The 288,358-nt window shown below is 36.5% G+C and overlaps 16 protein-coding genes across 26 annotated transcripts; 9 read left to right on the plus strand and 7 right to left on the minus strand.

Moving 5' to 3' along the window:
* The first annotated feature begins 372 nt into the window (after positions 1-372).
* On the plus strand, positions 373-4,126 carry Poldip3 (polymerase delta interacting protein 3). Of its 2 annotated transcripts, XM_028320347.1 has the most exons (9): positions 373-452; positions 548-648; positions 736-925; positions 1,178-1,256; positions 1,544-1,669; positions 1,770-1,953; positions 2,141-2,315; positions 2,604-2,791; positions 3,116-4,126. In XM_028320347.1, exons 2-9 carry the CDS (start codon positions 584-586, stop codon positions 3,204-3,206), a joined length of 1,098 nt encoding a protein of 365 aa, XP_028176148.1. In that variant the 5' UTR covers positions 373-452; positions 548-583; the 3' UTR covers positions 3,207-4,126. The 2 variants fall into 2 exon arrangements, with proteins under 2 accessions (XP_028176148.1, XP_028176147.1); XM_028320346.1 differs by having other exon boundaries at positions 413-648.
* A 6,973-nt stretch (positions 4,127-11,099) lies between these two features.
* Positions 11,100-13,969, plus strand: LOC114364225 (uncharacterized). The gene is made up of 3 exons (XM_028320297.1): positions 11,100-11,342; positions 11,720-12,014; positions 12,185-13,969. The coding sequence occupies exons 1-3, from the start codon at positions 11,238-11,240 to the stop codon at positions 13,198-13,200; spliced, it is 1,416 nt and encodes a 471-aa protein (XP_028176098.1). The 5' UTR covers positions 11,100-11,237; the 3' UTR covers positions 13,201-13,969.
* A 472-nt stretch (positions 13,970-14,441) lies between these two features.
* Positions 14,442-25,277, minus strand: LOC114364227 (MICAL-like protein 1). 3 transcript variants are annotated; one of them, XM_028320299.1, is made up of 7 exons: positions 25,000-25,277; positions 24,533-24,674; positions 23,610-23,783; positions 20,382-20,496; positions 18,982-19,081; positions 18,237-18,375; positions 14,442-17,730 (listed from the first exon to the last, which is right to left on the minus strand). In XM_028320299.1, exons 1-7 carry the CDS (start codon positions 25,192-25,194, stop codon positions 17,537-17,539), a joined length of 1,059 nt encoding a protein of 352 aa, XP_028176100.1. In that variant the 5' UTR covers positions 25,195-25,277; the 3' UTR covers positions 14,442-17,536. The 3 variants fall into 3 exon arrangements, with proteins under 3 accessions (XP_028176100.1, XP_028176099.1, XP_028176101.1); XM_028320298.1 differs by having other exon boundaries at positions 23,604-23,783; XM_028320300.1 differs by having other exon boundaries at positions 17,631-17,730; positions 18,122-18,375; positions 23,604-23,783.
* A 799-nt stretch (positions 25,278-26,076) lies between these two features.
* bchs (WD repeat and FYVE domain containing 3 bchs) lies at positions 26,077-61,313 on the minus strand. Its single transcript, XM_028320333.1, has 56 exons — positions 60,826-61,313; positions 60,308-60,553; positions 59,846-60,004; positions 59,417-59,609; positions 59,229-59,293; positions 58,105-58,226; positions 57,944-57,979; positions 56,859-57,060; positions 56,185-56,504; positions 55,711-56,087; positions 55,192-55,361; positions 53,967-54,134; positions 53,713-53,858; positions 53,471-53,627; positions 52,956-53,152; positions 52,237-52,395; positions 51,625-51,756; positions 51,388-51,542; positions 50,707-50,928; positions 49,874-50,032; positions 49,374-49,543; positions 48,103-48,477; positions 47,740-48,024; positions 47,027-47,607; positions 46,761-46,916; positions 46,271-46,565; positions 46,027-46,147; positions 45,600-45,778; positions 44,649-44,741; positions 43,747-43,956; positions 43,299-43,477; positions 43,037-43,215; positions 42,419-42,621; positions 41,935-42,119; positions 39,108-39,366; positions 38,617-38,765; positions 38,037-38,140; positions 37,745-37,842; positions 37,375-37,604; positions 37,198-37,303; positions 36,432-36,581; positions 35,782-36,000; positions 35,394-35,545; positions 35,179-35,306; positions 34,517-34,751; positions 33,163-33,389; positions 32,835-33,088; positions 32,392-32,532; positions 32,197-32,304; positions 30,758-30,946; positions 29,919-30,201; positions 29,389-29,591; positions 29,055-29,139; positions 28,437-28,622; positions 27,493-27,644; positions 26,077-26,220 (listed from the first exon to the last, which is right to left on the minus strand). The coding sequence occupies exons 1-56, from the start codon at positions 61,024-61,026 to the stop codon at positions 26,077-26,079; spliced, it is 10,599 nt and encodes a 3,532-aa protein (XP_028176134.1). The 5' UTR covers positions 61,027-61,313.
* A 1,189-nt stretch (positions 61,314-62,502) lies between these two features.
* mora (cysteine and histidine rich domain containing protein) lies at positions 62,503-64,670 on the plus strand. Its single transcript, XM_028320366.1, has 6 exons — positions 62,503-62,694; positions 62,869-63,005; positions 63,093-63,295; positions 63,440-63,656; positions 63,829-64,023; positions 64,305-64,670. The coding sequence occupies exons 1-6, from the start codon at positions 62,616-62,618 to the stop codon at positions 64,527-64,529; spliced, it is 1,056 nt and encodes a 351-aa protein (XP_028176167.1). The 5' UTR covers positions 62,503-62,615; the 3' UTR covers positions 64,530-64,670.
* Positions 64,671-65,531: 861 nt separating this feature from the next.
* On the minus strand, positions 65,532-97,494 carry dsf (nuclear receptor dissatisfaction). Its single transcript, XM_028320372.1, has 10 exons — positions 97,460-97,494; positions 93,809-93,889; positions 93,137-93,298; positions 70,672-70,829; positions 69,520-69,693; positions 68,783-68,893; positions 67,294-67,533; positions 66,881-66,962; positions 66,236-66,341; positions 65,532-65,806 (listed from the first exon to the last, which is right to left on the minus strand). The coding sequence occupies exons 1-10, from the start codon at positions 97,467-97,469 to the stop codon at positions 65,605-65,607; spliced, it is 1,326 nt and encodes a 441-aa protein (XP_028176173.1). The 5' UTR covers positions 97,470-97,494; the 3' UTR covers positions 65,532-65,604.
* A 7,295-nt stretch (positions 97,495-104,789) lies between these two features.
* On the minus strand, positions 104,790-124,604 carry LOC114364248 (uncharacterized). Its single transcript, XM_028320334.1, has 27 exons — positions 124,361-124,604; positions 124,145-124,285; positions 123,737-123,868; positions 123,276-123,398; positions 123,038-123,108; positions 122,499-122,659; positions 121,827-122,010; positions 120,263-120,502; positions 119,673-119,734; positions 117,814-117,980; positions 117,324-117,495; positions 116,791-116,937; positions 116,094-116,164; positions 115,070-115,186; positions 114,905-115,000; positions 114,506-114,639; positions 114,056-114,248; positions 112,614-112,705; positions 109,524-109,696; positions 108,944-109,110; positions 108,182-108,353; positions 106,942-107,088; positions 106,410-106,480; positions 106,088-106,204; positions 105,905-106,000; positions 105,552-105,685; positions 104,790-105,206 (listed from the first exon to the last, which is right to left on the minus strand). The coding sequence occupies exons 1-27, from the start codon at positions 124,436-124,438 to the stop codon at positions 104,975-104,977; spliced, it is 3,690 nt and encodes a 1,229-aa protein (XP_028176135.1). The 5' UTR covers positions 124,439-124,604; the 3' UTR covers positions 104,790-104,974.
* LOC114364278 (aminoacylase-1-like) lies at positions 113,928-119,121 on the minus strand. Its single transcript, XM_028320379.1, has 10 exons — positions 119,032-119,121; positions 118,696-118,859; positions 117,814-117,980; positions 117,324-117,495; positions 116,791-116,937; positions 116,094-116,164; positions 115,070-115,186; positions 114,905-115,000; positions 114,506-114,639; positions 113,928-114,248 (listed from the first exon to the last, which is right to left on the minus strand). Exons 2-10 carry the CDS (start codon positions 118,853-118,855, stop codon positions 114,035-114,037), a joined length of 1,278 nt encoding a protein of 425 aa, XP_028176180.1. The 5' UTR covers positions 118,856-118,859; positions 119,032-119,121; the 3' UTR covers positions 113,928-114,034.
* A 254-nt stretch (positions 124,605-124,858) lies between the features above and the next one.
* LOC114364276 (uncharacterized) lies at positions 124,859-128,241 on the plus strand. 2 transcript variants are annotated; one of them, XM_028320375.1, is made up of 7 exons: positions 124,860-125,077; positions 125,479-125,619; positions 125,858-126,001; positions 126,084-126,193; positions 126,585-127,120; positions 127,205-127,385; positions 128,007-128,241. In XM_028320375.1, exons 1-7 carry the CDS (start codon positions 125,000-125,002, stop codon positions 128,209-128,211), a joined length of 1,395 nt encoding a protein of 464 aa, XP_028176176.1. In that variant the 5' UTR covers positions 124,860-124,999; the 3' UTR covers positions 128,212-128,241. The 2 variants fall into 2 exon arrangements, with proteins under 2 accessions (XP_028176178.1, XP_028176176.1); XM_028320377.1 differs by lacking the exon at positions 125,479-125,619 and having other exon boundaries at positions 124,859-125,077.
* A 788-nt stretch (positions 128,242-129,029) lies between these two features.
* On the plus strand, positions 129,030-133,582 carry L2HGDH (L-2-hydroxyglutarate dehydrogenase). The gene is made up of 4 exons (XM_028320378.1): positions 129,030-129,269; positions 129,465-130,334; positions 132,325-132,545; positions 132,630-133,582. Exons 1-4 carry the CDS (start codon positions 129,190-129,192, stop codon positions 132,788-132,790), a joined length of 1,332 nt encoding a protein of 443 aa, XP_028176179.1. The 5' UTR covers positions 129,030-129,189; the 3' UTR covers positions 132,791-133,582.
* On the minus strand, positions 133,166-134,840 carry LOC114364279 (Post-GPI attachment to proteins 2). Its single transcript, XM_028320380.1, has 3 exons — positions 134,333-134,840; positions 134,032-134,250; positions 133,166-133,940 (listed from the first exon to the last, which is right to left on the minus strand). The coding sequence occupies exons 1-3, from the start codon at positions 134,742-134,744 to the stop codon at positions 133,813-133,815; spliced, it is 759 nt and encodes a 252-aa protein (XP_028176181.1). The 5' UTR covers positions 134,745-134,840; the 3' UTR covers positions 133,166-133,812.
* A 660-nt stretch (positions 134,841-135,500) lies between these two features.
* LOC114364275 (trichohyalin) lies at positions 135,501-140,398 on the plus strand. Its single transcript, XM_028320374.1, has 8 exons — positions 135,501-135,821; positions 136,661-136,710; positions 136,911-137,858; positions 137,940-138,160; positions 138,253-138,398; positions 138,524-138,907; positions 138,990-139,144; positions 139,364-140,398. Exons 1-8 carry the CDS (start codon positions 135,711-135,713, stop codon positions 139,503-139,505), a joined length of 2,157 nt encoding a protein of 718 aa, XP_028176175.1. The 5' UTR covers positions 135,501-135,710; the 3' UTR covers positions 139,506-140,398.
* A 1,716-nt stretch (positions 140,399-142,114) lies between these two features.
* Positions 142,115-144,039, minus strand: GABPI (zinc finger DHHC-type palmitoyltransferase GABPI). Of its 2 annotated transcripts, XM_028320326.1 has the most exons (6): positions 143,685-144,039; positions 143,135-143,344; positions 142,978-143,055; positions 142,677-142,853; positions 142,486-142,589; positions 142,115-142,360 (listed from the first exon to the last, which is right to left on the minus strand). In XM_028320326.1, the coding sequence occupies exons 1-6, from the start codon at positions 143,894-143,896 to the stop codon at positions 142,320-142,322; spliced, it is 822 nt and encodes a 273-aa protein (XP_028176127.1). In that variant the 5' UTR covers positions 143,897-144,039; the 3' UTR covers positions 142,115-142,319. The 2 variants fall into 2 exon arrangements, with proteins under 2 accessions (XP_028176127.1, XP_028176128.1); XM_028320327.1 differs by lacking the exon at positions 142,978-143,055.
* A 1,382-nt stretch (positions 144,040-145,421) lies between these two features.
* On the plus strand, positions 145,422-235,173 carry toc (toucan). 4 transcript variants are annotated; one of them, XM_028320368.1, is made up of 12 exons: positions 145,422-145,847; positions 159,451-161,900; positions 162,509-162,645; positions 183,361-183,447; positions 186,080-186,226; positions 229,440-229,627; positions 230,096-230,228; positions 230,453-230,583; positions 230,736-231,014; positions 231,537-231,836; positions 232,447-232,688; positions 233,171-235,173. In XM_028320368.1, exons 1-12 carry the CDS (start codon positions 145,785-145,787, stop codon positions 233,394-233,396), a joined length of 4,383 nt encoding a protein of 1,460 aa, XP_028176169.1. In that variant the 5' UTR covers positions 145,422-145,784; the 3' UTR covers positions 233,397-235,173. The 4 variants fall into 4 exon arrangements, with proteins under 4 accessions (XP_028176169.1, XP_028176171.1, XP_028176170.1 ...); XM_028320369.1 differs by having other exon boundaries at positions 145,423-145,847; positions 232,447-232,682; XM_028320370.1 differs by lacking the exon at positions 183,361-183,447.
* A 2,837-nt stretch (positions 235,174-238,010) lies between these two features.
* On the plus strand, positions 238,011-244,800 carry LOC114364264 (lipase member H). Its single transcript, XM_028320358.1, has 8 exons — positions 238,011-238,202; positions 239,183-239,222; positions 239,300-239,409; positions 240,619-240,773; positions 241,623-241,771; positions 242,200-242,423; positions 243,066-243,228; positions 244,098-244,800. Exons 1-8 carry the CDS (start codon positions 238,064-238,066, stop codon positions 244,165-244,167), a joined length of 1,050 nt encoding a protein of 349 aa, XP_028176159.1. The 5' UTR covers positions 238,011-238,063; the 3' UTR covers positions 244,168-244,800.
* A 12,411-nt stretch (positions 244,801-257,211) lies between these two features.
* On the plus strand, positions 257,212-270,409 carry LOC114364252 (uncharacterized). 3 transcript variants are annotated; one of them, XM_028320342.1, is made up of 7 exons: positions 257,212-257,566; positions 263,052-263,288; positions 264,015-264,143; positions 265,988-266,102; positions 266,668-266,846; positions 268,415-268,486; positions 269,453-270,409. In XM_028320342.1, the coding sequence occupies exons 1-7, from the start codon at positions 257,536-257,538 to the stop codon at positions 269,533-269,535; spliced, it is 846 nt and encodes a 281-aa protein (XP_028176143.1). In that variant the 5' UTR covers positions 257,212-257,535; the 3' UTR covers positions 269,536-270,409. The 3 variants fall into 3 exon arrangements, with proteins under 3 accessions (XP_028176143.1, XP_028176145.1, XP_028176144.1); XM_028320344.1 differs by lacking the exon at positions 257,212-257,566 and adding an exon at positions 262,440-262,502; XM_028320343.1 differs by lacking the exon at positions 257,212-257,566 and adding an exon at positions 262,513-262,579.
* Positions 270,410-288,358: the final 17,949 nt, after the last annotated feature.

Here is a 288,358-nt window from a genome sequence, read left to right on the forward strand (position 1 = left end):
TTCTTAGCCCTATAAATCTGCATTCACAGCTAAAAATCGAAATGATCCTCATTGGCTATTTCGAAGAATTTACAAGGAGATTTAAATCAGAAGATAGCAATACTACAGTTCACACTAAAAAGAGAGGTAGGGCCGCAGAGAGCGAGATAGATAATTATAAGTAGGTATTTGACTCAAGTTTTTGTTCCAAACTCTGCCCTCCATTTTTATCTGTAGCTTCATGTTGTCATCGATTAAAAAAAAAACAAAATAACCAACGGCTGGCAGCAATATTACCTATTCTTTAAAAAATAGTTACCAACTATTTTCCCGTTCTCACTATTTTTTTACTAGGTCTATGTCTTTTTCTGTAATTATAAAAATCTGAAGGAAAAAAAACCCACCTATTATTAAAAAAAGTAAAATGTCAAATTACTAAAAAATTGCTACCAAACGAAGCGGATTCTATTTTATTAAACGAATTTCAAATTTTTTCATTTCTATTAGCTGTGAACGTTGATATTAATATTGATAATAGTCTAAACAATTGTAAACATCTGGTTTACAGACGCAGTGTATACTCAAGAACTTGTGAGGTATCAAAATGACCTCGTATATTGATATGAGTTTGGAAGATATCATACAGAAAAAGAAACGAGAAAATGTGAAGTATGTACAAGTAAAATGAGACTAAATACATTTATTTATTGAATGCCTGTTTTTTTATTTATAATATATTAATTGAAATTCTTCCAGATCGAAAAATACGGCGCAACTAGGGAAAGGTAAAAATGTAATGCCGAGACCCAAAATTCCAATTACTGACGCTAGAAACAAAATAATACATAAAAAAAGAACTCAAATAGTAGATGCTAGAGAAAAGTTGGCTGAACTGGCTAAACAGAAGGATGCCAGATTAAAAATAGAACAAATGAGATTAAAGCGGGTAACATATTTATATAATTTAGCTTCTATACTACCTACAGGCATATAATACCGATATAAAATTATTAACACTTAAAATTGATATGTAATTAGTGAGAACTTACTTGAAGAATATAATATTTTGAGAATTTTCCATGCAGTCCTGTAGATATAGCTTATAAGATCTTTCAAGAAGAAGTTCTAGAAAAGACTAACTGCTAACCACATTAATTAAATTATTATATATTTATTGACTTTATTCTGCTGGTTTTAGCTGTCATCTCAACAGAAACCTAGAAATATGTATCAGCATCGCAACAAATTTTTGAGGACAGTCCAAAATAAGGAACGGCGTAAGTACAGTGCTTTCAAACTGTAAAAGTTTCAAGAGTAATCTAGGCTGTTGATAATTTTCACTACTTACCTTCTTGCCTTGACCTGTGGTTGACTGGTAGTTCTCTTGGTGGCATTCTTGCCACCCGATGTTAAGTCTGCCACTGTACAATTATATTATTATGTGCAAAAAGCTTAAATACTAAATAAATAGCTTTTATTCAAATTTCAAGTATACACCAGGATTTATCATTTGTTATTGATACATCAGAGCAAAAATAAAGTTAAATTATTTGTTTCATTGTAGTGTTCATTGACCCATCAAGACAAGTGGTTTCTCAGCCTTTGGCCACTGCCAGAAACATCTCTAAACATCTAAACTTACACTCCAGGCGGTTTAATGAACCAATTCCCATACAGGCAAAATTGTCTGGTATGTATATTACTGTTATAATAATTATCTATTTACTTTATTATTGTCAATTGTTGTTTTTTGAGGTAACATAACTATATATTTCATTTATTTTTTATAGGAATTACCAGACCTCAACCCATCCTGAGAACTGTTGAAAATGATATTGAAGTCATTGATGATCCCATGGGAGATGAGTATATTCCTCCAAAAAGAACATTATCATCCAACCGTAAAGCCAGCTTGCAGCTAAAAATAATTGCTCATAATAATGATCCTTTGGAAAAAAGGACTGCTGTTTACAGGTTTGAATATTTGTATTCTGATAATTATGTACAATTATAAAATCCATTTATTTTTATTTTTTTCAGATAATAATACATGTCTTTCTACAAAAGATATTTCTAGATCAACAGTTTCACACTAAAATCAACAATGTTATTTCAGTTGTTCAAACAAAAAACCAATGTTTGTTGACACATAATGTTTCAGATCTGCTGTACCAGAAAAAGAAAAAAGTCCACCCAGGCCTCCATCAATCCTGAAAAAAAGACCAATGGCAGCTTTACGAACTGATACCGTTGAAAAGAAAACAGAAAAACCTGTATTAGAGTACAGGATTATAGTCAGTAACTTACGCAACACTGTTACCAGTGGAGATATAGAGGTACTTATTAGTTATTATTTAGCAGGTTAACCTCGTGTTTTTATTGTGTACTAGGTACAACCTAGGTACGAAACCCGGGGCTTCGCCTGGGGTTTCCCCGGAAATTATTCGAATTTTTCTCGCCGTAAAACCATCCTTGGACTTCAACAAAAAAAAAAATTTGCAAAATTGGTCCCGGCGTAGTTGAGTTATGCGCTTACCAACACATTTTGCGAATCATTTTCATCTTTATAGATTTATTCTTTTTGCACTTTCTAGATTTGTCTGTTTACTTTTGTATTATTTTAGGAGTTATTTGGCGATGTAGGCGGCATGGCGGAATCGCGGTTAGTGCGGCCTGGCACTGCTGAAGTTATATACAAAACGCAAGAGGACGCCCAGCGGGCTGTGGACCTGTACCACAACAGGCAGCTCGACGGCCAACCGATGAACTGTCTTCTGGTCACTCCACGTGCCAATGCCCCACCACCAACAAGGTATGTCATAATTTTTTTTTATGTTTCTGCTTCATGGCAATCAGTTTTCCAACAATAAGCCACTTCAATTATTAATTTTAGAACTTTCTTTTGACGTTCAAATAAAATAAGACAGGTATTATGTTAAACAAAATTTTAATATTGTTTTGGGTTACAATTTAAATAAATGGTTAATCTTAATTTTTGAGTAAATTGATATAAATTCAATGTGTTACATCTTAAGTATTGGCAGATTTAATTAATCAGGCTTTGTTCACCATAATATTATGAAAGTATGATGCCTGTATTTAAGAAAATTAAATGTTAGATTATCAAATATTTCAGGAGCAGTTCAAAGCCGGCCCTATACAGCACTAACTCCAATGTGGAACCGGATATATCAACTTTCCACAAAGTGTTATTCAGTAATTTGTAATAGGTTGCATGTGGGGAATATGTAAATTTTAAATTATCAGTTACTCAAACCATTTATCATCATAACTAATAAGTATTCATAGTATAAAGTAAATGTATAAAATGGTTCTCTTTCTCTATTCAAGAAAATATAGTAGTAATTAAGAAATGTATTGAAAAAAAAAATTCAAGTTGTTTTAGGTGCAGTCTTACAAAGTAAATAAATTAAAATATTGTGCATATTCCCTATTATGCCCGTCATTCACTAGGGTGGAATCGAGTCCCAATGCTTTACTCCCACATATTTGTGTTTGTTTTTTTTTGTATTGCTAAATTACAATGTATGTTTAGGGAAGTAAAGTAAATGGACTTGATTCTGTGCCCCAATGAATGCCATCATTTATGATAAGAGGTACGTCGAATTTTATGTATATCAAGTAATTTGACATTAGATCAGGATTCAAAGAATATTTCCATATAAATTGTCATTGTGGTTTCCATACGATTGACATAACAGGTATACCCATTAAAACCACACAGGATCTCTACTACTGTAACAATAATATCTCTAATCTGTGCAACGTGTGCACATAAGTTTTACTAGCGGCTCTACTCCTAAGGCACCATCGCGATCGTATTGATCGTATAGCTCGTCGCATCATCGCATCATGTTAAGACGATTGGTGACCGGAGTAACATTACTAAATGACCAATAGATGGCGTGAACATGAATTTCTAGGGTTTCTATTGGTATATGGGTATTTATTTTAATTCCTCCGATCACCATATTATCATAAATACAGGACGCGGCGGCACATTAACCTAGATGTCATCATAAAACGGTATTAACACCTTTAAAGGTGCTGTTTTGCAAATAATTTGACCTATAACACATAACTGACTCAGTGCCTGAGGTATGGGAGCGGTACGGGAGGGGTAACATTGACATAAATGACGAGTTAGAGCATACAAATCTGAAAGAGTTCTGAGCCCCGATTACGGTAATTTTTAACGTCTCCGATCCAGACGCGCTTCATCGATTCTGCGATACGATTGGTCAAAACAGCTGACGTACGCTGTTTTTATCATTACGCTGACCAATCGTATCGCAGAATCGATGAAGCGCGTCTGTATAGATGACCCACGCTGAACTGTCCCGCCAAACTCAATGACAGGGGGGCGCTACCATCGGTCAACTATATGGTTTCCAACATGGCAAAAATCTGAACCAGCGATCCGGTATTGACGGTGGCGCCCCACTGTCAATGTCATCGACAGGACAGTCCAGTATTTTGGAACTATAGGCCTATCGGGGCTCGAAGTTTTTAATGTGAAACGTAAGCGTTTGACAGTCACAAAAACACCCACCCGTACTGCTCTCGGTATGATGTGCCTGAGGGCACTGATTCAGTTAAGTCCTACTACCTATATCAACAATGTGCTGTCGATTGTACAATGTAAACAATGTATGTAGGTAATAAGTTTGAATATAATGTCAATAAATAAACCGCGATCAATATACCGTTTTTTTATGTATAGAACTAAAAACTATAATTTTAGTGTCTCAAAACTCTACCGAGTTTGATATCTTTGTCGCGCCATAATATTATTATGGTGCTATGATCTTGCTAAAAGCATGAAACTAGCACTCTTAGCACTATTGACTTACTAAAAGTTTAGAATATGTGTTTGCCAATCAGCATTACATACCTTAGAATTTAATACATTAAATAATATTAAAGTAAAACTTGATGTTTTATTTAACAAAACCCGGATTTATCCCACTACTAGGCGTCTCACAGGTACTAGACTGGGAAAGACATACCCACTAGAGAACATCCCCACTATTCCCCACGGTCATCTCCAGTGGCGCCGTAGCATGGGTTGGCACCCGGGGCGATCACCCCCCCCCCNGCACCCCCTGGTACCCCCCAGGATTTTGGGGTTACCTACCGATTCGAAGATTGAAAGACAATCGCACCCCCCCGTATCATGACCGCAGATTTGCCATGCAGATGTGCCAGTGCGGACTGCCTACCCGGGGCGGCCCTAAACAAGTCTCCTCAAGGGTAAGCCGATAGATAGCATCACTGAATAATATGGAGTTTTTCAAATACAAAGAGAGAAGTATCTAATTAGAACATCCATGCTTCATTTTATTAACTAGACTATTGATGTGCCGTTCCCGAGAACGCTCTCCTCACTGAGAATATTCTCGAGAGCGCTCCCGGGAGCGTTCTCCTAAGTGAGAAAGGTTGAGAATCATGTTTATCAAATGGAAATAAACAAACTTTCTTAAGTAAAATAGTATTAAATTAAGTCGACAGATAAGTGTATATTAAACAATTCACTCTATCTGCAGAGAAAGGCTATATTCTCAGTGTTCCCGAGAATATTCTCGGGAACTTTCTCGGCAATATTCTCGGCAACTGTTCCTTTATTATATTTTATTTTTTTCGTCGTGAAATGTCGTTTTAATGATATGTAAGATGACAGAAATTTCTTTTTACATGCAATTAAATAATATAACTGTCCATTTTTTCGTTTTTAACACGCTTTTATTAGGTCGTTGTGTATGTAACTAACTATGTAATGGGATCTTAGAATCTGAATTACATGCACTTCTAAGTCTTGTATCTTGATGACATCATGAAACTTGATGACAATACAATATTGTGGTACCAGCTGGTCTGATGATGGGACTGGAAGGTGGCCAAAGGAACTCCTAAACGAAACGGTGGAATCACATCGAGTTTGGGTTCATTGGATTTGTCTTTTCGAGATCTTTAAGTGCTAGATAATGTCCAGGGTCCTAATGATGGAGTCAGGAGGTGGCCATAGGAACTCCTAAACGAAACGGCGGAAACTCATCGAGTTTGGGTTCGTTGGATTTGTCTTTTCGAGCACTTTAATGCTAGATGATGTCCAGGGTCCTGATCATTCCTGTTAGTAATTAAAATCGTGTTTTTAGTTTTCAAACTATTCTTATTTGACATTAAGGGCATATTTCACAATCGCTTAGTAAGGGCCTGTTTCGCCACTTCTGGATAAGTTGTGGATAGCCTGTCTGCGGATCATTTGACACATTTTTATATAAAATACGTGCTAGCTAGATTGATCTTCTGTACGAGATTAGAATGGTTCTCAAACAGCTGAAAAACAACAAGGCACCGTAATCACGGCTGAGCTTCTGAAAGCAGGTGGAACGCCGGTACTAAAGGCTTTTCAGAAGCTGTTCGATTCCGTCATCCTCAAGGGAATTATGCCTACGGCATGGCAAAGAAGTATGGTGATACTCCTCGTCAAAAAAGGCAACAAAACCTTGTTGAAGAATTATAGACCCATTTCGCTTCTGAGCCATATCTACAAGCTGTTTTCGATAGTCATTACGAATTGTCACGCTAGCAGGCTTGACAACTTTCAGCCCCCCGAACAAGCCGGTTTCTGAAAAGGCTTTAGTACCATATACCATAATAATATACGCTACGCAGATTATACGGAAGATCAAGGAGTATAATCAGCCACTTTGCGTTTGTGAACTATGATAAAGCCTTCGATTCGATTGAGACATGGGCAGTGCTGCAGTCTCTCCAACTGTGAAAGGCTTGTACAAACACGCCATAGTAACAGTCCGTTTCAAGATCAGGACCCGAAACCTATCCAGTTGCAGCGAGGGGTGAGACAGGGAGACGTCATCACCACCGCCTAGAAGATGTTTTCAAGCTTCTGGGCTGGAGCGGATTTAGCAGAAAGATCTAGGCACAATGCTCGATGGGCTCAACAGAGTCTCTCAACAAGTGGGTCTCAAAATGACCATGGACAATATTTAAAAATCATGTCTAAAAACCGTGTTGCACCCACTCCTCTAAAAGTTGGAGACTCTTCCACACTCGATTTTTTTGACAACAATGTATACCTGGGACAAACAGTCCAGTTAGGTACGTCCAACTTCGAAAAAAAAGGTCAATCATCGAATCCAGCTCGGTTAGACAGCCTTCGGGAAGCTTCACGATATTTTCACGCGGCGTCTCCGTCGCGTCGCCGCTCCGCTTTAAATCCGCTTTGAATCCGCTTGAAATCCGCCAGAGTGGCAAGGGCCTTAAAATTCAGAGGCACTCATGTTCAAATACCGTAGCCGAGTCCTAAAGCCGCGGTATGCGTTCGCCACGAAAAGAGTGAGCAAGAAGACAGCAATATCCCACTGACACGTTTCATGCCTTGTTTATAACGACTAGTCTTAACGCCCAGTTAATAAAACATCGAAACATTACAAATAATTTCACATATAAACAACAAAATTAAAATTCAAACTCAATTTATTTGGCGAGAACACTGAGAATATTCCCGGGAGCGTTCTCGGTTCTCGAGAATATTCTCACTGGGAATATTGCCGGGAACGAGAACTTTCTCAGCGGCACATCTCTAAACTAGACCACTGACATAATATCTCGATGAGCTAAGAGCTATAGATGACCCACGCTGAACTGTCCCACCAAACTCAATGACAGGGGGGCGCTACCATCGTTCAACTATATGGTTTCCAACATGGCAAAAATCTGAACCAGCGATCCGGTATAGACGGTGGCGCCCCACTGTCAATGTCATCGACAGGACAGTCCAGTATTTTGGAACTATATATTATTATATGTGTCGCATAACTTCAAACTCGGATAAATCCACTCTACCCTGTTCGGAGATATTTAATAAAAAGTGTATATAGTCTTATTTTAATTAATTAAAAGGCAGTCTTTTTATTATTATGGCACTACTATTGAAGAAAATGATCCTGTTTATTCATTTCAGTATTTAAATCACGCATTCTCTCAAAAATTTAATATTTAGTTTGGATTTACCTTCATTTGATATAATGGAATGCAATTTATCCAACTTCGAAAAAACGCAATGAGGATTTATAGAGTTTTGATTTAATAGATTCGGATTTATCTGGTTATGAAAAAACACGATTAGAGCTAGGGATGTAGTAGTGACGAAATCGCGGTATACCATCTACAGTCAAATTTGTAGCAGCAAACTGAATAGAACAATAAAACAAAATAAGAAAATCTAGTTATTAGGTATTTTATAAAAAAAGAAAGTACCCAATTTAATTTTTTTAAACAAAATTCAATATTTCTTCAGTCATCTTCTTCAATTTCTTCTTCGTGAATTGGTCGCCCTATCACATTTTCAATATTAAGCATTTTTTATAATACATATTTCAATTCCACTAACAATGACCATTATGCCCAATTGGCTAAAGTGCGTTTCCAGCCCCTAACTTAAAGGAAAAAAAATGTTAGTTTATTATAAATCATTTAAATAGATCAATATTTTATTTCACATAATTACATTTACAAATTTATTATATTTAGCAAAAAACTGCAAAACATATCCAGACGACCCAACTCCACAAAGCATGTCTTATATTCTAAAACTTACATGAACATACCTACACTTTGATCGGAGAAAGAAATGTACTCAATATTAGGTATATCATAAACATACTTATGTCCAAAATATTCTGTAACAATAGAAGGACAAAATAATAATCGAAAATGGTTAACACAACACTAGTGCCAACTCTAAATTCCAAACGACGCACAGGGATAGGTATTTCAAATTTACCGAGTTTTCGCTTTTTCCTCTTTCCTAAGGCGAACTTTTATATTAAGCCGCCTGCGGGCTTTAGTTGGTGACACAATTTTAATATAATTATCCATGGGAACTGTCTGAATATCGCAAATAAACAATAAAAAGCGGGAGCGCATGGTGCCACTGGTCGCTGAGTTTTCGTCAACTGGCGGCCATGTTGAAGAAACGCAATTACCTGATTGGCTCTCATGGACTTAGCTACGTTTGAAAAAAAATGTCTCATGGATCTATCTCTCTTAGATAAAATATTACGACTTTAACGGCTTATTTCTCAAGAACCACGCTGATTTATACACGACTGATAAAAATGTTTAAAACATATTTTTTTTCTCTTTGATTTGACACCAAAATCTCAAAAAATCTTAGAATTGGATTTATCCGAGTTTGAAGTTAAGCGACACATATGCTAATTCATCATTTGATATAATCTGTGCAAAAAATATATTTTTGTAGTCTATGGTTTACGACGCGTGTTTGTCGGTTTAGAGATGTTCGAGCCGGAACCGGGAACCACTTATCGATATAGAATCGATTATTTACTTGGTATCGATTCGATTATATTTATTTATTATGATCATGTTTTATGTTTTAAGGACATCCGTTACGGCTTTCATTTTGTTTATGATGCGCTATAGAGACTTAAGCCCGTTTTCACCATAAAACCCTATTTTTTAAGTGACCCCTTTGAAAACAAATTTCATGTTATTTGTTACCATAGGGGTAACTTAAAAACTAGGGATTAATGGTGAAAACGGGCATTAACACTACTTAGTAGTATTTTAAGTAATAGTCTATTTAAAAATAATAAAAGTGATGGGTATTTCGCCGAATCAGTAAATTTTCTGTGTCCAGGCAGGCGAACACATGTTTTTTTATATCTGTCTGTATAAAACTATTTTTATGGGAAAGTTCATCAAAAGTTTTATTTGTTTTTCCTGTTACAATAGCAGAAACTACAAATAAACCCTTAGAAAATCTTAATCAAAAGTCGTTTTTCTAATTTCCTTGTTCTGTCCATTACTGTTGTTTGCCAAAATGAAGGCACATTATGACAAATTGAAGCGTAATTTAATTCTAATAGCACTCTCTTTACATTTGAGAAACGTTTAGCTATCGAAAAATAAAAACTTTAAATGTCAAATACTTATAGGAAGAAAATAAAGTGAAGTTAAGCTCTTGTCCAGGTCAAAAGTATAATTTCCCTGGGTCTTCTTTTCGACCATTGTAGTAACGAAACGAAAAAACTTAGAATGTAACGCACTGCACCGTTACAACTCGGCCATTACGTCCCAAGAGACCATCAAGGCAGGACAGTACATCGTTGATCAGTTTCGCGACAAATCGCGTAAGTAGGTCCCTCCTTGGGTTTTTTTTTACTAAAAAGTCAATTTCTTTGGGCGGTTTTTTGCAGCTATACAATGGATTAATTTTAATGTTTATTTACACAAATGTAGTGTCTGTAGGGGTTAACCCATAATTTAAATAGTAAATGGATAGGGTAAATAGGTTTTTGTTTGTGGTGTCTTTTAGGCATAAATCTAATTTCTTTGGCCCTAATTTCCTTGATTTCCGTGGCTTAAAATGGCCTAGGAAATTATAAAAGACCATTTTTAATTCGGCGTAAAGTCAAATTTTTAGTATTTCTTTATTGGAATAAGTTTAAAATTTACATTTTAAGAAATGGGTATCAGAATAGATATAGCACAACTTGTTTTTAACTCTTAACTCAATCTACTGCATTTATCTTCTTTAGTTGTGTAAAAACGTTATAATGATATAATATTCATTGGTATGTTTGCTTGCGAAGGTACACTAAAAGGGGTCGAATTAAAAAAAAGCAAACCACAGAAGAAAACTTAGAGAAAACAATATTTATAATAATTTCCTTGGCTACCAAAAATTCATGATCTCATAACTTTGTTTCTAAAACGAATTATGACACCCCTTTTAGATACATTGGCTTAGTTTTTGCTTCTTAATGCAATGGGAAAATAAAAATAGTTAAAAACAAAAAAAAAACTTCGTGCCAAGGAAATTAGGCAAAATCGACCATTTTTGGCGAAATACCCGTTTGGTCATCATCATTAAACCTCTTGCTATCATCAACTTTAATTAATAAGTTTCAAATAATCTATGTTTTGGAACCAAATCAATGCAGCAGCTAGACGAATGCTATTTTATCGATACCATGTCTTTTGATAATCGATTTAGTTAGGAATCGAATCGGATTGAATTCATATGATTCATACCACACAGGCACACACAGTGACACAACCCTAATCACTAATTAATTTGTGTCATCTGTTTGGTTGGTTGGCGTGTTTGGTTTCTTATTTCGTATTAATTTATTACAATAACTAGAGATTTATTCCTTTAAATTTTCTACACGTAGATAATAAAAATGGAGAGAGAAGAAGGTGAAATGAGTGATGATAACCCTATGCTTGTTGACGATTTCGAACCACCATCAAAAAATGAAGACTTGGAACCAGCGAAACATACAGTGGTTAGTACATTTACATATTCATTTTATCTTACGATTACATTTTATTAACCTAAATGAATATTTCGGGACTTCAGTAGTAGGTAACGCTGCAAATGCTGCAAATTATTATTTTTTATAAAATCGCCTTTCGTCAGCATTCAAAGGCTAAAGAGTATCAATTTAGTAAGTAAGTAGCTAGTTAGCGTGGCATTAAAGCTGTGGTGTTAAAAGAAACAATAGTTATGGTAGTACATTTAGTAGGTAAAAAAAAAACACCATGTAAAAGCAAGTGGTGTAATTTATTGAATAACTTTAAAATTTATAATAGTTTATCACTGGGTTGGGTAGAGATTGGTAGAAAATAGAAATAGTAGAATTATTTATAATTTTATTTGCAGATTTACAAAGCTGACAAAAATGGGATAATGGTAACACAATTGGAAAAGATTGATGCAGCAAGGATAGAAGAAAGGGCAAGAAGATTTGGATTAAATCTTAGTGGTAATAGAGTAATTACTCAGAAACAGATCGATGAGCTTTATGAAAATTTTGGAATAGAAAGTGGTAATGAAAGACACTTCAGATTTGATGCTCTACATTTGAATGGGGTGGAGGGACTGACCACTAGAGAGATATTTGAATACTTGGAAGATTATAAGCCCTTATCGTTGGAAAGGATTGATGAAGTTTCATGTAAGTATATTATTTGTTTTTAGTTAAAGTTAATATCACTTTAGTACCATGATTATTGTACTCACAGTGAGTACAGACCCATTTACCAAAATTACAAATTGTTTCAACAAACCACAAGTGAAATTTTAAAATTATTTATTTCTTATTAACATGTTTTAATAATTTTTCAGGTAATATTGTTTGTCAGGATCATATATCTGCTGCTTTAGCTTTGCTAGTGCACTCCCGTGAAATCAAAAGTGAAGAATTGAAGGAAATGCTTGCTGCTAAATCTTTACATCATTGGAGAGAAGGAATGCCTCATCCTAAAAAGGATCTCATTTTAATGCGCTTTGCTACAAATGGTGATAAAAAAATGCCTAAAAAGAAGGCTGAAGATATTAAATACACTGATGAGTATTATGATCAAAATACAGATTCTGTGAGCAAGAACCCTTGGGGTGATTTATGTAAGTCATGGGGTGTATATGACCATCAAGAAATTTTTCAACGCCGATTACCAAAACATGATGATGATGAAGAGGAGTTTACACCAGAAAACCAAGAAGTTGTAATAAAAAATAAGCAATTGGCCATGCGTTTGGGAAAACGAAGTCATAAAGTTGAAGAGCCTGATGATAGTAGTTCAGATTCTGAATGGAAAAAGAAATCAAAGGTACCAAGAATGAGAATGCATGCTGATGATGAAGAATCAAAACTAAAGAAAAAGCAACCTGTTAGCGATAGGGAGTCATCCAATGAACGAGATATTTATGCACCATTATCTATACAAGTGGTAAATTCCAAAAGCAACTATATGCCAAGACACACAACAAAACTGTCTGAGAAGTTTAAAACAGGGGAAAGAAATTCACGAAAGTCAACAATACTGTCACGTTTAGGTGCTAAAGTTGTACCTGCAGATAGTTCTTTGTCAGCTGATGAGTATTCGAGTGACGGCACAGATGACAGTGACGATCACTATGTCATGAGCAGAGTTCAAAAAGTTAACAGTAAAACCAGTGATGTCTGGTCTAGACTGGAAACCAAAGATCAACCAGAAACACATGTAGGGGCACGAAGTGATCTACGTCATATGTTAAAATCAAGAAGACTGAACAAAACAGATGATTTGAGAGGTCGAATCAGTAAATCAAAACAAACAAATTTACGTATTGAAATAGATAATAATTATGTTAAGAAATAGCATTAAGAGTTCACTTAATTAAGATTAATCATTGTTATTGTTTTTTTACCTAGTAGTAATGAAATACTAGATCACCTTGATAAAATACTATTTAAACAGGAATTATTATCAGAAATTAGTACCCAATATTTGGTTAATGAATGAATATGAATTTGTTTATAAGTTCAATGAAATGTTTTCAAATTAGACAATTTAGATAATAGAAATGATTGTTCACTTAGCTAAATTGTTGTGTGCTATGGAAAAGTATATTTAGCAAAATATATATTTTTAATAGAAAGCTATTTGTTTTTGAAGCAATTAGTGTTTCCTTAAGCACTCACTAGTTGGCGCCACTCTTTTAGCCTAGCTCTGGGATGTACGGGCTGGGGCCTAGGGGCTAGCTTAGCCCAGAAGCAAAGGACAGAACCTTACCTGCCAGTGGCGCCAACTAGTGCTATAAAATAAGGCAATCCTTTGGAATTCCTATGAATTAAAGGTTTTTTAAAATTGTAATGGAATGATTCAAAAACACTTATCCAAGGTTTTCCAAATTTTGGTTTGACACAAATTAGTTTGAATGCTATCGGTATTGCGGTCTTTGCCGCGTTTTCTCTGTGTTTATTGTGTGTGAGTAAAGTATATTGTAAAAACATAACTACAGATTAGCATCAACTTTGTAAGTTTGTAAGGCGTGATCATTAGGTGGTATCGTAATCTAGACCGCATCCTTTACATAACTTCGATGGATGTCAATTTTGTGAATAAAGTGGTAAATCTATTTAAATTACATTTGAGATCTTTAAACTTCCAAGCAAAAAATGAACTTTACGTTCTTCATAATATATTTGGCTTTTTCAATTTATAATGTTAAGTAAGATATATCCAGCATAATATATTTTATTTCTCCTGTACCAACCAGGTAGGGAGGGTGCATCCTTTAGAATTGTTCAGTACATGAATGGCAATTTAAAATAGAATACCGATTATATTAACTTCGATACCTACCTATGGGTATAAGTGGAAATAATAAGTAATTTGGTGACATTATGATAATGATTGTGTGTATGGATATCCATGTAAACATAAATCAAGTTTGTGGAAATCTCCACGAAAGATAAAGGTGCTGATAGTAAACTATTGTCTCCATAATAATAATTATTATTTTATTTTTCTTTATTCAGAAAACCACATAATTATTATTACTTATTTGAATCTTGAGCTTTGCCAGCATTGTTATTAATGTATGTTTTGTTTCCTTACCTTGTAGAAGAATCACAATAATTTATCCGAATAGATTTGTTATGTATTGTAATTATACAACCCGACTTATTATGGCAATACACATTTCCACAATATATTATTGTATATTTATTATTTCAAACGACTAAACCCTTCATCTTAATTAGGCCCGGTTCCCACTACGCCGGACCGGCAATTTGCCGGAAACCGGACATATATTGTCGGATTTGTTCGAGCACTTATTAACTTGAGAACAGCTGGACCGATATTCATGGTTTTTGAAAAAAAAAAAGCTTCACTTTTTATTCTGTGACTCTTCATAACGTGAGTATTATGAATTGACAACGCTGAAATCATTAGAGCCACAGCACACAATATGCTACTTTTAGCATTCAGGGTTCTATCGATCATCTTTGAACCGTAACATTTAAGGCTAGCACGGTCGACTATTCTTTGCAGAAGCCAATCAAAATTTTGAGTTTACCCGAAAAACTACTATATTAGGGCTATGCTATAAATTAACAATTCAAATGAGGAGTAGATTTACACAGTGGTTTAACGCTAAAATAGAAACAGCATGTTATTGTTATCAAATATTTTATTTTTCTATTGACAATGAGTCTTACTTATCGAGGTTTTGTAAATAAAATTAATCTCAATAAACAAAAAACTTTGAAAATCCCTTGGTAAGCAATACTTACAATTTTATGATATTGAAATACAGGCGACGCGACACATTGCACAGATAATATAGGTACTACCAAACATCGTATGTAAGGTGCTATGATTGTATTTTGCAACAAAAACGTATAGTATGCTGTGCGGTCGACTGTACATAGGTAATATAAAATAGTATATGCTTGGGATATTGTAATTTACGGTGTTATCGCTAAAAGTCCCAAAGCGTAAATTTTAATGTATTTTATCGATTAAGTTGAACACAAAATACAGATGCTTAAAAATGTTGTAACAAAGGCAATTTATTAATAATACTGATTTGTGCATGATAAAAAAAACCTGTGCAAGGTGATTGATTTGACCATTCATAGATGAATAGGAATAAAATAATGAAGCATTTTAAATAATACACTATTAAGTACCTTTTGAACTTGGTTTTTCTTTCAGAACAAAAACTAATTAATCACCTCTCTGGAAAATAGATAATTATAAATTTAGCTTTGTATAGTTTTCTTACAATATTTGCCTTTATGTAAACCGTCGATCAGTTAATTATCATGTTAAATAAAATGTATTAAAAAGATATTAGTGCATCGTTATTGATATGGCGTGGTCCCTAATGTTGTTAACTTGCTATGTAAAAATGCTATTTTGATATGGATTTATAATTGTAAAGGCACTATATTGATGCGATTTATATGTCACCAAGCTGCAAACAAAAGACAAGAGACATTATTACAAGATTGAATTTCTGTCTCTAAATTAAAAATAAGTTTATTCCCGAATGGTGGTTAGTAAATAGTGAAAAGTTAAATTTAAGCTTATTTCATAAATAATTACTGAAAATATTGAGGCATTGTGGATTAGATTAAGCATAGTTTAATAATAAATATGTGTCTGACTCAAACGAATTAAGAGATTCATTTTTTAAGTGGCACCAAATATATTCGCTTATTTCACTAAATTTCTTAACGTGGCACATAGTATGTTAATATTAAGTACTTACAAGTTTGTGCGATTTATAAAAATATGAAATCTTAACTAAATAGACCAATCTATAATGCTCATAAATTATAACAAATAAAACTCAATAATAACTTTTAATATAATATCGGGCGTCCTTGAAATCTTTAACGCTTTTCGCTTGATTGCCTTGATTGGAAAATTGCACATTTTTTATAGAACAGACGTCAGCTCATCAAGGTAACCGCTGTGACCATAACTTAATATCATTAGCTGTGGTGGCATCATACGAGTAGTTCCAATAGGTGCGTTTTGCTACAAAAATGTATAATCTGATGTGCTTGATCAAAAAAACAACATAACGTTATTGTAAATGAAAAATCGGCAGCTAAAATCCTATCGGAAAAAATTCATGATTTCATAATTTGCACATATTTCAAGTAAAGTTTACGAAACAGTAGTATTATTTGCACGCATTCAAGTTAGTAAATTTATCATTTGTGTTAGCGAAAACGTGACTTGCCATGCTAGTTGCAGACTTACAGCTAAGCCAATTTTTAGTACAAATACCAGATATGATTTTTCATGCTATTGCGGTCTGATCTAAGTCTAAAAAATGTCTTCAGTGGTGTGAGGTAAACTAGTTTGCTTAGCTCTTGGTAACCACTAAAACCGGTTAAAAATATTAGGTGCGCTAATGCGCTATATTGCAATAATTTGTCCAGTACTGCATTTTATAAAATTTTACGGTTCTCAAATCAATTGGAATGTCACTTTGATTTGAATAAAATTAACTTAGTTAAATAACTTATGTTATACATAGTTGATTTGATCTGAAGCGTAAACCTAAAATAACAGCACTGTACATACATGTATTAGTTTTTAGTGTTTATATTAGTGCAAGTAAACTATACCACAATATAACATTAGGCCCGTTAAATATAGGCTTAAAACATATTATTATAAAGTGTCAGATATTAATGAGAAAATTCTAATTGTATTTAAAATAAAATCATATAAATAGAATGGAATGTTTCAGTCTTTCCTTAAGTATAAGTAGCACTCACAATTTAATTTGTGCACAATTATACAGAGTGATAAATGCAAGTGTGCCTAGGGGATATTTCTGTATGCAGGCAAGTTTAACAATGATATAAACATGTAAAAATTCAGCCTTGTTTTGTCCTAACACACTCTCGTTATAACAGAAATGTAAAACAGGTTTTTTGAATTCTAAACAATACTATGCAACAATCGGCTGATACGAGCAAATCATTCGCATATCACTCCATATAGTAGTGGCTAGATAGCATTTTCATATTGTGTCGGTATCTTTATTGCAGTGATACCTTTTAGCACACCATAATTTTCAAAATTGCACACGAACATTCTCCAAACAGCAGTGAACTTTTGTCTTCCATCTAATATCAGTTAGGTAAGATGTCATTCTAAAGATTCTAAAGTCAGCAGTACCTTATTTAGGTTTCTTTTCTTTTTCAGTTTTCTCTGTTTTTCGGTCTGTTCCGTCGTCTTTCTTTTTGGGAATCAGCGTATGTTTCGCTTTTTTCAATTGCTTTTTCACTTTGTCTTTTACCTTACTCTTTTTAGGAGTCGCAACGACTTCGACCGACTTCATTGAAGAGCTATTCGATTCACTGTTTCTTTGGGCTGAAATGAAGATAAATAAAGACATTAATGTATTAATAAGATACATGGATCACAATAAATATTTAATGACAACAACAACAAAAGAGACACTTTTTTCTCTTCTTTGACAGAGTGAATCTGGGTTCGGTTCTTATAATTAAACAACACTTGCCGAAACTTGATCTCAGTCATAGTTACTGCCTGTGAATATATTTATTCTACTAATCAAAGCTTATGCTTGGAATCGGTTAGTTTTGAACTTTTGATGGAATTGCGTAATGTGAATCATCTCGCGGCCTGTCCGTGGCCTCGGAACCAGTGCGATTAGGGACTTAGACTAGGACCCCTGGGGTCGGGGGCCCGTGGCGTTTTACCAGCCTTACTGCATCTGTAGTGTGGACAGCATACTGACCGCGCTTGCTGGCGATGGAGGCGGCGATGGCGAGGTCCTCCTGGCGCTCGCGGCGGCGCTCGGCGTCCAGCTGCTGCAGCAGCGTCGCGGCCTGTAGTGTGGACAGCATACTGACCGCGCTTGCTGGCGATGGAGGCGGCGATGGCGAGGTCCTCCTGGCGCTCGCGGCGGCGCTCGGCGTCCAGCTGCTGCACCAGCTCGTCGCGCAGGCGCACCATCTCCACCAGGCGCGCCACCAGCTGCTCCTCGCGCGCCTAAAAACCCACACAATGCTACTGGTCACCGATCACTGTGCTTCACGAGCTCTATCAAACGGTATCAATACGTTACAGAAAAAACTGGATCTATCACAAAATTCAATTTTTCCAGCTTCCGAAAGGATTAGTAACTAAATTATTTATATCTTTTATGGTTTAGAAATAGTCGAATGAGATAACTTGATCAGAATAATGTTAATAGATTGCGATAAAATGTAATACAGTTAAATTTGTTGCAAATAAAAGCCAAAGCCTCTCTCCAACATCTCCACGACTGTTGCTGCGTTGCCCACATCCAGGCGGTTTCCGCGACCTTCACCAGTCCACCAATAGGGGGTCTACTTCGTACGCTACGTCTTCCGACAAAACCTTGATAAAATAATCGTTTCCACCACTGTTGAATCTAACCTAATTAATTAATGAAGGTTGAGTAGTAGGTAACTAAATCCATTTATATAAAAGTTTTCATTGCAGCTATCGCTCTTACATTGTATCATTGTATGCAAAATAAGAGTAAATATCAATAGGTAATCTGCGTATTTGTTATCAAATATTCTCTATTTTGCGATAAATCGCTGTTTGCGCGCGTTTCTAACAGTTTACCTTATCAGCGTCGATGCGGTTGACGGCCGGTCGAGATTGTATAATCCTGATTTCGTGCTCAATGTCAGCCTGCTCTTGTTCCAACCGCTGCTGTCGTCGTCTGTAAAAGGTTAAATGAAATATGATTCAACCAATTTAAATGACTTACAAAATATTCTGGCACCCCCTTATTAATAAAAGTTACACCATAGTTGAATCCTGTTTTAGTGACTATTAGATGGAAATGCCACTTTGAAATAGACTTGTATGGTGTAACTTTTTTATCAATAAATGGACCGGAGTACATCAATATAACAAATGGTTTACTTATAATGTTACTGTCTGTCTCTATAATCATGAATGTCTTATTTATTTTGTAGATATCAACAAGTAACAGTCATAAAATAAGATTGGAATCGCAGTGTTGGTCCTAACGGGTTACCTCCATCATATCGAATTACAAATGATCGAAAATCAAAATATCGAACACGTTTCATCAAACGACCAAAATATCGAATTTACAAATGATCGAGCGATCAAAATATCGAATGATTAAAATATCGAAAGTCGATCTTATGTTGCATAGTATGATAGGAAGATGGAGATAAGGGTTCCTTGTTGACTATGGTACCCTAAACTGGGAAATAAAAAAAATTGTACCTATATGAATATGTTTTATTTACATTAATCATATGACATTTATATTGATTTTCGATATTTTAATCATTCGATATTTTGATCGTTCGATCATTCATTTGTAAATTCGATATCCTAAATGTTCGAGATTTTGATTTTCGATCATTTGTAATTCGATATGGTGGAGGTAACCCGGTCCTAACTTATGATACATAAGTTTTATAGAACGAGTCCTTAACTTTCCTTTATGCAGCGTAAATATTCGCATTTCCTGCGCAACAAATAAATATCAATCATCATAAATTATATCAATGACAAAATTGAAACTAAGCACAACTCTTATGCAACTAGATAATAGATTAATTTTATTATTACATGCATGATTTCGAGTTATAATATGAATGAGAAATTTTTCCTTACGATAATATTATGTGCACAAATACATGGATTGATTTCTGTATAACTTGTCATCATAATCGATAAGTAATATTAATTGTGGCAGATATTTATCTGCATAGGGATTTAAGATAAATATTGATAATATGGTTTTAGATAAATACCTTAAGTTCATAGGTATAGGAAATTTTAAGAAGTTATATCATAATTTTAAGGTAAAGATTAGCTTGTTTTCTCTGCTTCACTTATCGCGACACGTCTGAGCTGGATTCCGTACGAATTTTATATTCATGAAAAGGAAAAAATATCTTGAATTGTTTAAGATGTTAAGCCTTAGGCATGTAAGAAATCACGACAATTCAACCTAAATGACTTAGTTTGTCACTTACATATACATCAGTTCAGTCTGCTTCCTGAACAAGTCATTCTTCTCGTTGACTAGTTCACAGAGCTGTATTACTAAATCTTCCACTTCCTCTTGTGGCACAGTAGATGGCTCGTCACCTGCAAACAACAATTTTATCAGTCAGGCCACTTAACCAATTGCCGGACGTGTGTTGACATCGATCTACCTACTGACTACAATTTGTTACAATGTAAGAATCACATAGTACACATTTCGCTTGCAGAATTGGGTAGTTGAATAGCTTTAAATCAATACATTGTTAGTCAATTGAGTTCGCGACTTGATGATTTCATAGTCCTCATTGCCATACAAAGTCCATGGGACAGTCAAAAAAGTTTAAAAATGTACCATGGTGTCGTACATTCCTCGTAGATACGGTAATAAATAACTATTGACAGGATAATAATATGATTTAGGTATTCTTGTGTTTAGGATATTATTTAGGGTTTGTTAATGTACAGACGACAGCAAATCAGATTAACACATTTACAGCAATACATTTTTGTAGTAAATTCGCCCCTATTTTATTACATAAGTTGAAACAGTATTCAGCTAGACGTGCTATTATGTCTGTAAATACGAATGTTGTGTCAACCCTAAGTGGAGTGAAGGAACTTTTGAAGAAGATTAGAGCAATTGTGTGCCTGGGGCCATAAATTATCACCATAAACTCTTAGTCTCATACTGGCACGACATTCCTGATCTAGTTAGACTAATCGCTTATTACTTCTAGTTAAAGGAGTCACATGATTCATTTGATTGGAGGGCATTAGCCACACACACAGACTTCTATTTCAAAAAAGAATACATAAATATACAAGTGAGAGTGCGTGACACTATGTATTACACTAACCACAGAATAATAATAAGTACTACGTACAGAAGTTTTACTTCGCGAAGGTATTTAAAAAAATGTATGCTCAATGTCATTAACAATATGGTGTAATTTAGCCTGTCTCAAGAGTCAAGCACCATTTTGTTGACAAACGTCAGTGATCGGCACTGCGCCGAAGCTATAGGGCTGACTTCGGTAAAATGATGTGACGTGAGGTGCCAAACTGCGGAAATACATGATTTAGCACATTTAGCTACTTATTTACCTTTCAGTGTCTTGAGGCAACTTAAAAAAGTACATTCTGTGTTTTTATTATTATTTAGGCAGTTAAATACTGCACAGTATTTAGTACACCATTTTCTTTATTTTCTTCCACCATACACAAGAATACGCGTGCGTGAGTCAATGTTCGCTCGTATGTGAGGCCTTGTCGAATAGTATCCTGTAGGTGGGCCATCGTGCGTGTTTTGTTTTCGATGTAAAATCGCGGAAATGAACAGGCCTGCACTAACATGATTCCGAGATGATCAGCAAGTTGACGATAAGTTATTATGGCAATATTTTAAAGGATAATGGATGTATTATCGTAAGATAAGATAAGATAAGATAAATTTATTGAATAAAAANTGTTACGGCTAAAGATAGGTATGAACATAAACTTAAGATTAGCCGGCTAAACTTAAGTTTATCTTCGAGAAGCAGCTAAAGTTCGATAACATGTTAGATTGCGTCGTGATATTCCATCTTTAGCCGGCTAATGTGCACATTAGCCAAAACGAAACGGCTAAAAATGTATTCGATGGGCGCGCCAGGCCGGCGGAGGGCTTGAGGGGGCGGTGGGAAGACAACGAATAGCTCCATATTTTTTAACAATTGTGATTAGATATTGTTTTAAGTAATTAACATTGAAGAAGTTTTATTTTGTTTTATTTTGTAATTTTAAATACCTACCTACAGAAGATTCTGTAATGACCAAAATGGTTCCTTATTATTTTATTTTAATGATAGGTACCTAGATATTGTTTCAAGTAATTAATATTTTGTTAAAGTTTTCGTGTCCAAATAGTAAATAATATTACATTGTTTCATATTCCATTTCCTTCTACATTTTTAGCCAAGGGCCTGCGGTTACACTTAAGTTTAGCCGGCTAAAGATAGAAGAAACTAACATTAACACCTCGTCGAAGATAAACTTAAGTTTAGCCGGCTAATCTTAAGTTTATGTTCGCACCTATCTTTAGCCGTAACAGATATATTTTAGTTTTCTAAATGTCGATTTTTGAACGTCAATACCTAAATAACCGTTTGAGGTATATTTATGAAATTTGAAGCTGATATTTATCTTGCAAGTCTCAATACATGAGCCAAATTTGAAGTAAGATAGATAAGATAAGATAAGATAAATTTATTAAATAAAAACTTAGCCTAAATACAAGAAACTTAAATGGGACTATGAAATTATTTGGTTAGTAACAATATGTTAATTAAGGTAGTATACCTAAACTAAGCAAAAATGTTTGCCTGTGTTTTAGGTATCCATACTAATTATTATGTAAGTTAGTGCTTATTAAACAGATATTATAAATAATTACACCAAAACAATGTTGATGAAGGTAAAGGTTGACAATTTTGTTACATAAATAAAATTTTGCTGACAGAATGTTTATTTATAGCTAGCATACCTAAAGTAAGTAATTTAACTAATAACTATTAACAGGTTTTCTGTGTCATCATATGTTTTACCCTTGAGCCATTTTTGCAGTGCATATTTACATTCTTTGCTGTTCATTGGGTATATACAGAGATACTTGTTTATACTGTTGTACAAAAAGCTTCCTAGAAAACAAAAGAATTTGTGGGTATGCTGTCTGTTAAATCGCTCAGAGGGACATACGATGTCGGCGCGCCTTTTGTTGGCTTTGAGGTCGGGATTAAAGGGAGAGGAAGTGCACAGTAGTTTTTGAATGATGAGGAGTCAAAAGTGGCTCTAATTGGTTCGTCTAAATATACGCACGGTGCAGTTCCCTCCCTGGAACTAGGCTTAACATGCTCCCGCATGTCTATAGTGTTTGCTCAATGTTGATTTAGTCGATTTTCTCCTGAAAGGAACATGTAAGACAACAATAAAATTTCCAATTTTACAGACCTTCTCGGGCAGATGCCGTAAAAACTANCGTGTCTATGATGCTTGATTGGACATTCGAATTATTTTAATAAAGTTTCACGTTCTTAAGGCTGAAAACAATCTCGGAATCACGATCATTCGAAGATAACTAAATACCATTGCGCTTGTGAGCAGATATTTCCAAGAGAAACAGATGAAAGTGGTGTGAAGCTTACTCTAAGTAAAATGTGCAGTAAGTCAATTACCCTCACACTTGTCGCGGATCATCTGCTCGATGAGCACGCCCTGCCGCTCCAAGCCCAGCTGTTGTGTCTCCAGCAGGTCTAACTGCACCTGCAGCTCTTCGGGCGACATGGCTAGCTTTACTTCTCGCCGCTCCGGCAGGGGAAGACCTGGCGCTGGACCTTTTGCTGATCGACGACCTCCTGGATGTAACATTTATTTATCAAATACGATGCTTCATCTCTTCAAAGTTGATTGAAATGAAACCTTTAACCTAAAAAAATATATCAAAGTGCATAAAAATATATTTTTTTTGTAAAAAAAAATATCAGTTACTTCTTTTAGTTATGTTTCTGAGGAGATATTTTTGAAGCATCTGAAAAATTCCGCCTCGCATGTGGAATCGAACTAATTGTGTATCGTTATTCCTATTAAGATGTGTAAAAATTCGTTTGCAGGTTGGACTTTAAACTTGTTAAATAATACCTACGTTTCCTGGACGCGTGACGTGACTGTTAATAAAATGAATGCGCACGAGTTCAAGGGCCAGGTGACTGCCCAAGTGTTTGACATGCCACATGTGGTTAGAATATTATACATTATTAAATAATATTGATGTAGCACAATATCACTTGAATGAACGATAAATAAATAACGTCGTAAACTTATTCAATGGAAAAATATTTTTCATTATGTAATTTTAAGCCTTCTTTCATTTGTATAATGTTCAAAATAGTATCAATAAAGTTAGCCATCACCAGATAAAGATTTGATACGAACTCCGTTACAAATATGTAGAGAAATATCTTTTTTCCTGTTGATAAAGGAAACAATTGACATGTTGGACAATCGACATGCTGTAAGAAGGCCCACCCACCATAGAGTATTGAAAAAGAGTGAGATAAGATAATATTGTGTCAAGAAAAAGGTGTAATCAGTTTTCCGCACATACCATCAGAAGCATTGCTGCGTAACCCCGAAGAATCGACGCCTTTCTCCAGAGAACCAAAGCCAGAGACAGTGGATAGGCTGTCCGGAGGCGTGGGTGCAGGTCTCTTTTTCTTCATTCGAGGTGTCGATACGCCTATTGATTTCTATGAACAAACATAGAACAGTCGGATTGGGATCGATATTTATTATTATAACAAAGTCGCTAAGCATATGCATACTAACTAAACTATGCGACAGATTTGGATACGGTTTTCAAAGTAATTTCTGATATTAGATTACTATAATTTATGGAAGAGAAAATTGAATGTTTTGTAATGTACTCACAAAATCGTGAAGCCTCTGCCCCGAACTTTAAATTCATTTTCCTCGGCGACGAGTGGTGCCACCGCCGCCGCCCCGCTGCCCGCGAAATTCGAGGCAGAGGCTATACTTAGCTTAACCAAGCAGTAGTACAATGATGAACATTACCTGATCGGAATGAATGGTGGAGTTGAAGGAGCTGAGGGATGAGATGCTGACGACGTCATCCATGGAGGTGCAGGGCTGCAGGCGCGGCGTCTCGGTGACCGTGATGACCGGCGGCGGCGGCGCCTTCGCCTTCTTGCGGCGAGGCGCGCTCGACGGCAGGTTCGGCGTGCTCGTCGCGATCGAAGACTTGTACATCTTCGAGCTTGACGAACTGTCAGAATTAATCAATGAATTTTATTTTAATTTCATTAGTAGTTTATTTCCTACTTCAGAAATAACTGCTGCATTAACAGCAAAAATTTTTTTTTCCTGTCGCGTACACCCTGTATACTAACGTAACTGAGCTTTAATTACATACGTTTTATTGAATCTCTCTATTAATAATTTTCCTTGTATTACCTACTATTACTTAATAGTTTTGTTCAGTAAAATACTTTTTTAGAAAGTGGTTATTAGTAATGGTTGCTGTAGGCGATGTAGGTCGATGGGTGAACGAAAGATGATGAAAAGATGAAATGAAAGTCCAGTTTGTAAGTAAAAAACCGAAAGGCGCGTCCGGGGGTGCGTACGTGCGTTCGCGGAAGTTGTTGGATCACNGTGACATAGCGTGAGGTAGACAGTTTTGAGAAGAGGACCCTTAGCCACGTGTCTCAGATTTTTAAAGGCAAATATCAATTTTCTGACTCTAGATGTGAGAGCTTCGACGTGAGCTTTAAAGTTCAGGTGTTTATCAATGATTAGACCTAAGTATTTCATATTATCAGTACTATTTAAATAAGGGCATGCACATGCTTGTTGAGAATTAGTGCAGGAGTGGGCTTTAATGGAGTATAAGTTTGAGGTAGGCTGCGAGAAAGCATTATAGGAGAATTTGAATTTGAATTTGCAAAAATAAATGAATTTTATGAATTTTAATGTTATGAACTTAGTTTTATCTACATTAAGGGTTAGTAAGTTGTTTTATATGATGCAGTAATCTTTCTTTGCTGTGCAAAAAGATTGCCGGCGGAGCCATGACTTACCGCCATTATGCCATATTAATTGAGACTGTAAAATTATGGCCGTAAGGGATTTTTGCTATATTATATACCTTAATATGAGGTTAGTGATTACCTGACACTGTGTGCAATACGGCGCGGTGTCGTCCCGCACCCAGTGGTCGGCAGGCCCGCCTTTAGCGCCTGACACGCTCGACATATCGGGCGCCGACCAGCGGAATATCTGAAACATTTACATGATTTTTAGGTCAACAATATGAAATACATTTAAAAAATAGATGTTGTTAAATGCAAAAATAATAGCAATATTTGTTACTTGATTTATTATATTCATTTATTTTTGAAAAAAAAAAAAAAAAAGATTTCGATCGAAGACCCCAGATTGGAACCCAAGCATTATTAAGGGTGGATTCGACCAAACAAGAGTAAATATTAATCTCAGAATAAATCGTCAGTTATTCGACATTTTGACATAATTTTCTCATACTGAAACTGTCAATATGCCAGTTATACCCTAAGTTATTTTCGGATAACATTTGGTCGAATCGGGCCTAAATGAATCAAATCAATCGAGTATGTGTAAACATAATAATGTGTTGATGATGATGACTGTCTGTTTTGATTGTGCTATGTGGCTATCATGGACGACGTGCTGTCACTACTCTGCCGCAACACAGTTTTATTACTAGCGCGGAGGGTAGTTGTCAATCTCGCCTACCAATGTACTACATAATTTTTTAACATGTACCTTATTTAACATCACGATTGTGTTTTGGACAAAATAAAGTTATTATTATTATTATTATTATTATGTTTGTACGCTTTGGAGCTCACGGGTCAAAAGTGGCCCGGTCCTTTATAAGGCTTGCGTGGGGATACAGATCCAACACGTAGAGGCCGTTTTAAGCGCAAAATAATCGACAAAAGTGAAAGTGGTGCACATGCTGGATCTAGTCTCTGACTATATCATGGGATGTAGCCAGAGACCATCTCCAGCCTGTGCACAGGAGCTATTGCAGTTATTGGAGAATGGACTAGGGTTATGGATGAAGGATGGATGGACTGGTTACTGGGCTATGGATGGAGACTACGGGACACCTGCCTGGTTCATAGTCTCGGACTGAAAAAATGGCAGGCGGTGACTAGCCAGCGACTAAATGGGCCCCCCCTGGCGTCATGGGTCGTATAGACCGGACTGAGGGGCAACATTGGCGTCTGCCAGCTCAGGGGTGTAGAGAGGTGTGCTGCGCTTTCTCCGAAGTTACTCGCGGCGTTATGCCCTTTAACACTTCCACCCCTGGAGCATATAGCTCTAGCGACTCCACTCTGGCCGGCCGGTTAAGGCAAGCCAGAGGTGAAAGTCCTGCAGACCCTCTCGGATTCCACTTCGGCAAGCCGAAGACGAGGGTCTTGACCGACTCTCGGGAGCACTCGGATTAACAACTGGCCCCGTGGTGTCGCTACTCACCAACAGCTCGCCACAAAGCTGCCCTGCGGGGNCATCACCAACAGCGAGCCCGCGGCCGCTCTTGGCGGCGGCGACGGCGGTGACGGAGGCGGGGCAGGCGTTGTCGCGCCGCTCGTACGCCGTGTGCATCGTCAGCTTGCCGCGCAGCACGAGCCGCCGGACCCACTTGCGGGTGCATTCTGGGGGGAGACAAGGCGTGAATATTTATTCAGATTGTGGTTTCTAATTATGTTTATAAGTACAAGGTTTAGCTGTAAGAGTAGGCGCACACCGTTGATTTTTCGTCAGCCAATAGTTTAGTCGGGCAGTTGATCAGTATGGGCATGTATGGAAGTGCGCACACTACGCCGATTCGATTTGGCCGATTCTTCATACAAATTAAAATCGGGCACAACTATAGGCCAACTAAAAATCAACGGTGTGCGCCTACTCTAACTGTTGCCGTACTTCTATAAACTGCTGTCAGTTATCCGTATTTGTGGATGTGAATACCTCAAAAGTAGATGAGAATAGAATGCTTTTGTAAAAAAACAGTTAAACCCACTGGATGAACTAGGTCAGCGGAGGCATTTGAGAAAAAGGTAAACTATTACTTCTTCAAGAACAAAAATTTTTTCACGTCGATTCAAAGCGATTTGACAACTCGAGCTGAAGGCTCTCGGGGCAGTGAATATGGGAATTAAGGCTTCCATTCTAGAAGCTTTCAAAATATGTGTCTTGCGACCACCACGAAGGAATCAGTAAGGCTGGTGTCGCTCTTGCTAGTTTCAAATCATCGGCAGCGCGTCTGTCGCTACTAAAGTCGCCTAATGTGTAATACCTGTGTCCTGCGAGGAGACAACGGGCGCAGGCGCAGGCGGAGTGGGCGGCGCCAGCACGACAAAAGAGTCCGTGAGGCTGGTGTCGCTCTTGCTAGTTTGAAATCATCGGCAGCGCGTCTGTCGCTTCTAAAGTCGCCTAATGTGTAATACCTGTGTCCTGCGAGGAGACCGCGGGCGCAGGCGCAGGCGGAGTGGGCGGCGCCAGCACGACAAAAGAGTCCGTGAGGCTGGTGTCGCTCTTGCTGGCACGCAGCCCGGCCTCACCCGCCACCTCCATGGACGCGGCGCGGGACTCCGTCGAACCGGATTCGCTGGACTCGCCTATGCTGCCCCCGCCTGGACAAGCATGATTGCAGATTAGAACTAAGAAATTACTAAAGTCCGGTCGCCGAGCAGATAGAATTTCGGCCAATGACCCTAAGCTACCTATCCTTTTCGCTCGCGCGTAATTATATTGCTGTCGCGACTGTGCGACGGGCGGCCGCAGTGAATGTGCGAGCGCTAAGGATTATGCGCGAACGATAAGGATGGGTAGCTAGGGGTCATATGGGCTCGGCGACCGGAATTCATAATATAAAAAGTAAATTCTTTAAGCATTGGAAAGCATTGGGGGAGGCCTATGTTCAGCAGTGGGCGTCCTATGGCTGAAATGATGATGAAATTCTTTAAAAAATATGACTCATTGAACAATTGACAATCTCCTAATTAGGTCATATGCTCTAAAAGATGACAAGAGTAACGCATAACATCTACAAAAAGAATACTTACTTTTCCGGTACAAAGGATTCCCCTTTGACTTCCTCCTCAGTACAATGTTGCCTTGTTTCTGAAGCTTGTTTCTGTGAGCACCCTCCTAAAAATAAAATATCCCATTATTTTTGCTACATTATTTACATTATTTTTTACATATATTCGCACGGGTACGTGCACGGGTTTCTCCTCAGTCAACCACTTGAGTAGCGAAAAAATCTAAAGATCGTGCTTCGTAGCTCGTGCGTTTTTTGGGTAAGACTTGCGATTAGCAATACTATTTTATTATATTAACTGTCATGAATCGCAGCAGTGGTCTGTCGTTGGCTGAAAAGAAGTCGTATTAAATCACCTTTTCGGCATCCAAGTCTTTTTCATTGTCGTACTCCTGCTTGGCCTCGTCGCACGAGTCGACGGCGCGGTCGCGGCTACCAGTATATTCCTCATTGTCGCTGCAGATGTCTTTCTCCTCGTGTCTTCGCGCAGATTCTTTAGCGCTTGTTGTCTCGCACGCGTCTGATAGGGAGCTCTCGGAACCTGACTTTGTTAGGTTACCTGTGAAAAAATACAAGATATTATTTTAAAAATTTCGAAACAAAAATTTCGCTTCCTATACCAATCTGTAATGACAAAGGTGACTGAGTTTCTTAAGCCACTTCTTCTCAGCACCAGCCCATATGTTGTCCCGAAGTGGTGGCAGGGCAAGCTATGATACTCATTTTATGATAATTAAGAATATTCATGTGGTTTGGTTTGCACTATGATCAGACTTGGCTGATGTTTAATTATGTCAATTATTACTGACAAGTGACATTCAACATTTTAGTAAAGCAGAATATCAAAAAGGAAACTGAAAAATAAAAGTTTTTAAATGAATCTTACCATCAGCCTCTTGTGATAGACTCATTTGCTTGACTAGTTCCTCCACCCTCTTGATAGCTGCCTCGGTCTTGGCCGGTTCGTCTTCAGTCTTTATCTCGCTCTCCGACCTGACATCGGTCTCGGACTTGAGGTCTTCGCTCTCCTGGACCGACAGCTTGCTTTGGTCGGCGTCCCTGTCTACGTCCAGCGAACTCGTCGTAGGCTCTATGCTGACGGCTTCTAAGCTTTCCTGTTGCTCTTGTTGCTCCTCAATCGTTTCTTCTATGTAGTCTATGGACCACATCTGCAATTTTATAATGTCATGATTGTTTCACATGTGACTTGGTAACATGCAGATATTTCGTTTAAATAGAAGTAAAGCCTCAGCAAGTGCATTATGTTTCAGACGCTAATTTAATATTTCGTTCCTTATCAAACTTTTAGACCATTTACATGAAATTAATTGATCGTGACGTCACATGACACGGGAATATTCTACGTAGAACGGGAGGCTGCATGGTCTTTTAATCTGTTTAAGTGACGTCACAAGATCTTAAACACCTAACATAACTTTTAAACTCCAAAAAATCGTAGAAAATACATAGGGGTGAAATCGATAGGTATGGTCCTCATCTATCACCTGACTTCGGCTTGACACCTTACAGGAAACACCCTGTATAAGCCTAGGATGTGCGCCGCGATAAGCTTTTATCGTGACATTTTATCAATTTTACGATAAGCCCATACATATATGAAATGAAGTCATCGATAAGATTTTACCACGGCGCGCATCCCAGTTCGGCTGAGCTGTTGATCAACAGCTCTATAACAATGCTAGCTATGCTTATTGCTCAGCTCACCCGCACGACGCCGTCTGTGGAGCCGGTGATGACGACGTTGAGCGGGTCCCACTCGCGCGTCTGGCTGAAGGCCACGCACAGCACCTGCTGCGAGCGCTCGCGCCCGCCCACCGTGTCCACGGCGCCCAGAAGCGTGCCGTTGATCGACCACGCGTATAGCCAGCTGCCGCTGCAGGTCGCTATGTCGCCCTGAGATGAAGCGAAAAAGGTAAAAAAAACGTGGTAAAGGAAATAAAATAAACTGCGATTCTAATCGTCTAGGCAACGTAACCAGACCTGGGCTCAGATTGCGCTAATTTGCAATGTCTCCAATAGGGATGTTTCCTGGGTCAAAAAGCAAGAGTTTTAATTAGTCTGTCAGTTAACCTATCAAAAAATACTCTACACGTATTTTTCACTTTTTCAAACTATTGAAAATTTAAAGAGATAAAGCGCGCCAAAGTTCATAAGAAGAGGCCTGTGACGTCAATGAGTGCATAAAAGTGCCGCACTTTGTGACGTCGCGCGGAACTTCAATGTACCATAACTATATATACCTATGTAATTATTTGTTAGATTGACAAATAAAAATACAGGTGTCCAATATTTTTTGATATTAAACATGACGGACTAAAAAATTTTTTTTAGGAAACTAGCCTATTCATTCGCGTCTCATCTCCAGTCGCGCGCGACTCGCGCTCCATTCTCATTCCAGCTTATGTGCAATTCGGTATCACGGTAAAGTTCACGCGCAACAAAGACGAAACGACGGATTTATGCACTTTTAATTAAAAGTCTGAACACCTTATTTTTGAAACTAAAATTACTAAAACACAACAAATGTTCGTGAAGCTTGCGTTTGATAAAAAGTAGCATTATTTCAGCTTTTACGTAAAAGCGCAGTTGCGCTTCGATTACGTTTCAGCTTCATTTGTATTAGCTGTCAAAACGATACCGCTATACGGATTTGTCAAAAAGCTGATTGTCATTCGTCATCCAATCCCGTTGCAGTTGAAAATTTTTAGCACAATCGGGTCCCTGTTCGTCTCCCCGAGTAGACATCGAAAACAAAACAAGCGCGTCGTTTGGTAGCGCGCAGTTTAAATCCACAAAGCCGGGTCCAGACGGGTGTAATGTGTAATGAAATCCACCGTGTAACCACCACACGGTTTCTACATGTGGGCGGCACTGCGAGCTTTAAATGTAAGTGCTGCCCATACTATTTCGATTACATTACACGATACATTCCATTACGCGTTACACCCATCTGAACCCGGCTCAAGGGATTCAGGAGTGAGTAGTAAGTGACGTAAGCGCGGATCGTATTGTTCACCTGTTTTTTTTTACAAAAAACACTATGGAAAGAAGAAAAAATACGCGTGTCACGCTAGATGCTACAAAAAGCTACTGTGTTAGCCCTATCACATCACATAAACACTAATAAATACATTAGTACTTACAGTAAGTTCGTCGATGGCTAGCGCCGATACGGGTGGCGGCGGAATGATGCCTTGAGGTGGAACTAGTTGACGTATGAAAGCGCCCCGCTCCACGTCCCATACTAAGACCTAAAGAAACAATTAAAATTAAAATGATAATGAATCCTCTTGTAGAACTGGATAAGATTAAATACTAAGGGAGATAAGACACCATACCTGTCCATCGCGACTGCCACTGACCACCAAGTTGTAGGCCGGGCTCGCGGCTAAGCAAGTGACGGCTTCTTCGTGCCCGTAAAGACACACTTTGACAGCGAGTCGACGCCGGCGGGCCCAGTATTGCCAAACAGTGACAACCTGAAAATAAATGACCCATCAATAGGAAATATCACTGCGATAGTTTTCGCTAGAGTGCAGCACTAACACAGACCGTAAAAAGTTTTTTGACAAGTTGTTCAAGTTATTCAAAAAATTTTTTTTTTCAAAAAATATTTTTTAAGAATAAATACGATATCACGCAAAATTATGACAAGTATTTTAGGACGAAAGTAATATCCTGGGAGTTCTGTCATAGAACAGATTATCTCTCAATGTTCGAACATTGATTTGGCAAAACACATATCCTTATTATGTAGTCATCAGTTAATTAGGTTACTCACAGTACTGGTTCCAGCAGTAACGATGGTCTTGGCCGAAGGACAAACACAGGCGACTATTTCTCCACACGCTTGAGCCACAGCCTCGCACACAAACACCGCTTTATCGTTGTCGTAGTTGCCTATACGCAGCGAGTGGTCCGCGAATCCCCACGCCACGTACTTATTGTATGAGGGAGGCATAAGCACTTTGTTTTGTTCCACAGCCAGTATTGCCTTTTCCGTGTACAAAATCTGGCCTACTGGGCCCTTCACCTCTGCGAAAAGAGACATAGTAATTATTATATTGTCCTAGAGCTATTCTAAGTCAGAAGCTACGAATATATTTTACCTTTCACAGGTTGTAACGAAGGCCGCAAGTTCTCCAAATTGTGAAAGAACAATTTCTCAGGAGGCGTGATTCCTTGCGATGGAATGATATTGTTTGGATCTAAAATTGTCGAGCTTCGCTGTGACATCTTCTTGCTTGGATGTGCTTTCTTAAAAAGCTGCTTTGGTATCTGCCCGAAATTGTTTATGAAGCCGATAGTTGCGTTTTTCTTTAGAGGATCGTCGATGCTAAAAGTAACAAATAATAATAATATACTTATTAGGGTGGTCCTTATTCCTACGAAAAAAATTTTTTTTCTTATTTTTTGCGGGGCACCACGTGATTTGAATACATACCATATGAAAGTCTTTCATTATTTTTTTTTTAATTTTTAAAAGACATTTAGGGGTCGCTACCAAGGTTTGAATTTTAAGTAAAAACAAAATCTGTATTTGTTAGATTCATTTATTTTTAAAGCCAAAGCCAAATAAAAATATTACAAAATTATTGTTGTTGCTATGAACTAATGTATTATGTACAATGTACATATTTGAATCAATTATTTTTTAAGATATAAGAGTTTACTTGTTAGTATCTCGACGCGTCGGTACCATAGGCGGTATAGAATAGGGGTTGAGGGGAGAAGGGGACAAGAAGCGATTGTCTATTCTATCTATGCGATGTTTATATGCACGTAAAATGTGATATAAACACTTAAATAAAAACATTTATGAAACCATGATTTAAGATCTTCAAAGCTTTTGTAAATATTTTGACAGCTGGTAGCGACCTCTAAATCTTAACCAAAAAAAAAACAAAAAAAGCTAATTTCATATTTAGAGGTATATAATCGAATGAGAAAGTGCCCCGGGGATAATTCAAAAGTCGAAAAATAAGGACCACCCTAATACTTATTATACGTAACTATTTGCTGATGATTGAATATTTTGATGTTCATATCTGTTATCTGGACTAGCTGACGCAGTGTAGAAGTCCATGCCGACTCAATCAATGAGGGCTATCGTTTTAGCGCTCACCAGTTAGCGCCACTGTAGAGTAAGGTCCTGTCACTTGCTAGTAGCGAAGCCAGTGGCATCAACTGGTGAGCGCGAAAGTGGTAGGAGGACTATCGTATTTGCACTCATCAAGATGGCGCCACTGTAGAGTAAGGTCCTGTCAATCGCCAGGGGTGCCAACTGTTAAGTATAAAAAAGCCCTCATTGACGTACTTTTTAAAACTGTCAAAACGAAACTCTCCCGTAGATTTTGTATGGAAAAACAAGTATGTGACGTCACTATCTTGTCAACTCAAAAAGTTGTGATTTCGAATTATTGGGGAATGGTGTCAAATAGTCTATTATATTTATTGACTCACTTGTATATATCCACGTTGCCCTCATAAAACAGGTGATGGAACACATTGCAGGAGTCCACAGCGGGCTGGCCTTGCTGCTTGTACCCGAAGACCAGGTCTATCCAGTGATGGAGGCGGTGGGACACGTAGTCAGACTCTAGGGCTGCGCGGTGGAGCCGAATGAACTCACGCGGGTCCCCACGGGCCCACGGCGGGAGGACCACGTCGCCTAGAGCCACCCCTGATTGTTTGCTACCTGTTGGCGTTCACGAAGTTATTTAATCACGTGTTTTGAATCAGTTAAGACGTAATTAAACACCGAAATGAAGTTTTAAATTATCAGCGTAGACGTAACATAATGCCAAAGCGACGCTTTTAAAACCTTACAACAAAATGTCGCTGGAATTAAGAATATGTACGAAGAAATTAAAGTTTCGTGAGTTACGTAACGACGAATATTCACGGCATCTTTATACTATTTTATGGACTAAACTCTCTGGATCTTTATGTTATTGTAAAACGTAGAACCAAGTGGAAAAATGCCACGGACCCCCGCCAATGCCCTCCTCAATAAACTTGCCACGGGCCTCAGATGGTATAGTGTAACCACGCCACTGATAGAAGCCCTTTTGTCAAACAAAATACACATTATTTAAAAATGAATGTAATGCAAAAGATCTTACCTAAATCAAAATTATTGGAATTGACTAGAAATTCAGGCAAATAAAAGAATTCGGGTATGAGTTCTTTCACGTCCGCCATGTTATGTCGAGATGCTGAGTTCCAGGCTTCTTTTATGGAATGGAACATTCTGTAACAAGTGTTTTAGCAAATTATTTGTAATTCACTTTATTATGTGGCTCAACCACTAACACTACAGTAATAAACCTTTTTATACCTGTCTGCTAAATCAAAGTGGCCCCCTTGTAACCTCAGAAAGTGTTGTGTGAACGGTTCCATTCTGACGAGGTACGAACAGACGATCATGGCCGACGAATAGTGCGTGCCATAATGGTATGGAGGCGTTTCACCGTGAGGATCATCCCATTCCTTGAAAAAAGTACAAAGATAATTAAATATGAATTTAAGATGTCATAAGATGTCATAACCTGGGGAATTACTCCGAAAACGATATGTGAAGTTTCGAATGTTGCCATCTCTTCTACGTAAAGCGAGATGCCAGCATGAGCGACGGTGACAGACAGACCCGAATCCACGTAAACAGCGTTTCCGAGTAGCCCTGCTGATACTTTAAGGTATGATGGAAATTATTTCATATACCGTACCTTATATCTCTTTCGGAACTGTTCCAGTCTATCCGTACTCTGAGCTCCCATGGGCTTGGTCAGATCTCTGAAAGTAGCTGGATCGTTGAGGTCTAGCTCTAAAGAATCGTAATCGGCCAGGATCCAGGGGAACACCGGGTATTGCATCAGATCGTTGTAGGACCGCCCAGCGAGGGTGTTCAAATGCATCAGATATTGGAAGTTAGATATCTCGCCTCTCTGCAAATAGAAAATATAAAGCTTATAAAAAACAGGTTTTGGCATTTCATTGTTATAGTCCCACGATTGTGAAACGTCAAGTGGCAAAAAAAAAACTAACAACCCAGTATAGAACATCTATAATATAAATCCTACGGAACAATAATTATGAAGTGACAGTAAGTTTAGTAATTATCAGTTTTGAGCATTAGGTTTACTATTTTCGAGTATATACCTCTTCTGCACTATTACATATTACCGTTTATACTATTTTAGTAGCACCCGTATCTACATCAGTAAGATAATGATAAATTGGGCAATGTTTAAAAAGTGTAAATTATATACGGACGACAGCAATTAGGTTACACATATTTACCGTAAATTAGCCCATATTTCAACTACATAAGGTGCCAATATAGCTTGACATCCCAACATCTTTATATCACACGTACCAGCCACCGCTGCGTGACAGACGTGTCGCCAATAAGCGTGGCCAGTAACCCGCCGCCTTGTTCGACGGCCACCCCTCTCTTCTGGCCCGCCACGCTGCCAGCCGCACTGTCCGCCATACCTGTTGCCAGCGCCGTGAATCGGCTGTACACCTGAAGAAAGAATTCCCATTTGAATTGAAGGCACTTACCAAATGTAGCTTGAAAACACTTCGTGGCTACATTATTAAGAAGTTGTCAAGGAAACTCAGTAATTTGGAATGGAAAAAATATTAAATCAAAATCAAAATTTTCTGTATTTGTTTGACTAATTAAATTAGTTCTTGCAAATCGTCAAATGCTCTTAAGGAGCCTATACATGTCTCATTCTTTTTTTTGCCCTACCAGCGCTTCGAGAGAAACATTTGGCAAGTGTTGAGAAGAAGCGCCGCAACAAACTCAGTCACCACTGTCTGCCGGTTTAAAAATATAAAAAAGTAGGAAGTTACAATACATTCAGAAGCAAGTTACTTACCACGCGCTCCCGTTGATAGAAGGTGGCCTTTAAGACGCCCATCTAGTACGAGACCGCGTGGCAGTTTTGAATATATTTATTTAGTGCCGTGCTAATTTCTAGGTTAATTGTTGCGTTTTGATACATATATATTTTATGTCAGGTATATCTTTCCTTGACCAGTCCCCGAAGGCAGCGCCTGTTCACAGACATGACGTGTGAACCAGCCATCGCTTCACTCGACCATAATAGACCATAAATAGAACTGCAACTGACCTTATTCCGTACTTTTCTTGGAAAAGCAAGTAGGTAATTTCTGCCATCACTCGAAAACACCTCAAGGGCAATAGGTTGCAACAAATATCTTCGTTTGTGAACTTCCCTGTAGAACAAAATGAATTAATGCAGACTTTCATTCAACGTAGAAAAACTAATGTTACAGTCAAATCTTACCGTATGTCTTCATAGAGAAACTTCGAACACTGTCTTTGGTTACTCCTTTGAATACCCTGACTGGGTAGTATGGGCTCGTAATCGTCTGGACAACTATCTAAATCCCTGATTTCTCGATTTTTCAACAACGTGAATCCGTCGATGACGTAGCAATGCTCTCGGCCAAACAATAATAGGCCTTCTGTCGTGTCCAGACCTTGTATTCGGGCACAGCGGAACATGTGTGAGATCTAAAAGTAAGAATAGTGAATGAATGAATATACGATATTCGTACTACGTATTATGTAGTTATAAAAAAGCTTTAAATCGACAAGTTTGATTCAAACATAAAATAGGGGTGACACATACTAATGTAATGAATGTTTTATACCTTTTCATGATGTTCTAGCAACCTTAGCAGGGTCTGATTATCGGGGGGAGGTGGTTGGGCTTCATCTTCATCTTCATTGTCAGGGCCATCTTCATTCGCTATATTATAAATTTTAGATTTAGAAACAAAATAAGACTTCTTTACTTAGTAAAGTTTACTACAATTATTATCAAATAATGTCATAACCAATACGTATTTCTTTAACATATTAATGACTAATGTGACCAAAAGTATTACAGGAAAATGAATTAGCAAAATCTTACTGTAATAAATGTGTGAGTATAAAACTTACTTTCGCTGGATGACTGGTTAGTGCCGCGACTCACAACGCCGCTACTGACTAGGGCCGAGGGCGAACCGTCTTCATTGGACACATCGATCGATTGGTCCCTGTTGCTATAATAAACAAAATAATACTTTGGTACAACATTTGAAAGTCGATTATGGCTAATCTTATTTACTCGCCCGAAACATTGCATTGATGCAAATATGGCCCGGTTTTCACCAAAGCCGCATGGAGTATTTTTTTTTTTACTGGCCTATTAGATTTCGTTATAGTCGAATATTTGTTATTCGTTCGATGTGTTTGAACACATCTCCTGTCCTGTCCACTTTGGTGAAAACCGGGCTTAAAACGAGCTAAGCGAGTGCAGATCGCGTCGATGATGGCGATTACAGGACGCGCGATCAATGACAGGACATTGGCCTATGCATGCGCTGTGATCGCCATCGCCGACGCAATACTCAATAGTTTATTGCTTCCATAATGTTTACAAAAAGTGTTATTAGTAAGGTAAACACATGTTTGTTCGGCTGAAGTTTAAGTTGTCTCTGACTTCTTATCTTATAAGAAAGAAAGGTAACCCCGTTACCTGTGATCTTCGTCCTGGGGGACCTGCAAGTCCTCTGCCTCCGTGCAGTCGGCCTCGTCCAAGGTGTTCCCAGCCGTCCGCCACTGCTGGTACACTCGGTAATATTCCTTGCTGTCCAGGCTTTGGGCGACTTTGTACTTTAGTTGTTTCTAAAAGAATAAAAATGTTATTAAACATAACAAGATTTGACATTAACCAACCGATAGTTTTCATTTAGAATTTTAGATCAACGATTTCTTTATTTCAGGACGGGTGAGAGACACATACACTTGTTCTGTTCTGTTAGACAACAGTTTAAAAGTGGATAACATGATACATCACATCGAGGGCTAACGTGTCTTCCAAACTTCCAAGGCACACGAAATCTAATGTTTCACCGATTTAGGAATCGAACCAAGAATCTCCGAGTTCAATCGAGACTCACTGGATCATGGAGGCGCTATATCAAAATGAAATGATAGAGTATTGTAGATTACGTCTATGCTACTCACATTATCAGGGTTCTCCAGCTCAGGGCGATATGGATAATGAAGGTAGAAGGCGTGATTGTGCCGCAACATCTTGCGCATGCGACAGGGCCCCTCCGTGCAGTCCAGGGCCCACTTGCGCAGCGGGTCCGGCCTGGCGGGGCCCCACAGGGCCCGCTCGCGAGTCAGCTCCCGCCACGCGCCCGCCCACTCGGCTTGCACGTAGCGAGTGGTGTGCGCTGACGTTTGCAGACTCGTGCGCACTCCGCCTAGCCATGCGCATCTGGACAGAGGTTGATTCATGAGTTTATGCGGCACATAAGCGAGTTATTTAATTAAATTTGAAACTCAAGAGTGTATGAAGGACTATTCCCACCTCTCGTTCCCACCACTGCAACTCCTGTGTAGCCAGGATCTACAGCTTGACAGCCAAACTCAACCAGTGAAGGTCAAGTTTGTCTCGGGGGAACGTTAAACTGTCATTGGACCCGCAACAAAATTAATCAGAAGAACATAGGAGAAGTTCGAAGTTAAGGTTCTACTCGAAGAGTGTATACTTAAAGAATTAATGCAATAGTCTAGTTTACCACTAGTCAATTAAAATATATACTACTTTAGAGCTGTGTTATAACAAGGTAACCAATAGATTTGGCCAAGTCAGGCTTCAATATATCGTAAGGTTTACATTCTTTAAATTTTATTCATGACTGAACTTGTCTTAGATCTCAGTTCTATTGTTGGTGAAGTCAACAACCAAGCAAGGCATATATCATAATATTGAACTAGGCTTTCGTATGGTTTTGATGGGTACTTTTATTACCTGACTAGTTGAACATGATCTTGAATGTAAGCGAGCGCGTGATCACGTGGCAAATGCGGGCGCTGTTTAGCCGAGTCATCCTTCTTGACTTTCGTTCTCGAGGCTAAGCGAGTCAAGCCCCCAGTCACTTTCTGGATCTTGGACTGAATTTGATTGTGCAACTCCCAGGGAACTCGGTACACGGCCTAGAAAAAGAAAACAGTCAAATATAGAATACCTACTCTAAGTGTAGGCGCACACTGGGCGACAGTCGCGGTGTCTAGACGCCTATTCTTGTCAATTTCATATATTAGCTTGTCGTCGCGGCGACAGAGTCGTAGACATAGAGTCGCCCAGTGTGCGTCAACATTTCAATGTAGACATATATTTATTTATACTTACAAGAAATATAAAAGTACAGTAGAACGCCGATTATCCGAATTAATTGGGACCGGGGTCGATTCGGATAATCGAAAATTCGGATAATCGGACATAGACTGGTAAAAGGGAAAAACCAACTGTCACACATAGAATAAACTTTAATTAGTTTAACANACAGTCACACGTTTAAATACTACCCTTTCTAAAACACGACGTCTCTGCTCAGTCGCTACGGAAATCTGATAGGATAACTTAAACTTTCGCGTTGCATTTCAACCGACAAATGTTAAATGCGTATCGCGTTAAAACCTGTGTTTAAATTATTTAAATCTGATTGGTTATTCCAACACATCTCCTCTCCTTCTCACTTTTATGAAAACCGGATCTGAAATGAGCTATGCGAGTGACTTACTTGTATAATAACTAAGTTCTCTCTGACTATTAATCTTCTAAGAAAGAAAGGTAGCCTCGTTACCTGTGATCTTCGTCCTGGGGGACCTGCAAGTCCTCTGCCTCCGTGCAGTCGGCCTCGTCCAAGGTGTTCCCCGCCGTCCGCCACTGCTGGTACACTCGGTAATATTCCTTGCTGTCCAGGCTTTGCGCGACTTTGTACTTTAGTTGTTTCTAAAAGAATAAAAATATTATGGTAAAGATTATTTCTAACGTGCCAAAAGTTTAAGATGAGCGAATTTACATTTGTCAAGTCGATTTTTTTATGAGGACATGTGAGACACAGTCACTATTTCTGTAGTGTCGTATAGCATGGTACGTTAAGGCGGGTCCAGACATATATCATTTGCCCGATCCGATCACCGTATCCGTATTGTCGACGCGTATCATGATCGCATATGTGGACGGGTAATAACTCGTTACATGTCTGGACCCGCTTTTACACCGACAGACACGAGAGACACGATGCGTGTCCTCTATGGTACACGGATCTTTTATTTTATCGATGCAGGGATCGAACACATAATCTCCGAGTCCAATCGAGACTCACTGGATCATGGAGGCGCTATATCAAAATTAAATGATAGAGTATTGTACATTACGTCTATGCTACTCACATTATCAGGGTTCTCCAGCTCAGGGCGATATGGATAATGAAGGTAGAAGGCGTGATTGTGCCGCAACATCTTGCGCATGCGACAGGGCCCCTCCGTGCAGTCCAGGGCCCACTTGCGCAGCGGGTCCGGCCTGGCGGGGCCCCACAGGGCCCGCTCGCGAGTCAGCTCCCGCCACGCGCCCGCCCACTCGGCTTCCACGTAGCGGGTCGTGTGCGCTGACGTTTGCAGACTCGTGCGCACTCCGCCTAGCCATGCGCATCTGGACAGAGGTTGATTCATGAGTTTATGCGGCACATAAGCGAGTTATTTAACTACATTTGAGACTCAGGGGTGTTTAGTTAATAAATTAATGCATTAATCTAGTTGATACCACCAGTCAATTAAAATATCTACTTTTGAGAGCTATGTCACAACGAGGTGTCTCATAGATTTTGCCAAGTCAGGCTTCGATATATCCTAAAATTTACGTTTTTTTTATTTATCTCAGGACTGAATTTGGCACCTATTTAGATCACAGTACTATTGTTGGTGAAGTCAAAAACCAAGGCATACAACATAGTATTGAACTTGGCTTTCATATATTTTTGATGAGTACATTTATTACCTGACTAGTTGAACATGATCTTGAATGTAAGCGAGCGCGTGATCACGTGGCAAATGCGGGCGCTGTTTAGCCGAGTCATCCTTCTTGACCTTCGTTCTCGAGGCTAACCGAGTCAAGCCCCCAGTCACTTTCTGGATCTTGGACTGAATTTGATTGTGCAACTCCCAGGGAACTCGGTACACGGCCTAGAAAAAGAAAACAGTCAAATATAGAATACCTACTCTAAGTGTAGGCGCACACTGGGCGACAGTCGCGGTGTCTAGACGCCTATTCTTGTCAATTTCATATATTAGCTTGTCGTCGCGGCGACAGAGTCGTAGACATAGAGTCGCCCAGTGTGCGTCAACATTTCAATGTAGACATATATTTATTTATACTTACAAGAAATATAAAAGTATATTCACATTGTTACGTGGCGTGCACGTGGCTCATACAATTTTATACGCTACTCGTACTAAAATTTAAATAGCTTTCCCAAACAAACCTTTCTCTCAGTGTCGATATAGTTGATCCACAGCTTATGAGCGCCCTCGTTCAGCTGTTCTCTCACTGAGGCTAGGTCAGGTGCGCGCGCGTTTCCCACGGGCAGCACTAGCGTTATTTTGAACACCTCTTCGATGGCGGGCTTCTTGCACGCGTATAACTCCTCCCACACTCGACGAGCGGCCCCAGCCATTAGGTTACGACCTGTTCATTATGAATTTATAGAAATTGTATCACTATAAGATACCAATGCAATGCCCGTTTTCACCATAAATCTCTAATTTTTAAGTGACTTGTGAGTTTACTTAGTGAATTTTGTTTTTAAAGGGTACACTTAAAAATTAGGGATTGATGGTGAAAACGGGCATAAAGCACACAATGATGAATGTCGATATAAAATCCATAACTACCAACCTACTTAAGTGAAATTGTTTGACCGTTTTATTGCAAAAAGACGCCCAGTGAGCACTACTCGAGACGTACATTTTGTTGAGCGTTTCTCATTGGTATCATTTGATGACTGATTCAAAGGAGTGTGTAAACCGTAAATGCCGGTCAATCAGCAATCACAGAACTATTGTGAAAAAAGTAGTATGGAGCACAATAAGCAGTTACTTACCTTGGTGTGTTGTTAGTTTGTCATCTCTCGACTCAAGATCGCCGCTCGGGTTGACATGCCAAGTCGTTCGCATGTGCGACTCCAGCGCTATTTTCATGTTAGAACTGAGTTGTAGAAGGCAGTATGTAAGGCACCCAATGAATTCAAGTTCGTGATTTCCCGCGCCAAAGATCAGTAACCTAAAAATACATAATAATTAATAAAAAAATATTTAGGTTAATAAAAATTACGCTATAACTAAGCATATCAAAGGTATTCTTACCTATTGGTAGTGAGCTTATGTAGCGCCTCAAGCACTGACATTTGATCGGCAATAGATTCCGTCGACCGAGACAACAAAAATAAGATTGTCCTGTTTAAACAATGGTGTAAGCCTTCTAGTGATATCACAGACGACTTTTTCTTGGCTTGAGTTACTAATTTCACTATGAAATCAAATACCTACAAAAAATAAAAACCAATTATTTTTACACGTCTGGTAAAGGTCGCGGGAAGAGCCTGGATGCGGGCAGCGCAGGACCGTTCATTGTGGAAAACCTTGGGGGAGGCCTTTGTCCAGCAGTGGACGTCATTTGGCTGAAAAGAAAGAAGAAGAAAGAAATTTTACACGTAAAGCATAGTAAGCCGAATATCTTTGTTTCATAAGGAACAGTTTTGCGTTCTGCTTTACTAATAATAATGAAGTGAAGTATATTTTTAACTGGACTAACCTCGTGAGGATCTCTTGATAGCTGCCCTTGCCAGAGTTTGTCGACCAATCTCGCAGCCAAATAGCAAACATTCGATATATTGGACTCGGAGCCAAACAATTCAGTGTTTAGTAGGTTTTCCATGAGTGTCGTTAACACCTCAGTCTGGTATTCAATCTGCTGCGAACTGGTGGAGTTTGGTGGTGATGCGTCCAATACGAGGTCAATCACCTAAAATATAATATCTCATTGAATGACACTATAAGTCACAAAGCATTGAAATAGTATCGTGCTAATAGATGCGAGTTAGTGACTAACGTAGAAGAGTAAACTAGTAAATATGTAATTGTTTCTGCTAAAATATTTATACTTGTTACAAACATTCTGTTGATTTCATATAATAATTTACATACATAGTCGCACTAACCATAAATAAATTACATAGAAAGTACAGTTTCACAAATAACAAAAAAAATGTAAATGTTTAAAAGAATATACGACTTCCGCAAGCATGCTCATAGATCCGTTATTCTTATTATTAGATTAGAGATGAAAGGCATAAGTCGCTCACAAAGCACAAGCATTAAATGTTAATTTATTTGAGTATTTATAAAGTGATAAGTAGATATTTCTTTCACGACGTTCAAATCGATTGGACAGTTCAATTTACTGTAATAAAGTCATGATAGTGAACTATTGTTATTATAGTGAAGTAAATAGCCACTTTTGATTTTATTAGTTGGCGGATTTTTCATTAAATTACTTTTATATGTATAGAGCTCGGCGACGGTAATGATTGTTTGAAGTAAATAAATAAATTCATCAAATTTTTAAGCCCAATAGATTTGATTCAAATAGATTTTGGTTGCAGGGGTTAGTGGAAAGTTAGTGGTAAAATAAAAACAAAAAATGCCCATATTTACGCAATAAAAGAATGATCGTAGCGGAGCCGAGCTACAGGGCGAACAAAACATAGACGGTGGCACCGAGTCCGAGCATGCGGCCGGTGGCGCGCTCTAGAACCAACGTCACACGGCTTAGACAGACTACCAACGATATAGAACAGACAATTCTGAACTTTGTTACTCTGAAGTTAGATTGAAAATAGATTGGTAAAAAATGTTGTGTGTAATGAATTTTCAACTTTGTAATTTTGTGATTAAATTGAAAATTGATTAGGCTAGAATACATATTTATTCTATTCTTTGCCGTTGGTAGATTACTTGTCCAAGAACGGGACCCTTAGTCAGTGAGTTAGTAAATTATAATTGTATAATTTTGAAAATAATGTTTGCAAAAGCGCTTCTGAAAAATCTTAATTTTAAATGACTCATTGACATTTTTTCTAACATGTGACATGTTTTTAAAATATTTACGGCTGTATTTTTCGCTAAACAAAAAACTATGATAAAGTTAAGAGGTACAATCACAATCAAACAACATTTATTACAATTTAAAAAATTACATAATAGTAATAGTAACATAATAGCTGAAACCACACAAGACAAAACAACATAAAATAAAAACACTCACTAGGAAAAACACAACTGACAATCTACCAAGAATAAAGCATAACTGAGTAAGTTCCTGCACTAGTGGAGGGGGTCAGGAAGGGTAACAATAACGTAACTTAGCTGTCACGGTATACTCATGACTGAAGCACCTCTGAAGTTTCGTACGTTTGACATAGACAAGAACACACCCTAGCTTCACTTCACTACTGCAGGGACCTACTGTTATGCGCCATGCCTCTAACAGTGGGACAGTATAACTTCATTATAATTTTAAATCATTACAACTGGCCAGCTTCCACCAAGTCAGCACCTCATTCATTATTTTTTCAAAAAACAAAAAAGAAACAATGTCAAACTCACCGGCGCGGTTTTCCCCGTGACGTTCAACGGCAACGAATCCAGCACGATGACGCGTAAGAAGTCCATGACGCCCTGACGCGCCGCGTGCTGCGTCAGCGCCGCCGAGTTGCTGACGATCACCACTTCTTTCTCGGAGCCAGGCGTGGAAGCTCCGGAACTTTCGCCGCTCTCGCATATAGCTATAAGGTGTAATTGACATGTTAAAGGACAAGTATAGTCAAGAATGATATGAAATTGGGCGAATGATTGCTTAAAAATAGGAAAACTACACTGTTTCCAGTGCTGAAACCCTTTAATAGCAGATTTATTATTTTTTATTCCTTCTCGATAATAACACATGGTGAATGGTATTTTAGGACAGGTTTTCATCTCCCCATGAAAGTTAACATTATGTTACCGAGTGTATCAAACAGTACTTCATACTTACGCATATGAATATCATCCGTAGTGTTCGGCGGAAAGAGAGTCGATGCTAGCGCTGTTAATACTTCAGCCGTCATCATAATTGACACAAAATCAGGCAGCGTGTTGTACAGGGAAAACAACACCTGAAAATAATTACTAGTTAGCGAACAGGTCAACTATTAAGGTAAAATATTTCATAATATCAAGAGCATAGTAGTCTTTGGTGAGGTTATTATACGTTTTAAGCCAAGCGAATTTCGACGCACCTGTATAATAGTCACAGGGTGTTCACTCAGCCACTCGGGCAATGACCCCGGTTCGGCGTGAACCAACGCCCTTACAGCCCCCAGCAGTATAACCACGGCTTCAGGGCATAGGGTGATTCTCGCGGCCACCGCGGCGGACGACTGGCGGGAGGGGGCAGCAGCGCCCCAAGCGGCGCCCCACACTCGCTCTACTGAGACGGTTTTATCAGCTCCCACGTTGCGCATCGGCTGACCGAGAGTCAAGCCGAAAAGGAGATAGTATAGCTCCGGTATTTGTAAGTGGGACAGAATCAACCTGTGGAAGAAAGAAAGAGGACATCTATAGTTAATAGAAAACTATAAAGTGGGACAGAATCAACCTGTGGAAGAAAGAGAGAGGACATCTATAGTTAATAGAAAACTATAAATCAATCATAATTAATGACCGGAAAACAGGATCTAGCGTGTTTTGAAATATTTTGTAAAATCTCATGTTTTCAAAGTTACATACCAGGAGAGCAGCGTGAACCCAGAGGTGTGCAGCAATGATGTATGAAGGTGAGTGTGGGAGTGAACAGTGGCCGGCAACATGACGCCGGTCTGTTGCGGCGCCGCCAAAACCTCCGTGTGACGTAACCATCCACCGTTGCCGGTTCCCTCGCGAAACCTGAAACCCGAAAGTATAAAAAACATAAGAACTAAACAAATCGAAGTCTAAAGACTAGACATAATGGCAAAATATAAATATTTAACTTATAGATTGATCACTAAAATTACCTTTGCATTATAGCCGATTGTTGCCCTTGCCCCGAGCACAATATTACGAGAATCCGGAACGCCCATAATACTGTTGTATGGTGAACATTCTCTTGCATAAAGCTGAGCAACCAATCCATGCCCAACACACGCGATATTTCTTCACACACTATTGTGTTCACCAAATTTCTGGCGGTGAACAACAGCCCATGTATGACATTGAAGCATTTATTTCGGAGAATAATCTGTTCACCTTCACACTCTTTCTCCGAATCGCTTTCCTTGAGATTTAGCCCTTTTTCAGTCTGTGTAGGTAAAGGCAATGTGTACGCCATGAACTGGCCAAGACACAGCAAGTCGCTCGGTCGCGGTTGCCCGCCCAATAACGCAGACAACAAGTGTACCAGTACATTCTTTGTGCTGACGACTTTGACGTCGTTAATAACGTACAAAAGCTTGGAGACCAACTGTAGTTCTCTCATTGTGCGTAGGTTGTGCGTTCTGTGCGCTGTTTCTGTTGCCAGCTCGAGTAAATGCTCCAGCAGTGACTTTATCAGGCCGCCTGGCGCACCGAGCCATACATCTAACTCGCATATCAAATCCTGCAATAAAACAGCCTACATAGTCATTTAGTAAAATAGTGGCTAACTACTTCAAAGCTATCACCCAGAAAATGCGTCATAAAAAAATAAAAACCATCACCAGCATTGACGTAGATGTGAATGTCTGATTACCTGAAACGCTGTTAAATTTGGAATTGATGAGGTTTCTTTTTGACTATCAACGGTTCCCACTAATCCAAATATTAGGTGGAGTATATGCGAATTGAGCAGTTGCTTTTTTCGTTTGAGTAGCATGGCGAGAGTCTGGTATCCCCTTCGGCGGTCCATCTCAGCTTGTGCTGCTTTGTTTGAGCGAACAACACATACCAGGGCTTTGACGCCAGCGTACAGGCACTCTACGTCTTGCGCCATGGCAATCAGACCCAATAATACTGAGCATCCGCCGACTGTGTCAATCTGGACAAAAAAATAGTTGGCATACACATTGTTACATTTATATGAGTAAAAAGACATAAATAGTTACAAATATCTTACCATGATCGCAGCAGGTTTGGAGCAAAACACTCTCACCCCCAAATAACCCACAACAGTTCCTCCCAAACATCTTGCAGGGCCCATCAGGTGCCCGGCCGAATTGTGCAGAATCCTGATAGGCGTAGCGTTTTCATGCGAAGACATGCCTAGTTGTTTCGCTATCGCTTTGTTGTCATTCTTGCTGTATACTTTTCGAATCTTCGCCAGAGTCAGTTGCGACATAGCACGGGCGTTGATGCCAAATACAACTTTCTCTTCGGCGACTAGCGGCGCTAAGGGTTCAGGATTTTGACCCGCCAATTGAGGGGCTTGGAGTGTGCCAACGTAATGAGGGCCGAGTTGGTAGATAACTGCTACCGTCGCTGCTGACAGTACCTGTAAATAAAGTGTTAATTTAGCATTGCAAATTCATAAAAAAAAATGTATGATATAGGGTATCCTTCCGTTTGGCCAAATTACTTTTCGCCAAATTTCACTTCGCAAACAACTTATCGCCAAAGTTTCATTTCCCAAATTAACTTTTAGCAACAGTACTTTTCGCAACTAATTCATTTGGTCATATTATCATTTGGCAAAATTTTACTTGGCAAATGTTTATATAGCAAATGTTTTATTTTGCCATTATATTATATCCCAAATAATTTGTTTGGTCAAATTGACACTTCACATACCTACCCACCGTTACCCACAAATCATAGCATAAGGCACATGATCGTGGTTTTCACAAGAATATTATGTAAAACAAAGAGATTGCAGAAAATAGAATGGTTTCAGAAAGTAGGTATTGCAGAAAATAGTAGGTTAGGTTAGGTTAGGTTAGAACAGTGACCCTTAACGGCCGCCGAGCGTTAGAATCACCTCTATTGTTAATGAAATCATTTGGAAATTTCGATAAAAAGAATGAAATATGAAAATTAATTAAGAACAAATTTTATATTAACTACCTACTAAACAAAATAATAACCACAAGTTAATTTGAATTCCATTTTATGCACCAATCAAATTGTTTTGTAAATAGTTTATCGTGAAATATTTTTGCCAAATGAAACATTTGGCAAAACATACTTTGCCAAACAATAATTTGTAAAACAATAATATGCCAAAAACGACATTTGCGAATTAAAAGTTTGCAACAAGTTGTTTTGCCAAATGAGAATTTGCCAAATGAAAATTTGCGAAACGTTGTTTGCGATGTGATAATTTGGGAAACGTTTTTTGGCCAAACATTAGTAATCCATGATATAGCTTTATGGGAAAAAATATACACTTACGTCTTCAAGCAATAAAGCCGGCCCTTGTCTCCATACGAGGCGAGAGTACCGCCGCCATTGCGGAGGTGTGCCGATAATGCAGTAGACACTGGACGCGCCCGAGAGCGTCGCAGCTCCTCCACCAGGATTTGCACTTACGTAATGTAGCTTTCCTGAATGCATGTGCTGACCTGGAATGCACGAACACGGGAGGAGGGTAAAAATGACTCCCTGAATAAACAACTAAATTGACATTAAGTAGATATAAGTAAATATTTCGCTGTTATAAGATTAAGAAAAGTAAGATTCATAGGTGGTGTCTAATGATACGTCAGATTTTGTCTTTTCATTGCCATTTTTGGTGTCTTTTTGACTTGATACGTATTTATAGTCTCATAATTGAAGGACAACATTTTGTTCATGGTCTTCTGTTCACAACCCTGTTTTACAAAGGTACCAAATAAGTATTAAAACTTTCACTATTTATCTAAAAAAAATAAAAATAATAGCTGGCCACTCACCATCCAAATACAAGGAGAACGACGAGTTTTTCAGTACGGCCCGGTTGAGCACCAGCGCGAGGTGGTGCCACTGGCCCTCGTGCTGCAGGTCGGGGCACCACACGCGCGCGCCGCACTCGCCCGAGCCCTCGGGCTCCCACTCCCCCACGTCTGATAAGTCAACACGGGGAAATAACGCTGTGTGAGCCTGCTCGGGGTGACAGCCAGGCGACCAAGACTCCCGTAGGAAGCGAGGTGCCACGCTGCGTGAACCTTATTATAATAACACTACGATGCCTAGGCTACTTCCAATCTTTTCAAAGAATAGGATCCTTCCATCTCGTTCACTCAAAGCTAGTTGCCTGCCACGCTAAAGTAAGCCTAATTGAAATGAAGATAAAGACTAGTTCTCGAGCACGGCCCACTTGCCCGAGCCCTCGGGCTCCCACTCCCCCACGTCTGATAAGTCCACACGGGGGAATAACGCTGTGTGAGCCTGATCGGGGTAACAGCCAGGCGACCAGGACTTCCTTGTTGGAAGCGAGGTGCCACGCTGCGTGAGCCTTATTATAACACTACGATGCCTAGGCTACTTCCAATCTTTTCAAAGAAAAGGATCCTTCCATCCCTCTCACACAAAGCTAGCTGCCAGCCTCGCAATGTCGATACACGCTATGTTTCACCTTAGGAAACTAAATTGAAGCTGCCAAAAATGACATAATTTACTGACTCTATATACATTTATCGAGCTCCGACATTGAATCAGTTACACAGTTGTAAACAATTCAGCTTCCTTTGATTACACAGAAGGCGCTATACCATTTCTTAAGCTCTTTTTTACATTATACACTTACTATGGGGCACCAGCGTTTCCTGCGTAGACACGATAATAGCCTTATCCCTCGCTGACAGCACCACAGTGAGGCAGACCAGATGCTCGTCGCGGCTGTTGTTGAGGTTCCGCACGAGCGTCAGTAGACGCACGCAATGCGGATCGTTACGAGGGTCCGAGTACTTCTCCACGCAGACCCAGGTGGAGTAGGTCAGGCCGGTTTGAGGCGGGAACACCCTGTCGCCTGTGGAAGTAGACATTTTTATTTTAAGTAACTTTTACTCTTGGCTTCGTCTGCTCGATAAAAAGTAACCTAATCAATAAGTTTTTGTGCTACTCTGGTGTAGCTAAAATATTGTAAAGGATATGTTCAAAACATTTTCCGACGGATAAAAAAAATACCTATGCTGCTAAAACTAGTGACCAACACTTCATAAATGATCCTTTTTTTTCGTCGGGAAATGCTTTGTGCATACCCACTGGCCGATAGGGACAGTCAGTGGGTTATGTGGGACTCTTCACGCCAGGAGGGCGGGCACTAAAGCGTGTCCTCCAAAGCCAGTGAAACGAAGCCGCAAGTTATTGTCCTAAAATTGGACATTCGTCCGCGGCTCCGTCTCAGGCTACGGCTCGCTCTTAGGCGAGTTCTTCCGGCTTGGTGGTTCCCCTCGGGTCGTCTGCTAACCGCGTACTAGATTCATACCTGATCCAATGCCTCCAAGAGTAGCGTTATCTTGCGTGCCCAAAGCGTTCAGGTTGGCAGACTGCGGCGCTATACTGGGTAGGTATAGGCAGCCGAAGCCTTCGGCAGACATATCAAACTCGACGAACGGAGGTAACGTGCACGAATTTTGAGATCTGTCAATTAAAAATACATATAAATACGGACTTACTGTCAATTTAAAACTGACATGCTTCATAATATGTTCCATAAACATACCTGTAATCTCTAGGAGTTGTCATAGACACTAAAGTCTTGATCCTTGTAAGAGGCACAGGTCCTCCGGGCTTGCAAACTTGACCTTGCTCTGGGGATACACAGTTCAGGGGATTTCCCATGCGCAGGAATTCTCTGTGAAAAAAATAAAACATGTTCAATAAAGAGCATAAAAATAAGATCAAACATTTTCACAAAATCTAAACTAGTTATTATTTACGTTCATTTGTATGAGACTGCAGAACGGGCTTAAATGTGTGCATTAGGTTCTGAATCGCTTACCTACTGAGTTATTAGAAAATGTCATCTTAGTACGATCGGCCTGCAGAACGCTGCAGAATTGAGTCACCAATAATTCTTATCTAAGTTTAATTACACTGAGTTAGGCCCAGTTTTTTGATTCATAGTTAAAATAACAAATTGTTAAATTTTGCTACTAATGGTTAAATATTAACAAAATGTTAACTAATAGTTAAAAAATGTACTAAAAGTCAAGCTAACCATTGTTCGAAAAACATTTTTTTCTGATATTTAACCACTTGTCACTTGACATCTGTCAAATTTGACTATTGGTTATTTTAACTACGAATCAAAAAACCGGGCCTTAGTCCTTACCTTAGTTCGATGGGCCTGAGCGCGTGCGCAGCGAGCCTCTCTAACATGTACATAGCGGGCGCATGCAACGGGTGCTTTTCTGCGCGTAACGCGGCGCCGCAAACTCGAAGCACTACGCCTGCTAGCCCCGCGCCGCACATCACTTGCTGGTTGCGTTCGCTGGGAAAACAAAACAATAATTTTATTTATCACACCGATTGTAAGGCCCAGAACAGACGGTGAAACGCAACTGCAACTGCTAGTTACTTTTGAGTTGCATCTAAGTTTCTGCCATAGCGTCCGTTGAGAGACCACACATGACGCGACCAGTTTGAAACTTTCAGTTTCAGTTTCATTCATCAGAATCATCACAAAGTTGCAGTTTCGTTGCAGTTGCGTTTCACAGTCTGTTCTGGGCCTAAGACATACGTACATCTATTGGATTTTGGTTCCAACTTTTCTAAAAGAACACGCTCTCTAGCTCTATAATTATACGCAATGAGCCCCTACCATATTTCTCACTAGTCAGCGCAACTTACACGCGCCAAACTGGTGAGTGCAAATGCAATAGGAAAACTAGTCACTAGGTTGGCGCCTGAAGATGTACTATAGACTTTCTCTCGGCCAACCTTTTTAATATAGCCTTGTATTGTATTGTTCTCCTGTACCAACGCCTTATGTTTGAGTGAACAAAAGCTTTATAACTGCGATTACTACATCCAAGTGGATCTATCACTTACCTTCGGACTAAACTCTTCAAAACATGCGCAAGATAATCCCGTATCGCTCGCCCGTACGCCTCGTGTTCCGACGGGCGCGGCAACGCCGGAAGAAGCTTCGCCAGTACAATGACCACGCCGGAATGGATCACCCACGCCTCCCCCGCCGTACCGCCGGAGGATAAGTTGAGAGGCGCCGTGCGACCGGCGGGCTTGCTCTGAAAATAGTAATATATAGAAAATTTTGAAAAAGATAATCTTATAAGATCAGTTACGTGACTTTCTGTAGGTCTGTCAAAGGCTTTCTTCGTGGTGTCATTTGGTAATCCAAAAATTTCACAACATTGGGGAAAAAAATAGGTTTTTAGCAACATTTTATACAAGTACAGACAATAGCATATCAGAAGTTACACATTTTTGTTGAAAATCACCTCTATTACAACTACATAAAATCCCACAGTGTATGGCTTGACGTGCAGACGTTTATAATATTTAGGTATCGGTAGGTTTCTTAGATAAATAAATTTTTAGCATACCTCATTGATTGCCGAACTCTGCCTCGTCAAACTTGGCGATTTGACATTCAGAGATCCGCAAAACGTCGGCTTGTCAAACGAGTCGAGAGCCACGTCGTAAAGTAGACGCAACACAATACACGCATGTACGAATACTATTGGTACTTTTTCGGGAAAACTGAAAAGAAATATGTACAAAGTTAGTAAAAATATCAAAACACAAAGAAACATTGAAATAGCAATAAAATTAATGCATTTCTCACGTCATTTCCATAATGTTTCCAGTAAAAATTTCATGGAACACTTCATACAATTCTGGGTCTCCGTTTTCAGTGTCGTTTAGCAATTCTAAATCGTCAGTGAAACATCCCAAGAGCCGTATTGTATCAGAAAGAGTTGTCATGCAAATCTGGAACATTTGAGTTAAGAATGAACTCAAGTCATAAAAGAGAAAAAGAAGAAGAAATTATGTGAATGAATGGAATATTTTATCAGTAAAAAAACCAAATGAACTAACCTCATGATGAAAAAACTTCGCGTTTGCCGGTTCGAACCGCATGGCGGTGCTGATGGTGTAAAAGACAATGTGTATCAGCTGTAGCATGTCGTGGTCAACCATCCCCTCGCCTTTCAATTTGCCTTCGAGCGAGACTAGCACGCTTGTCACGTATACGAACCCGCTCACCTGCAGAATTATTATTATTCTTTCTTCTTTCTTTTCAGCCAAATGACGTCCACTGCTGGACAAAGGCCTCCCCCAAGGTTTTCCACAATGAACGGTCCTGCGCTGCCCGCATCCAGGCTCTTCCCGCGACCTTTACCAGATCGTCTGTCCACCTAGTAGGAGGCCTGCCCACGCTACGTCTTCCAGCCCGTGGTCGCCACTCGAGAACTTTCCTGCCCCAACGGCCATCGTCTCTACGAGCTATGTGCCCCGCCCACTGCCACTTGATTTTAGCAATTCTGCGAGCTATGTCGGTTACTTTGGTTCTCCTGCGGATCTCCTCATTTCTGATTCGATCACGCAGGGAAACTCCGAGCATAGCCCGCTCCATCGCCCTTTGGGTGACCTTGAGCCTTCTTATGAGGCCCATAGTAAGCGACCACGTCTATTATTATTATAAAACTTTATTGCATAATAAAATCGTACAAAAGGCGGACTTAATGCTATTTAAGCATTCTCAGCCAGTCAAGGATAATCAGATAATTCTTACAGATTAGATATTTTGATCGTATTATGAAAGGACCGACGACATCGTAAAGGTAGCAGGGAAGCGCTGGACGCAGGCCTCTACCAATCGATCAACATGGAAAGCATTGGGGGAGGCCTATGTTCAGCAGTGGACGTCCTATGGCTGAAATGATGATGATGATGAAAGGACGCATAAGTATAAAATGATATTAGAAAATCGACTTAAGCCTGTGATTCATTCAAATATTGAAATTCAACCAATCGCAGGCTTGAATATGTGCTCGAGATTGAATCTAGTCCTGAATTTGTTTAAAAATACGAGCCTTAAGGGATTTTTAATTCTTACTATGAATTTAACCTTTATATTGGCTCATTCACAGTTGTGCGTGTGGTAAAAAGAAGCCCACTTTTTTTCTATCAATTGAAGCCAAATTCATCATCATCATCATTTTAGCCACAGGACGTCGTCACCCAATGATTTCCACATCGCGCGGTTGGTAGAAGCCAGATTAAAACAATTGCATATGTGTACATTTCACAGTTCCAATACCTTTCTAAAAATAGTTCTAGTTCGGTGCGAGTCCCGTAAGCATGCCAACAGCGCCTTCAAAATGTCCAATTTGAGCTGGAGAGCGTCGTTGGGCGCCGCGTGCATTCCGCAGAGTAACGCCGACATGTCCTCCTCGCCGCTGCCACTCACTATCAGCTCTCGGATCACACCTTAAGAATACAAGAAAATGCATTAATCTTCAACGAATGTACAATACAAAAGATAATAATAAATCCATAAATCCATGGAGATTGGAACACAGTGACATTTAGCCCAAAACTAAGTAAAGCCATGTGTACTAAATCACTACATTAATCAAATTTTTCAAACAAGAGATTACTGTAATACATTTTTATTTTTATCTAAACTTAGGTAAATAAATACTGACATAGACTACCCCTTACCATACAGATACCTATGTGTATGTTTGTATTGGGCGCGGACCAAACATACGACTTTTAGTTTAGGACTCCAGAAACAAGTCGGACGGACATAAACACTTGATAATCAATAACTCACCTAAAGCTTGGCTCCTGCAAGACTCGTGAACCACCATGCCGTGGACGCATTTAGCGCCGCCACAATCTCGGAACACGTTACAATTGCTCGTGTTTCCATTCAAAAGAGCTGTCAAACCCTCCATCAACAAACCACCAAGCTCCTCCTCCTCTGCATCAATATTAGGGTCCTTTATCAACGAGTCCTGTCTAGAAGACAGCCTCTTTCTCCTCTCGGGGGCTTTCGGAGACCCGTTCACTTCAGCCGCGTCTTTCTTAGACTTTTCCTCTTCTAGCAACTGTTTATCTTTGAGGAAAACGGCGTATCGAGATAAGCAAGTGACGAACACTTCAAGCATTCCTACTTCCCGGTATACGTCTTTGAAAATTGGGTTATGTCTGCAAAAAAAGGTAAAGAAATATAATATTTTCTTTTTATTCTACGAGTAATGGTGTTGGTGAATGAAAGGAAACACTTGAAGATCTAATTACTTACTTCAATATGTTGAGTAATGTTTTCATACACAATATGCTGCAAGTACGCGACCTGTTTGCTTTCAGTAACAGGGACAGCGATATCAGCTCTTTACAGGGCACAAAATTCAGCTGAAATACTATAAACTCGAGCAGTTCAAAGAACTTCTCTTGAATCTCCGCGTTTTTCGTATGGATCCGCTCCGAAAATTGACTCAATGTGTTTTGGTTTTCTAGTATGAAGTAGTTCGCATTATCAGCGTGGTAAACGCTGGATATCGCGTCTAGTATCGTGCAACATAGCGCAGCCGAATTCGATTTCATGAAAACCGATTGTAGAACCTGAAACAAGATATCGATTCTTACTATAAACTGCGTATTTTACCTAATTTTACCCCAAACCTACTCACTAGACTTTATTTATTATCTTTTTCTATTATCATCTATCTAACTTTATGAAAATGGCACGCTTACACGGCACGGTATTGTACACAATAAATATTTGAACAAACACATAATGTGGTCACGATTAATCTTCACTGTAATGCACTGCCTATAAAATCGTAGGCATTCATATAAACCTTCAGGACCATATGCCGCTACATACAACTTTAGAATCAGTAAACTTTATGAACTCTATTAACTTACATTAGGGTTGAAAAAATCTACAATGAGTTGTTTAAAAGTTATAGGTACCTGAAACGCCTGCACATTCCGCACCGCCTGCCCAGGCGTGGAAGGCTGCGGCAAGACGAAGCCCTGTAGTTGAAACAGCTCAGTATTGGCTCGCGTGGGCCGCAGCTCGGAAAAGCCGCAGGCGCACAGAGACGATATCATCAACACCAAGTTGCGTAGCGCCGCACGCGCTTCGGTGCCGCTTACGCGCTCTTCTTCGAGTCTAGGCGATAATGTTGTCATTAGAAACCATTTGTTTGCAAATATTATAAAGTTAGGCTCAGACTACAGTCATGTTGGAAAATCTCAAAGCAGCTAATCTATTAAATGGGCAGTGGCGTAGCGTGGCTTTTCGCCGCCCGGGGCNGTGGCGCAAGTTTTAGAGGGGTAAGTAAGCTCCTTAAATATTTTTGTTACTATTACTTAAAAAAATAGATTAAAAATGTACTCTTCGTGCTTTTTTAAAAGCAACATCTTTTACACAATCGTCGATATCAAATTGTATCTCATTTTCAATTGCCAGTTTAGCTAGATTTGTTAGTCTCAACGTAGACATAGTCGACCTTTTTTTTCTTGTTCATGCAATGTTTTTTTTCTTATCCGCCGCCCCCTTTCATATGCCGCCCGGGGCCATGGCCCCCCCTGCCCCCCCCAAGCTACGCCACTGTAAATGGGCATTAAATTCGTAAACGAGTCCGTAATTATTCGTCCGGGACGCTACGTAGTCTGAGCCTTATGCTTTTAAGCGATATTATTATTATAACTTTGATATATTTATATCATTTTAATGGTATGTAGCAGTAAATTTAAATAATATTCTAGAGTAAATATCATGGCACAAATAAGGAAAAATAATTAGAGTAAAGTTTTCATATACAACAAATAGAATAGACATCTATTTTGAGTTTGAAGTTAGTGGTAATAAGTAAATCTATTTATCCATGATTCATTTTATGTTAACCTCAGTTTAAGTATATGAATCATATGTTAATGTCAGAATGTAATAAATATGAAAATTGATTCTAAACTACACATTCAAATATTGCAACATAATATCAAAATACTAAGTAAGCCAGGGTGTATTAAAACAGTGAACAAATACTTACTCTGTCAAATAATCGGGCACTTCCTGCCTTTCGTGTCTGTGATACAAAAACATAAAAGTGTAAACAAAATCAAACAAAAAATCTGTAAAATCTATTCACATCACATGCTCATGCTATAAACTATTTACTTTGATTTACAAATAATTGTTTTATTGACTTACTTCAGTAAAAACTCCGAAAGAAATAAATATCCTTGGCATGACCGGAAGTCATCCAATAGTAATTGACTAACATCACTTGAATCTTTTAAGAAGCAGAATACTGCAACAAACATTTCTACCACCTGAGGAGAAAACATTACACAGTATAATAACATACCACACAACTTTATTCCTTAAAAAAATACGAGGTGTGGCTATTAAATAACGAGACTGACGCTGTAAAACATTTTATTTTGATTTCATACTTTTTTACTTATTATCACCTTCAATATACACCCCTCCTCTATCCCTACAACGCTCCATGCGAATCTTCCATTGTTCGAAACAGTGCTGGAAGTCTTCTTCTGTCAGCTCCTCCAAGACGCGTGCCGCTTTCTCTTTCACGGTTTCAACAGACTCAAATCTTGTTCCTTTTAATGCAGATTTCAGCTTAGGAAACAGATAGAAGTCGTACAACGCAAGATCCAGCGAATAAGGCATTCAAAGTGTCAGTACAAAGATTTTTGCGAGCTTCTAGTTGTTCAAAAGTGAAAAATTTAGGCACCATTTAGGCACACACTTTTTGCATGTGTAAAATTGTTATGTAATATTTGCCGTACGGATTCTTTATCAATTCGTACAGTTTCAGCAATGCCACGAATACTTAACCGACGGTCAGTTCGAATTAGATTACCGATTTTTTCGATATTGTCATCCGTTTTTGACGTGGAGGCGCGACCCGGGCGTGAATCATCTTGAACGTCTTCTCGGCCATTTAAAAAAGGCTTAAACCACTCAAAAACACGTGCAAGCGATAAACATTCATTGCCATACACTTCTTTCAATAAATTATAAGTTTCAGTAGCGGTTTTTTCAAGTTTCAAATGAAATTTCACAACAATTCGTTGCTAGATACTGTTACACTTAACATTTTTCCGGCGAAACAAAAAAACAACTCTAATGCGAACGAAGGCTACGGCTATACTGATTTGTTTACAGAAGCGAGAGGCACTTCATTCGAAAGAGAAGGCTTCACGCTAACAGCTGTTGGTTGCTGGCGTTCGGCGCTTGCGCACTTCTCCTGTAGCAGCGTCAGTCTCGTTATTTAATAGCCACACCTCGTATTAATATCATAGTTTAAATACCTCTAAGGGAGTAAGTTCTGGAATTCTCTGCATATTCTCTATGCATAGTGCTACACATCCCTTATCTGAAATTACACCATTAAATTAGCATCAAGTAGTTTAAAGGTCACAAGACCTAATAATCATCATAACAAAACACAAACACACTAATCTGTTTCTATTTCTATACAACTGCATATTATACTTACTGTGAATGTATTGGACAACGGACTGTGCTAGACCATGTCTAGATAAGGTCATCAGCACTTCCGCGGCCGATTTGCGCCACATAATGTTGTGCGGTGCACACCATGATGTAATGGCAGAGAACAATAGGCTGAGATCGTCTTTCCTCGCTAGTTCCTCACAAGGAAATGGATGGCTACATAATCTTACCAGTACCTAAAAGGATATAACATTATTATTATATCTTATGTTTACAACCAAGAAAAAATTGATAATTCAGTCCAATCAATCCTAATCCAAATTGCAGTTTTAATACTAAACAGTTTTTCTACATCATTTTATCAACTAGGTTGCCACTTATTTAACAGGTGATTACACATTACAATTACATAAAAAAATATCAGTCAACACAATTAACTAATTAATTATGTAAGTATTCAAATAACATTCACCTGCACAAATATTTTCTGAAGTAATATTCGCCTTTCTCTAGGAGTAAAGTCACTATTACCATCTTGAAGGTCCGCCTCAGATTCAGGTATTTCAGGGAGATCAAAAAACAGGTATAAACATTTAACTAAGGTTGAAGGTATGGAAGCAGTGGTCATAACCTGCAACAGGTAAAATATACAAGAAATATATTGTGTTTCCTTGTTAGGAAACTTTGTAACTTGACTGATGAACTACTAGCAACATTGAGTAAGGCTAAGTTGCACCATCTAACTTGTACTGTAACTTTGACAATATCCGCTGTTTTTTGTATGGAGTATGACAGATTTTTGGCGTTTGTTAATGTTAAAGTAAGATGGTGCAAGTGCAACCCACCCTAACTGTTGGATAAAAATCAAAACAACAAATAGATTGCACAGTAAAGAATGAGATAGTAAACACATATTAGATTCTAATAAAAATACCTGAATGAGTGATTGGTCACCAGCTGCCAACAAATTTAGAGTGGATAACAACATCCATCCATTGCTAGACTCTTCCGAGTTTTCTATCTCGAGGAACTTTGCGATTGCACAGCTAGCTGCCTCCGTGCTCTGGTTACTGGCCCTTTTCCGGATCTCTGACACCATAAGCTTGGAAACTTGTTGGCAGAATGACAGTATATCCCAAAACTTCTCATTCATTTCACTGGAAGGACTAGTGCCGAACACCTAGCGTAATGGAAATTAAAACAGTTTTGTTATTTGTACATACTATATTTGAATAGATTTGTTTATACTTAGTGTTTGTCTTAAAAAATCTTTTGAGTACCTATTGAATCTAGTATTATTTAAAGGAGATATTCGACCCAGACTGTTAAATTACTCAAAAAAATAATATAAGCAGAAACTAAACATTATTTTAATAATTGTGTAATAACTTTTCACAGAACTTAATGGGAACTATTTTAAATATTATTCAACTAGAATCAAAGAAAACTTACCTTACAAAAAAGTGGTAGCATATTATACAATTTGTCATCTTTCTCTGCTTCGGACAAGGGCTGGGGGGGATGTGTGTACTCCGAGAAGAGTTTTTTGAGGTGCATGAGACCCAGCTGTACATGAGAGGATGAGCTGCTGGCTTCCGAGGACTCCGAAGACGACGAAGCGGTCGCACCACGCAATTTACGCATCAGATTCATGACGAACACTCACTAACTTTACCAAAGAGTCAAAATAACACACATCATTTAATTATTGAAGTGATAAATAATAAGTATTACATTTTTGTTGAATGTTGAATGGAAAATAAATTAAAAACATATGCAGCAGCGAAACATTTTTCTATATTTAAAAATTAAAACACGACTGCCTAACAAACTACATCATAAAGATATTATTTTACAAGACTGCTTGATCTACATTTCACTGTAAAAATTTATTATTCCAGCTCAATAAATTTTATCTCCAAAAATACGCCCACACACGAACAAAATCTATTCATTACAAAAAAAAATATGAGTGTTGCCAAATACAANAACCAAATACAATACATAAAAATTATAATAATAAGTTGTAACAGCAGGCCTATCGTATAACTAAAAAAAATTGACAGTTACAGTTACCAACTAATTTAAAAAGAAGTCCTTATAATGGTTTATAAAATTGTGGAGCAAATATAATGTACTTCAATCCGTGATGTTGAAAGTCGTTTGAAAAAAAAAAACAAATTAGTAAAGTTATCTTACTTTTGTCGATATCGAAGGAGGTTTAAAATAAAGGTAAAGTTAATATTATGTCATCGTATTGTTATTTTGTAAATATTTTGTGTTTGGCGCATGGTTGGACAAACGGAAACAGTGAAGTGGTGGGGTCATATGCTATGTACTTACGCCCAAAAATTTTGACATATTTTCTCCACGGTTTTTTTAAAATGAGTTTTATTGAAAAATTTAAGAAATATTAAATTCACCATTTAAACCCATAGATATCCACAAAATGACAAGAAAGTTGTTCCTTAGCTATTTTGTTGTAAGTAAAACAACATTCTACAACAGAACAAAATAGCTTTGGCACAGTTTACTTGTCATTTTGTGGATATCTATGGGTTTAAGAGGTGAATTTTGATATTTCTTTAATTTTTCAATATAATATTCATTAAAAAGAAACCGTGGAGAAATGTCAAACTTGTTGGGCGTGAGTACATAACATATGACCCCACCACTTCACTATTTCCGTTTGTCAAACCATGCGCCGGACACCCTATGTTAAATATTTACTATTATTTTGTTTCAATTATCTTGTTTAAATAAACCTACAAGTTAATCGCTAAATCAACTTATTTTATCATAATACTAGCTGACCCATTCCCATTCCCATTTAATAAACACTGAAATTAAAAGTCTATCACACACACTGAACTAACAAAACGAATACATATTTATTTAACTTTATTTAGTATGATGGTTTATTTTGTATTTTGAGATAGAAACTGGATTGATGATTGGCGACGGACGACACAGAAGAAGTGGTTAATTTTGTATTATTTGGACTTTGTATTAGAACAAACAAAATTGATTATCGATCGAATAGTCATCTACTTATCGAGTAGTGAACATCACTCGCCTATTGTTGGGTAGTTGTCACTTGGTTTTGTTTCTTCTGTCACTTCTGTCAAGTTCTGTCAGTGGTCTGCTTTGGTCTGCTTGTGCTCGTTTGCTGTTTGCGAGAGCTATTTTGAGCCAAAAGATTTACCTATCCAATTTCAACGTTAATTTTTTAAAGATTGTAAATGCCTGAAAATAAAGATATGCTCCAATGTTATAATCGCGGCTGTGGGCAGCTTTTCGACCCTAATAAAAACGATAAAGGTGCGTATGTTCTGGAAATTTCTGTAACCTATATCTATCTCTTATTTTTGGTGTTCAATAACTCTTTAAATAAATTAATAATACCTACCAGTTATCACTTATTTATTTCTAAAAGTTAAGTGCTGTAGTGTACCCATGTTCAAGTGAAAACATTTAAAAATGTTCAATCAACAGATGAATGTTGTCATCATCCTGGTGCTCCAGTCTTCCACGACGCATACAAAGGGTGGTCATGCTGCAATAAGAAAAGTGTAGACTTCACTGAGTTTCTGAACATTAAAGGCTGCACTACGTCCAAACATTCTAATGTGGTATGTTTTTTATTTAATTTTATTTTCATGTTTTATGCTGCCATGGTTACAAATTACTGTGTATAAATAAACTATTTTATTTCTTAGAAACCACCGGAACCAGTAAAGAAACCTTTAGATAAGGATTTGGAGAAACAACAGGTTATAGAAAGGAGACCTCCAGTCACCGGCCCTCAATTACCACGGCCACCGTTTGATTCACCTATGGTTACATTAAAAGCAAGCATTGCTGATGCATTGAGGGAAAGTGTTCAGAAATCTGCACAGAAACCAGTTACTCCTGAGGATGGGTACCTTTTTCATTTATTTATTATCAAATGTCATTTTTGCACTCGATATTAATTTATTATAATTTTCTGCATTTACCGTCATCATCAGCTTCTCAATATCTGTGTATTTTAGAATGAAGACACTTATATACAATCCTGTTTCAGTATTATTGCTATTGGTACAATTTGCAAAAATGGTGGCTGTAACATGTCATATGAAGGTCCCCAGACTGACGGTACCATGTGCACATATCACCCGGGATGCCCAGTGTTTCACGAAGGTCTCAAGTATTGGTCCTGTTGTCAAAAGAGAACGACAGACTTCAACACATTTCTTAGTCAGCCTGGCTGTACAACTGGCACTCATAAGTGGTTCAAGGAAGTATGTTGACATACCATCTTATTTGATGATATAATAAAATAAACCTTGCCAATTGTGCTGTGTGTTGTATGAGAGAGTACATAGTATAAAATTATCTTGTGTACAACATAAAATATAATAAAAATTTTCAGCAATAAGTTTCAGTGATAATACAATACTTTCTTGTTTATAGGCAACTCCTGCTGGCACAGTGCAGTGTCGCTGGGACTGGCATCAGACTGGCGATCTAGTTATTGTGAGCATATATGCCAAGAAATATGACCCGACTCTTAGTTTTGTGAAACTGAACCCTATTCGTCTGAATGCAAAGTTGGTCTTTAGAGAAGAAGGTGATGCAGCGTTTGAACTGGATATTGAACTGAGAGGCGTAAGTTTTATTCACTACTCAATTCATAAATATATTAAATGTTTTATTAATAAGGTGAAGAGATTCATCAAATAGATGTATACTTGTGTGTCATTCTGAGTTATTCTGTAAAATGAATGTACTTGTGACACTAAGAATAAATAAATAAATACAGTGGGATTTGCAGACTTGTTAGGATTAGATAGTTTCTTGAGAGTCATTACTTTTTACCCGACTGCGCCAGAAGGAGGGTCATTTGATACTGTATTACATTCTTCTTATGCATCACAATTATTTTTCAGGTGGTCAGTGTTGAAGAAAGTGCTGCATCAATGCTGCCAACAAAATTGGAGATCAAACTGAAGAAAGCTGAACCAGGAGCATGGAGCAAACTGGACTTCCCCAAGAACGAACCTAAAAAAGAGGCCCCAGAGCCACAAGAAGAGAAAACAGATGAAGACGACTCAGTTGATCTCTCCACCGTGGAAGCTATTCAATCAATGGGCAAAGTGAACATGACTGGATGAACTTATTGGTGTGATATTCTGATAAACTGGTCTTGAATTTATTTTAAAACTTGTGTTGTTTCAAAGAACTCTTTTATATTGAGATTTATTGTCAATGTATGAAATTGGTTCATTTGACTAAAATAAAATAAATATTGTAAAGGGTGTTTTATATTTAATTATCCATTCTCATCAATCAAGAACAATATTTTAATACATACAATAATGTAACATTTGATGTCAAACTCTCATAAATACATTATATTATTTACAGTGCAAAACACAGATCTAGAAGTGACTGCTGTTTATAATAATTTTCGTAGACATAGTTATAATCTAATTAATATTATTGAAATACCTACTTATTACAATTGCTACTATAAACAAGTAATAAGTTACTTACAGTAACATTTACAATTTACAATGACTAGAACGTTAGAGACTAGAATTAACAAGGAAATATTTATTATTTATAAGTGCCATGCTGTATAACCTGATTATTTTATTTAATGACATGGTTTGATATGTTAATCATAGTATTGTCCTACTGAATAATGATTGCAACTAATTGGTCACACAAAGATAACTTTTACCTTGAAATTCTATAAGACATTTTATGTTGATTGATTGAGAAATCATAAATAAGCATATCGCATTTATGTATGTCCTGTAGGTACATATTCTTATTATTCTGTGGTTAGACGCCAATTTAATAACATAAAGGTGATAAACATTATTTTGTAGTTATTACCCGTNAGATACATTTTTAAATAGTAATGTTGTTTCACTTCCTTGATTCCCGAAATTTTCAGTGCCGCCCTCGTACCTATTACCCGTTCGCGCTAAGTTTGCCGGTCCGTGGAATGCGCGTCCCCCCTCCCCCAACCGCGATTTAACGCAATTAGTTAGTGATTAAACGCAATTAATGTGTCTTATTTTACGCAAATACATATATATTTTAAATATAGTTTGTTTTAGTTATAGACGCTTCCCTTCGAGTGACATCATATCGCCAGCGGCAAACTTAAAGCGAACGGATAGGATAGACGTTATTCCTTAGGTACTTAATTACGACCTATATGTATTCTAAGTTGGTTTATGGCGAAGCACAGTGTTCGCTAGAGGTGGCCGGTGGTGCAGGATGGAAGGGTGGGGCAGGGGCCGGCTGCATACGGTACATGTCGTGAAGCAGGGTGGCCACTGAGACGTCGCCAACGGTCTCGCGGAATAGCAGCAACTCGATGGAGCGCGCGCGGACTGCTCTGAGAGATGGCAGGAGGAGGAGTAGACGACCGAACCTGAAAGTTTGACAATGATTAAAGAAGTAGGTATCATTAATGCAATAGGTACAACTTTTACCCCACGACTATATTATCCTCTTACTTAATAAATGGCACTAATAAAAATTCTGTTGTCATTAAATCGTATAATGTAAATGTATGTACGTTAAGAAATGAAACTGATAGTGAAAACTGAGGATTGATCATGGAAATTGCCATCGTATTTGGGAATCGGAAAATTGAAAAAGCTCTTCTGGCGAGGGATCCCCACATAACTCATCGGCTCCCCCGGGCTGGTGAGTAAGTATCTATGCAGTTTCATGCATTTTCCAGTCGAAAAAAGGCGGTCTTATCGCTAGGTAGCGATCTTTTACAGACTACTCAGCGACGGGGCTGTAGGTCCTAGTATAAGTACATATTTTGCGTAATAACATTTTTGCATCTTACCTCGTGGGTTGGCGGGTGTACCTAGTTCGCACGTAGTCCGCGAGGATGCACTGCGCCTGGTCCTGCAGCATCTCCACCGGCTGCGTCTCGCTCAGGCCAGGCGTGTCTGGATCAATTGGGGGAATTGGAAATAGATGGTGTGTTCCGTTAGCATGAGCACTGCTCAGTGCTCCAAACCCTCCAGTGAGAGCACTTAGCAGCGCTCGCAGTATAACGCGGAACACACCCATAATCTGTTTGCTCCTGGCGACAAATAGCAACAAGACCAGGCGTACCTGGACTGGATCAGTTGGGGGAATTGGAAATAGATGGTGTGTTCCGTTATAGCAGGAGTATCTACTGCTCAGTGCTCCAAACCCTCCAGTGAGAGCACTTAGCAGCGCTCGCAGTATAACAGAATTCAACCTTATCTAAGTATGTGCTCCACTGCTGATGACAAATAGCAACGAGACCAGGCGTAGGTATCTGCTGGATCAATTGGGGGGAATTGGAAATTGATGATGTGTTCCGTTATATCACTGCGAGCACCCAGGAGTGAGAGCACTGAGGCGCTCGCAGTATAACCGACTACACAACAATTAATCTCTTTGTTCCACAGAAGATGTTAAACAGTAGGTAGCTAATGTTGTCAAAGTTAGTACCAACCTGGTGAGAATAGAACGATCGCCTTCATGCAACCGCACTCGCTGCCGTCTGGTGCTATTTGACGGAATCGGCATAGAATTTCCTGTTGATGAAATAATATAATGAGTAAGTAAGTAAGTTATTGATATTATGCTTGTGCTACGAGTGGGTACGCCACTTGGATGTCCAAGGTTCGCCACAACAGTCCAGTGGCGCATTGGGAATCGAAATACTGCGTTCCTCGGATCCGACCCGACACCGACACCTTTGGGCTAAGTACTTATGTAGCTTCTAAACGTCACTTTTAAACCTAAAAGTTCGTTATCATCCAAGATATCTTTACGCACTCAATAGCAAATTAGTCTATAATTAATTGGAATGCTTAAGATGCTGCAGTGCGTAATTTGATGTGATGTCGTTACGTAGGTAGGTACCTGTAAAGTGTTGAGTTCCAAGTCAGCCAACGGGTCGGGCGGCAACCGAGCGCGGGCTGCGGGCGCGGCCAGCAATGGCGCCAGATCCCAAGGCGCAGACCACTGTGCCAAGTGCAGTAGGAACAGGTCCTTCCACGCCGCTCGGAGCAACACCAGCTGGTCAGAATGCGCGAGCGCCTGGAATGGTGCTAAGCACCGCACCCATCGCACTGCCATGAAAAGCAGGCGAGCGCTGGTTTCCTATAGAATAAGGATACCTAAATAAGCGAGTTTTTTCCGTGTTATCTTCAAAACATCAGGTTTTTGGTAGAGCACGCAAAACGCAAATGCATAAGAAGTCTAGTATGCTCTCTTCAAACGTAAGATAAATCTACGAGTATTATCTTGGAGTATCAGGGAATGCGATGCCACTATAAATGCGATTGATGACGAAGAACCGACACAAGTTACTTTACTACTCTACTTATAATTAATCTTAGATTTGAGTTAAAAATATAGTTAAGCCTACTTGACTTCCTAATTTCTAATAAGCTCTCTACATTTACTCGTATTATTAGGTAGGGCCACATGGTAAAATCAAAGGCGCTCTATCAAAATTCAGTACAATGGAATAAACTTCTTCTTGCAACCTAAGTACGTACCTACTATGTATTTCCTAAAAATATCGGAGAAGCTACGGATCGGTACCTATTTAATGTAGGTATTCGACTAGGGATTAGGTAAGGACAATATACAATCGCACCGATAAGTGTCGCGAATGGGCGGGGTAAGTGAATTGAAGGCGAGAAGTCACCCTCGGCGACCAATCGCGACTCCGCGCCCGCCCCTCAAGTCAAAAAGCCACCTACCCGGAAGTCGTGTACACACCCCTCAAAGTTTTTACTGTATGCCTATCAAAACAGCGCGACCTTTTACTACCCGTGTTTTGGTAAGCGCCTGAAGCGTACATGAAACTATCTTCAAATAAACAACTATTTATTTTATCCTGGTAAAACGCTGGTTTTCCTCTTTCCTCATTGTATTTGACACCAAATACTATACGGTTGGCGGGGCACATAGCTCGGAGAGCTGATGGCCACTGGGACAGGAAAGTTCTTGAGTGGCGACCACGAGCCGTAAGACGTAGCGTGGGCAGGCCTCCCACTAGGTGGACCGACGATCTGGTGAAGGTCGCGGGAGGTGCCTGGATGCGAGCGGCGCAGGACCGGTCTTTGTGGAAATCCTTGGGGGAGGCCTTTGTCCGGCAGTGGACGTCTTTCGGCTGAAACGAACGGACTATGAGACGTCACTTTATTTTACTTTAGTAACTAACTAACTTTTTAACAATTTCGAAGCAAGCAAAGAATCTAAAACTTCTGAACTTCTTATAAGAATTCTTTTAGAAAAGCTGTGCTTGGAGTTATTGTATAAAATGTGTCATGGTGTTAACTCAGTATTGAGACTGTTACTGAGTTATGTTGTGGTGAAGGTGTAAAATAAATTGAGTTACCTGCAATAACTCCCAAGTCGGAGCCAACGGAGCCCCGAAAGCGCTAGGTGGGGGCCGCAGCAGCGTGGGATCTCCTTGCAATTGCAGCTGCTTGGCGCTCCACATCAACTCCTAAGAAAATACGAGTACCTATGTCACGAATTTTTTCGAGGATGATTCAGTGATGTACAAATAAATTAAATTGTTAAACGATGTCGTTTAGGCTATTATCATCGTTCATGTATTGTGTAGTAGAGTAGATGTAGGTATACACTGTAACATACCAAATCTAGTTTTGAAATAGTGAAATGATTCGCAAAAGTTAGAGGTAGGTACAATTTACACGATTAAACCGCCAGAAAATAAAAATCCTGCACTTTTTGCTAATTGCTGAAAGTTTGCAATCCCGCATGCACGTTTTAGTATTGTTTAACAATGTGTTTGTTTATAATTCACGCTGAATTTTTAACACAGCGCACGCCGTATTATTAGCAAGCTTTGTAAACAATAGGTTTAGTGGACAGTGTGGACATTAGTATTTCATTAGTAGTTATTATTATATTATATTATTATAACATTAGTAGTTTCTAGCAATGGGGACTACGACGTAATCAGGTCGCGAACTGAGTTGACTGGCAATTTATTGATTTCAAAGCTCATTTTGGAGGGTAGGTCCAATGAGGTGGATTTTTAAGAAGTGCTGGTGTCGTTTCAATTTGTTACTAACTATAGCGTATGTCTGGATATTGGCCACGCACCTGGCATTTGTCAGTGGACATGAGTATGTGCAGCAGGCCCGGCGGCGGCGGCGCTAAGAAGGGCTCGGGGACCAGCGGCAACGGGCTGACGGCTCCGGCGCCGCCTGCGCCGCTCGAGCCCGCTGACGATGCCGTGCTCAGTGGGGCCTGATCGCTTGACCCGCTTATGCTGAACTGTTTTTTATATTTATGTTAGTAATTTACTTTCATTTGACTGTCTATCTATTAAACCTTATAAATTGCCACGTATGCACAATAAGCTTAGAGAGCTTCCCTTTGATTAACTGATCTTTTTCCAGTAAGTACCTAAGCACTAAGCTATTTATTCTTTGCTAGATCAGAAGCACTACGCCTGAAAAGAAAAGTACCTAGGTAGTAACGACCAGGTTCACATGAAAAAAAGTGAGTAAGTAGTCTCTATTGCCCAAGAATACTCAAAAAGTTGATTTACGAGTAGGTACCTACTAGAGATGGGTTATACTAGGTTTTGATACTAGGTTAGGTGCACCTATTCCTAGTATTTATAAATACTCGATCCAAATACCTATTCCACCTAGTACGTAGTAATTTAACATACTTTACGCGACTAGTGCGGACTAATCCACGTAATATGACTTTAAAATACAATTTTTTTTTAAAAGATACAACCGTAGTATGAATAATGCAATTTGAAATTGAATAATAATTCCTCCCTTCATACTTCAACAGGCTTAGGACTGTCAACTTAAAAGTTGGCGTATTTAAAAGATATCAATTGGAGTGAATCTCTACGTTCGCACATAAGCTTAGCGAGAAATACTAGGTGCGCGTAATACACGACTACGGATTACGCAATAATAACCTCTATTACTTTGCTGGTAGGGTCGGAAAACGTGTAATTTATAAAATACTAGGTGGATCAAGTATTTAAAAAATTGGAATAGTAGTACTGTAAAATACCTAGTGTGTGGATCTGTTCTAGTAAATACGTCTCATCTCTAGTACCTACCTATTTAGTATTTTCAACCTAGTGTTTTAAACGCATTCACAGCGATATCATAAACCAGAAACCTTTTAGTTAATATGAGAGAAAAAAGCTGTGATTGTGATAATACTAATATATTAGCCTTTACTTCTACTACGTTACCTACACGTTACTTCTCGTTTGTTTACCTGAAAGTTGAAAGGCTGCGGCAGCGGGGCAAAGGGCGAGGGCGGCGACAGCTTGAGCGGATGCGGCTTGTGCGCGTGCACCAGCGACGGCGGCGGCAGGCTGCCCAGAGCCCCCGCGTGAAGCTTCGGCTTGCGGGGCCCGCGCTCGTGCTGCACCGCTAAGGAACAGTACGGACGTTAAGTAAGATCATTGCTACAGTTTGAGCGGGTGCGGCTTGTGCGCGTGCACCAGGGACGGCGATGGCAAGCTGCCTAGGGCTCCCGCGTGAAGCTTCGGCTTGCGGGGCCCGCGCTCGTGCTGCACCGCTAAGGAACAGTACGGACGTAAAGTAAGATCATTGGTACAACTTGAGCGGGTGTTGCTTGTGCGCGTGCACCAGCGACGGCGGCGGCAGACTGCCCAGAGCCCCCGCGTGCAGCTTCGGCTTGCGGGGCCCGCGCTCGTGCTGCACCGCTAAGGAACAGTACGGACGTTAAGTAAGATCATTGGCACAGCTTGAGCGGGTGCGGCTTGTGCGCGTGCACCAGCGACGGCGGCGGCAGGCTGCCCAGGGCCCCGGCGTGCAGCTTCGGCTTGCGGGGCCCGCGCTCGTGCTGCACCACTAAGGAACAGTACGGACGTTAAGTAAGATCATTGGTACAACTTGAGCGGGTGTTGCTTATGCGCGTGCACCAGCGACGGCGGTGGCAGGCTGCCCAAGGCCCCGGCGACTTCGAACTTCTCTTATGTTCTTCTGATTAATTTCGCTGCGGGTCCAATGACAGTTTAACTTTCCCCCGGGACAAACTGTTGTCTTCACTGGTTGGGTTTTTAATGGCGGTCAAGTTGTAGACCCTGGCTACACAGGAGTTGTAGCGCTGGATACGAGAGGTGGGAATAGTCCCGAACTGCAGAATTGTCAAACCAGTACAACAATAACAAGGTTGTGCAGCACAAGGTACACCAGCAATAGTCGTGGGTGCCCAAAACTTAAAATCGTTCCATAGCTCTGAAAACACAGACATCAAAATCATACTGACTGATTGACAGACACTGCACCAACAGTTCATAAGTTCCTGAAACAATTGATGAACAAACTTCGAAGTCGATCGGTACCTAGGATGTAGGTAAATGTTGTAAATTAGAAATTTTTTAGATCGGTCTCTTTATACTTCTTCCCACCTTAGAGTCAGCGACATCAAATATTTAATCATTTACCTATTGATAGATTCTAGGTTTTCCATGTAATGACTGTAGTTATACTTTAAGTGAATATAATATTAACATCTAAATAAAACTTTTTGACGGGCAAATGTAGCTTCAGCGATGTTTTACACGCGGGATTATAGAGCGCGGACCGCTCCCGATCCCGCGGTAAGCCGGCTCGCGCCCTCTGGTATGCATAGGCCGCGCTCATAATGGGGTCATTACTTATTTAGCCGAATTGCTAAGCCAATCGATAATCGTACTTGTACGTAACTTTTGTGTGACAAAAGAATGTAACTCAACAATGCAGTTATTGCTCGAAGTAGGCACGAAGAGATTTTCAGGAAGACTGAAAACATAAATTACAAAGCTACAAGGTGATTCTTGGGTTCATACTTGATAATCATAATGGCATAATCATAATAACTAGATCTCCATCACTATTCATATTCACTATCATGTAACATGACAAAGTCATCATCATCATCATTATTTTCAAACAAAGGACGTCCACTGCAGAACCAATCGAAGGCTTAAGCCTCCCTGAATGATTTCCAGATTAGCCGGTTGGTAGTGGTCTGCATCCAACGCCTTCCTGCTACCTTTATGAGATTGGTTGTCTACCTTGTGGATGTACCAAATTACCAGTAAATAATAAATTAATAGTTAATTAGTCAACTTTGTTGCATTATTTCCATTTTCTATTCTCTTCTTCCCATAGTTCATTCATCTTTAAATAAACACAACACACAAAGAGCATGTTTAGTGCATCGCTTCAAAAACTCATTTTGAAAGGCGTACGAAAATAAAAGTCCGGTATTGTTTGGTAATTGCATCAATGTGCAGGGCGCGCGATGACGTCACGCAATCGGCTTACCGGGCTGAGTCCATGAGAATGCGGCCATTGTGCCCGCACATGGCGGGCGCATACGCTACACTGCTACAGTTCACGCTTAGGGCTACCGATAGTTTTTAGAGTAATAGTTACAGTTTTTGTAGAGCAATGGAGATACTCGCACTACACCCTGAACGGATCAAGACTGTCCTGAAAAACTGTTCCGTACCGTATATATCTGACCTTCGTAGATCAATAGGAAACAGTAGGAAAAAGTCAGTTGCATGCGGTTTCTGTATGTAACAGCAAACGATTTCTTCAATGTAACATCAAATCAGTGCCTGACGGAGTTTATCAACGATGCTCATGATCTGCCGTCCGCAGGGTACGGAGATAGAGGTACCTACATACTTATCATTGGCATAACTAGGTACGTCTACCGTCAACGTGAAACAAAAGTGCTGTGTGAAAGAACGGGATCTTCATCTTTTAGAGCAGTGATTTTTAACCTTTAAGTCATGAGGGACCATTTTACCAAATTTCTGTCTTGTCAGTCTACCACCTCATAATCGGCCAAAACCAGTTTGACTGAAAAAATCTGTGAAAAGTGGTTTTAACCAAGGTGTGCAAGTGCACTTCGTGGACCACTTGGAATGTCTCCAGGGACCACCAGTGGTCCGCGGACCACCGGTTAAGAACCACTGTTATAGAGTTTCAATGACGGCTTACTACAAACGAAGGAGGTTGTTGTTATTTTTTAACAATAAAATCTTGTCGGATGAGGCAGCCCTAGGCACCGCGCCCTCTGATACGCGGCTTAAAGTGAGAACGCGGTGCATGACACCGACACCGACGCCGGACAGCGATACGGGCGCCTCCAATTTGCGACACGGGCTTAACGCGTTTAGATACAATTTTAATTGAAACTCAGTGCTGATGCTGCGAATACATTCAATAACAGCCGTTTTCCTAGATATGTCATTATGGGGATAGATAGTTTAATTTAGTCTGATTACTAGGGCATTATGGTTTGGGCGGGGTGAATGCACCTGTGAAGTTCTTGACGCTTATTTACGAGTTTATTTTTTATTACGAGAGTTTTCTTTTTTATTTCTGTCTTACCATACTATGCCATTTTGTCCTGAGGGTACTATTTTATCCTACTTTTGGTACTTTCTGTTTGTAATGTGTGTTTCTGTTAAGCAAATAAACGTTTTATCTATCTATCTATCTAAAACTTAAACTGGGTCTAACTACATCTGAAGCTGTTGTTATACGTATAAGTATTTATCATATAATTAATGTTTTTTTTTATTGTTGCAAATAAAACAGGATTAATGCTTTTGTGTCATAATATTTCGTTCAATATTTAACACTTTGGAAACTTTTAGAGATGGCTATACTTATGAAATTAAATTAGTAGAGTTAAAACTTTTGCAACCTGATGACCTTATTATGCGCTTACTTACAAATAATTAGAATTTGAAATTTAACTTTAACATAACCATGAAAAATCTAACACAAAACTGTTTTCATTTTCATGTACCTATCACAACATGACATGTCGGATGTGGATTCTATAGAATACATTTATTTTCATGTTTTTTTTTCTAATACGATGAATATTCATTTCAATTTACAACGTTACTTGTTAACCTTTTGTTTAAGGGGTGCGTGTAAGCCCAAATAGAACACGTGCTTTTTTTCCAGGCCTCAAGCTTGCGGATGCAACTGAAAGTAGTTTTTGTGAGAAGCTAATAGGGCAGATATTCCGATGTGCTCATAATATGTTATTAGGGGTCTCTTAAGCCAAGGGGTTTAGTTTCCAGTGTAACGCGGCTATGCGAGATTCTAATTAAATGTGTACAAAGTCTACTCATGGCAAGACTGAGTCGCTTGAATAAGTTTTTGAACATTAGGTACTTAAGAATTTTTGCTATGCTAAGGATTTTTTACTCATAAATTGTCACATAGTGAGATTATTTTTATTTGTAGCAGTTCTGGTTTGCTGCTCTGGCTAGCTCTATAGATTAATTTAAAAGAAAAACTTTGGAGTTAAGTCTGCCTAAAGATCATTCATTTACAGTTGGACACAGGGAATTTCAATTTGCAATATTTCTTTGAATAAAGTAAGTATGTATTAAGGTTATGTACGAGTATGTAATGAAATAATAATGTTTCAGTTTCTAAATGAAAATGTAGAGCTTTAGCGAAAATGATGTACGAGACTAAATGTTAAAGTTGGCGATATTCGTAACATTAACCGATGTGAATTGATCTGGATTAAACCCGAATTCATCTCTAAGAACCAAAGTCTTTTTAAATGGAGGGAGCTGCAGTCTGCGTACTAAGTCACTTAAGCCCCTTCAAAAAGGCGCGCACTGAATCACATTTGAAGCGTTTAAAGGGAGATTTAACTTCAAACATCTATCAGCGAAAGCCCCCCGCTCTGGCGAATTGAAAGCAAACAAAACGTGTTTTTCGAAAAGGTAGCTCTGACAAAAACTACATATTTGTTATTTTTTAACCGCGAGGCATTAACGTGTGGTCCACCGTCATTTAATTTGATCATGTGTTGTTTGAGCGCGTTGTGCAAATAGGTGGGAAGTGAGAAAGTCTGGGTGGTTGACTTCAAATCGATATATAAATTCATTTTGTATCGAAAAGTAATTAGCTATTGCGATATTATGTTACGTTCAGAACCATAATCATATTGAAACACACCATATGAGGCATTAAAAGCCTTAAAGGCCGAGTTGCACCACCTTTAACTGGAACTATAACGATTTTTTTTTGGGATGGACTGTCCCGCTGAAGCGCACAGGGCGCCATGCAGTTATTCTGAACTATAACGTTAACCGGTGCTTTATGTATGAACTTTGACAGATTGACGTTTGTAAAAGTTAAAGTAACTAAGATGATGCAACCCAGCTTTAGATTGTAACACCAAATAACTTTATTACAGACAACCAACATTTAAATGAAATAGCCCGTCGGAGTACACCTAATACACTAACGCCCGTATTCACAAACATTACTATGAGGTCTCACAATGCGCGTGGACGCACAGGGTGACACACGAACCAATCTCACTGCTCTATTCAACGCTGTGCGTTCTATTTGCTGCTTCACTTGCAAGCATCGTTTGTGAATACGGGCGCAACACACGAGCTATAGAGCTACCGTATACTTGGTGCCTAGCTCTAGTCTAGGCTTATAGCAGGGAGTGCAGAATTTGTTGTAAGCACCGATAGTGGAGGCAAGAGGGGGTGTTCCGCGCAATGGCCTCCTCAACGGAGGAGCAGCGCTCGATACCGCAGTGATGTGGGACCTTGTCGATATGTTTTTGTTTTTAGATTAGATGTGACGGATAAATAAATAATACTATCTGTGACAAAATGGTCAAGCAATTCATTATTTTACTGCCTCACTAATATATTATAAGTGTGACGTAAACGGACAAGGTTAGTGAATGCAGTTGTTTTTTCCATTATGTATTTACTGGGTAACGACGTTACAAGTACACCAGCTATAGTGTTTGTGCGACTATATTTCGATATACATACTTACATTAAATGTTTATGGAATTTACACACCTACCACTGGCTAATAAATACGTCAAAACACTTTATAAAAGGAAACGTTAGTAACACATCCTGGAAAAGTAGGTAAATACAACATTTTCCTTTTAATACCACATTGGAATAAAACACTACACTACAGTTTTCTATTTTTAACGCTTAAAAATAAACAAGTCAAACACTTGATAAAAGGAAACGTTGGGAACACATCCTGGAAACGTTAATAAACTACATTTTCCTTTTAATGCTACTGTGCTAACAAGGAAAACTAACTCTTTCTACAGTGTGAGTCACGTTAAAGTGTACATAATATGAAATTAGGTGAAACTGAGGTCAAAACATTTTTTAGACTTTTTTTTAAAATTTTTGAAGAATATTTTTTCTTCCAATTACTTATTGTAAAGAAAACGTAATAACTTTTAAACTAAGAGGTATATCCTGATAGAATGAAAACAGTAATAATGCTAAATAACAGACGATACTAAAAATACATAAAATACCCTGAATTTATTTTCAGTTTCGTTGTTAACGTAGCGTTGAAGGTCGCGCCCGGAGAGACTTAGTTCAAACGATCATTGCAGACGTTGTGATAGGGATAGACATGCAATTTTTGGTTTTACGAAGGTAATACGATAGAGAATAATACAAAGTAATAAAACCACCTGTTATTTTAGGAGAAATTTATCAAATAACCAAAAAAACACGAATTTAAAAGCAGATTTTTTCAAAAAGTATCATTTTTTATTATTTGTTGGCATTTTCTGAGTATTTTATGTATTTTTTTAGTATTGCCTATTATTTAGCATTATCACTGTTTTTATTTTATCAGGATGTATCTCTTAGTTTAAAAGTTATTAGGTACGTTTTCTTTACAATAAGTAATTGGGAGAAAAAAAATTCTATAAAAAATAAAAACAAATAACAGAAATTTTTTGACCTTTTTTTTGTCGATATAAATAGGTCTAGTTTCACCTTATTTCATATGTGCACTTTATCGTGACTCACACTGTATTTTTAACACCTAAAATCTGCAACACACTAAGGTAAGCAACCTCACAACCTAACAAATGTGTAGATATTCATGAGATAATTCTTGTCGACAGGTCGAGGTGGCCGGGCGGGCGGTGGGCGGTGATTAATGATCCAATAATCCCGCTCGCCACCCGCCCTATGAAAGCTTCACGAAGCCGACTTGGTGAGCGGTCAAAAGGTTTATTGACTGACGAACACCCGCAAGACGCAGTTTCGGCTGTTACGCCTGAGGTGAACACTGAACACATACGATGAATCAATATTGGGTGTAGTTCAGGGCTTAGATTTCTTGCTTCCTTGCTAACGAAAAGGTGATAGTAATTAATAATGTAGGTTTGATAATACTCAACAAATTAACAAGGTGGTGAATAAAGAAGTGCCTATTTATTGTTTTTCATTCCATTACGTGAAACCGTATCCGTAGCTCACCGTAGCTGTCGTAGCCGCGTAGCTGTCGTAGCCGCGTAGCGTGTTCGAACTACGCGGCTACGAGTGTCAAAAGAAAATAAATTATCGCTTGGAAGTAATAGTCAACGTGTGAATATTTACGTAAAATACTTAATTTATAAATTGCCTAACTGTACTCGTTTACCTATCCACGAGCCAAATACATGATTGTTGTAAAATAACACCAAAACTAACCACTTTTTAAAGATGACTTAGTGCCTAGACGTATCTATACCTGAATCTACTAGATTTTCTTCTTCTCGTGAAATGTAGGTAATAACCGAGGTCATAACCTATAGAACATTACCGTTTTTGGTAGTTTTTTTGTGAAATGGTTGGATCAGATTATAACCTAATATGCCTATTTTACAAAAAAAATCATGACCCAAACTGTAGGACTGTATGTAACGTCGACGGAAGATAATTCAGCAGCGTGACTCGCCAGTTGCGGCGTCAAAAGGTTCACCGCTACAGATATTATGCCCGCGATCAAGATGTTAAATCAACTGTTTTCTATGAGCTTGCTTTGGGCGAGATTCTGAATTTTACGATCATATTTTACGAAAATCACGTCGTACCTTAATGTTTGCTTATTGGAAGAATCTTTTTTAAATCAGGCAATAAGTGACCTACTGAATCCATTGAAGTTAATAACTAATCACTACAATTATGGCATCTCTACAGTCAACAAATTACGAAAGCTCTATTTCATTAAAATAGGACTGCAGATTACTTCGGTTAAAAGAGTCTTTGAAGTGCATTTAGGTTCAAATCTTAATGCTTATAAGTATATTTCACCGCAAACGTTATTACCGCTCCATAGATGCGCATCAAAATCATCGCGTGGAAAATATCCGTCGAGAGAACGACCCCGTGTCCCGACATTCGTTCCGACGTTAATTCCAGCCGCATTTGTTCCATTACATTTCCGACACAAAGTAGATACGCGTTTGCCGAATTGACTAGGTGGATGCGACCAGGCGAGCGCGGCGAGCGAAACGAAGAGCGCGCCGCTCCCGCGAGCGACAGGGATACAGCATCAAAAGTGAGAAAGATGTATTCAGAAGTGAAATAGTCTGCTGGCTGAGCACATCATCATTAACGAGCCAGAGAGGGCGGAGGGCAGCGAAGAGGCAGAGGGGGCGCGCCAGGTGGGCTATGTCCCACGGTCGGCAACGCTCGCGCGCGAAATTGCTCCTTACTGCACCTAACTCGTGAAAGCACATTTCTCTGAAATCGCATACTAAGGAGTAGCGATCTCAGGGAATATTTTCGAGTGCACCGACATAAATATGAGAAATATCCAGGTTTTTATTCACCTTCGGCCCCGCGCCCGGCGGTCGGACAAACACTCGTATAATAGATGTCCAGCTGTGGCGAGATGACAACGGGTTTTCTCGCACACATTCAAATGTTACCTATCTTTCAGGGGTATTTTGCTTTGAGATTTTATAAATGAGTATAAAAGGCTCAGCGTAGCAAAGTTAATAAATTAAATAACTGGGACTTCTTTGTAATGGAGGTTCTTGGGTCCTATGGCTAGGTAGAGCTTTTAATTATTGCAGAAATTAAATTTATGAATTCGTGACTTGTTTGTGTATGTTTTAAAGTAGAGGTTCTGATTTTGATACAAGAATTCGCACATGTAATGAAACGAACCTCATTAACCACCATCAGAATACTTTGGGATGATAATAGTAAATAAAAGCTATGTGCATCGGACAACAAAACCCAACATTTTTAGACGTTTGGAAACCAGATTCAATTTACTGTAAAAGTTGCCGCGAAGTTACCGGCAGCGGTTTGAGCGACGCCTGACGCGAGTTGGAGTGCAGCGCTTTATTCCGCTGAATAACTTTGTTTTGTACAGCACGAAGTTTGCCCACGGGCCCGCAGCCCGCAAATGCACAGTTCTGGATGTCATTTTTCCGCACGTTTTAACTTGGTATTACCTACTTAGGTACAATTTGGTACTGAGATGAGAGGTTAGTTAGGTGACAGTTTTTATCTGACTAAATTATGGATATTTGAGATGTAATCAATACGCCTGAATACCAATGGACTAGATCACACATCAAAAAGCCTATTAATTATTTTTCCTTGACTTGAATAAAACTAGTAAGAAGGCTATATTATTATGTAACTAAATGTTCTCCGCAGATAGACGAAGAGTGTTAATATAGAAATAATTCTTGGCTTGTAATTCTACCACAATATTACACTATGTAGAGATGTTATAGTCTTACCTATATGTATGTAGAGCTTTATTAAGTCCGGCTAAAGATATTTAACTTTTTACTACGACAAGTACTTTTACATATGAACCGTTAATTAAATTCACCGCGAGGTATTATAGTCAAGCTCAAATGGACACAAAACAATCAACACTAAATCGCAACTAATCCACTCACGTGTAATGCAATTAACCCTCCCGCTGCAACCCGAAATTAATTACGAATTGAGTAAACTCAAACAAAAAATTACCCCCAAACCAGATGCAACAGATTATCCCATTAAAGCGTTTTATTTTTATTCACTATGACAGTGCAATAATTTGTTCACGCACAACATTAAAATGAAATTAGACGGGCGAGATTCACCCCCGGGGCGAGGGTCGTGTTACTTGCTAGTCTGTCAAAATATAGGCATAGCTGGGNTTTAATATTTTAGTTGGCCGACGGAGACCGTAAACACGGAAGCGGTGAATAAATCACATAATCGGATCGAAGCCCGGGATCGTGTATTTGTGTCCTTTGCAATCGGCAAAGCGTATTGTATCGCGAATTGCGTTTCGTTTTGGGTAGCTGTTAATAAACATGTTAAAGGTAGAGTTTTATTAACCAGGCATTTTGTGTTACTCCGTTATTTTATTTTATTAATTAATTAAATGAATCTGAAAGAGTTTCATTTCATCGTAATCCGAAGATATTTGATAAATTGGCAGTAGGTAAACTAAACTAAAAAATTACTAGGTGAGTTTACCTCCGAAAAAAACAGTGTAATTTTTACACAGAGACCTTTTTACATCAGTACCTACTATGACATTATTATGAATAATTATGTTTTATAACAATAGTATTTTAAGACCCCTAAAAGGTAGGAAACACAAACCTAATTGAAAATGACACTTACCTACTTGAAGCGTTACAAAATTAGCTATTATAATACAATTGAGGCCCCTTCATTCTCCCCTCGCCCTTGGGAGCAGTCAGGAGTGCAATAGGTGTCGAACACGTGTAGTGATCCTGAACGCGAGCGCTGCGATCTGCCCGATTCGCCACGGCCTCACGCAACAGAGGGTTACCGGCAATAAAAATGTATTAAGTGTTCCTATAATTAAAACTCATTAAATCTATTATTCAAACTCCCTGTCCATGTTTTAATAGGATTCACGGCTTGTCAAAATATTTAATATAATCAATTCTCGTATTTTAATTGAACGAAATGACCCTTCAGTATTATTCAGTGCCTACAATAATACCAGCGCCGACCGAATCGAACACAGAAGAAAAGAAACACTCGGACGCCGTAACGAGGTTGATTTGAGATCCAATTCGGTGTACTCTAATTTCACCTGTTAACACAAAAGAACGCTTGAAAGGTAAGCACGTCCCGCTGATTCAAAATCTTGCACGGGAACCGTTAAATTAAAAATAAATATTGCGAAACGTCAGTATGTTACGGCTCCTGGAAAATGGTCGGAAAAAAATTAAAAAACGTCAGGATCGCCGATGTCGGTTAGCAAGGGTGGTGTGGGGTAAGGTGAATCTTTTTGTGAAGTGGAGAGAATTAATTTAACCCGCTGCGGGGTAACACGACATGGCTGTAATTGAAAAGTTTGCCCCTTGCCGGCTGCGACGGAGCCGGCGGCGCGTCTTAGCGACAGTTATGTTCCACCACCGCGAGACTTCAAGATAATTATTAAAATTACAACACTTTAGACTATAGAAAATGCATTTTCATTATGAATCTCTATTTAATATGAAATCATATTCTTATTAGGCTAGACTATACGCTTACAAGCAAGTAATTAAAAAAACAGTTACCATTTTTATTTGACAAAAAACTAAAAGGAAGACTCGTAGTTAATTGAATGTAAGATCTAATTCTGGGCAGATAGGCCGGGAACGCAATCTACATTAATTTAAGAAATATCAATTATTATTTTTTTATTCGAAGGCTTATAAGAAGGCAAATGATTAACTTCAAAGAAAAGTTGCCCAGAAGAAAGTTATTGAACTGATTCGAACCCTTTAACTTTATCAGAGAGTATTAAAAAGTAAGAAAAGGTTGATGGAGTAACGGCGTAGTTTGTTCCCAGGCCGCTCCATTTTAAATTAATTTTATAAAGTTAAATTGGGGATTACATTTATTTGATCGCTCGGGTAGGAAATTGTTTTGTATGAACGAGGATTGCTTGTGATTAAGTGGAGGTATTGATACGTATAAGTGTATTTTTAACTGAGGCTTATGGTTTTCACGTAGGTACTATGTTTCCCTATCTCAGTATACTTTTTTATTCGTAATTATTTTATTAAGGCATTCAAATAAAAGTTGTCTATTAAGATACTTATAATAAGTACATATTTGCAATATTTGCTAGATATTTTGTTCATTTATTAGGTGGCTCTACGTTTGACTTTATTTTCTAATTCTTTTAACACGTAGCAAAAATGTAGAGTTACTAATACTCGTATATCACAAGAAATACACGGTGCATTGCACAGTATTATGTCTAATGTATTATTTGAATACAAAATTAAATGCATACCTAACTATAGATTAGGAATTTAAGGTATATACAATTGGCGCTAGCCGGATGTATAGAAAGTAATAAATTGAGCATTATGTATTTAGGCTGGGAGGCAATATTCGGGTGGTCATGTTGACGGAGAGCCAGTTCGATTTGGCGCTGTTTGCGCAGCGATATTGGACTTAGCTGATTGGCTCTCTGCCGTCGGGATCGGCAAACTTGATGATTTTTAGCTCGGGGTACTCTGACAAGCCATTCCTAGTTGTGTTTCTGTACAATCACTACCGTAATGTAGGCTTTTTACAAGCTTTTTAGGGTTCCGTAGCCAAATGGGAAAAAACGGAACCCTTATAGATTCGTCATGTCTGTCTGTCTGTCCGTCCGTCCGTCCGTCCGTCTGTCCGTCCGTATGTCACAGCCATTTTTTTCCGAAACTATTAAGAGCTATACTGTTGAAACTTGGTAAGTAGATGTATTCTGTGAACCGCATTAAGATTTTGATGCAAAAATAAAAAAATAATAATAAATATTGGGGGCTCCCCTCCCCATACTTAGAACTGAAACTCAAAAATTTTTTTTTTCATTAAACACATACGTGTATCTATGGATAGGTCTTCAAAAATGATATCGAGGTTTCTAAAATACTTTTTTTTCTAAACCGAATAGTTTGCGTGACAGACGCTTCCAAAGTGGAAAAAAGTTGGTCCCCCCCCCCCTCTAACTTCTAAAATAAGATAATGAAAAATCTAAAAAAAAAACATATGATGTACATTACTATAAAAACTAGAGATGAAACGGATAGTTGATTGGCTGGATACCGNAGGGAACTCCTAAATGAAACGGCGGCATCCCATCGAATTTGGGTTCGTTGGATTTGTCTTTTCGAGCACTTTAGTACTTGATGATGTCCAGGGTCCTGATGATGGAGTCAGGAGGTGGCCATAGGAATTCCAAAACGAAACGGTGGAAACTTATCGAGTTTGCGTTTGCTGGATTTGTCTTTTCGAGCACTTTGGTGCTAAATTGCATTGTAATTGAACCAAGGCTCTGAAATTATAATAATTAAAAATCTTTTAAAAAAACCGGTCAAGTGCGCGTCGGACTCACGCACAAAGGGTTCCGTACCATTCATTTATGAAATTAAAATTATTATTTTTTTAATTTAAGTTATTTGTATGAAAGATTACGCGGTAATAAGCGGTTTAAGATTTACGAGGTATTAAAAAAACTACTTACTAGATCTCGTTCAACAATTTTCGTTGGTAGTTTTTATACATATATATATAGTATATAGTAATGTACATCATATTTTTTTTTATTAGATTTTTTATTTTCTTATTTTAGAAGTTAGAAGGGGGGACCAAAAGACAATGCCGGAAATTGGCGTCTTTTTTTTTTCGCGCGGCCATCGACCATACCTTGTTTTTTGATTACAAAATAGTGTAATAAACCAAACTTACTATGACATGTATACCTCTAAACTCAGTCTGAACTGAGTTACGAGCAATAGAAGTTTAATGATTTTACATACTAGATTTGCTTTTTGCGGGTAAGTTTTGTAAGAAATTGAAACAAAATAGTGACATTGTATGTGTAAACAAACAATACCATCCATTTAAGGTTCCAGACATCAGTATGGAGCAGAATAAGCGCAATAAAAAAATAGCGCAATATTTTGTTGCAATTTCTTACAAAACTTGCGCGCAAAAAGCAAATCATCAAACTTCTAATGCTCGTAACTCAGTTCAGACTGAGTTTAGAGGTATACATGCTGTAATAAGTTTGGTTTATTACACTATTTTGTAATCAAAAAACAAAGTTTGGTCGATGGCCGCGCGAAAAAAAAAAGACGCCACCTTCCATACAAAATCTGGCATTGCCATTTTTTTTTCACTTTGGAAGCGTCTGTCACGCAAACTATTCGGTTTAGAAAAAAAATATTTTAGAAACCTCGATATCATTATTGAAGACCTATCCAGAGATACCCCACACGTATTGTGATGAAAAAAAAATTTTTGAGTTTCAGTTCTAAGTATGGGAAGCCCCCAATATTTATTATTTTTTTATTTTTGCATCAAAATATTCTGCGGTTCACAGAATACATCTACCTACCAAGAGTATAGGTCTTAGTTATCGAAAAAAAATGGCTGTGNTAGCTATACGGTTTACCCTAGTATTTTAATATCCGGTATCCGGCCGGATAGTGAGTTACTATCCGGTATCCGGCCGGATAGTAAACTTAGGCCGGACATCCGGCCTACCGGATAGTTACCGGATATCCGTTTCATCTCTAATAAAAACTACCAACGAAAATTGTTTTGAACGAGATCTAGTAAGTAGTTTCTTTTTAATACCTCGTAAATCATCATCCTCTTTCATACTAATAACTTAAATAAAAAATAATAATTTTAATTTCATAAATCAATGGTACGGAACCCTTTGTGCGTGAGTCCGACACGCACTTGGCCGGTTTTTTTTATTATTAATCACAAAATCTTACGAGTAACTACGGGAATGTTAGTTGAATGTTTAGGCGTGATCTTTTTGTTGATTCCCGCAATTTGCGGGCCGCAAAAGGTCACTTGGTACAGTCACGGAATGAAAAGGTTCGTCAGTTTTCAAATTGATTCCTTTAACGAATCGCGAGCACATATTACCTTTTGAAACTATGTTACAGAATAATCTCGAGTTAGAGAAAATAATCTTTAACTGTTCGTCAGTAAAGTTCAAAATTATTCAGATCAAAGTTGTTTGACCATTTATCTTGTCAAGATGATTATTATGATTGATAAACTAAAACCTTCTTGTTGGTTCAACCTGCCATTATTATTTCTATTAAATAAAAAAAACTATTGTCAATTGGTCAATGTCATCATTGCATTGCATTGATGGGATAGAAAAATAAACAAGCAAAACCTTATTCGTTAGCAAAACGTCATATTTATTTAAATGTTAGCAGCACTGTTTCTTGCACTGTTATGTTGGCAGGTTTGACTCTTACAGTAACCTAGTGCAAGCGAAGACCGACACTAAGGTGACGAACCTTTTCATTCCGCGACTGTACATTACAATAACACCACACTAAACTAATACGAGGATCTTTTGACAGCTCTATATCAATAAATTTTTATGTTTCACAGATGGTATCCTTCCGTTTGGCCAAATTACTTTTCGCCAAATTTCACTTTGCAAACAACTTATCGCCAAAGTTTCATTTCCGAAATGAACTTTTAGCAACTGTACTATTCGCAACTAATTTATTTGGTCAAATTATCATTTTGCCAAATTTTACTTGGCAAATGTTTATATAGCAAATGTTTTATGTTGTCAAATTTTATATCCCAAATAATTTGTTTGGTCAAATTGACACTAAACTTCACATACTTACCCACCGTTACCCACAAATCAAAGCATAAGGCACATGATCATGGTTTTCACAAGAATTTTATGTAGGTAAAACATTGCAGAAAATAGTATGGTTGCAAAAAGTAGGTATTGCAGAAAATAGTAGGTTAGGTTAGGTTAGAACAGTGACCCTTAAGGAATACCTAGAATCACCTCTATTGTTAATGAATCATTTAGAAATGTCGATGTACAAGAAATTAATGTAGAACAAATTTTATATTTACTCCCCACTAAACAAAATAATAACCACAAGCTAATTTGTATACCATTCTATGCACCAATCAAATTATTTTGTAAATAGGTAGTTTATCGTGAAATATTTTTACCTAATGAAACATTTTCCCAAACCATACTTTGCCAAACAATAATTTGCTAAACAAAAATATGCCAAAAACAACATTTGCGAATTAAAAGTTTGCAATAAGTTGCTTTGCCAAATGAGAATTTGCCAAATGAAAATTTGCGAAACGTTGTTTGCGATGTGATAATTTGGGAAACGTTTTTTGGCCAAACATTAGTAATCCGTTTCAGATATTTTCTCGAAATGCGATCTGAAAAAAGTACAAAAAACCAATCGACCATACAAAATCGGATTCGAATCGCTTATACATTAAATACCTATGTGTAGGAGGTATAACACTCGCTCCACTGTGGCTTTTTCACCGTTCCACGTAAGTGCAAAGCGGAGTGAGGGTTTGTGATTAATTAATGGAATTAATCCGTAATTCTGCGGTTGCGACCTCGCGTGGGCTCCGGGAGTGACACTGGCTACATCGCACGCTAGGAGATGTGGTTTCCGTAAATATGTAATACCTTAATCAACATAAAAAGGAACTTGACCTCTCTGCTTCCAGGAAAAAAATACATGATCAAAGTTTTTTCTTACAAATGAACACTAAAATTGTAGAGTTTAAATATTTTTATGCAATTTCTATAGGCTTCTATGTATATTATGGCTCTACCTCAAAACAATTCTTCAATGATCCTCAGAAACTGAAAACGACTACTTCAGGCCTCGCCAAAGAGTCATGATACATCACAAGCCGCATGGCTATTACCTACAGTGTTCAAATGGCAGACGGTTGGAACTTGGATATATTATAATACTAAATACCATATATACATACATACATACATACATACCAATAACATACTTTTTCTAACGTAACACGTAAAAGTTAAATAAGTTTTCAAGTAATTGTAAATTTAGTAGTTGTTTTGAAATATTCAGAAATATTCGTTATGACCTTGAGGTTTGTCAATTATCCTAGTTTTAAATCAAGGGGATTAGATGTCGACCATCTTAATCGATAGCTTTTCACCTACGTCTCGGCAGATCTAGGTAAGTGCAGAGTGGAGGAACGCCCGGGTGCTGATTAATTAATGGAATTAATCCGAAACGCTGCGGTTGCGGCTGGCTGCCAGCGGCTGAATTATACATGCTCTGCCGGGCGAGACACAATGCCAAGAGAAGTCGAATTTACGACGTTTCGAAAATTCATAATAATACTTCATCAATCGTAAATAAGAGTTTTGAAGTCATAATGAATACAATAGAATGCTTGGCAAAAGTTCTTAAAACTACTCTATGATCATCACACATAAAACTAACAGGCAGCAACTTTGTATGTAGGATGTAGACAATATTTTATATCATTCGGTTTTTGTAGATTCGACAATGAATCGAGTTTCATCCACACTCATTGATACTCCTAATTTCTCTGAAAGTAATTAAGTAAGAATCTTGTACGTCACAGCCTTAGGTCCCAACATAGTCATTATAAAATTTAGTATGGATCTCTACTTCGCGATTAAACAGCATCCTCTCATCCTCTGTTTTGACAGAGCTCCGGCCCTAAACGATGCAAAGCGGGCGCGGTAGTTGCCACCGCGTATAAGTTCGTGAGGTGGTATAATTACGCGAGAGAGCAAACACATAAAGGCAGGGTTGCCAGAAGATATTTTGATAAAGGAGTAAGTATTATTGCCGGGATTAAAACAAAAGATTTGGGAGGAAAAGGATATTTGCAATGACAGGAGTTTCAAGAAATATCAAAGAAAGGATGGTCTGGAAGAAATCGATTCCTAGCAAAAAATTGCTTAAATGGTATCGACTCTACGATTAGTTGTTACGTGTTCAATATAGCTTTAGGTATGGCACCACCAACAAAATAAAGCAAAAATCTTACTAACTCTACAATCAATTATGTACTTATAAATAGCACACTGATGTGTGTAAAGGAGAACATAGTTGGTTAGAGGTTGAGGGAATAAAACGTTGGAATGGAGGACATGTCCTCTTCTGGGCGTTATCTGGGAACCCTACACAAAGGTAATCCGTCCGCTCGGCACAAAGTGATGCTCGTGAACGAGGCCCCGGCGAGCACCTGCGCCGACCGCACTCGCCCGCTGTCTGTCGCGTAACTAAGCTAAAATGTAATTACGGGCACATTAACGATGTTGATCAACTTACTAATAATATCAATGATTATTGAGGCAATTTTTGATGGTGATTGGAACCGAGTAAGTAAAAGATTCACTGCTTGCTTAAGTGAAGCAGCAAATCGAACGCATAGCGTTGAATAGAGTTCTGTGTTTGGTTCGTGTGTCGCCGTGTGCTACCACGCGCACTGTGAGACCTCACAGTAATGTTTGTGAATACGGGCGTTAGTCTTCCGAATTTCATACATTAGTTTCTGTGTTATGTAATTAGAGTTCTACTCAAGGTTCGGTCTAGTTGTTATTCTCATCCACATTACTACATAGAATTTATTACATACGTTGATTAATATTAATATAAACCAAANTAGTGTCGGCTCATATACCCATTTACCTAACATCCTGTATTATGGCTCTACCTCAAAACAATTCTTCAATGATCCTCAGAAACTGAAAACGACCAGGTACTTCAGGCCTCGCCAAAGAGCATGGTACATAACAAGCCGCATGGCTATTACCAGTGTTCAAATGGCAGACGGTTGGATATTATAATACTAAATACCATAATATCAATAACATACTTTTTCTAACATAACACGTAAAAGTTAAATAAGTTTTCAAGCAGTTGTTTTGAAATATTCAGAAATGTTCGCGTTATGACCTTGAGGTTTGTCAAATATTTTTAAATCAAGGGGATTAGATGTCGACCATATTAATCGATAGCTTTTCACCTACGTCTCGGCAGATCTACGTAAGTGCAGAGTGGAGGAACGCCCGGGTGCTGATTAATTAATGGAATTAATCCGAAACGCTGCGGTTGCGGCTGGCTGCCAGCGGCTGAATTATACATGCGCTGCCGGGCGAGACACAATGCCAAGAGAAGTCGAATTTACAACGTTTCGAAAACTCATAATTATACTTCATCAATCGTAATTAAGAGTTTTGAAGTCATAATTAATACAATAGAGTGCTAGGCAAAAGTTCTTAAACCTCTCTATGAACATTTCTACTTATAATAAATCTGTAGAGAGGTGCAATCAGTAAAATTTTTGTCTGTCTGTCTGTCTGTCTGTATGTTCCTTATAGAAACAAAAACTACTCGACGGATTTTAACGAAACTTGGTACAATTATTCTTCGTACTCCTGGGCAGGTTATTAGCGGGAAAATCGGGAACGGGAATTGGCGGGAAAATCTTTTTTTATAAAAAATCTAAACCGCTTAAGTTAGACGCTTGAAATTTGGCATGCAGGTGTCTTAGTAAACTTAAAGCTTAGTTACAATAGGATATTGCAAAATTTCCACGGGAACGGGAATTAGCGGGAAAAAACATTTGTATAAAAAAATCTAAACCGCGTAAGATAGATGAAGTGGGTAAAACGGGATCCACGCGTACGAAGTCGCGGGCGGCCGCTAGTCACACAAAAATTAACATATGGAGCAACTTTGTATGAGGATATAGAGACTTCTTCGTCACCGTATAAGACAATCTTTCATTCGGTATTTGTAGATTAGCTTGATTCTGTGATACGGTCTCCTAAATTGGGTGTTTTTATTTGCAAAAAGGCCAAAGCTCGGATTATTGTATGTAGTTAGTTGTCTTGACCGAAATCTCCTAATTTCCTAGTGCTGGAAGTCAATAAGTAAGAATCTTGTACGTCACAGCCTTAGGTCACAGAATATGCTGACTTAGTCACCATAAAATTCATTATGGATCTCTATTTCGCGATTAAACAGCATCCTCTGTTTTGACAGAGCTCCGGCCCTAAACGATGCAAAGCGGGCGCGGTAGTTGCCACCGCGTATAAGTTCGTGAGGTGGTATAATTACGCGAGAGAGCAAACACATAAAGGCAGGGTTGCCAGAAGATATTTTGATAAAGGAGTAAGTATTATTGCCGGGATTAAAACAAAAGATTTGGGAGGAAAAGGATATTTGCAATGACAGGAGTTTCAAGAAATATCAAAGAAAGGATGGTCTGGAAGAAATCGCTCTTGCGATAATATTGGCTGATTGATATCGATTCTACTAATCATGTTACATGTTCAATATAGCTTTAGAAATGGCATCACCAACAAAATAAATCAAAAATCTTACTAACTCTACAATCAATTACTTATAAATAGCACACTGCTGTGTGTAAAGGAGAACATAGTTGGTTAGAGGTTGAGGGAATAAAATATTGGAATGGAGGACATGTCCTCTTCTGGGTGTTATCTAGCAACCCTACACAAAGGTAATCCGTCCGCTCGGCACAAAGTGATGCTCGTGAACGAGGCCCCGGCGAGCACCTGCGCCGACCGCACTCGCCCGCTGTCTGTCGCGTAACTAAGCTAAAATGTAATTACGGGCACATTAACGATGTTGATCAACTTACTAATAATATCAATGATTATTGAGGCAATTTTTGATGGTGATTGGAACCGAGTAAGTAAAAGATTCACGCCCGTATTCACAAACGATGCTTGCTTAAGTGAAGCAGCAAATCGAACGCACAGCGTTTAGAGCTCTGTGATTGGTTCGTGTGTCACCCTGTGCGTCCACACGCACTGTGAGACCTCATGGTAATATTTGTAAATACGCGCGTTAGTCTTCCGAATTTCATACATTAGTTTCTGTGATAATTAGAGATTTACTTAAGGTTCGGTCTAGTTGTTATTCTCATCCATATTACTAGAATTTATTACATACGTTGATTAATATTAATATAAGTGTCCGATATCTTGTTATATGTCATGTATAGTTAATCATTCCGCTTCTGGTGGGTTAATAAATGCCCTTTAAGAAAAGGTTTTTCTATTTTGTACCTAGTCCAACAGCACAAATCACAGATTTTCATCTTCTACATAACTTTTCCAGATAGGTACCAGGTGGTACCTAACTATACCTACGGCGGTACCTATGGTAAATAGGCATTTGCCTACATACCCATCTCCCTTCGCCCGGTAAACCTTCATTCTACGTATCCATGTACTTTTACTACGTGAAGATATCAACAACCTACCAAAATGTTGAATGTTACATGTTTTTGTTGATTGTGTAAAGCAAAACACGCGCTGGAGACCCGGCTTTAGGTAGGTGATGAGTAGCAAAGGAATCACGTCAAGTGAACCCGTTCGGGTGTCGACTTGCGGCCGACACGGGACTCCATGCATATTCAATTATTCACAAGAATTTACTTAGAGGGAGATTTACATAGCACCTACGAGATTCGGGTTAGAGCGAACTTTGATACGGCCTGGGAGCCAAGCAGTCGGCGATGTCATCAACTTATCATTCATACGTTATGAAATCAACTCGACCTGATTTAAATATGAAGCCGCTTTCAATTCATGCAAAGCTCTGATTTGAGGACTTATTCTAAAATATGCTAAAATAAGACAAAAATAGCACCCTTATTATTATAGTATTGATTTCGATTGAAATATGTAAAGCAAAATAAAAACCATTAACCTAGGTTATCATCATCACTACATAGTATACCTATGCTTAGATCTTTTAAACTACGCAACGGATTTTGATGCTGTTTTTTTAATAGATAGAGTGATTCAAGAGAAAGATTTTTGTGTCATACTTAGCACCCGAGGCGCATCGATAGCATTAAATAAACTAAGTATTCTGTATTATATAATATTTTTTTAAACACACAAATCCGTTAGCATTGTACGGTCTTTTCAGCTCACTGAAATCACGGCTGGTGATTAGGCGATAACAGAAACCAACGGAGTTTCAATCAGAGGTATTTGAAGAGCCTTGAGTAGGTATAACATTTTGCTACTTACTTCACTAAATCACAGCTATTGGTGTATTATCAACATCTGATCCACACAATGTCACTTCGACAAAGGGCTAAGAGACGAGCCGACTACCCGCAATATTTCACGCGCGCGGCGCCGCTACCCGCTGGGTTTCTGATGGCATACGAGCCTTAACAACAGATACCTAATGCCCTTCACTGTCACTCCCGCCCGCCTATTGTGACTATTGTCAGCTAGATGTGAACTAGTGATATACAGTAGAGTGCTTTCGATATTAGAAACGAATGAAGAAAGAAAAGGTTCAGTTAGATCTCATAGGTACTCGTGCACTGAAAAAAATGTTTGGTTACTGCTTACACAACAAAAGTGACCACCGAACTAAGTGTTAACTATAACCAAACTAAGTTTAGCTCTCTACAGAATTATTTGTTTAATTTACACAACATTTTGTTCCTCATAACCAAAGTGTTCGGTGGTCACTTTTATTGTGTAAGCAGTAACCAAACATTTTTTTCAGTGTGTGTTTATATGATGAATAGGCGTTGAGTGATGGACACCCCGTGGATGTTGTTCTGCAAATTAAATATGTATGTCGATTTGTGAGATCTGAAACCGATACAGTGCATAAATCGCTCTAAAAGAGGTGTTAATTGTTCATCACACTCGGCATTCTTGTTCATATTGGCCGCCGGATTGAAATTTTCGATCAGATGGAGTATGTAAGGGGTAATCACAAAGTTGTAGTTCTACATTTCACAATCACAAAGGTGTAAATTTTTCATCACTTACCATTTCATCTTGCCGATACCTTGGCAATTTCAGGAGGAGGTTCACATTTTAATAGCTGCAAAGGTGTGTTATTTGCTCATTTTTACCATCTTTATTCAGGAAGCAGGCCTATAAGTACGACGCAGTACTGGTTGCGGTGCGTCTTGTCCACCGGACAGCGGCCCTTCATCTCGCCACTGCTTTGGCAGTATCAGAACTCACTATTTAAACGGTCATAAAGGTTTGAATTGGTTATCACTCACCATCTTTGTTCATGTTGGCCTGGAAGCACTTGGCGAGGCGGCAGGCGCGGCACTGGTTGCGGTGCGTCTTGTCCACAGGGCAGCGGCCCTTCATCTCACCGCCGGCCTTGCATGTGTACACGCGGTTCCTGTGTATTGACCGCTTGAAGAACCCCGAACAACCTATTGGAAAAGTACACAAAAATCTGATAAAGACAAAATATGATTCAGGAAATCGCCGCGAAAGCTGGCATCAAGGATTGCGTTACACACCTATTTATAGCAAGTGTAAGACAAAGAGAGGTATATTACAAAAAGTTAAACGCCCGTTGAACACTTGTTTAAATTGATATTTAGTATTGAAGTGTTATTTTATTTTAAACCAATATTTAACGTGTGTTTAAATATTTTGAAATAAGGCCCAGAATCTCTAATTTGCATCGGATCTTTGTTCATGATGCGACTTGAATCAATTAATTCATTCATCGGATTTGTCTTGATTAGGTATAAAACAATTTGTAAAAGCAGTTTCAAGACAACTCTGTTAAATTAGATGAATCATACAACTGCAGTTTAACAGAAGTAAAGGAAGAAAGTTTGACTGCTGTAGCAATGTAATTAGATAATGTGTATTAAGGAATTATGTTCTTTGTTACACACACGTAGAAGAAAATAGTCAAATAATATGCTTACCATCACAGCTATAGATGCCATAATGCTTGCCGGAGCTTCTGTCCCCGCACACATTACAGGGTATATCGAGTAGCCGATCACCTGAAACATTTTCACAATATTAAACTCTGTTTTAACAGGAATCGTACAAAACGTAACTTATATTATATCGATCTTATTTTATTCACTTTGTACTACTGTCGAATGCGTATCCTATTGACCTTATTGGACTAAAACACAATGGAGCGCCTTAAATGCGGATCACTGTTATGTTCCTAATTTAACAAAGCCATTCATTATTATGATGAACCAGAAACTACATATCAATTACTTTAAACTCGAACGATGCGTAGGTACCTAATCTATCTACCTACTTCGATTAAAACCTTATTAATTAATTATCTAAGCGCAAGTACGATTTATTTTAGTAGACATTTGAAATTTTTGTTATTTTCTGCTCTTTAGATAAAAAGAAATACAAGAACAAGGGCTAATTTTTCGCTTGGTAAACCACTATCAACAAAATATAAACCACGTAAAATAAATCATAAAATTCGACTACGGAACGGATCAAAAAACTTATCAGGAAAATTCAAATTTTACGCAAAAGTCTTCACTGAAATTCAGGGCAACTACAATGTTTATGTACATTAATTGACACCTCTAAGCAGCAGTAGGCTCCCCTTTCCCAAAATAGATTAGTCAGATTACACCAATCTCGCTAATAACGTTGGTGTTTTTGTTCGTTTACTGAACGCCTTCCCTTCGTCCCCTTTCCTTGGCGTTTACAGAGGCCTCCGATTACACCGAAGAAGTAAACTAAAGACAGAAAGGAATATAAATAATGACAGTTTCGATTCAAATACTACACGTTAATACTCGTAGCTAATTCGATTGCTAAGTAGGTACTCCTAACTGCTTAACTTAAAGAGCCGTATTTTTTTTAAATCATAATTAATAGTTTAAGCACCTATTTACATCAATGTATTGCGTAGTATGTATTTGGCTGTTACAACCCTGTAAGTTTTTTTTTTATATTAACAATATTTTATAATCATAATAAAAGACTGAAACATATTTTATTATGATTATAAAATATTATAAGGTATTCTTGTTCAGAAGTAAGTAGGCACTTTATAAAGTTAGTAAAGCTAACTTTAGTCTGATCGATCTATTTTGTTAAAACATATAAGGCCATGAATATAAATGAGGAAAAAACAACATTGAACGGTGTGATACGGTGTCACCCTTAATACCGTGAATCCTTTTCAAGCAAGATCTTTTTTTTTTTTCTCTGAAACGGACTTAGACGACTTTACTGTTCGTCTTTCAGGCCTCTTGGGAAAGCCGCGAAGTGTCGCAATTATCCTCTCTAGATGGAGTTACAAGGATTATAACTGCGGAGAAATCTACTAGAATAAATACATATGACCTTTGTTTGTCTTCCATATTAATTTAATAATAAATAATGATAGTAATTAACCAACATTAAAAATGGAGCATTAGTGAGGAAGAGAAGCTTCAAATTAAATGTCATTATTACGAGTATTATAAAATTTTAGTATTCAAATGCCTATAAATAAATTAGTGACCTAATCATATATTTGTTATCTTAGTACAAATACTTTGGAAGAACACAACTAGGCTAAATAACAATCCGATTCTTGAAACATGATGTACAGAAGTGTCAGAACAAAATAATGACCATATCGTCCTATACAGGGTGTTAAAAAATTTAAATGATGATATCTTTCTGACTTCACCATACCATTTATATGCCCATGTTAACATGGGCTAGTGTCGGCTCATATACCCATTTACCTAACACCCTGTATAGTAATGAAGATCATAGGTTAGTCAAGACTGCTTCAGAATTGATGGTCTGTGTCCAGCGGTAGACTTCGGTAGACCATTTGTAATAAAGAAGGATGCTAAATTGATACATCTTTCAAGAGTTAGGAGTAAAATTAGCAAGTAATGTGATCAAAGGTACAATAACATGTGTTTATTCCCATGGTTATGAGCGCGATATGAATTATTATTGATGTATTGGTGTGAATGCGCTGTGGTGCGTGACGAGCATTCAACTAATTTTGTAATAACTACTTAGATAAATCTAAACGTGTAACGCCTACTGAAAAAAGCTATTCAAGTTGTTAACATGTTAACATCTATAATTATAACAATACCGTAAGAGGTCAATTTATTATTAATACTTGTATTTAAAAAAAAATTCTACATTAACTTCATACATCTTAAAGTGATTCCTATTGTTTACTTACTCGACACTTATCAACGGCTTGGTTCACTCTCAGAATTAGCGGCCAAAGTCGTTTGAGTCGAAAACATTTCGAATTGTTGACTAATTTCAAACACAATCTGGGGAGAGGGTGCGAGAACTAACGAAGTCCCAAACCGTCCCTAAGTTACATTGTGAGGAGCCCGGACTTTGTCCCGTCTGAGTGAACTTACACGATCTTATTTGTGTACTAACTTCAAACAATAGAGATCTTAACTCATGTGTGTCCATGTTGCGAAACTAATGCTCCTGAAACTATATCTGCGAGCTTAATCCTGAGTTACAGATATTTAGAATAGTAAGTAAGTAAGTAAAAATTATCTTTGGAAAGCAATCTGTTATTTATTACAAACAGATTTACTCATCCGATAAGGAAAAAAATAATACGGGGCGTGGGTGTGACCCGTTTTTTGCGTTAACCTGGTAAATATGGAAAATCATTAACGTGAATAAAGGGATTCGTGGAATACTCTGTCGGCAAAGTCATAAAAACAATGATCACACCTAGAGCTATTTATTTTTTATATAAAACTTTCCATAAACAACACTGAAGGTTGCAAAGTTTTACCATACTTAATTGTACATAATAAAGTAACAAATTTTTATTTTATGTTTAGAAGCAATCAAAAACAGCAGGTATTGATTGATATGATGGATAAGTGCCATAATTACGAGAATACCTATTAGGCTTGATTGAAAGTGGTACATATTTAAGTACCGCTAAACTATTTCAAATGATATTTAAGTAACAATCACCAAAAAAGATTAACTTAATTCCAGGCGGCATTTTAAGATTGTCAAAATTTTATCTTCTTCTGTTTTCTCGGTAGAGTATTTTTTTTTAAGATTATTACTTATTAGTAATTATATCGAGTTTAATATTAAAGCCGACCCGTAAACCTCACAATGAATGAGATAAATAATTAAAACTTGAGGATAAATTCTTACTTCTATGACTGAAGTTTAGTTAAAATAATACATGATGTCTTTAAATGATCTAATCTAATATAATATAATGAAACTAATAAACCAATCTAATGAAACGTAGTTTTTAAATAACTTCTTCACTCCGCTCAACATTTGGTTTACAATTAAAAAGTAATTTAAAAAAGCAGTGAACTATTTCCTTTCTTAATTAAATCTAACGTATTGTTATCAAAGTTTATGTTATATTTTTCGTTAAAAAAGAATGTGTGGTCGATTAAAGCTTTATTTTTGTATTCCAGTTACAAAATTGCAATATGCATGATTTGCCTCCGAATATTATTTTAGTCGGATTTATGCCCAAAAAAATATTTTTCAAACAAACTTTAAAGGGTCAGTGGATTTTTCCTAAATATTTATAAGTAGGGCAATATTTAATAAGTCCATACCTGTGCCCATCCTACGGACTGCCACGGCTGGCACCCGCTGCTTCTCCCAGAAGATCGACAGCTCGGCTGTTCCTTCGAAGCCTTGGAGAAACTACACCACCGCACTTTTTCTTTCTTCAAGACACATCGTCACTAAATCCCGCACTGAGTTTATTTTATAATAAAATAAAATAAAAAACACTTACAATAAATTATATTATAACAACGATTTAAAATAACGATTATATTTTAATTGACTAGGAAACCACGAAACTTTTGATGACTTTTTCAAGGTGACTTCACTACTGTGTCGCGGCTTTCGACCGACTGCTCTGATAATTGTGATCTTTGAAGCCGCGGAGTACGCGAGTCACATCATCCCCTGATTACATCCAGTCCCACCCCCTGAGAGGGACGGCGATACGCGGCGAGGGCGGGTGCGAGCGAGACGGCTGTGATCCCATCTTGTGTCCCGGTCCACAGGTTACATTGTCAGGCCAGTGGCTACGTATATCCAAATGAATACTACACACAGCGTGACCGTTACTTTGTGACGTGATACGCTAACATGTAAAGTAATATTGTTTTTTAACAAATCAATTTTGTTTATTTTTGTAGTCTATTCGAGTTAATGGGTGTTGGTTTTGTATTTTATTTACACTATTTATCGTAAAATGGTTCTCAATCGATGAAAATGATAATGCTAACAAAAAACTTTTACTTAACTTTTGTTGGAGTACAATTTATTTATCTATCCTAGTAGCATGCGCTTATTAAACGCACCTCTGCATCTGCTTTTGCAATAACACAAATAAAACTTTTTGAAAGAAAGAAATTGTAGAGCATAGGACTTTTTGACTAATTAAAGGAAATTGTTAAAATGTGACATAATATTTAAACGATCAATGAAAAATATACAAAATATTGTGTTTCATTAGTTCAGACAGTAATCAATTTTAAAATCTTAGCAAAAGCACCTCCGCCAAACCCGCTATCGTTCTACTATCAGTGTAGCAAACATTAAAATGTCAAGTTAGCTCTCGGGGTCGCGTCAGCTTAATTGGCTGGGCGTCGGCGGGGACCAATCACAGCGCGCTACGGCGGTGGGCGGACTCCGACTCCGCGAGCTACGAAGCGAACTTGCCACGTGCCGAACGTAGCAAGGCTACACGGCTACTACGGACTACATGGCTACGTGCTACGTGAACGTCTACGAATTGTCTCGTAGTACACGTGTGGTCAGTCGTAGGGAAGGTGCTGAAAGTTTGGCCTGACAATGGTTTTTCATTTATTAAGGAGTTCGATATAGGATTTTTAGGAATTTTTATTTTAAAAACAAATTGCTTGTATATTATTTATCAGTCATTATTTTTTATAAAATGTAATAAAAAAAAATAAAGAAGGTATTACTGTATTACAGATTATTATATCATTCTCAAGAATAAACATTCGACATTGTGCTAAGAATAGTGGTTTTCTTTTCTAAAATATATTCCTAGCTATTTTAAGCGTAGGAAAATTCCATTCCCTGTAACTTAACTAATGTGGGTTCCAATCGTTATTGAAATTATTTTCGATAACAATTACTTACTTTGTATGTCTGTCTATACAACACAGGAGCTAGGTAATCTTTTTATTTTGGCAAAACTAAAAAGAAAAATTCTCAATGTGTCTAAATAGTATCTTGGCCGGATTTTTCGATCAGTCTTTATTTTCTAAGCACAGTTCTAAAAAATATTTTTAAATACTGAAAGCACTTCATAATATTCCCGCTGGTTGCCGCATAAGCCTTAAATCCTAGATCACACGTGCGTGACGTGTTGTTTTATGGCGCGCGCCCGTGAGGGTGTAGCGCGAACGTCGTCCACTCGATTAGCTTTGCACAACCCTATTATTGGGTATAAGCGCACTTTAACCTTTGATAAACTGTGAAAATATTTGCCTTTGATGTGAAAAGAATGTAAGAATTATTGAGATTGGTTATGTTATTTAAAACTGGTACTGATTTAGTACATTTATCAAACTAAGTAATCGACTAAAAATTACTCTCTGCTGCACAGTTCTGATGTGTGTAAAAAAAGAGTGGAAATAAATAAAACTTCACATTACCTACCAATTTTTAGGATTTATATTACTTTTATGAGCTGTTATTTAACTTGAACCCAAATTATTTTTAAATTACTGATTATTATCATTGTTCCAGAAACTATAATCGTGGGAATTTCTCACACTTCTTTTTTAAAACATTAAAAACTAAAATTTTAATTCAACAAGCACTTGAGGTAACGAAAATATTAAATCCATTGTCGATGTGCTCGTTTTAAAATAGAAAACATATGGACGGGCGCCAAAAAATGTAAAGGGGTGCAAGACTAAACCACTTGAAAAATTCAAATAATGCGCGCGTGACCATTTCGCCGTGGGGAGGAAATAGAAGAGCATAAGCCCTCTTTGTAATGTAAACAATGTCTTTAATTTATTAAAATAGCTTCTTCTTTTCATGATTTTAGATCTAATTTAATGCCAATTATTCGTATTAAAAAGTATTTTCTAACTTAAAAGTGATGCTTTTCAATATCTCATTATTTTTCTCAATTAACTGTCCTACCTACCTGAGCGTCTTTGAACTTTGTTAAATTATCGAGTTAATCGAGTAAAACTTACCTACGTTAAAAAAATATGCCTACTTTTGTAATTTAGAGATGTATAGCCAAAACAACAAAACATTTTAGACATAATTAATCAGGTCTTGGAGTTAATTGGATTTTGAATACATAGTCTCGTTTTTACCGAGCCTTGAGTTCTTGACAAAGTAGAAGAGTACTCGCATACAGTGAGATCAAAGAATAATATTGTATGGTGATATTAGCATTCTTCACATCATAAATAGTCGCTAAAAGTCTATTTTTCACTAACATTAAAGTACTTACAACATTTTCGCCGTAACAGCATTAGATAGGGTTGTCCATCATTTGTGCGAAATGAATACTGCTTTCGTAGCTCGGAACAAAAGTGGATGCGCTGTCATACACGTAACGACGACTCATTTAACAGCTCGGGGGGTTCCATACATTGCCGCGAGTAATATCATTAAGNATAAGCCCTCTTTGTAATGTAAACAATGTCTTTAATTTATTAAAATAGCTTCTTCTTTTTATGATTTTAGATCTAATTGAATGCCAATTATTCTTATTAAAAAGTGTCTTCTTTCTTCTACTTTACTTATGTGATGCTTTTCAATTGCTCATTATTTTTTCTTAATTGATTGTACCTACCTGGGTATCTGAACTTTGTTAAATTATCGAATTAATCGAGTAAAACTTACCTACTTTAAAGATATATGCCTACTTTTGTAATTTAATCAGGTCTTGGAGTTAATTGGATTTTGAATAAATAAAGTCTCGTTTTTACCGAGCCTTGAATCCTTGACAAAGTAAGTAGAAGAGTACACGCATACAGTGATATCACAGAATAATATTGTATGGTGATATTAGCATTTTTCACATCACAAATAGTCGCTGAAAGTCTATTTTTCACTAACATTAAAGTACTTACAACATTTTTGCCGTAACAGCATTAGATAGGGTTGTCCATCATTTGTGCGAAATGAACACTGCTTTCGTAACTCGGAACAAAAGTGGGTGCGCTGTCATACACGTAACGACGACTCATTTAACAGCTCGGGGGTTTTCATACATTGCCGCGAGTATCATTAAGTAACAAGAAGCGGAACATCACTATATGAAGTGAGCAGATTTATTCAAGTGTGATGACTAGTGGATATTGATCTTTATATTATTCAGTTTTCGCTTGAGAATAATATTGATTTATCAATATGAAGATAATTATCTACATTAAATTATATTTTACTGCTATCTAGTCATACAAGATTTTTATGTGTATGTAGTTGTTGTAACCCTACCCAAGTAGGTAAAATAACCATAGTCATTTAAATAAAATTAATTAAAAACTAGTTCATTACATTACTCGTATACGAGATAGTAAAAGATGATGATGATTGGACAGACTATCAACAAAAGATCCAGGATGTAGGTTTTTTGTAAGTAGATGACGTTTTACTTGTTGTCACTATCGAGTTTATTTGAAACTGGTCTAAAAAGCCCTAAAAGAAAGTAGGTAACTTGCTGTTCCATCAGTAAATGATGGCCAATGTCTTATCCACATTAGCGAGCCGAGCGCGTGCTTAGTGCGTGGGAGTGGATGCTGCGACCGCGCACCTGTGCGGTGACAAATGAGCACTACGAAGAACCGCGCCGCCGCGTTTGGCTGAATTAATTCGTCGCGCGCTGTCTCTTATAGCGTCATCCCTTGACGGGACCTCGGAGAAGATTAGACAGGGCATATACCAAAACCCTATAAAGAAAAAAAGAAAGTAACAAGCTGTTCCACAGTAAAATGATGGCCAAAGTCTTATGATCATCATCATCATTTCAGCCGCAGGACGTCCACTGCTGAACATAGGCATCCCCCAAAGATTTCCAGATTAGCCGGTTGGCAGCGGCTCAGCATATTTAGCGCATTCCAGAAACCTTAATGAGGTCATCTGTCCACTTTGTGGATAGACGTCCCATGCTGCGCTGCACTTTCCGATACGTGGTTCTATTCCTAGCCCAACTAAGTACCTACCTGCTGATGTTATTTTCCAAGGCTAATATTGCTTTAAACAGCTACAGATTATTCTTCAGCAACTGCCTTAAAATTGCATGAGAACTATATTAATAGCAAGTGGTATTTGTTTATTTGATAGTTAAAATGAATCAATTAACTACTATTTTGTCAAATCTATAACTTTGTATAAATTGGATATTCCACCTACAAGGTGGAATCAGAAAAGCTAAAAGAGCCTCTTGGCGACGCTTCTGTGAAGAAATTGCACAAACTAACAAAGGAGCAAGAATTCACAAAATCCTCGCTAAGACCCCAAACAACTATCTTGGACTACTAAAGAAGCCAGATAACTCATTTACGAACACCGAGATGGAGACTCTGGATCTCCTTAGGTCTTCACACTTTCCGGGTTCGTACCAAATCAATACACAAAGCAATACCCAAAGGAATGATGAACTCCATAGGGCTAAATGCTCAGACTGGAATAAGGCCTCCAACATCTTTAGNCGTAAAGCGGGCCCTGTCTATCCATTCGCCGGTCCCAATCCGCGCGTAGAGGCACTTAACCGGTCGCCGGCGGCGGCTCTGATTTATGTCCCGGCGACAGCCAGCGTGACAATTTATTTCAATTAGCGCGCGCGCCCTCCGGCGGTCTGCGCTAAATTAATATTAAAACGCCGCGTGCCACTCGCAACCAACTATACCCACCGTTTAAAAACTTTGCCGAAGGTAGCTATAATTTATTGTTGGCGTAGGCGCTTGGGGCCACTTTATACTGCTGCAACTTGGAAATAGGCATCAAGCAAACTTGGTATTAATCCATCAGACATCCATCATTATTTGTATCTATGAAGGTATTTAAGTTTAGATCAGGTTCTTACGAGTTTCACACATAGATTTGTTTAAGATTCAGTATTCCTAAGAACGAAACTGTTTCTCAACATTCCAATTTCGTTGATTCTTTGGCTTCTCTACATTCCAATTTCGTACTAACAAGCTAGAACACTCACCACATTGTTTCCTCAATCAAATACTAATTTGTTTACATACAAAATCCCTATTATTCGGCAGCATTCATTTGTACGCTAAAAGCGTGACGAGCGCTAAATCCGGCGAGCCGCCGCCGCCGCCCGNGGAAATAACTTACTTCTCCCGCATCTGGTAAAAATATTCAGAGCAAGTTACGCTTGGGGCATTATACCAGAACCGTGGAATTGGGTCAAAGTTCGTTTTATACCCAAAACGGGGAAAAGGGACTACTCACAACCCAAATCCTTCAGACCCATAAGTCTAACATCCTTCCTGATGAAGGCCATGGAAAGGATAATAGACCAGCACATTAGAGCCAAATACTTAGTGAAAAGACCACTAAGCATCAACCAACATGCATACCAAAAGGGAAAATCTACTGAAACAGCCCTGCTCGATCTGGTCGACAAGGTGCAAAAATCCCTAGAGGATAAGCAAACGGCCCTATGTGCTTTTCTTGATGTTGAAGGTGCATTTGACAATACCCCTATAGAAACCATTCTAAAAGGAATGGAGGCAAAAGGGATTGATATAAGCACCATCAGATGGGTAAAAAACATGCTCTCCAACCGAGTAGTAAACATAACCCTCAATGCTGCAAAGCTTGAATTTCTTGCCACAAGAGGATGTCCACAAGGAGGCGTACTATCCCCACTTTTATGGACCCTAGCAGTAGACCAACTACTTATTAAGATGGCAGAANTCCTCAATCAAATACTAATTTGTTTACATACAAAATCCCTATTATTCGGCAGCATTCATTTGTACGCTAAAAGCGTGACGAGCGCTAAATCCGGCGAGCCGCCGCCGCCGCCCGCCGGCTCTTCAAACACGCCGGCGGTCGCGAAAAAGTCCTTTTAAAAATGTCCCGGCACGTACGATGGGAAGGCACCCATTACTGAGAGTGCCGAGTGTTGGTCTAAAGATTTAGGTGCAAACGTTGAAACAAAGGCGAAAATTAAAGTGAAATTCCGTTTTAGTCTGCGGTAGATAAATGTTACCCCGAAAGAGCATAGTACGGTTTATTCTGTAACTCTTGGATTTACGGTGTAGCTTTGAATGATCTTTCTAACGTTCCTACAAATCTGCACTAACAAAAAAGGTCAATGTGGAAAAGAATCTTAGAACGGTATAATGAATGTATTTTTAAATTGATTACAAATTCCATTTTATTTACTTGGGAGAAAGTAAGATGAAAAGGAAATTTTACTGGTGCAAAAAACTTAGGTAGGTACTCTAATACTGTGGAAACTCAATTTGACAAACATACTTGTCTCGTAAAGTATTATTTTGCGAAGATTGCCACATCTAGTTCTAATTAACAAGTTTGTGTTCCTGTAATTGCGTAGCTCAGTGATCAGTCGAGCCGTCAGCCTCGCGTGGCCGAAAAGACGAGAGCCAATATTTGCCGGAAGTGAAGTGCTATTCTTGCCCATTCTACAAAGTACAGTGCGATTAGAGGGCTATAACATTGGTAAATGTGGATGTTTTTAAAAGTGGATTAGAATACAGGGTGTCTTAAAAATATTTTCTATGATCTTTCTATTAAATACATGTAACAACACTTAATTACGGACGATACATTAACCAACTATTAGGTTCATTATTCAACGAAAAGTAATAGCCTAATGTTCATATTTTAGTACAGCAGGCTCTACCTTTCACAATTTTAATTAAATACCTCCTCAAAAGGCGAAGAATAAAAATGTTGGTGTTGTTTATGTGAGTATATTTTTATAATATTTGCTGTACAAAGCTAAATCATAAATTATACTATTTACGTACGCATGTTATGGTAACTCTACATTAAAATAAAATGTGACTGGTTTCAATCAGACGCGAGACGTGTAATACAAACTACTTGGTCGCTTCTTTAAGTTATTCTGTACAGTCCATTTTCTTCTCCGGCAAATTCGCCAGATTAGTGATGAGGGAGACGTAGATATCGATGCCTTCTAGAAAGACATCGATGTTTAGATACTCGTCGATGTCGTGCATGCGGCTCGTGGTGCGGCGTTTGGGCGCGAACCCGATGGCCGGGATGCCGATGTTACGGATGTGCAACATGTCTGACGTAGCCGGACAGACCACTGGGACCAGGTTGTAGCCCCTGAAAAAATAAGATGAGTAGAAGTGTTACATATCGTAAAGATTCTCAACTTAACGAATTAACAGCGCTCTTAACCCTCAATAGGGTAGCGAACAATGAGTTCCAGTGCTAGAAAGTGTTTTTTAAGATTGTCTTGGATTTATTGGTCAATGATGTCAACTAACCAACTGACTGATTGTGTTTGATCCCCTACTGTTACATCTTATTATCTGCAATATTTTACCCTAAGAGGAATCTTATCTAAATGTTTTTGAAGGAATCGCTTGGGAATTGAAAGTAAGAGCGTACTTTGCCCACTTTAATAGACATCTGTCTTCATAACTAGTAGATACCTATAAAACTTACATGTGTGTTATGGTTTCATTTATAGTAACCCAATAAGGATTGGTTTCATCTATAGGAGTTGCCAGCGACTCCATTTCTCGTCTTAAGAAGTCCACTGTTGTTCCGTTCCCAGCAAACGCGCCCCATGAGTTTACCTAGAAATTATTATCCTATGTTAGGAGTGCGCAAATCGCGCGTGATTTCGAAAACACAACGGGACTATTCCCACCTCTAGTCCATACCGTTACAATCCCTGTGTAGCCGTGATCTACATCAAGACAGCCAATAAAAAGCTAACCAGTGAAAGTTTAAGTAGCCAGTTTAGAAAGCACAGCATAACTATTTGTTACTTTTTAACTTAATTGATCACATACCAGGGATAGTATCTCAGTTGCATTTTCTTCAGGAGACAGTCTCATATCAGCTACCAGAGTGAAGGTTTCCGGAATAATGTTTGGGGCCATTCCACCCTGTAATGATAATAATAAATTACCGTTTATTTTAAAACAAAAATAATATGTAAACAAGGAAGAGCCACCAGAGCATTAGCCACTTACATTGATCATGTTAAGATTCAGAGTTGTATAAAACCCATTTCTTATACTAGGCACTGATATCAGAGCCTTTTCGAGTGGTTTCCTGTATCTCATCATCACGTTTATTAGCCTTTGCAGCTGAAAGCAAAACTAATTATTTTAAAAGGTGTTTCCCAAACGTGAAAACGAATAGATTTAACTTTACTGCCCGAATAAAATAAAATAACGACGTGTTATTGTTAGTAAGTGTTATCAAACAGAAGTCATAAAGAAACCTAGGTAATGTAATCTAACAGAACACGCAATTTAAAATTTATTTAATGGTAAAACATTAGGTACCTACCTTTTTGATAGCAATATCAGCTGGCATCGATGATCCATGGCCGCTCTTTCCCTTGACTGTTATTTGTATAGCTGGAAACATTCAACATTAGATTCCAACCTCCCAAAAAATTCTAATTATGCTACCTATTCTACAAAAAAAAAAATTGGTAATATACTGTTAGTTCCAAATGATAATATGTACTTAAGTACTATAGATTAGCTTAGCTTACCACGAGGGGTATCGGGTAACGGGATTATTAATTAATTTGTATTTATAAATTGCTAATAAGTATTCTTTAAAAAAACTCCCAGAAAACCTCCTTTATATGCAGTCTACGCATGCAGTTATATTTATTAAACCTAGAGTCGGCGGAAAACACCTGATATTATTTTTCACTTTTCTTACATTTCTCATGCCATCAAGAGCGTTCGAGTGAACGCTCATCGCGCTTACCATGTCTTGAAATAGTACAGACAGACAATGCTCCTATTTACTGATAAGACTTAATAAAATACAGCAATCATAACAAACAATTGAAGCATAATCTTACACCAAGCTCTCCGATCTTGATATGTAGCATACAAGTCGTCAGTCGGGTTTGCCAGCCCCTCGTCTAATGCAAAACCGATATTTAACGCCTTGAACTCTGGCGTTTTTATAAAAGGTCTAATTCCCTCAAATCCACCTGTTTCTTCATCTGAAATAAAAAATAAAGGCATAAATAATTATCTTCATGGCTCTTTAGCAATTTACAAAATATACCTACTAAAAGTATGAAGTGACACCTTGTAAATTAAACATGGGTGTTATTTTACTAAAGTAGCGAATCGAATTTCAATAATTTAAGCATGAAGCTATAATGACGGTCCTGGTTTCCACCAAGCCGGAGCGGAGCGGAGATGTACGTGTTTTGAATAACCAATTAGAATTCATTATTTCCGCATCTCTTCCCGGCTCCGTTTCGGTGGAAATGGATCGAGCGGAGAAGAGAAATGTGTCGGGCGGACTCATTTTTCTCTAGATTTGACAGCATCGGCGGCAGGCGCGGAGCGAAGCTGTGCTGAGCGGCGCAGTGTGTTTTCCTTTCTTGGCAATAGACTGACAGCTTCGTGCAGCCCACACAGCTCCTCTCGTTTCCGCTCTTCTCCACTCTGCTTTGGTGGGAATAACCTGCCAGCTTTACCGCACATCTCCTCTCGTCTCCGTTCCGCTTCGCTTTGGTGGAAACCGGACCTGTGTCTGTCTTTACAAAAACATGTAATTTAGTAAGATATTTACCAAAAAGACACATCACATGCCTACCTACTTCATTTTTGTAAAGTAGGCAAGAAGGTAGTGCAATTACCTACCTACTATAATCTAGCACGGCGAGATAAGTAAGGTAGGTAAACCTGCATGTGACCTAGAAGCAGTCTTTTCTTTAATTAGGGGTTCCAAGTAACAAAAGGTTATCTCATAAAAGTACTTTCTGCTATTTTATTGAACGGATAAGTAAGTAGTTGAGCCAACATTGCAATCTCAGAGGATGTGAGAATGTTAGTTATTGAACTAACTTAAACCCAGAAGATCTGGGACTTGGAGTCCAATCCTGTATTAAATCGGTAACACAGACTAGAAAGAATTCCCTCCTTTGTCCTCAATAAGCCAAGGTCATCCATGGCTGTTGGCGAATAACAAACAAAACGGTACTTATCACACCTCCTTTTCCACCAATGCAAGTGAAGGTGAAACACAACAAGTGAAGGTTGGCAAGCAATGACGTTTTCTTGGATGAAATACAATTTATTTACCAGGCATAAGAGTGATGTGTACAGTGCGTTGCAAGGTGACATTCTGGGCAATGATCCGCCTGACCGCCTCCAGGTACTGGATGGCTACGTCCTTGGTGTCCTGAGCTCCGCGCCCGTAGATGTTGCCATCATTGTCCACTTGCGCCTCGTAAGGTGGATAGGTCCATGCGGTCTGTTGTTAAATATTTACAGCATAGTGGTATACTTACTAGTGCAGTAATACTTACCTACTTTTTATGCATGTTTAAATACTATTTTTTGGAGATAAGCTATCAAAAACTCTACTTTTATTGCGTGTTTCAATCGATGTAGGTTGCAATTTAAATATTTTTAAATAAAAAAAACATCACTGTATCTTTTTCATTACATTTCCAAAGGAAGAACTTTGCTTCTTGCTCAGGTAACTGGAAAGCGTTCTAAGTGACTTTAATGGGAGGAGTTGAATTAGGTTGATGATTAACTAAAAATTGCAACTTTGAGCTGTTGAGCTCCTAGATAAAACTTAATACAGTAACCGCTCTTAACAGGCATATCTATACTCGTAGACGAAAGTTTTTCGTGCTACAGGTAGGCAGACACTGATTCGAGTGGCGACCAAGGACCGGAAAACGTAGTATAGGCAGTCCTCCTATTCAATGGACCTGTCAGGTGAAGGTCGCGGCACCAGGGCGGGCAACGCAGGACCGGTCATTGTGGAAATCCGTGGGGCATCCTTTGTCCAGCAGTGGACGGAATTCCGTTGAAACGAACGAAGTAACTCACTGGCACGGCTGCAACCACATCCATGTGGGAATTGAGCATGATGCTGGGCAAGGTAGGGTCGGCGCCCACGCGCGTTAGGACGCATATCGGCTTGCCGGCCGGCGAGTACACCGCAAAATCAAGCCCTGAGTCGGCGGCCTGCCGCCTCCAGAATTCCACGGCCTCCTCTGTACAAAAATAATAAAGAAACATTACACATTACCTTGCCAAAAGCTTCAGCCACATCAACGCGTGCAGATCGCCATCGCCATCCAGTGCGATCAAAGGCCAATGACAGGTCGCGCGACCCATGACAGTTCACGCGACCCGTCCCGCCGGCGATGGCATAAGAAATATTAAAAATAGTGTATGTCTAACAGTCTAATTTTGAGTGTTATGCAAGGTACATACATTTATAATGCTTTATATTTTTTAACGAGGTATATTATCTTAGCAATGTCTGCCACACTGGAAACAGGAATGCCAATAAAAACTATGCCAATAAAAAGTATTGAGTTAATTAACTTAATTTTTTGCGATGACGGGATGCCTAACTGACAAAATGCTAAAAAAATTAGATCATAATATTATTGCTACTTACGTAAATTCTCACTTGGGCTAGTGTCTATTCGCAAGTATTCTCGAAATTTAACAACAGCTGGGTTTTCCAGTTGTTCCTGTAATTTGTTTGGCAGTGGACTGGCCATGACGGTTGAAGTCAGAAACGGAACGAAGGACAGCAACAGCAATTTATATGCCATGTTTTTATAAATTCTGAAAACAAAGATAAACAAAGTCAACCCATTTAGCCCGCACTAAAACGGTAACTAACAATTTTTATTTCGTCTTAATTTTGATTAAATTGAAGCCGAAGAAGTAGGTAATAATCAATTTACTTATTATCAATGTTATGCTTCAGTAGGCACCAGAAAAAAATATTGAAACGTAAAGTAAAAAAATAAGATAGTGAGTGAGAAACACTCTTACACAATTTGCAAGGTAAGAAACATTTGAGCTCTTCTAAATCTGTTCGAATTTTAAGAGTAAAATGTTGTCTTACCTTCCGATTATTATTATTAGTTTAGAATAGAGTGAACGTGCACGCTCTCACTTTAGTAAAAGGATGATCTTTTTTACCCATCAACAAACAGAAATATCATATTCAAATAAATATATTAGCATAGGGCGAAATCGTTATCAATGTAGAGGACATTGATAACGATTTTTTTCTTTTTTATATCTTTATGATGGTCATCACCCCGTGGCCCGTTTTGGGTGTGTCACCTTAGGGCTTAGACAATGTTACTACGTATGCGGAACATAAGGAATGATATCATCATTATTCCGAAAAAGATTCTTACTTATAGCCTGACCAGGAACATAAAAACCCTCGCCATGTTGCGGAAAACTAATGGTACTAATTTCTTTTAATGGCAACAATAACTGAAAACTTCATTGTCATGTCACCTTGCATGTCAGTCTATTGCTGTCAAAGTATAAACAAACTTTATTTTAAATGTGCGCAATTGATTTTGTGAATTAAATTGCTAAAATCTTTTTATAGTCGTGAAAGAAATGTGTTAAAGTATTTCTCGAAGAGAAATACTAAGGGTTCGGACAATATTTTCATTGAATAATGTTTCCGACAAAGGTTGTCAAATTGACTGACATGTTTATCGCATAGTACAGTCCACTATGAAAATTAGCTGTGGTTTGTTTCAACTACCTATTTTAANTTCAGCCGGCTCTGGTACAAATACTCATTAGGTACATTTAAAAGAACATTGGGAACTTTACTGTGACAAAATTCCCCACGGACAAAGATGAAACGTATTTTATTTCAAAAGCTTTATACTTGTAGGTATATTCACTTAAAGCGCTATGTTGTGACATATGGGAATTCTGAGATATGACGAGTCTAAGTTGAAAATATATTTGTCTAAAATGATTTGATATTTTTACATAAGTATTATGTTGTTTGGCATTGCAGAGTAACCAATAAAAGTAAATAAAATAATATAAATAAATAAAAAATATAAATAAATTAATATTAGACAACATCTCATACATTACTCCAACCCAAAATAAGTAGCTAAGGCATTTGTGTTATGGAAATCGGGAACGACGAACCACGAAAAAACATGGGAGCGCACAGAACACAGACAGATGACGAAGGACTGCGAGTTGCGTATTGGGTGTTCGAGCGATGCGCGTAGGCAGCGAAACCGGTTTATTTTTTACCTGACTAGACCCTGCTGAGCCGCAGCGCGCATAATCGTAGTCATTTGGCGTATTTTTGTGATGATATTATTAATATTTAGATGCAATGAAAAGTTTAAATGTAAAATAAAATAAAATATTTAACTTCATTTTCTCAATATTCCCATATAAGAGAGAAAAAGAAAATGCACGGAAATTCATTGGATATTAGTAGGTATGTATCATCTGTGACAGATTTCGTTTGTGTCCGCTACTTTTTGAAAAGTGGGGCAAAATGTTCCCAATGTCATTTATTATAAAANAGCGCCTCTATGCCAGGGTTTTTATGTTCCTGGTCAGGCTATAATTAATTTCGTTGCGGGTCCAATGACAGCTTAATTTTCCCAAACTTGACCTTCACTGGTTGGATTTTATTGACAGTCAAGCTGTACCTATTCTGCACACGGGAGTTGCAGCGCGGTGGGAACGAGAGGTGGAAATAGTCCCGATAACATTTATTTGCTGATAAAGTCCATCAACGTCAGACAGACACAGATTTAGTTAGTGAAACCTGATCTTTATCGACAGACAGAGTGCAACGGATAAAATCTCATTTGAAAATCGAAATATGTTTTCCGAAGTAAACAAAATCTTAAACATTGATGACACCTTACTGATAGCATTTTGTAAAAACTTAAACAAAAGGTTTGGTTTCCCTACACAGCACGATGATCTACCTACTAAACAGATGGAAATGCCATGTATTCAAAAACTTGTTATAGTTAAAGAAACATGTTATTTCTGATTAGACGTGAGCCACTAATAAATTAATACCGGAACAAAAAGACGATAAGTATTCGTAAACAGTGGGACTCTACTTTGTTTTATTAAATGAATTAAGCGTATCTACTACGAGTACTGCCTGCAGTTTTTAAATTAACTCTAACGTAAGTTTTTGATTAATCTCCACTTGAAAGTACCGGAGTTCGGTCAAGTAAATACTAGTTAACTCAAACTCTACAAAACTTACCTCAGTGTTAGCCATTGAAACTTTTATAAATTGAATAACACGTAATTTAAGAATGGGCTGGGGTCAAATCGCAAAAATGCATGTTTGATTTAAATGTTAACCTAGTAAAAACACGTTTCAGCCGGCTCTGGTACAAATACTCATTAGGTACATTTAAAAGAACATTGGGAACTTTACTGTGACAAAATTCCCCACGGACAAAGATGAAACGTATTTTATTTCAAAAGCTTTATACTTGTAGGTATATTCACTTAAAGCGCTATGTTGTGACATATGGGAATTCTGAGATATGACGAGTCTAAGTTGAAAATATATTTGTCTAAAATGATTTGATATTTTTACATAAGTATTATGTTGTTTGGCATTGCAGAGTAACCAATAAAAGTAAATAAAATAATATAAATATATAAAAATAAATCCAAAACATGAACTGAAAGCAAAAAAATTCATGTATATACTCACCTGTTTACAAAGCTCTCCATATTAAATGAACACAGATGACTATTATTAGCGTGTCCGCCTAGGGGCGCACCGTTGGTGATACTGAAACCGTGCTATAAGTATGGCAAAACATATGAATGAAAAGGATTATTTTAGGTAAGTTTACAGTCAGTAGGGTTGCCAAACTACTTATTCGCAGAGTAAATCAATGAATAAAGACACATGTTTTTATACCATGATACTTACTAGGAACGTGAACGTAACGAAGTAATTTCCACGGTTGTGAATGGATACAATGTAAGGTAGTTATAGAGTCAAAATCTTAAGGCCAAACAACAATATTCTGTACAGTGCTTTATTTTATGAATATAATCGCATGGCAACTTTTCAAATTTATAACTTCACTCACAAGTAATTTATGCAGTTTTTTCAATAAGTAGGTATTAAGTGTACATTCAACTGTGGAAGAGCCAACAAAAGGGGACGATTCGATAGAGTCGCAATTGAGAAGTTGACACCATCAACCCAAGTCGAGACTTCGTTAAAAACACTTCATTCTAGCGCTGAAAACTGTAAAATTGCATTTTTTACGTATATTTTTAGTAGCTTTGATAATAAATAGTTGCTTAATTGAATTCACGAACTGATGACATAGTCCCATTTTCATTGATAATACAGGATGGAATTTTGTAATGCCACCTGGAGGGAAAGTACTGTTAATACTGTAGATAGAAAGTTTTATTGAAAGAAAACATTCCTTTATTTTTGAAAAAAATTTGCAACTGCATTCAAAGATTTCCAAAAATTTGCTTGCCACACCCGGGAATCAAACCAACTAAAATCTGTAAAAAATTACACCCTGTTTTTTATTACATCGATCGGTATAAGGATCAAATCTCTCTAACAAACTTGATGAATCTAATGAACGGAAAACCATGAAATCTTAAATTATTTTAATTATTTACAGAAAAATCTATGGTATGGTGGTGATCCTGAATGCAGTTCTCTTTCTTTTCAAAAATAAAGGAATGTTTTCTTTGAGTAAAATTTTCTATCTACAGTATTAACAGTACTTTTCCTCTAGGTGGCGTTACAAAATTCCACCCTGCATATATTTTACTAGCTTTCCGCCCGCGGCTTCGCCCGCGTGGAATTTTGTCTGTCACAGAAAAACTTTATCGCGCGCGTCCCTGTTTCAAAAACCGGGATAAAAACTATCCTATGTTCTTTCCCGGGACTCAAACTATCTCTATGCCAAATTTCATCAAAATCGGTTGCGAGGTTTAAGCGGGAAAGCGTAACAGACAGACAGACAGACAGACAGAGTTACTTTCGCATTTATAATATTAAGTTGGGATTCTACTATAGGGTAGTCTCATTTTAGCAGCTCAAAAAAGTATGTCATTCATTGGTTTATATTACAGTGGTGTCTACTACCCTATTTATTTTTCAGGCAAATTTGCCAGATTAGTGATGAGGGGGACGTAGATATCGATGCCTTCTAGAAACACGTCGATGTTCAGATACTCGTTGGGCTGGTGCAATCGGCTGATGGTCCAACGTTCGGGCGCGAACCCGATAGCCGGGATGCCGATGTTGCGAATATCGAACATATCGGTCGTCCCGGGACACACCCCTGTGATCAGTCTGTAACCCCTGAAGAAAGGAAAAAATACTGTACCAAGCTTTCCTCTTAATTATCTCCCTGAGTTGTCTAGAGATCGCTTCTTAGCAATAAGACCGCCTAAATTGTGACCTTTCAATTTGCAATAAAAACGTAAGTTCGTGAAGATGAATTTGTTACTTCTTAAAATAACAACTGTTGAACGGATTTTGATGCAAATTGACAATGTTACAATAAGTTCAGGCATCACTCTGTCGTTCTGTTCTCCATAAAATCCAACGTTACTTACAAATCTGTGATGGTTTTATTCATAGTGACCCAATAAGGGTTGGACTCATCTATTGGAGTTGCGAGCGACTCCATTTCTCGTCTCAAAAACTTAACCGTTGTTCCATTGCCAGCAAACGCCGCCCACGAATATACCTTTAAGTAACGAAATGCAATGTTTAAATAAAATAAAAGCATTTTTTTTGTAGGTAAATCTTTTAGGTCAACCAAGATATTGGGGGAGGTCTGCAGTGGACGTTCTGTGGCTGAAATGATGATGATGATGATAAACAAAAAAAAGCGCTTCCATTTATATGGAATTGCAATGAACGCGTCAAGCTAAATCTCATATAAATAACTATTCGAAATATTATTTTCAGATTTTAAGTATATGTGCCTATACTTAAATAGCATTATTTACCAGGGACAACATGTCAGTAGCGTTTTCAGTAGGAGGAAATCTCATGTCGGCCACCAGAGTGAATGTTTCCGGTATCACGTTTGGGGCCATTCCACCCTGTAACCAAAAAAGGCAATCTTGTTACAAATGTTGCACAGTTTAAGTTAAGTATGTTTAATCACTTACATTAATCATATCGATATTCAGTGTTGGATATAACCCATACGTAGCTTTATCAGCTGATTCCAAAGCTTTTTCAAGCATCTCCCTGTATTCCATCATCACATTTATCAACCGTTGCAGCTGAAAGTAAACGAAATATTACAAGGGTCCTCCAAAAAAATGCTTCCAAACATTGTATACAAGTGTATTTTCTATGAGATCTCAAAAGTATTAATTGTGTAGTAGAATAACCCCTCATTCCTTTTCGGTTGTGCATTTTATGTACAGTCAGCGTCAAAAAGTTCGAGACACCCAAAGTGGCCTAAAAGTTGACAACACAACCTTATTCCAATTCTAACTTATTGGCCACTTTGGGTGGCACGAATATTTAACGCTGACTGTACCTGGTATAGCTATTATACTTATGTACTTGAATTACCTAAGGGATAATATAGAGTTTCATGTAGGTGCATCTGGTACATAATACAAACAAAAATGTAAATTCATATTGTAGGAAAATTATGGATAAATCTCAAAACAATAATATTTGTGATCCATAAACAATGATAGTGGTTTTGTTACTTAGGATAAACATTTACCCACGCTCGTTGTATTATTCTGTATTTGACTTGTAAGGCGAATTAATAAACAATAAAGATAATTTTGTTTCCTGGAAACAAACGTTTATTCAAAGTTTCAACAACGTTACATACATCTTAACTCAATAACATTAAAACATACCAATTACTTAACTGTGTGATTATTTAAACAGCTTTGTACAGTTATAATTTATGATTGTTTTTTAGTAAATAATTACTTACCTGTATACACACACCTGTTCTAACATTTAATTATAATAATAATGTGGTTTTTAATCCTTATCCAATTGCGACAATTTGCCACATTCTCAGTTAAAAAAGAAGACAAATACGCAGATGAAATGGCATAGGTACGCAGATTACATCATCTATTTAATGTAGTTCCCTACAACTACATAATGTGCCTAAGTTTTAAACTTGATGTCGTCGTCCGCAGTTACACAACATACCTTTTTGATAGCAACATCAGATGCCATGGTTGATCCATGGCCGCCGACTCCGTTAACTGTTATTGCTATAGCTGTAAATTATTCAAAAAGATAATTCTGGCGTTCCTATGCAATAGGGACTAGGTACCTATTCAACCTTCATTTTGAGTTTCATTTGAAGCCAAAGGCCCGGAACACCAGTTTGAAACCGGTTTGAAATGGTCGCGTCATGTGTGATCTCTCAACGGAATCTATGGCAGAAACTTAGATGCAACTCAAAAGTAACTAGAAGTTGCAGTTTCGTTGCAATTGCGTTTCACCGTGTGTTCTGGGCCAAATTGTAGCGTGACTGATAAGTACAGAAGTTGCAGTGATTGGAAAGAGTGGGATTAGTCCCGATTTACCAAAACAATCCCGTTCAAACCTTGATTTACCTACACCTCTATTACTGTACTGAATAATAATTATGAATACAATCATAAGTCCGGCTCCTAGAATTTTTAGATTCCAGACAATTCCAGGGCAGTCGTATTTTATTTTCTTTTGCTTTTAAAGCACTGCCTAGCGAATTGAATCGTTATCTGACTGAGAATGTATGTAGCATTAAGTTTCATTTGCATTCGAATGGGCGCTCTACATGTTTTTACTATATGTATCTAGACTATGAGTTTTTTTAAGTTATTAGTAAAGTAAGTAGGTAAATGCTTAACAATCTTACACCAAGCTCTCCGATCTTGATACGTGGCGAACATGTCGTCCGTGGGGGATGCCCCCCCCTCGTCCAAAGCAAAACCAATGTTTAACGCCTTGAACTCTGGCGTTTTAATAAATGGCCTGATGCCCTGAAATCCGCCTGTTTCTTCATCTGTAAGTATACAAGGCTGCTTTATTATAGGGGCAGGCATCCAACTAGGTGGACCGATAAATCTGATGAAGGTCCCGGTAAGCACCTGAACTGGACGCCTAGGTCCACTATTTGCTAGACGCCAATGTCTACTAACACAGACAACTTACTTAAAGTAGTCTCTCATTTCATCAAAGTCAATGATTAATTAAGTTTCAGGCAAACAAAAGCGATCACACGCGATCGCGTGCAACGATGGCGCTGATTGCCATCGCTGCACGCCGGCTGATCGCGTTGGTTTGACCGAACCTTTCACCATTACGTATTGTATCACCTTCAGAATAAAATGCAATATTATATTTCTGTGCTATTTTTGTAAGTATGAATACACCCATAGATGCAATTACCAGGCATAAGAGTGATGTGGATAGTGCGTTGCAAGGTGACATTCTGGGCATTGATCCGCCTGACCGCCTCCAGGTACTGGATGGCTATATCCTTGGTGTCTTGAGTTCCACGAGCGAAGATGTTGCCGTCATCGTCTACGTGCGCCGCAAAAGGTGGATAAGTCCATTCAGTCTGTTGTAAAGAGACATTTGTATTATACAGTGCAATGGTTCATCGCTATCAGTGTAAATACAGCCTGTATTTATGAACCCTGGGAGTCACTCCGCAGTTTACCCATTCCGCAAGGTAATCTGATTTAGTAGCGCAGCAATGCGCGATAAAAAAATGCCCATCGACGGCGCCTGAAAGAAACGTGGTGTGCTCTTACACGTGTACATGATACGACGTTGCATCGTGTCACGACTCTTAATGTGCGTTTTTAAATGAATTGGCTGGCGAAGTGATCCTTCTGTTGGAACTAAGTATGTATTCTATTCTCGGCACACTTACTGGGTCAGCCTCAACGACATCCATATGAGAGTTGAGCATAATGCTGGGCAGGGCGGGGTTGGCCCCGACGCGCGTTAGCACGCAAACCGGCTTGCCTGCTGGGAAGTACACTGCGAAATCTAGGCCCACTTCGCTTGCCTGCCGCTTCCAGAATTCCACAGCCTGATCTGTATGAATTTATATATTTTATCATCATCATCATCATCTCAGCCATAGGACGTCCACTGCTGAACATAGGCCTCCCCCAATACTTTCCATGTTGCCGGTTGGTAGCGGCCTGCGTCCAGCGCTTTCCTGGGGGCGCGTGAGGAGATCCGTAAACGAACTAAAGTCGCTGACATAGCCCGACGGATTAGCAAGCTGAAGTGGCAATGGGCAGGGCACATAAGTAGTACGCAGAACTGACGGCCGATGGGGCAGCAAGGTTCTGGAGTGGACGCCGCGTACCGGAAAACGCGGCGTGGGACGTTCACCCACAAGGTGGACCGGCGGCATCATATATTTTATATTTATAGAAAACTAGCGGCCGCCCGCGACTTCGTACGCGTGAATCCCGTTTTTCCCGCTAATTCCCGTTCCCGTGGGAATTTCGGAAATTCCTTTCTTAGTGCACCTCTACGGTACCTAAGCTACGTCCCTTCCAAATTTCAAGTGCCTACGTTTAGCCGTTTAGGCTGTGCGTTGATCTGTCAGTCAGTCAGTCAGTTTCTCCTTTTATATATTTAGATAAGCTACTGTCGGAATCAGTTAGTTTTTTCCAATTTAATAATAGGTAAGTACCTATGAGTAACTTAAATTGATCCTACAGTTATTCAACTCGCAACAGATCAATGCTCAATCCAAATTAAGTCTAACAACGGTAAGAAGAATGTTGCAACTTACGTAAATGTTCACTTCGGCTAGTGTCTATTCGCAAGTATTCTCGAAATTTAACGACTGCTGGATTTTTAAGTTTTTGTTGTAATTCATTTGATACTGGACTCATACTGGCCGAAGTCAGAACCAAAACAAAAAACAGCAGAAGTAAATTATTATATGCCATGTTCCTGCAAATGCAATGAAGCAATAGTATGTTATTGACACGAAGATAACGCCAAATCTATGTATTTGAGTAGTTAATCAAAGCACGAAACAACGTTATTACTTGTTACTAAAATTAGATTCCACATTTTAGTTATAAGTAAGTAACTTTATGTCATAAATTAGGCATTTACTTACTTACTGCCAGTTAATAATTACTGCGGCGTTGCCGATTGTGAAACAGTAGCAATAATGATTTTTATTGTGCAACTGAAAGTTAATTTAATCTTATGCATAGGTAGGTACTTACTTACTTTTTTCTGAATACACACCGGTGGTGGTGGTGATATTATATTACACGAACTGCAACTACTGTTAAGGCGGACACCTTCGCCGGACGACAGTCACCATCATGGACACAATAGAAAGTCTTTGAGGGGAAAAAACACGACCACCATTGGTGTAGTGTCGTGTCGTGACTACTTACTGGTTATGGAGTATTTTATTATGTTTAGTATCAAGTTGGTTTGACAAAATTGCACCTGTGCCACGTGACATGAGCACAACACTACAATCTATTCCTCGTAGCTGATTTTGGTAGGTACCCCTATTTTTTTACCTAGCTTGCTACAAAAATCAAATCAGCGCTGTATTCACCTTTACAGATTACCTACTTCCAGAATCTTAATAAGGGCTACTAAGTAAGTACTGCATCTAATACAGTATCCAATTAAAAGAAAATAATAACTGTGACAAACAAACTCATTTCCATATTTTTAAAGAATTAATACTGCTTTATGCAGCAAAGCCATAAAATAATAATGTAAATATTATATTGCCTTGGCACGCCCGCGCGCCCGAGTTATTGACCATCCTAGTCGCATAAATCTCACAGATAGCACTAAAACCGAAATAGGTTTATGAACTTCACGAAGTCAGTGTCTATTTTTGTTTAGTATTTATCATTCCCTGCGTAAACTGTAAATGGAGCACATAGGAGTTTATGAAAGAGTTATAAATCCCAGAAACTAAACTTGCCGGGGCGACCCGGTTGAAACAAAGCAAGAGGCAATATTTTGTTATAAATCGCGTATCGTGTTGAGGGTTGCTACTCGTACACCATAAGTGGGCCAGTAATAGGTAATCGGCACAGCCGTATGGTAAAATCGAACAGACTTGTGGATGTTTTCGGGAAAATGCCGCTCGACTTTGCCGTAATATACGTATTGGCTAGCAATGTAACAAGTGTAGTAATTACTTTACGTCGGCTTTTTTGTAACTTACTGCTAAACCGACAATGCTGGGCCGCTTTGTGTGTAGCAACCCTAATTCCCGTGCAACGAGAGCCTAAAAATTAGTAAATAATATTATTGAATGGACATTGAGGACAGTTCATTAGCGACAAATTAAACTCTTACTAAGAAAGAACTAATTTATTTTGTCTTTGATAAATTCATTTTTATTATTATCCGTCATTTCGTTCATTCCCGTACCAAAGTCGTCGAGCATGTTGAAGTCGTCTTGATCCATTGAAGCGTCATTTTCCGTCATTTTTGCCTCTTCTTTTTCTTTGTAGCCATATACTTCGTCTAACGCAGAGTAAACCGCTTTCTTTTCTATTTTCGAGAGTATTTTCTTGTCATGAAACGAGTGGTTGTGAAGATTCGCTCTAAAAATAATTAAGTATGTTTAAAAAAAATTAAATAAATGTCCTGTGACCGACATGTAATAAGAATTGACAGATGTATGAGAAAATTCTCAAAAACGATGAGAAAGTGTATGTGAAGTCATAGCAAATAGTAAAATTAGGACAAATATTTAAATTAGGTATCTGAAAAGTTAAGATAAATTATATCAACGAAATTGTTGACGTCAATTCAACTTTTATGCGTGCATTTCACATAGTTGCGCTTCAGTTTCACAAATATCTTGACACGTGTATGTACAGTCGCGAAATGAAAAGGTTCGTCACCNTGATGAGGAGTCCATAGATCATAATTATGTTCCAAGTTAATAGTTATGTTCCAAGGGTAGATTATGATCTATGGACTCCTAATCCAGACCATGCAATAAATCCCGTACGTTTGGGTAAAAATCGATATTATCATCATCTAAATTTTCATCATCTTCTGAGACTGCACCTTCATTAAAAGCAGCATGAGCTGCCTCAATTTCCTCTTCAGATAGCAAGCCAAACATGCTGAAAAAAAAAAACCAAATAAGCAAACCATAGAAAAATTTTATGGCATAAACGCATGGTGTAGACATTTGGCTACATACACAAAAATCAAGTCGAAGGCACATTCGGGATAGATTGACGGCATGAATATTTACGAATGTCAAAACGGCATGAATATTTACGAATGTCAAAAACAGTGGTTTGCCAAGCGCTGTAGATTTTAACCAATGACGATAGATAGCGCTTTTTAGACGTCTTATTTATTTGTTGAAATTTTTAGTGTCGGTTTTCGCTTGCACTAGGTACTGTAAGAGTCAAACCTGCCAACATAACCGTGCAAGAAACAATGCTGCTAACATTTAAATAAATATGACGTTTGCTAAAGAATAAGGTTTTGCTTGTTTAATTTTCTATCCTATCAGTGCAATGTTACGAAATGTAGTTTTTTTTATTTAATAGAAATAATAATGGCAGGTTGAACCAACAAGAAGGTTTTAGTTTATCAATCATAATAATCTTCTTGACAAGATAAATCGTCAAACAACTTTGATCTGAATACTTTTGAACTTTACTGACGAACAGTTAAAGATTATTTTCTCTAAATCGAGACTATTCTGTAACATAGTTTCAAAAGGTAATATGTGCTCGCGATTCGTTGAAGGAATCAATTTGAAAACTGACGAACCTTTTCATTCTGTTACTGTACACGTGGCTTATGAGTATTCATCGCGACGTTCGGCAACCTTAACGAACATTTAGTCTCATTTTAAATTTCAAATATAAATTCAGAGATGTGAGAAATCTGCATACTAACCTGTTTAAGACTACGTTTCCTTTGGTAACAACGAAAGCCTTGCATTTATGGTTTCGGTAGTCAACGCAACGCCAGCGCCGGATCCCGTTTCGTTGTTTGCTCGAGTGCAGATTGTAAATGTAGCGGTTCAGAATTATTTGCAGGGAGCCTCGAATTGATACGGTAAACTGCAGGTTCGATGACGCTATAAAGAAATATCGTAGATAAAGTATTCATTTGTGATTTTAGACTTGTGCAAGTCTCATTCATTTTATTTTTATGGAACGCGTATCTAGCGCGCGTTAGAGCGTGACGTAGCGTTAAAGCGCCGAATAGGGTATTTGACACCACCAAGTCCACCAATCAATGTGACGTACTTTTTAAAACTGTTCACCCATAGATTTTGTATGGCAATACTAGCCTGTGACGTCACTATTTTTATGTCAACTACTTATTTTCAATTACAATGCAAATATAAATCTTAATTTACTGGTAATTTAAAATTAATTACATTTTTAATCAGAATGAAGTACCTTCTTAAAAATCTTGTGCTTTAGAATTATTGGGGAATGGTGTCAAATACTGCTCTGCAACTCTATTAACGCTTTAACGCGGTAATCGGTGGTGCGCGTTCTCTTTGGCGAAACCTTAAAACATTGTTTCTAAAAAAATATCCATCTGGTAGGTACTTACGCGTATCTGCTATGTCAGGATCTGTCTTCTCCGTTGGTTTTGTAAAATCATCAGTCTTGAAATCATCATCAGAATCTTGTGCCACATTATCTTCCATGATATCTATTTCAACATATTGGGGTTCAGCTGTTGCTCCTTGAGCTGGTTCAATTTTTCTATGCCTAAAATTCAATATAAATTAATTTGGCTACTTAGGATGTATCTATAATATCATCACATCATCCTTCTATGTATAAACATTAAAATCATTATGTAAACTATTATGAGCCATATTGAGATAACAAAAATTTTCTTATACAGGATGAGATTCTAGTTTCAAGTACATTTGTTACTTTGGAAAGTTTTGTGTCATTTCATAATATGGACCTAAAAAAATCAGTCTGTAGATTGGAACCCTTATAAAATTTAAATACCATTAAAATTCACGGGGTGGAAGAAAGCAGAAAATTAACAATGATCTTAGCAGAAACGTTATTTATGCACCAATAAAATAGTATATTTTCAATTTAAATTATAACCAATAAGCTGTAGTTACTTACACATCAGCAGTTTGTATTAGTGGAGTCTCTTTTTTAATGATTATCTTTCTAGCAGCAGCTGGCAAACCAATCTAAAATAATCAACATTTAGATGAAGTTTAAATATAATGGTTGTCATATAATTAAATCAATTAATGTTAACACTGTTTTACTAAATATTTTAAAACAAGAATTATCTTTTAGACAATAGTGATTGATAAAATTGATGAAAGTAAGTACTATAGTATTTTTTATTTACCTGTTTAGCTCCTTCTTTTGTAGGAATATTCATGCTTTTGATTCCACTAACATGACATATGTCTCCTTCTTCCATTTGAGACAGATTCTCAGCAACTTTGAGGGTCATACTGTCATAGCCAGTCTGAAATAAGACATGTTTACCGTAAAAATAGCAATAAAAACTGTAGCATCTTAACCCACCCAATCCCCAAGCAGTAGCATATGACCGCACAACAATTGACTATCCATTGTGTCTCAATTAGCGGGGATTGAAGGGTTAATGTAGTTGTAATTTGTAATAAGTGCTAAAGTAACTATTTTTCAACCAAAATGGGTAGTCTTAACTGATATCCTGTTGACCATACCAATACGTAATGTAATTCAGAAAAAAGAAAAATACTTTAAAAAATGTACATAGGTATTACATAAATATTTGTGGTTTTAATTAGACTTAAAAAAGTATATTCTTTGAATACTTACAAGATTTTCTAATCCTTTAATGTGAAGTGATTTGGCAGCTTCTGCAAAGGCTGCTAAATTGTCAGACGGCACCATCACTTCGCCAGTGTAAATATACATCAGAAGTAAGGATAATGTACTGTGTGATACATTCTGAAATTTTTAAGTAGGTATTAGTTATAGACAATATTTCAAAACTAGGTACAGATGTAATTTCAAAAACAGTTTAATCTAACAAAATTATGAAATCTCTGAGTGAAGGTAGAACTTATTATTAATTTTGTGGATACAATTCTATATCTGTAAATTGATACACATAATCATTTATTTGAATGTTAATAACTAAAGTAAATGTAATTCAACAGGTTAGTTTTTATGAACCCTCTACCACCATGACTGAAAACAAGACATGAAAGTTTGAGTACTTACATTTAAAAACAATACAGGATGTTGACACGGAGCTGATGAAATAAGCTCCTTTAAATATGGGCTAGCCAAGGCTATTAAAACTTGATGGACCTTTACATAGTGACCATCAGCCGCGAGGGTCATGTCGACAAATTCGCCATTCTGAAGCAAAGTAAACAATAAACATAGTAAAAAAATTGTTTCGTGAAATGTATTATGTGATTTAACAAGACATACCTGTTGTAAAGAGCTAAAACCTTTACAAATACTCGATTTGTAGGACTCCCAAGTAAGTGAAAACTGAGATTGCACCATCTCGTGGGTAGGAGAGCCAGTAAAGCGTTTACAATGGATTCACAGAAAAGAAAAAAACACTAGAAATCCCTTTTTCTGAATTGAAAGAACGAATTAATTATAAAATTCAATGGAAAAAACTGAAAAACAACAAACAACCATTTCGTAAACTGTGCTGTGACATTTTGTTTTTTTATGCACAGAGTCACAGACAATAAATTAATTTATTTGCAGAGCTATTGGCTATCTTTTTGACAACAGTTGCTAATAATTTTACAACCAATAGTTCAATACACACTTTTTTAGCTCGCTCGACTGAATGCATGACAATGTCAGTGTCTGTGATCTAAAAAAAAGAAGAAAAAATAAACGTCACTGTGCACTTCTGTCAGTGTCAGACGTCAAAAAAAAAATGATTTGTTTGCAGCATAGAGAAAAGTAATACATTGCAGTTGTTTGTTTACTTCATGTGGGTATGTTTATGGCTTGCTTCAAAAGACGACTGTTTTTCTGTTAAAAAATAAGAAGAGCATTATTTCATACACAGCAAAAGAAATTGTGTGATTGTCTGATTGAACAAATATGTTGGAGACAAACTTTAAACTTTGTTGGGAGACCTATAAAAACAATTTAAGTGATGGCTTTTTCAAATTACAACAGGTAAGTAAAACCTATAACATTGATTGTTGTTCCGAAAATATTCGCTTAGTTATCAGAAGGGATAAACACAGCAGCAATCGGTTTAGAGTAGGCGAACACCGTTGATTTTTCGTAATTTTCGTCGGCCGATAGTTCAGTCGGGCAGTTGATCAGTATGGGCATGTATGGAAGTGCGCACACTACGCCGATTCGATTTGGCCGATTCTTCATACAAATTAAAATCGGGCACAACTATCGGCCAACTAAAAATCAACGATGTGCGCCTACTGTTAATAATTGTATTTAATTCATAATAAAAAATAGACTATTACAGTATTATTAATTGGCTATTTATTACATTTTACTTACTCAAACATTTCAACACACCATAACTTACTCTTAAAAACAAATCAATATTTCAGAGGCAGGAATTTGTGGATGTTACATTAGCTGCTGGTGGACATTTGGTCAAAGCTCATCAAAATATAATCGCTTTGGCAAGCCCTTATCTAAAAGAAATGTTAAGATCGGCACCATGTCAACATCCAGTTATATTTTTAGGAGTAAGTTTTTTTTATCTACAAAACAAGTTTTTCTCACAACTCCGTTAGTAGCTTGTAGCAATGGCCTTTGAGTTGCATAAATCCAGAAACTGAACACATAAAATAAACTTCAATTTGTATACAATATGAAAATTCAAGAAGTAAATAAATATTATTATAATTAACAAAATTATTATTATTATTATTATCACAATTCCTACCAAAATATCATGTAACATTTTATAATATTCAATTTCAGTCTATAAGCCATTCAGTGTTATGCTGCATATTGGAATATATCTACAGCGGAGAAGTCAATGTTCCTAGTCACTTGCTACCTGCCTTTGTTGAAGCTGCTAAACTATTGCATATTTCAGGCATCAAGGACCTTCAATTGCCTGAGGTAGAAATTTAAAAAAATCTATAATTAACTTATTAGGTACTACAAGTATTTCTTGAATTACTACCTTATATTTATGTTTCAGGCTAACTCTGACCAACGGCCAACCAAACAAAATAAATCTAGTCAGCTTCATTCTAAAAATAGCCAACCTATTCAAGAGACTGAAACTAATAAAAATTCTGAACATTCCAGGTAACATATCCCATTTTCATTTAAAACAAGGTGGAAATCAAACACTAGCATGTTATTGAATATATCATACATGATAATATATGTACAGACGACGGCACGTCAACGTAACCACTGTAAGTTCTTGTGCAGTTGTAATAGGGGCGAGTTTGCAACAAAAATGGGTAGCCTGATGTGCTGTCGTGTGTACTTACATTCTATAAAATATTTAATACAACATACCTACACATATAAATAATAATAAACATTATGATTTGATTTTATGTAAATTGGACTATGCTTCGTGTAGCTATTTAGGTACACTTTTTAGCTTGATATCCAATACTATTTAAAATTATCTACTTTTTTATTATCTTAGATGAATTTGATGCTGAATCCAGGTCTTCATTTTCAGTGAAAATTGTGTTAATATTGTAAATATGGATCTAAGACACCATTCCGACTTGGAAGTAAATCCTATAAAATGTAATGAAGAAAATGTTCATTTCGAAAATTTTAAATATGATGATCATTCAACATCAAGACTTTCAGAAGTTCATTCAGAAAACTTTGTACCAAGCATTTCTGAAGGTACTATAAATAACTTTGAGTCAAGTGCTCCTGATGAGGATCCAAATAAATATGAACAAAACATTTCTGATGTTAATTCAGATAACTTTGCTCAAATTACTTCTTATAAATATGAGACAAGTCAACATGAATTAGAAAATAATGAGAAATGTGATATGGATCTAGATTTTGAAGACCTTATTAAAATTGATCCTGTCTTGAGAGTACCTGGTACAGCGACTGTGACTACACATGGTGATCAAACAAAGAATAATATTGAAAAGAAATCTACTGCAATTGATTATCAAATTGAAACAGCACCTATAATAATTGATTGTTCTGATAATACTAAAAAACCAAAAAAGACTTGTGAAAATTTTGGTGAGTAAGTATAGAAAAATCAACTTGGCTTATTATATGTATAGATATTATTTTTTAATAAATAAATTGTTTCTCACAATACAGGTGTTACTCCACTTTATACAAAATCAAATAGAGGGTCTTTGCAGATGGTAATGAATAGATTTGTTTACTATTTACATCACTCGTCACGTTTACAACAAAAACGAAGGTGGAGATGTATTAATTATCGTAAAATGCGTTGTCCGGCATTTATTGATACAAATGGCGAAATAATTCTATGCAGGTAAATCTTGACTGTTTCTTGTAGTAGCTACTATAACACCAAGGCGCATTTATGAAACGAAATTAATTGTCGAAGCTATGCGCATAAATAGATTCAAATGTGTGATTGGTATAAACCCAGACGGAATCAATGCAAATGATAAAACCGTCGATCTGCCTCCTAGAAAAGTCACAACAAAATATGACAGTTTTAATTTCGAAATCGCCTCACGGAGTGAACTGTGAAGTAACTGCATACAACAGATGTCGGAGCAAAGACAAATCGACAAATAGTGCAACTCGGCGCACTTAGACTTTTTTCATGCTTTCGATTGTAGGTATGAGTACTGAACTGCTACTGCCAAAACTTTCGGTGCCTGCATGTGACTGGTTCCACAATATTTGACGAATAGGAGGCAGTTTGTTGAGTTGAAGGACAATAATGGACTTTTGATTAGGTCAAGTATTGAACGAGTTGAAAGAGGTTACACCACAGGGCTCAATTCTGAGCCCTATTCTTTTCATTATATTTGCGGCGAAATTTCTATAAATTGTGTGCGACGTTAGAAGCAAAATGTTATACCACTTTAGGGACTTCCTGACGATTTGTGAATTATCTGTTTTATAAACTTTCGTTTTTCAGGAAAAATCCTCATAATCATAAATTTCAAGACGAAGAAATATTTAAAATGGGAAGAAGAAAAGAATTTTATACCTCCATAGCAGAAGCTACTGACTCCAATGTTCGCATTAGCGAACAAACAAACGACTCCGATCAAGATGAAACTACTGGCCAAAATACAGAAAACCAAAACATGTTTCAAATAAAAATTGTGTATCCTAATTGATCCAATAAATAAAAAATGTTTTTAAAACAACTATTAATTTTATTGCTTTAATGTGTTAGAGAGAGGGGGAATGGGGGATGAAGAAACCCTATAATATAGGGTTTTATGGACCTCATATAAAGCTCGCACGTGTGCACGGAGCGGCACATTTTGATGATATTACGTAGCCTATGTGCTTTGCTCATACCGGACAATTTTCGGTACAAAACCGCGTTCGGCGCGGGCGCGCGAGTTTTAGCGAAGGCCCTATCTACGGAATTACTAAGTTCATTAATTGTTTTGGACTTTATGGAAGAGGAATAAGGTTTACCTAATTAAAGTGGAAACTATATTCCGTCATAATGAGTTTGCCCTTGATCCCTTTTCTCACCCGAATATCCCCGTGGTAGAGATGCTATATACTCATTTTGTGCGCTCCAAAGATTAATATTAAATAACCAAAAAATATATTGGTCGCGCAATGAGAGAGAGAGGCCTATTTAATACCTAATTATGCGGCACGACGAAACAGTAATCACAAATTCTATTCCACTAGCAAAACGCTCTATCCATTCCACTTCGTAGCGATATGTGTGTTAACATTGCAAAAGGTTTTGCAGACCCTGATAACATAAATACCAGAGATTTTAATTTTATGGATTAATTTTATAAAAAAAGCGTTTTATGCATTTTTATCGATATCGATAAAGTTGACTTATAACATCCGTACCACATCTGTGTTCCCATGAAGCTACAGATAAAAATGGAGGGCAAAGTTGGGAACAAAACTTGAGTCAAATACCTACTTATATCTATCTCGCTCTCTGTGGCCCTANTTAGTGTCATCACCGTCATTTTTAGCAATTTTTAGCGTAAGTTTACCAAGTGCTGTTTTCGTCGTGTAATTACTTTAGATTATTTATTTCCATAAATTTATATAATAAAGTTTGCAGTGTTTGTTTGTTATTATCAATTTAAAATACTTTTTACACACAAATAATGGCTATACTGACAAATTTAATGGGACCCTCAACAATGCGTTTTTTCCACAAATCAAGTCTTATTTCTTGTTCTAAATGGTAAGTAAATTATTCAATTTCGTTTCCATCAAATGCTTTTTACCGCTATGCAGCCTAAGATTTGTATGCAGCCTGCTTTACATTCGTACAACGCCACTTGCTCCGCACATTGGTGCCTTCCCCCTTTAATCTTCCCATTATTGATTATTTAAATAGGTACCTAATCATTAACCGATTTCTTTTATCTAATTATAGGTACAGCACTGGCAAAGAGCACTACGATATAGCTGTGATAGGTGGAGGCATAGTAGGTGCTGCTTCTGCAAGGGAGCTATTAATGCGTCATCCCAATCACAAGATAGCCCTACTTGAAAAAGAGAACAGATTTGCCTATCATCAGAGCGGCAACAACAGTGGTGTAATCCATGCAGGCATTTATTACAAACCAGGTTCATTAAAAGCAAAGTTATGTGTGAAAGGCATGGATATGTCCTACAAATATTTAGACAAACATGGCATAAAATATGTTAAATGTGGCAAACTAATTGTAGCCACTCAGAGATCGGAAGTGGCCAGATTGCTTGAATTATATGACCGTGGTTTACAAAATGGGGTGAAAGACATACTGTTATTAGATGAAAAGGAGTTGAAAGAAATAGAACCTCATTGTAAAGGAATACAAGCTTTATGGTCTCCGCATACAGGAATTGTGAACTGGGGCGAGGTTACTCAATCATATGTTAAAGAATTTCAGAAGGGTGGTGGGAAGACTTATCTTAACTTTGAAGTTACAAAGTTTGTTGAAGCTGAAGAGGCTGATTATCCTGTTATGATAATTGACAGTAAAGGAAATACTATACAGGCAAAATATGTATTAACATGCTGTGGCCTGCATTCAGACACAGTTGCTGTTCTAACAGGCTGTCCAGAGGAGCCAAAAATCATTCCATTCAGAGGAGAATATTTGTATCTGGTTCCCAGTAAGAGTCATCTTGCCAAAACCAACATTTATCCAGTTCCAGACCCTAGATTTCCATTTTTAGGAGTACATTTGACACCAAGGGTAGATGGACGCGTGATAGTTGGTCCCAATGCAATTTTAGCTTTCTGTAAGGAAGGTTACAGGTATGTAATNTCATGTGTGTTCCTGTTCCTGACCATTTATTGTCAATGTCATTGTCGCGTCGCGTATTTATTTTAGTTAAGTAGTGTCAGTAGCATAGAGCTCATCTGTGGCATAGAGAAAAGTAATACATAGGAAAGTCAGTAGTGTCANTTACCAAAAAAATAAGTTATAATAATGAATTCTTAATTATTTCTAACACGTATGTATTTTTTTCCAATCGTTTTAGCAATTAATCCTCACTGAATCCGAAATTCAAATACCACAAATTTTAACACTACCAATTTTTTCTCTTTCGCAATCGCTATGTCAAATATCAGTTAATTTTTTTTCAAATCTACCTTCATTTGCGTTTTTTTTATTTTTATTATGATGTTTTCTTTGATATTAGCGTACGTTCAGAAACGCTTATAAAATCTGTTACTTTTTATAATCAAAAAAGTACTTCGTAGACATATTATGGCAACACTATGCATTTAAGGGTTAAGTTACACAATCAATTACGAATTTCTTCGAATATTGACACCCCTTATGATATTTTACATTACCATTACCACGACCACCATTTTTCAAATATTTCTGTTTTTTTGTTTGTATCGGCAACTTAAGTAGTGTTGCCGTCCACCCAAACTCTTAAAACCCCCAGAATCCTTGCAGTTTTTACACAAAAGTTAATCAAAATATTTTATTTCCTTAAAATTTTGAACGATTTTTACTTTCACTTCACTTTTACTCATCGTTTTGTAAAAAAAAAAGTATGAACACTACTGCGGCAAGTTTTTTATAAAGTTGACGCAACTATCCAAGATTCCAAAATGGTATAATACTCTAAGAAGTCTAGTCGCAAAAAAGATATTTTTAAAAGCACTTCGCTTGTTAGTTAGTATGGGATAAATCTTGCAACTGAATTTAAAACCAGTTCTCCTCAACCGATTGAGCTGAAATTTGGTATACTTATGTAAGTACGATGAAAATGCAATATTATGGTACCATTGAGCTGAAACTGGAGGTGGCCACAGGAACTTCTAAACGAAACGGCGGAATTGCATCTAGTTTGGGTTCGTTGGATTTGTCTTTTAGAGCACTTTAGTGCTAGATGATGTCCAGGGTCCTGATGATAAATAAATTAATGCTTGTAAAAATGGTACGCATATCTTTTTTGCGACTAGGTTTCTTAGAGTACCATTTTTTAATCTTGGATAGTTGCGTCAACTTTAAAAAAACTTGCCGCAGTAGTGTTCATACTTTTTTTTTACAAAACGATGAGTCAAAATGGAGTGAAAGTAAAAATCGTTCAAAATTTTAAGGAAATAAAATATTTTGATTAACTTTTGTGTAAAAACTGCAAGGATTCTGGGGGTTTTAAGAGTTGGGGTGAACAGCAGCACTACTTAAGTTGCCGATATAAACAGAAAACCAGGAATTATTGAAAAATTGTGGTCGTGGTAATGTAAAATATCATAAGGTGTGTCAATTTTCGTTGAATTTCATCATTTATTGTGTAAGTTAAAAAATAATTGAGATAGATTTTTTTCCTAAAGTAGTCAGTGACTATGTCCATCCTGTGGCGTCGGCTTACCCTTGATTTTTGGGACACGTTGTATACATAGATGGTCAGGGAATTTTGAAAAAAAAATGTCAGGGAAAGTCAGGGAAAAGTCAGGGAATTTTTTCGAACATTTGCAGTGGACACCCTGGTAATATTTCTGTATTAAACTTTCATTGTATGCTTGTTTATTAGTGTAAATGTAAATAATACAAGTCACTATTAAATCTTGTGTAATCAGTAGGTTACTGATAACAAGCACATAATTGAATTAAAACTACAAAACATACCTATGTTTTATTAAAAAGTATTTTACTTAGTTGTCTGTTGATAAGACTAATACTGATTACAAACTATGTAGCTAACTAAAAATGAAGTCTGGCTGGATGTGTGCTCATGAATATTAAGATGTCATAGGGTTGATTAACCAATTAATGTTTTTCCAGATGGGGAGACATCAATCTTAGTGAATTGAAAGACATTTGTTCTTTTTCTGGTTTTCGAAAGATGGCCATGAAATATGCAGGATTTGGTATCAAAGAAATGGCAAGATCTGCAATAATGCCATTACAAGTGATGCAAGTACAAAAATACATTCAAGAAATTACTTCAGCTGATGTAGAGAGGGGGCCTGCAGGTGTTAGGGCCCAAGCCATGGGCAAAGATGGTAAGTCTTCTCTTTTGGTATACTACACTTTTATTTTAGCAACAAAATTCATACAGAATATTAACACTTTAAATCTTTTTTTAGGTACTCTGATCGAAGATTTTGTATTTGATTCAAAGCCAGGCTCTGGTGCTATCGGGAGCAGGGTGCTGCATTGCAGGAATGCACCTTCTCCTGGTGCAACATCTTCACTTGCTATTGCTGAAATGATAGCAGACAAAATGGCAGAGGAATTCAAGTTATAGTGTGAATATTTTGATGAAGCATTCTGTGCTGAATGAAGCAGTTGTGATATAACTAAATAATGCCATGTTCACATAATTAGAAAATTTATATTAGGCATGCTAGGCTTAGTAGTCTATTCCAAAAATAATTTTAATTATCTTGTTGAATAATTCCTAATGGCCACCAGTAATCTGGATCTAAAGTTAATGAGGCCTAATCTAAAATTAGCTCTGCAGTAGATCCAGTTAATTATTATAATCTAAGGACTACGCCCCAATGTACTAGACTACTGGGGTGTTAAAATACTTATGTTGTTGTTACTGACTAGTCTGCCGAGGTGTTAAATAATGACCATTATGTATGATGCTTTGTGCAGTCATTAGTGCATTTTATCTATTATGTATGTATAAAATACATTTGTTTAATATTGTAATTGTTTTATATGATTGTTACAATTTCAATAGGTGCTAATTTTAGTCATTGTAAGAGTAACTCAAATTCATAACAATACATATTTCTTTATTTTGTATATTATTATAATTTGTTAAATATAAATTATTTACAACTAATTCATAACTTTTTTTTAACAAAACAAAACCTCCTATTCTACTAACCACCTTTTATTAGCCTTGCATTGGATGACATGATTTATAATTTGTTAGTGAAAATACTATTCTAAGTTATAATAAGTATGCATTATAAATATTGGTTTAGTGAGAGCAGTTCCAAGTCATGAATTCTGTCATATAGTTAGTGTAATATATTACAAAGAAATTCAAAGCCAAAATTCAGTTTGCTAAATTAGTAATAAATATGGAAAATATGATACATAATTGACACTTAAAATATAGGAAGATACTCATATTTATAATACAGAGTTTAAAAAAAGAGATTATTGTTGTTACAATGATTTGTAAATTAACATAAATCAATGGTTTTGGAGCTTAAACAACAATAGAATTTTATTGTGAAGGAAGTCATTTTGTTCAGAGCATCTCATTAGTCAACTACTTTTGTTCATCTTGCACTTAAATTATGCCAGTCATTCAGTAGCGATGCCTCTTTTACTAAAATAGACAAACTGTACTTGAAGATCATAAACAGTTGTCAAATGGAATGTTATATTGCTGATGACTACTATGTATTCTGAGAATCCAAACATCGAGTAAACTGTAAGCAAACATAAAAAGTTGTTTTAGTATTAATAACATATTAAATTCATATACAGATTTAAATACTTTAGTAACAAAATTTCACTTACCATATGGCTCACATAGTCTATTGTGCCTCAGGAAGAAATAAGCAGCAAATGCGAATGAACCAACATTCACAAAAAAGGATCTCCATTTTAGTTTTACAGAGTGCATTTCTAATGATGTTATATTTGGCCTTCTTCTATATTTTGTTAGCATCATACATGTGAAGAACATATAAATGATTGATGCACCTATGAATGTTTTAAAACATACTTCATGATATGCTGTGGAAAAAATGGATTGTGAGAAGAATACAGTCTTATTTATTCCTGTTGCATTCCTTAACTATTATATGGAAATACTTACGGTAATTTTGGGAAGACGTCCAGTGGGTTAATCCTAATAAGGCTAAATTCTCAATTATATTTAAAAATACTGCCATTTTTACTATCATAATACAATTTTCTCTGATGACACTTTTATAGTATTCCCATCGTAAATAGATGATAAAAAATCTCACGGGTGCATGAATATAGATAGCGGTTTTCCATATTGTACTTTGGGGTTCGTAGTTACCTATAGATGCTGATATCGACGGAAATATATTGGGAACTTGACAGTGAGTATGATTTGCCTTTTCAAAGTCTTTGTACATCGTTAGAAGTACACAAGTTGTGAATGCAAATAATGGTAATGAAACCGTGAAGAACCCCAGTTTTGTAACTGGAATACGTATAAAATATTTTCGGCCGGAAACATTGTGAAGAGGTAGATACATTTAATTAGTTAGATAATTATCCATGAATTAAATAAAAATATAAACATTGAACAAACTAGCAACGACGAGAATCAAGTAAACCCAAAAACGTCAAATTGATTGTCAATGTCAGATTATTATGACGTTTAAACTGCAGTCCGAAACGTAGTCTCGCATCAATATTAGTTCGAATACATACGAGTCATAGTCATAGTTGGCGCTTATTCTGTCAATCTCTTAATAAACAAACATTAGAATCGAAAAATAGTCTTCTGAGTTAGAAAGGAGGTACTGGTACTGAGAACCGATATTTACATACGTATAACGTAAGTAGTGTCAATACTCAATACGTTTATTGCTTCCATATTTCAGTTGCTAATTTCCGATTTTCCTGTGGCAGTGTGGCCACTGTACAATATTATCACAGCACAGAGCTTCAGAAGCGTAGAGAGAGAGAGCTAGTTCTTGCATTAGAATCACCCGTTGCCTTTTATCAGCGCGCCAGGTTTCAAATATCAAGTCTGGGTTCTTGGACGGTCCAAGGTTCTATAACTAAACAATAAGGTCAATAAATAAAGACGATAGTTGCGAGTGCGACATAATGACTTAGACTAGACCTATAGATGGTTATATCTAATTTCTCTGTACAATAAAATTCTTATGAAATTTACACGGCTTTTCCGAAACAAATGTAGTAACTAAAGTTTACTTTAACTTTGCGTGACATAAAGACACATTAACCGAAATCTACTGTAAGCAAAGTATGTAAATAATCGCCGTAGGTCGCCATATCAAAAGCTAATTTATTGCAAAGCTTCCTATTGATTAAACAAAATAATGTTCTTTCAATACACAATGTTCGATTTCAATGCACTTCGCTAGCAACCTTATTGATTAAACTGAAACGTAATGGTCTTTACTTTATGCAAGCAAACACTAAAGCACTTGCTAAAAGTTTTGTGAAGTGTGTCAATTATTTTAATAACGATGGACGATATTTTGCATAAAAATATATTTAACGACAAAGATTTGTGTAAACTATCGCCAGATTATAGTCCAAGTGATATAACTTTACGTATGCAAGTGAGGAGGACATTGGTAAGTCTATCACACATTCAACTTTTGTTTGGTAATAAACAGTAGGTAAGGTTTTATTAGTAAATTAACTAGCATTTTAACATGTAGGATTCTAGTTACTATACCTACTACAAAAATAGTTTGGGATATTTAGACTTGATCTATTTTGTTTGTAAAATTGCCAGAGTTTAGTAGGACTGCACTACTTACTAGTTTATACTACGACTGCACCGAATAATAGTAGGTACCTTAACGTGGAATCTACGACCTAGATCTGTATCTGAAACAATCAAGGGTAGCTTTTTCTACCATGTCGACTGTACCTACTTACCTTACCAATCAATTCACACACATATTTTTATTAGGTACTAGCTGACCCGGCGAACTTTGTTCCGCCTTAATGGCAATACTTTTTTTTATTTCGAACGGGATAAAAAGTATCCTATGTCCTTCTCCTGGCTCTAAACTACCTCCCTGACAATTTTCAGCTAAATCGGTTCAGACGTTCTTGAGTTATAAGCGAAGTAACTAACACGACTTTCTTTTATATATATAGATTATATTATGAAGTACAAAAGACTTAACAGACTATGAGTCCTACTACTTACTAAGTTAATAAAAAATATTTTTATAGGTATATCTTTGATATCAAGGGTTGGTTAGATTTATTTGCCTTCTTAGATACTAATGGTAAACAGAAACACCGTATCTACACTTAAGTAAGCAAGTAATAAGTAATTACCTATGTAGATATCGTATCTAAGATGTTATGTACTTATATTATTTTCTTAAAGGTTTAAATGTAGGACGTAGCACTTAAGTCGTTTAGATTTAAACAATAGAAATTAAACTTTTTACAGTTTAGAGATAGCCACAGCCACAGTTACTTCAAGAGTAGCAACTGGCACAGGTAAGTACCTACCCAATGCTCTATTTATTTATTTCAGCTATTAGGTAATTAGTAGACAAATGGACCAGAGTATTATCTATCTTTAGATACCTACTCTCTTGGTACTTAGCCGCTAAGTCTTAGCGACGTCGTATATCTAAGTTACAAATTGTTTTATTGGCCGTAACAACCTTTAATTAATTAAACAACTATATTTACAGAAAATTTAATAAAAGAATGAAAGATGGTTATAAAATCACCAAGGAAATTGTAAAAATGCGCAATGAATTTCGCAATACTAACCTAAGAAATAGGATAACTATGAAAGAAAATATAAATAACATTACATCTCAGCCTGGAATTAAAATTTACGGAGGCGAACTGCTTCTTAATGATATAAAAATCTTTAATGATGACGCTGATCAATGCATTTATGATTTACAAGAGGATATGTCCAAATTAGTTTTATGTAATGATAGTGATTTTAAAATAAATACTAAACAACGGCCTGAAATAGTCAGTGTCCATAATCATTCAAAAAACAAATCTAAAAATAAAATTTCTAATACAAAACCTGATGATGACTCTGAAGATAATAATATAAAAGAACACTCAATACGACTCGATATCACGAGTAAAATTAAATTAACAGAACAAAGTGCTGTTGAAATACAAGATATTAGTGCACCTCATATAAATTGTAATAATGACCTTACAAAAAATACTGAAAATGTATTAGATGGACAAGTTAAAAACGATTTGCAAACGTTACTAATAATGATGGCAATGTCTAAAACAAATGACGATTTTGAAATCGAAAATCCACTAAATACATCACGCGTTGCCAATCAGGAAATGGAAAATGGTGAAGAACAAGATCCTTATTTTTTAATGCCACATTCAGAAAATAGTGATATTTCAAAGGTGCTGAACGTGACTCCACTGCGAATAGAAATGAATCACCGACAAAAATATTTAGTGAAGAAGTACAGTCGGAAATGGAAACAACATGTGTCAAAAAAGAAGGAATACATGAATAAGCAAAGACAAGAAACCCTCAATAACTTTTTCGATAAACTGTCCAAGAAAAAGATGAATGCACTTCAGACATCTGAGATAGAAAATAAAGCGAAGTCTTTTGCTCGTGATTATAACACTTACCAACACAGGTAACTAAAATTAATCATCACTTATGAAATTAAGCAAAACCATTCCAAACATAATTTTGATTGAATAATCTTAACTTTTAGATATATGGTTCAGAAACATATCATCGCACTTCAAAAGGCGAAACTAGAAGAGCAAAATAGAGTGATAGAAGAACTTAAATATAACAAAATAGTCGAGGCGTCCCGACAATCGGTTGATGCTATGAAAGAGGAAGTACGAAGAACCTATTATGATATTGATAGACAATTGAAACCAAAAATTAAATGTCTAACAAATGAGCTTAAATTGCATGAAATTCAAGGTAAGTTAACTAGAGGAGATTATGATAAAAGTCTGGTAGTTGTACTTTAGTTGGTTTGTAAACAATGTATTATTTATGGTATTTGTTTGTAGAGCCATCTCTAGTTCTGCATTGCTTGAAAGTGCCTAAGTTTCTACAAAGAATGGAGAAAAGAGCTCGCGAACGTGAGGAGAAACACGCTTTGATTAGAGAAAGGAGGAGGCAGATGGAGGAAGATCGCATCAGACTAAAGCAACAGGTATTTAAAAAAATAATGATATCATATTCTTTCCAATCCGTATTTTATCCTATGATCATTCCTTAATTACCTGTATTATAACATGATGGAAATCAACAGAAAGCGTTAAACTTTTTGTTTTACAGGCGGAATTGGCCAAAGCGGAAATGGACAAGGAAGAGAAACTGAAGAGAATCAAAGAGTTACGGGAAAAAAGAAAAAAGGAGAAAATTGAAAGCATTAGAAAGAAACAGCATGTCGAGAGATTAAGGGCACTCATAGTTATGGCCGACTTACATTACGAAAGAAGTTTGATGATTAGGTTTGGTATCAGACCATTCAGAAGGTTGCTGCAAATAAAACGGGATAATATGGAAAAAGCGAAAATGCATTACATATTTCAACTACAGAAGAATGTGTTTCTGAACTGGATGTTTTATACAGAGGATATGTGGTTTGAAAGAAACTACATAGCTGAAGATTTTTACAGGAAAACTTTGTTGAGAAAAACCTTCTCTCGTTTAAAACTGGTGAGTTTACTTAGCCAAGTTATGTTCTATTTTCCTGAGAGAATTCAAATTATTTACTTATTTATGTTTTTTATGTCCACAGAATGTCCACAGCTACACTTTACAGAAACAAGTGGCAGATGACTTTTACGATTTATACGTAATGCAATTGGTATTTAGAAAATTTCGTGAAGGTATTGAAATAGTAAAGAAAGAAAACGAAATGAAATGGCAAATGGCTGTTATTTACTACAACAGGTATGACCTTATGTTATGTTATGTACTTACTTAATTTAATTCGGACAGTTGATTATCGAAATCGAACAACACAAAAATATTTTTTGATAAGTATTGAAGAACATACGAATGTGACTTAATTTGAAATGCTACATTATCTGAATTGAACGCGAAAATCAAATGTTTACACAGTGAGCTTAGTTAGACCCTTGTGTAATCATACTCTGAATTTATTTACAGCAACCTGTCATTTAAAATATTCACCTGCTGGAGGACTTTGCCTGCTCTGAATGCGTTGAAGAGGGAACAAGAGGCACGAAAAGCGAGATGGAGAGAGAAAGTATTGCTAGTCGTACCTGATTATGCGCCACCCGATGATTAGATGTTTTCTTTTGTTTTTGAGGGTAGTTCAAATATGACGTCATTTTAACCTTGGCTTATCAGGAAGTCGGGAGTCAGGATCTGTAGCACGCTTCGTTTGCAGCATTTTTACTACACATAGCAGACCTCATTCTTTGTTTGAAGAAAGTGTTCAGTTTCCAATTGCATTTCTCTCCAAAAGCCCACGTTGCGCTATAAGCTCCGCAATTTCCCAGACTGGATGGTTAAAAGAACTAACATAATTGGAGATACCATGCATGATTACAAAGCGCATCGCGCTAAGGTCGTTTTGCAAATGACTTAGCTATAAATTAGGGCTTAAAGTTAAAAAAATAGTTTAGGTATAATTTAGTACAAAAAAAGGTTCATTTAAATGTAATATAAAATAAATCATAAATGAACTACTTACACATGTTTTTTTATTCGAGTACTAGCAGGTAGGTAACCCTACCTACGTAATAGAAGGAGGGCTTGGACAATCATTTAAAATTAAAATAGCTATTTATGACACATTTTCTGTGAGATATCATTTATTCAATATTTATTACAAAGTTTGAAATAGTAAATACAATATTATAAATATTAGATTAGGCGAATTGTTGTAATTGGTTATACATAATATAGGAATAAAATAAAGGTAGTGATAATTCTACATACTATTATAGTATTTCTTTTTATACATATAAATAAGTAACTTCGTTTGTAAATAAAAGGGTGACAACGTTAAACATGTGTACTATGTAACTTAACGTAAAGTAATATGTTACAAAATAAAAAATCATCTTATTTCCGACAGAAATAATAATTATATTCGCGGATACGTAGATTGTCGTAAATAACAATAATAAACTTTAAAAAAATAACGCGATATGCTTTTTACTCTGTGTAAAAAAAGAATCATGCAATTTCCTCTGTCACATAAAACATTATTTTAACCGGATTTTGTTTAATGCTAGTGAGGGATGCTGTACTTGCGCCCTTCAGATTGGCGCTACTGTCTNTGTATACTGTCTTAGCCACTAGCGAGTCACCGAACTATATTGTGGCGCCAACTGGTAACCGGAAATACGACAGCCCTCATTCCATACATACACATGATAATTAAGCAAATAGACCAATGACGGTTTCCTTAATTTATTGTGCTCACCAGTTTTCGCCATCTGAGGAGAAAGATCCTATGACCTATCGCCAGTGGCGCCAACTAGTGAAAGTAATTACGGAAACCCTCATTTGACGCATTAACCACGATCTGTCAAAACATATTGTTTTATTGCCGGTTTTTCAATCGTCAGATATAGATGACCCACGCTGAACTGTCCCGCCAAACTCAATGACAGGGGGGCGCTACCATCGTTCAACTATATGGTTTCCAACATGGCAAAAATCTGAACCAGCGATCCGGTATTGACGGTGGCGCCCCACTGTCAATGTCATCGACAGGACAGTCCAGTATTTTGGAACTATATCTTTTATCTGAAGAATAAACTTGCGACTTTGACATATTTTCCATGTTGAAACTGCCAATGTGCCAAACTTATTCTTCAGTTTAAGTTATCCAACGATTGAAAAATCAGCCCTTAAATAAATTTGTATAGAAGTAAGGACTAGAAGTATTAATGTGTATGGATATTATTTACCAAGCTTACAAGCTAAATCTTACAAGTTATATACAGACATAGAATTATTAACTATTGTAAAATTTTGTTTTTTATTTGATATTGTAGTTGTATGCCCACAAAAAAATTAAAAGCTATGCAACATGAAGTTAAAATAATGCAGAATCTCTCGATCAAGTTTAAAATCCCTTTATAAAACAGTTTGTTAGATTTTAAGACATTATTTCTATAGATTGGAATGTTTATAAGCCAACAAATAAAGTAAGTAAAACAATACGAAACATTTTATAGAGATATATCTAATATAAATTAANCAGACCAGGTGTTTAAACACCACCCATTTTCCGGCTTTTCCAGTGGACCAAGAATTTTTCTAATATTTTTCTGTGGATACTTGACCTCTATTTAGAAACATACTAAAAATTTATAAAAATTGACAAGTATAAAAAGTTTCAGGAGTATCTGGGTTAACGTACGATAATGTAACACTTATTAGAATTCAAAATGGTCTAAGTTAGCTAAGTATGTAATAATAACACTGGAAGCGTGTTCGAGGCGTGAGCGAGACAGACAGATCGATGCAACGTGCGAGCGCGTACGACTACTCTAGCGAGCAGCGGAGTGACCCAGCTGTGACGCGTAAAATACGGACTAAAGAAAATTTAATAAAAAAATTAACTTTATGAAAAACATTTCTTTTTCTTTTGCTTTAAATTTTTCACACGTTTCTACATAACCTGTTAAAATTTTTTGGGTGATAAAAATTTAGTGGTGTATTTTAATAACTTGAAGTTAATTGATTAATGTATCATTGAAGTTTATTATAAAGTATCATTACTGTCTATATTTAATAATATGAAGTTTATTGATTAAAGTATCATTACCAAAACTAGTCACTTAAATGTAGATAAATAGTAAGTAGAAAAGCATTAAGTATTTCTTTTTACACAAGTTTCTCTACTCTTTTCATATTCAGCTATTTGGATTCAATCACGTTATGTTTTATATTCGTAAAAGTAGATTAACTAATGATAATAATACAACTACTTTGGTCAAACATAAGTAATTTATATCCCTCATCTATAATCTCTGGGAACTACCCACCTATGGGATCGGGAACCTATCCAATGACTTTGTCACGAATTTAATAGGAATTCTTAATTTGAGATTAGGTACATATACCTGGTAGTGCCTTTCCTTCAAACATTGAGAACATTCACAAGCCTCCTCCATTGAGGTTCTGAAAAATAAAAATTCACTTTACCATGACAATTATAGTAATTATTTTCATTTAAAGTTATTGATTCTTCTTCTTATTCAAACAAAAGTTAAAATTAATAAATAACAAGCATACAATACACTTACCTGTATATTTTGGAATGTATACTATTAGTTGATGGATTAAGACAATAGTTATGACCAATAAGTAGCCTAGACCATAGATACATGCGACAAACCCAAGTGCTAGGCTGAAACAAAATTAGTAAACATTAAATTTAATTTTATAGCTCTCTCAATTTTACCAGATAGATATGCAATATGATATAATTTTTTACCTGAACTCAAAATACACATCATCACAATCTTGTGGAACTAGTACAGAGCCAAAAAGCACATAAGGTTGGCATACTGTCGTAAGTCCCAAGATTACGCCAAATAAAATTGTGGCAAATGCAAATATTTGTCCTATTACAAAATAAATGTAATTTGGACGAACTACACAGCAGTCCCACCTGAAACAAACATTTAACATTAATTTACTTATTGCAATAATTATTTTAATTATCTTATTGTAAGAAACTTAACATGAAAATGTTAACTCAAATATCAATCTTGCTCACAGAAAGAAATACACACCATATTGAGTGAAAAAATCTATCATTTACTTCTATTTGGCAGACCTGGCAGTAGTGAGAATCAGAAGTCAGGACAGGGCTGAAAGAACAAGTCAGTAAGTAAACCTATATAAATTTCACCTATCTACTTAATTGTATTTATTATTTATTGCATTTACCTGTATTCTTTCCCTTTCGATGAACCAGTAGCTAATTCAAAGTCCGCAACAGCCTTCATTTTGTAAAAATAATAGCATGTACAAGTTAACAGCACAAGGAATATGAAATTTTCAAGCTGTGTTATCTCAAGCAGCTTCATAATGCTAAGTTCAAATACCAGGAACAAGTATATGCCTGATGACAGCGTCCATGAAAAGAAAAATGGGGATCTGAAAAGAAATCTTTCACTAGCATTAATGCAGTGATATGGTAATTAAATTATGTTGTTGAATGGAGTTATTTTTGTTAGAATTTGTACGAGTTTGTGATTGAAATGGCTCTATCTGGACAGTGATTTAACACACCTTAATGATAACAAATATTTGTTATCAAGAAGGTGTATCTTTGCGATATTATGACTAACAAGGCCTCTATGAAAGAAGATAAGTGACATCAGATGCTTAAAAACTATTTCTATCAGTTGAAAGTACACCTCTGAGCCTTACATTATTTCAGTCTATTATATGAAAGTTAGTAATAGACGATTTATGAAGTACATTGAAGATTTACCTGTTTTTTTGACGTGGCCGTGAAAGTACGTACAAAACGCCCATGCTGATAGCTACCATCACCGCGATAGTGATGGTTTGAGACAGAGTAGCTATTAGAAGTAAAAGTGGCAATATTACAAACGGTAACACGGTATCCAGGTTCAGTTTCTTATTAGTCGACTTGTTGCCGTATGGTAGGATATCTTGAATAGTTAGAGATATTGTAGCCATCTTTCTCTAGCAATAACTGTGAATTCAATATTGTAATGGCCTTTTTAAGGGTTTAAATCCAGAAAAGCGTCAATAAAAAGCATTATTTGGATCACAATACTACTGGTAAAAGTTTTTCCCGACTAATCCCGACTCCGACCGATTTACATGGCGATCAATAAAACCAATGACAGCTGACAGCTGTCACTGTCAACAAAAAAAAAATAAAAGCATGGGAATATAATGTTTTACAGCTTACCAGAAAAGTAAGAAGGAACTAGGTACCTACATAATATGAAATAATCCTAAACAGGTGGAAGACCTGTTTATCTATTTAAATAAGATTATTATGAATAGCAATTTTAACAAATGAGTGATAATATTCAATAAAATATTATAAAAAAAAGAGTAGGTAGGTACTTACTTTTTAACACTAGAGTACACGCGTGGCCTACTATGGGAGACCAGGGTAACATTTTACTCTATAACTTTTTTAAAACTTGCGCCAGAGAGCTGACATTCCAGGAAAGCCTCGTTTACTAAATTTGTAAATAAGCCAGTGAAAGTTGAGTCGCTAGTGTCTGCGTACTTTTCTAAAATTGGCCATCAAAACTGCGAGTCTACTCAAAAACCCGAAATCACTCGACAAAAAAATTATGGAAGACTTGCAAAAAACGGATTTACCCCATGTACTAGGCATTAGAAAGTCTTGAATACTATGAAAGATAAAAAACAAACCATGTTTTTTCACTAAATTATTTTTTGCTAACATGGATCTCAGAATGCAATTTTGGTCCAAAAAATTTACAACTTTTAAATCCGTTTATAATGTTTGATCCTAAATAGTTTTATAAATAAACTTTGATTATAAAAGAATTATAATAAACACTTTTATCATTTACATAGTAATTGTATTCATAAATTGCTTACAAACTGATTAACAGTGATTTTAAATTGGCTTACCAGAGTAGGCCGCGCGTGTATTGGTGTAAAAAAGAGGGCGCGTGTACTGTAGTGTTAAAACAATGTCAATAGAAAAATAGATAAGATAGTTACCTACATTTACTCGTAACAAGACATGTATGGCACCGCAAAAACTTAAACGTTGAATTTTTTACCAATGTTATGGCTTTCTTGGGTGAATGCTAATTTGTTACCACATAGCCTAAAGCTGGATTCAAACCCGAAACCATTGATGAATCTGAAATGCGAACTACCAAAGTAGGTACTAAACTAAGTAGGAGGTCGTTGTACAGTAGGGTGTAGTAGGTAACGTGGTTAGTAATCGAGGGTTGCTTATTAAACCTATTTTCAAAACCAACTCAAAACGGATAACTTTAGTTCTTGTTTCGTAGTAATTACCCATTTATCGATGGATAGTGGGGTGAGTGCATATGCATAATCAATGATGATAGCAGGACCTTACATAGATACTTACTTATATGAATGTACGAATTACGAAAACCTTTGTTATTTTGTTCCTATGATGTGGGTAGGCAGGTACGTGTGGTGCACCCAGTCTAGCTCTATCAGTTACTTAGCCCTATTGCAGCAGTGTCGTCATATCCATCGTGGAAACTGTGCAATGTAATCTCCTGCCATTACATTACAATTAACGCCGGCGTTCGGTGGCCTCGCGCAAGTGTCGCCATCGCGCTGCCGAGCTGCCGGCCACTCCGGCCAGGCGGCCAACAGCCCCACACATGCGCCGTGTCAGTCAACAACAGTTTGCGCGCGCACGCGTAATTCAACGAGCACACTGTATTTTTTTCCTTATCCACCGGCAACGACACCAACAGTATTGATCGGGCCTTCGCCGCGATACCGCGTCTTGAAAATGCGACACGAGTAATACCGCGCTAAATCAGTGCTAAAACAAAATCGAATGCCCTAATTACAATGGAGCTGCATGAAATGGAAGTGTGAGATACAGTTTCAGAGTGCGAACCATCAAGTTGACGATATGTCCAAGGTGAGTGTTAGGGTAGTGGTTGCGGTTGGAGGTAGTCGCTAAACCATTGCCAAGGACGTTGCGAAAATGGGATTTTCAATTCGAGCGCTGAAAATGAAAATCGTTACTTACTTAATACTTAGACAGTCCAGCTGAAAATAAATTTTCACTTGCTTGCGTACGTATTATACTTTGAGTAAGTAGGTAGCTATATTGAATTTGTTGTTGTACAGATAATTATACACAGATATGACTTTTAATTACCTAGGTATTTGATATTGATATCATCGCTTTGTTTGTTGTAGGTGAATAAAAATATTTGAATAAATTGAATGTCGAGGTACAGTTGTGCTTGATTATGATGACGTCTTTCATGAACGTAATTTTAATGTCTTCGTTTTATCAGTCGAATTAAACTAGGTGAATATGCTACTGCCACTGGATCACTGCTAAGAACGGGTGTATCTGGGTTAATGTATTACGAAGTGTTAAGTTATTTTGGTATGTATTGTTATAAAACTTAACGGGTTTCCTCGAAATAAAACTCTTTTGGTCGGTAAATAATCTGCAGTCAAAAAATTCAAATCATGAACAACAGTAATTGCAATAGAGAAGAGATTGGCCCATCTTCAAATCTCAATGAACTGGTCTCGTCGTGAAGCAAAAAGTTCCCATGGAGCAAGTCAGTGACCCATGCCTGATTTTTTGCGATGACGTAAGCACTAAATGTAACAAGTAACATCTCAGGCAGAGCCTCAGGCAGGCGTTATTTAATGTACTTTTCGGCCATTACATCAAACACAGTAAAATAGTGGTACCCACCACCTGCCTATTGTTCTTTTGAAGGAACTAAGTACTTAAGTAGGTAGTAATTAAACCACGTTTAAGTTTTTAGTCCTTACATTGTAGATCAAGAACTTAGCAATTACTTGCAGCATCTAGTTTTCTGTCAAAAACCTGAAGATAATGCATTATGTTGAGATGGACCTGATGTTGCAACCAGTGCAATCTGCAGATCATCCAACTCCTCAATGACTTACAGCAGCCATATTGTGTCTGGGCTCGTTATTTTGGTCTTGATGAGGTCTTGTTTTTACAAATGGTTTTTTACTATATTTTTTCTTTACGAAACTTAAAGGATTAAAGATTGCAAATATATCCTATCTACTTACCTGAAAGTGCCTGTCTGAAAGTAATGCTCGCCACTGACATGCATGTACTTACCAAAATATATATGTATGTATACTATACCATGTATATTTACGATACAACCTAGGTATTCGTAGTATGTGAACAGCTTTTAATCTTTGTTATCGCTGTTTTCATTAAAAGTTCAATTGGTGGAATTGATGATGTCACTTCTGAGCATAAGAATCGAAATAAAGTGATGAATATTATAATAGTTTGTTTTGCAGTTACCTCGTTTCTTATAATATGAGCTTATAACAACTGTTTGAGAAAAATGACGACTCTTTCCTAAACAAACACTTCTTTTAAACGAGCTTGTGGATCGCATAGCAAAATGTAAGAAAGTGAATGGAAAACCTTAATAAGATAGGTCTTATTAGATTTATTACTCAAATAAATCATGACTGCAACAACAACTTCATTACTTTTATAGGTATATATCGATTGCACTCACGAAATGCTGATTTTGGCGTGTTCGCAATCGATGCCTCGAGTATGTTGTAAGCGCTTTTTAGTTCAATCGTTATTCTGTGAAAAAAACCTTGGATAAATAAATATTAATATGTTTGGTAAACCTGACTGGAACCGGTATGATATGGTTTTTTAGACGCACCTGTCTGGTTGGTCAATAAATTGAAACATGTCTGTAAGCATACACATTATTGTGTAGATTTTTAATGCCGCACCGCGGAAATATAACATTATTTACCTTCTAATGTAGGTTGGTATTTAATTTTGTCATTAACATTTAAAAAAATGATTCGGTTTTAAAAAAGATATTCAAGGTATACAGTGGGATTCCTTCATTCCTGTGTCACTATGTTGAGGTTCCCAAAATCCCAAGTTCTATAATCGACAAGTACAACCCTAAAAGCACACACGTTACCTCTATCGGCACCGCAAAAACGCACACGCTGCAATTTTCGATTTTTATTATTTACTAGCTTTCCGCCCGCGGCTTCGCCCGCGTGGAATTTTGTCTGTCACAGAAAAACTTTATCGCGCGCGTCCCTGTTTCAAAAACCGGGATAAAAACTATCCTATGTTCTTTCCCGGGACTCAAACTATCTCTATGCCAAATTTCATCAAAATCGGTTGCGAGGTTTAAGCGGGAAAGCGTAACAGACAGACAGACAGACTAACAGACAGACAGACAGACAGACAGACAGACAGACAGACAGACAGACAGAGTTACTTTCGCATTTATAATATTAGTTGGGATACGAAGTAGGTAGTATTGATTGCACTTATACGTGCCGCCGTATCGGATGCATTCTTTCGATTCGTACAGGTAGGTACGTAATAGGCACCAGTACCTCTAGCACGAAAAACTTTCGTCTTCTAATCGTTTGCGTATTCGACAAAATTCGACACTCAGCTTTCGAATTCAACGATAACGTGACGATCTCGATTGTCAAAATTAGTTTAGTGCTATCATTTCTCATACTAAGTTCACTTTACGTCATGTTCACAGGGGCGCTGTTTATGTTTTCATACTAAAGCTTCTTCAACCACCAATCAGGCGATTCAAATACGCATGCATTGCACGATTCGAAGTCGAAAGTTTTTCGTGCAGAGGTACAGGTAATATCGCGTTACCCCTCGGCACCAGTAACCTTGTTTGTGCTAGTCAATTTAATGCAACAACAAGAAAACAAAAGAAGGTTAGAGAATCGTACTTGATCACATTTTACTCTTACAAAAACTGCAAGAATTATGATCATGCTAAACTTCTAAACGACAGTCGCAACATTCGCATTAAATACTAAAAGAAGACTTAATTTACGAAGGCGTCTATGTTGCCAAGATAGACCCTATTTTATATTAAAATGACTAGCGGCCGCCCGCGACTTCGTACGCGTGGATCCCGTTTTACCCCCTTCCCGCTTTTCTGTTGAAATTTTTCCTGAATTTTCTTTGCTATAAACCTCACGGAGCCCGAGACCTTTCCAACGAATGCAAAACCGTGGAAATCGGTTCGTGCGTTCTGGAGTTATAGCGTCAGGGAGGAAAACCCGACTTATTTTTATATAGTAGATAACCAGCTAAAAATAGTGTTTTGAACCAGACTTCTAGTTAACTCTTATTTAAAAATGTAAATCAAATCATTTAACTAAATAGCAAATTAAATCAAGAATCGCGGATGGCAGTTTGACCTTCCGCACGTTTTTGCGTGCACGCGGAACGTTTCTAGTCATGCAGTGTATTGAACAAGGATGAGATCGTATCACTACATGAGTACCACGATGAACTACTGATAATAATGTGAATTTAATTTAACACAAATTCAGCCTGGGTGGAATAGGATTTCGTAGAGCTGAGTGGAATAACGCCCATATTCACAAACATTACTATGAGGTCTAACAGTGCACGCGGACGCACAGGGTGACACATGAACCAATCACAGAGCTCTATTCAACACTGTGCGTTCGATTTGCTGCTTCACTTAAGCAAGCATCGTTTGTGAATACGGGCGTAAGCCTAGTAGAGGGTACGGATTTGAAAATGAAAATGGAATGTCAGAGGTCTAAATAATGCAGGCTCAACCAAACTAATTAAATTAGTATTTTTAACCAATTTAAAATAAAATTGATCACATAATTTAAAACATGATGCCAAAATATACGGGCCATCCTTGTGCTCGTATTCTGAAACGAAAAACTAGATAGGTACCTACAAAGCAAGATGAAAATCCACTATTTAAGGTTTTATTTAATTAAGCGACGATAAGAGAACTAAGTTTTAAAATAAACTGTTTTTGTTATTGTTTGTGTGGAAAAGAGTCTAAATGTATTTATTAATGAGTAAGACAGTCANCGTTTCTGAATAATAACGATAAGAGAACTAAGTTTTAAAATAAACTGTTTTTGTTATTGTTTGTGTGGAAAAGAGTCTAAATGTATTTATTAATGAGTAAGACAGTCAATAAAGACATTCAAATGAAATTGTAACTCGAATTGATGTCGAATTGTCGAACAACCGGACTGCGGAAAAATACTGCCCATTTCTTGGTTAAAACGTATAATTTAATTTTACTATATAAAAAGTAATGGCAGAACAAATCATAATTAACATTATTATTTAAACGTGTAACTTTAGACCGGTTTCAATATAATTTAAACTTGGATTATTATTGTTTTGTTTTGTATTCAGCCTCAAATTGCGTTTATTGTTGTAGGTAGCGAGTACAATCGGTACAATCTTAATGCACCAGGAAACAAAGTTAACCCGAGCAATGATATTATCATGGTGCAAATTGTTTTTATTGGTTAGGTGTTGCGGTTAAACGCTTACGTTACGATAACGACGAATTTAATTGAATCAATTGCAGTGATCGACCTTGAAGCGTCTGAAAAGTTTGAAACTCTCTCAGACTAGTTATTAAAAATCATTGGAAACTTGGGTTGAAAGTTTATTAATGGTAAGTAAATATTTATATATTTATCTCAGTAGTCCTCCTGCAAAACTTCCTGAAAGATAGTGATAGTCAATTAATTCGTGATTTTATCTACGTAAAGAGAAGAGATTGACATAACATAAATCCGCTGTTTTCTCTTCCAATATTGGATTGATTAATATTCCAAAGATTTATTAATTTATTTGCATTTATAACTTTTTAGTAAAATGACTCTACCATGTCTACACGCAGTAAACAGTAGTAAGAAATTGAAACTATTATTCGATATTAACTTTAGAGACATTCTATAGAATTATGTTAATATCCCTACGCATTTATAAAGTAGAGATTTCTTCTCCTTGACCTGATGGAAATTCTGTAGTATATAGAGCTCTTTTTATAATAAGTGTTATTTAATATAGAAAAATAAATTGCTCTGTGTAATGAATAATGATATAGCACTCAAGTATTTTCTTATTTGATCCGTAACTAGGTACATTATCTATTAGAAAGCTAATTCTAAATAGGTACACATATTTCCACTTATCATTTCCTCTGACAAGAAATTGGTATTGTATAAAGTAATATCTATCTAATGATATAGAGACATCTATCCTATTACAATATTTTTATAGCAGTCATGTCATGATGGTCAAGGTTTCACACCATAAGTGGAAATAGTACCTAAGTATCGCTTTAAAAGGAAACGTTAACTTACGTAGCATTTTACCCATGCTACGTTACATGTTTTATGCATAGTTGAGTTGTTTCGCACATAATATGTATTCCTATGTAAGCCTTCACCTTGGTATTAATTTTTTCTACGCTTTGTTTTAGCTCCATACTTTCTGTGTACCTACCTTTAGTTTTATATTACAACTTTGTTTCAGTGAATAATACCTAGTTACATGCGGTGCATATAATTGGCGAAAGCAAGTCTTTTTAACATGGTTATTCAATGTATGTGACGTTATAAGATGGCATTTTCTCTCAGTTTCACTATGTAAGTACGTGTTGCATATTAAGAGAGCTCAGAGTCACTCAGTGTGCTTCAGAAGGAAAAGCTTAGCTTACGTTGAAAGAATCGGATATGCAGTGACCTGGAAAATAAAGCGGGGTTACGACCATGTTCCGACTGAATCAGTGAGTTAGCGCCACCCTTCTACAACCTGTGAAAAGCACTTGCAAGCACAGCCAGGGACGAACAGGTAGATTTCAAGATACTTATCCCTTGCGTGTGTAGATGATCGTATCACCACAGAATCAGTATTTTGTGAATAAGTAGGTACATCAAAAATATACTCGTGTAGATGCAATCCTGTGTTCTCAGATATATGCGGCAGTAGGTTCAAGTATCATTGGTTTCTAATATTACATCACATTACGATGACCTACCAATTACCGCAAGCTAGGTAATCATTGGCACCGGCTCGGTAATTCGCATTATTTGCGTTGTCATACGGCTCAAGAGGATAACCACTTTCTATTTATTTTAACATACGTGAAGTAGTTAAATATCCATACAAAGTAATCGACAAATATCTATTTACTTATTAGGTTTCAAGTCTTTTCAGTTTTTTTCGTTTTCAATAGGTACCTAAGTCAACGTGTGGGTCAATATCTCTAAGAGATATTTTGGCGTAAAATATTGGAAAAGGTAGGTCGTTCCATACTAAATAAAGTATTTCCATGAAAAAGGTTCAATTCCCTCAAGAGGTCATGCTATCGATTTATTATAGCAGTCTGCGTTATTCACAAATGGAGAATAGGTCATAGCTTAGGTAGGTTTGTACTTACCAAAACTTTTCCCATGTTTCCAACTGAAAACGATATTACCTAAATGATTGACTTATTTATTGTATGAACCGATGATTGACCTGTTAAACTTCCAATAAAACAATACAGTTTGATTTGTATCGATACTTAAGTTGACCTATTGATTGAACTCTTTGCCCTGATTGGGTTAATCGACTGAAATAATGGACTACAAATACAATAGACCTTCGTTGATTGCACCTATATTCTTACAATTTAGAGTAAATATTCTAAGAAAACGACATTTGATTATCACAAAAATTAGCTTAAGTGTGTAGTGGTTAAGTACGAACATAAGTAGGGAACAGAAATAATGTTTACAAGGAGTCTAGACCAAAAATTAAGGCTTTTGCCAAATGAAACGTAGAGCTAGCAGGCAAGTTTCGATTTGCATTTTGGCATGCCGTGTTTTCCGCATTAATTTTGATTTGTTTAATGTGTATGATGGATGGCGTGCCAGACAACGCATTGTGTAGCCGCAGCCTTACGTAGTGCCTTTCTTCAAGACCATGACAATTAGTTTCAGTCTGACGCAAAATTTTGTGTAAGGCTTTTACAGTGTTGATAGTCATTTCCCTCACGTTCGTCACTACATTATTATGATTAGGCGAACAAAGAAGAAAACATCTGTTGTTCTCGCCGATACATTATCAGCTTTTTGTGCTTGGGAACCTTCTACATCCCATTCAGGTGAATAATTACCTTTCGCACGATCTCAAATTCCAAATTCTAGCAGTTGCTTACAAACGGATGGGTAGTTTTTGTAATTGCTAAGTGAATACTCTCACGAGTTTGTTTAAAACCTAATTAATCTTGTAACTGTCTGGAGATTTTCTCTGTTACATTCAGGCGTGATTCAACATGTGAATTTTAAAGTAGGTATAATTTTGCGTTTACACAAGTGGTTTGGGTTAGATTGAATTAGATTCATTAACATCATCCGTTTTTATTAGATCATCGCGAATAAGGTCAAGCTTTTAACGTCATTTGATGTTGATAGCTGTAGTACCTATATCATGTAAGGTGTCTGTACGTTTTCATAGCATTATACCTAGGGAATATTGTATTTACATTTAAATCTTGGCAATATCAATGTGTGTGATTTCAATCATAACTTCTAAATTAGGAATGTTTACTTATCTTCAGCCACTGTGTGATGCTTAGCTGATAGAGAATGATAAGACATTAATACATTAATTTGGGTTATTCATTTCTTATTATGCAATAATAAACCTAGTAGGTATGAAATAAAATTGATAATTATGAAACAATCGGCAGACATGGTTGCTTTTATTTGGATAATATTCATCTTCTCACCGATATGTGATGGTAATAAAATTAGTGACACAGTCAAATTAACATAAACTATGGACATACAGTTACTCTTTGGTTCGATATAAAACACATTACACTTATTCACATTCCTAAAAATCTACCCTAATCTACCTACTGTGAAAATGGTAATTCGCGTGAAAATAAATTCTTATAATTTTACTCGAACGACAGGCCTTGAAATCATCATAACAATCGATATACCTACCTAATACATGAGTGGAGCTAAATCTTTCACATTATTCTTTAGTTTCAAACAATAGTGTTGGATTCTTGTAAATTTAGCGGAAAATCGTAAATGACCTCACACCATAATGATGCGTTTGGTGTAATTTTTAACGTTCCGCATATTTTTTTTCACGCAACGTAAGCATGAAAAGGTTTTGTGTTGTGTTTGTTATTCATAAAACATTTAACTGGAATTCTGAATAGACCGGCAGGCAGTGTATGTTATAATAACGTAGTACATACAAAACTTACTATTACAACTCAGTAAAGGTCGAATTCGTGCGTGCAGGATAGCGGAATGACGGAATTAATACTGGTATTGGGTAATGAATTGATAGACTAATTGCATTACAAGGAGTCTAAATTTATTTCAGAATTACTGATCTATACAGTCTAATCATTAAGTGTGCGACTGGTGATTATTACCGTAGGATTTAAGATATCAATAAACTCCAACCTGACATATCGTACCTATGCTAGTAATAGTGAGTAAACTGAGATAAGCAACTTCTTACATAGTATCTCGTATTCATAAGCAATTGATGTCATTGTATAATTAGCTCTATATTTTAGATTTAATTTACAGAATAATTGCTTACTTATTCATAAGATTATCCAATAGACCATAAGAAAGTGTGTAGGTAGATAAGTAGATCTATAGTGTTTCAGAAGCTGGAAGGTGTGAATTATTGAAGTTAAAATAGTATTTGTCTCAAAACAGGAGACTTCTAATTAAGTGAGTTAGGCAACAACAGAAGTCAGAGCTTTGGGAATCATACTTAAACTTCATTCCTGAAAAAACCTGCTGAAAATTGCCTACCAATGTTATAGAAATTCTTTAATTTGCCTTTTGAATTATTCGATAATAAGTAGGTATACCTATATCATGGAGATTTATTTCATGTAGAGGCTGTTCTGGTCTCCTAATTTTGAAATTTATTACACTTCCACTTGTTTTTAATAACATTAAGAAAAATAACCCGTGCTGATGATTTCTTATCTGATTTTAAAATAAAACAATCAACCGACACAAAACGAAAAAGGAAAACTATTCAGAAATGCATTTATGTTATTATACACACAATTATCGTTATAATAAATTAATATCTGGTTGAAAATGAATTAGTAACAAACATTTTTTGTTCGATTAATTAAATCGCATTTACGCGTATCGCGCTCTACCGAATCGATTTCATAAAAAATAGGAAGTTATGATAGATATGCGGGTTAGAAACGCTTCATCGATCGAGTATTGTGCAAGCTCGGGTTATGGTAATGCGAATCGCTTGTCATTCTTTAAAAGGTATGGTAAACAAAAAACGATACGTACTCAAATGATGAACGATCGCCAACTTGGTGATGGTCCACGTAATATTGGACAGGGTTGCGTGTTCGATCCCTGTTCAGCTTCTAAGTAGGTACTAGACATATGTCATTTGCGTGCATGAACATATCTTTTTGTATTGTTTGTGGGTGTTTTCTAGTAAGTATAATAAACTAGGTATTGTAGGACTTTCATTTTAAAAGAGGGTGAAATTTTATTTTATTTGTTATCTGGCTCTACAATTTAATCATTGCTCAATTTGGGACGTTAATAGCCCAGTGTAAAATAAAAGCCGTCGGGTTTAATTCTTGGAATTGGGCTAAGCTTGTTATGCAGGTACTCCGTTTGTGTACAAGTTCAACCTTCATATAATGAATCATCCCCATACGTTCAATATCGACCAAAGCATGGAAAGTGGAAAGCGCCATCATCGTCCACAATGCGTCATAATAGCAGACTCATTGTTAACCTTTAACCGACGACGTGATTTTTTTGTCACGCCGTCTGCGACGTGCGGTCTGTGGGACCGCTATACTGTTTACTCAAAAAGTAATTTTTTTTGTATAAAAGTATATTGATTTTATATTTTTTGAGAACATTATAGTATTACAAATAAACATACGTATAATTTGTGAGGAATCAATATATATTATTTATTTAAATATGGCTAAAAGTTTTTTGACGCTTAATTTAATTGAAATAACACTAGAGCTCAATAATACCTATATAACTTGTAAATTTTAATCAAAGCAAGAAAAACTATACTCCTTCCTAAATAAATAAAATAAAAATAAATGACACGTACATTACATGCACACAAAAAAAATTTTGACGTAGGGTAAACATTAGGCACAATCAGGACATTTTTTTTCCGCATGCCAAGCATTTCCGGTATACATAGGTAACACCTTTAAGATAATTTCCTTTTCTATTTAGGTGGACTAAAATATACGTCTTTTTGCAGCTGGTGCAATGACATCAGGCTGATTTGGCATGAGAACCTAGACATACATGTCTCTGTTTGCTTTACCACCCTTGTCGCGGTATTTTTTTACAGACTACCATCTTTTACATAATATTATGTCCAAATATCAATATATCATTAGGAAATGTCTTTTCCTAGGTTGTGGTGGCCCAGGATCCATCATTTTTACGAAAAATGAATCGTCTAAAACAAAAACGCAAATTTTAGAATGGTACAAAAATGTCACGTAGTCTGCGACGTGCGGTCCCACAGACCGCTGTTGAACTTTAAATCGAATTATCTTATTAAAACTGCCCTCATCGATGTAACCACTACCTGTAATGGCGTTTGGGCAACTAAACTCGAAGGTACTGAGACGCTCGGGACATGGGAGTAAGTAGAACATTGCAATCCAGAAATTTCAAAAACCGGAGCGGTCTGTGAGACCGCACGTCGTCGGTTAAAGGTTAATAAGGGTTTTTATTTTATCAGATGGTGGTTTACCTTTTAATTAACCTTAACATATAAATCAATGGTTATAAATAAATGTATTTAAATATACTTTGTTATACTGACCTTTGATGCTGACCGGCAAACTAATAAATTGTTAAATGTTAATTATGTGCTGACCTGTTTTGATCGCAAGATAATACTTATATGCAAAATGCTTCATTATTAAAAATACAAGTTTGGTATTTCAATATGCTCTTTCGCAAACTACTTAAGAGCCAATAAATGTATTTAAAACAAATCTCGATAATATCATAATTTATTTTTACCCATGAAATGATTTGAATATTAAAATTGGTCGATTTGTTATCTGCAATCAGTAACTTATATAGTTAGTTTGCAAATGTTTTTCCTTATTTAGTATTGATGATAAATCCGGTTAATACAACTTTATGTTACCTATTGTGGAAGGATCTACATAACTGAAAAGTTGAAGTACAAAATGCTATAGTTCTAAAATCTAAGAATATCTTGCTAATTACATAAAATTAATAAGATTTGGGAAAGTTGCAGTGTTTCTATCACCAAACTGCTTTTTAATCTGTCTGTCGGCGCTTAAACCTACTATAGATTGTTGATAAGGCTATATCTAAGTACTTGACTCAAAGCCAAGGTGCAGATAAGCTACTGTCGATAGCACATCAGAAATACACATCTTTTTTTTACAAAATAGCCCCTATTACGACAGTTTTAGATGCCACATTGCTTAGCATTGTGTCGTCTGTACATGCACTAGCGACACTAGAGACAGACATAACAGATGATAACCCATATTTTGTATGGGGCCTGAGTCGATTACGCACATTTTAAGTTGTAATATTTCATATTTATTTAAAAAAATAAGTTTCAGACAACTAATCAACAAGAACTGCATAACGAAAAGATGATTGATTATTCGAAAGGATTTTTATTTTTACACCTTACGTATAAGGCAAATTAAGGCAATCCATTTTCTATTAATAAGGATAGAAGATGATAGTTATAAATCAGTAATGGACAGTACTTAGGTAATTAGTTTTAATTGTCTGCGTAACACTGGCCCTACCAGTGATACATATATTATAACACTTTCAGTAATAGGCAACTGATTTCATAACTTATGAAGTAAACTAGTAAAAAATTAGAAATATTTAAAAACTGCGTAATTTCAATCGGTTATACTTGTTGTGGCATTGGCATAAGGCGGTGTCGACGTGTATTCACGAGTAGGTATTGTACGCGTGTTTCAAGTTCAATGAAAAAGCAAATCGTTTACCTTCTTGGGGCGCTTAAGGTGAAAACAAGAATTTCAAAGTGGCAAGTGTTTAGTTATCTTTTGCCTGTTCGTCGATCAAGTGATTTCATCTCTAACACATTATCTAATCTAATATGTTTAGTTACTCCTAGGGCGTTACGTTAACTTTGTTCAAACAGTCAGTGATAAGAATGCAGCAAATTACCTTTTAACTGATAAGGTGACAATACTAAGTGCTAACTTTGAATTAATACGAACTGCTGAAGTGCTGAGTGCTAAATGTAAAAACGTTGTGTTTCTCAGGATACCTAAATAACAAAGGTGTTTTTTTTTCTGTTGAATTGAACGTCATTTCATACGTCAGCTAAGTAAATTTTTCAGTGCTTGCCATTGTTTAGTCAAAACATTACATTAGAGAATTATTTATGTATGGTCGACAGCACTTTAGACTTTAAATTTTTGTTGCAAAACAGCAGTGTTATGGCGCAGTTACACTATGCGGGAAATTAATCGAGACGTGTGGTGTAAACAAGCATTTCAGTTAGTTTCGCCGTGCGTCGCCCATACTTCGATGTGCGTGTTGATTATTGGGTTCGATCAATTTCCTGCGTAGTGTAACTGCGCCATTAAATTTAATATGAAATCGTAGGCACTTGTTTTCGTAGCACAATAGGCCTTGCAGTCCATGCGCTACTCGTCTGAATCAGGGTGGAAGCGCTCCCAGTCGGCATAATTCATTTGTCCGCCGCGCCGCGTCCGTCTGCAATTCTTTGTATTCGCATTCGTGACTTTGCGCTCTGATACCTCGCACTTACACGCGGAATTCTCCTAGGTATCCTTTTCGCTTATTAAGCGGCGGTAATGGGCATTCAGCCTACTGTATAACGGTTCTGGAATAATATTATGACGCAGTATCGAAACGATTAATTTTAAAATTTACCGAATACCTAATTATTTTCGCATTTTATATTACGTCTGTCCACGTTTTCAGTAGGTATAAGTAATTTATTTTACTCATCATTTAAATTCTCCAGTTATTTAAGTAAGTAACATACCAACGTAATTGTTTGTTATTGTGTTATCTACATCAAGGACGTCAAAACGACTTGGTAAATATTCATTTGTAAAAAAGTTGTTTACAATTTCTGAATTGTTTCAGAATCTTTTCTGACAGGATACGCTGGCTCATTAATTTCACACTAAAATATTTGTAGCAATTCTCTGTGTACGAATCATGTAGTACATGGATAAATTGTTATAGGACTTACTTATAAGGCAATTGGTTTGGCGACTACGCACAGTGCGCATTTTACGTTGGAATACAACAAAAGATTAGCAGGTTGACTTATTTATGTGGAAATAAGATTCAAATGCGTGCAGCAACTTTAGCTGCGTACTGTATGAGCGCATTGGGATCACCATGCGTGACTGTCCTCTGAACCGTGCCGAGCAACTGTCGGCTGGCACATTTAGTTAATGTAGGTTCAAGTTTGACTCGCGCACTCATACTGTCTAGTCTTGCAAATAGCGTAACAATTTAAAAGGCTTCTTTGAGGTGACTATCTGTACCTACCGTGTAATTAGGTGAACCTTTGATCTACTTGCTAAATTAGATCTTGTTTTTCTTTTCAGATCCCAATCGACCGCAATGGAAAGTTACGAGCAATAGAATTACGAGGACTCTACTCCAGTAATCATTCCAAGATAAAGAGCTTCGGATCACTAGATTCCGTCGATGTCAAAAGAGTGGCAGAAGCTGCAGGGCATTCTCAAAATGCCGAAATAAAACCAGCAAACGACATCAAGGAGCAAATCTTTTGCAAATCCTATGCATCATTAATACCAAAAATGAGCTTAAATTTAGAGAAGGTTGTGGAACAAAATCCCAGAATTCTAGATTTACGAGAAAAACTAAATGCAATAACGAAGAAGCAAGATCGAAATGTGGATAAGAAAACAAAAGGATTCATAAATGATATAACACAACTTGTTGATGATAAAGAACAAGATGAATCAGGACCTTATAGCCTTCTGTTTGATTTAAAACCAGATTCATCTACATCATGTCAAGAGTCCACGGAAAATAATGTCTGGAATAGACCTAAATCTGGTGGCGTTATCGATTTCAGTTTTCAAAGTATGGACAAATCAAACAATCCAGTGACAAAGAGTGCGGACAGATTACCTAATGTTTTGAATTTCGATGATAAACCTATGAAAGAATTTGAATATTCATGTGAAAAGGAGGTCAATTTCCCAGTGAAAAAAGTGTTTAATACACATTCTAGATCTGATCTCTGCTTGCAATTGAAATCTCATATAATACACTCCAGAACATTCGAATCAAATCTGAGCCCGAATGATAATTCTTTAAGTCGGACAAATGAAGAAAACTCTCTTGATGACAGCTTAGGAATTCTAACTCCTGATCAGATGGATGACATTTGTTACCTGGAGAATGCATTTTCACCTACAGTTGAGGGGTTACCAATTTTCTGTGATAGCAATGAGTGTAAAATCTCACCTGATAATGGTGATACACCATCAACTGATAAGACTGAAAGTAATTCGGCGGCTTCTACAATACAAAACGATGGTTTTGAAAACGGTGAATCTAAAAAGTACAATTTATTTGAACGCCCACTTGCTCCCATTGTTAGTTTAGAAGCGATAACTAATGAAGATCAGTCAGCAAGTTATGATGTTCCAGTAGGACCTAAATCGCAACACAATGCATTATCTGTACCTAAGGAGTCAAGAGTACTTTCTAAATATTCTCAAGACCTAATAGCAGAAAATGAAAATTTTGATGCTACTAAAGAAGACTCTATTCCCAATTTGATTGAAGAAGAATTTTTGCCTTCTATTCACAGTAGCATTTTAGAACCAGTAAGTTCTATCGCTGAAACTACAGTGAATTTGGAAATTCCTTTGGATTGCAAGCACGACAAAAGCTCAATTGTAAATCGAATAGATCAAACCCCATCACCGGAAGACCTGCCGCTAGACAGTTCGGATATTAATGGTGAGATGAGTACTTATTCTCAATTTTCTGCATCTACCTTACACGACTCAAACACATATTCAGATAGTAAGAATGACTATCCTAAATCGATGGAAACGTCTAAAGTTTCAAATAGTTTTATAACAAGTATAACCAGTATTACTAGCTTAGATGGATACCAGGGCGATGGAGAAATGTCAAGGCCCGTGAGCAGAGGTGCAGATCATTCCATAGAACAGCGCGAAGATGTGATAGAGATGGACTGGCAAAATGTGCCCGTGACTAGAAGAGCAGATCCTATGACAGATTCAGACTTTTTCACAGAAAGCGACGCCGACGGTTTAGATGACCATATGCAAAGAGGCGATAGGAGAGCCCAAGTTATTGATGGCGCTCTTTATGGTGGCAAGAATGCAAATGGTAATCCCCCACTCTTAGTTAACAGGAATGATGACTCTTGCATGGAATCCAGCGGAGTGTATACAGATTTTGAAAACCATCGAGCATCACCAGTGTTTTTAAATGTTATCGATGACATGTCTCCGGAAGGCTCCACACCTTCAACTCGATCTGAATGCAGTCAAAAGAATGCTAGTACAGGGAATTTAAATGCCTTTTTTACATCCGAAGATACATTGGAAGAGAGTAAAGTTATTTCTCAAATCGTCAATGACGATGAGACACCCAAAAATACAAGTAAAAGAAATTCAATAAACAGCGAAAAAGATATAAGAACCACTGAAAAAGTTAAAGAAGAAAAGAGGAGTTTTACATTGAAAAAATACAAAATGCCCAAGCGTGACGTGCCTAGCAAACTGAAAAGTATGCTGGCAAGTAGAAAGACTGATGCCGACGTTAGTGTTCAGAGCAGTCCAAAAGCTGTGAAAAAACCTGATCGACGTGAAAATCTATCCAAGAAGAACTCATTAGACATCAAAAGCGACTATAAGATAAAGTCCTTTAAAGACATAAAGTCTAAAGTGGATTGTTCATTTTCTTTACAACGATCACAAACTTCTTGCAGTGTCAGCAGGATGTTGAGTTCTAAATCTACAAACACCAACCCGAAGCCTAAAAGGTACCTCATTAATACTCTCATTAATTAATTTTCTTTTGACACACAATTATGTAAACTGTATGGTTTGGCCTTGTCAAACAGCGGGCGTTGTTATCGCGTGACGATCCCACTTGATGAAAGATCCACCATTGAGATTAAGTTCATGCACACATCAGATAATATTACAGATAGAAGGACTCTACAAATCAGGGCCAATAATTTATACGGGACATAGCTATTCCCACCTCTCATTCCCACCGCTGCAATTCCACCGCGGCACCGGTCAATATTTATAGAAGAACAATTATTATAAATCACTAGCTTTTGCCCGCGGCTTCACCCGCGTGAAATTTACTTTTCACAGGTCGTCATAAATTATAGCCTTTAATATATTATTCTGGGTTATAAACAATAATACTGTAAAGTTTCATCAAAATCCGTTCAGTAGTTATTGCGTGAAAGAGTAACAAACATCCAGACATCCAAACTTTCTCATTTATAATATTAGTAAGATCTAGTACCAAAACTACTGTTATTGACTCTATGACATTTCTGAGAAAGCTATAAAGTATTCTTATTTGTTTATAAGGTAATCGTGGTAACTAATTAATGAAGTCTGCCCCTTCCAGCCGCCACATGCGCATGCGCATGGAGCTTGGTTCGGCGAACGGCAGCGGCAAGAGCAGCCTACACAGCTCGCAGAGCGACATCAGCGCTACTAGCACGCCTCTGGGCAAACACCCTACCAGCCGCTTCCCACTATTAAGTAAGTCTTTCAAAATATTTATTCACTATAAGGTGCAAGGGAGAATTTGGTTTAAACTTAAGCCATATAATTCAGAAATAGTTCTAAGCTGAAAGACTTGAAAATCTGTGAAAATCATCCTGAAAATTAATGATTTTCCAACTTGTCTCTGACACAAATTCAAACAGGTTTTCATTTTAAGTTCTTAACCACACCGACCAGTGTGCCTACCATGAGTTTACGTTAGGTGTGCTCGCTAGCGACTGCGTAAAAAAATGACATTTAAATGTATGACATATTGTGCAGCGCCCCTAGTGGCTACTTTCAAGAAATAAAATCTTCATAGAATTTTTTGACGTATTCGCTAGCGAGCTCACCTAACGTAAACTCATGGTAGGCACACTGATATCATCACGGGTTTATCGCAGTCACAAGGTAGGTACAGTTTTCGTATTCTACAAAATCCTGACTGACGTGACCAATATGGGCTTTTTGCCCCACAAGTGTTCAAGCTCCTTTTTTTGGGATTCGTGGTGAACTCATCTAAATTCGTGACAAAGGTAACAATATATTACCTAAGATTTATTAATTTAATTCAACTGCATGAATTTTAGCCAGTTCTTTATTATAAGGAAGTATAAGGATAACATTGTTCGCATAATGTTTGTTCATCAAGATCAGATCAAAAGATTTGAGTTACAAACGTCTTTACATGACGTAGAATAGTGTTCACAGAGAATAACAACGAGGAAATCTATGCAGGATTGCAGGTAGGTTTATTTAATCTGCAGAACTTGGATCATTAGAATTCATCATAATAAATACTTACCTTTGTGACTGCCAGCAATGCACGACATGATTATTTATACACTACCTTTAAGTAAGAATCCATAATATAAATATGCCAGTATAAGTAGCCAGCTAGCTAGAAGTATCATTTGAAAGTTTAGTATTTTAAAACAATTTTTAATTCATACAATGTGTAAGTAGTTACTTAGATAAATATGTAGTGATAAATAAGAGAAAGAACCTTTGTAACAAAATGACATTTGCTTTGTTTACATAGTTAAATTCTTTTGCTATCTTGACCCAACTTTATAGATAGGTAAGACTTGTCTCCCTTTCCTGTAATTACTTAATGTCTATATTAAAAATGAAGTCGGTTAACTAGTGCATCAAAGCTTTATAAATACGTATAATATGAAGTAATTTTACCACTGAATTAGAAACTGCAGCTTTCGTGTGTTAAATGAGTTAAAACTTTTTGTTGTAATCATTGTCAGCTTTATCTTTACAAAAGTATTCACCTCAACCTCATTCTCGATTCTTCTTTTACAACTAATGCTAGCAATTACCTACCTAGTGTCTATGATTCATACGTACTAGAATTGGTCGCTTTTCTTCATTTATTCACACGCCAACAATTTTGTTGCGAGTTGTACTGTAATGCGATATTGCTAGTCGAACAACACAGGAGCTTGAGACTGTTACTGAAGCCATTTGCGAGTAAGGACGTGAAAAGTATTTCGGTGTGCTAATTAATCATATTATGATGGTTCATTTACTTAATACTAGTATATTGATTGCTATAGCACTCCAACATTTCTATTTACTTACTTAATTTCATATGTAAATAGATTGGTTGCTGTAGATGTTATGCATGCATAAAGGTATATCCCTAATTTACCTAACTAATGTATGAAAAATTTAAACTTCGATACCTTTGTACTTAATAGAAATAATTTTCGCATTTCATTTCATAATTTACAATAGCGCCTGAAAAACACGAGCAGCAAACTAACACGACAAATATTTCTCATGAATGAACATTAGCGAAAGACTTGGCGTTTGTTATTTATAACAAGCCGATTTCGCATGTGCCGTTTAAAAAGAATTGTTCAACTAAACGATATTAGTAAATGAAATTAATAATAAATAATTTGATCGTAACTAGAATAACTTTCGGAAGTTTTTCAGCATAATACTAAATGTCGCCGTTCCTTAATGCAGTCTCAAATATATTTTTAGTAAGTAGTTACTCGTAGTTTTATACAAATAATTACGTCGCTATGTACTTCACTGTGAGTTTCATTCACTATCTAAAGATGACGAAATGAGGACCTCAAATCTTGATAAAAAAAGACTGACTGAGAAATTTTAATCTTAAGTTATCGTAACGCGGCGCCACGCTCTATCTAGAGAAGTATTTCAGGTATTTTCGAGAGATAGACATTGTCTACTTATTAGTATGTTACGGACTTACGGAGAAATGCCCATAATTTGCATAGTCATTTCAAGTCAAAAGGGTTTGAATTTTCATAGTCAAAAGGGTTTGACAAATAAAACACGATGTGCCTTCTGATGGAATGGATGGATGGAACGAATCCCGACTCAACTGCAACTCGGTGCAGACTGCAGTTTGCTAATTAAAAATCAGCTGGTCTCCGAACCTGTGACAGTGCGACGCGATGCGGAAGGTCAAGTCAAGAGTGCGAGTGGCCCGGGGAGCCAGGACCGCATGGCAACGACACTTCCTCTCTCGGGTTCAGTCAGCCAGCCGCCGTCGACGGTGAGACGCGAGTCGGCGCGCGCCGCTCTGTCGCGATAGTGACGTCAACTTGCAACGCGAAAAATCAATGGATACCTCTCTCTCACTAAGGTTAACCGCATACCGCATTTTCCTGCCGAAAATGTGCCCTATGCCAGTGCAGTGTTGACAGACCCTACATGGATTTATTGATCAGTTATGATTTAGACGACGTAAAATGCGGCGCGTCGTGTGAACGGTTAACTTTCTTATAGTTTTGTGTGGTGTCATAATTTCAGTTCACCTTTAATCAGCTTTCTCGCAATGTTCACTTATCGGCAAGTCAACATAATGACTATTATAGCAATTGTTCAGATTTTTCACGTTAGCGCTGAAGAGAAAATGAGTGAAAACCTTAGCAAAACACGTCATTACGTCTTTTCAGTGTTTTGCATGCCGTTAGTAATTACTGCTGCATCTTAGATATTGTAAATAATAATTGTTTCTCGATGGTTCTTAATCAGTTGACTATAAAGATCGTTTATACTTACAGTTAGTGAAATTAATGGGACTGTCCTTCATTTTTGTATGTCAACCGGCAACTGGTTAAACAACTTACGTTAACCCTACAAGTTGATATTTTTAAAGTAAACAGCATTTACCTTGCTAGATTCTTGGCTATTTTAAGCTAAGTTTTTAGTAAGGAGCTACCTGTCTTCTGGCATAATCTGTAAAATTAAACGCGGTAAATATTCAGAATTTAATGACGGTAAAATTGAATATTGACTAGCAGGAAATTATTTCGTTATTATTGTTTACCAGTGTGAATAAATAGCATGTAATTGGACTTTCCATGACATCAATCATGTCATTGTGATGTTTGGTGCTTTGGTACAATCGGCGGCGTGTTACATAAATAAATGATTAGTTAATGGACTTAATAGGTTCTAAGATCATTTGGACTGGAGAATGTCAGGTTACTTTTACAAGTTTCCATGTTAAGTAAGCAAAGAAAGCTTGTCACTGTGTAACCAAGTTGTTTCTCTAATAAGAGTTCTAAATTGACTACTCGTGTTGTTTTCTAAAACTTCGCATTTCTATTTCTGTATAGGTACAATATTCTTATGGAAGTCAGATGACCGCGACATTTAGCTGATTTAAATTATAAAGGGTTTGCCTTTCACTATGACATTGAATTGCTTCGCGAGACTTACATTAATTAATAATTAGTGAATGCTTCGCGTTAACTCTAGAACATCGATTTGTTTCCGGATATAAAATTTTCTCAACGTAACACACCTGGAACCGACAACTTAAAGTAATAAATCAACGACTTAGAATTATTTTTTCATTAAGCATGTGCGTTATTAATTGATTAATTTTTAAATATTTTTGTAATTAGGTGAGCGCAACCTCTACGTAGGTACAGAAATAAACTTTTGTCGATGAATTATTAAGTAGGTAAGTGCCTAGTATCGTGTCGTGACAACACTTAATAAATTCGTATAACTAATCAATTTTACATTTTATTGCGGAATAAGGAAACGAGTCTGTATTCAAATTAATTATCTCTTAGACACGTGAGTTATGAATGTGATATTGAAGTGTCAGTTTTCCCGAACATATTTGTTGGAGAGCTAAATACATTTGTAGATTTCTCACTCGATAATATTAATTGGATGAAATAAGTCGACTTTCTTGCTGAGGTAAGAATGAACTATCTGTACTATCACGTATCTGTCTAACTTCTACCATATCTATCTATTATCTCTACATTGTTTCGTTCAGCGATTTATCCGACATACACTTTCACCGCTCTTCGTTCACCTTACATATCACGCAACGATTGAATTTTGTTGAAAGTATTGAAACCAATACTAGGGTATAGAGTTACCAGTAAAATAAGAAACTGTACTTATACGTGTTATACAATAACCAGTGTACAGTTTCGGAATTCGAAATGTCATGGTGATTCTAAAAAATAGGACAAAAATAAACTTAAAGATCTGATACAATAAACAATCGTTGCTACACCCGTTTGGTAACGGAAATCAACAATGGATACTTACTATTCAGAGTCGTTCGTTTCAAATAAAAACTGCAAAATTTTCTGATGGCAATCGTACAAAAAGTTTTCAAGCGTCAAAATGCGCCATTTGGGTCTGCAAAATGTGTGGAATCCCGTTATGGCTCAAAACTAACATTCGTTTGTACCTTTAAGGCGTTATTTGATCGTGAATCGAGAAAATTGTTTTGTCCTATTCTGGCGAATTCGACAGTAGAGCCTTTTTAGTTTTTAATGCATTTTCGCATATTTTCCTTTTTTGTCGGTAGCGCCGATATGGTCTAGGCGATGCCGGCGGGTGAAACCCGATGGAAGTCGTAGTCGATGCTGTGTAACGGGTTATTCTCGTCGATGGATTTGTTGACGGCCGAGAAGCGTTGACCCCGAGGCGAAGGCGAAACGACTGCGAACTAGACTGTCCGCTAAACTGCAGCACGCCCCAAACGTACACTTTGGCCCGTGTGAAATGACACTCATATATTATGGCTCTACATTCTGAATTAAATCTGTGATTAGCCCAATATTGAAATTCAACCAATCGTAGGCCTGAATAAATCTATGTTTGAGATTGAATCGAGTTTTGAGCTTTATCATTATCAAATTCTTTGGGTTTTCAATACAGGAGCACGACCCTCCCTAAATTTTTATTGGACGCACATAGAGTAATTGGCCTACACGGTACACCACCCATCCTGGTTAGACGGGTTGGGTATTAAGCCTAGTTTAATGATATGAGACTAGTTTGACCTGCTCTGTAAGTTTACAAGTGGTTTCTACAAATAAATAATAGAGCGATTGTGATTGTCAACTTCTTGCTGGTCTGTCAGCTGACGGATGACGCAAAAAGGGAGAGCTTTTAAGAGTAGGCCTTCCTTTGATCTTTCAACCTCAAAGATGTTGTTGGTTGCATTTGTAAACATTCATATTAATTAAGACGACATCATGAGTTATCATCGTTAATAAGTAATGTAGGTAACGTCACCTGTTGCCCTCATCAGTCAAAACAGTGGAAACAACAAAATTGTTTTTGAAGAGTCTCCATCTTGACTAAGGTGTAGGGTTTGTTTAAAAGGCTTATAGAGTAAGAAGCTGTAGAGCCAACATGAGATTTGATAACTTTTAACATTTGGAGCCATTGTGGTTGCGTATTGACAACATTTTACAATTTTAATGTAAGTTTAGTGGGATCTCTATTACCTATTATAATCTTTTTTAAATTAAGTTAATATTTTAAGTGCTAAAAACAGTATTATTTATCCGGGAAAATCATGATGTTTTGATTAAAAACAAGAATCGTGTAACTTAACCCACTAACTATGAACAATGCCAAGACGAGCATCTTCTATTATGCGTCTAATTATCAATCCATGATCAATCAATTACTTTAATGAAACTTTCCTTGAATTTTATTATTACAATTTATCTTAACAATAAAAACCGCCTCATAAGATTTATTGACTTACCTAACACGCACAGCNTGCGCAGCTAGCTGCACCAGCTACTCCCACATTATGTCACTTCTAAGGTTAAGAAAAGAAATATGTCAGTAGTTAAGATCAAAGATTGAATTACGTTCAATAACAACAGGGTTGACAAACATACAAAATCTTAAAAGAATTCTGAAAATTTTCAGAAACTGATCTTCAAAGGCTAGATGGTATTTTCACAATCACAACTTCATAGAACTATTTTTTGTTTTCTTTTTCAATACAATCTTTACATTCCGTACCTACTAATTACTAAACATACGACTATTAACACCTGTTAAGTTCACAATAAAACTTAACTCTACCTAGAATAACTCAATAAGAAGTAACTTAGATATTACGGTTACATTAAATTGGTAACGCATTAAACAATTTTTGAATCGTGCATGTTTAACCTGAAACTATTGACGTTATAGATTTGAAAAGCACAACGTAACCCATACAAAAAGTACAACGTCCCAGTTGTGGGTGACATAACAAATTAATGCCAGACCTTGTGACCCGAATGCGATACTATAGAGCGTGGCCTGAAAACCTACGTGACGACGCATTATTATAGCATTATCATTACTTTAAAGGATTGCTTTACCATTTGGTAACTCGCCTACACTTTATGCCTAGAGGCAGCATAAGTAGGTATAGATGTTACAGAAAATGTATGAATTCTAGGAATTGTATACTATTCCTAGGAAATGTATACAATTCCGAAGCTATTTAGGAAATGTATAAAATATTGCTTCAGATAATTTTTAATACGCACATATCCTAGGACATGTATACTTTTCCTAGGAATTTTATAGAATTCCAATATTGTATTAGGAAATGTATGAAACTAAGCGGCACACGCGCGGTCGTGTGATCGGGTGCCCCTCAGTACGCCTAAAATTTCATTTAGCCAAACCACATTGGCCGATAGGTACTTTTAACTCACAATTATTATTGTTTAGCCTGAAAGTGGTTTTCGCACTTTTATACTTTGGCTGAAAAAAAAATTTGCCTATTGGCATACCTTTCTTTCGGTATTACGCTGAAGTATTGGAAAACCCTAATTTTAACATCTCTTTTATTAAACTATTATTGGCATGAAGGTTTTAGTACTCCTGTAGCTCGATAACAAAGTCTCGGTTAGGTTAGGTTAGACTTGCGACCTTACACATACACAGCGGCCGCGGCGCGGTAGCGCCATTTAAGTTTCGGAGAAAAAAAGAAATCTTAATTACATTTCCGATTGCTGTTTAGGAAATGTATAAATTTCCTAGGAAATGTGTCTAATATAATTTACATCACACATTTCCGGGTGATTTTAGGACTTGTACACAAATCCTAGGAATTGTATACAATGACGGATTTCATACATTTCCTGTAACATAGACAATAAATTAAAATTATAAGCTTTAAGATTACCTATTATAACTTTTAAAGTTGTCTAATTAAGCAACTCAAATTGTCCTTAGGAAAGCTTAACGTCATTAGAAATATTAGATTTTTACACAAGCTGTTGGTAGTTTAATCCTGAAATGTACGCGACATGTTTTGCGATACATTATTATTCTTGGTGGCTGCTCCTAAAGCAGGGCTCATAAATACGTGGACCTATGTTTATGCACCTCGTAATTTACAGGAATTAGATCTGAATTTATTGGTCGTTAAATATTTCGAATGTAAGCCTACATAATTTCAGTTTCGTGATTACATGTCGGTTATAGATCTATATTTGAGATATTTCGATAGTTTTGAGGGCAGTCGGTGTATTTGGGTTAAAATGTTTGATTGCTGGTGCCACGCGTGCGTAAATACAGATTTAAACTGAATTGGGTTAAGTGTAGAAATGTATTGTAGGGCGTAACAATAAAGTGTTACTAAATCGTTTAAGTACTAAAATATTATAACCGTTTGTAAGTTCTGATCGTATAATTTCTGTATACAGCAGGAGTAAAACGTTACTAAGACATTTAGTCCAGATATAAAAAAGGTAAACCGTTTTAATGGATACCGCTCGCTACTCAACTGTTCTCAGACTTCTCAGTAGTTGATTGTTTGTGTCGAGTCAGTCCCTGCCTCCCACGGCTGATGTATTTGTTTTACTCGTGAACTCTCGCCAACGTTTCTAAGAAACTTAGATGCATATTTTGCTGACACCAGATTTATTTATATCGTTACACTTTGTAACGCTTCGAATGGTAATCCAGCAGCCTCCGTTCACAATAATATGTTCCGTCGGGTGAAATCTTAATAAACTGCGAAATAACCGAATAAATCAAATTTCTCTTGCCGTCGGATTAACAGTTTCATCGTGTTTTTTTGCGCAATTATATTTTGTATCCAATTGATCGCTGTTGCACATCCGTGATCACTGGAATTTCGTGACGCAATAATTGTCAATATCATATTTCAGTAAATCATTAAACTTCTCCGTAGTTGTAATAGGCTCAAAACGCAAAAACAACGAGGAAATAAATTAGGGAAATGTTTTAGTGATAATGCTATTCTTCTATAAATAGAATTTAGGCCCAAAGTTACGAAATCACTCTCAAAACTCCGTTCGAAAATTCATTATTGGTCCAATTTCTATATTTGGGTCTGAATTATATTCTTGAAACGGAAGATATTCATACTTAGGTGTCGTTTTATAATACATGCCTAAAATATACAATCTGTATTGAAGTCGACCATCAAGACCAATTGGCGCAGTCCGAATGCGTGCGCTCTCGTTTAGTCATATCTTGCTTTGTTACATAAACTATATCTTATTGAATAACTTTCTTGTCAGTGGGCGTTTGTAAAATGGATGAATGCCGTTTGTGAAATGCGATATTTATGGTAATGATCGCTCTAAGCTTTCCCGCAGACGCACGCAGCCACCCCATCCTCTATTATCTTCTTACGTGAATCGGCGTCTCGTTGCGAAGGATGTTATTGTCACGACGTTCTGTGAGAATCCACGCAAGAGAGAAGATAGTAATTGTTTACAAACAAAATTGCACTTAGAAGTGTGATATGTTATCTAATGACTCTTTTTTGGTGACTCTATAATTAGCTTAGCTGTTATCTTTAGATAAAAGTAATAGAGCTGTAATATTAGTTAACATCGCTTATTTATCTACGTAATTAGATCATTTGTATGGCAATAACTTGCAAGACAACATGTAAAGCATTCATGGCATTGTTTGCGATATATACTTGTGATGCGAAAGCACAATGTCATTGTTCAAACATGCATATTAACTAGCATAATAGTACAGATTATCCCCCGCGTTGAAAGTGTGACGGCTGCCTTTTCGTGGTTTGTGACCGCAGCCAACCGGTTCCACTGCGAGATAGTTACAGGTGATTCCTAAAGAACAGGTTCTTTCGTATTGTTGAAAATCAACTCGTATGCGGTGAACGAACCGATATTATTTGTTGCTGTTGCTATAAGGACTACTTTTACTTTGCATTGCAGTATTGAGTGAACGCAGATTAAGGTTAATGCAGCTGACAAAAGACTGACATGCAGCGTNAGCAGGGTATATGGAGCTTAACTGGATAATTTCGTATTCTTTGGTAATAACAGACTCGAAGCCTGTTATTTAGTGCTCATTAGAAAGGCCATCTAGCACTTACAGTGTTAACAACTTCGTGACATGCTATTATTAAACTTTCAGGATAATAAATTTAGCACCTTATTGATTTTCTAGACTCTACATTTTTATACAGTTAAAACTACGTCCCATAGCAATCATGCATAATACCAGATCAATGATGGTTTGGATGGATAAAATTACTTGTATTTCTCACAAAGAAAAGTAATTGCTACCTTCATGCCGTTTTTGCTAACCACACGACACGATCACGCGTGAGGCACTTTACATAGCTGCATTTTCGTCTATACACTTGACACAAAAATCTGCTGTATTTAGATGGCGACTGCGAAAATATGATTTATGTATACTAAATAGAATTAACTTTCAGCTATTCAAAGGATGGGTAGACTGTACAAGTAATTTAGTTGTCACGGTTTTTCATACGTTGCACAACAAAAACCGTGAGACATATTCGCGACATCACGATACGCGCTAATGAAATTTCTAAAAGATTCCACAGTCATATATCATAAATTACTATAGTATGTATAAATGAGTGACTAAAAACATACATAATTTAACTCTTATTATGTATGGAAACTTTTACTCATGTATGAGTAAAAGTATGAAACCTCCAAAGTATGAAAATTTTCTTCAAAATTGATTTGCAAATGAGGTAAAAACTTCATAATAATATTTCTGTTTAATGATTTCTTGTTAAGTTTTTCTGCGGATAGGTACTTACTTAAGGCTCTTATAGTAAGGTATATCTTATATTAACTTATCCAAGTTTGGCAAAACGATTTGTTACTATTTCACAAAATACATCGGTGGGTATCAAACCCGTACTCGCGCACGACAAGCTCGCGTAACTAATAGGAACGTGTTACGACTTCATAATTCGAGGTTACGTGACTTTAATAATTATTTTACTTTCGATCGTTCTCAGACTGTTGCAGACTCTATAAGGCATGGGAAAGACTCGACCGTTTGAAACGGAACTCTTCTGTAACCTTTTATAAAAGCTTTTGCTCAAAGTATCCTGCGTTGAATATTTGAGAAAATAACTAAAATTAAACATGTTTCAATGGATTAAGGATTTCCCTTATAATTTTTAATAAAGCTCTTGCGTCATTTCAATCGACAGGTCGTAGAGTCAAAATACTGATAGCTTTTCGCACTTTAGAAATCCCAGTAGAGTCGATGAGTAAATGGGACTTCAATTTCCAGTGACGGCTCGCTTGGCTCGGGTGCCGGATGTATTCTGCGTCCTTACTATGGTCCCGACCTCACCAATAGCCAGCGCCAATAGACTACGGCAATCTTGTAAACAAACTATAAAATCCGCTTAAGTCCTTGATTGAACTTTTTTAGTATTTTCAACATTATTATACTTTGCAGTCAAAGGTAGGCTTACATAAATCATTAGAAATGTAGACTAGACAGTTCAGTGTTAATACTAATGGGCTACATTGAATTGAAAAACTACCAGTATCTACTGACGCGGACAAAGGTACTCCACACACTCACACTAAACCCTGCGCCTCTACTTACACAGCTCTACAAAATACCACTCAATTTTCAACTGTATTCCTTTACCATTAAGGAGATTACTAGAACTTTCGACGCTGATGTAGCTACTACTAAATGGTTTGGCGTACATCCTATCTATTGAAATGGTATTGCGTGTAGGGAAATGGTGAATTTAAATTGTATCATTTGTAGACGAGTGTAGAATAAAAAGACTATTTTGTAGGTAGGTATGCTTGTTACCGTTGACTTACTTCAAAGTTGCTGATTTCCTTAACAAGCGACATAAAATCACTGCTGTCCTAGTAAGAATGTTTAAATTGATTGAACTATTACTAGACTACTGTTATAGTAGTAACATAAATAAAATAAAATATGAGCAAATGCTAGCTGTCTCCCTACTAAACTAAAGAACGATTGAAAAGAAAATACGTATTATATATTTTGTTATTGTTCTTATTCAAGCGACAAGATGAAATGAGAAATAAATATCTTTAATACAATTTATATCAATCTTAAGAAATAATTGACTAAATGTACAATAACTTAACAGTGCAGTGAAATCATTTTCTAGTTCAATTAAAATTTTAATGCGATTTTACTCTGAATGAATTTCTTAGTTTAATAATAATTTGTGTATTAGCGGCACATTTTGGCTATTTATAATGAAAATCATGATCCTTTTGAGGATTTTTCAAAAAGCCTTCTTAATTTGGAAAACTCTATTTCTTATTTTGGACGGTAATCCTGATCCATCAGTCAGGATTAACAAACAGAAGAATACAGAACCATCAACGGACGCTGCAGCTGGCGACGAGCCAACGTCAGACATGTTTTGTTTATTACGAAATTCCGCCAAAACTGTTGCACTAGTCCGACCTCATTTACGCTTTTGAGACACACGCCGTATTTTACTATTAATAGACATAACCGTATTGACACACGGTTAGGAAACTACTATGCTCGCGATTTATACGATGTAACCCTAGAACCTATGAGCCTATGAGCCTACTTTCATACTGGGTCACACACCATAAAAATATTAAGATTAGGATACTTAATACTAACATGGCAACCATTAAAACAAAACAAAATGACAGGTAGTATAAAATTTTTGTGTTAATTAGTCAAGAGTTTCCTTTTTTAAACGTACTTTTTACTTGTATTTTCTAGGAAAATTATTATTCAGTAGCTTCAACTTCAACCATATCGAAGTTGGTAATCGTCTTCAACTTTTAAAACGTTTAGTTTTAAATTAACTCAGATTCTAAAAACGTCATAGCAGGTTCTAGAAAGTCAATGTTAGCATGAACAAACCTTAATAAACGGTAGCAATCTAAAGTTTAAATAGATGAAATTAAAAGGAAATAAAGATAAACTAGTGAAGCCGCATCTACTTCAATCAATAGACATTCATGGCGTTTGGTTGCATAAATCTCTTCGGCACAGATAAATCCCAGCCCACGTTATCGTGAAACCTGATAGACTTTGAATGCTATTACTGAAATGAGAACAGAAAATTTATTTGCTGAAACTCTACAAGTTTAAACCAAAGATGTCCATAAATAAGGGCTGTAAAAGGAACGATCACGCGAATAATACCTTGCCTATACCTATAACCGAACTATTCATGGAATCGAATCCAACGTTGGAACTTTGCATTCCATGGTCGCAGCTGCAGCTATTTTTGAGGCAGTCGACATTTTTATTTCGAAACCCTTTTTGAGATTGAATTGTTCGGATTAGCTGCCAACAAAATATTGTTACAGTTATTTAACATACAATACGATGTAAAGTTTAGCGGCGTGGGTTTTATTACAGCTGAAGTTGTGTCTTGCGTAAAACAAACGCAAGATTACTACTTCATTGATGTAATAAAAAATTTAATGAGAAATTTAATGTAAGTTATGCTCAGGATTTTAGTGATCATAAGAAATGTACGTTGTTATACCAATGCTAAGAACATTAATACTGAGATTATATTTTTTGTATAACGATTCTTTACTTCTTTTGAGAGTCTGATATTAGTGGGTACCAATTTATCTCGCGTTTGTGCGAAGATGCGCATGATTGGGTTTTCTGGCCTATTAACCATCCGACCTAATCATGGATTGATGGATATGATCGCAGAACAGATCTGTACCCATTCAGGTTGTCGGCGGCACAATTCGTGACTCTGAAATAACCGCGCCCGCTTAGGATCGTCGGTTGTATTTCTTTTATGGGTGAGTTGGTTCGTTCGTATCATATCATATCTGTCACACGGTGTAGTTGGATGGGAAGTGAAGCTATAATTTCAAAATCAAGTATGTGTATTGTTGTTTCCCACCGTGGAACATACGTTGAAAGCTATATTACCAGTCCTTGTTTTGCAGTTTCTTCATCCATGGTACGTATTGCGATTGAGAAATAAACATTGGTCTCCCAATCAATGTTTATTTTTACTATACTCTGCATAAAGTACGTTTTCACTCAAATAAATTGTTAGATTTGTATTTACTACGATTTATTTAATTAGCTTACGATTGATTGTATGTCAGCGTGAACATTTTCTTTTAGTCTTTAGCTTGACAAAATACTTAATCGTAAACAGGTTGAAAATAAAAAACGCAAAGCGGTTATTATGTTTAATGGCATCATCCTCCGGCTATTTCTGTCGATTGTATATGCTGAGTAAATAGATAATAATATGACAATGTGACCTTGAAACTTGTGTATTCTGTGTAACTTGAAGTTTTAACGTGCATGTGAGGTAGACGTGTGATTTTCTGCACAAAACAAATAAATTCCTTGAGCGTTTGAGGTTAACGCGTTAGGATTATAAGGCGCCTAATTTATTGTACAGACAAGTAACTCCACATCAAGCTAAGCCTGGTAGTGTCATATTAGTTTTAATAAGAACTATTTTGCAACCGAATAAATTCTGATTTGCTGTCATTGTGTAACGCAAAATGTTTTGATTACTATCAATAGAATGATACTCAGTGTATTGTTATTGTCATAATAAAGCATTACCAGAAGCGTGTGACAACGATTATTGCAGCAATAAAACAATAATAACAACATCAACTAATCAGCTTATGTCATTCGATTAACGATATTTGTTTGAACTCGTTTTATAAGGAAACCAATTAGAGGTAGACTTTCCTTTCGGTCTATTTAACCGTATTGATTTTTGGGGAAACACGAGTACGTGAGAAGTAGTCGCCACACGCAAAGGGTTCTCTGAACAGAAAGTTGTTTTAACAGAAACAGCTGTTGTGTTAACATAGAGTCATGCAATCACTTGTTTTTCGTGAAGAGTTCAGTTCAGTTATTTCGATTACGATATTTTATTCGTTTTATCTACTTAGATCATCACTTTAGATACATATACTAGCTATATTATTGCGTTTTTTACATGTTTGTATAGAACATGATTGCTTCATTCGAATTATTACATACGTGGAGTGCTTTTTTTTGCATGTTTATCAGGTAAATTAGTTATAAATTACGTCGAGTTACCCGTTTCAGAATAAATTTGTTGATATTGATAAAATATACCCAGTATGTGAGTAGGTAGAGTTTGTTTCATATAAAATAGAGACTATGATTGGCTACATCCCGCGTTGTACTGAGATTTATAGACCTATTCTCGCTCGCTACATGGCTAGAATGTGATGTGTATGTGTTTAGCATATAACTAGTTAGTTGATATGGTTAGTTGGCTATAACATTTTGAGCTGATAAGAAAAATAATCACCACCATTTCGATATTTTGATTTAATGAACTCCGATATTATTTTATATCATAATAACACGTATGCGATCTGCTGCGGTAGTTCTAACCGCTCCTTAGTTGAAAGTCTCCGTTTAGCCATTACAAAATCATTAAGGCGATAGCAGTCCATATCATTTAGCGTTACTTCACCGATCAGTCTGGGTGGGGTAGCAAGTTGCATGCAACGTTGTCAGTTTACGTGGTTGCCGGCGCGAGTTAGCAACGCGCTTACTCTGTGACACACGAGTAGGTACATAGTTGCAGCGGTGTTATTCTGCGACAGTGCATTTATACGATACGTGCGTCGTAAATGTTGGTGCATCTACAAATTAAATTTTATGCAAATCGAATGTGTCTGTTCGCGGCATAGTGATAACGATTGCCTACTATGAACACGTTTGCGTGCGGTGTGGTGTTAAAGATAGTTTTATTGTACGTCACTAATGAAATACCCTTTAATATTTATTTATAAGCAGTCGTCACGTCATATTATTGCTTTAGCGGACATGTGGAGTTTACTGACGTTAAGTAATTTGAGGAAGATTTTGCCAATTGAACAGTATGACTATTCATATATTATGTCAATTGGCAATAAATTAGTGCCTACACAATACACAATACACATGTCAACATTCAAGGTGATATTTAGTGCCAGACAAGATACGATTTGTCACTGAATTTCGATAAGGATCTTCGTCCCATTCTTCAACGATAAGTAGTTAATTTCTCAAACGGGAATCGAACTCGCTCGATATAAAGCTTAGATTAGTTTAACCTTATATGTCATTAAAGGATTGTTTTCGAGTATAATTTCGAAAACATGTCATAACATTCGTCCCTCACGTCTCCATATTTTCCGCCCGCATGCGTCCCAAAGCGCGAGTTGCGAAGTTTGCCGCATTGATGCTCCTAAACTCCTAATGCCTTCGCCAGCCATCACGGCGAGGCTAATGTTTCAACACAATGTCTTATTACCCTGACCCTTTCGCCGTCATTACCATCAAATACTTAACAACTGTTTATTCACACATTAAAGTCATAAACAGACCGCGATAAAAAGAGTCATTATATTTCGTTTTATCAAAAAACAAGCATTTACGGTCTGTAGATTCGTCACCACATATATGGTAGCTAATTGAGTATTTATATACTTAAATAAATACATTTGTCTCGCCGCTTTGTTTAAAAAAACACGCATAATATTTGTCCAAAGCTCTCGTGCCAAGATTTTTGTTCCATACTTGGCATCTGCTAGCAATCTAATAAATAACTTCCTCTGATTATATCAGTAACAAACTCGTATCTATAACACAATACAATTCTATGCAGATGTCTTTTATTTGCTAGAAGATAGAGCATTATACATAGGTACACACTTACCCCCTTACTAATAAACCTTACACGCTCGTTGAACAGTGGTTTAAAGTGACGTTTAGTATGGAAATGTCATTTTAAAACAGTGTTCAACAACTGTGTAACTTTTTATTAGTAAGGGGGATAGTCTGTAAATAAAGATACTTTACCCAATTAATGTTGGTATGTGTACATAAACATTATACACACGTAAAAATAATAATAAAGTCAGTGTCTGTCTAGTAATTCAGTTTTCCACACATATTTCAGTACCTCATTTTGCACATTAATCGATGTCGTTATATTCACTAATTATATGCACTGTGGCGAGTGCTAATAAACCTAATTTTCATAACAAAAATGCTATGCAATTTATCATTTTTAAATCACGTCATTTTATACTCCATTGCGTATTAAATAATGTACACTTTCGTTACGCTGTTAGTAAAAAAAACTAGACACGTTTTCTCTTGTCTTAAAGCGATTTTATCAGTTGATAATCAATATATGTAACATGACAAGGTAACCTTCTAATAAATCTGTGATTATACGGTCTCCACTCGGTGAAACTATCGCGTGGCCAGGAGAAAATGTACAAAAAGACGGTTAAATCTAAAAATACCCAGCACACTGTAGCTCTGTGCCATTTAGCGCATAGCCTAAAGTAGTCCTTAAGGACACTACTGTCTTTCAATTATTTAACCCTGAAAGCAATGCCCGCAAAAATAGATACAAACCTGGTAACATTTGCTGCGTTTCGAATGACTAATACGGACTATTAGAGCTAAAGTTAGACTTCTGGGCATAATGCGCGCGCGTTCAACTTAGAACACATCTGTCTTAATTAATTTCAAGTCAAACAAAAGTCGTAATACTTACTTGGATTGTTTTTGGAAACCACTATTATTTTCCGTAGCTAACGAGTTATTAGATTGTTTACAATACAAGCGAATAAAAGTTAAATCTTCTCTAGAATTGTATTATTACCTGTAACCCTCTTTTTACGAAAATGGCTGATCTTAAAAAATGTGTGACACTTCCTCGAATAGTATCCTGAAAACAACACCAAAAGTAAGCGGCTTCAGACCAAACGTCTCGTAGTATCGGCTATAAATATCTCACAGTTAAAAAATCATCGGGGTAATGACTTGAAATCACGGCGACGTTTTAGTTAATTTGGTAAATTATGTTTGAACTGACACGGCTAAATTGGGCTCAATTAGCTCGGAGTTAATTTTGAAATTGTCTAATATTAGTGTTGTTAGGTGTTAGGAATACTTATCCTTAAATAATAAAATAGAGTATGTAGGTTGGTTCATTGCACTTAATGTAACGAATTGGAAATAAGTTACATAAGATGAAGTAAATAAGTTTTTCCTGCGAATAAATACGTCAGCAAAACTTAACAGACTATATTATTTTTATTTTTCTTTTTAATTAGAAAATATTATGACGCTTTAATATGTTCATCTCCTGTAGGAAATTAACGGAGCGGTTTTCCATTTCCGTGGAGTCTGAATTAAGACTAGTGGGTTCTCCGTTATGACAGTGTTTTAAAGTCTATATTTTTACTCAGCTTTATCTCCGTCTATCTAGTTTTATCTCTATTTAGCTTTATCTAAGCCTAACAGCCGGAGTCGAATCACTTTAAAACTTATTTGTGTTCGTAAATACTGAAATAATACATAGCGAGCAAATCAAAATATTTTTGGAAAGTTAATGACATCTAAACAATAATTTCAGACAGGTCTCATATTTTTGACATCGGCGGTGGTTTGAAAGTACACCATCACTTAAAAGAATTTGACGTAGAGTCATTTTCACATCTGTCGCTGACTAAATGCTTTTAGAATACAAAATACTTTGTGTAATAATGTAACGTTGAATGACAAATGACAATGTTAAGGAGCTCTCAGAAAAGATCCTTTTTAAACACACAGTAATGTGTGAAATTACCATTTCGTGTGGAGCCCCGAGATTTCTCCGTCAAAGTTTGAACTGATGTTAGGGAGAGGTGAAATGGTTAAAACGGGAGTTCTTCTTATGCTGGAAGATCCGCAGTGACTCGCTTACAGAAATAGACTAAAGCATTGCAATAATTATATCAGCGAATGGGCTTTGTTGTCCAGCGTATAGGGTAACGTAGGGTGTAATTTTATACTGAGATCAGAGAAGTAATAAGTTAAAATGATTATATTAAGTACACAATATTTACAATATCAACTGAATAAGAACACTCTTTAATCATATTATAGCAGTGATTAATGAAAGTTATCTTAAATTATGACACCACAAATATCACTAACAATTTATTGCGAGACAAAATGAGTGGCAATTTATAATATTAATTGTATTTCTATTAACTAGCGCACGCATGCAAGCATCCAGATGTAGATGAAATCTGCCGTTTCAGTGATGTGACATTCAAGTGATATTTCTAATAGACATTAATGAGATGACGCAGTTCCTAAGAGTGCCTGTTCGTGAGCGTGAATACGGAAACATAGTATAATGCCTTGAATATTGATGAAGAAGCCGAATATGGGGGCTCACGGGTCAAAAGAAAAGTTGTACAGGAGCAGCTCCGAGAAATATCCGTCCAAGCTACCGGTTCCTAGCGACAAAAAGTATAAAATAGCGGTAAATCGAGAAAGGTTCGGGTCTTTTGGTGCCAGAGGTGAGTGATATCTAAATAGCGTTAAGTTATAAAACCGACTGAATATTTTATGTGAAAACTTTGGCGTTGCTTGACCTTTGAGATGTATGGAGTTTGAAGTTCATGTACCGGCAAACCGGCTATTGACCGTTTCCTATAACTTAATGATTCAGCACTAACCTTAAGAAATGCGTCACCTTGAGTTCAGTGCTGGTAAAATATTTGGCTTTTGTCGGCGTAAGTAAGTAGTTCAATGACCGTAGACTTCGTCAATAAATAGAAAAACGAAACAAATCATCAGCATGACAGCTAACTAATTGGTGAAGTGGCGATTCAGCACGTGTAAGAGAATATTCATAAGTCAATTTGTTGTAGAAAATATGAACGACCAAAGTAAAATGAAAACAATTGAAAGTGTTATTATTACAATGCAAAAGTTAATTTAGTGATTACGATATTAAAACAGTTTCACAATCCTAATCCATTTTACAAAGCCTTGCAATTTACGATCCAACATTATGTCACTAAGTCACTATAGTGGAGGAGGCTCATAGTCCAGCAGTGGACTGTAAAGGGCTGTTGATGATGATTATGTCACTAAGTGTAGGTAAAGTGTCAATTTTCGATAGATTCGATAACAATAAGTGTTTCTCACTGAATGTGAAAAACAAGAAAAAGATTGGAGCGTATCGATTAAATAATCTAGAGCAACAAAAGATTAATGTCAAATAATAAAAGTTTTGTTTGTTGCATATTTTTGCAGTTTGTAAAACTTGCTATTTTGCGCGGTTGGTTTTAATTTTTTAAACTTTCCATTTCGCCTGTAAGTTTGGGACTCTACATTCTCATTTTGTTCAATTAGTAAAAAAAATACGGCTGCTATAACATTTTAACAGAACTCAAAAACCGCCAGTAAGTGTGAAGTGACGTAGACGTGTGATTATAAACCTCATCACTTACCTTCTGGTTGGAAAACTTACAAATGCAAATCCTATTCTTCACGTGTTCATCACCCGATGGAGTATGAAAATAATTTACCACTTAGGCACATTATTTTAGTAGAGATACATTATTTTTGCTGTATGTATTTATCTCTTCTTTTTTGGTTACGTAGACAAAATACTACAAGCATTTATCTACTTACTATGAGTAAGTAAAAGGAGCGATTTTGAAAAATTAAGCATCATGTCTTGTTGACTGTACAGGTAAATTATCTTGACGAGAAACGAACGAGATAGCTAAAGAATTATACATATAAAGTTTAAAGCAAGGGTAACGATAGAGATAGAATAAATGGCCTGACGATTTGCCAAAATCATTTTCAACTTCAGTTTAATTCGTGTCATTCTCACAGCTTGTTTAAAACAAAAACCATTAACATATTATAATGTTTTGTGGAACAAGTTTACTCACAAGCGATATAGTGAAGGGGAGGGACCAGATTTCATGGACGATCTATAAGTGGCACGAAAGAAATAAATAAAAGAAGTCATCAAAGTGTGGATTGTGAAAGAATCTAAAGTTTACTTTATCTACAAAATACCCACTTAGTTTTAAGTTATTTTCATCCTATGCAGTCTACATACACACCAAAAACACCGACCCACCGACAAGAGTCGTCGACTTTTGTTTGATATGTTCAAATGTCATCAAAAGTATTAGTTGTAGACACAATTCTTTTAAAATAAATTCGCCAAGACACCAAGACTTGCTGTCGGCGGGCTGGTGTGTAGAGTCCTTAAATGAGTGTTTTCCATTCTTCATTCACTTACCTTAGTCCTTTCTGTTTTTCCAGGGAACGGCAAAAAGCGGGACGCTGTCCCGACGCCGACGACCCCTGCGCGCCCCCCCGCCACCCCGCCGCAACCCCCGCCTGTACAGGGTGAGTCATACACTTGGTATATTTACATATGAAAGCACATCAAGCTAATCATTGTGGCACCTTATGGGGCTGTGATAAGTGCTGTTTTGTAACAAAAATATTCACAAACATTACTATGAGGTCTCACAGTGTTCGTGGACGTACAGGGTCACACACGAATCACAGAGCTCTATTCAACGCTGTGCGTTCTATTTGCTGCTTCACTTAAGCAAGTATACTGGCGTAAGTGTTGTCGACTGTAAATATGTTTTGCAAGGTTACCTTAGTCGGGAAACTCCGGTTTGGTTCAGGTTCCTTAAGTTCCATGTATGACGTAATATTACTCATTTTCACGGAATGACTTTGAAGTGAGTAGTTCGTATGGGTGGTGTGGGTAATGGTGTATATCACAAATAACAGTACTTAGGTATTAATTACTTTTAAGATAAGTTAGGTTTTTCAATCGAATATTTACAATATAATATCTCATCATTTATTATATTTGGGGACTACTAGTAAGCTGTATATTGTAATCTTTGGTAATAAAGGTTTTATTATTATTATTATTATTATTATCAAGTATAGGTATCTTTAGAATATTACGAAACTTTTTTCGATCAATCATTAGCGTTAGCTATTGGACGTGAACACTGGCATTATAATAAATATTTAATTATATCGTAAGATACAACTGTTATGTATGTACCTATTTAACTATAATATACGCATTGTAAAATAAATAAAACTGATTTAAGTGAAAACTAAAAATAAAATGGTTACGACTACGAGTAAGACAGGCTCTTTAGATAAAACTAATTATTATAAGATATAATGTAGGTATTTTATCATAATTTAAGTAAATTACAATACATAACACTCATGGATAACTTATGTTAAGTAGAGCTCCAGTTTTAAAATTAAAAACAGTAAAAAGTTTCACAGATCGAAGCGATTTCGAAATTACAACTGTCACGTGTAACTTTGTCTAGGGGGGCTGGTGAGAATTCGAATTGTCAAAGAGGAAGGAAATTGGCGCTTGAATGGAGGTTACATAGTTAAATGGCCATTAGACCACAGATTAGACGCACACAGCCTACGCGGTGGAGCGAATAAGTGGTTACACACAACGGCATCGAGCTTAACTTTATGTAGTTGTAATAGATTATATTTTGCCGTAAAATTGTATAGTCTGACTGATGTGCTGCCGACTGTGCCTATCTAATAGCGTTTTGATTGATTCGCTGTCGAGCTCTTATGCAATTACTTACCTCCGTTCTGTTTGCCATTAATAAAAACACGATATGTCGGTGCTGTTACGATGTTAAGCAAAGAAAATAATTAGACTTAACTAAAAAGTTATTAGCACTTAATGCTTCCTAATTAGCGATTCAGTTTCAGTTCAATGAGCACGATATGTGCTATTACAGAGATAACAAGAACTTTGAGGTTTAAAGTTATAATTTCCGTGTAAAAAGCGACAGATTTCGCTGGGAGCTGACTTTGTTTTCTTATTGTCATGTTTAAAAACAAATTAATCGTAATAGAGTGTTGTTTAACTTTTCTTAAACAATGTTCTATAGAAAACTGGTCGTATATTATCTACTTATCATGTCAATGCAAAATTACAAATAAGTAGGTAATTTATTTTGGTAAAGTCGACATTATGATGAGAATTTATTTTTTTATCTTTAAATTAATAATATTCTGGTTCGTTGATGTCCTTTACTTAATTATTAGACATACGAATAACTATACTTACTAAATTTTGATTCATAACGAGAATATTAAGATGTATCTCAGCTTAATATGTGTTAAAACAACATAAAAATTATTCACGAACTTTGTTCTTAAAAGTGAGACTGCAACTGTTTTTTCGATCTTTCAATTAATTTACTACTTTTCACGACTAACTCCTTCATTTAATGGCATAAAAGTAAGAAGGAAGTGATTACTGTTATAAATAGGCATACAATTACAATCAAATTAGTTACGTAGTCAAATTGAACCTTACTATTTGGGTATCCAGCTGAGCACATCATTATGAAGGAGCCCAATAAAAACTAGCCTCAAGCGTTTACTATTTCATAATGTTATTGCGCAAGTCTAGTCTAACATATAGACAATAGCGCCTGCGCAAAGTTGTCCTTTGAAAAGTGTGTCAACGCAACTGGTCCGATCACAGCGTGCCATAGTGCTCAATGAAATTTGAATACTACGTTCTCTATCTATGGATAAGTGCGAAGTTTCAATGGCAAACACAATTAATATTTACGCTTACTGCCATGTTTGTTTGGCATTGGTGAGATATTACGTATTTTAACGCCTAAGCTCTAAGCTCTACAATCGGGTTCGTAGCAAGAATTTGTTTATAGTTAGTAAGCATGTATACAAACAATACGATCTGAGTGATATTACATAAATAGACAGATTTGTTGCAAAATGTGCGACAGTGATTAATTTGTTGTGCCGTTTTCTTTAACTACAATAATATTATTGTGTTACATTAGTCTCAACAAAATAGTGTTTTATTATCTTCACAAAACTTTTAAACGTACTGAAAATAACGGAATGGTGTTTTGTGTTATAAAGAAACATTAAAATAAAGGAGAAATAAGTATACAATATAAATAAAATCTATTTTATTTTTTTGCAGCTAAGAAAAATGGCGTTGTCCAAAAGCTATCCTCGTCGCCAGTCACAGTGCGCGCGCGCACATCCCTCGCCCCGCCCCCCTCCCCGCGGAAGCCTCCGCCGCATAGGGTGCCCGCGCAGAGGCCTACCACCTTGCCAACTACTAAAGGTAAGAATAAGAATTACTTTGTTGCGGTAAAAAATATCTAATGGACAAGTTTCGTGATGTTGAAGACATTAAATTTCACTGAATGGGATTAAAATATAGACTAAAACTAANAAAACATTAGATTTCACTGAACGGGATTAAAATATAGACCAAAACTAAAAAGCCGGTGAAGTTATTTTTGAAATCCATCATGAAATGGCTGAGAAATTAATTATTTAAATTACCTCCATATTTTCGCGGGGAACTTAAAAATAGGCGGTGCCGTGATGTCAGGCCACGTTCAAGTTTCAATCACAATGCTTGCTAACGCATTGTCGAGAATGACACTATAATGTCAGTCTTCTTTTTCTTCTTAAATATGTGGGTCTAGACAAAGTGCAAATTATAATCGCAAACCAGTCGAAAAGTGGTCGAAAAGCCCCTTTTTTGTATGGAGTTTTGACAGATTCGATTTTCGATTCGATCAAAAAGTGCGTTTTGTCTAGGGGGGATGGTCAGGTCTTGGATATGTCAAAAAAGGTTACACAATTTTACTAAGAATCTTGAGTGACCCTGGCTGAAAAATTAAAAACTACTAGAAAAAAAAAAACATTGGATCTGTCAACAGCACAGCCCTCCTAGACAAAACGCACTTTTTGATCGAATCGAAAATCGAATCCGTCAAAACTCCATAAAAAAACTTTTCGACCACTTTTCGAGTGGTTTGCGATTAGAATTTGCACTTTGTCTAGACCCACAGGGGTGATTTACTGTTTGTATAGTTCCAAAATACTGAACTGTCCTATGCATGACATTGACAGTGGGGCGCCACCGTCAATACCGGATCGCTAGTTCCGATTTTTGCAATGTTGGAAACCATATAGTTGAACGATGGTAGCGCCCCCCTGTCATTGAGTTTGATGGGACAGTTCAGCGTAGGTCATCTTTACTTCGAATGACTGTCGTGACTACTTCGAATTAAAATGGCGCGAATTTTGTTTTGCGCAACTTTAGGGCCCTGGCCCTAACTTTTGTATTTGTAGAGATTTTCATGATTCTTTCACAATTATTATTAGTTGTACTGTACTTATATTTTTAAGTTTTATTAAAAGAAAAAAAATGAAACTTGTCCATTGCCTTTTTAAGATAATATTAAACCATTAACGATTGCTTCGACAAAAAATAGTCGTTATTGAATTGAGCTATTATAAATCCATTACAACTACCACAAAGTCGTATTAATGCCATTATGCAATAATACAGAAAATGATAATTTAGTACGTAAATCTAATTTAATACCTACGTATTTAAAAAAAAAAAAATGTATTTATTGCCTTCGAACCATTAGACAGGTACAGGTAGTTAGACTTACAACTAATTGATTGATTTAATTGAGCTGGTTGATAATATTTAATTTAAATGCCTACATAAAACGGAATTTTCGCAATTAATAATAGAACTCTTAAGGTTCTTTACAAAAAAATATTTGAACCATACTTACTCGTAGCTTTGCAATAACGCAAGAAAGTTTCTTCGATTGTGCTGTTTCTGAGTTTAGTGAGAAAGAACAGCGAATTTGTTGAAGCAATATTTTTTAAGTAAGTACAATTAATAATTTACTCTCATTCTAGTTTCTCAAAAATGTTTGTGTTTATTACGGTTCATCTTATCAGATAAATTGTTTGAGAACTCTACATTCGGTTTCCCTTTACATGACATTTACTGTAGGTAAATAAATGCACGTTATAATGAAATGAAAATAATAATAACAATCAGTACATATTTTTGAAATAACAAAGTACACTAAAATCTACCAGAATGCTCGCGCTCTATGTAATTCCGCACAATTTATTTTGATACTAGCGCCATCTAGTGTGTTACAGTCAATCTACTAACAGCTATGGATCCAATCTATTGTGGTGCCATCTAGGCATCCGTGTTCAACAACTATTGATTGTTACAAGTTTCAGAGATGTATGGGTAGATGTCGCCTCTTTAATAAATCATATTTTATTTGAAAGCTTTATTTGTCCATCACTGTACAGTCTAAGCATAATAATTTATTTTTATTCCGCCAAATCAAAAAAGTATAGTAGAATTTCCTATTTAATGTGACTTTAAGAGTTAGGCTTAAATGCTTAGTTACTTTTTGTAGGGAATAAACTACACTAATTATTTTTATAAACTTTTATAAAATGGATTAGCTACTAGTTTACCTGAATATTAAACAAGTTTAATTATAAACAAGTTTATAAATCGTTTATTATGGCTTAACACAATTTATAATTTTTATTTAGATCAATGAGTTAAGTGAAATTAAATTACTAAGGGCCGATTTTTCAATCGTCTGATAACTTTTAACCGAAGAATGAGTTTGGCACATTGACATTTTCAGTATGGAAAAGCTTTCAAAATAACAAGTTTATTATTCAGATAAAAGATATCAGACGATTGAAAAATCTGCCCTAAAGCGATTAGAAATTGGTGCGTTGATACATCGTTCCTAATTAACTTTTTATCATCTTACTAAGGAACTTATTTATTCATACCAATTTACAAGTTTTCATTAAACGTTAACGTTAGTTTCCGTGGTCCAGTGATTAGAGAGTTGGAGTCTCTTGATTATACAGTACCTCTAGTAGGAAAAACTTTCGAGTTCGTTTCGTTGCGTATTCAAAGTGTCATCGAAAAATTTTGTATGAAAAATTAAACAGCGCCCTCTATATTATAGCCGCCCTAGGGGGCGCTGTTTAATTTTTCATACAAAATTTTTCGATGACACTTTGAATACGCAACGAAACGAACTCGAAAGTTTTTCCTACTAGAGGTACAGAGCTTTTAGGTAGCGCCCTTTTCAGGGCGCCGGGAGTCCCACACACCACCCTGTCCCCCGGCAGCGCAAAGCATTTCCTCCGTGACAAAAAAATGTGCTTTTGGGTTTGGGTTGAGTACACCTAGTGGGAAATCACTTTATATTTTGTTTATTTGATCCTAGTTTGGTTGGACCACTGCAGGTTCACTATTTTATATTCACTGTACCTACTAAATTTATTTTCGGGAGTCGAACCTCGTGACACTTCTATTTTATGTACACTTATAGTCGAGATTTAGTGGCACGCGTCGCCGGACAGATTAGTTAGATCATCATTAGCATTAGTTAATTGGATTTGTTAGTAAGCACAATAGCCATCACATGAAACTGAAACTATTTATTTGTGTCCATATTCCAGTAATAATTACATAATATATCATAGTGTTTAGCTTGTAGTGCCGCTGTCTAACAGTGGTTTTAAGTAGATATGAGATTTTAAGATTTCGCGTTCCATTTCAAGTTTCAGTCATTTCAGTTCGCGTTGAGGCCCGTGTTTCTCTATTTTTGTGGTTTAAGATGCCGTTATTATCAACAATTCGGTCATTAAGATTTCGTAATTAAATGATTATTAGCTCTAGTTATTTTACTTAAACTAACCGCAGTTTCTTTCTGCAATAATCGCCTCGATATTTCAGACTGGCTGGCGCTCGATCGCTCGTTATATCCTGTTACACTTACCACATGCCTTGCAAATGTTGAAACGTGTACCGTGTTTTTTTATTTATCTTGAAATCGATAGCCAATTAGTGGTTTTGGTTTGTGGTAATCACCATTGAGCATCGTTCCGAGTAAATACCAACATACATTAATTAGGAACTACTATACGAGTATGTAGTATACCCCTTTCTAATGTCATGAAAAAATTATGCGTTGATGACAAGAGTAGGTATGCTACTTCTTCGGAACGGTGCTTAACGTGGTAGAAAAAGCTATACGTTCGAAAACGCAAACGCAAGCTTTCAAACAATAAGGCTGAGTTGCATCATCTTACTTTAACTTTGACAAACGTCCAATATCTGTCAAACTCCATACAAAAAACACCGGTTAATGTTAAAGTTACCGTCAAAGTAAGTTGGTGCAACTCAGCCTAAATAATGTACCAATGTATGACTATGTTAGTCTCTAATAAAGAAAAATAAAGCCAAGAGTTAAGTCTTAAGCTGATGGGGTAGAGAACGCCGACTCTAGATGAAACAATCGCAGCTAGCTTGAGGGATGAACCACAGAATAGGTGATAGTTGGTCTGATATAAGGTTATGGATGGAGATGCCTCTTTTAGTAAAGGCTGAGTGAAGATCCACGAAGCGGCGCTTTCCACGTTTGCTAGTACGAGTCCCGATGGGAGCGATTCGGGGGCACATAAAAAATCTGAAAGCTCGGTTCAGGCATTGACTTCTGTAGGCGTATTCTTAAAGCATAAAAGTTGAATTTGCATACCAAAAATGCACAAATTGAATTGGAATTCGTATTTTTGGATCATACTGGTTCAAAACCCGTTGTCTGCACTCTGCATCTCAATCTGTTCAGTGAAGTTGTTTTTAAGGCCACTTGTGCCGATACAGCATAATTAATTCTGATAATAATATAATTCAATCGACAATTCGTAAAGATTTGGCTAATAGCTTACATCTATGAATTGGTAGAGCATCGTATTGTTTTTTTTCTCGAGCTTGGTAGTATTGACTCAAATAAATATGAGTAATACCAACCTGAAATTCCTACTTCTATTTATCTTTAATACATTACCTTTCATAACACCTTATTATAAGTTTCCTGGTGCTTTTTATTCTCTTCACGCAAGTGTATAAAATACACTGCGTACATAATGTAGGTATTTGCATTTCAGATTAAACTGGCATAATACATTACGAAACGTACTTTATTACACTAAATGTGCCTACTCGCAGTTATCAAAAATGATGATGATCAGTCGTTAAGATCATGGAACAGATTACAAAATGCAGAAGAAAGCTCGACGTCATTTTATTTAGATGTTACGTTGGTAATATGTTGTTCCTAATTAAAATAAAAGAAAATGCAGGCGAATAAATATTGCAGANAAGACATTAAATTTCACTGAATGGGATTAAAATATAGACTAAAACTAAAAAGCCGGTGAAGTTATTTTTGAAATCCATCATGAAATGGCTGAGAAATTAATTATTTAAATTACCTCCATATTTTCGCGGGGAACTTAAAAATAGGCGGTGCCGTGATTTCAGGCCACCTGTTCAAGTTTCAATCACAATGCTTACCACCCCTAACGCATTGTCGACAATGACACTATAATGTCAAAGTCTTCTTTAAGTAGGTACAATTAATATTTTTTTCTCATTCAAGTTTCTCAAAAATGTTTGTGTTTATTACGGTTTCATCCTACCAGATAAATTGTTTGAGAACTCTACATTCAGTTTCCCTTTACATGACATTTACTGTGGGTAAATGCAAGTTATCTATCTGTTTAAATAAAAATAAATTGATGTTCGTTAGTCTGATTAAAACTTGAGAACGGCCGGCTGGGCCGATTGAGCTGATTTTGGTGTTAAAATAAGGAAAGATTTGCTAATTTATTGCCTTTAAGGCGGAACAGAATTCGCCGGATCAGCTAGTAATGAAATGAAAATAATAATAACAATCAGTAAAATAACAAATTACACTAAAATCTACCAGAATGCTTGCGCTCTGTGTAATTCCGCACAATTTATTTTGATACTAGCGCCATCTAGTGTGTTACAGTCAATCTACTAACAGCTATGGATCCAATCTATTGTGGTGCCATCTAGGCATCCGTGTTCAACAACTATTGATTGTTACAAGTTTCAGAGATGTATGGGTAGATGTCGCCTCTTTAATAAATGGTCCTTGTATAATGGACAACACGCATAAGTTGTAATATTAAGTTAAATTATGACTTAATTTAAAGTTTAGATCACACACATTACACTAGTTTTTATTTCACCTCAATCCATCCAGTATTACCGAAGATAGAGCCTCGAGAAGTTTACGGACTTTTTAAAATTTTCAAAAATTTCCAATATTCGCGCGTGACGTCACAACATGATTTTGCAGCCCCCGCGCGTTAACCTATTGACCACTTTTTGTCTTTTTCCAACTAAAATAAAATTTTACCTAACTGACAACTGTTGTTAGTTGTCATCGTTCAATCACATTTCAAACTAGGCGCTAAAAAAGTAACCATTAATATGCCACCTATTGCCAATTTTGTGCACTATGAAGCCATTTTTACATTTATGCACATAAATATAATTTTTCTGGAAAAATAACCAAGTTTGTGTCTCTGTGCTCAATAACGAGTAAATTGTCCAGTTATTTGTTAATTTTACTTGGAAAGTTTTCCGGAATTTTTGAAAATTGGTGAATAAATAGATTTCGCTATGTTCTTTCCGAATTTTATGACCTCGTTTATAGCCACGCGCGCCCGCCTTATTGAAAAAAATCCGCCTTAAAAAGGTTTTTGACAACTACTTTTTCATTTTATAATTTTTGGGACATAGACAAGCTAAGAAGCTTTGATAAATGTGATAAATTTCATGTAATGGAAGTTAAATAGATTTAGAGTTGTGAAACAGTCAAATTAATGTACGTGCTAAATTGCGAATTCTTTTTTCTTTGGTCATGGCAGGACATGCTGCCGGGTGTCCTAAATATGCTGAAGTATAAAAAAATTCGTTGCTGAAGTATACATTTTTTTTGTCTTGTTTGTTTCTACATTACATAATTGTATCCTACTAATATTATAAATGCGAAAGTTTGGATGTCTGGAAGTTTAAAATAAAGTAAAGTAATGTTTATTTCTCACCAACACAACAGATAATATTATGATAACAAGCAATCAGGAAAAACAAAAAGTAAGAATGTTGGTGGGTTGATACCTGAACTAGGAAGATTCCTGTGTCTCNGGCATAATTCAAAGTCAATCTTTGATTTTAAAGCGCGTCGTTGAGTTGACAATAAGTTGGAGTGAAATTGGATACATTTAGTTTATTGCCTAACAGAAGGAGGGTTTTTTTTTAAATATTATTCTTATAATATATGGTTTAAACAAAACGTGGGATTTTTTTAAATCTCAGGTCTTTTGATCGCACATCAAAAGACCTGAGATTTAAAAAAATCCCACGTTTTGTTTAAACAGTAAGCGAAAAAAAAGTGACTTGAAAATGGAATACAAAATGATAAGGTATGGTAAATGATAAGTCTTTATCAATGAAGAAGCAGGAGTTCAATTTCATGTGTCCTCCATCTAGGCTAGTTTCCATCGTCACTCAAAGTTTGGCTGCGGTCTCAAATTTGGACTTAATTGAGGTATTTTTTGGGTGAGAGACATAAGAACTAATGCCGTTTTATATCAAAAATTCATACTTAAAGGTAATAAACCAGGTACAAAGTATTTCCTCGTATGTTAGTCTGCCACTCTTTAGTAAGTCCCGAAATCCCCGCTTCGGCTCCCCTACTAACCATTCTAACCATTGTACACAGATAATATCTTACATGCAGCTTTTCATGTTACTACGTCACATTTTCAAAATCCGCGCGGAAAATCGCTCCGAGCAGAAGAGCGCACTTTGAGCTTGAATATTTCAGTCATTTTTAAAGATATCAAAAAAGTAAAAATACAGTATTCATTCTAATTTTTTGTAGTTTTTTTTGGCATCTTCAACAAAAATTGTGCGCCATGTCCATTATGCATATTTTATTTGAAAGCTTTATTTGTCCATCACTGTACAGTCTAAGCATAATTTATTTTTATTCCGCCAAATTAAAAAGGTATAGTAGAATTTCCTATTTAACGTGACTTTAGAGTAAGCTTAAATGTTTATTTTTTGTAGGGAATAATCTACACTCTAATTATTTTTATAAAATGGATTAGCTAGTTGTTTACCTGAATATTAAACAAGTTCAATTATAAACAAGTTTATAATAAATTGATTATTATGGCTTAACGCAATTTATAATTTTTATTTAGATCAATGAGTTAAGTGAAATTAAATTACTAAAGCGATTAGAAATTGGTGCGTTGACAATATCGTTCCTAATTAACTTTTTATCATCTTACTAAGGAACTTATTTATTCATACCTATTTACAAGTTTTCATTAAACGTTGAGAACGGAGTTTCTTGATAATACAGAGCTTTTGGGTAACGCCCAGGGCGCCGGGAGTCCCACACATCACCCTGTCCCCCGGTAGCGCAAAGCATTTCCTCCGGAAAAAAAACAAAGAGCTTTTGGGTTCAATTCCCTATAAGTACATCTAGTGGGAAATCACTTTATATTTTGTTTATTTGATCCTACCTAGTTGGTTGGACCACTGCAGGTTCACTATTTTATATTCATTGTACTATATTTGTTTTCGGAAGTCGAACCTCCAGACTCTTCTATTTACTTATAGCCGAAATTTAGCGGCACGCGTCGTCGGACAGGTCAGATGATCATTAGCATTAGTTAATTGGATTGGTTAGTATCTTTCTTATATTTATTTGTATCCATATTCCAGTAACAATTACATAAGATATTATAGTGGCTTGTAGTGCCGCTGTCTAACAGTGGTTTTAGATATAATATTTTAAACTTTCGCGTTCCATTTCAAGTTTCATGACCGTATTTACAAAAAATATTATGAGGTCTCACAGTGCGCCAATCAACGCTGCTTCAAAGCAAGCATCGTTTGTAAGTACGGACGTCAGTCATTTCAGTTCGCGTTGAGACCCGTGCTGATGCCGTTAGTTTCAACAATTCGGTCATTAAGATTTCGTAATTAAATGATTGTTAGCTCTCGTTATTTTTACTTAAACTAACCACAGTTTCTTTCTGCAAAAATCGCTTCGATATTTCAGACTGGCCGGCGTTCGATCGCTCGTTATATCCTGTTACACTTACCACATGCCTTGCAAATGTTGAAACGTGTATCGTGTTTTTTTATTTATCTTGAAAGCGATAGCCAATTAGTCGTTTTGGTTTGTGGTAATCACCATTGAGCATCGTTCCGAGTAAATACCAACTTACATTAATTAAGAACTACTGTACGAGTATCTAGTCTACCCCTTTCTAATGCCATGAAAAAATTATGCGTTGATGACAAGAGTAGGTATGCTACATCTTCGGAACGGTGTTTAACGTGGTAGAAAAAGCTATACGTTCGAAAACGCAAGCTTTCAAACAATAAATAATGTACCAATGTATGACTATGTCAGTCTCTAAATAAAGAAAAATAAAGCCAAGAGTTAAGTCTTAAGCTGATGGGGTAGAGAACGCCGACTCTACATGAAACAATCGGAGCTAGCTTGAGGGATGAACCACAGAATAGGTGATAGTCTGATATAAGGGTATGGGGATGCCTCTTATAGTAAAGGCTGAGTGATCCATGAAGCGGCGCTTTCCACGTTTGCTAGTACGAGTCCCGATGGGAGCGAATCGGGGGCACATAAAAAAATCTGAAAGCTCGGTTTAGACATTGACTTCTGTAGGCGTATTTTTGAAGCATAAAAGTTGAATTTGCATACCAAAAAATGCACAAACGTGCGAAGGAAAATCGTGCGAAACTACTACTAACCCAAATTGCATTGGAATTCGTATTTTTGGATCATACTGGTTCAAAACCCGTTGTCTGCACTCTACATCGCAATCTGTTCAGTCAAGTTGTTTTTAAGGCCACTTGTGCCGATACAGCATAATTAATTCTGATAATAATATAATTCAATCGACAATTCGTAAAGATTTGGCTAATAGCTTACATCTATGAATTGGTAGAGCGTCGTATTGTTTTTTTTTCTCGAGCTTGGTAGTATTGACTCAAATAAATATGAGTAATACCAACCTGAAATTCCTACTTCTATTTATCTTTAACACATTACCTTTCATAACACCTTATTATAAGTTTCCTGGTGCTTTTTATTCTCTTCATGCAAGTGTATAAAATACACTGCGTACATAATGTAGGTATTTGCATTTCAGATTAAACTGGCATAATACATTACGAAACGTACTTTATTACACTAAATGTGCCTACTCGCAGTTATCAAAAATGATGATGATCAGTCGTTAAGATCATGGAACAGATTACAAAATGCAGAAGAAAGCTCGACGTCATTTTATTGAGATGTTACGTTGGTAATATGTTGTTCCTAATTAAAATAAAAGAAAATGCAGGCGAATAAATATTGCAGATGAATTTTAAATAGCCACCATGTTACGCACTCGTATACAAATTGTTTCAACCGTTGAGTTTACGTAAGTCCTTTGCAATTAAATTTTGAAACAATTGTTCGTGATTACATTTAGTTCACACCATGCATGTACGCAGGTCACTATGTTCACTATTAAACTTAATTAGATTTCATTATGGGCGATGCTTCACAAAGACAAGTCCTAATTCTATTAATGCAACAAGATAGTAGTAGTTAGTATTTTTTTGTCTTATACCAAGTTTACAACCAATATACAATTTTCCATTTACATGCACGCTAATAAAACAATTCAAAATCAAATCATTAATACTTGTGTAACACGTATTAGATGGTAGGCTACAAAAAGTAATTTCACTTATTATTAAAAACAAAAAGTTTTAAACTACATTTTTCCTTTTCGATAGGCACTTAATTACTTTAAAAGAACGTACAAGTACCTACGTAAGTTTAACCAATCTACAAACAAAAATGATTTAACCTTCACATGCCTTAATTTATGTAATGTTACCAAAATCCAAAAACCGAAGTAGTGCGAGACATGAAGCAAATGATTTCCTTATAAGTATAGGTACCTTACCTAATTTTGGCCTGAGTGACTATCAATTCACAACCAAAACTACTTTATTAATAAATAAACAGTTTGGATTATTTAAAATTTCATTTAATTTTAAGTTTATTTTTTAAATAAGCTTTCGATAATAAGAAATAATTATTATCGGACATCAGTATGTCGTCAGTATGCCCTTTTCCCTTTCTTACTATGTAGTTGATACCAGTGTATCAACTACATAATAAGAAAGGGAAAAGGGAGGGGAAATTTCGTACGAAACTATTTGTTTATTTAAATATTCTCGTACCTACATAGAAATATGAAAGTCTGAACTAAATAATTTATTTTTTTGTACAATATAACGGTTTTTAAAGTTCTTCATAAACACGCCACTGCGCGTGTAAAGCCGCGGGCAACACCAACTATGAAATATGGATCCAGGGTGAACGGTGACGAAAGTTTCGGCTGAAGAAAGTGCGCCAGCGCAATAGGTAAAAGAGCGGCGCGCGACATTGCCGCCTGCACCCGCCATTTAAAAAATATACAGTTAAAAATACTACGAGTATTTCGAGTTTCGAGTGCTTTTTTCCGTGGGTTTTTCATCAACTCTACAAACTCCTTTACACAGTGCATTAATTTATAAGTTTTTTTACTAATTTATCGTTATTGTTTTGTAATTCAACAAGAATTTTAAGTGCGTAAAATAAAAAGTGGAAGTTGATTTAACAGTGACTTATTTCTTTCTAATTAGTTGAATTTATTAATTATAACTTGTAATATAGTTTCTTTTATAATGAGCCCAATACATAAGTTTGTGTCATTCTTTCAATCGGACTCGAAAAATAATAGAAAAAATCTTGTTGTACAGCAAAAGACATTTTCTAGTGAATTAAACTTGTACAATGAGTTCGATGAATACAAGAAGAATCAATGGGGGACACTCAATGGATATAGGCGGACTAAAGGTAAATTTATTTGTGTAGTACTTATTTCCAAACATTAATTAATGTTTTTGACATGGTTTATAAATATAAATAATATTAAGTAGGTACCTCTTCTTTTCTTACGCATTACTTTTTGTTAATTAACAGTTTTGATTTAAAATGTAAAAATGGTCTTATTAACGTAACGGGTTCATAATCGGATAATGCAAGTCGTTTTTCGTAATTTTTGTTAACGAATTCCTTCATTAGTATGCCACGTAGGACTGAGCTGAATTCGATAATCAGCCTTTGTAATTTGCTACAATATTGACTACGTGCATTTTATTTTAAAGTGTATTAACCCAGTAATTGTAATATCCAAGCTATACTAAGTACTAATTTGTCTGCTATAAAGTAATCAACGTGCTAGGAAAAAGATAGGCTTTTAACTTTCCCAATACTTACTTCTGGATATTATCTAACCTCGTGTGAAAAAAATTATAAAAAGTCCTAAGTAAAACGCTAATTAATAATATCTACATATTTACGAATTGGTTAACTAATATCAGAAAAATATTAAATGTAGAGGTAGGAATTACGTAAATAAAAACAGAAGCTGAAAATGTATTTTAAATGAAAATGGATGAACGATACTTGTATCACAAAAACTTGGGGACAAAATAAAGCATTGCATGCAACATTAAAATAAGTATGTCGTGACAATGTCAGGAATTGTCACATTGAATAGTTTCTGTTAATCGATGCATGTCATCGCTCTGTATATTCGAGTCAAAATAAAAGAATGTTGATTCCATTTAATCGATTGTCTGAGACTAATTAACATTGTAGTTGCAAAGACAAGTGCGAATCGCACTCGCGCAACTAGGGTTCCTTACAAACTTATAGGTAGGTAAAGTTTGTTCCTGAAATTAAGGTTTTCGAGCTACAATCAGCAAATAAATTACGTTTATGTATGGGAGCCCCACTTAAATATTTCTTTTATTCTGTTTTTGTAAGTATCTGTTGTTATAACAACATTAGCGGCAGTAGAAATTCATCATTTGTGAAAATTTTAACCATCTACCTACGGTCCATGAGATACAGCCTGGTGACAAACAGATGGACAATGAATTATATCTATAGGGTCCCATTTTTGCCCTTTGGGTACAGAACCCTAAAAAAGCTTAGTTCAGCGCTCTCATTAGTGAGATCTCCGCGTTTGTCACGCTCGCGTAGTTCCGCAGGATGCGCCGACGCCGCGTCGCATCGCCGACAGTTTTATGTCATTCGTTCTAAACGACAAACCGATATGGGGCATTGTTCCGATCTCAATAACAATAAAGGTGACTGCGACTTTATGACCGTAGATATAGTCGTAACCGCTTGAAGTTGGTTGCTAAGCCTCAAAACATCAAAATTGTTGTTTTTCCTCACTAGTAATAAGTTATCTAGTACATCTTAATAACGTCCTTGTACTTCTTTATGTAAAATTCGGCAGTCAAGTAAAGATAAAACATTATGATAACGTTTAGTTTCAATAAAACCAAAATGCCTGTTCGTAACAGCACATTTACAGAATTAATATGCAAAACAATAGATTGCGAGTGGAATTTGCATGCATTATTAATTAAATTACCTGATTATTTTCACCTTCACACAGCCTTATTTCAAGTATGTTAGTGAAGTAAACCTGCAGTAAGACGTGATGTTAACCAGCCAACAGCCATTTAAAGTGAAACGTGTTTAGCGAATTGCACTCGCCCTAATGTAGTTTAGGCCTTATGCAGCAAACAATCGGCCGGCAAGACGTTAATGCATTAAAGTGCATGTCATAAAGCGGATGCTCTGTCACTCGTTAACCCATCGACGTGGGTGGCACCTCATCGCAATCGATTTCGATTCACGTCAGAATTTTGCTAAAGTAATCTGAAACTAGCTCATTCATATTATTATATCTAGATATGGAAATGTGGTTAATACTTTGAAATTAATAATACCTTTATGGATGGTGGCTGTAATCATGATACCTAATGTATGAAAATTACGTTGCCAAAGCTTATAAGTGCTTACTAAGTAATAATGATAAAAATAAGTATTAATCATGAAGGAATTAAAATATTTTTAAAGTAAACAGTAATATTTGCTACTTTATACGGTTTCGGTTCCGGAAATATTACCTATTATTTTTAGACATGCACTTTTACTCATGCACTTTCCCCGTACCTTTGCCTACGGGTTTTAAACAAAAAATATCAAGTTAATTTAGGCCGCAGTAATTCTTTTAACACCTCTATTAATAAGCTTGTGAGTAATGTTAGTACTTTTCTAATCGTTTTAAGTTTCTTATAAGATATGAAGTAGCGGATTAATTGTACAAAGCCTCGAATAAGTTACTATTAAACTTTATCGAGAGTCAGTTTAAGTCTGTGGAGGTAATTTCACGTTTTCTAGCAGTTGCCAAATGAATTTCTGAGTAAAACACATTGTGAAAGCGTTGTCGGTCAGTCGGATACTTTATGGAAACTTTCTTGTCTTTGAAACCGCGGTAATAACGGGGCAAATAAAACTACCTGCTTATTATGAACTATTCATATTAGATAGCATGAGTTGTTACGTTTTTAATTGACGGAAAAATAATAAATTCATAATTAATTTTGGTGGTTTGTCTTATATATTTTTTTACGTACGGATAACAGCAGATCAACGTGCTGTCGACTGTACTTTAAGAGTTTTTGTCAGAATCTTATCTTTTATGTAGATCTGACAATATTATTTTCAGTACCTATACTTACTAACTAGTAAGGTAAGTTAATTAAACTTTAAACCAATGTACATGTTATATTTGTTTGTCAAATTAAAATGTATCCATTGCATCGCCGGATATCTGGTAGTCTTTCCTATTCCTTTCTTTATGTAATAGACATTAAACTATTGTCACGACATAATCATAAATAATGAGCATACAAGCATCTACGTGTACAGTACCTAACGTTCGAACCGGGTGATAATTGTGTTGCATAATGCAAACTGCAAAGTTTCCGTTTTATATTTTGTAACCGGTCATGTATCGTCGATACCGTGTGGGTTTTTCAATGAAAGAAAGTGTTTGACTGTGGGAGGATGGCTGCGACCCGAATTAGGAAACTGAATCCTTAATTTGTTTGCTCACAATGAGTAACAAAACGGATTTCTCTAAACCACATCCATTTTAATTGCATTTGCCCAATCGTTAAAATTAAATGAGAGTGAAAACTATAAATTTCTATCCTTCTCAGAAAATCATGGCGGTAACTGCTAGCATTTATTTTGAGTGATAACTGTAATGATTTGCAGCATTATATTATATTGATAGACATTTATTATTTTGGAATAATTAAAAAACATTTCCTCGTATCATAAATTACTGATAATTATAACTGTAATTGGGTATGCGAAAAAGTTAGCCTACATATTAAAGTTAGTTTTATTACTTGATTAGGGGAGAGTTCGGTATATTGTACCGCCGGGTAAATTGTACCACCCTCATATTTCGTAAAGTATTTATTGAATGTCTGTAATTGCAACACTCAACGATACACAACTAACTTCAATTAATATCGGCCATGTGGTTTTGGCTGTGACAACAAACACGTGTGTTTTATTTTGAAAAGTATTTTTTCATTGTTTTCAAGTAACTTTTGACAATGCATGTTTAGTTTGTAATTTTGTTAAATTTAATCACAGGGTGCTTCTAATATATTATTTACGAGGGCTGCACTAAAAGTATCGGGAATGGAATATTNAGGCGAAAGCAGGATAATTTTTACCGATTTTTTAAAAGCACTATCACCTAGTCGGCTAAATTGTACCACATCAAGTTGTATGGAACTTTACAAAAGGATTTTGAATTTTTTTTTAGTAAATCATATTTTGAAGTTACAATAGTGTAGTTATGTTTGACTAACAATAAATGAAAGCAAAAGACTGGCAAAGTAGATTAGGTACAAGTGTGCGTTACGATAATTGGAATTACAAAACTTGTACTCAAAATCGTGATAACGTGTAAAACAATATCGATTGTCTATGTTATTAACTACTGTTCCTTTTCGTTTCCTAATTTGTTAAGAATGTGTAGTATAATATTTTGCCATAGTTTTTTTATAGGCTTGAAATTTATTGAAATCTAATTTAGTAACCCTGTGGTACAAATTATCGAACCGGTTGGCTAAATTGGACCGAAGCTCTGAGCTCGTATTTTGTTGATTTGAGCTAAATATACAACAATCATGCTAATTAATACTTATGAAATAGTAAGTTGAATAATTTCTCTTTTATTATATACAATGGACATTAGCAAAAACAAAAGAAAACTATGTGTAAAATGGGATTGAAAAAAACAGGTCCAAATTAGCGGACTCTCCCTTATATTATACTAAATGCGCGTGCGTGGCTTAGAAATTTACGCTGAGATTTCTTATATGGTGATTTTAACAATGGCGCGTGGAAGCCATTTAGTTAGAAAATCCCGTGTTTTTTTAGCATTATGGTTCTTCTAAGTTCCGTAGCTATCATCAAGTTGTCAATTGCTGTACTCTGGTTTCAAAGCGTCCGGGAGTCTGTCGCTACGTCTACCTCACACGCTTATTTATCGCTTCCTCGCTCTCTACATTGTTCTTGGAAGTACCTTTTTGTGTTTGTTAATTGATTAGACACAACCAATTTTGGTTTGGTCGAACGAATCTACTCATTACTTGTTTACTTAGACGGTTTCGTCATGTAGCGTCTACAATATTCGCACTACTCGTAACTTTTGGAGAACACTCATTTTTATTAATGGTGCTATGTTATTCAACACTACAGGGAAAGTTTTTAATTATTTATCCGATCTTTATCTGAATATGAGACGTTGTATTCCAAGTAGCATTTCGTCAGTGAAGTTCTAACAGTGCTTAAGTAAAAAATGTACATTTTCAGGAGAATGGTCGGAAAAAGGCACGCGGTAGGTATTTCTTCATTCTATGGCATCAAAATTTTAAAACCGTCAAAAAATGACTATGCACTGTTAGAACTTCACTGACGGTTTTAAACCTAGCATAAATAGATTCTATTTGCGTGTAACATGCAGGTGCATTATCAAATTGCATTACTAAAAGCGTACTTCCTCGAATTCCGGTTCACCCATTAACGCCCGCTTTGAACTGCTAGACATCCAAAGATACATTCCCGCCTATTTTGGCCGCGGCCAATTATATGCATTTTTTCACTCTTGATTGTTTTTCTCTTCGATCCTTTAAATACCACGGCTCGGATGAAATTTGATTTTAATTGAGAAGGAAAGATCGGTGTTCATGCCGTGATGACTTCCGAAAATTAAAAATAGATTGATCTTGTCAGCGTGAGTTTGTCGGGTTAAAAAGGTAGTTTATTCAAGACTTATTATGTCAGAAATTGTTGCTAAGCTTTGTTTTGTGCCTCAAATGGCTATTAATAACCAGCTGTACCTAGTTAACGTTCTTGTATTGCGTTATACAACCAAAGAAAAGGAATCAATTACAATTCCAGTCTAGCAAATTATCATTCTGTTATAATTGCATAATTAGCGGAGCATCCATTGCGATATTGGAAGTAGAAAACCATATTAAACAATGACCGATAGAACAGTTACGTTCGCAGAACGGTAAAAAAGAAACAAACGGAAGTTCACGCGAGCGAGACGCCCCTATTCATGCTCAGATATTCGCAACTATCACGACTTCTTCAATACGCAGTTTTCTTTATCCCTCAGTTCTCGTGAAATCGTGATTTTGGATCAATAAAAACCATTTGGTTCAAATCACAAACAATTTGTGAATCATTGTTTTATGGCATAACGTTTATTGTTACGCAACGTTTGAGTGCTTGCTTAGCGATCGGCCTATAGAAAATAGTTTTGTATGGATTTCGTTGTTTTATTATTATTTCAGAACTTTCAGGTTCTAGTTTTTGTCTCATCATAGAACAAATGACAAAATAATTATTGTCATTAATCTTAATCTTACTTTCTATCCATTTGGCTCAAATACTTCGTTAATGAAGATCATATTAAGAGCAATTACGAATCTAATAAGGCTTGGTCTCCAGTTCTCCACAATTAATTGTCTCTATGAAAATGTGAAATTCACCAGTTTCGCCCGCATTGATTTCCATCTGTTACGGATTTAGTTTACAATTTCATGGGATTTTTAACGGTATAACTAAAATAAAAGTAGCTACTGTCTGAAACACCAATCGCGTGGTGAAAATATATCAAAATCAGTCGTAGCAAACAAGAGCCTATTTTCATTATAATAAAACTGTTACTTTGACGATATAAATAGATACTTGAGTTTTTATTTGTATTGATAATTATAGAAGATAATAATAATTGACGATGTTATGAGCACTAGTTGCGTGTTTCTTCATTATATGTGTACGTAGCATGCTAAGTACACTTGACACGGAAGCTTGCGGCTATTTTTATACATAGTTGTCTTAAGTCAACGGAAATGTCATTTACAATGCTGCAACAGGTACTAAAGATCTAAAAGGCGTGTTAGGTAAGGCAGGTCAACTAGTGCAGTAAGTGCGAGCTTGCACAATACACTGACCAATAAACGCCTAGCAATTGTTTGGAAAGGCCGCTACTAAAAAGCTCATAAATCTTTATATACCATTGTTTCTTTGTCTTGGTATTTTATTGTCTAAGGTAATTATTCACCGAAGTGAAATCGATAGATAGAGAATGATGGATTTCTGACCATTAAAAGATGATGATTGCATTTATTTCTCTTACCTACATTTATGATAGGTACATTAGTTTCATATCGCACGAGTAATTGAATATAGTTTTATGTATTGTTTTGTTTGTTTCAGGTAAATGTTACGATAAATCATCATCCGTACTATATTAGTACTTGTTTAATCTTTAGTCGACGATCACCTATGGCGGTAAGTACATTTTGTATAAATAACTTGGTTGGTTTTTCTTATAGGCTTTAGTAACCCTAAAGAGTTCTTTACCTAAAATTAATATTTCAGGCTTGCATTTCATAAGATCATTACTTCTATGGCTGTGATAGAACTTAGAATACTTGGCATACTAGTGCTATAAATGAATTCAAATTGTGTTTAGAGTAGAACGTAATTTATGCCTGGACTTGCCATCTGTAAATTACGTTGACGAACTGACCGTGAACCGAAATATCAAAATTATGCTATATCCTGTCCTTAATAATTAAATACCGCTATAAAAGTTACCGAGTGTTTATATTAACGTGAGTTTATTACTGACATTACCCTCCGGTAAGTTAATAACAAGCAGCGATTTTGAAATACGTTTTCATATTTAATACAGCACAGTCAGGTCAAAGGCCTTGGACAAAGTTGTGATCACCTCGGAAGTATTTAGCAAATGTTGGCACTGCATACAGCGGAACTTTTGGTATGAAGGTCGATACCTAAAGCTTTGAGAAAGCAAAGAAGATTTGGTTTTCAACCGACTTCAAAAAAAGAAGGTGGTTTTTATCACAATATTTGAACAATAGGCCGTGTAGAGATGCCTAGTAGTTTGCGTACTAAATTACTATGCCAGAGAGATCGCGGATTCGTTCCCTGTGCAAGGTGTTTTCATGTATGCTCTCCCATGCCTATATTGCCCATGGCAAAAAGCTTTGCCTGACTAAATGACATTGTGTTTCAAGGATTCTAATTAATTATTATGCGATGCGATGCGGTATGTGAACAGAAACCCCAAAAGTAAGGTTCCTTTATATTGACGTCTGCCTTGCAGCATTAAAGTGTATTAATACCACAATTTGAACGATGTAGAGTGGCCAGACGCTCAGTTTATCGGTTTTGGCTAGTTTTCAAGTGCCGAAAAGCCATTAGAGGAATATTTTGCGATGGGATGAACCGGTAATGTGTATTTTTGTACGATACAACACTGATTTATTTCGTCTGAAGAAAGGCTTTCAACGATCTTGGAATATTTAGGGTTCATGATTTAAGGTCATTTACTTTGTTTGTGGAGCACTAAAATCTTTTCTGATTTAAATCTTTGATACCACAAATTAAAAGAACAATTTAGNCTAGCAAAAAGAACAATTTAGACGATTACGAGAAAAATTTACGCATATCATATTTGTACTAAACATCTTATATCTTATAACAACAATGGTATGCAGCATAGAGTATTTAGCAAACTATTGTCTGTCTAACTAATATCCCTAATATTTATCCTTTTTCCTGCTGATGTTTAAGTCGTTAAAAATATTAACTGATAGTGCCAGTTTGATCAGGAAGTTGCTTATTTAATAGCAACTTCTATTTTTGTATGCATATTTTAATGCAGCGACCACTCTAACTGTCGGGTCTACTAATGCGAAAGATACAAACTGACAAATTAAAGACTTTTAGCATTTATAATCTGTCTGCGAGAACCGGCTACTCGTTTAAATTAATTAAGTTATGTAATATTGTTTGTTACCCACTAACCTTAAATGTTCGCTTTGGGTAAGTAGCTTGCTCTTACACATCAACAAGAGAGGTTTTATATGATTTTGAAATAAGTATACCCTTATTAGTTTGAGATCTCAATTATTTTCGTACACATTTATTTACTTTGAACAGTTAAGTAAAATAAATATTGGCTATAACATTATAACGCATAAAACTGTTGTAAATTAGCAACTTTTCAACCTACATTACTCGTGCAATACTCTCTACTACATAGGATTGCATATTCATTGTGTAGTAGGTATGCAATTTATTCAGTTTTACCGACCGAGTAATCATTCTCGCAATACAGTTAAAATAAAGCTGTTACATGTAAAAACATGCCAAGCCCTAGTTTTAATTTTGAAGGGAAGAATTGACTTTGCAAACAAGTGACAATTATTCCTGCTATACAAAATCTAAGAGCGAAATAAGTTTCGGCAACGTGTTAATTGACAGTCAAATTCATTGTAAATGGTTTTATAACTTTTCAATACCACGGAATTCTAAAGCTTATAAACGTTGGATTTGCCATTCACCCGCCTTGGGCTGAAAAACGAAATGACCATTATGTAACATGCAGTGTTTTATTTCGCATGCATAAGCACTCGTGCTGCGCTCGCCCCATTTGCATACGAACTGGACTGACTTGTAAATTACACATAACTCTAGCTAGAAAGAGAAATCATTTGCACTTATTTAGAGCCAAGTCGTGCTGAGCCTAAGTACTGATACACAAATAGGCCTAGGTTGGTAATGATTAACATCGTCTTAGCAATGCATTATGAAGTTGGTTATTGCTTGTGTTTACACGGTAACTTATTTATTGATATTTGATTTAGTGTAAGCTGTGCTGTGCAGGTAACTTAAGGGCTACACCTAAGCGCAGAATTACAGCTTGTAGTGGTGTTTATGACATTTGTATGGCCAATAATATTTTATGCAACATTTCTATATATTCATGGAAAGTTAGAGATAATTAATGAACTTGCTTGCGTGCTTCTGGGTATTATACTAAGTGTTAAGTGCTTACGTAGGTTTTAGATGGTAACATCTAGTAAAAGGAGAACATAAAGTGTTTCTAAGTTTAGCCATTTTGAGTCACTCATATGTAAACATTGGTTGAGTAATCCAGGACTTTTTATTGTTTTCCCGGGTTTCTTAGCGCAAGGAATTAATTTAGTCACGAATAGTCGTGTATCTTTAATGCTAATTGACGTAGACAGATGGTAGTGAGCATTTGATGAAAACTCACTGATTGTATTTACAGAAGGGATGCTGTCATAACGACAGACTGTTTTTTACCCTTTGTAGTTATTAATGACCTACCTTACCAGGGCAATAAAATATAGTTTCCAAGAAAAATGGTCAAATTAGCTATAGAAACTAAAGAAAATTGAAATAGGAAATTAATCGGAAATATTTTTAGTCAGGGTGCCGTCATGATGATGGTATGCATCGCTCATTTCGATATACATAACAAATAAGCTAACATATACAATTTACCTTAACATGAGGTAACAGAGGGAAAATAGTGTGACACGAATACAAGATCTTTATCATACTTCCATGGAATTGTAGCATTCTCGTGATGTGCGTGTTGTGACAAAGATTACTTAGATATTATGTACTACACATGTATTACCTACTGAGTTCGGTTTTATTACCAGGAAGTTTATGTTATTGATGAATGATAGCAATAATTTGAAATTTATGAGCAAATTGAGGATAAACAATAGATTGATCATCAGTAATTGACCGTGAAAGACACGCTAGTTTAAAGAAAACACCTTTAGACAATAGAAATCGAATTAGTTATGTGTTGTCCGTTAGTTTTCCTATTTTGAACAGAACTTTTTTCGCCCTAATCAAAATTGTGAAAAAAAAAACCAGTCTTTTTTTCAGTTAAAGATAAATTTTATTATGCCTGACCAGGAACATAAAAACCCTGGCATAGAGGCGCGTCAATTGCATTTGATAGTGCAACACTGAGTACAGTCGTACCTGTGTTAAATTAATAGGCTAACTATCATTATAGGTATCAGGATTCAGGATTACGGGCTAATTTGATATTTTCATAAATTCACGAAAAAATATTACACTGCGTTNTAATATCCTTATTGCTGGGTTGCGTCGCTAGTCTATGCCAAAGAGAAAAGTAGTGAAACACATGTTATCAGCGACCCGCAGCGCGCTAGGGATTACATCGTCACACTTTCTGTCAGCCGGCTCATTTGTTTTATCCCTTTTAAAAACACGACATGAGGGCGCGGCTTATCGGATCGAGCGACATGTAAAGCTTTTCACGACATGCAAATACTGGCCACATTGAAGCATAGGTATTGATTCTTTTTTGTTTATGAAACAGTTCCAAATTCGAAAAATTTTGACACACATGAGAGAAGACAAAAACAATGGCGCGCAAAATTAAATTGTGATCAGATTTAACGTCATTCAAAAATCTCAAATGTAATGTGTTAAATATGTAGTTACTAATTTTAATTAAAGTTGCAAGTTCCAAAATATGATTACCATCCTGTCAAAAGTAAGAAATAACTTTAAAAAAGTATTCTTTCACTGAAGTGATAAATATAACTTAACTTTCAGGCTATCGGAATCCGGTTTTATTTCCTAAGTCGTTAACATTGAATACTGGTAATAAGGAGCTAGATGTTATAGTGTGCCGAAGCGTAAATGTATAAAAATAAATTTGTTTACCGCATGCGCGCGCACTCGCATTATTAATTTTACGGCGGTGCGCCGGCGCGGCCCTGCACCTCGATATGACAAATTGGCCAAGAATAGAGTTACGAGCCGTTCGCGCATTTCTTCCATTTTCAATTGCCACCGTTTAACTTTACAACTCGACTCTATTATTACTTTATTAGATCGGAATATTGAATAATGCATTCAATATGCACCGCTTATAAAGCAGTGTATTCCTTGCTCAAGAGAGAGCTCTTATTTTAATTGTCATGAAAAACAAACACTTGTCATAACTGTCTGTCATCACTTCAATCTCACTAACGACCGTCAACTTTTTATTCGTATTTTATTTACTTATTCTGATTACGATAATTTGAATTAATATTTATGTGAAATCTTTCTTCTCAATTAATTATGAATTTGTTTGTTTAATAAAGTGCTAGTTAGCAATTAACACAGCATCTAATCACGTTTGTTGTCAGTTAAGTTAGTTAATTTGGGTTTTAGACAAACTACAGGTGGAAATTAATAAGACGTTATTCTATCTATACCTAAGTCTCTTCATCTATATCTCATATATAAATGATTCTTTCAGTGAAAATCAAATGTAGGTAAGTATTGGCCATTACCAATAAACATTGACAATTTCATAATAGGTATAGGTGTAGTAAAATAAATAAATAGACTCTTATAGTAAATATCCTTGGACATTTTACACTGCGCTTCTAGTCCCAAACTAAGCAAAGCTTGTACTACACAACAGATATAAACATACTTGAATACTTTTTTTTTTTGTAAAAACATACTTATTATACATAGAAAACACCCAGTCCAATACAAACAAATATGTTCATGCACACAAATGTTTGTACTGTGCGGGAATCAAACCCGCTACCTCCGGAATAGTAGTCCGTTTCGAACCACTACACCAAACGGCCGACATATAGGGATGAAACATTGTTTTTATTAATTTGAGGATAGTACACAGCACTATATTAATTTCTATAACAGTGGTGTTTTAGTGAGATTTTGTAGGTTTTATAATTAAGCATGTAATACAAAGTTCGGTGTCATTGTCAGTCTACTTACTGGTGCTGATTAATGCATGTGTTTGGCACAGATCGTATAGAATATAGAAACAATTTCATTAACATAAACGAGTACAGTCTTCAGGCATAAGGTGATTGTTCAAAGAAACAAACGGATGTCCTTTACTCTTTCAATGTCACCCCAATCAATCAGGAGTCCGTCAGGCGCAGACGCGCGGTTCCGTCCACGTCGCGTCCTATTTGCAGACCTTTCATTAGTTCCCCGAAGTCGAGGGAAGTTCCCGTTTTTGTATCGGAAACAGACGATTTTTCCCTTTTTTACACAAACAACACATTGAACGGTTGTTCTTTGTAACATTAACGGGCGGCCGTAAAAGGATTTTGTGAAATTCGCGAAATCAAGGCACGTGTGCTTAGTTCAGAGGAAAAGCAATCAAAACTGTTTGGAAAAAGAGTAAAATAATCAGTTAAGTTCTTTAGAATTTCTTCCATGGGAGAATTACATAATTATTTACTCATTAATTATAGAGTAGAGTATGCCAGTTACATTGTTTACTAAATATCATATTAGGGTGAATACTGAATACATTGTTTCCCTTTAAGTAGTAATAGAGTATCTCGAAAACTGCAGATCAGTTCAGTTTCGGCCAATAGTTATTTCTAGTAAATTATACCTTGTGTTTTTTCTCTTTGATCCTGTTGGGTTAGCGGTCGTACTTTATTAGTTTAGCCGCTAGTCTACATCTGAGTATACTACATCATAGGTGTAAACATAGGTAGGGTTTGTGTTTGTTCCTTTACCGGCGTATTTACGAAGCGCCAGTCAAATGCGCCACCGGCCTATGATTTAGAGCGTCTAATGTGGTTAAGAACAGCTTTTATGCCTGTGCTAAGGAATGCAATCGAAACGCGTTTGATCTCGCACGTAGAGCCAATAACATTAGTAGAGTCGGCTGGTAGAGAAAATTAAATATGGTATGTCTATAAAATGTGAGTAAAGCAAAAGAGATATCACAAAATAAAAAGGTATAAAGTCATAATTTTATGCTAGTATTACTAAATTGCGTTTTAAATTTAAATAAGCATTTGAGGTTTTCGTGTCAAAGAGTCAGCAGTTTTTCGATTTACGATACCCAGTAAACGAAAACATACTAGATTAGTATCACAGAATAATAATATGTACTGAATGTCGTCACTTCCTGTCAAATGTGAACAAGGATTTGTCTAATTACTTGATTTTTTCATTATACCTATCATGAATTAAACTAATGATTTCAGAACTGAAAAAAGAATTATACCTATTATAGGAAAGACTATTGACTGAATATATTAAAATCTATACTTATAATAAATCTGTAGAGAGGTCAATTCTGTACATGAAATATATCTTCAAAATAACTATCAGGGGGTGATTAGTGATCGATACTGATGCCAAAAATGCAATCAGAAAATTTTTTGTCTGTCTGTCTGTCCGTCTGTATTCCTTATAGAAACAAAAACTACTCGACGGATTTTAACGAAACTTGGTACAATTGTTCTTCATACTCCTGGGCAGGTTATAGAATACTTAGGAGTTCCCACGGGAACGGGAGTTAGCGGGAAAATCCTTTTGTATGAAAAATCTAAACCGCTTAAGTGAGACGCTTGAAATTTGGCATGCAGGTATCTTAGTAAACTTAAAGCTTAGTTACAACAGAATATTGCAAAATACCAACGGGAACGGGAGCTAGCGGGAAAAAACATTTGTATGAAAAAATCTAAACCGCTTAAATTAGACGCTTGAAATTTGGCATGCAGATATCTTAGTAAACTTAAGGCTTAGTTACAACAGGATATTGCAAAATTCCCACGGGAACGGGAGTTAGCGGGAAAAAACATTTGTATGAAAAAATCTAAACGCGTAAGATAGATGAAGGGGGTAAACGGGATCCACGCGTACGAAGTCGCGGGCGGCCGCTAGTAATAAATAAAAAGTTATATCACCATTTCATTACTCGTAATATTTTTACTTCACCAGAGCTACCGGAAAAGAACCCAAGTGTATTAAATTACTGTTTTTTACATCTTTCTTATAATAATTTCAAGCAATAACTAAGGCATAATAATTGGTCCTGTTAGCTCTACCTTACATTTAAGAACAAACTGCGAAAATATCCTTAATTCAGTATTTGTGGGCGTAAGTATAGCGCATCATAATATTTCTAATAGAATTTTCACCGGCACTGACATTACGTGTGTCTGGTTTCAAAACAGTGACCAAGGATGTGATTTTTCACGAGTATCCAAAATGGAATAGCACATTTACTGAACACCTACTAACGATTAACTGGAATTGATTTCCACACAACTCGTACGTGTTATTGAATTTTAACAAACCTAAACCGCATCTAAGTTTGATATCGGCACACCCGCTAAAACAGTATCGTAATGCAATATTGTTTACTGTTTCTGAACCTTTATTCAGTTTCAGGCAGAATGGCTCTGAGTTACGATACAAGGGAGGCAAATTCTGCAAGGCATTCGTACACATCCGTCGGGGAACGTGCGTCCATTCTAAAATATTGTTCTCGCTATGTAAACTGTGTGAGAACATATTTTGCGGGGTATACGATCAGAATAAACTTACTAGGAAGTGCTAACTACCCATTCATTCACTATTAATTTTGGAAAAGCGGAGAGTGAAAATCAATTGTGGTTCAGTCACTTGTAAATGTCGGCAAAACAAAACTGTAGTTAATTAAGGCTGTTCTTGTAGACGATTAAAAGTACTCTATAACTGTATCTTTAACTGAGTTTGTTCCGGCGTTTCTTCTCAGCACTTGCCATATGTTTGTCTCGAAGCGCTGGTAGGGCCCAAAAGATAAGGAGACATGTAAAGTGCCCCATAAGGGCTACCTTTTCTTTTTTTATTATTTTCTATTGACGTTCATAAGTGCCACTTGTGGTCTAAACTGAATAAATATTTTTGATTATGATTTTTTGATTTTTAACATTTAATCTAGATAAGTCATAATTACCACTTTATAGTTATGTAGGTAAGTATCAGTTTTGTTATAGAAAAGGAAAGGCATGTGTCAATGATCAATACCTAACTCGTAAATCATTTCTGCTGCCTTTTTTATATTAGACAGGAAGTATCTTGCTGTGTAATTAGCCACTAATATTAGAACTGGTCTTACATGTTTGGAGTCATAATGTGTGTCATATGATGCTTCAAGCAAGAAAGCCTGCGGCGATCGTGTCGCGCCATGATTATATAATTATGTCGTAAATACTTGCTTGCTCTTGATAAACATGGATCTAATGCCGATGACCCAGAAAACACGAGCTTGATCGTAAATTTGACTATGTTTTGTTATTAAACTGTTTGTCTTCCTTGAAAACAGTAAACTGAACCTCTTTGAAACAACTTTTAAGGCAGATATTACCCTACCATAAACTTGGAAGGCTCGAAAAATACCCTACGTTTAAATTCGATATTAGGCTATTAAATAGGAAAAATTGGAAATTTATTTATTTATTTATTAGGGATATCAACAGCTTACAGATTTCAATGTAACATTAAACACTTAGCACTATGGAAAACCAATAACAGATATTCACGTATGAGCTTAGTTTAAATTATATCTGTGTACAAACAAACATTTGTGAAGAGAAGCTGAGAANAAAAAAAAAAAAAAAAGAAATCTGAGAAAAGTCGACCCAAAAAAAAGATAAAAAAATTTAAAGCCTACTGGGTCATACAATTTGAAAAAATCACAAAATTGACGATAACTTCTAAACTATGAAAAATCGTAGAACATACATGGGGGTGAAATCGATAGGTCTAGTCCTCACCTATCACCTGCCTTCGGCTTGACACCTTACAAGAAACACCCTGTATAGCATTTACTCGAACGCCAAATTGATTCACTCTCCATTTATTAATGGTGCATTTTCACCTAGATCTTTTTTAGTAAACTGAAATTATTTGGTAGCTGTTATTTATATGACTTTTGCATCCAAGATTTAATATAAATCTAAAACAGATGCAGAATTTGGCACTATACTAATTCACGTGTACACCTACGCATTGTCAAAGGATAATATTATTATGGACGGACGACGCGACGCACATAAAAGTAGATGACACTGTGGCATCTTACTCGTAATTTAGTTGTATTGTGTACTATTTTGGCAACATAAATGTAATTTAATTTTGTAAAAGATTCTCTTTTTAGAACAACGACGATGTTCCCGAATTCATACCACCCCAAGGCCGTTATGACACAAGTTTAAAGCCATCTTCTGGGCAAGTTCGCTCCATCATAGATCGCATCTGCACCCTACGGGTTAGATTGTGATCATGAGCTATTTAACATAAAAATACGCAAAGTTGGCACTTATAAAGTGTACTTGTATGAGATGAAGAATACAGAGATAAAGTTTGCCGCTGTTTTGCTGCTATTGTAATATTTAATTAATTGAAAGTACGCAAAACATTGGCACAAATCGATAATTCAGTTGAATTCAGTCTATCGATTTGAAATAAAACTTTCCTCAAACACAAATAGCCAGTTAATTAAAGCCCATAAAATATGTTTATTTTGTTAACGTTTGTTAGTAACTTTAGTTAACGAAAGAGTTTCAATAGGAAATGGAAACTCAAAACGTTTATTACGCCCTTAATATACCGGAATCGTGATTTAATGGACAACATTAGCAACTGTTTAAAGCCGTAAAGTAAGAATGATGCCAATAGACGCAATAAATAAACACAGTTAGTTCGTTAAGCCTTGTGACGAAACTTTTGTTAAAAATAAACGATTTACGGTTACCGCTTCTTTCTACCACACTCGCAACGCATTAATCTGCGATAGATAAAAATAATTGTGGGCCTAAAAGCCGAACAACAAACGAAAGTCGAGAGTTTTATTTGCGTAAACATGTTTTGTTCGCAGTTGCAATTGAAAAAACTGCAATAAAATATTCGAGTAGCCGATTTTCATTTAGCCAATGTCACCTTTTTCAAGTTTAAATTGTGACTAGGTACTTTATACCACGTACGTTAATAATATCCAGCGTATGAAAATCATTTAAACTTCAAACGGATAACCTAGAGTTTGGCTAATAAAAATGAGTAAGAACAGACAGGTAAATTTACGTTTGCCCACGTAGCTAATTTAAGCTAACGTAAACTGTCTTTGCCAATTTATTACTCACTATTTTATTTTTAACCCCAATTCTAAGATTACCGGGTCGTCCCACGCCTGTTGCGAAGTTCTTTGCTAAATAGAATCCGTCTATACACATCTATTGGTGAGAGCTACATTCTACGAGTATTTTACGCCTTCAAAAAACCAATCAGCCAGATTGAATATTGTCGTGTTCAATAAAGAATTCCTTTTTTGCATGGAAAAACCTAATTGAGAAAATTCATTATTCTATTTTACGAGAAAATTCATTAGTGCTTGAATAACAAACAGATTTTTTGTCTGTTTATTGCAAATTCGAGAAATTAATTAACACATGATATTTATTACTATTTCAATATTTCCAAAAAAATACACAGAAAGTTATTGACTTCTGAGACTGATACGTCTTTGTACGAATGTTTGTAATGGAAATGAATGGTATACATGAAAGTCGCAGGTGCAAACAGAATTAGCCATTACAAAAACTGATCGGAATTCTAATTCTTGAAGCGGCGTATCAGTGTAGTGCAAGTTGGAAATACATATTGATAACACGCCACATACCTTCGGCCAGTGCTGAATACTAAACAGATACTAGAGGCTACAGTCGTAAATATACGCATCGAATAAACTCCACATTGACGTGAGCCACAACAAAAATATTACAGGCACGTCTAGGAAACTGCCTTTATGATGTCACTGCTCCACCAGTAATTACATAAATCTTGATAAATTACACTTCAATAAAAACAAGGCGAACGTGAAGTGTGTTCCGTCTGTTGAACTCGGTGTTGATTTCATGATGGATGGCTGAAAATGAATGCAATTGTATTAGTGTGCATATTTCAGTTTCGAAAAAAATGCAACAGTTCATTAGAATTGAACGACGATTGAGAAAGTGGTAGCAATTAAATTAATGAAATACGTCGTAAAGCTTTTTGTAGCTATGTTAATTGTCAACATGTAAGTAAAACTGTTGATTACTGTCGGCAAAATAGTAATCTTGCATCACAAAATGAGAGAAAAAGACAATTTAAGTTGGTCTAGATTGCTCTATCTAGCATGGGAACAGCATCAGTAGCGTGATATTAACATACAATAGGTCATTTGCTAGATTAGTTTCTAATTTGCATGCTTATGTTAACTCTCCGTAAAATAAGTAAAAGTTAGTCTAAAAGTAGAAACAGCATCAAGCAATAAATAAGAGTGGCGAACAAGCGGGAAACTTAGGTTGTGTTAATTTACCTATACTTACTAATATTCTAAAAGCAAAATATACTTTGTACGTCCTTTCAAACGCAATACCTTTACATACATAGTTCACGCATAATATCAATAATTGTTTTGACATATTCGGCCTAGAGATAGTGAAGCCGCAGGCAGTAGCTAGTTTTATAGTATATGAAAGTTTTTTAGTTAGTTAAGCTAGTTTAAGAAAGGTTTTTCAGGCAGTGCTAGAAATTGTCGCATACGCACTCGTGTCTCGTCACGCACAGCAATGCGATGTACAAGAGTTTCACACGCACGGTGCTAGGCCGTCTGCAGATTCAATCTGCGAAATTATAATGAACATTCTAAGTGTAAAGAAAGTCAGGTTTTTCAAGCCATGCATATGTATGGCGTAGTCGTAGACGGCCGCAGCCGAGCGCGACTGGCTACAGCGCTGAGCCAGCCAATCTTGATATTGCTTGCAAACACCCGTATTTTATTTAGGGGGTGAATACAGCGGGCGATGGTACCATTAGGTATAATAAAATTATCATAGTAATTGAATTTAGCCCGTAATTTCTTTCTTAAATCACGTTTATATGAATTATTTAAGAGCAAATAATAATAATAATGAGGAATTGTCCAATTCCAAAACTAATAATCAAGTCGCAAACTAAACAAAGCTAAAAGATGGAGACTAGATAAACATAGTCATATTTGTCTAAAACTTTGAGCAGAAATGCTTGATTATACTACTAACATTTACCCTCCCCGAGATTCGAACTTCTGACCTTAGCTGGCGGATCAAGAACTAAACAGACTGGATGCTTTAAGACGACACTGCCTAAGCTCTCTTCATTTCATTTGCCTCCATTTATTTTATTCGTCTACACTTTTTGCAAGCGGTCGCTTGTTATTTGTTTATTTCTGAAACGTGATTGTGAAATGCTCGAGAAAACTTGCTTGCATTTTCAAGAACAATGTCAACGTCTTTTCAAGTTAGTCGCCGGTCATGTTCTTTATCTTCTGCACCCTTAGGTCTGTAATTGTCTGCGTAATGGCTTATGACTTTTGTTTGTCCATACGGAACTAACGGATGCACCGGCCGACGTATTCTGCACACGTCACAAATGGGTTCCGGTACGATTGTTAAGACTATGCGTTAATTGTCGTTCGGTTTTTACGACGCCTTATTAGTAACACGCAATAACGTTTGTACAATTTGAATAACCCAAGGCACTGGCTCCTATCGACTAGAGCTTCTTTAGAGCTCGGGAAAGCGGTACAAGATGCTCCAGATCTTAGATTGAGCATGACGTTGCGGTGATTACCGACCACTGTAATATCTGGGAAAGGCTATTCATTAAATGCACAATTTTTTTTCGAAGGTGTTTCCAATTTAATTGATTGATAATTTATTTAATATGCACTCTACATTTTTTATAAAAAAAATTGGAAAATGTGACCATCATTTTTGTACGTAAACGAGCGTAAGTATCAAGCGAAAGCAATAGGTGCAAACTGTAGATTTATGTTGACGACATCATGATATCATAATTACGTAAGTCGGAAACATATCAGCGATTTTCCGGCATCAGTCCAACAGGCGAAGCTGTCAGCTTCATCTCGCCACTCAACTTTCCACGCGTACGTACATTGAACTGCAATGTAAGGGGAAAAGTTACGCACGACACCTTCTATACACATGTTAGCGAGTTTTCTTTTCAAGTTATATAGCTCTACAGTAATCTCATTAAAATTTATAGACACGTTAATTATTCACAGCAACGACTGATCGCGGCCACGCTACAACTTTTCAGTACATAGTTTTGATGTGATTATTTGTGAAATATGATTATTGTTACGTTTTAGTTACTTCGAGAATTTGAATTGTTTGTAAATGTGCTATACTTAAGCGTCCTTTTAACGGCGATCTGTTTTCTGCTTCTCGTTTGTAGTCAATGAAGAAGATCGCTTGTTACCGCAAAGCGAAACGTCAGTCCGACATATAGCGTGACTCGGAACGCACGTTCCGACCGTCCCTTGCTACGTGTGAGTACGTTTGTGCGGTGTACGTTGGCCCAATATTTGCACTGTGCGATGGGTGTTGGTACTGGTGAAGTGATGGTCGAGTGTGGTGGATTAACCTTACGGCGCATTATGAGCTAGTGTGTGCTACGAACTTCGCAAATGTTTGTGGACGGAAGAGGTTGGTCTTTGGTTAACGTTTAATAAGAGTTAAGTCAACTACAAGCATGTGTACTCTATTCTGAGTAATGAACTTCTCTTGTATGACTTAAGTGTTATTGTTAAATTGTAAGAGAAATGAACTCATGTTTCATACCTGAGTTAAACGTAGGTATACCTATTGTCAAGATCTTCTTAACATATCACTAGGTATGCGCATAAACTTAAGTTGTTTTGTTAAACCAATACACAATAATAGTAATTAACTAGGGTCAGGGGCATACTATAGGATATATTAATGGTGGTTTAAACTAAAATCATAGGTAGGTATCTTACTATTAAAAAATATGAGTATATAAAGTTAACATTGGACGTTCATAAAGACATGACAGTTTCATTCATATTGATGAATAAAAAAAAATTCAGTTGAAATTCGGACAGTCAAAAAATTGATAGAGCTCTTTGCTCTGATATAGGTAGGACTGCAAAGGAACAAAAAACAAATCATTCCCTTCACAAGTGCTGAGTAATTGTACTGGGAAGGTCATTATAGGGCTTAGCCCTTAGCGAACTTGAAAGTTTCCGCATGACCTTGTCCCCGCCAAGGCCGCCGGTTTCCTTGCTTTTTGCCGCAGCGGACAATCTGTAATGCTTTACCAGGTACCATTGTTTCACCAGTTCGAGCGCGACTAATAAGTTTCCTTTGCTTGTTTAACACTTTACGGATGTTGTACTAAGTTACATCTCGGTTTTAACAGCACAGTAAAGTGTCGGCAACATGTATTACTCGTAGTTCTTTAACATGATAAATTATTTAGTTTTGACTGTGCAATGCGGCTCAAATTTATTGACTTTTTTCATGAAAATAAAATGATGATCTCAGAGTAATGCTTGATCACATAATATACAAATCGCAACATTATTATCTGATGGATTGGATGTTTAGCAACGAGAATATGGTTATTTTAAGACTTTCAAGTTCATCGCGTAATTTCATTACTAATGACTGATTAAAATAAAATTATGTACCTATTTTATGTATGTCATATACATAAAATAGGTACATAATTAGCTCTATCATTAATTAATCCTGACGCGAGCACGAGTGCGTCATAATTCTTATTGTATTCTAGGACTAACTTAATAATCTGGTCAGTGACCGCTGTTATTCAGCTATCGCATGTTAAATCCAAGGCAACTTGAACATGGCTCGTAGAAACCCCCGTCTACAACCTTGAGGGTCGAAACGAATCGATTTCTTCTGCATTCGTGTTAGTTGCAAAATTTTCTAAACTAAAAGTAGCTGGCCTCACCTTTGCGAGCTGCCTATACAATAAAAACAGTTTGGCCGGCTGTATTTTTACATTAACATTGGAGACATGCCAAGACCATACACAATACCTGTATAATCGTCACAGGTTGCAAGGTCGTTGTGTGCTGCCACTTCATTAGTCGTGTAATGAAGTACCGATGGGGGATTGTATGATGATTCTTCGACGTAGAATATTCTTAAGTCATCACTGGAAAACGACAGTTTTCGACGGAAGATTTAAGAAAAAATTAAATAAAAATACATTTTTACTACTTACCAAAGTTTTCTTGCTACATATTACCTCGGGCCATATTTTTGGAACATTCAAACTCCAGTATACTTACAAAATTAGGTAGATAGGTACATTCATTTATGATTTAAAATTCAAATGATTCAAGAATAATGTTATTTTAGACAAGATGTTATTTTCAAGAAAATGCACTGCTTTTTCTTGCATAATATCAGAGCTGTTATCTCTTTAGTAATTTAAATTTTTAATAATTCTTAACCATTGCATGCAATGAGCAAAAGACACGTTTAACAAGTAAACGATTATACGACGAGTTCTCACGTCAAATGGTGTTATAATTTGTAAAATATTTTTTATTGTTCAACGTTATGTTTGTAATAGAAACAATACTATATCATAGTTCTGTAATTATGACACTTGGCTTAAAATTGACCTAATTATTTCTTTGTCTGCATGCGGAGTGAAGATACGATTGTCTCAGTTGCCACGTGAATCCATTGTGCATTATTTCAGCAATTCATTGTTGCCTCCGCGGATATTGCGAAATTCGTGCAACACTGCTATTGTGTTTATGAAAGCATTTATCGATAAGCCCTAAAATAATTAATGTTGCTATTGTCAGCGTACGTGTTAATGTTTTTTCATACAGAGACTATAACTTTTACTATTAAGCCTTTGACTTCCATGGTAAAATTTTAAGACAAGGCAACAAAGATCAAACTAATGCTGCAAGTAGGTACCACATTGCCAATGTTTTTCGGAGGGTTAACTTTGTAATTAGACTAAGCTTTATTATAAATTTAATTCCGTACTTTTATACATTTCCTTTTATGCGTTGCGTGTGCGGTCATAAGAAGTCTTGGTCATGCCGACTGAAGACTGTACTGGGTGATTAAATTATTTTATTAGACATTTTGTCATCACGTTTTTATGACGTAGACGTCGTTATGCTCATAAAAGATGCACTTACTTTACATTGCAGCGGGTAATGATGTCTTTACCAAGTACTACGGAGAGAGTGCATAAGATGTAAATAAACAAAACCTTCGTAAAGGAAAAGGGTCTCAATATAAATAAGTGAGCTAGTGCTACTGAGAAAAGCAGCATAAGTAATTTACTTTAGCGTTTTTGCATATCTAAACTTACATAAAAGTAGATACCTAGTATTTTAAACGAAACAGTTTTAAATACAAACACATACAATATTTATTACAATATTGCCAGTCACTTTAAAACAATGAATAATGTATTGTCTCCTGTTAAAAATAAGGTGGCAATTGTTTTGAATGGCTAGTCATTGAATATAGTCATTGATTGATGCAGCTCTACATTATGCTATACTCGATTACTTCCAGATTTCCTGACAGACAGCACACGCAGTTTGTATCATTGTTATTTCACATGCGACTACAAAATAGTTCGAACTCCATTTCCTACCATTATTGAGTGGCACTTCGAATAACAATATAGTAATGGAATTAAGTGCCTAATACAAAATTCAAGAACACACAACAAAGTTCATTGAACAAAATACGTACTACATCCAGTTGCGTGACTAAATAAAAATAAGGAAGTCACTGGCTGGCATCCTTTCCATGCTGACTTCTTTGTGCTTGTTCTTTGGAGACGACCAAATGTGCGGACGCGATAACTTTACGGTGAATCGTTAAAATATGACGACGGATTTACGCGAAAAACAAAGAAAATTTAAAACATTACGTTTGCTGAATGCTACATTAGTAATAAATATTTTTTGTACAAAGTTCACTGACTTATATTTTGAAAAAGGGGTGGTTTTAAGAGACGTACGAAACTACCATAAATCACAACTAAAAATGTTGTCTTGACTCTACATTATTCAGTAATGCGATGCAATTGTGTGACTATCAACACATCCGAGTATTTACAAGTATTTTAATGAAGTATTGTAATAATAATCAATACAGTTTTCAACACAAAGCGATAGCTACAATTAACTCTATGCACGCAAAGCACTTGACAGAAATAGCAGTGTTTTCTAACGTAGATGGACACTGAGTGTCTATTTCGTCTACTATTTTGATTTGTATAACTAGGATATTTTAACTCTTACTTAAGAAAATATAGTTTTATCAAAGAATGTTATAATATTAATAACATAAATGACGGGAATTATAGTGCGCAGTTACTATTTCACAGGCTCATTAATATGCTGCCGAATGTGACATCCAGCACAACTTTAGATCGCGGTGTTACGAGGTTAAACAAATTCCAATTGTTACTAGTCGCGTGTCGTGCACTGACCGATTTGCTCGGTGAAATCAACTCGTGCGCATTCATTTGTTTTCAATCATTATAAATATGTAATTTTCTAATAATTTTTTCACCAACTTTCGCTGGATCATATTTTATTGACGCAAGCCAGGTAATATGCGTGCGTTCAGTCAAGAACTGTTGTTTTATTAATTGTGATATTTAGTAATATCGGTAATGTTTTAATATCGCGTTATTTCTCAATTCTAAACGGCAAAATACAAAGATACTCGTATTTTAGCATTTAATGTTAACGTTAACCTTTATGAAATGGCGTAAACGGGACATCCTATATAATTAAAATAACTGTCGGTGCTTATGAAAATAGGATGCGTGGTAACTGGAAAATAAATGATTATTTAACTAGCGCACTGTTGTGTGTTTGGCAAGCAAAGAAAAATATTGTTATTAAAAATAACAGCGTGAAATTCCACCAATGCACTGAGTATTGTCACAAAAATATAATTCTTAAATAAATTTCCTTTAAACTGCATTAGGCCGAGTATAAAAAACAAAACGGAATTCTCACTCATGTGAACTATACGCATTGTGATAGACTAGGTAGGTAATTATCAGTCATTATTCATAATAACTTTATTATTATATTTCATGGGAAAATGGTCTGTGGAGAACGTAAAACAAGAAAAAATATGTTATCACTAGCGCGGTTTTGCGAAAGCGTAGAGTTACGGCGGCATTGTCTTAGGGCGGCTCCGTTGACCCGTAGGGCGGGCGTCGCAGCGGCCCCCTGACATACATACAAACACAACTAAATTTAGAACTGTGATTCTCACTAGTACACGCTAGACGCGAACGAATGGATTATAGTATTATTAGCGCTGGGCGAGTTAGAAATAACACTCAGCATAAACTATTGCAAGCGAAATTTGTTGCTGTGTGCAACGACCTCAAACTGTCCACTTCGAACAGCTATTATTGTCTAGGATTACTTTGTAGTAAAACGTTACTTTATGTGCGTTTGTTTAGGGCGATACTCGGACTCGGACATGTGGTTGTTGACGCAATGCCTAATGCTGTTAGTCAATACTGTAGCCGACCTACAACTGAAGTAATAAAAGGATCTTCTATGTTGTTATTATGAAGTACCTAATTACTAAACCACGTAATCGATTACTTTGTAAAGTTTTCATACAATATTTGTAAAAAAATATCGCATAGAGTAGAGACTACTGCGGCTTTCTCCATAAACCTGTGGTTTATAGGTGTCAAGAATGATTTATACATAAACGGCAATACGAGTAATACTAACAAGTGTATAACACTAACAAGTAGAAATATAACGCTGCACATACATAATAATTATCATATTCTTGTTAATAATTGCATACAAACGGTATACCAGGTGGTAATTACAGCTCTTAAGTACACACGATCGTAACCTATTGGCATAAATATAGAGAAAGATGCAAAGAGCGTGAAGAAAATGGTCGACCTATGTTTAAATCATGTAGGCATTACAATTACAGTAAATCCTTTATAATTGAGTTATATTGAAAATGATATTTGTTCTAATAAAAGTACATTACATAACAGATATTGTGTAAAGTGATTTATTATCACGATTGCGGGAAAACATGAACAGATTATAAATATTCTACAAAGCTTTAGAAATAGAATTATTTTGGCTATTTTCCGAAGTAAACGAGGCGATTTCAGAATTTTCCCAGAACAGGAAGCGGCGTGTGTCAATACTTGAGCCAAATAATGCAACATATAAATATTTCCAATCGGGCGACTGAGACCGCTTTGATGGGCCGAGGCGGGTTGGGAAATATCTGGGCCATAAAAATATTTTCCACTTAAGCGTTAATATATTACTTTACATTGCTATTGATTTGTAATAATTCCACAGTTTAAGGTTTTTAGGCACGGATGGGATAGGTACCTACTCCTGTCTAGGTTATTTACTGACTTTCAAAATACGATAGATTATAAGCGCTCCTAAATCACTGTGGACAAGAAAGTATTTTACGGAGCTCAACGATGTTGAAATTACTAATTTCACCGATAAATATTATCAAAATTTGCGATTACCTAAATACCTAATAAGTAATTAGAAAATCAGGCTATCAAATCATAATTAGCATAGTCGTGATATTAGCCGAGTTTTAATTAAAACTATTTTATCCAGTAACATGTATTTCGACACAATGATATCGTTATTGTTATGTTGATAATGCAATAAGTGTATAATGCACCAGTCGGCATGCATACTGCGGACAACATTCATTCACTGGCATATTAGAGTCGTTCATACAAACTACCACACGAAAGCTAGCGTGATGCGATGCAGAGGTCGACGACCTGTCTGTATGAGGTCTTGTACGCTAATAATCGTAAAACTGTATTTTTATAAATCATTACAATAACATACACCACATAATAAGCAATTTGCGGCTTCTGTAATCAACTAATAATGACTCTACATACGAAAAACGTTCGTATAGTATTCATGCTGAATGTAAAAAAACAATTGCATCAACTAAGACAAAATTAGGAAACGAGCGGTACGTTTCACCTTCAATATTGCCAATGAACTCGTGAATTGGGCTCTGATTAATATCGTCTTACCGTGCCCGTAGCAGAGTGACCTTTAATAGTACGGATACAGCAATTAGAATACAAGTGCCGGTTTTAACAATAACATCAATTTGCAGTCAATTTATGTAGGAGCTGTAACTTGGAGTACGTTTTGAATACGAATATTTTAGGGCTGGATTTAAGACACGTGTAGAACAAAAGCGGAACTGCAAATGTGCTTAATCTACTCAGTTAAGTCACCTAATAAAATGCGGTGGAGCATTCAATTTCACGCCACGGACTGGTCCCGTTACCCGGCTCTCCTCGTGGAATACTGATACAAAGGCGATGATGGCGATCATAGTAAAGACTGCCTTTGTGCCGATGTCATTTCTACACTTACTGTATATGTGATTGGTATACATCACGATCATGAACGAGAGAAGCCTGGTTCTAAATGATGTATGTTACTGGGTTAAGAGTTCAGTTAGTGTTCAAGTGATCCGGATATTTATAACGATATCGATATATCGACTCTATCTGTTTCTCATTATACATGGATATTTTGAAACAAACTAGATTCAAACTGAACAATTAATTGATTCCAGCTTGATACGTAAATTGAATTTAAATGTTAAGAAGACCAATAATAGTCTTGAACCTATTCGTGAGTGGAGATTCATTCTTACATACTGTGTGGTTTCATAGAACAGACCTAAGAAAAGTGGGTAGAGTCAGATAACAATACACGGAGAAAGACTTGCCAAAGAGCGGTAAATTCTAATAAGTTTATCAAACAGTGCATAAAGATTGATATGCTCAGTTAACTAATAAACGTAGTGAATCTTAAAAAGCATAATAGAGCAGTTTATAAAAACAATATCAATCATATACAAATTTGAAACTGACAGCAATAATGAGTTAACACACTATACCCCGCGACGTAGGCGCATCGTTGTTTGGTACTTCTATAGTTCTTCTGTAGGGCTGTCAGATTTTTTTTTAAATCTTCATCCAATCGCTCTTAAAGTACTTTTTGAGCTACTATTGCCGAATAATTAATGATTTTTTTTGCCACTTTATAAGTAGCTCAAATAGACGATATAGCTGGGCTTCGGCTTCTAAGAACTTTTATTTCTGTCCAAACCCCAGTTACGTCTATGACATCATTGATAGTGATTTAGTTGAGCTCCTGCCAGCCCTAGCGCTATGTTAATTTGACGTTTCAACAACGCTCCCAATTGGTGCCCACGCGCCGCCGCTTGCCTGACCCTCCGCAACCGGCCATTCACAAAATTACTATTGAGACATCATCCGCAATAATTACACGCATCTTATGAACACTTACGTGACTTCTCACTTGAGAGCTCATAGAACTGTGAACTGGGCTACTTGAAGTATATTATAGTATGCGTCCCGGACTCCCGAGTAATGGTTTAAGTGTCTTAACATAAAAATTACAGCAGTCGACGTCCTATGGCTGAATGATGATGATGTACTTTTAATTTAAGAGATTGGCAATAATCTGTCATTGTGAAACAGAAACCTACGCGAATAGAGCCGCGGGAAATGAGTAGTTCAGTAATAAATTTAATTTAAATGCTTTCAGTGGTCGGCAGATTAAATTTCTAATGCTTTATCATCAGCGGAAGTGGGCGCTGCTCGTTGGTCTAATGATGCGGAAAGAGATCTATCAATGGGCCGCGTGGGAAACACTGCTTTTATATTTTATGCAATTATTTCAATATTATTTTAACGCCTTTCAACTTCTGCATAACGGCATAAAAACANCAAAAACATCTGCTTATAACGTCTTAATAATCAATATTGTCTTGATAAAAAGAATTATTACAGTGGATCATAGAACCTTCTCCATTTTGGAAGTAGCGTCGCGTGAAAATGGCATGCACAACGTGAATGAAATACCAAACGATTTCACTTTGGGACCAAAGGGTCTGCCAGTCTGTTGACGAAATCTAGAAAGTTTGACATAACAGTCATTCACGTGTGTGAACCACTGTGAACCACTAGGTTTGTTTGTTTAAGTCGTTGGGTAAGAACTGTGGGAATCTATCACTTTGCAAGAATCAGGATTACTTCGCTTCTCACGATTCATGTCTGCTTTCGCAGGGTAGTAAAGATGTTGATAGCCTGAGTTTCTGAAATAATAGTGGTAGTTTAAATTATTTACCTCCAATATAACATCAGTTTTGAATGTAGATAAATCTTATCCTTCAGATACTATACACACATTATATCCCTTCACATGACCATAAGTTACGGATCATATCCGATTCAAATATCTAGTCTACGTATATTATGCATAAAATGGATGTGTTCTCCAGATAATGCGAAATAAAGACAATCTTATCTCTATGGCTTCCTGTTCTGGGCGGGTACATCTGTTTAGCCATTGTCTTTCTAGTCTAGGATATGAACAATCGTGTCGTTCCGAAAGAAATAATAAGAACGCGGAATGGATTGTGTTTTTCATAGGTAGATAAAACAATATTCGAGAACATAATAGATATAGACATACTAGTAAATTCACAGCCTTCGCAGCAACGATTATTTCATCTCCTTCTTACTTGTAATATATTGCAATAGGTAGGTATAATTTTTTGTGGATCTCTGCTCTACGTAGATTTTTACAGCAACAAAAGTGATGACACTAGTGCACGATCCAATAAAAAATACAACAACAAAAACACTTTACAGTTGTGGCTATTGCTTGCTCCGTTATTTGTAACACCTAGTCCAGTGGTTAGAGAGTTTAGTCACGCGACTTGGATCTCCTGGGCCAATTCCCAGATCTTCTACATTGGTAGTAGTAACACTCTTGTACTAATAGAGATGCCTCTAGGCCACTCTAGTGGCTGAGTATCGTTATCTCGCGTCGTATCTATCTATTGTTTACTTGTGGATTCTATTACTCTGGCTGTAACACTCGTGCTATGTTTCCTATAGAGTCGCCTCGAGTGGCGAGTATCGTTATATCTTAGATACTATACTTATGTTATTTGTGCTCACTCTTCTACACTGGTAAAGCCTGGTCCGTGAGCACGTAGAATTTGTAGACGCACGACTGTGCGACTGGCGCCCGCAGTGAGTGTGCGAGCGCGACAGCAATATAATTACGCGCGAGCGATAAGGATGGGTAGCTTGGGGTCATTGGACAAAATTCTACGTGCTCACGGACCAGGCTTTAGTAGCACTTGTATTTCTCATAGAGCCGCTGCTAGGTTGGCGTTGCTACTGGCCGAGTAATGCTACATCGTACGTACTAACGTATCCTTAGAGAAGGCTCTACACTAGTTGTAATACTTATGTGTATATTTTACTTGTGTGCATCTACACTATTTGTAACACTCATGTTTTGTCCNATAGACATATGTACTAGTGAAATAGGTTTTATAATTTTTTTTGTCACCTGTCATCCGCTTTGCAATGGAGGGAAGTCGAACCTTAATTTCGAACTCCTCCTATGTTCTTCTGATTAATTTCGTTGCGGGTCCAATGACAGTTAAACTTTCCCCCGGGACAAACTTGACCTTCATTGGTTGGGTTTTTGTGGCGGTCAAGCTATAGATCCTGGCTACACAGGAGTTGCAGTGGTGGGAACGAGAGGTGGAAATAGTCCCGTATACTAGTGAATTCATAACCTTCGCAGAAACGGTTGTTTCATCCCCTTCTTACTTGTAATATATTGCAATAAGGCCCAAGTTTTTGTGACATCTGTGCTCTACGTAGATTTCCACAGTAACAAAGTGATGACACTAGTGCACGATCCAATAAAAAATACAACAACAAAAACACTTTACAGTTGTGGCTATTGCTTGCTCCGTTATTTGTAACACCTAGTCCGGTGGTTAGAGAGTTTACTCACGAGACCTGGATCGGGTTAATTCCCAGATCTTCTACACTGGTAGAAACACTCTTGTTTTAATACGAGATGCCTCTAAGCCTCTCTAGTAGCTGAGTAACGTTATCTCGTGTCATATCTACCTATTGTTTACTTGTGGATTTTATTAGTTACTTGGCTGTTGTAACACTCGTATGTTTCCCATAATAGAGTCGCCTCGAGTGGCGAGTGTCATTAAATCTTAGGTACTATACCTCTGTTATTTGTGCTCTCTCTTCTACACTGGTAGTAGCACTTGTATTTCTCATAGAGCCGCTTCTAGGCTGCCAGTGGCTGAGTAACGCTACATTGTATCTAATTACTTATGTAATCTTCTCTACACCAGTTGTAACACTCATTTGTTTCCACAGAGGCACATAGCTTGGCGTGCATCTACACTAGTTGTAAGACTAATGTTTTATCCATAGAGCCACATAGTGTGGCGAGTATTGTTTAGTTATGTGCATCTACACTAGTTGTAACACTCATGTTTGTCCTTAGAGCCACATAGTGTGACGAGTATTGTTTAGTTATGTGCATCTACACTAGTTGTAACACTCATATTTTGTCCACAGAGCCGCCTCGAGTGGCGACAGCGGTCGGGCCGCGCGGCAAGCGCGTGCAGACGCCGCAGCCGGCGCGCACGCCGAGCGCGCCCGCGTGCCCGCCGCCCGCGCCGCCGCGCGAGCAAGCCGCCGCGCTCGCGCACGCCGCCAAAGGCGTAGAGGCGCTGGGCGTGCTGGTGCAGTACTTGGTGTTTCGCGTGAGTATTTATTTGTGATTTTATGACCGCATGTTTAAAGCATCCTAGCTAAACAGTTTATGTTCGTCAGGAGGGGGCACCAACGTGTAATATAGCAAAAGTAGTTCAAAATCTAATCTTGCTTGCTCCGATAAAGAAGCAGTATGTCCAATATACAAGGCAGCCCACGGAAAAATACCTAGTCTCATATAACTTTATCAAGTACCACTTCTGCTAAGATGAAATTGACAAATAAAACCACGGAGCCATCAAAATTGCAGTTAGTGGTTTTGGATAGGTACATAACAATTTTGGCAATAATACAAACGATTATGTACTAGGTCAATATTTCGTGGTAGAAAAAAAAAGAAGGGTGAAACAGTGACATCAATTCGCAATCGCGGTATTTGGGTTTGAGAAAGAATACTAGGTAAGTATATTGAATTGTCTATGGTTGTGGTTTTTCATTTGAATTATTTTGTGTTACAGTTAGACGCGTTAAACGGCGGGTCATGGCGGCTGGAGGCGGAGCGGTGGCGCGGCGTGGCGGCGGCCGAGCGCAGCAGCGCCGAGCGCGCCGACCGGGACCGGCAGCAGCGCGCGCAGAAGGATCTTGATACAAGTGAGCATCCATTATTGTAGACGACCGGCTGTGTTTGAGACTTTATAAAATCGACTGCGTAAAAAAGAGACTCTAATATAGCATTATTTCGAATTGGAATCATAGAGTACGAAAAGATGGTTCCGTCCAAGTTGTCCTCACAAAACAGTGCAATTGAATAATGGATTTAAAAGATATAAAATACAATTTGAAATATCTAGACTTAATCAAAATGTATTTTACAGTTGCAGAATGCTTGAGCAAGATCTCAGAACTGGAGATGGAGGTGTCGTCCAAAGAAGAGGCGAACGCCCGTCTCCAAGCAACACACATCGAAGAGGTGGCATCTCTTGCGAACGATATCAAGGGGCTCAAAGTAAGGAACCATAGATCTAACCGTGTTCAGAATAGTATAAATGTCTAATCTAATGAATACTGATAAAATGTAGTGTATCTTATTGCCTACTGTGTGATCTGATAACATATTAACATTTTATTTATAGAAATGTGTAAATTCATTTGTTTCAGAATACAATAGAGTCCCTAAAACACGAAGTAGCCGAAAGTAGAGCGCGTTTACACGCGCATAGCGAAATAGAGCGCACCCTGCGCGCGCAGCTTGAAGCGGCGCGGGCGGAGCTCGAGCGGTCGCCGCGCGCGCCCGACCCGGCCCCGAGCGAGCGGCGCGACAAGTGCACCACGTGCGACGCCGCCTGCGACCCCGTGCTGTGCGAGGTGGAGGACTGCGAGCTCCGGCTGTCGGCCAATGAGGAGCTGAGCACTGACGCCACGGAGTTGGCGGCTGAGGTTAGTTTCAATGTCGAAATCGAGAGTCAGATTCTAAGGGTGGTTGAACTGAATACATGGGCAGCGCGGGCGAAGTTCGAGCGATCGCTGCGCGCGCCCGACCCGGCCCCGAGCGAGCGGCGCGACAAGTGCACCACGTGCGACGCCGCCTGCGACCCCGTGCTGTGCGAGGTGGAAGACTGCGAGCTCCGGCTGTCGGCCAATGAGGAGCTGAGCACTGACGCCACGGAGTTGGCGGCTGAGGTTAGTTTCGACGTCGAAATCGAGAGTCAGGTAGTTGAACTGTAAACATGAGCAGTGCGGGCGAAGCTTGAGTGCACGCTGCCCGACCCGGGGCTGGAAATGGTAGTTGAAAACAAGGTTGCACTGTTTAATGCTCTGAAATATTTTAAGTTTGCTTTGATTATGCCAGACGATTTCATACATTAGGATTTCAAGAGTCAATTGATATAAGAAAGAAGAAAGAAATGGGCAGATGTCTTTCAAGGAACAGCACAATCAAAATTATTTCGTTACTTCCAGGTGCGATCTCTCAGAGCAGTAATCGAGCTGAAGCAAGCGGAGATGGCGTCCCTACGCGACGCTCGATCCGAGCTGTCAGCCGAGCGCGAGCGGCGAGCGGCCGCCGAACGCGACGCGCTCGCCGCTCGCCACGTGGCCGAGGAACTGCGCGAGCGCGCGGCCGCGAGACAGCGCGACGTGGACCGGCTGCGCGACGACAACCGCCGTCTGCGCGACGCGGCTGCGCGCGACCGCGACCATGCTGCGAGACTGGCAGCTCTCAACGAGGAGTTGAGATACAAGCTTCGCCAGAAGTCTCAGGTTTGTACCTACTGCACTCATGATTTCCTTGCGGAAAAAAAGCTGTTTCTTAAAAATAGGTTGTGAGACTAGCAAAACTCTAATAACGATTCCATTTATCGGATAATCTAACAATTGAGGATCACGTCAAGACGCTGTCTGACCGTGTCGAAAAACATGCTGATAAAAATCAGTCAGCACATTTTGCTCTTTCCGTAACGTTAGCATTATGTTAGTGATTAAATAATGACATTGGACTGGTTTACTTAACTGTGAGTTGGTCCTAGGGACTCAGTTCTAGCTATCCATTTCTGGTCATGTTGTCTCATTCTATTGCAAAGAATCACCATTTGATGAGAGCGAGAGAAAAAACGTAAATGAGTAACTGGCACTGCCCTACGAATTGGCGACATAGCCGTAGGCTGTCCACACTAGTTCTACCCGCTGCCTGATATAAAACACAAGCTTTACTTAGTTTTGGAGCCCGTGTAAAATATTCAAGCACATTTCTTCTTCTTTGCCTGGCCCATTCCCATTTTATTTGGGGTTGGCCCTCCGCATCTTGCGTCTCCAGGCGGCTCGGCCCTGTGTTGGTTCAAGCACATTTATTAATTTCTAGTTTTTATTGCAGGTAGTGTCCTTACTCGCCGGTGGCGGGTACATCGAGCGGCCGCCGCTACGCGCTCGCACGTCGTCCGGCGACTCGGCCCGGTCGGCGTCGCCGCCGCCGGACTCGCCGCCGTCGCCCGCCTCGTCCCCCGCGCCCGACACGCCCCCCCTGCCCGCCGTCAAGGGCGTCGTGGAGAAACACGACTCCGTCAGCTGGGTGCTCGAGATTGAAGAGACGCCCGAGGAGGTGGCTTCAAGGTATATGTATGTCGGATGATACATAGTAGGTTATTTATTTTTTGTTGTAGAAAGTAGGTTGTGGACTTTATAAATAAAATGCTGGAAAGTTACAGAATGGGAAAGTCAAACTACTTAGTTCATTTCATTCGGACTCATTGAAGCAGTATGCTAACCTGAATTTTAAATAGCAATGAGCCTGTGATGTCATTTGTTCACCAACTTAATTAACTATTGATTTTAAAACAATTAAAATCTATCTTTACAGTTAATAGCATAATTATTCCATTTTAAGGGCTAAAATAAAGTGGTTATACGATAACTTTTTCTTGCAATTTCTTGTTCGTTCGTTTCAGCCAAATGACGTCCACTGGACAAAGGCCTGCTTGTAAAGGCAATTGTTTGTAAATGGTGTCAATACTTTTCATTACTGATGGCGATAGCTTTTTAATTTTTGGTTTCAAGCTAAATTCCCATTGGTGCAATACCTAACGCTAGTGTCTCTCCAGGCTGGCCCGGCGGTCTTCGTTCCGCACGGCCGGCGGCGCGTCCCCCAGCGGCGTGAAGCGGCGCGGCGGCGGCTCGCCCGGCAGCGGCTCGCCGGCGCCGGCGTCGCCCGCGCCCAACGCCTCCAAGCTCTTCCGCCCCGGAGACCTCGACTTCCCACCGCCGCCGCCCCCCCTCAAGGAATCCGCCGGCGAGGCCATCTACATATACGATGACCGCCAGTACTGAACGCCTCGGTGATGTGGTTCGTGAACGTGATATACTAGTCTCGTGTAGATCGTCCTCGAAATTCTTTCGCCCCACCGTTTCACCTCTTTGTACGGCGACGGGTTTGTTTGACTGATTCGTGCCTGAGAACGGCTTGCCTTCTCTGCATCTCTGCATACAAAGATCTACTGTCATTCTATTGGTAAAAGTAACAACGATATTAAGCTTATGTGACACTACGTGTAGGTTACTGATACGTTATGTAACGTGATTGAGTTATTTTAATTTTAGAATGGTAATGTGAAGTGGAAGCGGGTCGAGGTTTCGCAGACGATCCACACTCGCGCCGTAGACCCACCGTCTACGCGGAATATCAGCTCGCCCGAGCGACGATGCGGCCCGATTTGATATTCTTGCCGGATAGCTTTTGCATGTTACAGTCATAGTTTTAGATGAAAACGTGGGACCCAACCGGAATGTCTACTTAGTCGTTACGAATATTTATGGTACGAATGATGCGTCGGACCGAGCTCGACCGAGGATTGTCAGCTGTGAAAGATCACGATGCACGTGTTGATATGGACTTACGAATAAAATTATATATGAGCTTCGAAACTCACTGATAAGTTGTAATGCGTGTTTGCTCTTTCTTGACCGATTTAGCTGGAGGTGATATTTTATGCTCCTAAATGATATTACAAAATGATACCTTAGATACCTTGTAGATATTAATATAGCTCATAGGAGTTACTCAATTAGCTTATTCGATATTTTATCGACTACATTTCTGATATCGGTGGATAAAGTAGCTGAAATAAGGTGAGGCAGTAGCTCCGCACTTATATAATATTTAAGTATCTGCTTCTCCCAAAATTCAGGCCTCGAAAATTTGTACTTGAATAAAAATATTAGGCTATGTGTTGAAGGAAAGTGATTAATGTACCTGCTGATTGCGCCAATGAATAAATGTCGCTGTCGTTTTCTTCATGTGCAAGTTTGTTACTAATGTATCGGATTGCATGCCTGTGTTCAGGATGTACCCTTACTGATTTATCCATTTTGTTTTAAGAAACAATTTTGTATTTCAGTTTTTAATTATTTTTTGTTTGGGTACATCATTCTCTCTCTAATCTCTTATTTTATATTGTTTGTCCTGTACTAACATTTTCTTATAATTCTACTTTATTCTTCCTCTTTTTTTCGTACTTTTATTTATTGGTGCAATGTTCCTCGTTTCTGATTGTTTATTAATTAAGAAAAAACATTTGAAAGTGTTATCCTGTTCAGGCTAGCAGGTTGTTGTCTGCATTACTTAGCATAGAGTGATTTAAATGTTTATATTGTTTTGTATCCATTGTAGTATTTATAACTTAATTATTATAGTTTATCATGGTTGTTGGCACTGTATTATTTTTATGTACAAATAACAATTTTAATGAGAAAAATTAACGTAGTCTTAAGTGATACATGTCTGTGCGTTGAAACGTTGCGTCTGCGTTTAGTTTGACGCTGATATTTAGGATTGATGAATGCTTTGCAGTGATGTTAAATTAACATGTTTTTCTGCATAATAATTATTTCTTCAAATTAACTTTTAATTTTAATTTTGTAAAATGGCTTACGCTGTTTAGAGAATCCGTCGTCAATCATCTCAACCAAACCAAAGAGTCGCGTTCGTCTAAACTCTTTGCCATGTTCCTTGTGTTGCTAAGCAAACCATACAATTGCATGCCTTCGTTGAAGTTGTACATTGAGTTTTTTATTTATTTTTAAGCTAAACTATATACATAATACCATTCCAAATTAAGAATTGTAAGCGAAAATATTATAACGTGATTACGAAGAATATTAATATAAAAAATAAAAATAGTATGTTAAAAGTATTATGTGGTTTTATTGGTCAACCCTGTGATATCCTCCCATAGTCAATGCATATAATGTTTTTGATAAAGATATAATTATGATGAGTTCAATTTGACGGTTGTAAGTACATACATAACTAAGTAGGTACCTAAATATTTTTCAGCGATGAAAAAGACCTAAGTATTTCACTTCTATTCATTGCACATCAAAGCTGGGTTATATTGATAATAATTAGTTAAATTAACCATCAGTTCAATCAGTTGATCCTTTTAAAACTAGAAGTATTATTGGTTTTCAGACAGTTTAGTTTTTTTTTTTAATTTTTAAAGAAATTTTTTTTTATTTACACCTCTAAGGAAAGTTACAGCTAACTATAGAATGTGCGAGTTGCTAAAAATATAATAAGGACAATTACAAGTTTCCACTTATAGACAGATTCATATTACGAAACTCGTATTTTGCTTGCACATAAACTTTCCTCAATATATCCTTGGAATTATTATAATAAGGATCCATTACTACGTATTATAATAATGGTTTTAGCGGATAACAATTAAATACAAGTAGTGAACACTGCCTTGACGGCAACATATTAGTACATAAATACTTTTTTTAATCAAAAATTGGTAGAGCAAAAGCGTTCCCCGATAAATTATTGTTCATTAAGCTGTTTCAGAAATTAATAGGTCAAGGCTAATAAGCAAATTAATAGTTCGTTTGTCTCAGCCAAATGACGACCACTGCTGGACAAAGGCCGCCCCCAAGGTTTTCCACAATGAACGGTCCTGCGCTGCCCGCATCCAGGCTCTTCTCGCAACCTTTACCAGATCGTCGGTCCAGGTAGGGACGTGGATTCCTGCAGTAAGGATACTCACAATTTTTCAGTAGCTTTTAGCACATTTTTGAAGAACTGCTAGAGATACAGCAACTGTCTTTAATTGGAAACAAGTGGTGAGAACGAGACAATAGTCCCATTACCTACCTACCTTTATACAATAATTAATGTTTATTTTAGATGACATTGACCCGAAAACCTTGCGTTTTGTTACTACAATTATTTTATCACTCTTTGACAAACTATCTGATTTGAAGATAAGACCTAAAAGTACATAATTAGGTATTGTTGTTTAGGCGTAACACATTCCTTGATAGAAACGTAGCAGAATACACGAAAGGAAGAACTTTTAGCTTTATAATAAAAAAAAATTGCCAGTGCGTGTCGTGCCACGCGCAATGTAGGGTTCCGTAGTTGTCCGCCGTTACCACAATATATCTATTTCGGAAGAATTTTTATTAAGTAAAAAAAAATACAATAATTAATGAGTTATACGACTATTACTTTAAAACTAAGTGATCTATTTTAACCGTTATAGTTTTCCTGGAATAATGTATCTACCTACTTAGTACAGACGACACAGTATTCGTGGTTTATCATAATTTGAGTAATCAGAATTTTGTAAACGGTCAATATTTTTATTGCAGCATAAAGGAGAATTTTGGAGAAGTATGAAAGTAGGCCATTTACAATATAGATATAATTGTGAATTTCATAGTTTTCAGAGTACCTAAATAAATCGTCAGTCACACCTGTATTTCGCCCTTCAATTAGTTATAGGGTACCTAAATTATATTTCATCGGTGTTGAACCTTCTTTCTGAATTTAATATCTTGATACACCACCACATTGAGATACTTTTATGACTTCTCAAAATACTGTTTCTCCATAGTGTGGAAATACCCGCATTTGACGTCAATGGTAGGTTCCATTCAAAGTCAACTGACCGCAAGATTCAAATCAAATAAAAATCGTAGCAAGTACACGAAAAGTCGTTATTTTTATAAGTTTGCTCAAGCAACTTTTCACGATCCGGTTCCTTAATCATCTAGAGTTTTTTTTATCCACAACGATGAAGCTCTTGGCCTGCACTTCACCTGATTCTCTTCATAGAAATTATAATCAGGTCGAAGGTGGAAGCAAGCTACACCCGGAATCCTCAACCACCTATGAACTGGCTTTCAACTGCTGGAACACATCAATGCTCTGTTATGGCGTACCTATACTTGGGTAAGATGGTGGTTGGTGGTAGCTATTAAAATAACGAAGCGGATAAAAGACACTGGTATCTCTATCAGTCTATATTTTGGCTCCAAGTTTAATAAATTATATTAACTCCAAGCCTTATAAATTCATATTTGTAGGGGTTTCGCTCTGAGTGTATAAAATAGGGATGTTACATTTTAAACCTCGCAGATTGCCGACTCCTGGCCTAAGTACGAGTAGTTCATTGTTTTGTATGCGACCAGGTCAGTATTTTTAACCAAGTTTTTTTTTATTGTAGTTAAGCCATACAAGATTTTTTAAACAGTCCACAACTGAAACTGAAATGAAGAGAATTACTGAATTCAATTAGATCGGATTTTCTGGCCGTGGTTTTCAAATCCTAAATACACAGAGCTAGTCAATTTGAATATTTAGCAAGTTTCTATATGGATATTACGAGTGTCGGTCACGCATTATGTGTCTCGTTTCACGCTTTTACCCCCAATGTATCAATTTATTTACATACTTAGATTTGTTCAGTGTGGAATTGTATTGACTATTCGTAGTGTGTATTCTAGAATTACTTGTCAAAATTGGCTAAGCAAACAAGCAATGGTCAATATTTGTTAACGTGCCAAGTCTAATCCAAAAAGTGAGCAGTGAAGTGACTGAATCAAAAAAGAAAATATTTACACTTCGAAGGCAGCTGATAATCTGAAATGGGCGACATTGTCTTTAACAAATATCAAGCCTAATTTAATAACACTTGTAATCAGCTAGGTGTATGCCAAGGCGATTGGTAACGCGTGAGGACGTTGATACCGGCCCCTATATAACACTCCAAGATTCGCCAAAGGACAAATCGAGGAAATTCGGCAAAATGTTCACCGGTGTATTTAATTTTTTTGTGCTTATCGGACTCGGTAAGTTTGCATGTTGTGACATTGGAAATTCCGCGTTAAGTTATTCGTAATACGGGTTATTACAGCGAAACACTTTCTATTTTCCTTTTTCATTTTAAATTGTCAAGCTGAAAAGATAATGAACAAGTGACTCTACAGTGAGTCGAGTTTATGAATGAAAGAAGGAAGACCTGATACCTACCCATTAGTCAATGTTAACTGTCAACTTAGGTATATTTTGTTTAACTAGAAAAGTCACAAATATTTTGTGTCGTAAATTAATCTGACCCAATGCTACAAGTAGGTACATAAATACTTATTCATAAACATTCACTCACTGCAACCAATGTTATAAATCCATAAATGCATTTTATTGTAGCAGGTACATTAGCGTTGATTGGTCCATAAAACATTAAACATACTGCTACTTGTTTTTTAGGCTTTCACTGCACAAAAAAACAAAATTAAATGTCGTAACGCTTTTATTATAAAAAAATACTTTTAAATACTGTAACGCAAATCTTGCCTGCGCACCTATATGGAGCAGAGTTCACCAACTCAGGTATAAAGCAAACAAATTAATCCGAATCCGATAGAGACATGGAATGTGACATTGTCACATACCCACCGCATTCGGAACATCTTTAGTTTATTGAACTTGACTAAATCTGCTCTACATTGCGTAGTCTGCTAAGCTGTATCTCAGCGTACGTTTACCCTTAGGATGGGTTGCACCATCTTACATTAACAAAAATCAAAATTCTGTCAAACTCCATACAAAAAAACTGGTTATGGCCATAGCATAGTTACGGTTAAGGTTAGGTGGTGCCACTCATTCTTAGAGTAGACTTTTGCTTTGCTTATCTAGACGTGTCTCCTGTGATCTGAGGTCTTCTCCAAATCTCGCATTCTTTTTTCGATATTTGATAATATACTTGGAGAGATATCACAATAATTTACACTTATTTTGTCCATTTTGTTCAATGAAACACAATTTACAGTTTTAGGCGATGAACCTGCAAAACTGAGATACTTTTACAGGTACGTTACATTTGATGTTTATGATTATAAATAAGTTTAAATGAATCTGCCTATATTAATGATCTTCCTATTTGTAGTACAATAGAAGAGTATACGGAGCTGCCCCTAGAAAGAGCACAGGATATCTTCAGCACATCGTGGTACAACGCTAGCCGAACCACAGTTATTTTTGCTCATGGATTTACAGGTTTGTAATTAAACTGGTCTTATGTGTATAAATAAAAACTAACATGATTGNTTGCAACATGATTGACGGAGTTACAATTGATAACGACGGGCTTGTTGGCTGATTTCTTTTTTTAATAATTGTCAGTTCAAGGTTTGTATGAAAAAGTTGAAACTACCTAAGCCTTTCCTGTGACTGACTGAAAAATACGCGGAGTAAGCCACGTGCTAGTTATTGTAAATTGGGCAAGGCCTAAGCTCTATATGGCTATGGTTGGCTCCGCCTAAGCTGAAAATTTAAGCATTTAGGTATAATGTGAGAATTAGGTATTATTCGTTACGTTATACAATTTGTGTTTTTGAATTTTATGAGATCTGACATTATCTTATTACATGACATACCTATTTTAAAATATTGATTTCTCTCTCTACTATATCTCTCCACGTTGGCAGTGTTTCTCCTCCGAGTACAGTTCTTTATGTGAATTAAAACTATTAGGAACTCTGAATTACTTTATAAATAATCCAATAACGAGGTTAAAGCCCCGTGCGAAAACATAGCGGCAATGGAATGTCACCCCATTTTTGCAAATGCAACCCTTGTCATAAATGTTCTTGTACAAAATGCTCAAAATCCCCAAAGCGGTCAGCAGTTCGGGTAGTTGTGAGATTGTTCCTTGAATAATATATTTTAGACACAGAACCGTAAACTAAACAGACGCAGCGTGCACAGTCAAAGGGACTTTTTTATAAAGGGATAAACTGCGATGAGATTGTGATTGACATTTGATACACGCTACACCGAAATATATACCTCGAGCACAGTACACACCAGGTTTTTTCCATTACGTGAATAACCCTGATCCTTTGATGACTAAGGCTTATTGTCCACATAAGTCACACATTATGCGCATGCTATCGTCAATTGACGATTGCAGTTTAAAGGCAAGTTTAAGTAAAGCGGCAATGTATTTTCAAATTAGTGTAACACTTATATTATGTAATTAAGTTAACAAATGTTGCCAATGTGGATTCAGTGTAAGACTTGTTGATTGTCCTATTAAATAAAATAATAATAAATAAACCTGGCACAGTCGGGTAAATACGCCTATCATTATTTGTAGGTTGCATGCATACGAGTACGTCAAAATAACTAATCGTGGACAGTATGCCTTAGCCATCAGGCGATCGTATCGCAGCCTCTGTGGGTTCAAGTTGTCTGTGATTTCAGGTCACCCCCAAGGGCCCGCGGTAACCGCGGTAATAAACTCATATTTGGAACAAGGAAAAAGCAACGTCGTGCTCTTCAATTGGGATAAAATGGCGTCTTCGAATTCTAACATGGTCAGTTCGTATCTGAGTTGGGCAGCGCCTAATGCGAAAAGGGTACGTATTTTATGCAAATACCTAAGGGTTTTCAGTTTAGTAGAAAACGGTTAATTAATTACTTATGACCCGTTGAGACGCCACATGCCACATCATGGAAAACTGCGGTATCTTATAAGGGCTTTTTTATTAGTAAAGCTTTAGGTGTTATTTTACAACAAAAATGTGTAGCCGACTGTACGTTAATACAGTTCACATTCAATTCGATTTATCGGATCTCGCATCCCCCGAGATCTGCCTATAACTAAATGGTTTATGTGCTTTGTCGTTCAGATCACCAATTTTATTATAATGCAATGCAAAATAAAGTCCTTTTTCATCTATTATACTTATTCAAAGTGTAGGTTTTTAAATATTTCGCGTTACTTAAAGATTAGCTTAGAGACTTTAGTTACATTAGTTCTACTTTCAGTTTCATTATTGTGTAAAAAACTGAATTCCTGAGGAATATTATATGCATAATACGAGTAAGTATTTATTGCACAATGCACATTCGAAATTTTTTGCTTAATTAATATGATAATGCATATTGCATTGCTCTGCAGTTGAAGTACCTATGATGAAATTGGTCCAATGCCCGCTCTTATTTGAGCCTTCCCAAATATAGATTTATATTTTGAACTAATTAATTGAAAACTTAAGTAATTAGTTATTAATACTCGTTCATTACTGTTAAAAAATTGATGATTATTTATTATATGATATGATTTAAAACAATGTTACCAAAATTACTTCAAGTTTCCTATAGTCACACAAAATCAAAAGGAATGACAGCTCATAAAAAGTACCTACGTATTGGTTAGCGGTGTCAGCTACCCAATTATTGGAAAAATCGCTTTGATCTTGCAGCTGGGTTACATTTTCTCCGAGACGCTACAGAATATGTCGGCCGCCGGGCTCGCGTTGAACAAGACGCACCTCGTGGGCCATTCACTCGGCGCTCATATCTTCGGGATTGCCGGCAATACTTTATTGACGAAAGGGATCCAGTTGCCATGGTGAGTGTGTTCTTTCACTCTTTTTGTCGCATATTTTCTGTGCGTACGTAAAAAACGAAGATTATTATACTCCGGAGATCGTATCAGCAATAAATACTGAATTGAAAGAGTTGGAAGAATAAGATTTTTGCGAGATAAATTGAAAATGTAAAACATTGAGCGCTACCTTATTTCGAATTTTGGATGAATAAAAGACTACGAGTAAAAGTGTCCTTATTTACGTCGTCATTCTTGATTGAAATGAGCTACTTAGTTGTATTTTTAGCAAAAGTACCTAGCTCATTAGACGTTATAAGAACTACCACACAATTAGTAAATAATTGCTTTTACAGGGAATGTGCTCTAAATCTGTACTACGTGGGTATAATGAGCCTGAATGTTAGAATAACATTTCTAAGATTCAGGCTAACCTTTACATATGTTTTCAGGATTACAGGTTTAGACCCAGCCAGTGCGAGTTTCGAAAATAGGCCAAAGATGATGCGGCTCAACCCAGAGTCCGCGGGCTTTGTGTCGGTCATACACTCCGACCCCAGCAAGTACGCTTGCAAGAAACCACTGGGCACAGTCGACTTTTGGCCCAATTTTAGGCCTGGAACCGTGGTGCAACCTGGCTGTAGTAACAAGTCGTATCCCATGTTTTCCAAAGAAGGTAAGCATGATTGTATTTACGAGTATTTAGGATCTCAATGTTAACGATGTATAAGATTTTATATTTTTCAATCGTCAGACATCTTTTAACTAAACAATAACTTTGTCATTTTAATATTTTTTATTTTTATTTATTATTATTTTTTTGTCGATTCTGCCAAATCTGTACTTACCTAAGTTCACAAAAATGAATAGGTATCATTGAGTAGATATTTGTAGACGACTTTACAGCGTTACTTTCAGAACTAATTAGCTCGTTCTAATACTAGTAAGAGTGTATCTTCAGTGTTGTTGACGACTAGGCTTTGCTTTTCTGAGAAAAATAATAGAAAATCCCTTATCAGAGCTAAATTAACTTATAACAAAAGCAACAACTCAGCCGTAATCCCACTTGAATAATACTCTGAAAATTGCTACAGATAATTCCAACTTTATCTCCGTTTCTATTTACTCGTAGTTACAAGGCTTAGCTTTCAAAGTTACCCACCTGAATAAGTATTAATAAACCGAATAAAAAAATATATTTTCTGAAAATATACATATTTTTGGAACATTCAGAATGAACATCAATTTATTTTTACTCAAAAGGCTAAAAAACTTATTTAATTTTCATAATTTAACAATGTTAATTATCATGTTTTAGATTTGTGTAACCACAACCGAAGTTGGGAACTACTCATAGATGCCATAAAGTATCCAGGCACTATTCTAGGGAGCTACGCAAAAAACTATAGGCAATGGAAAAACTCGTCAAAGGAAGAAAAAGAAGCCACTGTGCTAGAAATTGGAATCCACAAAGAGGATCCGTAAGTACATTAAAAAAATATATTAATTAATTCTTGCCCACGGCTTTAGCGTGTGGATGAAATCTATATCTATCTATACTTCTGTAGAGAGTCATCTGTAGAGAGGTCAATTCTGTCATGAAATATATTTTCAAAATAACTATCAGGGGGTGATTAGTGATCGATACTGATGCCAAAAATGCAATCAGTAAAATGTTTGTCTGTCTGTCTGTCTGTCCGACTGTCCGTTTGTATGTTCCTTATAGAAACAAAAACTACTCAACGGATTTTAACGAAACTTGGTACAATTATTCTTCATACTCCTAAGCAGGTTATAGTATACTTAGGAATTCCCACGGGAACAGGAATTAGCGGAAAAATCCTTTTGTAAGAAAATTCTAAACCGCTTAAGTTAGACGCTTGAAATTTGGCATGCAGGTACCTTAGTAAACTTAAAGCTTAGTTACAACAGGATATTGCAAAATTCCCACGGGAACGGGAGTTAGCGGGAAAAAACATTTGTATGNTTTTGTATGAAAAATCTAAACCGCGTAAGATAGATGAAGGGGGTAAAACGGGATCCACGCGTACGAAGTCGCGGGCGGCCGCTGGTTTGTAATAAAAAGCTGTGTCGCGATTGTATGAAACGTGCTTAATGTAGTCAAAATTTCCACTACGGCAAATTTCTTGAAAGCCAAAAACGATAGTTTAAACTTTCAAAATCCTTTTGAATTTTCATATGAGCAGCATCCGCTTATATGAAAATTCTGCTTTGTATGAAACTAGATAACTTAGAGAAAGAAGACGCGCGAGTGCCCTTAACAAAATTATTACCTACCTACGCTAGAGTTAGGTAGAAAGAAGTTAAATTCGTTTTCTGTTCTCTGCAGGGTTCCTGGTGACTACTTCTTCATCACAACAGCAGAATCTCCATACGGTCTCGGGAAACAAGGATTGTGATATGTGATAATAGTTGTAGGTAGATAATGATAGATCTAAAAATCATTAAAAGTGTTCTTCAGGTAATGTAATCTTTTGATCGGTTAGTAGGCAAATCAAATTATCCTACAAAGGTAAGTATTAAGCTTTATGTTAGTATTACAATGAACTGGATTAGTAATAGTACTGTTAAGTCTGTTATTTTTAAGTTAAGTTAGGTAATTATGAAATTGTATTTTTCCGAAATAAATTCATTCATTTACTTTAGGACCGTATTGATTTGTAGCCAAATATACACCAAAGCATGAAATGAAAGTTTTATTGTGCGGGGGGTGGCAAAGTCAAATAATGATGTGTTCCACAATTTGTTGATCCTCCGGTCCTGTTCATGAATAGCAGTGGAATAATTATTTTGTTGTTATTCCGAGGCCGCTAATGAAAACGATTAATCATGGTATTTGGAACGTTAATCACCGGACCTGGAATTTTTTCAACAATCATTAGAGCACTCCGAGTGAAATGGCTTTTTTCTTCGATGCCAAATGGATCCGAATATTTTAATACGACTCCGTAGCTAAGTCAAGGACGGCCTACTTACTTATGTTATAAGGAATTTGTATTTATAAATATCCTCTATTAACTTCATGATAAATATAGCCAGGAAAATTTTGCGAGATTGTGTCGTAACTAAGTATACGTATATTTAATAGAAAGTACGCACTGAATTCAATTAACTGCTGAATTGTCACGACTCGTTCAGCTTTCAGTACCTCTAGTACGAAAAACTTTCGAGTTCGTTTCGTTGCGTATTCAAAGTGTCATCGAAAAATTTTGTATGAAAAATTAAACAGCGCCCCCTAGGGCGGCTATAATATAGGGGGCGCTGTTTAATTTTTCATACAAAATTTTTCGATGACACTTTGAATACGCAACGAAACGAACTCGAAAGTTTTTCCTACTAGAGGTACTGTACCTTTAATACAGTGGTAGGTATATTACAATATGTTTAAAAGATTATTATTACTTAATTTTGCTTAATAAGCTTTTTAAATTGCCATTAATTACAGTTTCAAGATTGTTTTTATTTCTTTGTTTCATTAGTGCCCGTGAAGTGCTAAAAAATTAAAACTAAAACGGTTTTCTATTAAGTATCTTAAAGACGAAAGTGGTTAGAAGTTCAACTTTACTATCATCATGTGAGTATTTGTAAGTCGGCTATGAGCTCTACAGTTTTCATCGACGAAATGTTACGCAATTAAGAATTATAAGAATAAGAATAATCCACAAATGATGGTTGGACTAATTCGAGTGCCTATAAGACTGACACAAACAACAGATAGATATTTGTCTGTCTTGAATCGATCATAGTATCCGATAGGAAAAAATAATCCGAACTTCAGAAAACATACGCCGGAGGGTTGATCGATCGACGTCAAAGAGACATGATGAAGATGTTTACATAAAACGTCCAATCTAGATTTCAGTAAAATTACCTACTTCAGTAATCAGGTATTCAGTAAAAAGGAAATCCTTGGGGGAGGCCTTTGTCCAGCAGTGGACGTCTTTCGGCTGAAACGAACGAACGAACCTACTTCAGTAATAATTGCTACTATTGAACAAGTTTTCTGTGTAATCGTATGAAATTTTTCTTCCAGCAATTGTTATGTTATGTTTCATATGTCCAGTTCTGGCATGCAGCATAGCCTCAGGGACCAGTTTTCCATCAAAACCGCTCTCAGACGTGTGTTTGTTTGCCCACTGCCTACACGCGGCCTTTCCGGACTGCCCAGGGGAACCTATACCATGAAACTCTTTTGAATTCGCTTCTATCCTTACAAAAATTACTTTTCAAATATGGAACGCTTTATGAACAAATTCGTTTAATCGTGAAATTGCTTGCGCTTTGATCCCGTGGAATTTTTAGCGGCTGCTACTGGCAGCGAACACTGAAATTGGTCGGATGGTCGGCGCTGACCACGAAATTTTACATCTGCCATATATGGCAACACAACGCTTCTCTGTATATTGATACTTGAATGACTATTGTAATTAAAATTGGTTATTTAATATGACATTATAAATTGTAGCCAAAATTTGTTTTCCGATTTTAAATTCGTCAACGACGTTATCAAGCATAGTGCGGTCGCAGGCTTGAATTCCGCTTGAAAAGTAAGTTTTGTGATAAGCACGTAGGAACAACATACTACTAAAATAACTCTAGATTGTTCTATTTTATCTCTAGAATTATATTCTTATTCAACAAAATCCTCTCTTCCACATTAGCTTCATGAATTTTTAATGTGTGAAGTGTAACTAACATCCTCCTACCGCGCTACTTACAAGCTCTGCGCCAGACCATAGGTCCTATAATGAGAACCATTGTGTGCCGGCACCGACTCGACTAATTGTTCTAATTTGAATTTCTTTTAGCCGCCCTCTTTAGCGACTGCAGCCTCATTTCACCCCTTTGTTTAGTGATTTCATTTGAATGACAAATAAGAGAGGTAGAACAGAATAAAATAACGAGTCGTGCCCCAAATTAATTAAGTATATTGAGAACGACACTCAATCAAAGTTATTCAGCAGCATTTTCAACATTTAAAGACATATCAAAAGATCTGAAACCGTCATTAATAGTAATCGATATGAAACAGGCATGGCGCGCAATCAAAATTAATGCCTACAAAATTGCGCGACGGCCAAACCTACGGCAATTTTCATTGCGTTTTAAAACAGGCGGGACGCAACCAAAGTCGTTTGCTACATCTGTTTGACAATTTACGCTTTTAATAATGGCCGTCGGAGCCTTTGAATCGGTCGCGCACGAATTAACAGCGGCTAAATTAAAGCCTTCAAACTTTTTGCGGGCCGAATGGACCGATACGGCCCGCGGACTGCTCCCATTTGGCCCGGGGACGCCAGCCAAATTAGAAATGTATCAAATCCTATACAGAATTGGTTTAATTCACTTTGATGACTGTAAATTGACTTGTTATAGTAGTAGATATTTTTCAGGCTTCGTTTCAAATGACCTGTTTCAGTTTAAAGGGGAGAAAGTGTAACGTAAATGCACTACTTATCTACTAGGTATATTTATAATAATTAGAGCTACTTACTGAAAATTGAAATCCAACGTGATGGGTAACAAAGACTTGTAACAACGAACGACTATTTAGCATCTCCGAAAATAAATAGCGCATTCATAACTGACTTGAAATGGAGCAAGCCAGAAATAGAATCAGGCAAATTAAATTCAACGCATAATCCGTATACTTTTTAATTGCAATACAAATATCACGAATTTCTAAAGTACTTTAACTAACCGCGTCCAGCCAGTGCAATCAAATGGTCCGAGCTAGTTCTAATTATAGACAGCGAAATTATAACCTAGAACTGGCGTTTCATAATTTATGCGAGGCAAAGTGCAGGGTTGGAATAGCCGGAACGAAGTATAAGTTCAGTCAATTACGGGCCACTAACTGTCCATGTTTTTGACATTAAACATGGACGGGCTATCGGAGTTTTGTTAACCATTCATAGCGCTGTCAATGCGTCAGTTGTCGGAAGCAGTTATTAGAAGTAAGGAGTTATCGGTATAATGGGAGCAGCTGTTCATTAACTCTTTTGTCTCACCGTCGTTTATTGACTTTCAAGCTGCTTTCAATTGTTATGTAAATTAGTCATGTATTGTAACTATTTTATACAGGGTGTTAGGTAAATGTAAACCATACCATTTATATGCCCATGTTAACATGGGCTAGTGTCGGCTCATATACCCATTTACCTAACACCCTGTGTAACAAGAAAACATTTTTATGTTGTTTTGTTTCTGTTAACAAATACAAATAACAGTTACAAATAGTTTGTGTAATATTTTTTTCATGAATTGCAACAGAAAATATTGTTTTCGGTACTTTTGAATTAGTTTGTCAATCCAGTTTCCGATTTCGCGTTATTCAAAACGCCAAATGTTAAATTTTTGTACTTAGTTCACTTTATTAGTGTAAGCCAAACGAAGCCTTAAAATTTATTAAAATTTTCCCTTTAAATTGATACCTGAGAAGTTTATAGTGCGAAAACTTTTATTGCTATTTTAGGACTTTATTGAAAGAATTTGAAGTTTATGGATGGAGGCAGATCTAATTAGAAAAAAAGAAAAAATCTTGTGACGAACCTAGGCTATCTTATTTAACTATCTATTTTTTATCTTAGGACTCTTAGGAGCCAATAAATACGATTAGAACAATCATAATCAAATCATACTCTGTCTTACGTTTTCAGGTATTGTCTGTTATAATTATTACGAGTGTATTATTGGAGTGCTTATTCATGTATTTTATTTTCGTTCGCCGTATTTTTCTCAAATGAAACAATGTAACATTAGTAATCAGATATAGATCAATAGATAGAATCAGTGATATTACCTAATGTGAACTAAACCTTGTAAAGGGTGTGTTAACAAAGAGAACCAGTGGTACAATGTCATATTTTGCTAGAACCTACATATAATTCGTACAAAACAATACGTATGTAGATTGTTGAGTCAATATCGAGTAGATATTTAGAAAACTAATGTTACTCACTGGAAATGGTGATTGTGAACTATCGAACAATAGTTTCGACTTAATTACTCTAGTTTCAGCCGCAATCCTAAATATTCGTGTTTGTCGCGTATACGTTCGATCCATGTAAATCAACAATTTTTTTTACATTTTATTCCCAGGTTGGGATATTTTAGTCCCAAACTAAGCATAGTATTTACAACGGTTACTATAGTTACTTAGATCCTTTTTTTTTTAAATTTATAAACAGATGGGGGCGTGGGCAGGCCTCCTACTAGGTGGACCGACGATCTAGTGAAGGTCGCGGGAAGAGCCTGGATGCGGGCAGCGCAGGACCGTTCATTGTGGAAAACCTTGGAGGAGGCCCAGCAGTGGATGTCATTCGGCTGAAACAAATATGTTAAATACCTAAATGTTCATGCACACAAACGTTTGTACTGTGCGGGAATCGAACAGCAACCTCTAGCATAGTAGTCCGTTACGAACCACTACACCAAACGGCCGACTGACTAAATGCAAGCGTCGCGGTAGTTATTGACCACCGTCACTCATTCTAATGCGGGCATCAATTGCGACCGCCAACTCGTTTTATTGAACTTCCATTCGTATTGCACTTTATTATTAAAAAGTAAACTTTAGTACGTATGCGATGGCGGTACAGGTGCTAGGGCTGTCGATTAGGGGTAGTTTAAGATTGTTCATTCATTTATTACAAATAATAAGACAAACACGTCACAAGGATAATAATATAATTAACTCATTTAGAACTAAAGTAGTCCCTGACTACGCGTTGTCTTTTTTTAAAGGCTACCAGGGTAGCATTAAGATTCAATTGGGACTTAAGATATGACCAATTCAATGGTGTCCTCTTTAATCCATGTAATCAGCGTGCCCCAGTGTAAAGCATATCCTCCATTTGCCTCTGGTAAGAAACTAAAGTAAGAGTGGCTCCTGCAGGAGCCGGGAGTCCCACATACCACCCTGTCCCCCGGCAGTGGTGACGGTTCGCAAAGCATTTCCTCCGTGACAAAAAAAGGGGGGCCCGAAACGAGCTGTGCCTAGGGGCCCCGAGATGGTTAATCCGGCCCTGGCTCCTGCTCTACGTTCTGCAGTGGAGACTCAATGTCTGTTTCATGATTTTAAGTAGGAACGACACCTTAATGGTAACTTACGAACTTTGTTTAATGTGTCGTAGCGTAATGAAAATGTATTTATTTTAGCCTACCATTAATTAATTGTCAGATTTTACCTTTCCCACGCGTAGGTAAGCCTGAATTTTATAATATGATCTATTAGAGTTGTGTCACTGTATTGTAGAATAATTAAATCAGGTGAATAATTCAGTCATTACAAAAGCTACGACCTACCTACCTCCGACTACAATCAAGCTGACCTAACACTTATTTAATACACCAATATTTCAGATACAAAGCTTTTAGTTCTTGGTACCAACAACCAAGATAGAAGTTGCTTGATTTGAGGTAGGTACCTACTAAATCTTTAAAATAATGGAGATATGAAGTCTTAGATAAGTGTAAAAAGGTTCATGGAATAAATAAATACTAAGCTATCCTTTAGGTATTCTTACACCTTATCTGTTTTATGGAAAATCTGTATTATCATAAACATTATTTTTTCAATTAGCAACATAATTCAGTGATCCATAATTCCCAGTGTTGTTTTTCTCCACAAAACAATTCACCGAAAACGGGACCACCGGGCAAAGGTTAACGTTAGAAATAATATTTGACGGGATTTAATAGTTAATTGATAAATATAAATAGACAACCCTCTTCCTTGGGTCACGACTCGCGGCTCTCGGGTCAGCGCCCGTCCGGCCCATCGAACATCGTCAAATATTAAAACAGCATGAATCGACTCGAATTTTAACTTACAGTTACTTACGTACATTTCAATATTACGTCCATAACGTTAATGGCTGTGTAAATAAATAATAGATTGATAGGTTCTAGATTAAATATGTTATAATTTGCCGCAAAGTTAGGTACATGAAAATTGTTCGTGCTTGGAATACGAGTGAATTGAAACCCTTTTCATATTTGTTTTTTTAATTTATTAATAACTACTAGGAAATTGAATAGTAGGTAAATAGCTATTCATCATCATCATCAACAGCCCTTGAGAGTCCACTGCTGGACTATGAGCGTCCTCTAGTATAGTGATTAAAAGTATAGAATTAAGAGATTAAGAATAATACAAATAATTAACCTACATAGACTAAAATTAAATATTTACAAACATTTACAAATAAAAAATATGTCCCAAATCGCTGTCCAAACAACGCGACATGGTGCCCAGAATGCTGGCTGCATTTCCGCGCTGAATGGCCAAACTGATTCGTTGGCCAAGAAATGCGCCAGCTCTTCTATCACCTGTACAGTCAATCAGCCGCTTGGCTAATTCCCTGTACAGGCGATGAGCACTTGGTCCCCACGGACCTAGCGTCTCGACCCCAAATGGCTCAAACATGTAGGTACTACTAAGACCTACATATTTGCGTCGCTTGAGGGATTCCGCTGATGCAGCGGCAGTACCGGCAGCAAATAGTGATTATTATGGCAAATAGCTAATATTCAGAGATAAATGTTGGGCAGAAAAGTTCTCGAGTGGCGACCACGGGCCGGAAGATGTAGTGAGGGCAGACCTCCCGTTAGATGGGCCAACGATTTGGTGAAGGTCCGTCCCAAATCCAGTCTTAACATCTCATTATTAATTAACAGTTGTCATTAAGGTCTCTGGAATTCACTTTAACATTACATTAAATTCTAATGAGATTATAATGAGATAAGTTTAAGTAGGTCAGCTTTAAGTCACAAGAATGAGATTACACTTATTATCACTAAACAAACTTAATTAATAAAATACCCATTCAGTCAGGGATGCTGATATTCTTATTGTAAATCTTAGAATCAAATGAAAACTAGTTTGTAACTAAATTAGAATCTCAAGAACATCTCAACGTTTGTAGACGAAATAACAATTCTAAGTAGAACCTGAAGTTTTCAGTTCAAAACAATAAATTCCTATTAATGCCTTTTTTCCGGCAAACCAAGCTAGCAATAGCTAAGTGGACTTCCTGAATGTCCCTTTTGAATGATACGCCTTCAATAATTGCAATTTATTTTCTGCATACAAGGGTGTATTAGAGTTGGCAGAATACCAAAACTGGAAATATACTGAATTGTATTGGCAAGAAAAAATGCTTGTTCTGTCTAGTCAGGCCCAAGTTGCCATAGGGCACTCGCACATTGTGACACATTTTAATACGAGTGCTTTATGTACATTTATTAAAATGTAAAACCCTACAATTCGTAATTTAATAGAAGATTCAAGTCACGATAGTAAATTTTTGGTGACTGAGTAAAAACGTTGTCTAGATTCTCAAACATTTACAAAAGAAAAACTATCTTGATATAACTCAACTTACACAATCATAGAGCCGTCTAAGCATTATGTAACTTTATAAAAACAAGCTCCTTAAATAATATTATTTAGCATCTAGAATATTCTTTCATTCGTAGCTAAAAATTCTTCTTGTACAATGATCAAAGGAACTTATTCAATGAGACATTAACGGCTGGGTACTTCACCGGACATCAAAAATAAAGAAGTGATTTATATGACAAGTATTTTCCTAAAATCTCTTAGGTATAATAATATAGCTAATCGTACAAACCTCCGAAAGTTAATTTCCGGTGCCATTTAGATGAAAATCCTGGGCACGAACGTTTCCCGCTGACCCTGACATCCTCGGAGATCTTGTAACTTTTACAAGAACTTTTCGTGTGTTTATTTTACTTTTTCTGCTAAAAAATAGATTGACTAAATTCAATTTCGCTTCCCGCAATGCTTTCATCATCATCATCAGCCACAGGACGTCCACTGCTGAACATATACCTCCTACAATGATTTCCAGTTTGGCCGATTGGTAGGCAGCAATGGAATGCTTTTAAAGCTGTATTACTGTAATAGACATAATTTTATATTCAATAAGATAATTGAGAACCCATACAAAATGTTTCTAATTTAACTTCAGGGAATTCAAATAATTATGCTAAGGCTATTACGAGTACCTACATTACTGTTTCTGAGAAATGAGATCCATGGCCGTTCGAATCTGAACAAATAATTACCCAATTACATAAATTAAAATTTTGCAATTGATCATACTCGTAACATCTGAAGGAATTATTGATCTTATAATATTTTAGAATAATTGCGCGCCCGTATGTGTATGAGGATCTTAAAAGGATGTGACAGAGAGATGATTACAGCATTTTTCTGTGTAGGCTTTGCCAAATGTGAGTGACTGAATATGATTAGCCGTTATATTTCATTTTTATATACGCTACTATGGTACCTGCTATTGTTCTGTTTGAGTATGTTAGAGAATATTTTAGTTTGAAAAAGCTTTTGTGTGTCTTTAGTCTGTTAATAAACTAATACTGTTCTAGATAGTTAGTAGACGCTTTTGCCATTTATTTATAGCTTACTAGCTTTTTGGCTTTACACAATTTCTGTAGATCACAGAAGGCCTTTATCGCGCTTCTCGCAATACTGACTTTTTTTTTCTTAATAATAGTGATAATAGCAATAAAATATGAGAACCCTCACTCGATATTTTTTTTATAATTTTTTACTTTATTACTCAAGAAAATAAATGATTGGTACTACAGACAAACCTTAAATAACACTTTTTAAGAATAGTTTTTAGTAGCAAACAGAACTTAGGCATAAATCTTTACGATATTGAAATATTTTCTACGTTATAGTTAAATAATATAATCATTGGACATTTTACACTGCGCCTCTAGTCCCAAACTAAGCAAAGCTTGTACTATGGGTACTAGACAACGGATATAAACATACTTAAATACTTTTTTTGTAAATACATACATATTATACATAGTAACACCCAGACCCGTCACAGAAATTAAAATCCATCATTTCAATTTCTGCCCGGCCGGGAATTAGGGTTTCTGATTTCTCGACTTATTTTTTTTCTCGAGTTTCGAGAATTCTCGAGGCCAAAGTCTCGAGTTTTCTCGGGTCTCGAGTCTTTTAATGAAAACTGCTGAAATCGGTTGAAATTTAATAAAAACAGGTTTTTTTTAATCTAATATACCTACTTTTATGCACAACAATCAATATTAGAATTTAGTACCACTTATTTGGTAAGGAATGAAACAAAAAATAAAATCTTCTTTCATAAATTAATATTTACTAATAATCATAACAAAAGTCATAAAGTCTCGTGTACTTTAAGGATAAATAACAATAAAAATCTGGAGCTACAATTGAATCACTTGTTTTCTAAAGAACACAAGTCCAAATAGCAAAATTGCGATAAATAGTTTTTTTTATGAACAAAAAAAACTTTTTAATAAATTTTTAAATTTCTTACAGATAACGACTTGAATAAACTTTACGAGGAGGCACGAGTACCTAACCTAACGTCTGTTAGGTAAGGTAACTGTCTAGTTAACAAGTTTTTCAGTCTTTACATCAGTCAGAGTTAAAAATACATAATAATATATCATACTCGTTGGTGAACATTATTATTACTTAGTTTCGATTAAGATCATTACTTGCAAATCAAATCAGTTAAAAAAGGAAAGACTAGGCCAGTCTTAAAGCAACGTTGACCTATTAAATAATTAAAAACTTACTTTTGTCTAAGAAAATAGGCTTTCAAGAATATTAAAGCTTCAAAATCGAAACTCGAGAATTCTCGAGCCCCGGTAATTTTTTTCTCGTCTCGAATGAAGCCAAATTTCTCGAGTTCGAGAAAGCTCGAGCAGAAACCCTACCGGGAATCGAACCCGGGACCTCTCGGCATAGTAATCCGTTCTGAACCACTACGCCAAACGGCCGACTAGTATTAAAATCATACAAGTATTATAATTTTCTTTGGGTTTAGTAGTAGACGCATTTTAGGTACTTGCAGATTCATGTGTTAAGGTTGACATATCATTGTCTGTATGTACGAGTATGACTCAATTGACTTACAGTCCATACTCAGAGTTCAAACCTATAAAATACAAAGGCCATTAGATTTGTATATTTTTATTTAGGTCGTCCATTCATCGAAACTACATTTATTCATCTTTCACACAAGTTATTGTATTGTGCCTTTTATGTCGTTAAAAGTAGATTCTACTGAACAATCCTCCATAATGCTAGTCTTTGTATTACATGTCTGTTTAAGATAACCTACGATACTGGGCTGTGATTTATTTTATCTCTACAATGCCTATTGGGCACTCTTAAATCAAATATATCTCTCTCTTTGACGTAGATTGATACATTATTACGGTAAACAGGATTCTGTGCGCACTTTGTTATAATTAAATTAATATGTACGCTTGACTTAGTAAGGAATCTTTGTTGTTTAACCATTTGAAAGTCGGTATTGTATTTCACAAATGAGAGTAATCTTAGAATATTATAGTCAGTAAACAGACTTCGATCAACAAAAAGGATATGAAGCAGCTAAATCTATCAGNCTAGTCGTGTTACAGATTTAGCCATTGTTTACGTAATATCTTCAGAAGTTGCAGAGTCTGAGAGTGACGTACTCCCGAAGTCCCGACACCCATCGCCTCCTTCTACTTGTTTAGGATTGCATTTGCTTAAAATTATTTGCATTAGATAATGGTTGATTTATGACTTTAGTAACTAAATTTATGTAATACGTCTCAGGAAAGACAGTTTATTTTAAAAACAAAACGAGGAAGAACTTACGCAATAAGTATTCTTACATTTTTCAGATACACTACATATCCAAAAGTTGGTATCGTGAAATGTGTCTCGTTTCACACCACGACGGTTCGCACATGTGAATAGCCCAAGTGTTTCATGTGAAAAGGGTAGCTTAATTAAATTAAAGCAATTTGAATATAGGATTTCAAGTTTAAGTGGCATGACCTTAAATGTTTTGTACCTAATTTGCGCGTGTTTCACGTGTGGATGATACTTGAGTGAGCCGTTTTACTTTGTGAATTAAATGAGTGACAAATCTAGAATGCAATATAGTGCACCATAATATTGGTCATATTACATATACTTGTATACATAATATATAGACAGTCAATTTCTTTTTCAATTGTAGTGTATTCAGTAGGTGTAATATTTGACTGTACATCAACTCTCATGTTCTTCACCTGTATGTTGTTATCTATCACGTAGTCAATACAATATTTAACTGTCTCATGACCCTTGTCTAGGCATTTTGAGCAATATTGGATAAGTTGGCAACTGACGCTAATGTTCTTTGATTTGTCTTGGCATGTATTTATTGCCTAGTCTATCAGTTGACAATATTGCGCTCTACAGACGCTTTTGACAATTGCTAAGTGGCACTTGGCTAAGGCCACTAGACTTGATAACCTTTGAGTCTGGCAGTGGAGGGTATCCTAGCCCGAGCTAATAACTGAACTTAATTTACATTCAAAGCCTGTTTGGCTGTAAACTGAAGTGTTTATTTTTAACGCTCAATTTAGGATAAATTCAATAAGTTTCTGATAAAGTTACGAGACCAGCAGATAAATATTATCTTCAAGAGAAATCCCCGAATAGGCTGGAATCATAGAATACTAATAAAGATCATAATATTGATATAACGGCTCTCAGTGGGGTAATATTCTCTGACTTATTTAATCGTTAATCTTTCGAGATACTTACCTTTTCTACATGAAAAACGAATAAAAATCCTTAACTGTATTTTCTTTCAGAGATTACAAACAAAGTTAAATTCATCAGGTCACTTTAATTTATAATGAGCCAGGTAAAACTAAAATGAAATTAAAATGTTTGCCATTTCTACCAAATTAATTCAACTTAATGATGATGCCTCTTGTTCCCATACGCCTTTTATAAGAAAGACAGCTCTAATATGTGTGCAAGCACTGCACTGCTAGACTCCAGGCTCGAACTGAGACTATTAGGTATATAAATATTAATTATCCAAGCTTAGCCGCGCTACATTTCACTTGTACCAACTGTTTTCTCATTAATGCGGTGGTCTGGTAGCTGGAACTGCGGTACGGGGTGGTGATTCATCAGCAACACAGACAGTGAAATTAGGTAGGTACTAAGGATTTATGAATATAAATATCGTTTGAGACTTGTTGTTCTAAGTTTCAAATGTAATGGACGCGATACATATGTATTATACAAATGAAGTTTAAATAAAGTGTATAACAACTTGTATAAGTAATTATACAAGTTAGAAATCCCTCTATTATGGTTTAAACAACTACTTACCTACTTACTTCATTAACCTTAATACACTGGTTCAAAGCCAGGGTTATGCGGAAGCCAAAATTTGGAAAATCCTCGTTTTCAAACTTATGCTTTAAATATGCCAAAGAGTCTTCAAGGTGTTATTAAATTAAGGAAAGTTGCTAAGAGCTGGCACTCAACAGGCGGGTCAAGCACGCATGCGCGATTGATAAGTAATATTGTTCGCGCTGAAACTTTTAGTCGTTTGCCACCCCTGACTGTCGAGGGAAGCCCGCGCATCACTTTTGGCAAATTCTCGTAAAATATTTCGTGCAAACTAAAAAAGATTTTGAGAACTTAATTAACAAAGGACTATGGATTGTTGCACTCGTTTCGTGCATGTTACCCTGTGCGCCAGTTGCCATCGCGTTTTGATACACTAGTTTTTGCATTTGTATTACTTTGTGGGTGTATTGCGTGCTCGAAGTTTTCGTCGAGTGTAATTTTCTCGTCATCTTAGATTTTTGATTAGCGTCACGTTTGGTTCAGTTATGCCGCGTGGATTTTGTGTAATTTACTAAAAATGTTTGCGTTGGTGATATTTTTTCTGACACGTAAGCATTTTACTATAATTACTTTACACATTCATTGCATTGTAAGTCAATAATTTACAGTTTCTTTGCCATTTACGTTGGGTCCATCTATTTTTTATAAACATATCTTTTACACGGATAACACACAGGTAACATGAATTATCTCCAATAAGACTCGAACTTTTAGCCTCGGGCATTCCAGTCTAGCCCACTGAAGGTTTCAAATATCCCATTTATTGATAACGTTCTCATGTTAATAACTTCAAAATCACGTAAGAAGAACCTAAAGCAGCACTTTAATATCTACTTGGATTCATCTCATTTTAAAATAGGTGTATAACACAAAGCTTATTGGATTAAGTCGTCGAGTCTGTCGAGTCGCGTTTGCTTCGTCGCAACTTTCTAGTGTTAGATGGAAGCAGATGATATCTGCGAAACAAGTAATTATTATACCCTAGTGTTGCTTGCAACGTTAACTTTGTGGATTAAGTAGGTATAATTTAAATTAGAAAAAATAGATTTTCTGTCTTTATCCATGTGGATTATATTATCATATGATGTTGATGATGATACATATGGAAATAACATGCATTGGGAAAAAGCGCTGATGTATTTATTACATTGATGTTAGCCTTCAATGTTTTTACTTCTGTTTTCATTAGGTAATAATACCTAAGTATATCTTACTCAAAACTTCAAAAACATGTGCTACTCAATTTTCCCAATAAAATTGGTGGCGGAATGTTTAAACGAACCTGATCACTCATCAGTCTGATATTGTTTTTGGAAGGTTTTTATATTATATTTTTGAATGATTGGGCCTTGATCTATACTATGTACCTATTGTAAGACGTACTTATACTTACTTGTAAGACGTGGCATAACATAATATCGACATATTCTCGGGCTACAATTGGTCCTTTGTTTTACTGTGGTTAAGGTACCGCTCAAAGGCTTTGTGCATCCAAACCATTCCTTTTGCTTATGGAACGCAATGGGCATAGATCTAGGTTTGAAACGTGCACTATAGAAGCTATATACAGCTATTGAATACTCATATATCATGCATCTGTTATTTGTATACGTTGAGGATTATCATAAGCCCGATGACAAATTGAGTGTATACAGGCGGATTGATTTCTATCTATATCTGCTTACGAGCAAGTATGGACCACCGGCCTTTTTGTATTTTGTTTCGAGCTATGTGATAGGTATGTAGGAGGTGCCACGGTATCTATTTAGAGTTTATAATTATAACCTTTGATGGTACCCATTTTTTATTAATCTTCATTAGTAATTTAGTTCTTAAGATCGCTCGGATGAAATAAGGTGATTCCATCATTTTGCTTTGAAGCAAGAGAATGTAATGTTTAGTTTACTCGATTTTCACTTAATAATATGAATATTCATAATGTTAGATGTAGTGAGAAGAGGTGGTAGAAACAACTCACTAATTACGAAGTCTCAGCAATTTATTAAATTTGGTTGATTTTCGACCTAATTTATCACTCGGTCTAGAAAGTAGAGATTTATTAGGTAACGGAAACACTAAGAGAGGCTTTGTTTGTTTTCCCTTTAAGGTGTTTTAAAAATTTTACCCAGGTACTGAATCGATACTTCAGTTCATACCTACAATACATTTTACAGAATGTTATCAAGCTTATTTCAAAAGTTGTACCTACATTTAATATACTTAAATAAAAATGATGTGAGTTTCAAAAAGTTTAGGTTCATAAAATATACGCTTAAACGTTGGCCACACGCTCTCACACCCACATCCCCATATTTAGATCCTATTTTATGTACGTATGAGTTCTCACAGGTACCTATGAGGTATGAGCAAACTGTGGTTATTTAGATAAGCTCTAAAGTATGCTAATACATTACCTAACTAGCAACAATATCATTACAACACCAACGTGTTTATTAAAAGCGAAAAATACCCAAAGTTATTACTTAAAGTTCTAGAAGAACTTTAAATAAGGTTGACGTTGATTAAGCACAAAATTACGAAAATGCCAAACTTAAGTTTACTGACGTGCGAAGTAATATATCCAATTTAGTTTAACGGAGTTAGAGCAGAATGGAAGTGAACATTCGTGTCAAAAGGGTATTTTGGTTTCAGTTAAAGCTCCTGAACATGTATACCAGAAAGCTTAATTTAGGGAATCATATTAGAAAACTAGAAACGATCTAAATTAAATTACGTACAAAATATCGGCGTCCAGTTTGTTTTAGTTAACTAAGTTGAGATATATTTTAGTCTACCTTTAAGTTTATGTTACCTTTAGTAATTTACAGAAGTGGTTAGGTTATACTTATAAGTAAGTAGAATGTGTTCTATAGGTTATAGGTTCTGTGTTAAAGAAATTTTTGTCCATTCTATTTTACGGGACAGGAGGCAAACGGTAATACCATACTTATTATTATTCTGTGGTAATACGTTTTTGTATTAATGTAGCTTTACATGAAGCTTTACGAAACGTGCTGTAATTACGAGCTGTCAAATTTACTTCGTAAATGACACATGACTGGAACAATGAACTTGTTTCATTTATAAATTAAATTTTAACTTACTTTAAATTTTCCACGTGGCTTTCGCGGAAACCTGCACTGGACCATGCTACAAGTTTTAAAAAATCGACACATTTAAATGCAAATAGAGCTTACACAGTTTCGCTAAACATTTTTATTAAATTTAGAGAGACGTCTCCAAGAGGAAATTGGATTTCAACTAAGAAGCTTGATCTGCACTCAGAGCTTAAGATTTTTCCCAATCTGTCCTCTAAATCCTGTATAAGTAGGTAGATACGTTATATTTTCTTCGTAGTATTTTGATTTCTATTATCTTTGCTCAGTTTTGGCTCGTTTTTAAGTACCTAAACGTTACACTAGCTTTTACACGTGGCTTCGCTTCCTAGGTATGACTTATTCTCCGTAATACTCCCCTCCCCTATTTTACTCCCTTCAAGATTAATTTCTACGATAAAAAGTTGACTATGTTATGAATCTGTCATACGAATATTATACGAGTATTACGCCCGTATTTATAAACATTACTATGGAGGTCTCACAGTACGCGTGGATGTACATGGTGACAAACGAACCAATCACAGAGCTCTATTCAACGCTGTGCGTTCGATTTGCTGCTTCCCTTAAGCAAGCATTATTTGTGAATAAGGGCGTTAGTAGATATCTATGATTAGTATGGACACATGAGCCCCAATATTACATTTTAAACGTTCTCCAACTTTAACATGCACTATAGAAAACCCAAACTCAGTGAACTGTGTGGTTGGAACATCTATTTTAACTACAGAAAACAATATCGAGTATTACTTTCCTACTCTACAGTTTGTAGAACCAAACTGCCCAACTTCTCGCGAACTATTTATTGTGTTACAATAACATGTTACACATTGTATAACTCTTCATTTTAGTTCGTAATATTCGTTCGTTCGGTTCAGCCAAGTGACGTCCACTGCTGGACAAAGGCTTCCCCCCAAGGTTTTCCAAAACGACCGGTCCTGCGCCAGGCACCTCCCGCGACTTTCACCAGATCGTCAGTCCACCTAATATCGTGAGAGTTTTATCCTTTATGTGTAAATCCATGGGTATTATTTATTAACCAATAAGCAAACAAATGGAAGTACAATTTATTGTGGATCTAGCATTTATTCAGATTAAAGCACCATTTCAATCTCCTTGAAAGCTCATAACCATATTATTGTTAGTAGTACGACAACAATGTATTATTCATGAAGTAATAAGCGAGAGATAAATATCATTTTTGTACGCATAAAACTCTTTGCTAGGTTTAATCACAATACATTTTGACATTATTATAAGTTACTAAGTAGAAGCATAGGTAGAAGTTACACCAAACTCATTATATCTAGGGCCTGTTTCACCTTGCTGATAACTTCCTGAGAGCTTATTAGGAACTTATCTGTTAGATAACTATCTGAAACTTATCAAAACCTTCGATGAAACTGACCATTAGTAATTAATAGCCTACCACTAATGTTTAAAGCCATAACAATAACGTTTTGAAAGAAAGGTCATCTCAAAGGGAGTAGGGAACATACATGACGTCATCTCAATGTGGGTGAATATGGTTTCATGTAACTAATATAATCTTCGCACTGTATATTATTATGTATATTAGATACAGAAAACCAAATATCAACACAGACTTATAAAAACAGCTATTCGTATTTTCTTAGAGTTAATCGTGTTTGCTATTAACCTTTAATATTTACATATTGAACGCAAAAACTCTACGCTATCTGAATGTTTGGTTTCTTAAAACAACGCATCTCACGGGTCAATACAGCAAGCTGATAAACAAGGTTAACGAGTAGGTTATTTGATTTTAAACGAACATTTTGAATAGGTAAAATAATGACAAAATAATGATATTTACACATTCGATTGGTCTACGAGTGTTGCTTAGATACAGGGTGAAAACGATAAGTGATCTCACTCGATTATTTCTAAACTATATAAGATATCAAAAAATGGTTACTGTGTGCTTGCCATGAGTTTAACGTTAGGTGTGCTCACTAGAGAGTACGTCAAAAATCTATGTAGATTTTATTTCTTGAAAGTAGCCGCTAGGGGCGCTGCACAATATATATGTCGTACATTTAATGTCATTTTTTTCGCAGTCGCTAGCGAGCACACCTTACGTAAACTCATGGTAAGCACACTGATCTTGAAAGTGCTTCATGAGTTCTATCAAACGGTATCAATAATAGGTTGTGTAGTTTGTAAATAATGGAGTGAGATCACTTATCGTTTCTACCCTGTATACGCCACAGTAGCATTGCTACTTGAGTATACACGTACATTTACTCGTAAACATTCTCCAATTGTGTATTATCAGATCCTTGCTATTGGTTCCAAGAAACCAGGCGCAAGTCGTTCGTCTAAAGTTACTAAACGTTGCCTATTAGTAAGTGATCGTGGCTTGTTTGTGTATAATACCTTAAGGAAAAACCTTTTCTTACCAGTCTTGTAGGGGAGACCAAGGTGAGTTTAACAGGTGACAGAAGAGAGTTATGACATTGTCAATTATTTAGAACTATCTACTAGCGAGCTCGTAACACTGTGCGTTTTTCAGTTCAAGCAAACAAATACGCGTTGTTCTGAGCTCGCTGATAGTTAATAGGTTTCCAAAAATCGAAAATGTCACAACTCTCCTCGGTCTCCCCTACTATCGTCAACCTGACTACCTTAAAAAACGACTTTCTCTAATGAATTTTGAGCTTTCATGTCTTTATAGTAGCCCTAAAATCAATTAATTTATATTTGAAAAAAAGAAGGCTGACAATAATGACTTTAATAATAAGTTTCTTGAGCTGCTTTTTCTCAGCACGGGCCCATTTATTGTCCCGAAGCAGTGGTAGAGTTAATACTGGGACGTGTAAGTGCTTTTTAAAAGCCTATTTGCAAAAATAAAGCAGTTTTATGAGTTTTTTTATCATGTATTTTCTCCTCACAGAATGCGTGGCAGTGAACATAACCCGGATAGAAGTGCCAGCTCTGGTGGAAGTGGGGACGAACTATGTAATCTTGGACTGCGAGTACAGCACCGGACAGCTAAGCCCCGCGCCTGGCCTGGTCATGAAGTGGTTCTTCAACGGGTCCGCCAACCTGGTCTACCAGTGGATACCGCCCATGCGCCCGCAGGTCATTGGCCTGCTGAAAGGAAAAGTTGACTTAAATTTTAGGATCTCTGGTAAGTCCTACAAAATAGAAGATGAATATTAGGAGAATCTGTGGAATTGCTAATAAAAATGCCTTTTTAAACTCCTGTTTATTTATCGAAGAGATTAACGCCCGTATTCACAAACGACGCTTACTTAAGTAAGTGAAGCAGCAAATCGAAGGCCCAGCGTTGAATAGAGCTCTGTGATTGGTTCGTGTGTCACCCTGTACGTCCACGCGCACTGTGAGACCTCATAGTAATGTTTGTGAATACGGGCGTAAACTTTCAACATGTAGTTTTTTTTTTATCTGTGTATGTATGTACTTACTTCTTTACACGTGTGCCCTAAACTCTAACCTACCTTGTGAGAAGATTTTAACTAGGTACGAGTGTTTCGAGTATATTTTATTCCCTTTCATTGACATTAATTTCAGTAGACCTACACGTCCCATGTCACATCCACGCGACCTATTGAGTTTCAGCCAAAGCCAATTTGTGCTTGTAAACCATTTATGAATTTTCCAAGAAATTTTATAAAGCTTACACATAGGATATTGTAAAATACAAGTTTTTTAAAGTTAGTTAACAAAAGTGCTGATAGTTAATTAATTTTCGTAAACTATAAAAGCATGTTAAAACTTAAAAGCAAAATTCACTTTTATGGGCTTTATCGCATTTTTTTTCACGTATTGATGGTAGGTTTTTCATGGATATTATAATTTAATTTTGCAGTAAAAAGTTCTGTTATTGTTACAGAGGAGCCATTGCAAGCGTACCGAGCCATTAAAATATTGAGACCCACCACGGATCTGAGTGGAAACTACACGTGTGTCGTCTCTACTTTTTTGGAGGAAGACCGACAAACCAGATCCATGCTAGTTTATAGTAAGTTTAACATTACACAACCAACAAACAATACTGTATAAATTTTCTATATTCTGTTTCAAGAAATAAATCATATTATTTTTATTTTTTATTTTTATTTATTTCCGTCTTAAAGATTGGTACACTTAATTTACTTATTATTATTATTATTCGTTTGTTTGTGTTCAATTATTGTTAAGTTTTTCTGCTGGAATCCGGTTTAATGTCGTTCACGGGCCGAAGCCAAGTGAGCAGTTTTTTGTGGCTTATTGGGTTAGTTCGGTTAGTTTTGCTTGTTCTGTCGGTTAGTTCTGTCATTTAGGCTGACACTTTACATGTGGTCTGAAAAATACGAATAATATTTATCGTAATTTAGGTTGATTAAGAGCGATAAGTTGTTTAATTTTATATCGTCTCTTGTGACCCACCTCTTAACTACATATTTAAATAATTTGATTTTATACTTACCTACCTATATTTTTATTATTCAGTATTCAAATATTAAAGTATCTGAAATGTACAGCGACACCTTTTATTGTGAATTTAAAATATTTAAATGAATTTTAAAGTAGGTGTATTTTCAAACGAAATGATTAGCTTAAAAACCTAATATTGAGCTTGAAACTCTAAAGCTATTCAGTATGAGGGTTTAGTGAGAAGAGCAGAGAAATATGTCTTCTTAGGTACTACTACTCAAATAAAAATAACCTAATAAATATAAAGCAGGTAGATTGAACGAGTTAGCTCTGTGCCTTCCGCCCTTTGCCCATCAACTCCTACTCAAGACCCACGCTTAAGTCTGAAATAGCTGCTACCGGAAGAAGCGCGCCTTACACGGGCAATTGGTTACGGACACAGGAAGCTAATAGTGAAACAACACATAGTATTTTACATTAATAGTATTTCTTATGATGTGAAATAACTGTTTGTGAGATGGCGTAGAAATCGTTTACCAAAGTAGGGCTTCGGCAATCAAAATAACATTTAGTCTGAGTTGCAACATTTAACTTTAACCGTGACTATAACGTTAAGCGGTGTTTTTTGTCTGGAGTTTGACAGATTTTTGAGGTTTGTTCACCACGTTAGCTAATAACGATAGCTGTAGGTACTCGTAAGTAGCAATTTATTGATTGTGTGAATCCCAATGCTTTGCTTAGCATAAGGTTACTTTTAAAAGTGCTAGCGCTTAATTAATTTTGTAAAAACGTTCTACAAATACGGCAAAGTTTTTCTGAACCGGATTTAATCCGGCTGTTATTTTCAAAAAATAGCTCTCAGTTAATCTGCGATAAGTAAAATGGATTAAGATGGGCGCTTTTCTTTGCTTCCTTAATGGTTACTTTAATAAATACAACCAGGTTCAGAGATCAAGTGAAAGCTAAGATTATTAAACAAATCTAAAAAATCGCAGATTGTTTTGCAGTCGTTTCTTTTAGATTTCCCTGAGTAGATAGACACGATTTTTAGTTATTTTCTTAAGGTAAATGATATTGCGTTACACTTTCTATACAATTAACAAAAACACATTGTCATTTCTACTCGCGACTTCGTCAAAAGTGCTCTAGGGTGTGAAAAGTAATTATCCATACATCAGTCAAGACAATGCCTACTTGGTGTTAAGGAGCTCCAGAGCGTTTAATATTGTTACATCGTTTATTTTACGAATTTGAGATCATTAGAAATTCAAGGAACTACGCAAATAATGTAAGATATAAATTATTTTAGGATTATACTCGTGTTTGACCTCGTCTTGAAGAGGGTTTCCTTGGCAACTAGAAATTGATACTTAGAGCGTGGACAACAAAATTGTTTTCAGGCAATTAAATTTTGAATTAGTGACTATTGATTTTGACCTTACCTTTCAGGTACCGGCAAGAGCTTTAGTTTTATTCAAGAAAAGAAATATGTATTCCTGGTCACACTTATTTGTGTCGCTGCAGATTTGTACCCACGACCAGTGATGACTATTTTGTCACAAGGGTAAGAAATTCCTATTCGAAAAATTTACGTTTTAAAATTCAGATACAAATTCACAGCAAATTATTTTGTGCTTGCTTCGAAGTAGCAGCAGAGTTAAACATTTTCTATTCTTATCAAAAAATAATTTAGAATATGCGGTAGCGAAACGCTACAATTCTGTTTTACAATCTGGCATAAAATATGTTCGAATGCTACAGATAGCAAAAGATCTAGCATCTACTTGGCAGCCAGCTCAGGTAATTTAGGAAATAGTCAAAAGAATTGCTGCCATTACTGGAAATTGTGTAATCAATTCACTGTAAGCCGGATAACGGTATTTATTGAATCGCTACTAATTAAGCTGACTATTTTGGTAAACTAACAACGACATTTTAAAACGGTCCATTTGATTGCATTAATTGCGTTGAATTGCAAATATTGATTTATAGTTAGCGAAATAAATTCGGGAGACACATATCGTGTTCATTTAAGTTTTCCGGAGTACTTTTATAAATGATCACTCACCGCTTGTTTGAGTTGGCGGAAACCTTTGTGCAATTACGAGGAGAGCAATTTTGTTTTTCAGAAAGGCTTTGAGTCAGGCCGTGACAGACATGAGAATGGACTCGTGGGGTCTGTACACCGTGGAGACGCAGGCGGTGGTGCACGACGATGACGTGGCGACGCCCTGGGAGGAGTTCGTTTGCGTCCTAAGTCTCCCGTCCACTAACTACACAGTTAACCTAACTACGATATATCATCCAGGTATGATTTAGTTTATGGTGTGCATGCAATAGTGATTCATTGTCCCAATAGCAGCGACCGCGGAGGTTTTTATGGGTTTATTGACTGTAGTTCAGAAAAAAAGCTATTTTGTTTCTTTACTAGGGCTTCACAGGAAAAGGAATGCTTTTTAATAAATATAGATGATTACAGATTTTAAAATTGAATGCGACAAGTTGAAGACAAGGTTTAAAGCTGAAACGTATTAACCAACAACTGTAGCCTTATGATGATGTTTTAAAACGATTACTCCTAAATACTAATAATATTACCTACAGTTACTCCCAAATTAAGTAGAGCTTGTATGTACCATGGATGGTGACTAGATAGGTACGGATAGCTATACTTTAATAAATAAATGAGTATGTTCGCGTCAAACTAACGTTTGCCAGCGGAATTAGAACCCAAAACAACTGGCTTATATTCGGCCAACAAACCATCAGGTCAGGTCCTGATCCAGTCAAATACTTAGTCGCAAAAAGCAATTAGAAATTTAGTTATTTACGTAATCCGTATTAATTAGGATTTCGCTTGCACGGCCGCGGCAGAAATAGACCAAATTAGTAATCTGCTTGCTTATCAAATTTTACTAACTGGATTAACAGATCGGCCGTGTCGAAACAACTTACTTGTTACTAATTGAAAACAAGATTAATACAGATTAGGCCTCTGAGAAAATGTTTTGAGATTGTAAATAGTGTGTAAAATTGAGACTTAATTAAAAAGAGTTGTTTTTATTTTTGTAAAATCGTTTCTAACTGGGTCAAGCCAGGATCAAGAAAAGAGGACGACGATACGAATAACTATTAATTAAATATAATTAATTTCTGGGCAGGTACTATGAAGGTATTTGAATGTACTTAGAGAATGTTTCGTTCATACCTTTTTAGCAATAATCCAAAATTATGATTGAACTTAGCCAAAAATCTGATGAGTGTTACTTGCATTGCTAGAGTATTTCGTATACTGCTCTAAACGTATCCCATTCCCATCCATCCATCTCTTTTGGACAAAACTCTAGAAATTATGAGCTCCAAAATATTCCGATTCCATTACTAGGTCCAAATTAACACGAGTATAATACACAAGCATAATTCAAAAGTAATTTGAACGAAGCCGTAATTAAGTTATTTAAGTAAAGATAACAAGATGTTTTTGAATTAAAATGATGCTTAGATATGAGTATTGTGTTGCTAACTGGTAACTGTATTCAACAAGCTAAATACAGAGCATCTTACGTGGTATAGATGGTTTCATCCACGAAGACGCGCCCCACCAACTTTTGGTCGAGGGAAGCACGGGGTGCGAGGAGTTTGATCCGAGCAATCCGAGCGTCATTATTGTAGTGCACTCATGGATAATTTAGCGTGTACCAATAACACTCAAACGTTAGCGGAAGAATGGTGGGGCGCGTCTTCGTAGATGAAACGATCTATAGTAGTAGGATTAAGTTGTTTACTTTGGGGCTAGCTGGCGCTGTGTGAAATTGTGAAATTGACCTATTTTGCCACAAATAAAATATGTCTGACTAATAAGAAAACGGTTTTCAGGCTTGATGCCGACTGCGTACAAAGAAGCTCCTGAAGTAGAGAAGCCTCAGGAACGCCTAGCAAATGAAAATGGTAAGTTAACTTTATTGTAGAGAAGATGGCATCCTCACCTAACTGTGTCATCTTATGTACTTGAAATAGAGGTTATTTTGCTACAGAAATGTTGCAAAATCTTATGTGATTTCGACTGTATAAGCTATGTAAACAAGACAGTGGTTTTCATCAGTAATTCAGTAGCCAATATTGGATATCATGTACAAATATTTGGTTTAAATATCTTCTTACAGAACTACTTCAAGAATAATATTATTGCTTAATCGAATTTCATAGAACAGCCTACCTGTATCATATTGTTCATGAATAAATACTTCAATTAGATACAGGTACGATACCTACGGTTAATTCAGAATAGTTTTAGTATTTTTGGTAAATGCCAAAATGACCTTTAAAATCAAGAACCAAGTTAGCAAATTCCTAACACAACCTAATAAGTATTATCTAATAGAACCCAGGATTATCATGTCATAAATATGAAACACTATTAAAATGGAATCAATATAAAATTTAGCTACTCCATACTTATGCATTTGGAGAGGTTATTTAATTCAGGAGAAGATACGTGAAGCTTGATTAATTCCAAAACCTTCTCAACGTAGTTAACTAAATATTGGTATATAAATCGCTAGGCTAACAGGCCATTCAATAGATGAATAGTTAAACGTTGTCCTACAGTACTATCTTTGTCTTAATTCTCCGACTTTAAAACGCATTGCTGAACTTATCGCAAAACATTAAGGCTGGGTTGCACCATCTTACTTTAATTTTGACAAACGTCAAAAATCTGTCAAACTCAATACAAAAAACACCGGTTATCGTTAAAGTTACGGTCAAAGTTAGTTGGTGCAACTCACCCTAAATGTCACATTTTTGCTGTTCATAGTTGCAGAACATAAATTACATAAGGGTGTTAAAAATTGAAAATGAAGTGTAAATAGGCAAATACCTATCTATAATGTAAACTTGAATATTTTTTTACAGGTGCCCCAACATCGGCGCCATCGATCATCTTCATAGTGTATAGAATACTTACAATTGTTTTAAATTGTTTTGACTATACATGAATATTATAAACTTTCTATTGAATTTAAATAAAAGTACTTATAAAAATATATACGTAAGAATGGCTGCACCTAGTAATTAAGACTAAGTTTTGTTTGACTTATCTTTTAAAGATAAATGCTATAAAAACTTTTTCAATTTCCTCTAAGTCCTGACCAGACGGAAAATATTTGATTTTACAGACAAAAATAATAATTGAAAAATCGGCCTTTAGATTTTGTATACTTACCTAAAAGATCTAGGCTTTATAACAAATGTTATCTTAAACTACGTAATTAATATTAAACGTTAGCGATAAATCATAATGACTTTGTTACTTTGAAAATTGTTGTTGAATTGGCGAAAAACTGTGATATTGTTTGTTTCTGTTACTAGTTTATAAATGGTAATTTAAAATACAACTGGATTTGTAAATGTATTCTGTTTTCTTCTAAATTTACAAACAACTTTGAAAATTGGACGTAAGTCGTAAAAGAATTGAGACAATCTAAGTTTTCATTCTGTGTTCTAGAAAATATGTAGAACATCTAAATTGCGTAATGTAAATATAAAAAGATTTTTTACGGCATACAATTGACCACAATATAAATGTAAGAATAAAATATAAGCAAGCAGGTATAAGTACATATGTATAGATTTTCAAGAACTAGATTTACAAACATGATAGTGAGGCTATTTAACCTTACTCGTTCATAAATGAAAGCGCTGACAAAATAGACATGAAAAAACTAGTTAAAAATAATACCATAAACATAAGTATATTTAGTTTTGTTAAATAGATAAATCTAATGTAAGCGAACATGACTGTTAGCATAAGTTAATGTAATCAAGCTTTTGATGTAAAACAAAACTGTGAATAAATTTTTCTTACATAAACATGTTTATTTTTTAAACTCTCTTTATTTGTATTCGGGTACCCTATTACATTAAGTACGTTGTTTTATAGGGAATTGTAATTAATAACTTTTAATAAGTCTTTTACCTTTGTATTTCAGTACTTTACGTTGTTCGACTCACTACTTAACTAATTAAGTACCTATCTGGGATTGGTTTTAATCTGGTTCGATTCCCATAGTGTGTATAACATTGTGTAGAAGTTTGGTACAAAATTTTAGGATTGATTCGATCTGATTTCGTCTGAAAAATGGCTACAGTCTACACGATGGAGAAGAGCTTTTTCAGGAATATAAACAAAGATAAACTTACAACTTTTAGTTTTATAGGTCGGGAATCAGTATCCAGAAATCTTTATTTGTTGATTGAATGTTTTACTATGTCAAATAGCAGTGTTTTGTATTTGTAGGTAATCTGATAATTTTAAGTAGGAAGATACAACACCAATATTACTCGTAGCATCACCACATAACATCCCCCTGCTCGTTCAGGCGATAGATACATTTCAATTACGATACTTAATGTGCTCACGAATAAATAAAACAATTATAAACGATTAATTACAGTTTAATAAAATGAGACTGCAGCTGTAGGTATGATTAATATATACTTTTAATAAATCTGTAGAGAGGTCGATTCTGTACATGAAATATATTTTCAAAATAACTATCAAATAACATGCCAAAAATGCAATCAGTAAAATTTTTGTCTGTCTGTCCGTCTGTATGTTCCTTATAGAAACAAAAACTACTCGACGGATTTTAACGAAACTTAGTACAATTATTCTTCGTACTCCTGGGCAGGTTATAGTATACTTAGGAATTCCCACGGGACCGGGAATTAGCGGGAAAATCCTTTAGTATGAATAATCTAAATCGCTTAAGTTAGACGCTTGAAATTTGGCATGCAGGTATCTTAGTAAACTTAAAGCTTAGTTACAACAGGATATTGCAAAATTCCCACGGGAAGGGGAATTATTGGGAAAATCCTTTTGTATGAAAAATCTAAACCGCTTAAGTTAGACGCTTGAAATTTGGCATGCAGGTATCTTAGTAAAATTAATGATTAGTTACAACAGGATATTACAAAATTCCTACGGGAACGAAAATTTGCGGGAAATTCCTTTTGTATAAAAATCTAAACCGCTTATGTTAGACGCTTGAAAGGCATGCATATTGCAAAATATCCACGGGAACCGGAATTAGCGGGAAAATCCTTTTGTATGAAAAATCTAAACCGCTTAAGTTAGACGCTTGAAATTTGGCATGCAGGTATCTTATTAAATTTAAAGCTTAGTTACAACAGGATATTGCAAAATTCCCACGGGAACGGGAGTTAGCGGGAAAAAACATCTAAATGTAAACCGCGTAAGATAGATGAAGGGGGTAAAACGGGATCCACGCGTACGAAGTCGCGGGCGGTCGCTAGTTTTTAAATATAATTAAGTATGTACCTACTCTTTTTGCACATTTGAAAATAAGCTGGAATGCGAACGAATTTCAAGGAAGGAATTTCATTAAAAAGAATGGAATTTATTAACTGTGTTGTTAAATAAATTAATACCAATATAGTTTGCGAATTAACAACGGATGATGTTGACAAATTAATTTGTATAAAAACCTATGAAAAAACCGAAATTTTTAACAGACACGTTTGTAAACGTTTTCATCAGTACAAGTAATAATTTTTTTTCTTACAAAACTTTAGTTATTTTTAACTGTCCATTTAAAAAATTTTAGCGCCACATTGGTTTTATAAAATTAATTTAATTCCTCTGACGATTGCCCCTACAAACGAGTGGATGTTTAACTACGCCAAATTGATTGCAATTGTGACTGGATTTGTTTTAGAACAAACGGCAATATAATATTTTTGTAGAGCTACGTTAGATAACATTCAAAATTGTTTGTCAATTGACAATGCTATTGACGTCATCGTGTCTTTTCGGGTATTTCAATTTTTGTTTTATTTATCGCTTCTTGATCGATAAATGACCAACAATAATATTGTGAGTGAAAGCTAAGAACACCTCAACTCTTGCTCACTGCTTTTCGACAAAAAAGCCTAAAACCAAAATCAGTTCATCTGTTTGGGACCTACGATACCAAAGATCAACATCGACTTTTCAGCTGCGGGATAATACCTAAAATAACATGTAAGTAGATAGCAATAAGTATCAAAACACAACCTTAATACCATTGTTACGAAATCACGTTTACCACGAACCCTTCTCCATCTCACTTTGCGAACAACTGTAAAGCATAACTGCATACAAAACGTCGCTCCCGCGTAAGTGCTAAGTTGTGGCAGTATCTCAGCGATAAGTTCCTAATTGCACTTCACTTTACGGAAATAGGGTAAACCCGGTAACTCGCGGACACGTACCGGGGAACGTGTCCTGAAACCTACATGCCTTAAGGTTCGGCCAAATCAAAGCGTGCAGCCGGCGTGCGCGATGGCGATGGCGACTTTAACACATTGATGCGCGTGCATAGGCTAAGGCGATTATCACACTGCACCGCGCTCCGCCGCGGAACGCGGGACGACAGATTTAATCATTGTATGCAAGTACCTCAGTTTGTATAGAAAAAACGCGCGGCACAACACACTGACAACGCGTCTGCGCGCGGGATTTTGTATATGTAATCACGCGTTCCGCGGCGGAGCGCGGCGCAGTGTGATAATCGCCTAATGGCAAATTGGGCGCGTCCTGACATTGCGCCTATGCACGCGCAGTGATCGCCATCGCTAACGTGATGTGCACGCGCTAGTTTGGCCGAACCTTTAATGCGTAAAAGGAAGCGTTACACGTATGCAGTTAATTTTAAATCGTTCTGGATTATAGTAAAATTTCACAAGCGACTGATATTATTTGCAATTAAGTTTTTGTTAGCTATATTCCAGGCTTTTTGATAAAGGCAATATAGAAATGCAACGATGATTATTGAGACCCATATCGAACGATTCGATCATATTCACACAATATTTCAAGTGTACCTAATTGACAAATCTATTGATCCTTACACTAAGTTAATAGTGAAAAAAACTGAAACAAAATTAAATTGGGCATGTATGTATACCAGACGCAAACGCGAATTCCTCAATTAAACAAAAAATGTCAGGCTGTTTGTAACTGAATTTATGCTGGCGTCGGCCGACAATGTATTTTGTACTTTTTGTGGAGGGAGGCTTTGTTTTATGCGACATGTGTGTATCAAAAGTTCGGCGAGCAACTGGATGTTTTTGTACAATATTGCCTTTACATTGGCCTATTACGATACGTTTTCGGAAAAGCAATGATTTGTGTACCTACGACAAATATGGGAATATTTTCCTATCTAGTATAGCAAATACTTAATTTTTAAACCGATTTCAAAAAAGGAGGAGTTTCTATGTTCGACTGAATGTATTTTTTGTTCATATTGTTTTGTGTAACTCTTTTAAAAGCCTTTCTACGGTTATGCGTTAGGAGAGTAGGACTCCCTCGACAAGTTTTGGATTCGATTCCTCAGGAGTGAAACAGTGGTAGAAATAAAACTGTGGCAATTCGCATTTTGGTTAGGACGTGTGACTTAAATGAAGTAAGATTGTCTAATGAGAAAAAAAGGTCATGGTAGTACTCTTTGGTGACACTTTATTTGACCTATAACTAGGTATTAAACGTCGGTATAGTAGAATGACGAACACATAGTAGGTAAGTTAAATCTCTCCTTCATAAAATATGTAACATACCTACTTAGTGAGTGGTTTCCTCTATTTCATAGTATTTATTTGAGTGGTAACGAGAGCAAAAGCTACGCGAAGCAATTCCATAGGTACTTGTGAACTTTTAAGAGACTCTTTGGAAGAAAAACAAAATTCTGAGTGATTTGTTAATATAATTGAAAAACTTAAAAATTCCCCTTCTGAATTACTGGAGGGGTGATAAATATGAAGTAAAAGTGTCACAGACATAAAAAGTTTCAGGGAATGATCGTGCTCGGTTGTGTTTAGAATAATAACAACCAAAATGAGACCTCGGCTCAGGGCTGTGGAATGAATACCATATCAAAGAGCAAACGCCCGATACTTTTTGATGTGGTTTTGTTTATTTTTTAANTGTTTTACTGTTACAAACTTTTAGGATTGAACTGCTTACAGATTTTGCATAAAAACGTTTTTTTATTACATCGTAAATAGTTAATTTAAAAATACCTACGATGTTTTACCTTGGTAAATTAATTAAATTCTTCTACACTACACATACATGTAAGTACAGCCGCTTGCATTGTGGTGTAACATATTGTTACGAAAGTTAATATTTCAGCTAAATAAAAAAGGGCTTCCCCACTTTTAATTTATCGTAGGTAAAATTAACTCAGTTGAATTAGTTTCCTAGACTTCACATTTTTTATATCCTGCATAATTATACTTATATGTATACCTTATTCAATTAAGTGTTATTTAAAGTTAAACCGAGCGTTTACTACTTAGCTAGCATGGAATACAAGTTCTTATTACAAAGTTAAGTATTTCAGAGAAGCTCTAGCCATAGCCAAGCGGATACTACAAGGCTTACAAGCACGTCAGCCTCATTAGTACACTTATTATGTGGTTTGTATTCAGTCAGACTATATTATACAATTTGTATAACTTTAAGCTAATAATAAGAAGGATATTTCGTATTCCTATTTGATTTTTTTAGAGTAGGCGCACACCGTTGATTTTTAGTTGGCCGATAGTTGTGCCCGATTTTAAATTGTATGAAGAATCGGCCAAATCGAATCGGCGTAGTGTGCGCACTCCCATACATGCCCATACTGATCAACTGCCCGACTAAACTATCGGCCGACGAAAAATCAACGGTGTGCGCCTACTCTTAAATTGTTTTCGGTCGCCCATCGGGACAACAGTTTTCTATCATTGAAAGTTTGTAAGTAAATAATTTATTTTATTTTTCTTAGATTTAGTTAGATTGATGGCTTTCCCTTTTAAATAGCTTCTGATAACACTTATAAGGAACTACAGATTTAATAAGTAAACAAATTGTTATCATTTTAATAACCTCAGTGGGCGGTGAAAGCATTTAGAAAAACATAAAAGCAAAAAGATTGTGTGGAATTTCTCCCAATTATGAAATTAGAACATGACTATGTTCAAACCGAACTCGTTTCAAAGCACGTTGATAAAGGTAACTCAAAGTGAGAAGTCTGAGGGAAGTTGAGAATTTTATTTTAATTAATACCCGAGCACTTATTTAGGAGCCGGTGAAGCAGCCTTTTAGATATAATTACGCCTTAATTAACGTTTTCAGTTTCATGAGCATGTGCACTGCTTGCTTTAGGTAGGTATTAAGTAATATTTTAATAAGTATAAGTACAGAAGGTGTACTTATTCTTATTATTAGTAAGTAGGTACTAGCTTTGCCTGTGGCTTTTCAGCGAAAAGCCTATCTAATTTTGTTTCTTCAAACAAACTTTCATCATACCCTCGGGGGACGTATTTTGGAAAATACTTTCCTAATCGTCCTTACTTACTTTTTAATATAATATTAATACCATCTGCGTGCCAAATTTTAGCGTAATCCGTTCAGATGTTTGAGCTGTGTTGATAGATTAGTCAGTCAGAAACGATTATTTTAACAAAATAGTAATAATTTAAGCCGCGCTCTCTCTGAAATTGAAAATGCCTAAATTAAAAAAAAAAGTCTTAGTGCTACATTTTTACTGACTTCTTACAATACCTACCCTAAACCTTCTCTTGTAGGCTTATTTTGTTTTATTGATAGNATTGTTTTTCAAATCCACCAGTATTAACTTTCCAGTCTTATTTTGCTGATATTTTACCTACATTTCCCTATACTATTGAGTATTCAAATTCGGCGAAATAAAGGGCCAAGCATTAACTGATTAGGCCGCTACCCTTCTCAAAGGGCTGCTCCAAGACAGCAAAAACCCAGCTTCCATCCGCGTGGGTTTTTGTTTACTCAGTTCCCATACCCATGGGTTTTTCTTTAGACCTTTCCGTACAACATTCAGTCACTTAAGTATAAAGTGATTAACATAATTTTTAATATGAGTTATACATTTACTATTAATACCTATATTATTATTTCTCTCCATTTTATCAAATATGCTTTACCACTTTTTGAAAAATTATCGATGAAAAGGACTATGAATATTTTTATGCTCGTGATATTTTATTTGCTTCAAAACATGGTATTTTTAGGGTTCCGTACCTCAAAAGGAAAAAACGGAACCCTTATAGGATCACTTTGTTGTCCGTCCGTCCGTCCGTCTGTCAAGACCCTTTTTCTCAGGAACGCGTGGAGGTATGAAGCTGAAATTTATATCAATTACTCAGATCTACTGTCCCTTGAAGCTGTGAAAAAATCAAACTTCTAAGCCAACGCAATCAAAAGATACAGCCGTTTATGCCGCAAATTTTCGACACTTGCAAGGGAATCAAAACCTACAGGGTGCTTCCCGTGAACTCAGAATCTTGAAATTTGGTACAAAGCAACGTCTTATAGCATAGATGAAGGAAAAATTACGAAAACCATAAATTTTTAGTTACATCACATAATATTTTTTTTTAATAATTTTAAACTTACTACCCATTTCCTCATAAACGCGTAGAGGTATTAAATTGAAATTCATACCAAATACTCAGGTCTATAATACCTTTAAGCTGTAACAAAATCAAACTTCTATGTCAACGCAATCTAAAGAAACAGCAATTTAAGCTGCATATTTTGAAACTCGCAAGTACTCGCAAGGGAATCAAAACCTAAAGGGTACTTCCAGTCGACCTAGAATCTTAAAATTTGGCATGAAGCAACGTTTTATAGCACACATAAAGGAAAAATTCCGAAAACCTTAAATTTTTAGTTACATTACAAAATATATATTTTTTAATAAATATAAACTTATTACTTTTTTCCTCATGAACGCGTAGAGCTATCAATCAAGTTGAAATTCATATCAAATACTTAGATCTAATTGCCTTTAACCCGTGAAAAAAAAAATTCTAAGTCAACGCAAAACGCAAAAGTACAACCATTGATACCGCATATTTTGAAACTCGCAACTACACGCAAGGGAATTAAAACCTAAAGACCACTTCCCGTTGACATAGAATCTCGAAATTTGGTAAGAAGCAATAGCTTACAGCACAGGTAACAGAAAAATTCCGAAAAGCTTAAAATTTTAAGTAGTTATACCACCAAAAAAATTGTGATTGTAAACATAATTTTAGTTACAGCAATGACAAACGATAAAGAGATCTTTGTCTTAAATTTATGCTCCTCCATCTTTCCCCATTGTAATGTTATGAATTTCATTTTGCAATAAAAATACCATAGTTATGACTCGATTGTCGTAATGAACGAACTTTGTAAACCTTGCAGGTTTGTACGGAACCCTCGGTGCGCGAGTCCGACTCGCACTTGGCCGGTTTTTTGCATTACTCTTGTTTCATATACAGATTCGTTGTATTGGTGCCGATACAGTTCTAAGTATTATGTTTCGTTTTAAAGCTTTATTTTTATTATGATTATTTCGGTTTTTTTGGAAACCATAAAAGGTTTTGATACAATTCTATACATAGATACATATTTTCTTGTTGATTACGGTTTTTACTCATACTAGCTTTCACCCGCGGCTTCGCCCTAGTAATATTTAGAGCCTATAGATATCAGTCTGATACATAAACAATAACACTGCATGGTTTAATGAAATTTCATTTTAGTAGCTTTTGCGTGAACAAAAACAACTTTCCCATTTCTAATATTGAGTAGGATAGTTTTTTTTTTACATTATTTTATAAGCTCTACGCCTCTACCAATGCCCGAGTAACTGACGATTAGTTGGCATGGTTTAATTCACTTCCATCGTAACTAACCGTATGTGGATGACGACATATACTATACGAGGCATCTAAATCTAATCAAGTTATAATAGACGCTATTTTGCCATAAAATGTATAGTCTAATATGCTGTCGACTGTACTTTACGATATAAGTAATTTATCGTTACGCGATATCGTAGATGACGTGTCAGTCTTTATATCAGACTAGCTTTCCGCCAGCGGCTTCGCCCGCGTGGACTCCGAAAAACCCAAATATTTTACGGAACCCTATTTTTTTCAAAAATAAAATATAGCCTATGTTACTCGTGGATAATGTAGCTTTCGAATGGTGAAAGAATTTTTAAAAGCGGTCCAGTAGTTTTTGAATCTATTCATTACAACCAAACAAACAAACAAACAAAGTTTTCCTCTTTATAATATTAGTGTAGATACGACAAAGGGTCGTATAAGAATATTCTGCAGTCATCAAATGTCGAATATATTTTGTCTTTACAGGTTTACATAAAAATATTATGGAATTGTAAAAGCAGAAGCCGAAACCAATTTGCTGCTGAATCCACGTCGATGCCTCGATAAAATAACTGCATGGATACTGCACAGGTGACTTTATGTAGGTCTACGTACACGCGTCACTGTTTGGTTTTAACTAAGTTCAATACTGCAATGCGTTGCCTACTAAACCTATAACTGTTTTAGTCAGAGTATGACCCTACATAAATACCTAACGGANTAGAGATGGGCCGACTAGTCGCCGACTAGTCGGGAAAGCCGACTATTCGGCATCATTTGTAGTCGGCCGACCAGTGACGACTATTCGGCAAAATCTGCCGATTATAATCGGCGCATTACAAAATTAAATATGTGAATGAAATAAAACTCTTATTTACCAAGATGATTATGAGGTAGACCAAGGGCGTTTATCTAAACCATTTTTGACTGCAAAAAATCAGTATAAAGTGGTTTCACCTGATTTAAAATTTTGGCAATCAGTCTAAATTCATACAAAGTTAAGATTAGTTAAAATTACCAGGAAATCATCAAAAATGTGTAATGTTTATGTAATTTGTCCATATAAAAATTATGACACTTTTTTTTCGGGGAAAAAATGCATGGAATTGCACACCTATCCTACGGGGAAGTGGTAGATTATGTGGGGCTCCTCTCATCGGAAGGATTAAGAATACCGACATAAATAACCCCTGAGCTCGTCGATCGCCTTAGTGTGAAGAACTATGGGAATCCGAAAAAAGCCATCAACTATCAGTCTGTGCCAGCAATTGGCGGGCCCTGCCTATCCGACGGTGGTGGTATTCCGTGCTATGTAGGCGGGGGTACCCCCACGCCCCCAGCTTCTGACCATCACCATGGAGGGTGGAGAGGAATCAGTAGATGCGAGCCGCGATAAGCGCAATTTGCCCATACATTTTGACGTCGATAAGCAAGAATAATATCACGGCGCGCATCCTAGCCCAGCAGGAGGTGATCATATTTTCACCTCCTCTGACCCCTCCGCCGCCGAAAATTATGACATCTACCTTAGGTAGGTACAGTTAGGTGATTGTAATGTTGCTTTTTATTTTTTTCTCATAAAAAAGAAATGTCATTTCTTAAGAAGTTATATTTATCTTTTTAGAAATCTAGATATTCTTATTTCTTTGAGAAATCTAGGTAGATATTATTCTTCGGACAAGTAGGTATTAGAATGATCGGCATTGCCGACTAGTCGGCCGACTAATCGGCAATTTGAAAACCGATTAGTCGGCTAGTCGGTTAGTCGGCAAAGACCATAGTCGGCCCATCACTAATAAATACCTAACGGATTTGATCGCTATCAAAATGAAACAGAATTTTAAAAGAGAAAAATGTGGTAAGTAAGAAATCATTATTACTTTACCTTTTTACTTTACTTTACCTATATCTTGTCTTCAGGCTACCGGCTAATTTTAAACAACTCCAATGTTTTTAAATAAATCTATACAGTACTGTAAAATAAAGAAATAAATAAAAATTCATTTATTTCCAAAAATAGTTGTATGCTGAGTTATTACCGAGTCTTCCCTATTACTACTATTACCTAATCCCTATATTACTGTATGTACTTTTTACATAACATAACATAAACATAACAGCGGCTGTCTTTGCTTGCACTAAACCTTCGTCGCGCCTTTTTAAGTAGAGCTCTAAGGATTCAAATCGGTACCCACTACAATCACCCGAGATGAGCATTAATTAAATTCTCATTTAAAATGAACGTGGAAAACTTACGTAATAAAGCGTGTCTCTAATTAATATTGGGTAAATACAGTAATTGATTGAAAATGCAACGTGCAGGTGCATTAATAAGTCCCAGCAGTAATTAATTCCGCGCTCAAAATATCTGGTAAACTCTGAAATATGCGATAAGGTATAAAGGTATTCACGTACGTCCTCAATATTCCCAGAACCCCCGCTGTATTCTCCCGGGCCCCACGTCACTTCACGCGTGATTGAAACCGTCCATTTTGAAATTACATCCGCGACAATTAATTTATTGATTTTAACATTAATGTTATGTTTGTAGCTGGAAATTAAGTTAGGTTGTTGGATTATAATTCGTTTAGCTAGGGTATATTTGTCGTTTTTAGTNTTTTTTAGTGACATTATAGGTATATTATTTACCTATACCTAATAGGTACTATTTTCAACCGACTTCAAAAAAAGGAGGAGGTTCTCAATTCGACCCGTATGTTTTTATTAGGCCTGGATTATATTGCCGTTATTTGTGTAACTTTAGCTAGTAGGTATTACGAAAATTCTGTTTCAAAAATAATGACCCCTCTGCTCTCTGTCCTTCGCTAGAAAAATACTTCCATATATTTGACTATTTCCGACTCTTTTACTACTAAATTGTCTGTTTTCATCAGAATATTAAACGGCTTAAATCAAATGCGACACTTTTATGATCCCCCTTTTTAGAAACACATACGAAGTCATATTACCTACCTACGGTAGGAGACTATTAACTTATGACTGTCAAAAATAGTCATTGAAAAAATCACTTCAAACGATATTATACTGGAATGTACAATTTAAGAATTTTTATTGCTGACTGTACACCAATATTATCGTTTTAATTAATTACCAAATCAGAGCCTCAGATGATCGCCTCAAGTTGTTTTAGAAGATATTTAAGTTGTATTTACCACACTATATTATTCATTCCTTATTTCAGTTGTTTTCAACAAAGTTTCAGTTTGGGAAATTAGGTTTTAGAGGTCATTAAAATAAATTCATTTTCATCAAAAAAAGTAAAGCTTTATGTACTTACTAACTAATCGCCATCTAGCGTGTATATTTGAAACCAATCCGTAGCAGTTGTCGCTACGATGGTTCACGCCGCGTTTCGAGCAGGCGCTTTTGTAAGCACGTACACATTTTGGTTCTAAAAGAACTTAATGCACCTAAGAATCAAAAGATAGCGTTAAATTTACATTTATTTTAGGAGTTTATCTGGTTTACGCAGTTATCATCATGAAGAAAGAAGGAATAATTAATTAAGTATTATTGTGGAGTGAAAGAAAATAATGCTTAGATACAAAGAAAAATATAGAGCGAGATGTGGAAAAATACAAAATCAACCAATTCTCTGACTTGGTATGAATCTATGTTGGAATTTGAATAGTCACGATATTGAGCGAAATATAAAGTCGTGTTTTCTTAAATTGCACTAGGTACATTACATCATCATCATCATCAACAGCCCTTTACAGTCCACTGCTGGACTATGAGCCTCCTCCACTATAGTGGAGGGTTTTGCCATAATCCCCACGCTTGGCAGGCGGGTTGCAGATCGCAGTTTAAAAGATTGATGATTGATGTCTACATTACATATACATATGTACTTTAAACTGATCTAGGTATATAAAATAAAAACAAGTATTGAATCGATACAATTTTGGCGGTCTTATAGCTAGAAAGCGATCTCTCCCAGAAAAATCAGAAGTGTATGATCGTATTGGTTTACTTACTACATATTTACATTATAGTCACCACTATAGCAATAACTCTAGGGCTTATGAAAATGAGGGTAGTGACGCTACGTGTTGTAAAAAAAAAGCCTAACCAATAGGTATAAAAATAAGGATTCATAACATTCTACTTGTGAATGTGAAACCCTACACGCTCTATATTTTTATTATGTTGTAAAATACCCTATCTATGTTAGATCGAAGATAAGGGTAGTCTATAAGATATTCATGTTTACAAATAGCAGGGAAAGTTCGCCACCTGGGCCTTGTTTCACACAGCCTACTGACCTCTAGAAAAATAGCAAAATAGCACTTTCGCCCGAGGCCGTAAAATAGCAGAAAATGAATTAAGAACCGGCAGATAGATCCAGTTATGTTAATTGTATAATCATTCCAAGATCAATATGTACGCGAAGTAGGTAGGTAAACACACATTTTTTTGCATTAAGAGCCAATGACCTGCGATCAAACAATAGTTAAAGTACTCGTACTTATGTATTTCGATTCGATAAAGTTACGTGGGTATATTTAATTTGAAGACATAGGGAAGTAGTCGGTATATCTAATTCATCAATTCAAGCAACTGGTTAGGTACCTAATCAATTTCCATTCATTTCTAAACACACAAATAGGGAACACCACTTCAACCTTTAATTTTATACAAACGCAGCTTGTTTAGACTTCTTGGTGTACCTTTTCTAAGTATGTAGGGGAGAGTTCGGTATATTGTACCGCCGGGTAAATTGTACCACCCTCATATTTCGTAAAGTATTTATTGAATGTCTGTAATTGCAACACTCAGCGATACACAACTAAATTCAATTAATATCGGCCGTGTGGTTTTTGCCGTGACAACGAACACGTGTGTTTTATTTTGAAAAGTATTTTTGTCATTGTTTTAAAGTAACTTTTGACAATGCATGTTTAGTTTGTAATTTTGTTAAATTTAATCACAGTTAGTGTTTCTAATATATTATTTAGAAGCGTAAATTAGTGTGGATTACAATTATTTGAAACATTTTTCGGTATTTATAAGCAAAATTTTTTACCGATTTTTTAAAAGCACTAACACCTAGTCGGCTAAATTGTACCACATCAAGTTGTATGGAACTTTACCAAAGGATTTTGAATTTTTTTTTAGTAAATCATATTTTGAAGTTATAATAGCGTAGTTATGTTTAACTAACAATAAATAAAAGCAAAAGACTGGCAAAGTAGATTAGATACAAGTCTGCGTTACGATAATTGGAATTACAAAACTTTTACTCAAAATCGTGATAACGTGTAAAACAATATGAATTGTCTATGTTATTAACTACTGTTCCTTTTCGTTACCTAATTTGTTAAGAATGTATCGTATAATATTTTGCCATAGTTTTTTTATAGGCTTGAAATTTATTGAAATCCAATTTAGTAACACTGTGGTACAAATTATCGAACCGGTTGGCTAAATTGGACCGAAGCTCTGAACTCCTATTTTGTTGATTTGTGCTAAATATACAACAATTGTGTTGATTAATACCTACGAAATAGTAAGTTGAATAATTTCTCTTTAATTATATACCATGAACAATAGCAAAAACAAAAGAAAACTATGTGTAAAATGGGATTGAAAAAAACTGGTCCAAATTAGCGGACTCTCCCTTACCTATACTTTACTCTACTAGTTTTTTATGAAAACCAGTAGGTACTTACGTAATGTTATTCTTTTATAATGTTACGGGAAAATCTGATCAATATTATGAATAAAACATTCAGTACAAGTAACTTCACTTAATTCGAAATTTCATGTTGTTTGTATTCAGTGAAGCACATTCTAGAACATATCGAGAAGGTTGTACTGTACTGTAAGTTGTAATACATTATGTTCGTAATCGTTATAAGTGAATGAGTAGCGGTGAATTCGCCGGCCCGTTATACTGCAGCTGCAGGTCTGGCGTTTTGTTATCCTTTTATTAGGGTTCCGCACCTAAAGTTACCGACGTTTACAACGGTCCCTTAAAACAAGCTGTAAACAGCGCTACTGTTTTATATCGTCCGTTTTACTGTTTTTGGGAATGTAGTCTCGGGTTGTTTTAATTGAATTGATGCTTGATCATTTTGATACCCTTAAAAATACGCAAATAAATATACCTTTCCTTAAATCAGTCATATGGATCATTTAAACGCAGCATCCATATGAAAATCCAATAAGCCCATTCACCATTGAAAATCAAAATGAAAATGAACATTGAAAATTTTCAGTAGGTATTACAAAATTACTATGTTGTACTGTTTTTCATAATAGGTCTCCCTGCTTCGTAGAATACAATCTCTACCGTATAATTAAATATTCACGAGGGGCATAACCTAAGAGATAACCTAATATTATAATATTTTTACTGGACTAGGTACCTCTACTTCTCAATATGGAATAAGTTATTGGATTGTTTTAATGGGATGGCTTTGTGTGAATGGACCATTATGAATAAAAAATACAATGCAAGCAATGAATGTTATCGAGAACATGAATTAATTGGTCCCATAAGAGTTCTGTGATGAATCATTGTATACCTAGGCAGGATATTCCGGTTATTTCTTATAAATAAATATTTTTGCTATTTGTTTATGATTATTCTGTCATACCAAAACCAACACGACAATGTTTGCTTTAAGTTATTATGGCTTAATATAGGTTACCGTGGTATGCAAACTAGACTCGGATATATTTATTTAACAGATCTCCATAATACTATTTAAGTATTATAATAATGAACTATTTTATCCTTTAGATAAAGTTATCCCTTTCCCTTAGTCATCCCTGCCTGACGAACTTTTTAAAATAAACCTACGGACCCCCAGTAAACGCATTTTAAGAGCTTTTAATTCCTCATGTTCGTGAACTTCACAGCAGCTTTATCTCTTGTTGTGAAGTGGCGGCCATTGCACCGATCGTAAACAGCATTCCTTTAACGAAGGCTTGAGAAATGTATCAACGTAATGACAGCAGGATGTATAATAACAAAAATGTAGTCTGATATAATTATGTAGATGGCTGTTACATGACTACTTCATGTTATTTAACTGATTAAAGTAATCAACTATTACAGACAGCAACTAAGAAACAACGACAAAAGGGCTCTACAGTTAGCATTCATCTTCTGCTTATTTGTCTTATTTTGAAAAAAACAATAAAAGAAATAGGTAATTAGCATAGGTACCTCTACTGCATAATTCAGTATAGATACTCGTATTAGTTTTGTTAATGTAGATTGTAGATAAATAAATAATGTATCTAATACCTACTTTACAGACGTTTAGTAGCACTCGTTAGCACCTCTTACAGTCCGGAATTTTAGTGAAACCCAACCCAACTCCTGGGGGACAGCTGACTGTATTAACTAATTGTTTGTTATTTAATTAACAATTGCTAGTTAATAAGTCGAGGAGATATAATATACGTAATATTTTAAATATACGTAATATTTTATGTACCTGTGTAAGTTGTTAACGGATAAATAGGTATCACCTATTAATCAATAAGGGATTCAGAGTTAACAATTTGCGAAAACAGATTCATCACCATTTTAAATTGGCATTTACGTACTCTTTCTTTGGCTAGATTTTGTATTCGTGTCATGCACCGTAAGCTTAAGAGCACAATAGAGGTAAATTCAGTATTCTTATTATTTGTAGTGCAAAAAACATCCGAATTACTCTTAGCGCATCGCTAGACATAATTTTATTGTCGACAATCTCAAGAATTGAGCTTTAAGCTCAAAGTTGCACCGCGTGTTATGGAGAGGGCTCGGTGTTTTTTACGAGATCGAATCATAAATGAGGAGATCCATAAACGAACTAAAGTCGCTGACATAGCACGACGGATTACCAAGCTGAAGTGGCAATGGGCAGGGCACATAGTGGTCAGAACTGACGGCCGATGGGGCAGCAAGGTTCTAGAGTGGAGGCCGAATACCGGTAAACGTAGCGTGTAACGTCCACCTATAAGGTGGACTAACGACATCATAAGGGTAGCAGGACGACGCTGGCCGCAGGCTGCTATCGAAGATTAACATGGAAATCCTTGGAGGAGGCCTATGTTCAGCAGTGGACGTCCTACGGCTGAAATGATGATGATGAATAGTAATTTAATCTCTTATCTATTCTGAGTATGTTTAAATACTCGTAGATGAAAAATCGCATAAACGTATTATAAATTCGGATTTATTTCAAGTGAGGTTACTTAGCCAGAATTTATTAGAGTGAACGTAGAGACGGGATAACGGCAGCAAGGCGATGTGTTCCGCACACAACAAGCTATAATTGGAAAGCTAAATGGTTTGCAAATAAGCTATATTTTGACGTCTCACTTATCACCGATTGTGGGTCAATAAACTTAACACACTTGTAAGTACAGGTGATAACAGATGTTTTACGGAATTTTAGTTTCCTCAATTATTATGAGGAGCTCACTCGGTTGTTTTTAGTGACCAAACTAGAAACGACCCAATCGTAGTGAAAGTAAAATTGTTAAACTGTAATCGTAGTAAATGTTCGAATTGATCTCATTTAACACAAAAAGAGAATAATAATTAAACCTCCCTAAGTAGACGTAGCAGAACTGTCAATAAACTTCTTACATCAAGAGAAGCTTCAGAATTGTTTTTAATGTATAAATATATCGGTTATTTTGTGACTGATTGTACTCATTTTATTAAGGACATCAGTCATTAATATTTCAAGAGATTTGAAGCCGTTATAGCTTTAATTTGATCTGCAGTTGTTATGTACAGACGATAGCACATCAAGTGATGTGTTTACCTTCTGAGGCATCTTTTATACTTGTATACCAAGTGCTACTTTGCAACAAAATGTATAAGTAACATTTAAATATTGACGCGTTTGGATTGAGAATTAGCCACCTGCTAATTACATAATCGATCCTATTAATGCGACGTGAAATTAATTACGTTGACACGTGTTGAGTAAATGGATAACATCTCAAGTCACATTCAATCTACATTACAATAAACACAGGAACTAAGTCATTTGGTATGGATTATTCAAGTTGTTTGAATTTCATCTCTTAGGGTCCTTCACACACGGGCCACCAGCCACAACCTAAACGACGCCATCGGCATATTTCCTGTTATTTTCACACATTTTCATGTGGCGGCCACCACGTCAACTGTGTACGGCCACCACGTCAACTGTGTACGGCCACCAGCGTCAACCGTGTGCGGCGAGTCCATATACCAAACGTGTACGGGGACCCTTAAGGCATGTCCATTCCATACAATGCGTAAATAGGGTGCGTCATTATGTGTGAAGTGTTACATCGTATGGTATGGCCGCAACTTTAGAATATCCCGACCTGCCTTCGCAATAGAAAAGAACTACCTTTTATGTGCTTTTACTTAGCTTCTCTAACTTTCCACATAAATCATTTGACTGCGAAACTATTTTACTTTTTGTTAACACTTTCATGTGATGTTGTCAAATAATGCTAGTTAACATGATTTTTGGAAAGCAATTGGTGGCATAAAACTACGCATAATGACGGCTAAAACCAAAGACGTTACCAATAAAGTGAGTATTATTAGTTTTAACAACAGTCAATGCATCTCAGATACTTAATAGGCGATCGGCCCTACTATAATATAACGGACGACACGACATTATAATTATAATCTGGCAATATGACATTATATCGATAGTGGACAAAAATATCCTAATGGGTAGGTAGGTGTGTATCGTCTAAAATCAACGTAAAGCCACGATAACATTTTATCATGTCATTCATCACGCCAGCCTGACTGGAAATACTCGACAAAAACAATTGTTGAAAATATAAAAAACTAGCTTTCCGCCCGCGGCTTCGCCCGCGTGGAATTTTGTCTGTCACAGAAAAACTTTATCGCGCGCGTCCCTGTTTCAAAAACCGGGATAAAAACTATCCTATGTTCTTTCCCGGGACTCAAACTATCTCTATGCCAAATTTCATCAAAATCGGTTGCGAGGTTTAAGCGGGAAAGCGTAACAGACAGANCATCATATCAGTTGACTGCGAAACAATTTTACTTTTTGTTAACACTTT

This window comes from Ostrinia furnacalis, unplaced genomic scaffold (genome assembly GCF_004193835.3).
Source record: "Ostrinia furnacalis isolate ACB-3 unplaced genomic scaffold, ASM419383v2 OfSCF7367, whole genome shotgun sequence".
Lineage (NCBI taxonomy): Eukaryota > Metazoa > Arthropoda > Insecta > Lepidoptera > Crambidae > Ostrinia > Ostrinia furnacalis.

Bases quoted from the DNA above. Each gene is read 5' to 3' on its own strand.
- Poldip3 (XM_028320347.1), top strand. From the start codon at position 584: ATGACCTCGTATATTGATATGAGTTTGGAAGATATCATACAGAAAAAG. The intron at 1,257-1,543 runs GTAAGTACAGTG...GTTTCATTGTAG, and splicing joins AGTCCAAAATAAGGAACGGC to TGTTCATTGACCCATCAAGA. The intron at 2,792-3,115 runs GTATGTCATAAT...CAAATATTTCAG, and splicing joins AATGCCCCACCACCAACAAG to GAGCAGTTCAAAGCCGGCCC.
- LOC114364225 (XM_028320297.1), top strand. From the start codon at position 11,238: ATGGAGAGAGAAGAAGGTGAAATGAGTGATGATAACCCTATGCTTGTT. The intron at 11,343-11,719 runs GTTAGTACATTT...TTTTATTTGCAG, and splicing joins AACCAGCGAAACATACAGTG to ATTTACAAAGCTGACAAAAA. The intron at 12,015-12,184 runs GTAAGTATATTA...ATAATTTTTCAG, and splicing joins AAGGATTGATGAAGTTTCAT to GTAATATTGTTTGTCAGGAT.
- LOC114364227 (XM_028320298.1), bottom strand. From the start codon at position 25,194: ATGTACAAGTCTTCGATCGCGACGAGCACGCCGAACCTGCCGTCGAGC. The intron at 24,675-24,999 runs GTAATGTTCATC...GTTTGTTCATAG, and splicing joins CCACCATTCATTCCGATCAG to AAATCAATAGGCGTATCGAC. The intron at 17,731-18,236 runs GTCAGTATGCTG...TCTTCATTTCAG, and splicing joins CTCCATCGCCAGCAAGCGCG to CCCAAAGAAACAGTGAATCG.
- mora (XM_028320366.1), top strand. From the start codon at position 62,616: ATGCCTGAAAATAAAGATATGCTCCAATGTTATAATCGCGGCTGTGGG. The intron at 62,695-62,868 runs GTGCGTATGTTC...TTCAATCAACAG, and splicing joins CCCTAATAAAAACGATAAAG to ATGAATGTTGTCATCATCCT. The intron at 63,296-63,439 runs GTACCTTTTTCA...ATCCTGTTTCAG, and splicing joins CCAGTTACTCCTGAGGATGG to TATTATTGCTATTGGTACAA.
- dsf (XM_028320372.1), bottom strand. The intron at 93,299-93,808 runs GTAAGCATATTA...CTTTTCCAATAG, and splicing joins TGGCATCTATAGCTGTGATG to GTTGTTCGGGGTTCTTCAAG. The intron at 68,894-69,519 runs GTGCGTGGCCAA...GTATTTTCTTAG, and splicing joins TGTCCACTGACAAATGCCAG to GAGTTGATGTGGAGCGCCAA.
- LOC114364278 (XM_028320379.1), bottom strand. From the start codon at position 118,855: ATGGCATATAATAATTTACTTCTGCTGTTTTTTGTTTTGGTTCTGACT. The intron at 117,981-118,695 runs GTAAGTTGCAAC...AAATTCATACAG, and splicing joins TAGCCGAAGTGAACATTTAC to ATCAGGCTGTGGAATTCTGG. The intron at 117,496-117,813 runs GTAAGTGTGCCG...TCTTTACAACAG, and splicing joins ATGTCGTTGAGGCTGACCCA to ACTGAATGGACTTATCCACC.
- LOC114364248 (XM_028320334.1), bottom strand. From the start codon at position 124,438: ATGGTGCAATCTCAGTTTTCACTTACTTGGGAGTCCTACAAATCGAGT. The intron at 116,938-117,323 runs GTAATTGCATCT...GTATACTTACAG, and splicing joins CCACATCACTCTTATGCCTG to ATGAAGAAACAGGCGGATTT. The intron at 105,686-105,904 runs GTATGTGATCAA...AATAATTTCTAG, and splicing joins CAACTGAGATACTATCCCTG to GTAAACTCATGGGGCGCGTT.
- LOC114364276 (XM_028320375.1), top strand. From the start codon at position 125,000: ATGTTGGAGACAAACTTTAAACTTTGTTGGGAGACCTATAAAAACAAT. The intron at 126,194-126,584 runs GTAACATATCCC...CTTCATTTTCAG, and splicing joins AAAAATTCTGAACATTCCAG to TGAAAATTGTGTTAATATTG. The intron at 127,386-128,006 runs GTAAATCTTGAC...TTCGTTTTTCAG, and splicing joins GGCGAAATAATTCTATGCAG to GAAAAATCCTCATAATCATA.
- L2HGDH (XM_028320378.1), top strand. From the start codon at position 129,190: ATGGCTATACTGACAAATTTAATGGGACCCTCAACAATGCGTTTTTTC. The intron at 129,270-129,464 runs GTAAGTAAATTA...ATCTAATTATAG, and splicing joins CTTATTTCTTGTTCTAAATG to GTACAGCACTGGCAAAGAGC. The intron at 132,546-132,629 runs GTAAGTCTTCTC...ATCTTTTTTTAG, and splicing joins CCAAGCCATGGGCAAAGATG to GTACTCTGATCGAAGATTTT.
- LOC114364279 (XM_028320380.1), bottom strand. From the start codon at position 134,744: ATGTATCTACCTCTTCACAATGTTTCCGGCCGAAAATATTTTATACGT. The intron at 134,251-134,332 runs GTAAGTATTTCC...TTTTTTCCACAG, and splicing joins GACGTCTTCCCAAAATTACC to CATATCATGAAGTATGTTTT. The intron at 133,941-134,031 runs GTAAGTGAAATT...GTTTGCTTACAG, and splicing joins TAGACTATGTGAGCCATATG to TTTACTCGATGTTTGGATTC.
- LOC114364275 (XM_028320374.1), top strand. From the start codon at position 135,711: ATGGACGATATTTTGCATAAAAATATATTTAACGACAAAGATTTGTGT. The intron at 135,822-136,660 runs GTAAGTCTATCA...AACTTTTTACAG, and splicing joins TGCAAGTGAGGAGGACATTG to TTTAGAGATAGCCACAGCCA. The intron at 137,859-137,939 runs GTAACTAAAATT...CTTAACTTTTAG, and splicing joins TATAACACTTACCAACACAG to ATATATGGTTCAGAAACATA.
- GABPI (XM_028320326.1), bottom strand. From the start codon at position 143,896: ATGGCTACAATATCTCTAACTATTCAAGATATCCTACCATACGGCAAC. The intron at 142,590-142,676 runs GTAAAAAATTAT...ATTTTGTTTCAG, and splicing joins GATGTGTATTTTGAGTTCAG to CCTAGCACTTGGGTTTGTCG. The intron at 142,361-142,485 runs GTAAGTGTATTG...TTTATTTTTCAG, and splicing joins ATACATTCCAAAATATACAG to AACCTCAATGGAGGAGGCTT.
- toc (XM_028320368.1), top strand. From the start codon at position 145,785: ATGAAATGGAAGTGTGAGATACAGTTTCAGAGTGCGAACCATCAAGTT. The intron at 186,227-229,439 runs GTAAGAATAAGA...TTTTGTCCACAG, and splicing joins CACCTTGCCAACTACTAAAG to AGCCGCCTCGAGTGGCGACA. The intron at 231,837-232,446 runs GTTTGTACCTAC...TTTTTATTGCAG, and splicing joins AGCTTCGCCAGAAGTCTCAG to GTAGTGTCCTTACTCGCCGG.
- LOC114364264 (XM_028320358.1), top strand. From the start codon at position 238,064: ATGCCAAGGCGATTGGTAACGCGTGAGGACGTTGATACCGGCCCCTAT. The intron at 238,203-239,182 runs GTAAGTTTGCAT...CACAATTTACAG, and splicing joins TTTTGTGCTTATCGGACTCG to TTTTAGGCGATGAACCTGCA. The intron at 239,410-240,618 runs GTTTGTAATTAA...CTGTGATTTCAG, and splicing joins TTTTGCTCATGGATTTACAG to GTCACCCCCAAGGGCCCGCG.
- LOC114364252 (XM_028320342.1), top strand. From the start codon at position 257,536: ATGTTTGCGTTGGTGATATTTTTTCTGACAC. The intron at 263,289-264,014 runs GTAAGTCCTACA...TTATTGTTACAG, and splicing joins CTTAAATTTTAGGATCTCTG to AGGAGCCATTGCAAGCGTAC. The intron at 264,144-265,987 runs GTAAGTTTAACA...CTTACCTTTCAG, and splicing joins CAGATCCATGCTAGTTTATA to GTACCGGCAAGAGCTTTAGT.